Here is a 226,384-nt window from a genome sequence, read left to right as displayed (position 1 = left end):
AGAAGGTAGCATGTCCTAAACAGAATGCAATGCAAATGCTACTGCACTTCCCAGTGTGCTAAATGGAATGTTTAATGGCAATTTGGCCAATCTTGCAGCACTGCGCCATGTAGACAGTCCTGACACAGGCGCAGATCCCATAGGGAAAAGAAAAAAGGAGGTGGTCATGTAATTGAAGACTACATCATAAAGCACAGTCACCAGTGGGTGTAATTATGGTTGAACATAATTATGCACCTCCTAACCTTATGTACCTTAATTATAGCACCTCCTAACTCTTTGCATGCAGGCCTTGAAACTCAGTCCGGTGTAACTGTGCTAGCCCACAAAATGCACCATGGTTGTATCAGCGCTGTGACCCTCTTACAGCTAAAGACAGTTACTTGACTAATGCAAGGATCAGTGAGTTTTCTCCAACTTTTTTAAGCTACTTAATGAAGAAATTTGGCAGTAGGCTGTGTAGAAAGTAAAGCTGTTACTGAGAGCTTTGGCTCCTTTGTTTTTCTGGGGAATGAGAGCTATTTGGGAGGGCTCTGGGTAGCAGCTGGGGAGCCCAGGAATCTTGGAAGCATCTTGAAGTGTCTGGAGTAGACACCATGATTTTGGAAATTGTCCAGACTGTGTGTTGGAGCAAAACACAGTGCCTAGCAGCCGAGCCACAGTACCTCCTGACAGAGTCAGATGGCATTATAGTTCCCTCCACATGAGTGATCTTCATCAGTCTTGCCCCTACCTACCTCTCTTTTTGGGAAAAAGCCTCCATTTTCTCTGAAACAAGTCATGATAAAATGTATGTCTTTTACATGCACAAATGTCTCAGGGGTGCTCTTTTGTAAGGAAGCTGTCCAGCCAGTTATGTCTATGTAATCATGGGGAAAACAGAGAAGGGTACCACCCACAGCAATGTTTTGCCCTTAATGGAAGAACTTGGCCTAACTTCACACTCATTTGAAAGCATTTAACAGCGGTAGGCAGGGAGATGGACTATGACAAATGCATCTGGATGATAGAATCTTTTGTCTCAATGGTATTTTGTTGAAAAATACCAGTAACTTTGGATCTCAGAGTCTTTACAAAAATCTCTGGCACTGAGTAACTAGGAGAAAATTACTTGATGTCTTAAAAGGTCCTGAAAATCCAGTTACATGAGAAACAGCTGTACAACAACACATAGCTTAAAGCAACACACTTCCCCCTCCACCCCCCACCTCCCTATATTTAGCTAACAAAATGAAAGTTCACCGTGCTACCTCACATCACTGTTAATGGCAATGGGAGGGACAAACACACTTCATTTGCTCTGCTATGCAGTGACTGGGCTGTGTGATAGTGCTTAAGTAACAAGACACTCCAAAGGGATCAGATTGGGGGGTATGAACGCGCTAACAAGTAGGAGTTGCACAAAAGACATCCCCAGGGACACAGCTTAATTTCAGATGGTTCTGCCTGGAGCTTGGCTTGCCCAGCCCTCCCCGAAGGCAGCCAGAAAGAATAGTATGAGATGAACAGAGGTAATTAGTATCTTTTTTTTTTTTTAATTACAAATATGTATTTAGAGATTGTCAACATCCTCTAGTAAGCCAATAAATCTACAAAATTTTACTTACCATCTTACCCTAACTTTTTTCAGGGCATTCATATGTTCCTCCTGAAAGCACATCTTTTTCTGCTAAATAACCACAGTCAAAGCCTTTCAAGCTGTATGCAGCCAAATGTTAATGTTGTTAGAAGCAGTGATAATTATGCAAGAAGTCACTTCACTGGTCACTGAAGGTGAGTTCTGTATTCAACCTGAATACAAGCAGGCTATTGTGGAAGAATTGTACCAAATTCCAAAATCCCCCTCTGAACCTCCATAGTTAAAAACGTTGCTGGAAAAACTGAGAGACCTTAGAGGGCTTTTGCCATGTTGTAGAAACTGGTGCAGACCACAGTGTACTAACTGATGCACTCACTGCCTGTATGAAAGATTTGTGCATAGGGACTGGGTAGCACTGCTCTGACAAGTGTTTCTTCGTCTATGTATTTCATTCAGACAGTTGCAGTGTAATAAGGAATACTGGTACTTAGATTTCCACAAAAGTTTTTTTCCTCTCTATGATCTCAAATTTTGTTCCTATAATGACTTCTTTCCCCTCCCCCTCTTCTGCAAACTTCATTGAGCCATCTCTGGGAGCTTCTCTTCACGTTAGTGCCCTTTCTCTTGACTCTGAATTAATTAAGGATGAAACTGGAACAGTGACTCATAGCAAAGAAACAGAGTTCCTTATTAGTAATAAGCAAAGAAGGCCACAGGAACCCACTCTTTCCTGGCTCCAACAATGCCTTCCTTTTGTGTGTCATTCCCACATCGATCATGTTAACTGATGCCTCTTTAGACACTAATTGTTATATTGATGACCAACCAATTGGATGCTTTCACTATTTGGGAGCTTTTGGGGAGGCAATCTCCAAAAAGGTGAAAGTGCTAATTATATTGGTAATTACTTTAAAGCTCTTATTCTACTTTTGCCAGTGTCCATCCCCATGGTAACAGGAGCAGGTACAGCAGCATTCAGCCGAGCAGCACTCAGAGCTCTTGGCTACATCAGCAGTGGCTGAAGTTGGAAAGACGCTATACAAACTGTGCAAAAAGATTTTCCAAGATTCTGTAGATTTCTTTGCCACAGACCTAACTTAAAGCACCAAAAAAAAAGCAATCCCAAGAATTAGTTTCTTTCTTTACAAGTTGTATTGGCTTTTTTGAGCTTTGATTTTACCCTTAGGTGAGCTGGCAGGTCTTCTAGAGGCTGGTCTGCAGCCAGAGTCCTCAGGGGAAATTCTGTCTGACTCAGCAACTGTCTTTTTTCCTGCAGTCTTCTGGGCTGAGAACAACAGCTTTGCCACTTCCTGACTCTTGGGCCTAGGCTACTAGGCAAATTTCGAGAAGGAAATTCCCACCAGTGCTTTGAGCGTGTCTGAAATTGTAAATGAACTGTATTTAGAATGGCTTATGTCACTGACTTAATAGTCAGTATCAAACTTATTTAGGCTGCCATCAGCTACAGAAACTTCCTAGATACTTAGGTTTTTAGCGTGTAATTGTTGTACTTCCCTGAATGTTGTAAATGCGAATTACTAACATTTTCTTAATGAAGCAGCACAGATTCCAGGCTGTGGTAGCTGGCCATTCCTTGTGCTCAGCAAAGCCAAGCATGACATTTCTGTGCCCTGGAGTGAAAGTTCTGAAGTCATCTGAATGGAGTCGTGAGCCAGAGAAAATCATAAGGTATTTTGCCTCAGTGAGCTTCAAAGCTCAAAACCAGCTCCGACAAGAGCACGTCAACAGAGCTCTTCAACAACTCACTTCAAGAGAGAGTGTTTGGCTTTACAGACAGGTTCCTCCACAGGGTATTTGAAATTACATCATAATTCAATAAGGATCCTAAAGACTCTGTAGTATAAATTCCTTTCCTATGATTCTGGAAATATTATCAGCCAGAAATATTTTTTCCTGTGATTAGCACTGGTACATTTTAAAAGAAAATTCTTTGTTAGCTAATGCATTTCTTTTTATTTTAGCTAAATAAAACTTATTTCATTCTGCAGTTCATACTAAATTTCATTTTTGAGCAAATCTGCTGTTTACAGTGAGATTATACCTATCCTGTTTACTCAAATAAGAACAATAGGGAAATCAGAGGTAAATATTACATGGTGCCTTAGAATTTAAGGAAGAACTGGATGATCATCAATTTTGAAGATCAGGGCACTTTATTTATGTATATCCAAATATAGTACCTTAAATATTTGCATTTGTTTTAGTTACTTCCTTTTATTCTTGGCATAGCTTTTATGATACAGGATTGGTTTTCTAATTTTACATAACCTGAAGTAAGTGAGAATTAATATTTGGACATGTTTTATCTTCTCTAATTTCAGACAAGGAAATAATAATTTAAGTGCATAGGACTTTTTCATGCTAAGAGATATTTTATAAGTTATACTGTCCTCTACTTGGCAAGGGCCTTAATGTGATAGCAAAGGAAAAAACTACAAGTGATGGGTCTGCCTGAAAAAGGGAAAGGGAAAGGAAAAGTTGTTTTAGAGAAAAAAGAGTTTTTGATGGCTAGCAAACTTGAGAGGGGAAGGAAAAAGAATTGTTGTTAATGACATTCATCTAGTGCTGCTGTTATTTTACTGACAAGTGACATGGTTACTAACCACAACTAGTCCCTGTATTGGGATGGTGGACATGGTGGGACTGGGTTCACAGTTGGACTCAATGAATCTTAGTGATTCCATGTTTTCCTTGAATTCTTCTACTTACACAAACAAACCATGTTAGTGAGTATCAGAGTTTGATAGAGTGTTTACACAAAGGCAACAGTGTGAGACATCTTGTGCTATCCTCTTGTCCTCATTTGGCTTATGATTATTTTACTGATGTCCTCATACCTCAGGTTAAAGGCCCATCATGTTTCTCCTGTGTTTTCTGTGTGGTTGCACATTAGCTACAAATTGCTTTGTCATGTGCAACATGTCTGTCTGACAAATATTCTAGCCCCATAAGAGTTGGAATAAAGCAGAGGAGGTATCTCATTCTCTTGTCTCTGTCAGAATGCTTTAAAGACAACTTTTGGGAAGAGAAACACGGGAAAACATTCTTTATCATCTCCACTGCCTCTGAGCAGACCAGCTACAGAGCCTGATGTCCCATCTCCCAAAAACTCAGAGTCCTCTGCAGCTGGAAAACAAGCAGGCTAAATGAGAGCATGTGATGTTGTTTTGCATCCTGGCAGAGAGATGGCTATCATCCAGATTTCCCTAGTGGAGAAATTTAGTAGGTGAACCGGGGATAGAATACCTAAATGTCTACAAGAAGAAATAGCAGAGTTAAGGATGTTTACTCTAATCAGTTTACACAGAAGTAACAATGATCTGAAACTGGAAAACTGAAAGAAAAGCTGTTCTGAATATTTAATAGCATACTCTGCTCATCTTCTATTGTGTTCTGCATAGCAGGCAAACAACTGACATTTGGATATGGGGAATCTAACACAGCAAGCCTGCAGACTGCTGGATCGGAGAAAAGGATGGTTGATCTGGTTTGTCGGACACTTAAAATTTACATGCAGAATATCTAATAATTTCATTACTTCATTCCAAGTGCCATTTGTATTTGAAAGCAGAACTCTTTATGAAGCAGGACTAGAGGAGACAGAAGGGAAAAAGCAGGAGGGAGAGCAGAGAGAATTGTGTGAACAGAAAAATGGATGTGCTTTAGTGAAGAGGAAAAGCTGGAGAGGGTGGGAGAAGGTAAGCCTGTGCCATTTGCACATGATGCAAATGGCTCAGACTGGTACTTTGGAGAACCATTTCTGTATGTTAGCACTCCTGTTTAAATCCACTTTGCAGAAACAAAATGATAAATTCTCTCTAATTGAGAGAGACTTCCGCTCTGCACCTTGTTTCCCGCTGAAATGTGCTACCCAGGTTTGGATTTGCCTTCATTTGTACCTTCAGTAATGAGGCCTTGGGCTGTGCTGTGCTGACAACAAAACCATTCACCTAGGCTGCTCCTGACCTTGAGTTTGTCCCCATATACTTTTATTTATTCCCTTCACGTGTCCTTGGCTATATGGCTTTTTGCACTTTTTAGAGGAAGCTGTGCAACCACCTGTTCTTATTGGCAGGCTAAATTGGCAAAGTGTTTCTCCTAGGCCTGAGGCTGATTTACAGGGAAGAAAACAACAAAACACAAGCATATTGTGCCCTTCACCACCCCTGAGCAATGAAGCGGAGCATCGGAGGCTTTTGTAAGGCAGGTATAGCATGCCAAAGTCCATGCAGGGGCTGTGCCAACCCTGGGAGTTTTGAAAGGCTAAAGAAAACATGTATGATCACCTTTGCTGTTCTTCTGGTAAGCTATTACCATTGTGTTTTGATGTCACGAGCCTGCAAGAGTAGAAACTTATCCGGTTTATCAAGCTGAACTGCCTTTAAATTGATTTATCTTTTCTTGTTCCCCTGCCAGGTGTAAGCAGTTTGTGGTTTGCCTGGGGCCTTCAGCAGTAAGGAGAGGAGCAGCACGGCAACTCTTGCTGGTGGCTAGCAGTTGTGGGGGGCTCGCTCCACAGATCCCAGAAGCAGAAGGTTCGGCTGTTTTGCTACCCGTGCTGCCGGTCACGCTCTGCTGGTCACTGCCAGCAGAGAGCCCTGCGGAGCAGCGCCGCTGCAGCCCTGTGCTGGGTGACCCAGCTGCGTCTGTCAGCCACATTTCCTGTGGCGGCTCAGCAGATATTGACACAAAACCAACAACAGTTCAGTGACTTTGACAGGTTCCTCCCACACTGCAGCACCTATGATTTGTATTAAAATGGCATACCAAGTGCTGCAAATACTAAATAAGGGAGGTTCCCTCTCCCAGGTTGTATACCATCCAAAGCTGGAGGGATTGCTGTGCTTCTGCTACCCGTGGTCTGTGGCAGACGGGATAGAGTTCAGACCTTCTAAATCCTAGATTAGCGAATTAACAAGATCATCCTTTCACTCTGAAAACAAGATTGAGAGAGATTTTGATAACACCCAAAAACTAGTTACATTTAAGTTATATTAAATTGCCTGGAACTATAAAATATTTAGATCTTATGTTTAAGAAAAAAACCAAACAACCCACTACTCTGGTGGTAAAGTATAAAAGTGCCACCTTGATCACACAGGTATAGCCACGTCAGTTCAAGGCTGTTTGAAAGTCATACGACTGACATGTCTTTTATTTTTAATAGCTCCCATAATGAAAATAACTTGTTCCATGAAAGACCAGATGTCCTAGTACTTAAATGCATGCTCCTGCCATGCCAAAGTCTTCTGCTTACTGGCATTAAAAGCAGCAGTTTGTCCTGATCAACAGCTCTGCTGACATCCTAGATGCCACTGAGAGCCGGAACAGGTGGGTCTCTCATAAACAAGAGTTTTTATGGGCCAGGTTTCGTGCAAAGTGCTGGGTGTATGCAGTTCTGCAGAGCAACTTCCAGCATTGGGTGCTTAGGCTCCTCCCCACATTTCTATACAAACTCTTTTCTGACATGTACCTTATGTCTATATGAAGGATTGTGTTATGCCCGAGCAATACAGCTGTAGCCAGGCCAAGGTAATGCATTGTCTAAGGGAAAGAAAACGTCACAAACAAATCTTCAATTTAAAACATCTTTGGCACGGAAGTCTCTAAATCCAAAGATGCCCTCAGCTGATCTCTCACAATAATCCAACCACACACTTTCCCTAGCTTCACTTGCAACAGAAGTAAACCTCTTCTATTCCTTCCTCTTCATCACCTTTTCCAACAAACCAATTCCTTTCTTCTTTACAATATTGCTGCCTGTGGCCTCTGTGTTTTTTAGGGTCTGCTGAGGATGAAGAAACATAGCGGTCCCTCTGTGACCAGGTTCTTGCAGGTGTAACATTGCAGCACATACAGCCTGTGCACGTCTTCGAGCGGTGTGAGGACACACACAGGCCAGGTTGGATGGGGCCTTGAACAACCTGATCCAGCGGGTGGCATCTCTACCCACAGCAGGGGAGTTGGAACTAGATAATCTTTAAGATCCCTCCCAGCCCGAGCCATTCGATACTATGACAGGGCCTGGCTCCACTGGGCTCCTTCCCACACACTTAGTTCAAACCATGGCAGCACTTCAGTGCAATGGCAGAGGTGTCAGGGCACCACAGAACATGGTGGATGGCCGCCGTTACTATTACACAGCAGCATGTCCTCCTGGCAGCCTGGTGTGCATGTGGGGCATTCATATAGCGACTAAGAGACCAGCTCTGTACCCACGGCGGAGGCCAAAACTAGTGTCTGCATGTGGGAGGGGCTCTCAGCTCCGCCCTAATGCCTCCTGCGAGAGGCTGGGATTGGTCAGTGAGCTGCGTGTATACTGCATGGTGATTGGGTGGGAAACGCGTGATTGACAGCCGCACAGCCAATCCGTGGCTAGCCCGCGCAATGGGTGGGAGAAAGCCATGCTGTCTGGCCGGTCAAACAGATCCTGCCCGCCGTCTGAGGGGATGTGGTGCTTTTGCTCCGCTGTGCTACACACGCTCAGCCTCTGGGGGGAGTTAGGAGGGGTTTCGTCCTGTCAGCTTTAATTCAGTGCATACCATGGACGGAGGTTTGTGTCCCTGCAGCGTGCCCCTTTAAAAGGCTCCCTTATCCCGAGCTGGCTGTCAGGGTGCTTTCCTCAGCTCCAGACACCAGTTTTGAGTACAATGGTAGCTGTGCCCAGGAGCTGCCAGGACTGCCTAGCATGGCCTGGAGCAGAGAGGGGAGAAAACATCACCTAATTGTAGATGTGTTTGCTTGAAACTTGTGTGTTAAGAATATCAGCCGTGGAAAAACTGCCATTAGCATTCTTGCAGGACTGGATCTGTCCTCCCATCATTATTTGTCACAATGAGAAAGAATATCCATGCTATCCAGTAAAATAATAATAATAATAATAATAATAATAATAATCATCATCATCATCATCATCATCATCAAAACAATAATAATAACAACAACAAAACCAACAATAATAATAATACATCTTGGTCCAATTCCATGGGATTTTATTGCTTAGTTATTTAGTTCATTGGTATGATCTGCATTTCCAGCAAAACTCAGGCAGACCATGATAATGAGGAGAGCAGCACTGTACCGATGGCTAATGGCCTATCCCAGTGTTACCATATTCCCAAAGCAAAGAACCTCCATTTTCCCACTGAAATCCAGTTTAAGTTGTTTAAATCCACATTTTCATTGTATTAGTCCAATAATTTTCCCTGATGTATATAATTTGTCTGTATGAAATCCACTGTAAATTGAAATCGGAAATATGCAATATCTAGACTGTCCGTGCTCCAGGAAGGGATTTTATAGATTTAGAAGTCAGCACGTTGCTGCACACGTTGCACGGTCTGGCTGCAGCAGAGAACTGCAGAACATCAGCCTTCCCCTCGGGCTGTTTCACACCCTTGCCGCTGCCTGTTGGCCAACGACAAGAGTAAATGTCACTTGTGCGCTGTGCTGCAGCCCATGCCTTAGCCAGGGCCGAAGTGCAAACCTCACAGCCTGGGTCAAGAGCAGGCAGCACATGCCTGTTGCTTTCCTTGCCCCGCGAGGCTGGAGGCCCTGTCTGTGGGGGCATTGGGTCTGTCCTGCCAGTCCATTCTCCCACTCCATCACAGGAGCACAGCTCACCCAGGGTACTGACAGCTTCCTCCAGCGCTGGGGTCGAGAGGCTCCTCTTGCCAGTGCAATGCTCTGTGTCTGAACAGTGTCTGTGGCGGAGGATTGGAAAAGGCTCTTCCCCCCCGCCTCCCCCGTGGCATTGTAGCTTTGAAAACTGAAGCTACAGAGAAAAGGATATGCAGATTCTGCTACTGTAGCCAAGCCTTCGTGCCAAATTTTGTGATATAGCATATATACCTTCAAAGTCTCTCCTTACTTGGGTTGTTATAGAATTATTTCCATGGGGAGGCTTTGATTCTACATGACTGGATAAACTGTTGGCATGAAATGTCTTTCCTTCTTTTCCAAACTACTGTTACACATGGTGTTGACACTGAATCTTAAATTACCTTACGTACTCATCTAAAAATTCTGTATTGTGTTTTGGCCTAAACATGTCTTAATGACTCTTTTTTTTTTTCTTGCTTTCATTTCAACTGATGAATTCTTTCGCCTGGAAAATGCCACATAAACAGTGGGGAGAAACACCTCTGTTATTTGAAAGATAAAAGTGGTTTGAAATGGAAGACTTTCAGATCTGAACACATATGCCAGGACCAAAGTTCAATGGGAATTTAATATGATACTATTTTAACGATCAAATTGAAATTAGTTTCTGAATATTTTTCTGAAACTGCTAAGACGTGGATATACTGTCAATTTCCCCGGTAAAGATTGTCTATCAGCTGAGGTTAACAAGCAACAGGGTAGGATTATTACAAATAGGCAGAACCCAAAAAATGTATATTTACCAGCTTGACTTTGAAAGACTTGCATCCTCCTGAGTATTTTAGAAAAACAAAACATTGGTGGGCCTAGGAGTTCCATGAACTCAACAAAATCTTACAGCCACTTCATTACAGCCCATTTTAACTGAATATTTAGACTACCCTGTTTCTTCGATTAGCTGTTTGCTTACTGAATGCTCATTTTTAGTGCATCCCTTCCATAAGGTCTTTTTCTCCTCAAAAGCAACAAAATACTCTAGTATTTTAGTATTACCATATGTGTAATATGGTTAGAACAGGGTTAATGATCCTGAGTGTTTATCATTATCTTTTGCTGGATCTATGTGGCCTCTGCAAAAGTCTGCAATGTTTTCTATGAGGCTAAGTGTAGAATCATTCTACCATTGGAGATAATGGTAGAAACAATACAATCCGATTTAGCAGTTAATCAAGCAGAAGAATAGTTTAGGAAGAAAAACAATTATCAGTGTTCAAAGACAGAGTAGTAATAAAAGTAATGGTGATCTGTTTACCTGGGTGCTACAGTCCTTCTTGAACTGAAGCCAGGAGAAATAGTAAACCATTGATACATATTTTTCCAGCAAATAAATATTAGAATTTATTTGTAGGTGAACTTTCAGTTTTGTAGTGAAGCTGAATGACCATGAAAAAAACTATTATATCTCTTTTAAATCTACAATTATGCCACAGCATAAGAGTGTTGGTCCTTAAAGCCTTTTCTAAAAGCGATGCATGAATGAACACTGTACAGGCATCAGATTTGGAACAGAGCTGGGACTGTTTATTGTAATCATAAAACCTGTTTCCCTGTGTCCTAAACAGTTTTTTTTATAAATCAGCCAGGATATCAGATTACTTATAATTACAAGAAAACCCCACAAAACAAAAAACCCCAAAACTCAAACAACCAAACAAACAAAAAACAAAACCAAAACCAAAAAACCCTTACTTGTTCTGCTTGCTTTCTTCAGCTGACCAAAAAATGAATTTCTGTTCTTAAATATTACTGAAGTTGCATTAGCATAGACACTGTAGAACTGTAGTTTAGCCAGTGTGAAAGAATTATCTTTGATTTTCTTCAAGTAAAACATTGCTTAGATCCTATATGCACCCAGAAAAATATTTTACTGGAGAAAAGAGTACTGGCTCTTGGGTAAAAAATGTAAAAATAAATTGAATGGAATTAAGTAATTAATTGCCTCTACTTCTTTCGGTATATCAATTAGTTCCCTTCTACCTTATAGGCTTGGCTTTATTATGCTAAAAAAGCGCATTCCTTCTCTGTTCCAGCCTAGAGAAAATCAGTGCCTTGCTGTGTTGGTTTGAAAACAAACCAGTGGGAGATCACAAGTCAAGATTGAAATTAAAAATAAGTGAAATAATACAAGGAAAAGCACTGACAAAGTCAGATATAACCTAACACCCTGTTAGGGTGGTAGTAGCAGTCCAACTGAAGTAGTCCAGTTGAAGTGGTGATCCTGTGAAGGTTTAGTCTCCAGCTGAAGATCCAGTGGTAGCTCTGGTCCTCTGGGAATTCAGTAGACAGGGCTAGCTCAGGCAGTTCTAAGGCTAGGTTATATCTACGTGGGAACACCTGGTTCTTCCCTCCTGGGCAGAGCATCTCACAATGGGATGAGATAAGTCCATGAGTCACACGGTGGGTCCCTGATGGCCCATTGCCTGTCATGCGGGGTGGGTCATTAGCAAGTGATAATAGCTAACGGATGGCCCATTGTCTGTCATCCGGAGTGGGTGATAGCAGCTAATGGCCCATAGCTGGTGGTAATAGAATACTTAACTACATCAATATTGCAACCTAGGACATTATTCACCCCTTATTCTATTACTATCTACACAGTTTTCACTTAAGATAAGGTCTCCTTGTGGGACACAACGGGTTTCTCTATCTGCCTGCATCACCCACTAAGTATAACCAGGTCTTTGGGCAAAAACAACCCCACGGATGGGCTTGCCTTTGCCTGAGGTGGGACTAATCTAAACAGTCTTTCCTAAAAAACTTCTTATGTGTACCACAGGGACTTTATTTCTATCTACTGTGTGCAAAGGTTCGGATTCGGTAGGACCAGCTCGATTGATAGAACCTCTTGTGTTAACCATCCAGGTGGCTTTTGTTAAGTTTAGTTTTCAATTTTTGAAGGTTCTCCCGCCAAGTGCTTTTAAAGTTGTCTTAAGTAGTCTGTTGCACCGTTCAACTTTCCCAGCAGCTGGTGCATGATAGGGGATATGGTATATCCATTCAATTCCGTGTTCTCTAGCTCAGGCGCTTATGAGGCTATTCTTGAAATGGGTTCCATTGTTAGACTCGATTTTCTCAGGGGTATCATGTCTCTACAGGACTTGCTTTTCTAGACTCAAGATGGTGTTTCGGGCAGTAGCATGAGGCACAGGGTAGGTTTCTAACCATCTCGTGGTTGCTTCTACCATGGTCAACACGTAGTGCTTTTCTTGGCGGGTTTGGGGAAGTGTGATGTAGTCAACTTGCCATACTTCCCCATACCTGTACTTTGACCATCGTCTACCATACTACAGAGGTTTCACTCGCTTGGCCTGTTTGATTGCAGCGCAAGTCTCACAGCTGTGGATGACCTGTGAGATGTTGTCCATGGTTAAGTCTACCCCTCGGTCACGAGCCCACCTGTATGTCGCATCTCTCCCTTGATGACCAGAGGCATCATGGGCTCAACGAGCTAGAAATAATTCTCCTTTGTGCTGCCAGTCTAGATTTACCTGTGACACTTTCACCTTGGCAGCTCAGTCCACCTGCTCGTTGTTACGATGCTCTTCATTAGCCCGACTCTTAGGTACATGTGCATCCTCGTGTCGAACTTTCACGGTTAGCTTTTCTGCCCGGGCGGCGATGTCCTGCCAAATCTCAGCGGCTCAGATGGGTTTTCCTCTGCGCTGCCAGTTAGCTTTTCTCTAGCGATCTAACTATCTCCACAGTGCATTGGCTACTATCCAGGAGTCGGTGTAGAGATAGAGCTTTGGCCATTTCTCTCGTTCAGCAATATCCAAAGCCAGCTGGATGGCTTTAAGCTCTGCAACTTGACTCGATCTACCTTGTCTCTCGGTAGCCTGTACAGCTTGTCGTGTGGGGCTCCACACTGCAGCTTTCCATTTCCGATCTGCGCCTACAATTCGGCAGGAACCATTGGTGAAGAGGGCATAGCGTCTTTCACTCTCTGGCAGCTCATTATACGGGGGTGCTTCCTCGGCACGTGCTACTTGCTCTTCTGCTTTTTCTGAAGATAATTTAAAAGTTTCACCTTCAGGCTAGTTTGTTATGATTTCTAGAATCTCAGGGCGATTCGGGTTTCCAATACGGGCGCGCTGTGTGATGAGGGCAATCCATTTGCTCCACGTAGCATCAGCGGCATGGTGGGTAGAGGGAACCCTTTTCTTGAACATCCACCCTAGTACTGGCAGTCGGGGTGCAAGGAGAAGTTGTGTTTTTGTGCCGATCACCTCTGAGGCGGCTTGGACTCCTTCGTAAGCTGCTAAGATTTCTTTCTCGGTGGGAGTGTAGTTGACTTCAGACTCTCTGTAACTTCGACTCCAGAATCTCAGTGGTCGACCTTGGGTCTCACCAGGCACTTTCTGCCAAAGGCTCCAGGACAGACCATGGCTCCCGGCTGCAGAGTAAAGCACATTCTTTACTTCTGGTCTTGTCCTGACTGGTCCAAGGGCTACTGCATGAGCGATCTCCTGTTTGATCTGGGTGAAGGCTTGCTGCTGTTCAGGGCCCCAGTGGAAATCGTTCTTCTTGCGGGTTATGAGGTAGAGAGGACTCACGATCTGGCTGTACTCAGGGATGTGCATTCTCCAAAAGCCTATGGCGCCTAGGAAAGCTTGTGTCTCCTTCTTGTTGGTTGGTGGAGACATCGCGATGATCTTGTTGATGACCTCAGAAGGAATCTGACGCCGTCCGTCTTGCTACTTTACTCCCAGGAACTGGATCTCTCGGGCAGGTCTCTTGACTTTGCTCTTCTTGATGGCGAAACCGGCTTCCAGGAGAATTCTGATGATTTTCTCTCCTTTCCCAAATACTTCCGTTGCTGTGTCCTCCCACACAATGATGTCATCAATATACTGTAGATGTTCTGGAGCCTCACCCTTCTCCAGTGCAGCCTGGATCAGTCCATGGCAGATGGTGGGACTGTGCTTCCACTCCTGGGGCAGTCGGTTCCATGTGTACTGCACACCTCTCCAGGTGAAAGCAAACTGAGGCCTGCACTCTGCTGCCAGAGGAATGGAGAAAAAGGCATTGGCAATATCAATGGTCGCATACCACTTTGCTGCCTTGGATTCCAGCTCGTACTGAAGTTCCAACATGTCCGGTACAGCAGCACTCAGTGGTGGTGTGACTTCATTCAGGCCACGGTAATCCACCGTCAGTCTCCATTCTTCACTGGACTTACGCACTGGCCATATGGGGCTGTTAAAGGGTGAGTGAGCCTTGCTGACCGCCCCTTGGCTCTCCAGTTCCCGAATCATCTTATGGATGGGGGCCACAGAGTCTTTGTCAGTGCGGTATTGCCGACGGTGCACTGTTGCTGTAGCAATTGGTACCTGCTGTTCTTCAATTCTCAGTAGTCTTAGAGCAGATGGGTTATCTGAGAGACCAGGCAGGGTATTCAGTTGTCTTATGTCTTCCATCTCTACAGCTGCTATCCCAAAAGCCCAGCGATGTCCCTTTGGGTCTTTGAAATATCCACTCTTGAGATAATCTATGCCGAGGATGCATGGGGCGTCTGGACCAGTCACAATGGGGTGTTTCTGCTACTCGTTCTCAGTTAAACTCACTTTAGCTTCCAGTACAGTCAGCTGCTGGGATCTTCCTGTCACCCCAGAAATGGAAATGGATTCGGTCCCCACATACCTGGATGGCATCAGGGTGCACTGAGCGCCGGTGTCAACCAAAGCCGTGTATCTTTGTGGGTCAGACGTGCCAGGCCATCGGATCCACACAGTTTAATAGATCCGATTATCCCTTTCCTCTACCTGGCTAGAGGCAGGGCTCCTCTAATCTTGTTTTTGGTGCACGATGTTCTTCTCCTGTAAATGTGTTCTTGAGGTCTCTTCAAGAGGATCAGTCATATTATCACTTCTATTCTGTCTGGAGTTCTGTCCACAAGAGACTGGGGCAGTGTTGTACCTAGATGAGCCTCTTGAAATGGATGATTCCTTTTTCAATTCACGTACCCGGGCTGCTAAGGTGGAGGTGGGTTTCCTATCTCACTTCCTCATGTCTTCTCTATGCTCTTGAAGGAAAAACCAGAGGTCACGTCGTGGAGTTTGTTTTCTTTCCCTGACTGGAGTACGTCTGCTCCTGATGGCAGAGACTCGGGTTGGTTTTGGTGTGGCATGGAAAAATCTTTCTGTTAGCTCTTTCCTTAGTTTCTGATGGCTCTCTTCAATCAATCTCCGGACTTGCTCGGCCAGGTTTGTTTCTACCGATGAGACCTGGGTGCGTAGTGGAGCGGTGACAGTGTCTTCATAAATTCTCAGTTTGTTTGTTAACACGCCCACCTGGTCTTCACCTTCCCTCCACTGCAGTGTTGCCAGGTAACGAGAGTATGTCTCTGGTCTGAGCCGCGCGAATCTTAGCCACATTTGTGAAGTGCACTGGACGTTATCTGGGTTCTTGGGGAATCTCTCGTTGTCCGAGAAAATGATCTCTAGCACGGCCAATTCCTTTAGGCATCGGATACCTTGTTCTATTGTGTTCTATTTTCTTTGGTGCATCTGGAGGTCTTCTTTGCAGAGGTATCTGTCCCGTACACTCGCCAGCAATCGCCGCCAGAGGCTGAGGGTTTCCTGGGTTTTCTCAATCTCCTGGTCAATAACCACATCCTGGGACAGGGATCCCAGTTGCCTGGCCTCACTTCCGTCCAGAATGGTGTCATTAGCAGCGGCATCCCAGATGCGAAGCAGCCAGGTTAAGATGGACTCGTTTGCCTGCCGGGTGAATTCCCTCCGTAGGTCACGCAGCTCTCCTAGGGATAGAGAGCGAGTGATGATCTCCGGCTCTGTCTCTTCTGCTGGGTGAGATGGTCCTGCTGCATCCTCATCAGTCGCTGTGCGGACTGATTTGCTCTTGGATTTCTTTTTCTGGACGGGGGCAACTGCTACAGGCTTCGGCTGTTCTGATTTGGTAATGGTCTGTGTTGAGACGTCCACTGCCCTTTTGGTTCTCTTCCTCTTTCTTGCTGATTTGCTTTGTTTCTCTTCCTCAAGAAGACAAGATATTGTTCTGATCTGCAGCATGAGGTACACAGTGCTGGTCAAAGAAAACAGAACTAACAAAAAGATTATGCCATCCCTAGCATCCAGAGAGAACTCAATATCCTCAAAAACAGCTGTGCCTGACCTGAAAGGCTGGAAGAAACCGCTCTCTCCTCCTAGCCCCAGAGGGTGGGTGCGATTGCCAAGGAGGTCCCAGACGTTGCAGCTCAAGTTAGGCCAGGCAGACAACGTCGAGTATATATTCCGGATGGTATTCATTGCCTCACAGGTTACCATGCAATAGGCATAATAAACCAATAGAGCAATTCTCATGCCATTCCCTGGTCGCAACAGGAGCAATATGACGGGTAGATAGTTTCCCATTTGAGGGAAGATATAGAGGGTAAGATACATTACCCACATAGACAGGCTGAGCATCATGGTGATAAGATGTTCTGAGTTTCCCAAGGTCGAGCCCCACATTGGGCGCCAAAATATGTGTTGGTTTGAAAATAAACCAGTGGGAGATCACAAGTCAAGATTGAAATTAAAAATAAGTGAAATAATACAAGGAAAAGCACTGACAAAGTCAGATACAACCTAACACCCTGTTAGGGTGGTAGTAGCAGTCCAACTGAAGTAGTCCAGTTGAAGCGGTGATCCTGTGAAGGTTTAGTCTCCAGCTGAAGATCCAGTGGTAGCTCTGGTCCTCTGGGAATTCAGTAGACAGGGCTAGCTCAGGCAGTTCCAAGGCCAGGTTATATCCACGTGGGAACACCTGGTTCCTCCCTCCTGGGCAGAGCATCCCACAATGGGATGAGATAAGTCCATGAGTCACACGGTGGGTCCCTGATGGCCCATTGCCTGTCATGCGGGGTGGGTCATTAGCAAGTGATAATAGCTAACGGATGGCCCATTGTCTGTCATCTGGAGTGGGTGATAGCAGCTAATGGCCCACAGCTGGTGGTAATAGAATACTTAACTACATCAATATTGCAACCTAGGACACTTGCGATCTAAATGTCCATTTTCAGTAAGAGATCTAAACAAGTCTATCTCTTTTCAATTGGTAATAGGGATTAGAGATTCTTATTTTTTATTGCATAGATGCCTATTACTGTAATTCTTAATTTAGTTTGAGGCCTAAGTCAGCAGGAAATTCCCAGCACTAGCAGGTGCTGCTCAGAGTCTCAAGACTGTCAGAAGCACAGTCTAAATGAGAAAACTCATCATACTTTTTTTGGAAACAAAATCTTAATGCTGGAAAATATAAAATTATCATAATTTCATGCTGCATATATAAAACTTAATGTTAGTTTAAGGTGTATTGGTTTCAAGTTTCCTGGTTGAAGACTGATGTAATTTTCCTAAGAGTGAATTTCTTTTGCAACTGAAAACATTTTTAACTGAGATTTTTGAAAATATTACTGTCTTCTAATGATTTTACATCGGTCAGAGAGCAGGCCACTTTATCAGTTTTCCCATATGAATCTATCTAGATAGGAGAGTTAGTTGTTTCTTAATGAATCTGCCATTTTTAAAACTTTTTTTGAGAACATTTTAAAGAGAAAGAAATGCAGATTATATTGGAAGTCTGTCTTCAATCTTTGTTCTATTGTATTTACTGGAACTGGTCGCTTTTAAGCTCCTGCCTTTGCTTCTCATCCCCTGTGCTGTCATACTGCCGCAGGGCACTGACAGTTTGCTATGATCACCTGACATGTGTAACACTGTCCTTCACTTTTTTTAAAGTCACAGCTGTGCTGTAGGTAAACAGCACATTGACTTCACACAACAGTGTCATTAGAAATGCTATGTTTTTACTCAAACTAATTTTATTCATTCTGTATACAGATAGGAGGCCTGTCTTGTGTTTCTTTGCTATGGGATATCCCACATGGAAAATAATGGTATGTATTGTAGAAAATAAAAAAAGGGGACATGCTATATTTCAGTGGAGTTAAATGAAGCTCATTTTATCACTGCTGTGTTTAGCCTTTTGTAACTGAAATCTGAAATCTATACAAAAATATCTGGGTGTGGGAGAGAGAAACAGCAGAGTATTTCTGTGAGTTATTACTCCTCAAACAGCATTAAGAATTAATTTTAACCTAAGTTTCTGTTATGTAAATTGCCATCAATGGAAATGGGAGACTTACAAGACAGCTACAGACTGTTCCTTATAATTTTTTAACTGCAGTGTGACTTGTTGACTTTTTTAATATTTCAGTTAGCAAAGTTTAACAAGTAGTGCTGAATGTCAAAGCAGAGTATTCATAAAAGATGGATTTTACAATGATGTTGGCTATATAGCATTGGCAGCCTTCTTCAAAAAGATATTGTTCTTTAAAAACTGTCAGCTTCAATAAATATGAAAATGTTTATTAAAAACAAAACAGACAAAAAAAGCCCACAAATGAACAAACAAGCAACAACAAAAAAAGGAGTATTTGCACTGTTTTTTTCTCATGTGAATAAATGCCCCCCCATATATATGTGTGTATAAAATACTTTCTCTCTTCAAAATTTATGTAATTTAGACAGCAAAGACCACATTAACACCCTCTTTTATGATTAAGTAGCCAGTAAAGGAAAATGAAAAAAGTTTACAAACCATTCAAAATTACAAATATATACATACACTTACAAAATGTTCAGTACTTCACTTATATAAAAGGCTACCAGTTACATAAAAAACAGTTGTGTGCAATATGATTCATTTGTATGCCTCAACATATTTAACACTTGACTAATTAATTTCAAGCATTAGAGAACAACTGAAAATATCCCGATTTAATCAACCTGGGCACTGGGTGAATAGTATATCTTAGTATATCTTATTAAGTACAAGCAAAATATCATTAATTTAGATGGGTCATGTTTGCTGCATTGTCGTACTGCCACAGTGGATTTCTCCTGCATCTGTGATGAGAATTGTCAAGTGGGATAAATTAGCAGAGTCCTAGGGCCTCCATTGTAAATGTACTTTCTGTGAGTAACACATCCAGCTCACGGCAGAGGAAGTATTTAGGAATCTTACTTCCCCTAAAATAAATGGAATTAAATGCCAAAATACGTTTATTGGCTCTAGGTTCTAGCCTTTTATTCAAAAGTCTCTAATTCATGTCTGTCTTTAATCCTCAAGTAGCTGAAAACAACCACAGGGCCCTGGTAGAGCATTGTAATGCTGAAAACAGGAAAGTACTGAAGTCCAATTTAAATCTTTTGCCAGAAGTTCCAGAGACCTGATATTATGTATGTATTGATTTCATTAAATGCACTAGGATATTTGTGTAGGTCTGCAATTTTCTTTTTGGAATAGTGTGCTGGGCCAAAAGAGGGTATTTCATTATTTGTCTATCTCTTCTGTCCTCTCCTTACCCTTCCCTCCTCTCTATCCCTTTATTTACTAGTCTCCCTCTCCTTTGTAGTCACCTTCACCACAGACTTAATGACCTCTCCCTTTTCCCAGTCCATTGCTTGTCTTTACCTCATTTTCCATCAGATCATTACTCCTGCTCTTCAGTAAAGTCCTAGGAGAAAAAAGCAAGTTATCCTGAAGAGAGAGATGGTAGGGGTGGTGTGACTGTTGCCACTGTGGTAAGAAAACATGGACATGGCAGCCTTATGCCTAACTTTGTGTTCACCCCAACTGCATTTCCTTCCTTACGCTGCCACATGAGAATACCCATGTTTTCCCAGACATATGTGACTACACTAATTTTGAAAATTAGTTCACATCCTTTAATTTCTTTTTTCATCTTCCCTGTTCTCCCAAGATTTGAAAAGACCACTGAATATCCTTCTGTTCTGTTTGATAATATTTGTTTTCATTTATGTCCTTCATTTCTTCACAGTTGTACATTAACTTGAGAGTGCATACTAACTGCTCACATTGATTTCCTCTGGAGTGACCAATAGGTATTACTTTCTAAGTAGTATTGCTCATGTTTCTCAATGTCAGCAGCTTTTCCCTACACTGTAGCCTTTTTAGTCTAATCTGTATTTATATTTCTTTCCTAACAGATCATTTCTACAGTTTTCAGAGTGCTGATTCTTCCATTACAAGAAAACATCTGCATTTCCAGAAGCCTGTATGCACAGGCAGCATGACTGGAATTTGCCAGGACTTTTATCTGCTTCACACACAAGAAAATAAAACAACTGTTGGGACACCTGCATGATATTTGGGTGGGGTAAAACTGGCCTCTTCTCCACTCACTCCACGGGGGTCTGCTGGGACTAACTTACCTATTCCCAAGGCAGCACTCTTCACTGGAGACCAAAACACCTCTGTTTATCGCTCTGCTTTTCACCCTTCAAAGGCTGGTCATTCCTGAATGACAGCTGAACTACTTCGTTCAGCTCCAGGAAGAATTCAGTAGCAGCTAAACAGTCTCGTTTTTATCGCAGTCCCATAAATAGGAGAGAGAATGCAGCACTGGCTCTGGGTGATTTCCCTCTTTATGCAACCATTATAGAAAGAAAGAATTCATAGGACATTTTCTATATGTAGTGGAAAAGAAGCAGTCAATCTCCTCTGGAAGCATAGTCACTGCTTTCAATGTTGGTATAAGGGACAAGACAGCTATACAATAATAATTTTGGCATCTTAAATTCAGTTTTTATTTCCCCAAGAAATGCCTTGTTTCCGGTGAAGCTCAGTTATTCAAAATTGCAGTAGTTAGTGGCTCATGCCTCTTCTTTTATTGGTAAGGGAGGAAGGCAGAGGACTTTGATACGTTTGCTGCAACACTGAGATTTTCAATACTTCTGAGCTCAAGCAGTTGAGAAGGAGGGGAGGAAGGAGAATATGTGTGTGGTGAGGGAAGAGAGCAAGGGAAAGAAAGGAGTGTTTTCCACTGAACATCTGAGAGTGACTTAACTATTGCATTTGCTGAGACATCATTATTTTTAATTAGCTCTTGAAACTTCTAGCATGGTCACTGCCTGGAATACACAAATGAAGGCAACTGAAGAGAGCCGTTAGATAAAAAAGAACTCTGCAGAATGCAGCTGGTTGTTAGGAGCAGAGAAGTTTTAAATGCCCACAAACAACAGTGCAAGTCATACTCCATCACCTGAGAACTACAAGACTGCTACCTCTTCTATAACTTTTCACATTAATGGCATATTAACCAGGCAAAACAAGGAGATTAACTGGTTGATGTTCTCTTCTCAGGATTGCCAGCACGAGTAGTCCATAAGGTGGGCAAACTGAACACCTGTCCTGCTCCCCTTGCATATGTCCAGCCAAGACACTCAGCCAGGTGCTCAGGCAGAATAGTCCTGGCTTTTATGTGAGCCTTGTTGACAACATCATGTGTCAACCTGAGTCCTCACTGTGTATACTGGCATCAACACTGCCTACAACAGACTAACTTTGGTATGTCTTTCCTTGACAAAACTCTGTCAGGCTTCTCATAATGTATGCAGGTGAAAGGAGAATTGCTGGTAATCTATTTTCATTCTCTGGAAGTGGAATATGATATTTTATTTGGCATGGCAATGGAGCAGCAGAACAAGTGCCATGAGCTGCCTGTGGCAGCCAGAGATGGTGGTCCTCATTTCAACAAGGTCTAAGCTCCTTCCACTGTATGAGGAGGGTGTTTGTTGTGAGGGTCTGTAAGTGCCCTCTGAAGCTCTGTATCTCGTTTCTGCAGAACAAAGAGATGAAAAGAGTTTGCTGTGCTCTGTTGTGAGCCTGCAATGCTGTAATGAGGAAGTGGAAGGGCAAGTAGGGCCTTTCTTACCTTCCTAATCATTCCAGCATATTCTCAGCTTTGGAAAGGCAGGAAGACAGTAGCTCAGTAAAGCATTATGCATGCGTCATTTATTAAGCTTTGAATGAGTATGTAGGCTTTACTTTATCTCAACCGTGAGTACATACTAAAGCCGTATCACATGGAATTAAGGTGCTTCAGTGTACACAGAGTTAGTGTACTTTTCTGATTCAATGTAAACAAGCCCTTAGGTCATGGATCTAGAGACAAGTATAGCATGTTATTAGCGATATCAATGAGGGCAATTAACTTACTCCTATGAAAAATATCTCTGCATTTGAAAAAGCAGATCCTTATATTTTAAATCTCTGTGACAGTAGCATGCCTGTGAAATTACGTGACTTTCTAGCACATCACTTACTTTTCCTAGGCATGTGTGTGATTCATATAGCTTTTGTGTCTATATATATATTTTTAATATTTATCTGTTTTAAAATGAAACAGTAATTAAATTTATGCCATAAGCATTTTACACTGTAAGAGTGAATGCTTATCACTTCAATATTTGTGCACATATGCATACATATACATATATGTACATGACACATTGATTTATGTACATACACATCTCATATATTTCAGATTTATGCTTTTGTGGATCAATTACTTATATGTTTGTGTGTGTGTGTGTGTGTGTGTCTATACACAGAATTCTAGTTGTTTTATGATTGTATTAACACATGAAGACATGGCTGAACTACAGACAAAATAGGTTATATAGTAAAAATAGGTATGCGATAGAAAAGAACACAACCATACCCTGGCAAGTTCCCATTTCTTCAGAGTGTGCATAAGAAAATGTCCACATAGATCTAAAATGCTGAACAGCCTGACAAGAACAGTGCCATTCACATTTGAATATCTTAAAAGGCAGTTTATGAATATTCAAATCTTAGAGGATTTCTCTCCCAAAGGTCTCTTGGTTGTGCAGTGGCTTTATTCAAGATGGTTTCTGTCAAAAATAAAGAACTTAAAACCAGAACAATTGTTTCTCTCATTTAATACAATGTTGATACACCTAAATTGGTGGTTTTCAGATAAATGTGACTGACTACTCATAAAGAATTGTGGAAATCAGTAGGGGAGAGCAACAAAAGCTTGAAAATATTCTAAAACGTGTCCCTTATACCAGTAATGGCAGCATGTTAATGAACTACTCATGGGAAAGTGTTTTAGAAGACTGTGCCACAAAAACCTCACCTGACCTTCTCCCCATATTTCCACTATTAAATTAAGAATTTATTGCCTTTCCTGTACTAGAAGATGAACATCACCTTTCTAGATAACACAGCTGGCAAAAAGTGACAATGCAAATTACCTTGTAGAGGAATCCACAAATCAACAAACTCTTCAGAACATTAGCCACTATGCAAGACACTAGGAAAAATGTCTCACAACTTTCCTGCAAGGAACAGGCCAAGCATTTAAATTAACCTCCCAAATACCACCTATCAATCTAATAATGCAGAATGGAAGCCCTTACTGACAGAATGTTCCTGTCTATTGCGTAATACTCAATGCTGCTATATATTAAAAAAAGTGTTAGATAATTACAGCATTTACTAAAACACTTCATTGAAAACTGCTTCTTTCCCACATCTCTTTTTAAACAACAGTTCCAGTATTATACTCACAATCTTAAGTACACTTACTCTGTACTAACAAACACTCATTAGAACGAAACCTTACTGGCACAGCAAAAGCAAAATTCATGAATACAGATGGATTTAACATAATGGGTATCATTACCGATATTAATTTCCATGTGTTTTCTTCATAAACTTTTTCAAATGTGATCTATTACACTAAGTATCACACATCCTCATGAAAGTTACATGCGTGAAACTAATCTACCGCTATTCATTACAATGAACTGACACAGGTAACAGACAAAACATAGCTAGGGCTAGGAGAGTATTTATCTCATAAAGAAAATAGTCCATCTCTTGCACAGTCTAGGGGATAACAGGGGACCTAGAAGACATGTTTAAAAAATAATCTTGGGAACTACATTGTTAATGGTGGGTAAACAAATTGTGGAGACAGAAGAGACATTATTTTCAAAGCTGACAGTTTTCTTGCTGATTCCTCCCCTGTACATTCATGCTAGCAGCTCTTTTCCCACCAGTGGTTTAATTGATCCAAATAATTTTATTATACTAAAACCAATACATCCCACTTGTATTTGGTAAAGTTCCCATTAATGATCTCAGTCAAGTCTAAGACTTTGTCTTCTCTGTTTCTATCAGTTGTTCTAATTAAAGGCATCACCTGTTCTACAAACCTTGCCTAATTTTTTATCCCACAGTGTCAAAGTTCATTGAAGGTCTCTCTCACCTGGGTTCTGTGTCTGTTGAATCTGAATGTGTGCTGTTTAATGCTGTTTAATTACAACACTTAGAAATTTGTTCATGGAAATGGATTGAGTTGATACTGTCATGACGCTCAGATGTAAACTCTGCTACACTGCTAATGTAGCAGGTTCATCAGAAGCTATGCATTTTCACCTTAGTTTTACAAAGTAAAATATTTTAAATATGTTATATCAAAAATAGAAATAATTACACCTCTAGACTGAAATGCACTTCTCAAAGTATTTGGTAAAGCCAAGCTGTCTCTTGAGAGCTTTTGCTTGTTTGTAGGCATAGAAATGAGTTAATAGACAACTTTTTCACCTTTGTGGCCTGGAAGGTTACTATTCCCTTACTGATGTGGAATAATACTGTGCAATATACCTGTCATGTAAAGATGTGTAAAAATATCCTGTGATGGAGGAAAACAATAGTTGAAACCTATGAATTAAAACATTAAAGATTTATTGTTTGCATCTACCATGCCTCAGAACATAGGACAGATGTAACTGAAAAAAACCCCAACTATTTTAGATTTTAAAAAATACTCTGAAATGATTTTTGTCAAAGGAAAATGAAAAATATCTATAATATTTCTATAAGGTTTTCAGTTATGCTAGTGATACAAGTACAATTTTTTATATTTTTGTTCAAAGGGGAAGGGATAAAATACTTGAAAAAGGAGAACATTTTAACACTTAGAACGATGTCATTTATATCATTTGTGTGGGGAGAAAAAAGGCAAAAAAATAAGCAAAAAAAGAGAACTGAATACTTCATAAAGAAATGGGGAAGACAAAATTATTCTTTTTTAATTGAACTTAAAATTGAATTTCATGTGTAATGAAAGAAATCTGCAATTGTTCTAACAGATTCTGAAAAAAGTAATTATTTTCCCCAAAATGAAAGAATCTTTTATCATGAACTGTATTCTGCAGATGGAGAACAATGAAACTGATTTTTTTTTAGCTCTGCTAAAAATGTTTCATGGTAGTTTCTCTACAAATCAAAAACTCTTTTTTTAAGGTACAATCTGTCAGTTTAACCAGCCTAGAGATAGAATAGTTCATCTCAGTGGATTGTTTCCATCTCCTTGCTTCAAAAGGATTTACCTTGTGATTCCAAACATGCTAGTCCATAAGAAATTCAATTTGAAATATCATTGCACCAACATTGAAGCCAAGAATTGAAACATTGGTAGCATTTATTTTTACATGACTGACATTATTCACAGAAAATGGCATGGGAAAGATAAAAAGTTCATGTGTTCATACACACAGCAGTGCTGCTAAAGACTACTAAGAGATTTGTATTGTCAGCATTAGCACCTTCTAAGAAAAAATAATTCTCAAAATAGAGGTAAGCCATAAAATGTAAAATAAATGCAATTCATCCTACAATTAAAGAAATCTGGTTTTATTCAATGGTTGTGTGATGATGGGTCCTGTAGAGCTAGCATAACTGATTTTCTGTAGAACAGTACTCCAGATCAGATTAGAGGTTGGTACAGCTTTCCTTTAGGATTTCTATTTGGACACAAAGATCCTCAACAGCATTATTTGTTGCCCTTCTAGGATGCAAGAACTTAGCAAAGGTAGTCCAAAACTACCATCAGTACATAGGCAACCTGAGCACATGGCTTATTTTAGACAACTTCACAGTTGGCTGGTTTTGCCCACTTCATATTTAACTCTTTGTCTTAACATTGTGAGCAAAGGATTTGTGGTTCTGATCTGCAGATGTTGGTGTCCCTCACATAGTATGGCTTCATTTTCATTCCTTTCTCTTTGTTTTCACCAGCAGAAGATTTATGAGGTGGCATCAGCTGTCAAAACAGACCCTTAGGCTAAGAGGCTGCAGCATAGCTTAAAATCAGTGTTAAGGAGACTGTCCAGGAGCAAAACAGTCCAAATCAGGCAAGCGTAGAAGTACCTTAACACCACCTTTTTGTTTTTTCTCTTCCATGTGAAATGCTCCTCCATGTCACAAATGTTCCTCAGAATTCACCAGATCTCCCATGGTAACCAATGAAGATAAATACAAACAAAAAGTCACAATAAAATGTTTAAAAATAACTCTAAAACATTCCTAACCATTTCTAGAGCACAGCATATACAAAACAGATTGTGGTGTTACAAAGGTTTTCTATTGGTACTTGCATAATGTTACGAAACTTAGTCATACAATACACTTACATTCATCACTTTGATTTTACTACTTGAGAAAGCAACCAAATACAGAGAACACTTATTTTATGGTATATTTAGCCAGTGTAAATTTGGGATTGTATAAAAGTTAGGCTGAACAGAGGTTGTTTACTTAGTTTCTTTTTAAATATAGTAGATATGCATTTTGCATTTAAAAGTTATAGCAACACAATTCTAAGACTTAATTGCCACTGAATTAAACCAGTTTTGTGTTAATTTCACTAACAACAATATGGTGTCATCCAGCAGTGAACCACATAAATTCAGAAAATGTTACAGTAAGACATTTTGGCAAATTTAAACATGGAGTATTTAAAATAAACTTCAATATATACTTGGCAAAGAAAAGATTACCTTCTGCCTCTTTGTGTCTTTCAGGTGGTTATTGCTTCCACTAATTATTATTTAATATTTATATTGCAAACATGCCCAGAAGTCCCACTTCAAATCAATTTGAAATCCACCATTCAAGTCACTACCAGAGCATTTAGTAAGCAGAAGCACTTACCCTAGAGGCCTTTCAATCTATTTCCTGGAATAGTGGAAACACGCAGTTGTAATGCACAGCAGTAGTAAAAATAGGGAAAACCACCAATTAAACCCTGTTACTCAGAAAAAAACCCCTATATAGTATTTGTTCAGACCACTTAACTCTTGAAAGAGACAAACATACAGGTGACTGTTTCACCAAAGGTTCTTTCAATTCAGTTGGATGTTATTGCAGTATTTACTAGAGTTCCTGTTCAAATACAAAAATATAAATTAAAATGTGAGGAATTTGGGCTTGATGTCCAGCATGAAAGTGTGTATAAAAGAATTTGTTGAAATGTTTAGAGGGATCAGATGCATAGTCTCACTTGAACGACTCATTAGGTAACTATATTACATACTTTGTGCACTTAATCTGTAATTATTTGGTAACTGGGATACCAACTCTGGGAATTAATATTGCTGGACAATCTGTTGTCTTGATATTTATAGCACTTTTAGATCCCTGGGATAACTTCTAGTATTTTCTTAATTTCTATAGACAGTTATATCTTGTCTGTGCAAAATGTCTACAGGAGTTGTGTTATAGCTAGCTGTAGTTTCAGGAGACTTTGGCTAGGCTTCTATTTTTGATGGCTGAAGCTGTAAGTGAAACAGTATCTTATATTGCAACTAATGTTAACAACTATGGGAGATTCACCATCTGAGCAACAGCTACTATAAATTCTCACACCCATCTATTACTCTGCTGCATTAATAAATACATCGGGCAATTTGCAGTAAACATTGCCAAAGAATATTTTCACATTTAAAAAATCATGATAATTCATATAAAAAAATGCCTTGAAGAGTTCATGATGGAGGGCATCAGTTACAGGGAGCTATTTCCACTAATTGTGATAAGAATACATTAGTTGATATTGGGCAGGAATGATCAATCATTTGCAAGAGATTACACAAAATAGTAATTTTATTATAGCAACCACTGTAGGGCACCAGCATAGGGCACTGTAGCGAGAAATTCTAAATCTGTTGTCAGTGGGGGTAAAGTTCTCTTGCTTGGCCTTAGTCCAAAGCTGACTCATTTGAAGAAAATGGCTTTTCTGAACAAGAAGAAATAGAAGTTATTTAATGTTTTGGGAAGTATCTATATATACACATATAATTATCTTTTTAATAAACTCTGATGACTATGTTTTATCTATTTTAAGTATTTAAATTTAGGCATTGATATAGTCCCCAAAGTAGGGCTATATGCTCTGTGAATATGGAGAAAAGTAAAGAAACAGTAAGTGAATTTATTATCCAAGTAGAAATGCATGCTTATTTTCTGTATCTGGATACAAACTGGATACTTGAACATACAATTCCCACACACAGGCGAGGAGTTTAGAAAAAATGTCTACTGTACTGTTAAACACAGTGGACTTTTATAAAAATGTGATTAACAGTTTGCTTTGTTGTAAAGATTAAACCCTAATGCAAAGCCCTGTAAGAAACTGGATGAGCAAACAATGATCCTGAACAGGAAATATGAATTGGAGTTACTTTCAAGGACTGGTAGGGGTGTAAAGGACTTTTCACATCTAGTTGCATGTTAAAATCAGGGGCAGGTAAACACCAATATAACATACCATTTTCCTTTGCTGTTCAATGGCTCATATAACACGTAATTTTTTAGCATTTTGCCAATTTCTCAGTAAACAGATTATCATAGTAAAACACTCTTCCAGCTTAGTTGGTGGCGGTCCCAGCAGAGTAGCCAGGGATTAAACGAGCGTGAAAACAAAACTACCTCTGTCCTTAGACTTGGTCTCTGCAGAGTACAATTAAGGAGCATAAGGTGAGCAGCATGCACAAATCCACCCTGCTGTCAGCTTCATGTGCTGTGTTGTGGCTGAGCAGAACTCCAGGCTCCAGGACTGTTAAAATGGCATATTGCACACACAATAGGTTACCAAATACCCATTTCAAACAATCCAGGAAATTCAATAGAAACTCACTGTTTGGATCACAGCTGTACTACTGCGACCCAAACCAAACCAATACCAAAGACATGTGACGTATGCACCGCCTGCTTTTCAAACATGTTATTTGTACATGACTCTGGTCAGTCAACACGCATTTTCAGTACCATAGCATTGCACTGACAGTGTTGAAATACTTGGAAGAGAAAGTACAGCAGTGTTCCAGGGTTTACGTGAAACAGTGTGACAATACGTGCGGCATTAATTTAATTGTTGTTGTTTGCATCCAAGTTTAATGCAGCCTACCCAAACACCGAAGCGTGGGTGGAGGCTGTTAGTTTTTCCCTTGGGTGTGTTCGATCCCTCAAACGCTGGTACCTCCGAGCCAGGCAGCACAAGGTGCGATGGAGCAGGGTGGGATGGCCACGAAGGCGCAAAGCCTAGCGCCTGATGGCGCAAGCCAGCGCCACAGCGCTTTCTACGGAGGGTGTGCAGGCATTAAATTAGGAAGCGGAGCTGCTAACGAGGAAACTTCTATTATTCAGGACTAAATCTGCCTGTGCGACTGACGCGCCCCTGCAGGAGACAAACTAGGACAGGCCCCAGGCCGGGCAGCGGCGGGAGGAGCCATTCCGCGGCGGCGAGACACGGCGAGGCACAGCCCCCTCCCTCCCTGCCGCCGCTGCCGCCTCCCCCGGGCCCCGCCGGCCTGACCCCGCGCCAGCGTCCCCCGCCCCGCCGCGCCCTGCTCCTGCACAGCCCGCCCCCGCCGGGCCCCATTGGCCGCAGCACCCGTCCCTCACGGCGTTCTCCCTGCTCGGCCCCCCGCCCGGCACAGCCGTCCGCCCGTCCCTCCTCCCGCCCGGCACAGCCAGTGCGGGCGCGCCCGCCGCGCCTGCCCGCTCCCCCTCCCGCCCGCTCCCGCTCCCGCCTGCCCGCCTCCGCCTCCGCCTCCGCCAGGTCCCGGGCCCTGCTCCCGCTCCGCCCCCCGCGCCGCTGCAGTGCCTCCCCCGCCTGGCCAGCGGTGCGCGGCGCCGGCAGCAGCAGGGGCGCGGCGGCTTCGCCCGCGGCCACCTCCCCTTCCCCCCGCCGCGTGTCTGCGCGGGGCGTTCATTCCCCCTCCCCACAGCTCCGCCGCCTCCCCGGGCCCCCCGCTGCCGAGGCCGGGGAGGGAGGCGGGAGGCTGAAGCGGCGGGAGAAGGGGGAAGTGTGCGAGAGGAGGCGGGGAGCGAGGGCGGCGGCGGCTGGCAGGTGAGGCAGGCTTCCCTTCAGCCCTCGGCGGCGGGGCGGGTGTGCGGGGCGGCGGCGGCCGTGAGCGCGGGTGCGGGGCCGGGGGGAGCGGCGGTGCCCATCTGGCCGGGGGGCGGGCGGCGGCGGGGCCGGGCCGGGCCGGGCCGCGCTGGGTGGCGGGGGGCGCTGCGGTGTCGCCGCCGGGCGGGGCTGGCGCGGCGCGGGGCCGCCCGCGGGGCAGACCCTGGCGGGGGCCGGGAGGAGCCCGGCTGCTCTGCTGCCTTCTCCCCGTGCGCACCAACTCCGCTCTCCTCGGCGAAAGCTGTAACATTCCTTCTTCCCCCTGAAGGAGAAGAAAACTCCGATTGGATTTAATGCGTTTGCTTGGGGTCGGAAGAAACTCCTGCCTGCTGGATCTGGTTTAGACGCCCCAACAGATAAGGTAAATGGGGAAGGCTCATGGGGAAGGCTTGGGATCAGCAGCAAAAAAAAAAACAAAACAAAAACCCAGAAAAATCCTTCCTCTGGGAGGGGGGTGGAGAGAAAAACAAGCAGTTCACGCTTCGTTTTATATCCTGTTTTTGGCCTTTATTTATTTTCCTCTGTTTTCCGCCTTGGCCTGGATAGTTTAACTGCTCTTTGTGTTTCTCCCCGTCTGTCTGGTTTCATGGAGGCAAGGAAAGAGTCTGGGAGACTGAAAGTTTTTAATCTCATCGGACACAGAAGTTTCTTTGTTCGGTCCGAGAAGGTACTGAGCTGAAGCCGCTCGACTGCGTAACTGCTGCTTCAGCTCCTTCCCTTCCAAAACGTTTGGTAACCCTGCGAGTATAATTAACTTATCGGGAAATGAGAAAGTCCTGAAGGAGGTAATATCTTTTATTTAATCTAAAGATCTTGAGGCTTCGTGCTTCTTGTGTCCGCCTTGTTTTCTGGAATATCTGTTAGTGTCTGGCCGGACTTCTTCAGGATTGCTGTTGAGTTTCTTTGTAAAAATATGCCCTCCTGGTCCTCTGTAAATGTCGCATTTTTTCCCCTCGATTGCTGCAGTCACCCATCTTCTTCCCCTTCGCCCCCTCTGTTCTCAAAGTGACGAGTTGGACTACTTGTTTTTCAGCTTGTACAGCAGCGGTCTGCCTTGCATTTTGATCCTTGCAAAGTTTGTCTGAAGAACCTCCATTTAAACTAAATTATAAAACAAAACAAAGCAGATAGCTAGTTGTCTGACTTCTTTATAGTGCATGCAATTGAAGCTGATAATGTAGACTTGTTTGTTTTTGCGGACCACTTTCCCCTTTCTCATTTTTGAAAGAGCTCATTTTGGAAGCTGGTGAAGGGGAAACTAAATGTGAAGTTTTGGTGTAAGGTTTTGTACTGCTGGTGCTGGTTACACCAACTAACTAGATGCATGTAGTGAAAGCAATATTGCTCACCGCAGGTTTATTTCACATGCCTCAAAGAGGCAATTTTAGATTAGTGCTCTTGTGAAGGTAAGGAGTTTCTTGTATTGTGAACTTTCAAAATGAGGTAGAAGCCATAGCTCTGGAATGTTTGTTCCTATTTGTCAAACTCAGAAGCAACATGTTGGTCAGATAGGATGTGTATGCTTCTGTCTTGCCCGTGTCTGACGTATTGGTGTTTGCGAGTCTTGGACATGGTAATTTCTATGCAATATTTTTAACACTTCTACATATGTAGTTCTTTAACATCACGAAGTAATTTAATGTTTTAAGACAAAATGACTTGAGTCCATCTGTTTGATATACTATGAGGAAAAATGGTAACATATAAATGCCTAAAGCAGGTTCACTGGCTGATAACAAATAAATTATTTGATTTGCGATTTATAGACTTACCTTTCCAGGCAGCAGTAAGGGTTATTCTTAGGCATCAGAAAGGTCTGAACAAAATAAATGGCGGTGAACTTTGCTTTCCTTATATGGCTGATGCTTGGCAGAAAAGCAATGAAGTCTAAATAGAGTAATCCTTTTACAAAGAACCATCCCTTTCCAGAGCAGTGTTTCAGTCCCAATAATGACTTGAGATTCTTGAGGGGAGGGTGAGGAATTGTAGCCGTGCATGACAAATTTAGTTGTAAACCACTATGTTCGTAATCAAGGCAATTTTGTTTCTTTTCAGGCCTTTTGTGTTTCTCATGATGCACTTGATATTTTTCAATGCCCAGTAGAAGAATAGCTCCTTGTAGTAGAGGCACAACTTTTTACGCTGGTGTTTTGTCACCATGGTAGCTATGGATAAGGCCCTTTTTAATGATGAAAGTGTAATTCAGTACTGCTTACAGCTCATGGTTATATCATCGAATGCCATTCATGTCATTAACATAGTTTAGCAGTTATGAAGGAGTGTATTCTTTCTTGAGATCAACCATCTCAACTAAAAATCAGTCTGACATTGATATTCATCTTACGAACAAAATTATTTAAGCTTACACATGGTAGTTCATGTGCTTTAAACAGCGCTTTTATAGCTATGTGCTGATGGCGTGGGGAAATGTTCTTTTGACCTGGCTGGTTCTTACGCATGAATTAAATTAAGGTCAAGTAAACATCGCTAATTTTAAGAATGTATACTTGCAATCAAAGAGCTAGAAGTTGCAGCACATGGCATACTATGGAATGTGATTATCATTAGGATGATTATCATATTAGTAAAAATATAAATAGATCTGTCTTATGCATAAGCTACACAGTAGATAATGCTTAGTGTAAACATAGAGCTCTGTAGGGTATCAGTTTGCACATCATGTTCGTATAGAATGGATGAGAGGGCTCTGTGGAGAAAAATATTAATGATTGAAATTTGCTTAATGTATTAAGCTGGTGGTCTCAGAAAGCAGTGTTATGATTTATTCTCAGTGGAATTTGTTGAGACTCCATAGTCCCAGGCATTAAAAGCCATGCGTGGAAGATCAAAGCTAAGGAAAGGCTCGCACATATGTAACATACATTAGAAGTCGCATGTTAGCAGTAGGTTCTAGAAATAGAAGGGGATGGGAGCAAATTCCTCAACTCGGCTTTCCTGTAGGGCTGTAATGAATCACTGTCTGTCTGCTTTGCGTTCTTGTTTTGTTTTTGTCCTTCCTGCTCCCAAGCAAAAAGGAAAATCTTTTAGGGAAAATGTTGTGTAAAGATCTAATGCTTGATATGTCTTATCTTCAGCAGATTCTCGCTATAGAATAACTTGATCTGCTGAAGAAATGCCTGACATTTAATCCACATAGAGGAATTAGAAATCTAACCTTTTCCAAATGAGTTAGTTGAGTTGGCGGAAGAGTTACTCATACGGATATCCTATGTGAGCGTGCAAATGTTGATGGTGACATTTGAGATAGATAGTTAAATGAAGATTATCTGGAAAATAAAGATTTATAAGCATTTCTATTTTACCTCTATAAACATTTCTATTTTACCTTGTCAGCTTTTGAGTAAGTAGAAAATCTTGTCAGAGGACATTTTTCGTATCAGAATGAAAACACTGAAAGTAGTTTAAGTAGTAAATAGACTGTATTTAACTATGATTGTGGGGTTTTTTTAAGGACTTTTTTTTTTTTTGGTGTGTAAAGGTTACTTCACTGAAATATAGCTTTCACGTTGAACTAAGTACAATGTTTGGGTACTGTGAGTCAAATCTTAAAAAGTAAGATTTCAAAGTAAGGGTGCTGATGTAGGAGAGTTTTATATATCTCCTGTGTAATTAAAATGGAATAAATTATTATTGTTATGCTGGAATCAATGGTATTTTTCTTATGTAGTAATCTCAGGATAATTGGGCTTTTTCTGCTGCCTTGCCCTCATTGTTGCCAGATGAAAAATCGTTTGCACCTGGTGGGCTAATACAATGCTTATTCTTCAAAAACCACTGGCCTATGAAACTGCACAATGCTTATTCTTTAGGAAGAAGGACTGGAAAGCAACCAGCCCAGTTGTGCCAACTTTTACCAGTTCCCAAGCAGTCAGCTATGACTTTGGGGTTGCTGACCACCAGGCACCACCAAAGCAACCCCCAGGACAGAAGAACGCATGCATAAAGGGGAGGGAAAATGTGTTGATGATTTTGGGGAAATGATTATCAAATCTATGTTTATTCCGAGAAAGCAATGAATATGTATGTAAAATATAGTACATAAACAGGAGCTTTTTCTGTACTTAGCATGCACAGTATTTTGGAGGAAATATCCTTGCATGCATTCAGCTGAATAAAGAATGCCTGCTTCTTAGTGCTACATTGGTGGTAAGGAGTTTATTTTTACTGATTTCTGGTAGCAGTTTTGGTGACCCAGATGGGGCCTACTCTTGAATTTCAATGGATCTGAAGGCACATCATTAGTTACCAGTTCTTTTTAAGATACTTGTTTCTCTGATGCTTAAATTTCAGTACAGGTATTTGAGTTATTACTCTACTCGCTTTCTGTAAAGGGGGTACAGAAGCATGGTATTTCAACACTAGGCTGCAATTCCACCTTTAGAAATACATGGGGACTTCTCATAATTGAGAAATAAAGCTGAACAAACCTCTTCCTCTTGTCTAAATGAAACCAAAATGTTGGAGAACATTAGCGTTGCAACTGTCTTGTCTCAGGTAATTTAAATTAAAAAACAGATTAGTTTCTTTCTGTTCTTGGTAGATAATTGTAGATACTTGATACTAAGCGATCATTATACGTAGGAACAAACAGTGATGATTAAGCAGAGTCTGAGGGCAATCTGAACAATCGTGGCTGCTGTGGAGGTCCTGGTAGTTGTAAAAATGTCAGAAGATAATCAAGGCTTTGAAGGCTCAATCTTGTTAGATAAGATGGTTTGTATCGGTTGGGGTATAATTGTCTTGCTTTGAGCTTATAGTGCTCAAGGTCTACTTTTTGTGTCAAATGGCTGGGGCCTGCTTTAGAAATAGAAGAAGCTCAGAGGTGGTTTAAGTATTACTAAAAGTTACAAGTACTTAAAGTGGAACACATATTATGTATTAATTTGGAATGGGTGGTATTTTCCTGAGAAGTGGCCAGGGATCTATTCTTGCTGAGGAAAACTCCAACCCCGGTAAATAAACTCAAAATATTTGAAGTTCTGTTATTATGTTAAAGGTAGATGGAGAAGGATGGTCTTGATATTTGAAGTGCTGTGTTTTGAGTTGTACTGCTGCCTTTGGAGTCTTCTCCCCAATTTTCCACTCTAGTTGGCATGAGAAATTCCTGTAGCAGCTGCATAAGGGGTTCCATCTTCCCAGACAGTTGTGGAAGAAAAGTTTCACATTTTCCCTTTGTCCCATTATGTGGGATCTGTGATTAGTACATTTGCAGAAGTTATTTTTTGAGCCTTCCTTGCTCTCCTTGTCGCTTTTCAATACATACCTTCCAAAACTTCCGAGTTTTAAGAAGCACAAGAGAGGGCATCGGTGCTTTGAGCTACATCAGTGCATCTGCAGAAACATCTGAAATGCAGTGCCAAATGATTTAATGTCATTCACAAGTTTGGTCATCCAGAATGACTATAGATATCATTGTAAGTGTTTGAATGATGGAAAGTGCTTCCAGGCTTGTCTAGAAGACTTCTGATAAACTGCTAAGGTTTGAGAGCTGCTGCTTTTACCCCATGTGACTGTTTTCTTCTTGGCATTACTCTCCCAGAGGGGAGAAATAATAGTTCAGAAGATCAACCCAACTGTCGGCAATTTGATCAAGTTACTGCAGGTCTTTTGTCTTACATGTAACCCTAAAGATAAGGTGGATTTTTGTATTTGAAACTGGGCGTCAGAGAACGTTTATTATTGTGAATTACAAGGGGTTTTTCGTCTGCGGAAGGATTTGGCTTAAAAATCTGTATGTGCTTATGCACCCTCGTGGTGAAAAAACCAAAAAATCTTGGCTGCAGTAGTATTTACGGGGTTGAGGCCTGTATTTTCAGCAAAATTAAACTGAAAAGTATGTCAGCATAGCAGTCTAAATATTTTGTGATTTAAATGCTTTGTAAATGCTCACTTTCCATGCTTATGTTACTGAATGTAATATTTAGATGTTTAATTTACTTAGGTTTCACTTTGGCCTTTGAGGTAGGTGTACTTGAAGGAGGATCAGTGAACATGTAGACAGTAGATAATGTTCACTGATCTTCTGCTGCTGGTATGTTTGCTTGCTGTGGCATGTTAGTCTGTGGTGGCCTGGAATGTGAGGTTGGTAGTTAGCTCCCTTTAGGTGAACATGCTCATTTTGGGTTACTTCTGGTCACATAATCATATGTGGTGCTAACCCGGAGCTCTGTCGGTCATTTAATTTCTGAGGTGCTCTATATATTTTGGGGATTGGCAGTAAAATTCATCACTGAGGGAGAAAATTCAAAAGCTCTTGTCTTTGTGATTCATACCTATTCAGTCTTTATAACCATTTATTTCTGCTGTGCTTTAATAAATTTACACAAGGTGATTTATTCTAAGTAATTAACGAGTTCTTTAAACTTCTTGGAGGAGTTACAGACAGAGGGAATTGAGTGTGCAGTGCTAGAAAATAGTATTTGGAACAAACCTACAATTTTACTTGTGACTTTTGTCAGGTCACTGTTGTTGGTTCACATGTGGGTGTTGGCAAACTTAAAAACAAGGTAACAAATATTAAGGACTCCTAAGTAAGAGGTGAAAAAGGATGGAAATAGACTTGTAAAACTGTCTTTCTCAGAATTTGAGAGGGAGGGAAAATCAGTTGGAGCTCAGAATTTGTCAATCCATCTGGCTCTGATCCTGATGATAAGATCAGAAGCATGGATATGGGGGAAGAAAAAACCTGCAAAGCTTTACTATTTTACTGCAATGTTGTTCAACTATAGTGCATTTTCTGTATGTCTTTTAGGAGAGTTTTGTTTTTTTGAACAACGTTTTGTGAGGGTGTGGGCTTTCTGTGGCTATTAGACAATCCTGTTCTTCCAGTGTGTTATTCTTAAGTTAGATGTTAAGGGTTTGGTATTTCATCTAACTAAATGAAAATATAAGTAATACAAGTACATGAAAAGCAAGATATACTTTAAATAGACTTTAATAGATTCAAATGAGGTAAATTTACTCTTTCACTTGTATTTATCTTTGTGAGTTCATAAATTTTTCAGGAATTATTTATTTTGTTTTGCTTTACTGAAACAAAGCAGAAGAAATGCTGAGGATCCTGGCATTACTCGGTGGTTTTGCAATGCTGTTCTTACTAGAAAAAGACAATAAAGCAAGCAAACATTTCTGTAGGAAATTGTGAGATCTGTTGGAGATATACTGTCAAGATTTCAAATGTCCTGTAGTCTTTCAAGACATTAGTTACTGAATTGGTTTTGCAGCAGTGGATAGTGACACATCAAGGGAAACATTATGGCCTTATCAATGGAGCAGGTTACAAGAAATCATTGCAGAGTGGGAGAGAAACATGTTTTTAATGTTTTTCTTGTGTCCTGTTTCTTACTTTGCTTCTTCCTTTACATAAACTAACCAATCAAGAACCAATAAATTGTTCCTTAACCTTTTGAAAATGGTATTTCTCTCTGTGGAGTGAGGCCCTGCTTATTTTCACTGAATTTAAATATATATTTGCTCATTTTAGATCTGTAGCTTATGCATCATTCCACTGGTATTAAATCTTGACCAAGTTTTAAATTTCAGATTTGGAGTATTAAATATCTACAGAGGAATAACTTTCCTTCAAAAACAGAATGCTACTAATTTCCTCAATTTTGTACTAACTTGGTTTTAGTCTTTGAGAAGTCTGAGGTACACATTGGACAGTTCAAATTATTTGCAATCATAGCTATGAAATTCTCTGAAATTCCTGCATTGTGCTCTTGAGTCACCTTTTCCTATTCCGAGAAAAGACGGTGACATGTTAATAGCAAATCAGCATGGTACTGTCCCACTTTTTGCTTCAATAGTGACAAAGTAGTATTGTACCTCTTTTTTTGCTCATGCTCGAGAGCACAGGGTGTCAGAAGTTAAGTAACACTTTAAGTTGGGTTATTATTAAATCAACTTTGAATTCAGTTTTGAGGCTATAATTAGCATTTTGATGAGAAAGAAGACTCTTTAGTTCAACTTAAATCTTCTGTCAGGTGAAAAACTTGTTTTTGCCTTCAGATAGTGAATTATTTTCCCTAGTGAAAACAACACTTTTAAGAGAAAGTGTAATTAAATATAATTGTCTAAATTCCAAGTTATTTGTGAAAAATTTACTATACACAGTAAACTATTGTCCTTCCCTATCTAAAGAGGCAAAAATACCGTAGAAACCATTCAGGAATGGCCTTCTGCTAGTTTTTTTGTATAAGTTGCTTATCTGATCTGCAAAATGCCTGGTAGAGTAAAATAAAAATAACATTACAGCTGTCTTTAATCATCATCCATTCACTTAGATGAACGCAACACTAAGTAAGAAAAAATAAATCAGTACAAAAATACTAACTTAAATGTTTCATCACTATGTTGGGAGTGAAAAGAGATTATAAGTTGGCAAAAATCAAATGTGTGTTGTGAGAGAAAAGCTGAGTAAAGAGAGGACAAGCAAAATGATGCTTATCCACATGGAAGATGTGAAGAGTATTGTAGTTAGAGCTGCAGCCAATGCAGAGAGGAGTAATTCTTCAGCATCACCATTGCGAACAACTAATTGGATGTATTGGGAGCTGTGTATCAGTTGTAAAATTAATGTAGAGAAAGACAATAAACAGAGCTGGGTAGGTTCAGGTGTTCCTTTGTATGTCCAGGACAATGACTATTAAAAGCTGAGAATGTTGAGGTAATATATGACATAATTATTGTATAAACTAGAGGGAGAAGATGCTTATAATCTGGAAGATACAGATTTTTTCTTTGTTTTGTCTTTTTAACTTTTGCTTTTTTTTAAAATAGTGGCTACTTATTGTAGCAGTGAAAAAGGTGTATTAAAGTAAAACTATTTTTAAAGCTGCATTGTGAATAAAAGCTTCTGGTTTTGGTACTACATATGGCGATTTATACTAACATGTAAGACCAAAAACCAAACTGGCTTATTGAGGTCGATAATACTTAAAAGAGAGAGACAGAAGTGTTCTTTAAAGGAGGAAGAATTATAAAGTAAAATGGAAGTCCAGTTCCATATACTATTACTCTTCAAGTACTAACTTCCATTAGAGCATTGCATGGTCTTTTAAGTGTTTGGGTGCGTATTTATTTGTGGTTTTTGGTAGGATATATTTTTTTGAAATCTACCAAATACAAAATGGGAAATGAGTATACATATCCACATGTACTTCCTTTGAACTCTGATCTCTAATGTGTTTCCATTTGTCTTCCTGTTACCATAGATTGAATTATGTAACATGTCTGGATTTGGTGCAGCAGTTTTTCTGGGCAGTTAATAGCTGGTGGGTTTTGAGTGTGGTTCTTCCTTCCTCTCCCATGTACCCAACAGCTGCTTACTTTGTATCTCAAATGTTCTGGGCCTGCTGTGTTCTTTTCGCCTCTGTCCTTTGACCCATCCTAGATTTAGGTAGGAATTCTGGCAATTGCATTTTTGAGGGGAAGTGCATGGAAGGCAGGGCATCGGGGGCTGGGGTTTTTTTATGTGTGGACCATACAATTGAGTAAGCAAAATATATAATTAAAATAACAAACAATCTTCTGATAAGTTCATTTTTAAACTTATTTTTCCTTCTTTCTGTTTTCTGTGCTGACCTGTTTTGTGTTGCAGATCCCCTGAATTTTTCTGCAGGCAATTATGTACAGAGTCTGGTTAATAGATGAGAATTTTTCTTTTAGATTGAAATACTGCATATTTACAGCAGTGCAGCTTGCTTGTCAAAAACCATTGGTGTCTGCTGCAGATGGCTGCATATTCTTAAGGAGTGGCTTCCTGGCTGCATTGTACATGAAGTGCCAAACACTGAGAGCAGTTTTGTTCTGGAATGCCAAAATACATTAAATCCATTCAGGAAGCAGCATATGTCAAACGAATAAAAATATCATATTCATGTGAAACAGAATGTGGTAATTAGGTTTTTCAAACCTATTTTATTTCCTGAGCTAAGAGTTTAAAAAGGACTTTTTGAATTGAGGATAGTATTAAATACCAATTGCTGACTTAAACTGTTAGCATTCTCACTGCAGTTTGTTTCCCCATCCCCTATTTTTTCTTTGTTTTACATGTGCCATAGCTGGAAGTTGAAATGAGGATTCTATCAATAGGGATGAAGGAATAGGAAAAAGATAATTATGTTTTCCTCCTTGGATATCCAGGCGTGTGCACAGTGTACATGTTTTCATTGGGTGATATGTTTTTTTTGGTTTGTTGGAGGTTTTCATTTTGTTTTTTAGGATTTTTTTTTTTAAGCTAGTAGTGTATGTGCTTCTTTACAGCACTGTGAGAGAAATACGTAATTGCTTGATTCTGCAGGTAGAAAACCATGGTTGATAAAAATAAAAATGAGCAGTGAAGGATTTTGCTTCTGCCCAATGAGTAATTCCAACAAGTTCTCGAGACAGGGAGTACAAACATATACAACTAATAGCTCCAAATGTTGTAGGGTTTTATTGTAATAAAGACACAAGTCCAAGGCCAAGCATTTTGTTGCATATTACTCCATTTTGGCAAAATAGGTGGTAATTTCTCCTAGTTGGAAGGCAAAGGTAGTAAAAATTGTATAGACAAACACATGTATCTCTAGAAGCTGTAATTTCATCTGTTCAGTTTCTAATATATTGCATAATCTTTTCTTATCTGAAATGATTGAAAGCCTTAATTTTTCCTCTGTCTTTAAGCCAGAGGACTGAAGTCTATATCTTTTTAAAGCAATTTTGCTTGTTCTTTCTGAATGTTGTTTTTCTCTTGTTTGTTCTTTCTGTTCAATCACTATGATTAGAAATGGAGTTAAAAATTAACTTTAGTAAATTAACTTACATAACATCCTAATTGCTGTTCGGTCTTGTGTAAGAAATGAGAGGTCTCTGAAAGAGAAGAGAGGGCAAGTGTTTTACTTCCATAGCTGTGGAAGGCAAGGATTTATTTAAGACAATCATTTAATAATAAAGTAGCTTAATGTGAAGCAGAGGCTGTAGCAGAGGCCATAACTACTGTAATTTCTGTCCTTTTTTGGAGTGATTGTAAGAGATCAGTTGTAAAGCAGGGTTGGAACCAAGCTTGAAATGTTCCTGTCTCTTGGGTTGAAAAAAGGAGATGCTACTGGATTTGTTTTGTGGTTTAAATTGCACTCCCTGAGATTTTCAGCTGTCCTATGGAAATGGTACCACCATTTGAAGGTGTACTAATCTGATGAGAGATGAGGCAAATCCTGGAGCTGCCTGTTTGTATCTTGGTCCAAGTCAGCTGGATTATTGTCTGCTTTTGCATTTATTCTGGCAGTCCAGCTGCTTTCCCTGATTGTGATGTGTGTTAGTTTGATTGCTCTCATCCTTCTTTGGGATGGTTAGGAGAAAATCAATAGAAACATGTTCAGGTATACATGAGCTCTTCTCCTCAGCCTTTGTTCTTCTTTGAAGTATGGTGTTTATCTTCAGTCTAGTCACCAAATCCTGTGTTTCACGAAGGAGTAGGGGTCCCATTAACTGCAGAAAGGCCTGACCTGTTCAAGCACACCTAATTCTAGTGTTTCTGCTCATCTGCCAGCTATTAGTGGCTGCAGGAGTGTTCTGTAGCCATTGAATTGTCGGAAGTACCAGAAGTAGTAACGCAAAGAAATGTTTTCTCAGGTCTGTGTTTTCCTTTTGTTCTTTTGTGTATCTGAAATGTACTTCAGGTGTACCATAGCAAGTATCTATGGGTGTTCCTCTCCTTCCTGCACCTTAGACCTAGCTGTTAATTCTGTTGAGTCTGGCCTGACTGGTTGCTGACATTTTCAGTGTGAAGTATCAAGTTAAGAGCTTACATGCACTTCAGCCCTTGCCATCACTAGTAGCGGGAATTAATTTTCAAACAGACTTGGAAATTAGTTCACATACCTGTGTTCAAGTTGGAGTTGCTACTGTCGTGTTAATGCAGTTCTCTTCGAAGCATAATCTTTAACACAAAATTTTGGGTTTTTCCGTTTGGTGCCTGCAAGTGTTGCAAAGTGCAGTGTACTTGCAACAGTTACAAGATTGTGTCTTTTCTCACTCTTTGACCAACTGAAAGTGTCATCAAATCACTTGTCATTTCTGGTTTTAATAGACAAATAATGCTATGGAGTCTGCAGGGTTTTTTTTTCCTCCTTGGCATTTATTCAAAAATTTTTTTTCTAAAATTCTTCTATGCTGTTGATTGTAAATGTCTATTTTATACCTCGCCATTAAGCAGTTGTGTTGTTTTATCTTTGGTTGTTTTGTTTCTTTTTAAGGTACTTTGTAACTTAAGTTTACTCTGTGTGGGTAAATTAACAATGACATGTAACTGCTGTGACTTTTAAAAGTATGCTGGCTGTTACGGTTTGTTTCATCCTTTCTTGCGGTTTCTTCCTGAATATGTCCCTTCTCCTTTGGTTCTCCAAGACCTTGGTAATGTAGACTTGGGAGCAAACCAGAAGACAACATCATGGAAGAATTTTTTAAATGAAAAAAGCTATTTCTATTTCTTCCTATCAAGATTTACTGTTAAGTCTGTTTTTGAGGTGCATGGTGTGGGTGCCTCTTAGTTAATCAACTGATTGGAGTGGCTGTAGAAGAGGAATTTAGATGAGAAACTTGGGTGCACTGTAGAGACTGGTTTCATCCATACCAATTATTAGCCTTACTTTCCATCCAAACATCTGAAGGTTAATAGAAAATGTCTTATTGCATGGACTTGATATAGGACAAGTCACCTTTACCGTCAAGATTGGAAATGGGTTGCATTCTGCTCTAAGTCATAGGCATCCCCTGCTATAAAGTGTCAGCTTTGTAATGCTCTAAGAAGCTTGAACTGCGTTTTGTGTATCTTTACTTACATTTTAGGAACAGTGGCACACATGGAAGATACATCTAGATCAGTGTCACAGTTGCGTATATAAATATCAATTTTTATAACTCTATTCAGTGTATGTATTTATTGTTTGAATTGCAGGTTAATATTAATTGAATATTTTTCCAATTTTTTTTTAACCTTAATACTACAATGAGGCCAAAGTGAACAACCGAGGCTTTTTATCATTAGTGCTTCTTTACAAAGCATCTCCTTGTTTTGGTCACTTTAGAATTCAAAAAGTGCTTTTGCTTTGGTTAAAAGAAAGTTAGTGTATGTAAATTTTGAACTTATCATGTTGGGGATGGTGGTCTGTGTACTTTTGTGTGCTTTATTCTCATTCCCTCAAGCCTTTTATAAATTTAAAGCATTGCTTTGTAGGCAAGTAATTGACTTTTTGTTGCAAAAACATGCACAGCACTTGCTGAGCAACAGTGTCTTAAGGTTAAGACCACATCCTGTAAATATTTCTTTCAGTTCTGTAGAATATAGCCTGTTGATACAGTCACTTTCTGGACCAAACTTTTAACTGGGTTGACTGAGCGTCCTTGCTTCTTCTTGGCTACTTGTAGATATTTAGCATGGCTCATTTTTCTTCTTGCAATTCCTTCATCCTGCCCCCTCCACCAAAACTATGAATCCAAGGCAAACTGAATTATAAATGTGACACACATGAATGAATTTTGCCATCAACCTGTGCTGTTGTGAGCATTAAAATACTCTTGCATATGGTTTTTGATACATCTTTCTCATATTAAAAGAAGAATACCAGGAATAATGAAGTTATCACCTTTACTTTAAAGGAGTCATAACTTAGACAGCATGTGACTAAATGTCTAGCCTTACATTGTGCTGCATCTTCTCTGACTCCTCTGCATGCTTCCTCTTTGCTTCCGGTGTGGTTGTTTGCATCAGAAGGAAGACAAGGTATTCAAGGGGAAGACAAGGTGTTGAAGGTGGAGACATGGTACTGAAGTTCAGTGAGTTGTTGAGCAAACTGATCTAAGTGAAAAAAGAAAAAAGCGACCCGCAATGTCTTGCAGGGTTAGACTTTTTGGATCAGTTACTGATTGGACTTATGGTGTGGCTGTGCAAACCCTAGCTGTACTAAGAGGCAGGTGTGAGGCAAAAGCAGGGATTACTCTTGTTTCAGTAGGCTCTAGTTTGATTTCTGCACAATGGAGATTGACTTGCCTTTTGAGTTCCAGTTGCTGGTTTGGAATAGTCTTCCACTTACCTGCAGTAAATGTAGATATCACCATTCATCATCCTTGATAATACATACATGAAAGTCAAAAGTGCAGTTAAAAACTGGGATACTTACCCAGCTGCATCTCCTATTGGCAGATTTAAAGTCTACCACCTCCCATCTTTCCTGGTTTTTCTTGCCATAGGGAGATTGACTTCTAGACTTGAGACAGTAGGCTGGGTACTTAAAGTTTCTCTGTAAAATGGTTCTTAATTGCGGCAGGAGTGGAAAATAACTAACCAATGTAAGAGCTCAAGTTGGAAAAGGAGAAGAAACAATGAAGTCCTTTTCTCCTGAAAGCTACGTTTCAGAGCACTTGCTTTTGAGACTATTATACCTAGCCTCTTTAGTTCCTTGGGTTTCTGGTGGCTGTGTGTCTTTCATTATCTAGAGGGATCTCTTGATTGAAATGTGTAGGTCAACAGTATTTGAATGAGGCATGCTATGTTTTCAGATTAGACCTCAAGGTTAGTGTGAGTGGAGAACTGACAGGTGATGGGCAGTTGGTATGATTAGTAAACAAGTTCGTATTTTATGTATTATGACAAAATGATGGACTCAAAAATGTCTGTCACTTACAGCGTGCAATGCCTTTACAGTAGTTTACTTTTTCATTTTAGGTGGGCAGTGTAGAATCACCTTCATTCATGGAGGTATTAAAAGTGCAAGATAATTTAGGGGGCAGAGGATGGAAGAGTAGAAGCCAGTTAGCTTCCTCAGTGTTAAATCTTCTGGGAAGATTGCCAGCTGGGTGTGGAGGTGCTGTGGGGCTGTAGTAAGGAGCCATGTATAGTGGCCTCTCTTGACTATGCTGCACTCATGAAGTGCAGGTGACTTCTGATCTTTCCCTCGTCTTTCCAGAAGGGCCAAGCCCCTCTATGAGGGAGGAGGTGCCACTCATGGGTGTGAGGTAAACAGAAACAGCTGGTACTTGTGCTGTTACCCAGTTTTTAAAAGTCTCTGATACTGTGCTTATCTCTGCTTCTCTGGAGAGACTGGAGTGCAGTGATCTTTTAAAGCACTAGGTAATAAAATGCATTTCTTGTTATCTGAGTTTAAATTGCTCCCTGCAATGCACTTCTTAGAGTCATCACATGAGAAACCTTTAAATTGAGTTGTGTGGACTTCTTCCTTCTTCAGGCACACCAGTGTTAGTAGCAATTACTTGTGTGAGAGAGCTTAGCTGAGCATTGCCTGCTTCCTGGAATACTTTGGTGTCAAAGGGATAGTTCTCAACACGTCCTTAAGCAGTTAAGCTATTTCTCATGACAGCCTATTTGTATATCCTGCTCTTTAATCTACAAAATAACTGCTTATCTTATGCTTGATTGATAAGTATTTGATGTTGCATGTCAGGCAAAATAGTGGTTGCTGTAAGATATTTTGTTTTCATGGGGTTCAAAGATGGAAAAAAAGCTCAGAATATACGAAGTCCCAAATTGTCTTGAATACTATATTTGAGAAGATAACTTATGTATTAGGCTTTCTCTTTCAAAATTATGTAGTACAAGGATTAAGCTATGCAGGATTTGGAGATACTGAATTCTTCCTGAAGGTGGTTTCTAAATGGTGATCTTCTGCATGCCCAAGAGGAACAAGTACAATCATACTAATTTCTCTGGGACTGAAATTTTGAAAATGTGATGCGAAGATTGGTGGTGTCTTTTCCTACCTTCACCCCCAGATTAATTATATACTAGGATTTTTCTTAAATGCATTCACAGTCTAGTTAGGAGTTAAAACACTGAAGTGTCTGTTGACCTTGCACGTGAGCATGGAAAAAGTTGTGCATTTTTTCATGTTTCCTTCATACGTTATTTCATTTGTGACAGTCTATCTGTAATAAGAATCTAGAGTGTGGTAAATTGGAATTGCCTCTGAACCTGAGGGCAAGTGTATCTGTTTTTGGTACAGTTTCATATTTGCATTAATCCCTCCCCTCTAAGTGAATGTGTAACTGAAATACTATCAACCATATTCACTTTTTCTGTTTTTGAAGTTACCTTTCTCCTTCATTTTTTCCACTTAAAACACCAAGTGAGGTTTTTTTCCTTTTTTGCTGCTGCAGTTTTGGTATTTTGGGGAAGTGTCAGATTTTCAGAAACTGGAATGTAGTTTCAGTGCATCTGTCATGTCTTAAAATGCTGGGCAGAAAAGGTCTGTGAAAGATAACTATGTATTTTCACATTTATTCTGCTGTCTGATTAGAATATAACTTGAACAGTGCTTCTTAGGTGTATGTGCATGTATTTATATCTCTGTATCTTGAAATAAGGGCGGGGAGGAAAGGGTATTTGAAAATCCATAAAAATGACTCGTTCTCTCTCTAGGATTATGCATTTTCTGTTATGTATCAGTCCTGACACTTGGATATGAACTGTGAGTCTTGCATGCTGGAATAATAGCCAGTAGTGAAACTGAGTTTAGTGAGATTAACATATACTTCTGGAGTGGGTTCCTTTCCACCCTTCCCCTTGAGTCATTGATCTAGAGAAAAACTTAGTATCCAAGGTAGAATTTAAGTGTTTAGGTTAAAATCAGTCAGCTACTCAACATCAAGTACTTGAGCTTGCAAAGTGTCTGCAAATTGATCCATGTCCTGCCAATCACCTAGCTTCCAGTAACCCGATTATCTTTTAATACTTTGAAGGATAGTAGTTAAGTGTGTTTAGGCACTTATTACTGTTTTGGTTTTTTTTAAGTAGAATAAATATATATCAAAACAATTTTGTGTGATATAGGCAAACTAGTTTTTGTATGTTACTTGTAATTATATGTACCCTCTGTTTGTCCACCGTAATGGAAACAAATATGCAAAGTATTTACTTGTTTTCAGAATGTAATTGAGGAGAGCTTTTAGTTTTTTATTCAGTTCATGCCCCACTGCATTAATATAGTTGCTAAAGTATTGATTCTTTATGTGCACTGCTAGTAATTATGCTCATGAATTTTTAAGTTCCTATTTTTCTCTTATTTGGAACTTTGGATTTGGCTAAACTATGCTTAAAAAATTTAAACAGCATTTTCAAATTTGTTATGGTAGATAAAGAAAATGGAGGGGAAGAATCCTGTGGTACTAAATTATTTTTTCCTGTTCATTGTGAAAGCAAGATGTTAGATTTTATGCATAGATCTACTGATGCAGTAGAGCTGACTTAATAAATATCTCAAATAGTCATTTTTTACATTATTAAAACTGGATTAAGTGAACAGTTCTAAATGGCTGCTTTAAGTGATATTTTCCATTGCTCAGTGCTATCAGTACTTGCTCTTATGTTGCTAAGATAGTAGTATGATGATGCTTCTTGGCTCTGGGTGGAAAGAAGTATCCATTGTAGTATCCATTGTGAATGTTCCATCTGGCATCTTTTTCCAGTAAGCCTCTGCAAAGTGATAGATACCCTTGGTTTATAATGTAATATTGCCAGTGATTTTAGCATAGACTGTAGTATAGATTCTTGCAAACTCTTAAGTGATTTATAGTAGTATTAACCCCACCTGATTTTTCACAGTACTTAAGCAAAATTTCATATAGATAAGCAGACCCTGATAATTCATGTCATATATGGAAAAAATGGAGTAAGAGTAACAGGGGACTAGAAACAGTAAAATGGAAAAAATTGTTCTGGTTTTAAGCACATTTTTTTTGAAATGCAGCGTGGTTTTCACAATTGTGGTAGTGGAGTAAAATGCAAGTTGATTCTTTTTCTAATTGTCTTTGCAGCCACAAAAGCTCTGAGATATTGTCTGCAAGGGCTGATTTTAGGTATTCAACTGCACAAATCTGTCTAGTTCTGAAAAGTCCTGGCTGTTCATAACTATTCTGAAATGAGTTGATAACTCGAATGTAATATGGGTTCTTTTTCATATAGTGGCCTGCCCATCAGGAGTTTGAGTTGGAATGGCTTGTTGGTATTAATTAGGCAGTGTGTTTTAACTAAAAATTACAAGTCTGTGGTAATGAAAGAGCCAGAAGGAGACTGTAGCCTTAGCTTACTTAACTTTCTAAGTTACCCTGTTGGCATTAGGAGAAGAAATGTCGAAGGTCTTCTAATGACGTGTAAAATATGTATTTTTGTACTTCTCTTCAACCCTTAACTTTTGGAGTCTAGTTTACCACTGAGCACTTGTATCATGGATGCCAGGTAGCCACAAACTTGAACAGGTAATCTGGAAAAGACAACATGTTCAGCAGTCCATTCTTTATCTGCAAAGATGCTACTTACATCTCAAATTGAACAGAATCTTCTGTGGAAGACAGCAAGACAAGAGAGAGGGAAGTTAGTCAGTTCTCCTTAGCTATGAGCTTAGAAAGCTATTCCAGGCTTTACATCATAGGCCATCAGTTCCTAAACAGGGTGTGTATGAAGGGAGTTGCTGGCTAGATAGAAACTTGATTTAATGTGATACATATGTTAGTATTTTCAGCCATGCAAGAATTTTGGCTTTAGGTGGGAAAGCAGTAGGAAATTTTTAGGAGGAAGATTCCAGAGCCAGCGCTATAAGGGACAGGAATCCAATTTCTTTATTCCTGAGAAAGCCAGGAAAGCAGGAGTACATCATGAACTGTGGCATCCTTCAGAGTTTCTAGTTGTGGTGGCCACAGCACCATGGGGAGCTGATACCAGCAATGTTTTGGAAAAGGTAGCTAAGATCTGTTGAACAGCTATATTACTATGAACAATTTAGGGTTTGTTACATCTCAGAGGGTTCTGGCAGTGGCAGAAACACTTATTGTATTGACACTTCTGTTGCTGCTGTTTGTCTTAGAAACTTTAGGAATCGTGAAGCTCGATTTTGTGATTGCATATTAAGTGCTTATCAGGATCTGATCTCAAGAATCATTTCTTTTATGAAAGATTCCATTTATCAACATAGAAACCTAGATTTATTACACTTTTTTTTTTTGTGGGATGTATTAGCTGTTTTAAAAACAGATGAGAAACCATTCTTCTGTATTTTGGCACTTCATTTGAACTGGCATCAACAAATGTCACCAAGATGAGGCCATGGGTGTGTTCCACATGCATCTTAGACTTACTGCATTATTGTGACCTGATAACCAGGACCACATATTGAAACTGTGTATCCTCAACATACAGAGTGTATGGCGATACTCCACAAAAGCTCACCAGGCAGAGTAAGCTTCTGAGAAATAGTTCCAACTACTTGTAAGCAACTGTCTCCACTCTTGCCAAAAGCTGTGGCTGCAGACTGTCAATAAAACCTCATGTTAGCTAAATGAAAGGCAGCTGGCAGGTCCGGGCAGTAAAGCAAATGAAGCTTTTTTTAAAGACTCATCTGTTGCAGTGAGTTTTATTTCCCCGTGAGAGCTGTGGGAGTATTTGTGTCCGTGTGGGTGGTGTAGATTCTCTTTCAGAGAACATGCTTGAAATTCACTAGAACAGTGGTGTTTTAAGACAAAGTCATTCAGTCAAGGTTCTGCACATAACTTCTGGTTGGTTCTGGTTACATTTTGTTTATCTGATAATTGCACTCCATTCATACCAGTAACAGGGAACTGTTCTGAACTCTAGCTTGCTAGCTACGTATATGTTTTAATTTTGGCTGCCAAAGAAGGAGGAGATGATAATCAGTTCTACCTTTTCTGTGTTTTGACACACTGCTTTTTCTGTTTGCATTACATTCAGATTTGACAAAGAACAAAAATTAATATTGGTAGAATGGTGGTTTTCAATGTTCTGTGTGTTTGATTCTGGTGTAGAAGAAAGTAAATGTGTGGATTTGAAACTGTCATAGTGTTGTGAGAGGCTGCTAACACCCTTCATTTTAAAAACACTTCTTAATTCTCTTTCACAGATCCATGTGGATGGTTTAGTAAACTGTTCGACGTCCTGGTCAATCTGTGGTCCCAGCTGAGAGACTGACTCAGGCTCCTATGGTGTAAATTGGCAGTGGTGGAGTGATTTGGGTAGGTGACTGTCCACATGTGTTAAAGGAGATAAGGGGAAATAAATGTTTTGGGCACACTTTTTGTTTCAGTTATACTCTTAAGTGTGCTATTAATATCTTCTCCCACCTACACATGTAAGAATCACAAACCTTTAACTGCTGAACTTGTGTTACAGGAGTTTGTAGGGACGATGCATAAGAAATGTGAATTGTGGTTGCTTTCTGTCAAGGTGTGCCGGGGTATTCACTGTATTGGCACAGCCTATTGCACTTGGGTCACAGAGCATGGTCTGTTTGTGTTTTAAAGTTTGTACAGCTCTGTGTGAGCACTTGCATAGAGGCAACCTGACTTCCATTGCTTATGCTCTATTTTTCTGCATTATTTGCATATTTTGAATTAGTAACCCATTTTATCGTAATGTATTCAGGTAGCTCTATGCAAAAACTAAAGAGAGTTTCAAACAAATACTTCTGCCCTGGATAAGCTAACTTAGATGCTATTATTCTATCTAGAGAAAGATTAGAGTGATTTGGGTTGGCTTTGGTTTTTTTTTGGGGGGGGGAGTCAGCTTTTTTTTTCTCCCAGTTGCATAAAAGTACTGTTGTGTATCTGTATACTTGTTATATTGTTACTGGTATATTTAGGGTGAGCTAAGATTGAAGAGATGTTTCTTTAAAACTAATTTTTCATCCCATAATATGGGATGCACATAGATGCTCAGAAAGGGGCCATAGGGCAATAGGGGAAAAAAAATTACTAGAATCATGTGGCCTTAAAAAAAAAAATTATCCCTAATTGAAATGCCATAAAAATCTATGGTAGATCAGAGTATATACTGGGGTAGGATAATATACTTAGTCCTAATAAGGACCGCTGAGCAAATGCATTTTTTAATTCTGCTCTCACCATCTCTTGCTCTGATTGAAGAATATAGTTAGAATACACCCACAAATATGTGTAACTAGCCATAGAAAAAGTTTGACTTTCGAGAGGGGAAATATTTTAATGGCAAAAATAATGTTTTAAATGTTTAATAATTGCAGAAATTATGTGCTTGTAAATAAAGAAGTCACAATATTTAAATTTGGAAAAGTTATGAAAAGACAGTACCAAGTGTAGGGACTTTTGCTTGAAAATGAGTTTGTGGGGAAAGAGCGGGTTTTAGTGAAAAAAGATTTTGAGGACGACATTCTTTTTTGAGAGGAAAATCCTAAATATATATATATATATATATATATAAAAAGTACTTGATACCCTGTGTGAGAGCTTCGCAATTATTGTTTCTGAAAATCCTTGTTTACAGAATTTTTAAAAGTGCCATTTTTCTCTTAAACTTTTGAGGTTTCTTTCATAGTTCTCTGACTAGATAGTGGTATTGTGAAAAAATTGTCACAAAAGAGAAACAATTTTATCATTTGGATAGGCTGAGACTTCTAATAAGCTGCTACTGTCCCACTTACTGCCACGGTAATCACAAAGTGGAGAGTTCAGGCAGCAGTGCACAGCTTGGATTTGCAGGAAGTTACTTCTTTTTTTATGCTACTAGTATTGTTCAATAACATTGAATGTTTGTAAGATAATAGCAAATACACATGTTTGAATGTTGCTAATAATTTTACGTTTAATTAGAACATGGTTTAAAATCCTAGTTTTATTGTGCATCTATTTGTTTTTACTTGGGAACACTTCAGTCTTAATGGGGTTATTCAAATGGTATGCTTAATCTAGAGTTTGTTTCTTTTTGCTTTGCAGTAGTTTGCTCTTAAGTCTAGTCCCTTTTTCTCTCCTAACTGTTGATTCGTTAGGAGCCTTGATTGATGAGCCTTTATTGGGGAAAGAAGACTCTACCCACAAAAAAGAACAGGATCGGGAAGCAAATGCTTTCTTATAGGCTTGTGGCTGCATGCGTATCTTTAATAGTTGAAGTGTAAAACAAGTTGTGATGAAATATTTACTGTAGGCATTACAAAAGACCTAGTAAGTGTTTCTGATGTTTTGTGATCATCTTGGATAGATGCTTTTTATGCCAATTGAAAGCTTGTTCTCCAGCTCTCAAGAGTTTTGTAATTAACAAGTTTCTAGAAAAGTTGCTGTAATTTGTCAAGCTGCTAAATTCACAGTGAGCACATTAAATGCTTAAGTCCAATAGGAAGGTAACGCATCAACATGTATTTACAAGGGCTGAAATATGACATGAAAATACAGACCATAAACATGTTCTTACTTGTGTATAGCCAAAATACATGAAAGAAACATGAGACTAAAAGTTGTCAGAGTTCTTTTTCTTTCTAAACTTTTTGTAATCCATATACTGCCTCATAGGTGAATTTGACAAGACTGTAATCTTCCCTTTTGCAGAGTCTTGCTGCTTCTTTTGCTGCAATGTGTTTGGTCTTCTAACAATGCTTTATTTAAGGATGCAATTTTGAAGCTGTGTCAGTTCAGACAATTCCTAATTCATTGTCTTGCTATCAAGACTTCCACCTGAATAAAGAAAACTATGTTGACTAAAAAGGATCCCCTGTATCCCATCCCTTCTGTATTCTTGTGGCTTCTTTTTTTTTGGACATGTTCCAAGATTCTTATATAAACTCTGGTTTGCATATTTAATCTGTGAGCCCTCTTGACTTGCTGATTCATTTCTCCTTGTAGCAATAAATGCTGTCCCAAATCTCCCCCCCCAGTTATATTTGATGAGTTCTGGCGTGAAGCGCCTGCTCAAACATATCTCAGGTGTTTCAGCTGTGAAGGTTAAACCAGTCAACATGAGATGTATTTTATCTTGGCAGTGCACTTGGGCAATGTGTTCTGTCAGCCTAGTATTCCCTGTAGTGCTGGAGAGGTGTGGACAAGCTGTCTCAATAACTGAAATGATTCTCAGGCTCATGGTCACTTCAATCTCAGGGCCATGGGCACTAAAATATTCAAATTTTCTAGACTGCTTTGTTGAATGTTTTCTTCGTTTAAGGACTCACAAGGAATGGTAGTTAGTTTGTCCCTTAAAATGTGTGCACTGCTAAGAGAGTCTAAACAAGATTAGGTTTTCATATGGTTGACTTGTGTGATAAACTTGCTGGCTGTCACATGGCCAGGAATTGGGTATTGTAAGGATAACATCCTGTCTCCATAGAGGCAGCTTTGCGTAGTTCTTTGCAAAGGCTGGATGTTGGGAAACTTATGCTTGCATTACATAAACAGATCTTGAATCATATTTGTCAATTTCGTACCTAGCAAATAAAAAGCTTCTTACACAGTGTCATAAATGTGTGGTGGTGTCAGAGACATAATTCTTGTATTTAAATAGCATGGTACATTCTGGCTTCCTTTTCCCTCTCTCCTTTTCCATCTACATCGTTCCATGGAAATAGAATCAAGTGCTAGCTAATGCATGCAAGTAGCTACAGTTGTCTTTGAATGTCAATGCCTATTTCTTCAATTGCGGTATTGCTTCTGCATCATTCACAGACTTCACAGACAATTCCCTCCTTTCCTTTTGCTTCTTGCTTCTCCCCTACCCTAGGATATTTTTTTCTTAATGATCCAATTATATATATTATAATGTGAAAGTATATTTTCCTTCTAGTGGGAAGAAATGATGGTGAGACAGAAATGCCTAATAGAATGCTTTACTTCGAAACATGTTGTAAGCAACTGTGAGGAGCTGTAATAGATGTGCCATAGTTTGTTTTTCTGGCAAAATATTTTCCTTTATATGAAGAATTGTACAAGTTTATGATTTTTATAGCAGAAGCCTATATAAAGTACAGTTTTCTTCCTGTATCATTGCTGTGTCTGGATCACACAGCAATGGTGTGGAGAACTGTACAGATTGATGTCTTACAGAATTCTACATCAGGATGAGAAATACTGGCTTTCACTAAATAAGACCAGGTAAATTTGAAGCTAGCCAACCTGCATCAAGTTCAGTCCAAAGAAGCCTCACACACAGAAAGCAGAAAGAATGAGTTGCTTTTGATCTGTAGGGAAGGAGTAGCATGGGAAGTGCTGTGTATTTTGGAATGTTGTATTGCCATGATGATATTATACTACAGATTACATATCTGTGAAGATTTTTAGCCATCCAAGACAGATTGTAATTTTTGTATAAATGGACAAATGGCAGGTGCACAGTGTTTTTGCAAGTCCAGGTGGTCTTCTGACACTAATGATAATAAGCCAATGAGGACAAAGATAAGAGTGAGCTATCTGACTAGGTAAGTGGTGTAAATGGAGTGGGTTTTCCTGTTACGAAGCAGCATCTTGATTTTAGGGTGAAAAGAGATGACAGATTTTCCTCAAAAAGGAGTGACTTGAAGTAAACATCAGTTACAGAGAAGAGGCAAATAGAATATCTATTAAAACATGTGCAGAAGGAAAAATACTCAACTTTTTTTCTAATACAAATGCAAGATATTGGAAATACTGCTCATCAAGGACTGTTGAATAGTTCTAAGAATGTTTATAAAGAAACAAGTGTTGGGTACTCACCTTGAAGGAGAAAAGAAAAATCTTATGGTTGATCTATGTAGTATTGCTGACCCTTGGAAGGAAGAGTGATGTTTTTGATGGTTAAAATAGCTTTTAGGAAGGGCAAAGTGAAGGAAAAGCACAATGCTATTTTGATGAGAGCTGGAAAAGAAATAACACTTTTCAATTGGTTTCCTCTGTGCTAAGCCATAGCAGAAATAGCTTGCTATGGACTCTAAAATTGCAGTCACATACAGGATGACTAACTCCCTAAGTACAGGAAACTTAATTTTTATGTGCAGGTGGTCTTGTACTACTAATACTAAAATGTTCATTAAAAAAGATGATGGATGCAATATTTTTAGAAGTCATTATAGAAACATTTAGAGTCACACCTATTATTGAAAGGCGCCAAGTAACCAGTAGTGTATTTAAAACCTCCTTGTTTTTTATGAAGTATAAATGACTGTTAATTGACTTTGATTGTACATAATAAATATGAAGTTTAATCAGCAGCATTTATTTGTTGCTTTTTATAAAGATCACTTGGAAGCCATTCAGTGAAATCATCTGTATAGAAATTCCTTTTCTACTCAGTTTTAAAGGGAAATCAGTTAAAGGATGTTTTACTAGATGCTTGGAAAACATTAAATCTAAAACAGGCTAGTATCATGGGAGTCAGAAGTGTGCATCTGTTAATTAAATGAAGGGAAAAAAGCTGTAGCAGTGAAGTGTGGTTTAGAAGCTGAAGACTTCAGAAAGTGAAAGATGAAGGGAGTATACCTAAGATACATAGGATGCTAATGTTAGGACTACTAAAGTGAGTGAGAATGAGATAAAATATACCAACCCTTTACTTTTTACAAATTTAACAGATATGTTTCATTTGCTTGTCAAAATAGGAGACTTCTGTAATTGAAAAAGTTGAGAAGAACTTTATGATCAAACTGATTCCTTGGTAGGCTTACTCAACAGGCAAATGGTTCACTTTTTAAATTTTTTGATCAGTTAGAAAATTACAGGATTGTAATCCTGTAATTAATTAGGTTCAATCTGGTTATGTGCCAGAGGATTAGTATTTTCTCCAGAATATCATGTAAAATGGTGTTCTCTTGTGCTTACTTTCTCTCCCCCTTGCACTAGTTGCACAAGTTGCAAGGCTTATCTTTTGCATTTAACTGCTGCTGTTTCAGGGTACAAAACTGCTTGATTTCACTCTTGGCTAGATGTAGAAGCCTCTCTGGTCTTTTTTACTAATACCAAGCCATGTAAAATTCAAGCAAGAGAATGTTCATGCTCAGTCTAGACATTTATATGGTTGCTGCTTCAGTCCTTCCTTATCTTTTGTGCTAAAATGCAGACTTGAAGTAAAAAGTATTCCGGAGTTATTCTAAATCGTTCTTCATGGTTACAAATGTTTTAATTTATTTTGGAGCTGAAATACCTCCCCTCTAATCCAGAGGTAAAACCTTAAGAAAGTTTGGACCTGTTGTAGCAGGTCCATAGGAGGGCCATGAAAATGATTGGAGGGCTGAAGTGCCTCTTCTGTGAAAACAGGTTGAGAGAGTTGGGGTTGCTCAGCCTGGAAAAGGCTCCAGAGAGACCTTGCAGCACCTTCCAGTACCTGAAGGGAGCCTACAAGAGAGCTTGCAGGGGGACTTTTGACAAGGGCATGCAGTGACAGGACAAGGGGGAAGGGCTTTAAAGTGAAAGCGAGTAGGTTGAAATTGGGTATTAGAAAGAAATTGTTTACTGTGAAGATTGTGAGGCACCAAAACAGGTTGCCCAGAGGAGCTGGAAATGTCCCGTCCCAGACTAGATCGGGCTTTGAGCAACCTGATCTATTGGAAAGTGACCTTGTCTAGGGCAGAAGGGCTGGAACTAATGATCTTTAAGGTCCCTTCCAACATGAACCATTCCATGATTTTATGAAAGCATGAAGGTAGTTTCTGTAGCTATAGCTGAGCTAATTGAAGCACAAAGGGGAAAAGCCCACCTTTTTTGAGATATCAAGGAAATTGCTTGACTGCTGCCCCTCAGGGTAGAATTGTGAGCTCATTCTTCTCCCTGAATAAAAAAAATCAGGACTCAAAGTATTTCTTCTATTGAATTTTTGTGGTTTTTATTAAACTTAATTTGTGTTTTTGCTTACTATGATTTAGGACAGTAAAGAAACAGACCAGGTATGTCTGCTTTTAAGTTTTCTTCTTAGCCTAAATGTTTGTACCAGCATAACTGTACAGTTTGGTTTCTATGCATGTATTTGTATAGGTGTAACATATGTAGTGCGTTTTCGTGCAGGATGGGTAAACTCAGTTATTTTCTAAAGCATCATGATTACCCTTCGTGTAACCTAAAGGTGTTTCAGTAAGCAAACTGGAATTGCCTCTCATGATTCAACACAAGTGTAGGATAGACAACAGGTTGATTGTCCTTTGGAACAGGTAGGGGTGACTTAGCTCAATGGAGAAGCACATGATGTGGGGGATGGTGGTGGTAAACACTTTAGCTTGATGAGCAGTAGTATTTGCACAACAGCAGCCTGGTAACTGTCAGGATTTTATTTTTAAGCATTGTTGTGAAGGCAAGAGACAAGGAAAATGTGAAGGAATACACAGTGAATTCATTTTATATATTTATGTTGGGATGCTGTCAAAGTTGTTCTGAAGAATTCATCAAGATGATAGAATCTAACTTTATTGACTGAGGAGTCTCCCTTTTGATTTTGAATGAGAAAGTAGTTTGAAAAAATAAGTGAAAATAAGCTGCTAATCTCTTCAAAGGAAGAGGGGCAAAACTGGAGTACTTAAACCAGCAGTACAGTCAAGCAGTGTCCTTAGAAACTGCTTAGAAAATATTTTTGTAATAAGAACATGCTTGTGGGGTTTTTAGATTTTGTTTTGGATGTTTGGGGCTGGGGACAAGTACAACTACAGGAATTCAAAGGATAAAGAAACAAGGAGAGTTGTGGGTCAGAGTGATGGACAGGGTACTGGTAATTTCCACAGAAATAATCAAAACATGTGATAAAAACATGGTTGCTGGTGGTTGAGATTATGTTCTGGTTTTATATGCATTGAATTTAAGTAGGCAATCCCCAGATGTGCATATTGTCTGGAGCATTCCTGTGAGATGGAAGCATGTCAGAGACGCTGGTGTTAGAAAGGCAGGGAAAAGCAACTTGGGGTTTGAAAAAAATCTTGAAACAGAAGGAAGAGCAGAAGAGTGGAAAGAAATGGGCTGACCAACAGCAGAAGATATCACAGTGGAAAGATAAGGAAGCAAGAAAGGTGACTCTTTAGAGACTCTCACCATTATTGAGGCCTTTGTCACTGGAAGGATCACCTGCAGAGCAGTACTAGGTTTCAGAGAAGTTTTGGACTGATCGGAGATTTTAGCAACCCAACCAAGCTTTTCTTTGCCCTTTGTTATATTTTGATATTTTCCTTTTTCCTTATTTTCATTTTTATTCCCATACCTCTGAAAGAGTCAAATTTTGACTGTGGGTTAAGGCTTCTCTTTTAAGTTTCCCTCATTTTCAAGCATGTCAGCTGTAGTTTTCTTCCCATGCATTTAAAGAAAGCAGTAAGTGATAGGAGATAAAGATTTGATTTCTGTAGGTTGCGATTACCCAGGCATTTTTACATCTAGCAAGATTTAAGTTTAAGGCTCATTAGGCTTAAACTAGTGAGTGGGTGTTAGATAAATTGGTTAAGCTCTGTCTCTCAGTTTTTGCTATTTCAGATTTAGATGCTAGCCTGCCAGTCTAATCAAAGCTGTTGAAAATGTTTCTTTTTAGATGAGGTGCTAATAACACTACTGCTATCTAACTACTAGCGCTCATTCTGGTCTTTATTTTTATGTGTCATTTTTTCAATGTTAGCATTTATTCTCAGCCCAGACTCTTATTGTTGTGAACCCCGGACAATATTAACTTCTCTTGCATTGTTTTTCAGATTTTTACAATTTTATGGGAAAACTGGAATATGTGCATTGCCTTAGAGCACATACATTAAAACTATTGAATGATTTTATCCATCCTTTTAAGTCTGTCTAAGTTCTGATCCCTTAATGATATTAAAATGAAAGCTGGTATCTAGAATGAAATGAGTCCATTAATCTCACTAATGCTCTTTACTGTAGAGATTTTTTCCATACTAGAAAAGAATACAGTGCTTTTTCAGCTGTTAACAAAGATGACTGGCATGTTAGAAACCAACCTATTGGAACAGGTTGATTTCATTCCCTTTTTAAATTACAGTGTCCTATTGCTAGACAGAATATCGCATAGGGGTGTCATCTAAAACAATTTTTCTCCTAGAAATTACAATCTGGTAATCTGCAGATAAACTAGTAACTTGCTCTATTGCTATGAAAGCTTTAAATACAGACTTAACTGTTTTTCCCAAATCTTGTACTAGCTTGTTGGAGAATATCTGGAAAATACAGAAAAAAGAATTTGGATGAAACATATGCCAGGTTGTTTTTAAAGTTCATATCTGATTGTTTTTGTCTTTACTCAGAAGTGAGAATGGAGCAGTATCTAGAAACCAGAAATGCCTAAGAACCTCCATGTTTGGCTATCAGATCTAATAATGCAATTCAGTTATATACTGGAAGACACTTTGAACTGTAATGGGCAACTACAGTAAAAAAGATTTTGAAAGATGTATGGGCATAATCTTCAAAATGCATTTTAGGGCATGCAGTTTGGTAGTGCTCCTATCAGTATATAAAGGGCATATTCCTTCAGGCAGTATATTTTTACAAGACAACCCTGCAAAGAATGAGCAATTGGGAATGAGGAGAAACCTACTGATTTGCAGACTACACACAAACAGCCATTTCTGCGTGCTGTGCTGTGTTGGTTTAGATTAAGCTTAATAAAAAAATTGTAAGAATTGAGGCTAAACAACCCTCACTGCAACCTCATTTTTGGGGGGAATATAACAAACTCATATCCCTTTCTTTTCCAGACGTTGCCATCCACACACGATTTTAAATAATTATTGTGGTTTTGGTTTTTTCAGATTCAGAAACTATGTCTGCATCAGTTACTTCAAGTGCAATCAGCAGTTATTTTTTTTTAGACAGGAAAACTATGACAGTAAGTTTAATTCAGCATTTTAATTTCCTTAAATTTTCTTGTGAGCTGGAGATTAATTACCATGCAGCTCTGCCATTTCAAATGAGAAATTTTTTATTACCTTAATGAGTTGTTTGCCGTTTAGTTCAGCTGGTTTATGGTCCTGGATTGTTTTGTGTGTTAAGAGGTGGATTGTTATCCTGTTACATGGCAAAAATCCAGGGGGATTCTATAGCTTCTTTTTGTCCGTGAAACAAATCACCTCCAACAGTATTTGCAGAATATAAATTAGTTGCAACAAAGGGGTTGGGTAGCTTTAAATTATATGATAAAAAGTGACAGTTGCGCTCCGTCATTGATTCTTGGGCAGGTAGTAAAATCTGACAGCAAGCCAAAGCTTACTGTTTAGAAATTGGCTCAAACCATGAGATTAGGCAGTAGCATTAGTCTTTTCAAGAGTAATGTGATAATGTCACCGAGTTACAGATCATACCTCAGTGACAGATGGTACATGCCTGTGTGAAGTGTAGTAGGGTAAAAATACTTGTTGGTTTGGTGTTTTTTGTTTAGTCACAATAAGTAGCTGTTGTAGTTAGTTACAAATTTAATATCAATTCAAACAGGAAGCATAAGCTTCCAGGAGCACACCTGTTCAATTGTCCAGAGTTAAAAAAAAAGTTTAATACTGGGCATTTGCATTCAGGGTAGAGCCCTGCATCAGATCAGTGTGTTTTTAAAAATTCCTATCTCTGATTCTACATGGTTCCTGCGTGACTGTATAATTTCTGTTTTGAGTATAGAAGTGTATTATTCCTCCTGGTGTCTTTTTTACTGTTTGTAGACAACACTGACGTACAAGTTGGTGTGTGCAATAATTGACAGTTGAAGCTATAACAAGTATCTAAAATACTATAACAAGTATTTTATTTACACCCACTCAGACAAGCAATAACACACAAACATTTTTGTTTCACTTAGTATGTAAAGAGCGCAGCTGAAGTTAATTTCCTTCATGGCTATGAATATTTAGCAATTTTGCAAGCATGGTGTCAGATTGCTAATTGTATTTGTAATCAAACTGGCCAGTGATGTCTCCTAATTCAATTTTGTAAAGCAGCGAGGAGCAAAATAAGTGCAGAAGGAAGTAAAACGTTCATAATACCAACTGTTAATTGGAAAGTAATGTCTCTACACATGGGGGGGAGGGGAATGACGTCTAAAAATAGATTTAAGTGTTGCTTGACTAGTACTGCTCACCTCTGCCCTGAAAGGAAAGAGAACTCAGGAATTTACATACCCTAACAATGACTTGGCTGCTAGTGTGAGATCTATAATTAAGTATACAATTATACCAACTGTTTGCTGTTAGTTTCTTCTATTTTTGAAGCAATTTGAATTTGAAATCTCCATCATGCTATAAAATTATTTTTCTGAACTATATGAAATGTCAAAGATTCATCCAATTCCTAATACTGATTTCATAACATATTAAGACATCTTAGGTCTTATTGATTCTAAGAATTTAGTATTTTATGCATAATTTGATATCAATTATAGAGACTCAACTGTTTAACAGTTCAAACTGTGTTGCAGAATCCCCTGGACCAGCCAGTAGTGATAAAAGGCCACAGACACAAGATGAATTCAAGCATTTGATACCACAAACATTGACAGAATTGGTAAAATTTTTAGTCTCCGTTCTGTCATGGCTGTCTGTATTTTGATAGTTTGAAACAGCTCTAGGGTTCCATTTGCACATAAGCTGTGTCATAACTGGCGGAGTATCCACCTGATACAGGAGGTTTATCAAAAGTGTATGTGACTGCCTAGGGTTTAAATGGAGAGAAATATACCATCTTTATTGGTCTTAGTATTGGTGTGTAAACAATAGGTTGTTCATCTGTACTGCTGGAAACCTATACTTAAGTGTTGTCCAAGAGGACTTGAACCTTAGGTCATTTGTCTTTCAGGACATGAATGCAAAGTCTGTGACAGTCTTGGGTCCATTCAGATGGATGGCTTACCCTAGGATTTGTTTGACTAATTTTCACATGTTGTTATTGGGGAATTGAGTATACAAGTTTTATTCCCTGTGCTTTCTCTTTCTCTCACGCTTGGTCAAACTTGCTTTAGCATCTAGATGACTTCTTTTTTCCTCATATTAAATAGTTAACATATTATCTGTTAGTGAGTCATCATCTGCTTAATGCAATATTTAGACAAGGGCTATTTGCACACAGAAGTGTGGGTGTTGGCTGCTGCCAACATTTTATGCATGCTCATGGTCCCTATAAGACTTGGTGCCATATTTCTGAAGTACTGCATAAAAAAAAATTAGATATGTCCTTCCCTAACTTATTTCAATATCTAATAAAAGATGAAGTAGGGCAGGAAAAAGGGTTTATCTGATGAATAGCAGTAGGCAAAAAGAAATAAGGGTCATGATAATAGCATAATACAAGTTAACCACCTATCTAATTTAGATCCAGTATGTTTTTTCTAGAAACAGTAGTGGTGTTTAGTGTGTGTGTGTTATGACTGCATTTTGTGGTTTTAGTTATAAATCTTGCTGCGGATTCAGTTGGTATATTCTGTCTCATATGTATTCTTATTGCCTTAGTCACTTGTATTACAAATTTTCCACACTCTTCATCTTTCCTATCATCAGTCTCTCTTGTTCTGCAGTGGAAGAAGGCTGAGGTCTGACCACATTTGCTGTTGCTAACAATAATAGAACTGAAGAAGCTTTGACCTTTTGGAGTGGTCACTGTCGAGGATCTGTGTGCTGATTGGAAACTAAAGAATGAAGAGGGGAAAGGGTGAAAAGGAAGAGGGCCTCATGGGAGCAAATGGTGAGGGCACAAGATCTAAATAGTTTTCTCTTGCATCTGCCATCTCTCTTGTTATCCTGAGTGCTCATGTCACATTGTTTGTGGTGCTAGTTGGCCTCCTGATGTGACATAGGTGTGTTCAGTTCTCTCCAAAGCTAAAGTCACTTCTGTAGCAGCAGTGGAAATCTTTGAAATGGCTGAAGCTTGTGTGAAAATTGTTGTAAGTTGAAAAAAAAAATCCTTTTTTTTCTTTTTCATTCCTATATTGTTTCAAGTTGGATTCTTTGTGTTACTACCAGCAACAAAGCTTCCTCAGGATTAACTAGACCTTGGTGTGTAGCTTGGCACAGCTGCTCACTTTTAGTCAGTGAGTTAGCACAACTGTCAGTTAGAGAAAAATGGTTTGGTGAAGAATTGTGACAGTGCATGGGGCACAGACTTGGTCTTCTGAAATGTGCTGGTTTTGTCCATAAGAATGATCTGTGAGGCCAAGACAAGTGGTCTACAAAATGACCCTTGGTCATTTTCTGTTGCACATGGTTTATTTCTTGTTTTTTATTCAAGTTCAGATACTGCTGTATTGTGTACTTCAAAGCCAAGAATCAATTTGTTACGAAAAGAGATCACTTAACTTGTTTATTTTGTCTTAAAAAGGTGTATATTAAATGAGAATAGTGTTTAAGGGTGCCATAAATATTAATGTTTTAAATCCTTCCTAAAATTCTTAATTTTTAGCATTAAGTTGGGAATAGAAAACCAGTGTTGTTTATATTTTCTGTGTTTTCATTTCTGGCGTAGTTTCTGGTTATTTGATGGCATTGAGTAACTCAATTTGATGGCATTGAGTTAATGTGATGGCATTGAGTAAAAGTTAACAGCAGTAATACCTTAAGTAGAATTATTAGCAACAGCACACAGTAACAATTTAATCCCCCTTGCATTTACCATTCTGGAGAGCAACTTTGGTTTATAGATTTTAATAATTTCTAAGTCTGTTAACACTGACTGTACTTTCCTGTAAAGCAGAATGTATTGGTATAAGCTGTCTTGGTTCTGTAAAGAGATTTTCCTGATTCTTTATTTTTAAAGAGCTGGAGCATTTTATATTATGCATTCAGGAATGATTGAATCGATATGTTCTTATTCAGTTGCTTTAGTAAGACTTGGAAAACAAGTACCTAAGATAGTAATTACATTGACTAGACAATTTTGCTATAGTGGAGGCACTGAAACATGTATCTCAATGGTTAACAAAAACCACTAAGTCTCAACTTTCTCCCTTGGAAATATTTCCAAATAAGCCAACAGATCTGCTTCCTTTTGTACAAACTGACACTGACCTTAACTCAAAAGGAGAGTTTGTCTTTATTGCGTCTAATGTTGATGTTTGCCCTTATGTGGTGGTGTTGGTGGTGGATTGGACAACATGATCTGGAGAGGTCCCTAACAACCTCCATCGTTCTGCAGTTCTCACTACGTGGGGAAAGTAGATAAAATAGTGCTGTATCTTTCTGCTCCTCTGGAGTATATGGCATTTAAAGGCAATTAAAAGTCACAATATTATTCTTAACCTGCAACAGCTAGGCCTTCTGAGGGTGTTGTAGATCTAACTGTTTGTGCTTAATAACCACATGGTATTTTGTTCTTCTTATAGAATAACTTTTCAAAGCATATGTGCTGAGGCTATATGTTTCAGGAAACAGGCATCTTGATTCATTAATGATTCCTTGCAGTTTGATGAGGTCTGAAGCTCCTCCAATCTAGTGCCATGTGTATTATAGCAGTTTTTCACTGGTGAGATCAAATGAAGACATACTGGTCATTTCTGCCCACTAACCCACTAACTGCACTATTATAAAAGGAAGTTTTGAACCCCAGACAATATTTTAAGTCTAGGTATATTTGTTTTGTTGCAAAACCACAGTTAGCACACAGAATGCTTAGACAGAGTTTTTGCAGCTATGTCCACAGATGTGGAAATGCCTTCTTTAAAAAAATTGAGATCACAGGTGCAGTCTTCATTTATGCCTTGGAGACCCATTTGTGATCTGCTTCCCAAGGAAAAGTAGTGAACCACACAATCCAGCAGCTCTGATTTATCTGTATTTGTGCGGGTATGAATATGTTTCCTTAACTGTCTTGTGCAAAAGTGCTGTTGTGATACTGTAAATAACAAAATTTCACTTTGTTGCACTCTAGGCAGTCCATTAAGTTTTAAGATAATTAAAAAGACCTCTAATAGAACTGCAGATAATCTGGCAGAACAATAAAACTCTTCATATTAAAGTATATTTCATATAGCAAGTCAGCCAGTCCAGGGACCTATCATAGTGCCTTTTCCATTCCATATGTTGATAAGCATACCTGTATTCCTTGGCAGAACACTTTCGAACTGCATGTCCCCTTGCAGTATACCAGCAGGTTATTTTGGGGCATTCTGGAAGCAAATGTGAACCTTTGTGTGCTTGCTTAGAATGTGCCATCAGCTGTCCTCTTCCTGCATTAAAGGATTCTGGTTGTCAGCAGCTGTGACAGCATTGGTACTAGGAGGTAACAAATCCTCAAGTAGGTCAGTCTCATGCTGCCTGAGGTAATGTTTCATTTTTAACATCTTAGACCTGATCACCCAAAATCAGTAGAAAGATAGTTCTGCTCCTGAAACTGGTTAGATTTTTGTCAGTGAGACAGTTCATTGTTTCTTTGTTTTACTCTAAATGTCTGGCTTTTGTTCAGCTACTGAAGTAACAAGAAACAGTGAGACACGATGACAGCATCTGCTTCCAGGAAAAGCAAGACTGATTCTTTTTTGAGAATGGTCTCTAAATCCTTTGTGTCTCCCTGGTCCTTCCCTCTTATCCTGTTCCCTGTTCCCCAGTCTGGGAATCAGAGATGAACTAAACTGTCTGTGGTCTGCAGGCCCTTCTATTTTGTGCAAAATATGTTTAATTTCAAAAGGTATACTGTCTAGAGATAAATATTTTCCCAGCTGTGTTTTTCTGTTTCCTCAATCAAAATCATATGTTGTTTTCTTTGTTCAAATCTAGCTCACTGTAAGGCGCACGTTTCCCACCGATGCGGCAGGTTGTGATTGAATTAGAATCCTGCCAGTAACAACTGACATTAAAACTTACATATTATCATTGTGTATTGAAATGATGACAAAAATCTGCACGTACTCCCCTGATACTTAAAAAAATCTGGTTATGGATATCCTTTGGCAGACTAAGTCTTCTTTATTAATTACAGTGATACTGATTGTGCATACAATTGCTCTTCCTCAGCCTGCTTTGGAACCTCATCTTCCTGATCCCCATCTCAAAGGAAAAGAAAAAACAACCCAATCTTCTTGCCCGAAAATGATTCCTGATTTACAAAACAGATCTTAGTAGTGCAGTATGGGATCTATTTCTGCTTAATGTGAGTCCCTGGTATGGATAATTTTGATCAATCTTAAGTCTTTTTAGCTAAATGTACTTTCCTGCTGAATATGAGTGGATGTTTAAGGACAAGCACAGATAATCTGTTTCTGCAATACTCTTGGAATTACTTAAAGAAATATTTTGCTGATTTTACTGCTTTCAGTATTTAAAATGGAGGATGGTTATTGAAGGGTGAAGGCTGCCTGAAATGTCTCTGAAGCAAGCAATTTTTAAGATACTTATTTCCAACCCTTCCTGAAATGAAGAGCATGTTGCAGTTTACCCACCCTCTCTCTCTCTCTTTTTTTTTTTTTTTTTTTCCTTAAACAGTTTGGAGAAAGTAAAAACTGCTTGGGCTTCATTCACTGTACTGAAGTATAACTCTCCATGCTGATGTGCTATGTGAAAGTTTGCCATGAGTGTTCTGGGTACATAAGTATTTGTTCAAAGTTGTCCTCCAAAAGTGGTTGAAAGAACTAGTGAAGCCATGCTGGATGTCACAAATCACCTTATTTTCTGTGTGCCTTAGCAGAGTTTTCAGGAGGACCTGCTCAATGATACTTACTAGCAGTGAGGTGAGACTGACTGACCTTAAGTTCCATATGTCTTTATTTCCATTTTTAAAATGGTGGTTATGTGTGCTTTTTACAGTTATTAGAACTTCCATGACTTCTCAAGTATAATGGCTTATCCGCTTCCTTTGTCAGTTCCCTTAGGATCTATGGATGTAACTTACCAGGTCCGACAGATTTGTGAACCTTCAGGTTACCTAGATGGTCTCAAACCAGATCTTCTACTGCAGGTGGTTAGTTCATCATTCTCCCAGTCCCTGCCTTTGCCTTCTGCAGCTCAGGTTAGGTGGCTGGAGAACTTGCTGGTGAAGACTGAGACAAAAAAGTAATTGAGTACCTCAGCCTCCTCCATGTCCCAGGTAACCAGGTCTCCCATTTCCTTTGGAGAGGACCCACATTTTTAGTCTTACTTTTATCACCCATGTGCCTGTAGAAATAGTACAAATCATGGTCTGGAAGGGACCTGAAAGATCTTGAGTTCCCACCCTCCTTCCATGGATACTTCTAAGGAAGGGGCATCCACAACTTCTCATGGCAATCTGTTCCAGGGCCTCCTCACCCTCACAGTAAATTATTTTTTGTACTGGACACAGTACTCATGGTGGGGTGTCACAAGGGCAGAGGCGAGGGGCAGAATCACCTCTCTCTGCTGCTGTTTTGATGCAGCCCAGTGTACAACTAGTGTTCTGGGCTGTGAGTGCACACTGTTGGCTCTTGTCCGTCTTTTAATCCAGAAGAACCCTCAAGTCCTCCTCAACAGGGCTGCTCTCACTGAGTTCACCTCCCAGTCACTGTTAGTGTCTGGGATTGCCCTGACCCAGGGGCAGTACCTTGCACTTGGCCTTGTTGAGCTTTGAGGTTCTTGTGGATCTTCTTCTGAAGTGTGTCCAGTTCCCTCTGGATGGCAAAGAAGCCATCCATCTTACAGAAGCTTTTCATGTTGCCCTTGATGCCCTCAGCCAGATTTAGATATACCAATGCTTTAGCTTTCCTAACCTGATCCCTGGCTGCTCAGAAAATCTCTCTATTTCTCTTAGGCTTATCTGTCCTTGCATTCACCCTCTCTAGGCTAAAGCCAGTGGTGAGATACTTCAGTGGAATGAGAGATATTTGCTCACTTAGATGTGAGCACTTAGATGTGTCCAGTGATTGGAACAGCTGCACTGGGGCAGACCGGCAGTCCATTTGGGAAGCATTTTCTAGCAGCATTTGGGTTATACTTAATAAAGAGTAAGAAAAGGATGGACACATATGATAGTTTCCCCAAGTACTCTTCCCATAAAACTGAGTGCCAGGGCATTTTGGTTAGTGGAACATGACAAACATTGAGTCTTAGTCTGATGTGATTGGTATCATGTGCTAGAGCATGGTCAAATATTAGGTAAAAAATTAATTATTTTTACCTTGAGGGTAACTTACCACTAGTAATCTAAAGCATCTGTTGCTACTTTTGCAAAACAACCAGAACAGTGGTTATCTGAACTAGTTGAGGCCTTTGTGATGTTGCACCCTTATAAGGGAATGGGAGCACCCAAGATTTGTAGTAGATATTCGTTGGTTGAAAGGAGTGAAAAGTCAGGTGATCCACAAAAAACTTGTGAAATTTTTTTAGTAAATTGCACACTTGGCTTGGACATTGGTATGTTTGTCCCTGACCTGCTATATAAGCACATGTCAGTGGGTTTTGGATAAAGGGGTAGGGTGTAAGGTAAGAGAGAAAGATTAATTAAAGAGGGGGAGAGAGAAGGGAGGAAGGGAAGGAGGAAAGAAAGAGAGAAAGAGATTAATCAGTCCTGGCTGCCACATCAATCCAGCTGATGGCATGTCCTGGGACCACTGCCTGGGTTTATATCTATCTATTAATAGATAAGCTTTCTCTACCCTGGAGATAAGTGTCACATGTTCTATGTAAATAAGTTATCTCTCACAGTTCATTCTTCCATGTCTTTCTGGAAACGGCTCAGAGGGCTTTGGGGGTCTTCGGTGGTCTTATTACCATCCCACAGTCCATGCCTCCTTCTCCACCTCATTCCTGTGTTTGTGCTGTACTGAGTTGTGTTTATATCCAGGAGCTAGAATAAGGACATTTGTCCCAGAAGAGTGCTGTCCTACCTCGGTATGGCCCTTTGTCCATCACACCTTGTTCTTTCTCACAGCATGTTATTGCCAAAAGTCCTTGGCTGCTCTTACTTACAGTCCTTGGTTGGCACCACAGCCACCCTGCTGCTGGTGTTTGAGACAAACGCTTACCTTTTAGACTTCTGCAGTTCTGGTGCATGGTTACTTTGAGCTCCTCCAAATATCCTGGTTTATTTTCTTAGAGAGTTTGTTGTGCTTTCCTGCAAACTGGCTGGTGATGGGACTATGTATAAGCCTTTAAGATTCATGCTACTGGAGACTTGTCAGTGCTTGCAGTTGTAGTTACAGCACATTCTTCGCTGTCCTGGTTTGATAGAGACTATGTGACTCATTGTCACAGTTTCAAGTGACATAATGGAAACATCAGTTGACCTGAGATCATTGCTTTTGTTTGTTTTTGTAACTGATGTGTCTTGTTCAGAGACTTGTGTAGCTGCTAAATCTCTAAAACAGAATGACTTTAAATACCCAGGTAGTGTTTTCTTCTCCTTCTGCACACCCTTGCTGTATTACTGCCTCTGGATGTTTGAGATTGGATGAGTTCCTTCCGCTTGCGTTGCAAGTCTGCAAACAGTTCATAAGGTAATGTCTCCCTACCACTGGATTTTATTCTTTTAGGCATTTCAGCAGAGGCAGACTAACAGGTGTCAGGAAATGATGCAAGAGTAATCCCTTTTGTTTATGTTTTTGTGGTGATTATGGGGCTAGCTATTTCTTTGATAATTTTTCTACTCTGAATGCTTTGCCTGCAGAGCTTTGACCTTAGGTCTTTTTCTTTCAGAGGCACAATGACCTATCTCTTTCTCAGATTCAGCTCTGCACCGTTGTGTTCTCTGGGTGAATTCTGCATATACTAGCAGAGCTGCATATACTTGCAGACCTGCATTTCTTCAGTTTGGGAGTTTGTGTACAGTGCCTCTGAAATAGCTTTTGTAAAGATGAAATAGTTCTGCAGTAGGAGCAAAGTGTTGTGGGAAAGAAGTATGAAGCCATGGCAGTTGGACTGACTCCCTTAAGAGCCCATGTTTCAGAATCTGGTTTGATCCTTGATGTCTTCCTTGATCTTTTTTGTTGTCTTGAGTGCTGCTGCTCTGCATTTCTGAGGCTGACTAAACTAATAAAGGAGTTTTTTTTTTTTCAGTAGGAAACTCATAAGGCTTGAGACTTTAATTTTACTTTTACCCCTTGCTATTTGCCTGTCTTGGATGCCCTTCTTTTGAAAATAAATTAATAGATTTATGCAGTGTAGTGTGTTAGAGTCCATTTGGTATGAGTGCAGAAGCTGACACCAGTGGCTCCCAAATGAGGAATAGGACATGCAATATGCAAAAGTTGATTGTAGTGCAATCCTGCTGTGCCAGTCCTGACTTCTGTGGGAATCCATTGTCCTGTTTCTTACCCCAAAACAAGGAACTTGCTTTTTTCCTGGAGCAATTTGATTTTAGATCTCTTTCAAGATTTATTTTATGGTGGCCTGATTTTGCTTTTATTGGAAAGAAATGAAATATAGTTCCATTTATAGGTAAATCCTTTGAATGAAGCTCCTACCTGTGATCCCTCCAATTGAAATTTTTTTCTAGATACTGAAAAACTGACAGATTATGTTCTGCTTGACTTAGCTTTTTGTCTCTTCTACGTGACTTTGTATTCAGTTAGATGGTCTGTCTGACTACAGTGACATTTAATCCATTTGAAGATACCTTCTACTTCTGTCTTTCTTGGAGGCAAAATTAATCCTTCCCATCGGTCCAGCCACTGATTTCGAGTGTGCTCAGTCAAATACACTGGATGCTTTCATTAGTTTTTAATTGTTCTACTTCAGTGATACTAGCATCAGAGATCTGTTATGCCTTATAAAATGTGTTGCAACTTTCTAAAAAATTCCTAAAGTTAGCAATACAAAAATGTACTCTTTTCATCTTTGGTTAATTTTTGATATATTTTTTCTTAGAATTCTTCAGAATTGTCTGCAAGAGAAATCTGTGTGGTACTTAATATTTTAATACAGTAACTATAAAAGGTGTAAAAATGAAACAACTTTGTAGACAGTGCTTTAAAATAAAAGGATAAAAAGCAATGTTTTGTACACAAAAGAATTATCTCCTTCAAAAGTATATATGCTGTTTTGCTGTCTTTCAAGTACTCTGAAATATTCAAGCTGTTGTTCACACACATGTACAGCTTTTCTTCTAAAAAAACCTAAAACTATGAAAGCCAAATAAATATCCAATACAATAACATATTAGTTTGTTCTTGTCTAGTAGTGATAGGGTTGACTAAAATTTTTGTACCTTTGTCTTAAACAGAATGTTGACTTTGAAAGCTCAGGGAAGAAGCAGCAGGGAGAAAAAAGTAACACAGTGGTAAGTACATTATTTTTCTTTCCTCTGGACCAACTGCATAGTGTATTAAAATAGAAATCTGATTATTTATTTGTATTTTGTTATAATTGCCTTCAAAGTATTTGAATTCTATTATGCATCATCTCTCATGTTACTTTGAAGGCAATTCTTTTTTAGCTCTGAATATTTGTTGAAGACCCAAGTAAATTATATCTATTTACATGTATGTGTGCATATATAGAAAGGGGAATATATGCAAAAGGAAAATAATTCTGTTTTAAAGCTCAGTGTGCATTATGAAGTGTCTTGGCTTGAGAACTTTAGACACTGGGGGATTTACTTTTTTTTCTCAGTTCTTAGAAATGGTAAGCATATTTATATTGAAAACTTGGATAAAAGTGCTTGGAAAAAAGCTAAAAAATTTTATTGGGCCCCTTACTGTCCTTTCTGGTTTGCTACTTTAAAGCGTAGACATACATCACATCACATAATTTCTCTCATACTGGTGTGTTAAATAGTTTTTAGCTAGAGAGCATATATAAAAATGTGAAAAGTGTTAACAAGACAAAGTTTGATTTGCTTTCAAAGCTCTATGGAAAAGCAACACATGTTTAGAATCAGCTCTTTTCTTCGTTAAATGATGCTAGTGCAGATGGCACTAACTTGCTTTTGCCTCATATTGTAAGGTTTTGTAGAGGCAAGTATTTTTTGTGAATAAAAAGAGTACCCAATAGAATATTTTGTTGTCAGACATTCTAAATGAATTCCTGCAGAGGAATTGTTACTGCCTAGCTCCCCTTCTGCCCCAGAAAAAAAAGCCCAACAACATATGACAGCAGCTTCCATCTGCTCTGATTTTATTAATAGTGCTGCTCAGATTGTGGAAATGCTAATAAATATTGACTCCTCAATGACTGTAATTTTGAGACTATAAAATATTGGTTCAAAGAATACAAAAAATCTTCTGTGTTTTATCTGGCATTTCTATAAACAGCATATGCTTAAGTAGATCGAAGCATGTGCACATGCTTGTGTTTTCTAACCTTTTGTGTAGCCTACAATGCTGTGGGCTTTGTGTGCTTTGGCATTCTCCACTGAGCTAATAATTTGTGCTGTTGCTGCACTGCCTCAGCTGTGCTTGCTGCACCAGAAGGTTTGTTGCTTCTCATGGGCAAATGACTAGCAATGCCTCTTGCCTTCACTTCTCCTGTGCTGGTTCATCTCTTTTGACTGTGGTGGTATAACTAGAGGAATTATGACAGTATTTCTTCCTTTGTTGATGATATCCGATACACAGTATTTTCTCATACAGTAGATCCAGACATAATCCCTTAAAGGACTAAACCTGAAGCATAAGCTGTTCATTATGGTTTTTACCTCTGCCAGAAGCTTACCATTTTTAGTCTAGTTGCTCTGTGTATTTAATTTTTATTATTTTCTTTGTATAGAAAGTTGGGAATTCATTTCCATGTATTTTTTTCACAGTAGCAATGAAAGAAAAGGAGGCTATTTAAAGTGTAAATTAGTGGATTCAGAAAGCAAAGCAGTTCTGAAATAGCTTTGTTCCAGTTAGTGGTACCAAATGGCTGTGATTTCTGGGTATACAGTAGCTGTGATGATTTCTACTGCATATTTAAAAAAAAAAGACATGTGGTGGCTGGTGGGGGATGATGTATACTTCTGTATTCTGTTGGGATAAATATTTCATATTCCTGCCTATGTATTAACTTAAAAATGAGAAAAATTAAATCTGAACTCTGTCAGTTCTATAATGTAAAGGAACTTGGTAGCCATCTGAAAATATCAGTGTTGAAATACTGAAATATCAAGGTCAAGGCTTTTAAAAAAGCTTGGGGTTTTGTATACTCTGTGAAGGTTTGTGGGACTCCTGCAGTTTCCTTCAGACTTCAGTTTGCCATGGTAAAAATCACCGCATTTATGTTTTGGGGTTTTTTTTTTTTTTTTTCTTTTAATCTGAGGAAGAGAAGTGGATGAGATTCAAACACAGTAGTTTTAAAAATCAATGTATTCCTCCCTCCTAAGGTTTTCTTAGTAACATGACAAATACACACCCAAAGAATATGCAATCAAGTCAAACATCGGAGATGAAGTTTAGATCTAATGCTAATCTCAGCAGTGTTGTTAATGGTATCCAATTAGAAACCATTCTTCAGTGGAAGTGTTATACTGGCACTTACTTGGATAGATTTACCGTCCAGATGGAAGCTGTTTTCTAGGGCTGTCTTAGAAATGAGCAAAAGAAAATGTGTGAGAACATACTTGCAACTACCTGGGTTGCAATTGTGTTACAACAGTGTATGTGTGTTGCTGTGTAGCATTATGTAGCGTTAATGTGAAAAGTCAATATAAATATTTTTAAAAGAGCAAAAATTACAATTTCTTGGTTATCTGAACGTTTTGAAATTAATTTTTTCCTGTAAACTTAATGTGTAATTTTTTTTGTTTTTAATAAGGATAGTGCTGTAGTAGATCTTGCCTTAATTCACAGCATCACAGAAGAGTTACAGTTACAAAGCACCCAAGGCAGGGTCACCTAGAGCAGGTTACAAAGGAACATCTAGCTGGGTTTTCCATGTCTCCAGAGAGAGAGACTCTATGCCCTCTCTGGCCAGTGTTCTAGTGCTCTATGCCCTCAACATAAAGAAGTTGTTCTTCAAATTGAGGTGAAATTACTTGTGTTTTTGTTTATGACCATTGCTTCTTGTCGAGTATCTGGGCACTAAAAAGAGTCTGGCACTATCCTCTTGGCAGCTGCCTTTGAGAGATTTACATGCATTGATGAGATCCCCTCTCAGTCTCCTCTAGACTAAACAGGCCCAGCTCCCTCAGTCTCTCCTCAAAAGAGATGCTCCAGAGCCCTCATCATCTTTGTGACCCTTTGCTGGACTCTCTCCAGCAGCTCCTTGTCTCTCTTGTACTGAGGAGCCCCAGAACTGGACACTCCACATGTGGCCTCACCAGGGCTGAAGAGAGGGGAGGATCAGCTCCCTTGACCTGCTGGCCACTCTCTTCCCGATGCACCCCAAGATCCCACTGTCCCTCCTGGCCACAAGGACACACTGCTGGCTCATTGTCACCTTGTGATCCACCAAGCCTCCCAGGTCCTTCTCTGCAGAGCTGCTCTTTAGTGGGGCAGCCCCAGCCTGTGCTGGCACTTGGGGTTATTCCTCCCCACGTGCAGGACGCTGCACTTGCCCTTGCTGAACCCCATTAGGGTTCTCTCTGTCCAACTCTCCAGCCCACCAAGGTCCAGCTGAAAGGCAGCAGAGCCTTCAGGTGTATCAGCCACTGCCCCAGTATGTATCATCAGCAAACCTGCTGAGGGTACCTTGTGTCCCTCCATCCAGGTCAGAGATGAACAAGCTGAGTGAGACTGGACCCAGTATTGATCCCTGGGGAGCAGTGCTGACTACAGGTGTCCAACTGGATTCTGCTCCTCTGATCATGATGCTCTGAGCTCTGCCATTCAGCCAGTCTTTAATCCACCTCACTGTCTGTTCATCTAACCCACATTTCTTGAGCTTGCCTCTGGGGATGTTAGGGGAAGCAGTGTCCAAAGCCTTGCTGAAGTGGAGGCAGACAACATCCACTGCTCTCCCTTCATTTACCCATCCTGCCATGGCATCACAGAAGGCTGTCAGATTGGTCAACCATGATTTCCCCTTGGGAAATTCATGCTGACTACTCCTGATGACCTTCTTTTCTTCTACATGCTGGATGACGACTTCCAGAATGATCTGTTTCATCACCTTTCCAGGGATGGATGTGAGGCTGACTGGCTGGTAGTTTCCAGGGTCCTTAATTCTCTTTCTGAAGATGGGAATAACATTGTCCTTCATCCAGTCATTGGGCACTTCTCCATGGTTTTTCAAGGACGATTGAGAGTGGCTTAGCAGCATCACTGACTAGCTCCCTCAGCACCTGTGTACATCCCGTGAAGGCTTATGGATTTAGGAATGATAAGCCTGTCTGATTGAATCCTCAATGACCAGGGGAATGTCTTCCTTTCTCCAGCTTTCCTCTCTTAGTTCCAAGGTTTGTGATTTCTGAGGGCTGGCCACAGCAGTTAACACTGAAGCAAAGACGGCATTCACTAATTTGGCCTTTTCTGTCTTCCATCACCAGGACATCCATCTGACTCATCAGTGGTCCCATAGTTTCTTTAGTATTCCTTCTGCTGATGATGTAGAAGCCCTGCTTGTTGTCCTTGATGTTCTTTTACAAACTCAACTCAAGTGGTTCTTGGCCTTCCTTGTCATATCTCTGCATTCTGGGACAATGTTTCCTCCCATGTGGCATGTCCGTTTTTCCACATTCCATAAATTTCTTCCTTCTATTTGAGATTTTGTAGAAACTCCCTGCTCATCCATAAAGGTTTCCTGCCCCCTTTGCTTGATTTCTGGTTCATGGGAATGCGTAGGTCTTCAGCTTGGAGGAAGTGATGCTTGAGTACTGACCAGCTTTCTTGGACCGCCTTCTCTTCTAGAGCCCTAACCCATGAGATTCGTCTAAGTAGGTCTTTGAAGAGGCTGAAGTTAGCTCTCTGGAAGTTTAGGGTTCTAGTCCTGCTTACTGCTTTGCTTCCTCTACACAGGATCATCTTGAGTTCCACCATCTCATGGTTGCTACAGCCAAGGCTGCCCCAGCCTTCGCATTCTCAGTCCTTCCTGGCTTATATGTACACTATCCAAGAACACACCTTTCTTGTTGTCCCTTCTACCGCTTATGTCAAAAAGTTACCTTCAGTGATCTGCTGGAACTTCTTGGACTGTGTTGGGTCATGTGGTCTCTCCAAGAAATTCTAAGGTAATTGAATTACTGATCTGTACTTCCATATACCTCTTACTTGGTCTAGGCTTATAATAGAATATTACTGCATTTCAGTTAAAGGCTGCACTTGAAATACAATATTTTATTGTATAGGTTGGTTATTTGCCAGAGGTCTTTTTCTTCTCAGTTTAAAAGTAATACTTCTGTTCCATTTTGACAAAGTCATTCTAGTTTTGTTATTGTTAAGCTTTTGTCATGATAAGGCCAACTACTGCTGACTGCTTTGTTGCAGAAAATATTAGAAATCATTTTTAAAGGGTTCTTTTGATATGCTTAGTGAGGGTTTTACTTGTCAAAATTAACGCTTGAGGTTTGTTTGAGCTTTGTTTGTCCTGACATGCTTGCCAGTCTCATTCGGTGAAATGTATGGTATAATCAGTCGAGTTTGAGGATTATTTTTTTTCTAGTAGAGCCACAGAGAAATAGCTTGGATGAGAAGGAGAGAGGAAGTGAAAATACCTTAAGCTGGCATTGTGACCACATGAGGCTTTACCACCTCAACCAGAGAAAAGGGACAGTTTTTTCTCAGTGCAGGCTGTCTTTGCGTGTTTCATGTCCTTGTCAGTGACCATCAGGTTTGAGCCATCCTTGCCTTCCCCAAAGAACAAGAAAAGGATTGGAAAGAAACATGGTTGCAAGCTAGGGTTTCCGAAATCGTGGTTGCAGTTTGTTAACTGAAGAGTTCACCCTTCCTGTGCAAGCGAACTGGATTGGTCTTTGGGAAAGTCTGTACCAAGCCTTAGTGCCACTGCCTGTACCCCCCACTTTTCCCCCCAGTGTGTGAGTTTAAAGAGTGAATAATTCTGTGCTTTGTTTACTGTAAAAACCTAGGACATTTTTTGTTCCTTCTAGAAGTATTATGTTGTTTACAGGTTTCCCAGATCTATGAGGATTAATGATATTTTTATCTGGAAGACATTAATGTAAATTGTGCTGTTACTTTTCACAATATAGCATCTCTTATCAAGAAACCAAAAAGTCTGTGTTTTGGTGTCTTCCGGGGTGCTTGTTACTGCTTTAGGCAGAGAGAAACCCTTACAGTTTTTTTTTTTTTTCATAATTCTTTGTTTCAACACGAGTATGTTAGGACTTCTGTCAGGTGGCCTATTAAACCTTTTTGTATTTGTATTTGCCTGACAAACTTTCCCTTTCCTGTGTTTTCATGTGCTCAGCGCCTTAATTCTGAACTAGTTTGTATATAGTGGGGTGGACTAAAAACCTCACTGTGTGTTTTTTGTGCCTGGCTCATCTTGACTGTATAAACATCTGATAGGTGGTTTCATTTTCAACTGCTGCCAATGTAGCATCCTTTTAAAAGGCCAGTGAGGGTGAAGCAGTGCTTTCTGCAGCTTGTGAGCATGAGCGATCCTCTCCTGTTAGCATCAGACAGGAAATCTAAGGGTTTAATGATACAGTGAATTATACAGTAATGATACAGTGATATTGCTTTTGGAACAAATTAAGATAGACTGAGGCCAAAGTTACTGGGATCCTGAGTTCTACTTGTTAAACTGAAAATGTCCCATGGGGCTCAGGCAGATCTCCAGATGCTGTTGGACTGCCTGGTACTTGGGTATTATTAGGAGTGTGCAGGAAATCATCAGAGTTCCAGAGAAGAGTGATGGTTCACCAAATGATGCTAGTCTCTTCTGGATTAAAATTCAGTGTATATCCAAGCTTGCTGTCTTTCTTGCTTGTTTTCTTTCATTGGTCCTCAAACCAATGCATTTCTTTGCGGCATCTCTGATTTTATTCTATTCAGTTTTTATTGTTTATCGTTTGTATTGGGTGTACGTGGCAAGGATTCAGTAGTTCGGATATGGTGTCCCACCTATAAGGGGACGGGATCACCCAAGATTTGTAGATGCTTTTCAAAAGAAATTAATAAAATTAGAGGGTTCACAAAAGCTTATAAAGTTTTAGTAGTTAATTAAACATGGTGTGGAAGTTGGTATGTTAGTCCCTGACCTCCTAATGTAAGTACACAGCAGGGGTTTTGGATAAAAGGGTAGGGTGAAAAGAATGAGACAAAGAGAGATGAATTAAAGATGGAGAGAGAGAGGAAGGGAGATAGATCATCAGTCCTGGCTCCAGCATTGATTGAGCTGATGGGATGTCCAGGGGTACCCATGCATCTGGGCTTGCTTTTGGGTGCCTTTTTAATAGATAAGCTTTCCCTACCCTGGAGAAGAGTTTTGCATTTTCTATGTAAATTAGTCATCATGCATGATCCATTCTTCCATGTCTTTCTGGAAATGGCTCAGAGGGCTTTGGGGGTCTTCGGTGGTCTTACTACCATCCCATAGTCCATGCCTGCTTCTCCACCTCATTCCTGTGTTTGTGCTGTACTGAGTTGTGTTTATATCCAGGAGCTAGAATAAGGACATTTGTCCCAGAAAAGTGCTGTCCTACCTTGGTATGGCCCTTTGTCCAGTCACACCTTGTTCTTTCTCACAGTGTGTTATTGCCAGCAGTCCTTGGCTGTTGTTACCTACAGTCCTTGGTTGGTGCCATGGCCACCCTGCTACTGGTGTTTGAGAGACAAACACATTAAGCCCTTATCTCCTGGGATTCTGCAGGGGGTCTGCAGGTGTGACTTCACCACCTGCAGAAGCTGCCTGGAGCTGCCCCCATGCTGGATGGAACTAATTCCAGCTGTTTTCAAGATGGACCCACTACTAGCCAAAGCTGAGTCAGTCAACAATCTAGGTAGCACCTCTGTGATAACATATTCAAGGAAGTATTAAAAACAAATGTATAATAGTGAGGCAAGAAAAGTGACAATATGTGAGAGACAGCCCTGCAGACACCAGGGCCAGTGAAGGAGGGGGAGAAGGTGATCCAGGCACCAGAGCAGAGATTCCCCTGCCGACCATTGTCCAAGGTGGAGCAGGTATCCACCTGCAGCCCATTCAGAGTGATGTTTTTGCCTTCCTATTCCTTCAAGAAGTGAAAAAATCCCAAAACAACACAAGAACTAAATAAAGGTCATAATTTTCCTGTTGGCTGTGAACACTGAACCTCAGGTAAACTTGTGTAAAGGCTCTAAGGGTTTAGGGAATGGGGGAGTTTTATTTGTGTTTCAGGTTTTCTCTTCTTTTTCCTTTGAGTTCTTTATTATATCTGCCTCATAAAGAATTGGAGTTAAGTGGTGGAGAAAAATTAGCTATCATGATGTTGTAGGTCTGCAAAACAATTTTACATTGCTGGATTTGGTGCTTCAGGTATATATACCTGATGTTGTGGTATATTAGGAAACGGAGATTTTTCTGCCTTCTATACTTGCCTGTTTTATGGGCAGAAAAAAAATTGCTATCTTTTGTGTTCCTTTTTACCTTCTGTGTATTTACCCAAACTAAACATGGAGAACTTCCTATCTGGAGCAATATAAGAAAAGCACATGCTGTGTGTGAAATCACGTTTTTCTGTCTTTGGTAGTTCTAACAGTGCATTCTCTTCTGTATTTCATGATTTTCTGTTTGGGCAACTGAGCACGAGATGGGTAGATAGAGGCAGATAAGGAGTGATGTGTGGTCTGACTGTTGGTTTATAAAATATATGTTGTAGAGGAGTGGCTGTTGGGAATACTTCCTGCCATTATCCTGACGCACCCATTTCCTAGTATTGACAGCCACCTCTGTTGTAGAACATGAGTGTTAAACAGTTCTTCCTCTATGTGTAGAAGTAAAATTTGAACAAACATAGAACAGTTTTGAATTAAATCATATCGCAATTTCCTGCCTTCACTTAAATGCAGCTTTCTTGGTTCATTCTGGGTTTTGAAGAGTTACAATTAGATATATGGCCACATTGGTCAAACCAGTGCTTTGGGGGGCACTTTTGTTTATTTGATACTTAAATATGAGTTTTGACTATTTGGCTTCAGATGTGGGCTGTCAGGTGCTTTAAGGGACATGGTAATTGTAGGAGATATGACCCAGTACTGTGATATTGTACAGGCATTTGTTTGCTAATCCATTTACAGTGCTGTGGATGCATGTGGTCTTTTACCAGATCCTTCTTCCCCTATGCCTTCCAAAAGCTCAAGATCTCTCTTACCAAATTAAGGAATAAGTTAGGAAAACTAGGTATGTGTGGGTTTTGCATTGATAGGCCTTACAAGTTTTGTTGCTTCAGAAACTCTTGAGACATGGACAAGTAGGGCTCCATGGGAAGAGAACAGCCACTGAAGAAGAGGGGGCAAACGGTGTAAAGAATGCTTATTTTGAGGAATTAGAATAAGTAGTATCTTTTTTTGTTATTTATAAGAAGCATGTTGTAAATTTCTTAATATTCTGCTTTCCAAACATAATTCTCAGAAGTTGAAATGACTGGACAAAATGAACCTACTGATGGCTGCAGCTAGTGTTATATAGGTGTGCCTTTCCCAGCCAGACTTCTGGTAATTAATTCACATGTACAGTCTCTGCTTCCAGTGCTTGTTTCCATGACATATGTTCTTCTGTTTATACTTCTGTTTAAAGAGACTGCTGTTGACACTTCGTTCAAGAGTGTTGTGTTTTTCCACAGCTTTGCCATTCTCTGAACTAGTAGCAAAATAAGACAAAATTTCTTTTTTGTCAAAGGCTTTTTTTTTTTTTTTTTCCAAATGTTGGCCAGGGAATTCAGCTTGTGTTTCCATGTGCATCATCAGGGTCTTGGAGAAGGCGTGGATAGCTTTGACCCAGTGAGCACATCAGCTTCCACAGCATCTCTGGCATCTGTCTGTGGGTGGCTGGAGGATGTCTTTCTTGAGCCTGTTCCTATGAAAGCAGCAGGAGGAGGTTAAGCTGTCTGTTTTGCTGACTTTCCCATTTTATGGAAATCCCCAATGTGAAATTTGCAGTCTCCAGACTCTTCATACTGCAATATGGTTAAATATTTTTTAAAATTTTTATATCACTTTTATTTAAATAATATTACTGGAGTTTTATGGGAAATTCTGTGTTCTGATAATCAACATTGTAACAAAATTCTAACAGCATCAAAGCATTGTTAAAAAAATGAAATTTTGACATCCCACTATTCTAATGAAGAATTTTCTTCCATCATTTTAATGGATGAATGTGGAGTCTGACTGTTCACAGCCTGAGTGATAAATTCTACTTCTGGTTAATGAAAACACTAAAGTATAGCAGTCCCTTGATCTGTTGCCATGTGAATTATACATACTGTGAAGTATTTGGCAGGCTGAGCTGCACATAGAGGAAAATCCAAGCGCATTACTTTTGTGTCTTAGTGAGAAAAGGGGTCTTGTGGCTTGTGACTTTACATAGTGCCGTGGGCATGATATTTTATGTTCTCCATATATTACTAACATACTGTCTGAAAGTTGAAGTGCAATCTGCTAAATGTGTCTAAAAGACTTCTTTGGCACTTGGAAGAGAAAGTTTCCTGTCACCAGTCCAGAAGTTAAAATATAATTTCAGCAGTTTGAAAAAAGTGGAGATTAAAAAAAAGCATATTTTCATTTGGAGTGTTGGAAGTTTGATTGAGCAAATAAATACTCAGTGCTGTTTTGGAGAAGTATGTATTTTTAGGCTAATTTCCTGAGGAAATAAAGCTGACATGATCATGTTGTTAGTCTGCATATGTTGGTCCTTCTTGAAAAATTGCGTCTGTCATCTAATTTCAGACGAACTTGAAACCTGAGGTGACATTCTGAAGATTTTCTGAAAATCCATTGCTAATTAGAGAAAGAGACCTAAACTTGTGCTGTTGCTGAGGAGAAAAGGGGCAGGAACATGGTTGGTGTATGCTGTCAGTAATTAGTCAGTCAGCACCGTTTAGGTTTGCCTTCTCAGGCTGAATAGCAATATTGTAGAAGTCATGGAGGATAGAGGGAACCATTGTAATAATGAGTTTAAAGGAAGAAACATACATTCCTATAGCAAGGTGAAGCTTCCTTAGTTCCAGTGTGCACAGCAAGATGTGTTGAATTTTTCCAAAGCGAATGAAATTGAAAAAAGAGGTCACTTTGTTACTTGTGCACCTGGAAGCCTTTCATTTTAAAATGCAGATAGAACAGTTGGTAGAAACTGGTTCTTTTTATTATATTCTGTCATTTAATGAAGGATTTGAAATTAAGGTATGTGCATTTCCGTGTACAAAAAAAACTTATTAGATTTGCTATAGCTACATTTTAATTCTCTATGGATTTTATTGTACTAAACAAAAATATACCACTGACTTTTGTAAAGGTGGGATAAGCTATGTTGTAAAGATAAAACTGACAGTTCAGAAATGCTGTTTCAAAGTTAGTTTCTCTGCAGTGTAGGGCTGTGTTAGCTGGTGACAAGTCATAGGCTAAACTTCAGCTTCATCTTCTGGTACCTGTAGGTGTGCTAACCCCATTTAATGTCATCAGAGATCTGCTGTATTTAGCAGAAAACAGGTACGTGCTCTCTACTGTGTCTCATGTGTATACAAATATATATGCAGGTATATATATATATATATATATGCTACTTTTTTCAGTATTTAGCAGCTAGTGGAGGCTTGAGAAACTGCACATGTATTTCTGAGGTGGTCTTGGTTTTTAAATCAACCGATTTCTGTTTTACAGTGCCTGAAAATGACAACAAAGCGGAATTTGTTTTTGCGGCTGGTGCCATGCCGCTGTCTGCGTGGAGAGGAGGAAACTGTGACTACACTTGATTATTCTCACTGCAGCCTGGAACAGGTGCCTAAGGAGATTTTTACTTTTGAAAAGACCTTGGAAGAACTGTATTTAGATGCTAATCAGATTGAAGAGCTTCCAAAGGTATGTTGGATGGTTTTCCTTTTATGTACATTTGTTAACTCTTTACTTCACCAGCATCATAGAAGCTGATAGTGTCTAGCTTAAGCTTTTGGGCTATAGTTTGCCATGAAGCAACCTTGATAGACTGAAAGTTTATGCATTCCAGCTTGACTGTTTTGTTGCATGAATTGGAATGAAACTCCTCAAGCAAGAGATCCAGCCCAAGAGAGTTACATAGCAGAAAAGGCTGGCTAATAAATCTGTTTGTGTGCACTGGGAAGTGGGCAGACTACCACTTGCCTTGGTCTAGTCTAAGGTGTAATTATCCATGTGATTGGAAAGATTGCTTGAACATTTATATTTTGTTCCTTTTTGGGTTTTTTTGGGGTTTTTCTTAACTGCAGGGACATGTAATAACCTACACTTGCTTCAACCCAATTTGTTTCTGCATTAGAGTAAGTCATACTCACAGGCATATTTCTGAGAAGCTGAAGATTTTTTCCAGCTTTTAAATAATTTTGGTCATTATTTTTTGCTACCCTTTCAATTTTCAGAAGAAAATGCCCCCACATATAAATTCAAATATGGTAAAGAGCACAAGCAGAGTGATTAGGGGGTACTGAAGATCTAGTCAAAGTGGTTTTTTATTCATTTGACCAAAATTTTGATAAATAAACTTCCATAGAAGAGCTGTAGGGGAAGGCCTCTAATATTTGAAATTATCCTAGCCAACATGGAGGCAGAGTTTCAAGCTGTGTATTCGTTTCCCCTTTTATTTAGTCTTCCAGCTCTGACAAAGGCTTGTAATTGGGCCATTTGAAGTATGAAGGGTGTGATACTTAGCAGGCCTTGTCTAGTTTTCTGAAACCCGGTTAAGACATTCCTACTCTCGCCTTTCCTCTTTGCCTCAGTAGTGTTTTGTGGCCTGGCCTTTGTATGCCACAACTCAACTGGTTTGGGACTGCTTGTCAACATGATCACTAAAGTGACCCATCAGTGTGTGTGGCTCCTGGATTTTTTTAATTGCCCTGAATTGTTTCAGAATCCAGTCTACTTCAAAACTGAGTTCTTCCGGCATAGCTCCTTAATTTACCTGACTGGCCAAGGGCTCAGCATGAGCAAACTGGGGTGGAGAGAAAGGTTATGGTAGAGAAGGACTTGACTTCACATGAAACGTTGGTACATAGTCTCAGCTTCAAGATTGACTGGGCATTTGAAATGCTTTCATCCTTCTTTATCTTACATACTAAATCATAACTGCAAAGTTTCCCTGTTTACTCCAAGTGCTGTGGTGTGCATTTGAGCTGAAAAGCTCGAACTGTAACAGTTCTACTTTTCTCTCACTCTGAAGTTTGGTAGAATTCTGCAGTAAAATAGTATTTAATTATGTGCCTTCCAGCATTTACTAGCAGTAATTACAAATATGTAAACACTAAAAAAGAACAACAAAAGGAACAACTACAAATTCAATACCATCCAAAAGTCCTTTCACCCTCATTTTCCTTTAGGGATCTTGATTCTTTGTGCTGCATGTCCTTTGACCTGAGTAATCAGAGAAATTTTAATGATTCCAGAAGTCTACATTATTTCTTTCAGGGAAGAGCTTTAAGTATATATTCTTGAAAAGAGGGAACACCTGAGTTAATCAGAGTATCCTAAGTGTCTTGTAACTCTTCAAAGCCTTAGTGATAAATGGGTTCTAACAGACACATTTCTGAAGAATTTGAAATAGCAGTAGACAAGTTAAAGCTTATTCCTTTAACTGTCCATCTTGCTAATTTATGTCTGCTTTTGTTCTGGGGTGGTATATGCAAATTTTACAGGAATGGGGCTACTCCAGTCTATGGTTGAAATAATGGCCTTGTAATTGAGAGACACCCAAAAAATTTTGATCAAGCTGAGCCCATTGTTATGAAAGTGATTGAGATGAATTTTTTTTAGTCAGTGAACACTTCCTGTTTTTTGATGATCTTTTCTCAGAATTCCAAAAGAGAAGATTATTAAATAAGGGTATTTATAAATGATCTTAACCAAAATTGTCAGGAAAGGAATATTCGTCATAAATTGTTGAGATGAACCTTTCAACTGCTTTCTTAGAGATACTTATTTTGTACTATATGTAAGTTTCCTACATATCATTTGAGAATTTTTCTTCCATTACATTAAGATTATTTACCCTACTTTGTCAATTTGTAAAGCTTTTGAGTAAGAATCTCTAGGTACCCTGCATTTAGGAAGAGATCTGACTCTGAGCTAGTATTTGATAAAGATGGTAATGCATGTATACAGACGAGATTAAATAGTTTTCTATACACCTAACTTGAACTTTAACTAATTTCAGTTTTTTCACTAGTTCAATTTTTTTCACCAGTTTTCAATCTTTTCAACTTTTTTTGAATGTTTTTGTACTTAAGGTAGGAAGCATGAGAGGGAAAAATATTGGAAGACATAATAAAATGAAATTTGAACTTTTAGAGGAGATGAGTACCTTCTGAAATCCTGTGTTCCAGAGCCATTAGACTTTAAAAAATGTGTCTATCGAATTTTTTTTTCTCTCTTGAATTAACTTTACTTATCTCTGGGGTGTCACATGGCATGTCTGTTATAGAAAATATTTTGCAATGTTTGCAGGTCTGTGTGTAACTACAGGTCACAATTTCTGAGATACTGGAAGGAATTGTAGGAAGTATTAAGCATAGCTGCTGCCTTGTGACCATTTGCATTTTTTTTCTTTCCTAAGCATTGTAATCTGAGTCAATTTTTAATGAAACTAGTGAAAAATTTTTTGTAGTCAAAAACTCTAAATAACCTGGTCTTCAGGCCATGAGGTCAGAAGTTTAAACAGATTAAAAACAAAAGCTGTATAGAGGAAACCGAGAGAAAATCACATTCACTTTTTTCTTTGTTTCAATAGCAACTTTTTAACTGTCAGTCTCTACACAAGCTGAGTTTGCCAGACAATGATCTAACCACATTGCCAGCATCCATTGCAAATCTCATTAATCTCAGGGAACTGGATGTCAGCAAGAATGGTAAGTCACTTTGCTTGTTGTATTGAGGTAACTAAAAGGCGAATCACCATTGACTGTACAAAGACACTAGTGAAACTTTAGTTTCTGGAAGCTACACAGCCAGTAATTTTTAAATTACTACTCTAAATCCCTGCATGCAATAAAAGTTGTTCTTTTATGATCAGGTTGTGATATTTAATTGTGTCTCTCACATTGATTTGTTTGTAGATGATACTGTCTGGTATTTTATAGTCTCTCAAAAACATAAGCTCAAATGTTACTTTTAGTAACTTGTGTCATCTGTCACTATACTAGAGTGAGTTTGCACAAGAATTTGTAAATATTGCTGGATTTTGTTGTTATAATTTGTTTCCTAGGAAAATCTGTTTTGGTTTATTTTGATAAGATGTTGGAAAATTGTAGGACTTAGCTGCTTTGCTATCCTGCTTTGGGGATGGTAATCTCTGTTGCATGGGGAAAAGTGTTTATGTACTCCATAGACATAACTTGGTTCACTTGTCTGACTGGTTAAAAATCTGTCATTCTGTGTGTCAGACTTTTATAAGTTATGAAATGTTGTCAGCCAAGTATTGTATACATGGGGTTTTTCTGATGGTGCTGCTTTGACAAGCTGGCAGATGTGCACAACTGTGAGGAAATTCAAATAACATTGTCATTGAACTTAGTTATGTGACTTACTTGAGATAGAAGTTAAATCATGGTAATTGAGGAGAATAGAATAGTTTCATCTAACTAACTCAAAGTTATGTAAGAGGATACCTCATTGAAATAGTACTTGAAAATAAGAATTACATAAATATTCCAAAGATTTTGTCATTCAATTTATTGTTCTATTTGGGCTGCTAGCTAATTATGACTCCACAAAGAGAGCTATGTTCTGCTTTACTAAGAAAGCATTGCAGTTATTGAGGTGTTAGTGTTCTCCTTGGTTGCCTGTTATAGCCCAATCTGTACTGAAACTGTTACTCTGTTATTTCTGCTTAATGAACACAGCATTTAGTGTGATAAATTGACCTGGTTGTCACTGATCTGTTCCTGGTACAAGTGGATTGATAGTCTTTCTTAAAGAATACTGGCCTTAAACTGTCACAGTAACACACAGCAGAGAAAGAATCATCTTTTTGTCCTGGACTGAACCATTTGAAAGTATTAACTGTTTGCAACACAAATTCTCAATGCAAAAGCCTTAAAAGCAGCAAAAGGGGATTTGAGTGCTTCTGTTGGCACATTCCAGAGCTCATGTACATAAATAGGCAGCTGAAGCTAGGGAGCTGCTTGTCTGTCTAAATGGCATGGCCCTGAGCTAAGCCTACAGAGAGCTGCTGAAAGGGCACTTGTTCCTCTGAGGCGTATGATACGCTCTCCTAGTAAACTGTGAATCTCTGTTTTCTAGAGATTGGGTTGTTTGGTTTTTTTTAACACCCTTCAGATAAATGGCAGGGTGCAGGCTAATTTAAACTATTATCATGTGCTTCTTGTCAGACTTATCACAATTTGGATAGCTTCTCTGACTAGTGTTGCACATAAAAAATAGTTCTGAGGTCACAAGTTTGTTTACTGGGGGCATCTTGTCTTCCAGCAGTTCTAAAACCTCTGTAAAATTTAAAAAAAAGCCAAATCAGAGTCCCTGTTTGTTCCTGCTGGGTGAAGTAGGAAATAGTGCTGTTTATTCTGTAATAAATACGGTATTATTTGAGACCTCAGTTTGTTGGCATAAGTGCCTTTCCCCTTCTTTTTTCCTTTCCACTGTTTAACCACAGAAAATTTTTGTCGTGATAACTGCAAGCCTGTTTTCTTACCTTGTGTCTGTTTTTCTCTTTGTAAGAATTTACTCCTCACTTGCCCATTGTTCTGATTGGTGTCTATATTAGAGACAAATAGGAAGCATTTTGTTAGACTTCTAAGAGTAGCAAAATTTATAAAACTCTGCAATTTTTCCTATTTCTGTTACATATCAAACGAAGAGTGTGGAAGCAGCAGACTTCTATGGAAGGCACAGGAACTGCTTTCCTTTAATTTATAAGAAAAATATAATTAGTAGAGATTAGTCTCCAATAGTGTAGGATGATGAGAGATGCCAAATTCTAAAATTGGCAGTGTGTTTTTTACATTCCTGTGGTTGTGGCAAGTGAATGGTGATAGTTCCTCTATTTTTCTTGATACACTGTTAAGTGTTTCCTTCTGAGATGGCTTGAGCTAAATCATGAAGTGCAGATGCCTTGAGATCAAATATGCATTTATTTTTAAAGGCTGTATTTTTAGAAGGATAGTTAGACTTCAGTTTTCAAATATCAGCATACATGAAATATGATAGGACTTCCATGTAAAATATTTGAGCTGTTTCTGGCATTGGTATTATCGAATGTATTGACCAAAATATTTAATTTTCTAAAGGGCTGATAGAAAAAATGAAGGTTCAGATTTAACATATTTTCAAATTACCTAATGAATTCCTGTCTGGCTCACAGAGTGAGACCTGTTGCATGGGAGAGCATCCAATTCTCCAACTAGAATTACATGCATATAGGTGTGTGCTTAATATTTGATGTTTAGATGAAAGATCAAAATCACAGAGATTTGTGGTAGCAGATGAAAGGTGTAAGTCCAAGAAAGCAATCTTTATGGTGCTTTAATAATACATCACAAATCTTGCCATTTTAATTTCTGGTTTAAATGTGTCTGTTCATACACACATTATATAAAAACTCTTTAACAGAGACACAGCAGATGTGCAAATACTGATACTTAAGAATATTTAGTAACATTTTATCAGGACAAGGATTCATCGAATCCATCTAATCTGGTGTCCTGTCTCCAACAGTGACCAAGAGCAGAAGCCTAGGGAAAGTTTAGTAAAATACAGGAAGCCAGGAGACATGCATGTTTCCCTGTATGCTCTCAGCATCCAGCACCTTGTATTAGTGGGCCTCCTTGAGCCAGATGGGGTGGGTTTTTTATTTACAAATCCTCATTTGACTACTTTTCTGTCAGTTTATCTACTGTTCAAAGTGATGTGTGTTTTGAGACATGTGCTGAGTTAGAGTACAAACCTCTAACAGTTGTGTGTGGTCGAGCATACAGAAGTCTTTGTGCAAGAGTGTGGTCTGGAATGTGTTATACGTGGTTGCTGAAGTGGTCACAGCGCAAGTGTAGCCTAAAAATACCAAATCGCTGCTATATGTGCAGCAAGCGTAGACTAGAGTTAGTCTTAACTCTGCGTTTATTGTTGATAGTAGTCAATAAATTCTGTAGCTTTTTGGTAGTGAGGACACCCACTGTCCTTTTATGGCATTTAAACCTGATTCCTAAGGCTACTGTGAACCCTTAATATCAGAGATATTCCATTGCTTCTTTCCAGATACACTTCAGCTTTGAAATTTTTAGCTGAAGCCTAAAGCTGTCCTAGTCACAAAGATGAAATGATACTTGAACAAGTGGTTCAATAAACTGCATTCCTATACCAGAAATTACATCCTGCACTATACAAAGCATTGACAGATGCCTTTTCTCCCAGCCCTGTAACCTGATGGGTTGCATCCTAAAGAGAAGTTGAAGCATACATAATGTGAGACCAGTGTAAAAAAATTAATTTTAATTAATGTTTTATTTATGAGGTTAAAGGAAATCAAAACACTTTGAAGCCTGTATGGCCAACTTATTTATGTATTGACAGCTGTACAGGAAAAAAAACCCACCCACCAAAAAACCCCACAACACCACTCTTCACCCCTAAATCAGTGTTTTTCAGAGTTAAACTTTAGGGAGCTATCATTTCCTTGTGACTCGGGAATGCCAGCGTTAACATGCATCTAGGCCAATGTGGAAGACTGTCACAAAGATAGTTTTGCCTCTTCTTTGAAGAAGGGGAAAGAATTTATGTACAGTGTCTGATGGCATGTATAAATGCTCAGAACATTTAGCTTTACAGGATACTAGAATCAAGTGATTTGAAAGGCTGAAACATAGGATGAGGTGACTGCCACAAAGCCAGGCTTTCCTGCAAGCCTGGGAAATGCATTTGAAATTGCTTGTCTCTGTGGAGTTAGTCTAGTGGCAAACAGTGAGATGATCTACTTTTCCCTACAGACAGGTGGTGAAAGGAAAAGATTGAATTTTTAAGTACCATATTATTCAGGCCTTTAGAGGATTAAATAGCAAGATGAGAAAATAACTAGCAAGACCAAAAGTAACCTGGGGCTTTGGAAATAACAGTGCCTTCAGTAGTCTCTTAGAGATTTAGGTGCATTTTCTTTTCACAGTGATGTTACAGCAGATTTACTCACATCAGTTTGTTAGTCTGTATTGCAAGGAATCTTCATGGAAAAACAGATGAACTAAATCTAAGAAAACACTCCCCTCCCCTCATCCCCTGCCTCCAGGCATATCTGCCTGTAAAATTATTCCAGTAATTTTAAAGAATTTTGTTAACAGATGCAAATTTAGATCAAATATGTTTTCTTCAGTGTTCAAAAATATTCTGTTGATTTGGCAAACTATCTTTAATGTGCTGTGTGCCAGAAGTTGGAGAGATGGAGAATGAGAATTCAGGAAACCATCCAGTCTTGTGTTGCCCATCTGGTAGGAATATGGCTTTTCCAAGGAATTGAGAATTCTTCATAGTTAATAGAGGGAGACAGATCCATATTTTATTTTCTGCAGGGAGAAGTAAGAGAGGAAGATCCTGAATACAAAATAACTTGCTGTAAATTTGCTATTTCTCTGCTTATACTGACAGAAGGGCAGACAGGAGCAGGGTTTTTATATCATCCATGATAATGAAATGAAAGATAATTGATTTGCTGCAGAGTTCTGAGTCTGTGGCTCTGTGATAAGTGTATCACTGTATAGAGGTTATAAATGTATCCTAAATGTAGGCAGCCCTTCTATTTAAAGTTTTTTGTCAAGTGTAGTACCTTTTCTTAAATACGTTGTCTTATTGAAGGTACTGAAAATAATCTGTCTGTTCACAATAAAATGATCTCTGTGTGTTAGAGGATGTGAATGGAATGGGATTTCAATGCAGCTAAGGTTTTGAATGTGAAATTTGAGTATATGTATCTGAAATTCTGAAATAAGTTTATTAAAGATGTCTTCCTGGACTCAAAGTAAATTTTTGTAGCACAGAAAAGGTATTGTAAAAGCAATTATGGAGTTTTTAGATGTGGATTTACCTGTAAAGACAGCGTTGAATAGGATCATAGAATAAAATGATTTCTGTTGGAAGGGACTTGGAAGGTGGTCTCGTTTCAAACCCCTGAGACAGGCAGGGATGTTTTTCATTAGACTGGGCTGCTCAGAGCTTCATCCAACCTGACCTTGAACACTTCTAGGGGAGGGGGCATCCGCAGCTTCTCTGGGCAGCCAGTTTTCACCACCCTCACAGTAAAGACCTCCTTCCTAGCATCAAATCTAAACCTACTCCCATCCCTGCCATGTCCTGTCACTACATGCTCTTGTAATAAAACCCTCTCCACCTTTCTTGTAGACCACTTCAGTTACTGGAAGGCTGTAATTAGATCACCATGAAGATGGCTGTACAAATTCCGTAGAATTCTCTTCTGGATCTTGACTACTTATCATGGATTCTCCTCCTTCTAGGTCCAGAGCATCATATCTATTTTTTAAGGGTTCACTGGTATCACAGGGAACACTCTCCTGTTCTCCCTTGTCTTGAGATCTAGCTGAGCCTACTGGCTTTGGTTGGATGCTAACTTACCTTCAGCTCCCAAGGATTTAAGGCAGGGCTTATCAGCCTGCCTGTGTGAGAGCTTAATACTGCCATCAATCTCCCACTCCCACATCTCAGCACATCCCAGATGATATCCTGCCTAGTGAGCGCTTTATGCAATGAAGCTTGTCTGTCTGGGCACACTTGCACCTATGGCACTCACCTTTGCCTGTGAGTTCTAGGGAGGCTCCCAGGTTCTGGAGTTACTGCAGCTGAGGGTTTGGATAGCTCTCTGAGACTTCAGGATGTCTGTTTGGGTTGTAGGCATCTACCTGAGGAGGCTGCAGCTTCTCTGTCTGGGTTTCACCGTCAGCCCAGCAGCTGCAATGGGTAGACACCAATTTTGTTGCCAAAAAAAGGTTGCTGCAAGTTGACCACTCAGTAGGACAGAGTGGCCCCTTCTCTGTGCCCTTCCTCGTGAGCTGCCACACAGACCCCTGCGCCTCACCCCACGTCTCCTGTTCCTTACGCTCCCAGTCACTGGTGCTCACGGGATCTATTGAAGTCTCCCATGATAGCTTGCCCTTGCCTGTCCTTTCTACACTGCAGCCTCACTTGCGAGAAACTTGGCTGTGTCCTGGCAGTCCTGACAGGTCTCTCAGCTGTTATTCAGTTTTGCTTCACTCCAGGAACCCCCTGCCCAGCTCAAACCAGTGCTTAGTCTGCCCAGAATTTAGCATAGCCGCTGGTGCTGTCACCACTGTCACTATGCACGTTGCCAGTTTACCAAAGGAGAAACTTCTGTCTTTATTTTTGTAACAGGATGTGCTTTGAGTGACAGTTGTCATGTAGCAAGTAAAAGTGACTGGACACAAAGCACTGATTTTCCAGTCCAGGGTAGTGGGGTACAGGGCAGGGAAAAAGCAAAGCAGCTTCAAATGGTTGTGTTTTGTGCTTCTCTGGGTACTTGGCAGCATTCCATCCATGAATTAGTTGAAAACCATGTAACCTTGCAAATTGTCCAAAACAGCATTATGAACAGCACAACTGTTGTCCACAACCCTCCTAGTGTTTCACATTTTGCAGTTTTACCTTGCCCTGGCATGTTTATGTTTATGTAAATCAGCATGTCAGGCATGTCTTCAAGAGAAGCAGAATTACTGGCTATCACTTTTTTTCTGCAGAACAGGCATTGAGGAACCTGTTTTGCTACTCATATTCCTTCTCCTGTACATTGTGTAAGAGATATGGCTAGAACAGGCCTTGAGAGACCTTTTTCTAAAAAAATTGGATGTCTTCCAAATGGTTTGAGGAGGAATACTTGGAAGACTCTTATGCGTTTGCTGCCCTATTTTACCTGTGCCAGTATAAAAGCAATAAAAAACCCAAACCCACAACTCCCAAAACTGTAATTGGGAAGGTGTTGCTACTGTCCTGCAAATGAGCCTTACATCTCATGTAAATGAATTTGGGAAGAGGAATGGATGTTCAAAACGTCAGGGTGGGTGGGTCAGTAGTGTACATTGAATTGTTTGAGCTCTAATACACTGCTTACTTTGAATAATGAAAAGTGCTGGTTTTGGTTCAGAAGGTATGCAGCAATCCCACGTTAAAGTACATAAATATGTAAAAATACAGACTGTGACTGATACTGTAAGTTTTCAGTTTAAAATCTCAACTTTTGCAACCAGATCTTTCATAATCTTTGCAAGAGTTGTGGCATATATTCTTTAAAATATTTTGCTATGTTTGATCCATATGGACTTGAAGGACAGTTGTAGCAGAAGCCTGAGGGGAAAAACAGACAACAGCTTCTCTTTTTATGGTGGAGCTGCTTGCCCAGAAGTTAGACCCAGGATAAATAGACTAGTTGTGGGAAGAAAGTAGGTAATTTGTATTCATGCAAACTGAACCTCTATGTTTGTGTTCTCATTACTTGCAAGGGTGCAGAGTGGAATAGGTGCACAGCAGGCTGTAGTTTCATGTATTTTGCTCCAAGAGAGCTTTTGAGTGTTGTTTGGAGAGAATTTTTTTTTCCCCCTCACATTGTCCACAAACAGATCTAGCTGCAGACTCCTTTGGTAACATCGCCCATATGGCTTCTACAGGTTTCATACCTGTTAATGATTTTCTTGCTCTGTGCTTTTTAGGAATTGAACCTATACTTTTTCAGTTTTCCTATTTCCTATTTAAGCTTATTTACAATGTTTCTGTGTAAGAAGAGGTGTAACTCTCTACAAATAGTACTGCAAATCCATAGGGACTGCCACTTGTGTATAGCAGTGGTGGTTTCTGTTACTGGAGTCTGGACATGCTAGTTTTTGCATTTGTTTCTGAATTAAAATATGATCATAGTATGAGCTGCAGAGTGAGCCACCATCTGCATTAGGGCTGAAGCAGTAGTGTACAGGGCTGTCAGCACTAGCATATGTTGAAGTAAAGGATTCTGCCAACAGAGGATCTGACTTGCACAATTTTCTATAGATACTGAATTGCCAATATTTGAGTGAAAAAAATCGTATCTGATGGAGAGGAAAAATTGTCTAAGTTTTTTCTCCTGCTCTGCAAGTTACACTGACCCTAGTGATAGGAGAGGATTGTGCTATGTAGGGAAGGAGATGAGTGTAACTCCAGATAGTATGGGGTACCTCAATTATACTTACAGTCCTTAATCCAGGCAGAAGGGCATTTGTGCATACTTGCTCTGACAGCTGTGCCAAAAAAGTCATTGCTCTCCAAGGAGTTAGAAATCAGGTGAAATTTTGTGTTTCAGCCCTGTTATGTGATCAAGAAGTGAGGATGATTACCTCCAGATTTGTGTCTGTTGACCTGAAATCCCTGTGTGACCTTTTTGGTATGTCCTTTGGGCATGTGCCACAGCTGGTCTTGGATCATGATTGAATACCACTAGGTTAGATGGTGAAGTTTTGCCAAGTGGAGTTCTGAATGATGAATGCTTTTTGCTTTTGGCTTAGTCGAGACAAGATTTTGAAATTCCTCTGCCTTACCTCACTGCCAAATTTTCTTTAACATTCTTCCAGGCGTTTTTTGTTTTGGTTTATTTGTTTGTTTGTGGTTTTGGTCAGATTTTTGAGTTTTGTTTGGTTTTTTGTTTGTTTCATTTGTTTGTAGGCTTTTTGCTTGGTTTTTCTGCTTTTTTGGGGGGTGGGGATTTTGTGTGGAGGGGGTTGGTGGTGTTTTTGATATAAACTGGCCGGTGAGTTTAAAAGTGATTGACATTTGGGAAAACAGGGAGGAAGGAATAGTCAAGTAAATGCTACAAATTATTACATAAATCTAAACTTTGTGGTAAACTACACTACAAAAAAACCCTTTGTTCCCAATTCAGTTTGGATCTGGTGGTTAAAGATGATTGGCAAATTGTGTTTTCTCCTATTGTGCTCTGCAAATGGTCTTGTCTACAGGCATGATGGTTTGTATCTTTTTGGAAAACAGTGAGTGTGATCTCTAAACCAGTTGGAGCACTGAATTGTATTGGGCATAGTGGTTGTATATAAAGTATGAAATGAATGATGTGTTGAAGAAATTGCCCATATAATGCTTTTCAATGAAATTAGAATAAGGCTGCAATAGACCAAGTGATCTGTTGCACTGTCCTCTATAATCCTTGAGTTATCAATGTATAAAGAAATCAGTGAAAAACCCAAAAGAAAAACAGGATTTAGAAAGGAATGTGAATCTCAATGTGCAGTACTCATTTAATGAGATGCTCATGGATGGATTGAGTTGGCTATCAGATGGATGAATTAGCGCAGTGTTACAAATGAGTGCAGAAAGATGTGATCACAGGGACCCTTGAGATTTGCTGAGCTTTCTTAATGGGGAAGAGGATTCAGAACACTGAGGATAGATGAAAAGCAGAAAAGCAAAGAATAAATCCTCTTACAAAGTGCACTTTACAGCCCTGTTTTCCTTCCCTCATATGTTTTTGTGATTTCTCTCTGTCTTCGTATTTACTCTCATTTCTCCCACCAAGAAAGCAAATTCAAAAAGCAAGTAAGAAAGAAAAGAATACTCATCTAACAATAATAGCATGCAGGAGGAGTATAGCTGAGGAAAAGTGAGTTGTCAAAAGATTGTTACATAGCCAGTTAGTAAATGTAACTTCCTATCACATGGTAAAGAGTAGCAGTCTCCTGATATCTTTATTTCCTAGCTTATGCATGCGTGTTACAAATATTAGGTAAATTTCGTGCTGACATTCCCAATATGGTGCTCTTTTGAATGATGGCCATTTATCTGTACTGAAGTACGGAGTAAAGTTGGTAAAGATGTTACATACCATAATGATTCTGGCTTAAAGAAGAAGCAAAATTAAGCCCCCAGGCTCCTTCATTGTTAGGTTTCTCATATCAGTTGAATTTCTGTTATTAATTTGTTGTTAAAACTATTGCTGCTGCTTGCCCAAGGCACAGTCAAACAGGAGACTATTGTAGAGTCCTCTGAATATGTACAAAAACATGCTGATTTAACACGTCTGTATTTGGATAGCTAATATTTTATTTGGCTGTTCTTTTGAGAGTAAGCTTGCGTTGACATTCTCCCCTCTAGCAGATGTGCTATGTGGGGGTTTTTTTTGGTAGGTATCACAAATTTAAGCCTTCTGTGCTTCTATGAGTTCATGACACAGACAATGGAAACTAATATTAATATTACCAGCATAAGGTTTAGAGTGTTGGCCTAAAGCAATCTTTCATCCAAGGACCAAGCCAAGGCCAGTGCTGTGACCATCTTTCAGAAAAACTAAGCTTAGAGAATCTCTCAGCTTGATTGAAACGGCAAAACTCAAGGCACAGAATGTGTCTGAGACACAGCTCTGCCTCCAAGGAAGAGCTTTGCCGTGGTTTACTCTGATTAATGTAGATGCTTATTTTAAGAAGGTAAATTTGTATCCTCAGCAATATAGAGGTCTTGATTTATTTTTCAGGCACCAGAAGGTCACTTCATACAAATCATCTGTAACTTTATTTCTACAGGCTCAGGGTATTGTGTCATGTTAGATGCTTTCCATGTATGGATATTCTTTTTGCTGAAAGAGGTTTATTGCTACGACTGGAATTAAGATCATGTATATTTAAGTTTCTTGGAAGTGTGTTTCTCTTTGTGCTAAGACTGTATGACAGCAATAGATAAGGTACAGTTCCAGTCACTCTTTGATAGTTTCCTAATGTTTCTTGGATTTGAAAATAACATTACTGCTTTACACAAATGAAACTTCATTACATGATAAGTAATACCTTTTTAGTTATTTTCTGTACTGTGTAGTGAACATAACTAAATTAGGATCCCCTGTTGCCATCCTCTGCTCTTGACTCCACATGCAGCTGCAGTAAACATTGTGGCTGAACTCACACACACACAAACACACACACACACATATATAAAAATATATAAAAATATATATAAATATATAAAAATATATATAAATATATAAAAATATATATAAATATATATAAATATATATAAATATATATAAATGTATAAAAATATATATAAATATATAAAAATATACAAAAAGCTCTATTTTTATTTACACATATGTGCACATGCATGAAGTGCATGTTAGTCAACAGAAGTGTCAGAAATCTTGGCTTATATTACCAGTGATGGTTCAATTTTTCCTGGTCCCCCCTGCTTCTGGTTTTAGCTTGTTAATTCCCAAAAAAGTCCATGATACTTTGCTGTATTTAAACACCGTTATTAACTGGATATCATAAAGCTTTTGCTTGCCTTTCACCTCTCAGTAACAGAGTACAGTGCCTGCTATTAGTCAAAAGTAGTAGCTTCAATGGTAGGATGACAAACAAGTTCCTGTCAAGAAAGACCTAAAAGTCTACTTGGAAAAAAATTCTGTCACTACTTTAGTTGAATTTATGGAAAAGTCAGCACAATGACTTCGCCAGTCCTCATCACCAATTGGTTAAAGTATGTGTTTTGTCACTGCTTTTCTTGTCTACTGCCATCTCTTAAGTCCTAATATACCAAGTCAGTCTCATTACTGCACAAACGTAGAATCAAGCTCTAAGGTATCATCAAATACTGTGCAATTTCTTATGTAAGTTAAAATATTACTTAGCAGTTGATGCTTTTACCACGTGTTCTCAGAACAGATACATGGAGTGACATAACCAAGTTCCACCTGGCAACCTGAATGAGAAGTGATGCTGCTCTTGTCTTTCTCTCTGCAGGTGGACTGTTAATGTCACTTCAAGCAGCATGAAATTTCATACTCTCACTTATCAAAAAAGTATTCATAGAGTTTAGTTCCTTCTTAGTGGTCTTGTTCCCTGGGTTCAGTTACACTTTCCACCTGATAAACCACTCACAAACACCATTACATGCATTAACTGAAAGACTGAACTGAAAGAAAAGCTAAGATTCATTACCTGAAAAAAAAAATTGTTTTAAATGGGCTTTATTTACTAGCATATGGGCTTTTTTGTCTTGCAAACAACAGTATATTCTTCATTCAAGTAAAAAGATACCAGTATGAATGGTTATTGTACTTAAGATAAATATATTTAAAATAAAAACACTTGTCCCAGGGTTTAAGAACTTGATCTGTTGCAAAAGCAACTGCAGTTGTGATAGCAGTGGTTTCACTTGGCTTTTATTTTATGGTATATATAGTTCAGATGGAGGTAAAGGTTATGAATGGTAGAATGATGCAATACTGATTTCCTTCTGACGTGGTGGATACACGTCATATTCAAAGCCTGTGTTATCAGTTTCTGACAAATATAAATTTGGCAATATGTGGAATGCAACTTCACTCTAGCATTTCCAGAGAAAACCTTGGAAAAAAAAGGAGGTTCCTTATTGTTTTAATTTTCAAACATAAGTGTGCTTCTTTAAGCACTTTTTGTCTTTCTCTCAAATGACTAGAAGCTAACAGCAAGCATACATCACATTCTGGGATATATGTTCAGAACTATGAACATCTTTTAAGATTTGAACTATGAATATCCTTTAAGATTTGAAGCCTTACCATTTCATCTGGATGTTATACAAGCCATGCACTTGATAAACAGATCCTGTTGGAAACTTCATTCTACCACGTGTATGCCTTTTTAAACATAAATTATATTGGGACAGAGGTTCTCATCTTAAGTAACATTCCAAAACACAAGTACTTTAATATTTGGCAGTAAGTGGTGGGAATTTAATGTACTGTGTGTCCATACTGCTGCCTGCTAACCTGCAGCATGAAAACCTTTAAGAATACTATAGTAAAAAAAAAAATGTTGCACAAAAGTAGTTATTTAATGAAAACTGAATGTAAAATGAGACATCAGAAAAACTGTTCACTGGTTGCTAAACGAATCAAAGTTTTTACAGCTGGTGGTTTCATGTACATCATTTTAATGCATGTCATGCAGTCTAATAATTTAATGCTGTTTTTCTACCTCTTTCTGTATCTGGCAGGCATACAGGAGTTTCCAGAAAATATAAAAAACTGTAAAGTCTTGACAGTTGTTGAGGCAAGCGTAAATCCAATTTCAAAGTAAGTTTGTAGATTTTTTTTATGTTTTATATTTTGTGCAAATACTACTGAGTCTCAAATTTGCCCAAGACATGTGCCAGCCCTTGGCGGTGAGAGCAGAGTAACCTGAGAAGTATCTTCATTAACCTTGTTGCACTGTGATCCAGAGTAGCTATCTCATTAAAGTACTTTGCTGAAGTTAATAGGCTATGTGGAGAATCCTTCATTATACCATGTGGCTTTGTCAGCTCGTTAAAATCCATCACTTCTCTGTGACTGTAGAGAAGTATGCAGAGTTTCCTTCCTTAAAAACAAAAATTAATTCTGCATTAATATGCATTTCTGCTACAGTGACAAAATTAATTTGCCAGAAGTAGCACTGCAGAGATACAACATATATCTTCTGGGAAAAGAAGGTGGTGTGTATTTTTTAATTTATCTGGTTGTTTCTAATGAATGGCTTCTTCACATTAGGTGTCAGGAGATCACAAATACATAGCACGACTACATTTATTTGTAGTTTTTATTGCCTGTAGATATTGTTCTCAGTACTTACAAATAATTTTGAAACTTATCTTATGGAAAACAACTGTCTGGTGTGACTTTAAAGAAATTCACCCCCTTAATTTTAATTTTATCAATATGCAAGACTTCAGTGTTGCTTAAGAAAATATGACTTAATGCCCTGAATGTAATTGAAACTAAGGTACTATGTTGTTTTACTTCTATATAGGCTGCCAGATGGATTTTCTCAACTGTTAAACCTAACACAGCTGTACCTGAACGATGCTTTTCTTGAGTTTTTGCCAGCCAATTTTGGCAGGTAAGTTGAACATGAAACCTAGTATCTACATTTAGTTGTAAATTTTTGCAGAGCAGTTTCTTCTGCTTCTGAAGCACAGTGGGTACTGGAGAAAGGGAAGAAGTGTGGATTACAAATTCATTATAGTTCATACAGGAGAAAAAAGCCCTGAATCTGTATCAGCAGCTTTTAGTTTTGACTTCTGAAGCACAGAATGCTTATGAAGAGCCTAAAACTCATTTACAGTCTTCTTTCTTTTCCAATATCCAGTGTGGTAAGTAAGGAACATCAGTATTTTTGAAATTTGTGTTGCTTGTCATGTAGTAATTGGAGTGAAGCAAATGATGACAACTGTAATTCCATTTGTCCTGTCCTGGATGCACAAATTACTTCATGCATAACTATGACTCTCAAGTCCTTTATTGTCAGAACTATTTCTGAAAAACTTGGCATGTTTGTGGTGTGCTGACTATGCAAAATTTACATGTTTATCTTGCGTAAATACAAGATAAATGCTAAACCGCTACCTCTGTAAAATAGATTAAATCTTGGGAGCAAAAGTGAAAGGATAATACTCATAAAAGGAAAACTCCTAGATGAGCATTGTTCATGCTGTCCATATCACACTGATTTTAGCCATTTCTGCAATTTTCCCCTCTCTGTTCTTATTTTAATGCTCTCTTTTCCTAGATTGTCACTTGCGTGCCCTATCCTATGTCCAGCAAGCATCTCTTTCAGAAAATACAGCTATTAGTTAATGAGTCATGCTGCTGAGTGAAAAAATTGCCTTAGGCTGTATGATTATATTTGGGTCAGCACAGTTTCCAAGAGATGAGCAAAGTCCCCAGATAATGCTGCAGCAGTTTGGCAGATCAGATGTGCAGTGGAAGATAAGCACAGGTGCTCTCCACTAGTGACCATTAGTTTATTAGTCATCTGTGATCTGAGCTGTTGGCTTGCTCTTCTCTGTTACCAGTCATTCCCTGATGAATGATTAAGAGCACCAGATCTGCTACACGTTCAGCTAACAAAACAGCTGCTTATGATGCAGAAGCATTATTATCATGCTTGTTTCTGACGCACAAAGTTTGTGTTTCAAAAGCCCTCATTAAAGTTGAAGAAGAAATATTTGTAATATGCATGATCTCCTTGGAATTCTAATGATTGCCTATGCTTTTTTCTGTTCTGTTTTTAATAGTCTAACCAAATGGCAAGATTTTCATAGTAAAAATATCCACTGTGGATGAACTTGAAGTCTTCAGGTTGACACAGCTGATCATTTAAATAGTTAATCTTACACATACACATTAAAAAGTCTCATAATTTTTTCTTCATCACTGTCAGCTTCTGTAGTGCTTAATGGTTAGTGAAATGGTGAAGTCATTAGTTACTAACGTCTTAATAATTAGGTACTGAGGACAACTTGAAAGCCAATTTTCCATTGTAGTGTTTCTCTTGATAGTTATGAAGAATTCTGCCTTGGTTTTTAAAATCTAGACTTGCAGCATCCTGTCTTAATAGCTAGGAGAATGAGTTTGAAGTATTCATATATGTAGGTTTACCTGCTAATAACAGTGTTGCATAGAATACGTAGTGTTCTATAGGAAGATGTTTAGATCAAATAAATTGGAAAACAACAAAACATTAAAATACCATTTTCAAGTAAGGTTCAGACTCCTTTGGCATGGAATACTTCTGTCAGTGATGAGAGTGCTCTACCAGCCCACAGTTTTACAACGAGGTATAAATACTTTCTAGTACAAAGTCTTTTAACTTGTACTTCAGAATATGGAAATACTTCTTTTATAAACAAATAAAAAACTCTGGTAGAAGCTTTTGAGATATTTATTCTCATAAAGGACAAGCCTTCTGTTTCTTCCAGTTTGATGCATTTATTTTTTTGTATATGGCCTTATAGCTATTACTTCTCATTATTTAGGAATATGTGAAGTAACTGAGTTCTGTTGCCTTCTCTTACTGTCAACTATTGTCAATAATAATGTTTCCTGAAAACTAAGCCAATACATATTACAGCTAACAAGGCTTCTATGCTCTATGTGTCAGGTGAGAAATCTGGTTTCCCACATCACTTTTTTTCTGACTGTTCATATTTATTGTTTCTACAGTTTATTTGCTGTCATTTCTTATGAGTGTTGTCCCCCATTCTCTCATCTGCTATATCTGCTATTGTAGTGTTCTCATGTCCCTCAGTTTATTAGACTAAATTCTGTTTCCTTCTGGTGTGGTAGGTTTTTCTTTGTGTCTGATTATATTAATATATCTTGGAACAAGTTTCAGTTTTAATTCGTCTTCTTTTTGACAGAGGATGACATATATAGCTATATTTAGAATTCGAATTGAGATCTCTTCATGGCTTGTACAGTGTCATGATTATCTTCTTGTTTCTCTTGGAAATGTCTATGGTTATGCTCAAGTGTTCCAATTATCCTTTTTGCAGCTGCCTAGTGTAATTTCCTACATGATCAACTGATGTATTGGACAGTTCAGTTAGAAATAGCTGATGCCTACATGGAAATCCTAAATACTTGGCTTGGTGCTATGGCATCTTGTCCTTTTTTCTAATTTTTTTTAGTCCTTAAGGTTATACAGTTTTTTTTCCCGACGGAGTCTTATTAAGTGACATAAGCCGACTTCAACATTCTTCTGATCCTAAAAGATTATTATTAAAAAACACTGAACAGGATAGCCATAGAAAGGGTCTTTGAGCATCAGTAACACTCAGCCTGATGCTTAGGAAAGAAATTTTTTATAATGGATAGCACTTTCAGTATATCCTTGCAGTGTTTTATTGCATTTACCTCCATACTTTATTCTTGTCCTCAGAATTTGTGCTATAACTTTTCATACTTGTGAGGTCATGGTTATGCAATCTGTTTTCCCCCTTTTTTATGAGTGCTGTATATTTGCTGTTCTTCAGTGATGTTTTACTTGTCCAGCCTGTTAGACTTACTAGAAGTTCCCAGACTTTTGGTACAATGTACCCATTCCTTTGGAATTCTCAGGTGACAGTGGGGGTTTTTCCTCCACTCCCACACTCTAATTTGAATTCATTGGTATTGGCACAGATGACAGCATGAGCCTCCATGCCAGTGCACAGGTATCTGAGAATTACTATGCTTGCCTGAGAAAATCGTATCTGTTGTATTTAAATATATGATGTATATTTATGCTTAAATACACAAATATATAAGCAGAACATGTTAAACTTGAAACTCACTGAATGCTTATTTTGAGAGAGAGTTTTAAAAAGGAATCATTATTTACCAATGGGTGTTTAAGATAAGCAAGGATTTTATCTTAAGTGTCATTCTAAAAAGCTGGGAATGTTGTCTATAACAGAATATTGCTTCCAAAGCCTCTTTACTGTGATGTTGCAATTGAATTGCTTCATATCAACTTTCTCAACAATTTACCAGTAGTATTTGTAGTAGTAGGTAGTTATAGTGGTCTTTACTTTGGGATATTTTTTGCACAAATGTACAGTGATAATCAAATTTAGTTATGTATGTGTATGTATGTGTTTTGTGGAAATTTCAGTAGATGCAGCCTGCTATGGGATGCATACATTTTAGTCCACTTGCCTTTATATTTTAGTAACAATTTAAAATAAAAATACTCTGCTTTAGGAAAACTGCAATGGAGATGTAAAGTAAGGAATATCTCGGTATTCATTATTTTTAGCTTTCCAAGGAATGACTGCTTGTTGCACACCAAGTTTCTGCTGCGTGTTTCTTTTACCTTTTTAACAGGTGGTATAGTTTTAAGAAATGAGATTTAGGAAGGATATTGATCTTCTCCTTTTTATTGAAAAGTTGTGCTGAATTTTAAAAGCAGGCTAAGTTGGTTATGATTAAAGAACAATACTGAAAAAATATTTTTTGGCTATTGCAGAATGTATACTTTCATTGAATAACACCTGTTACAGCTTTGGGTGTTAGTGATGTGCAGATGGTTCTGTGGTGATGGGTTTTTCAAGTTCAGAAATAAAATATTTCTATACAAGTAGGACAAATCTTTGCCACAGAATGGCACAGATAATACATATTTTAACAATTCATATGAATTCCATTTTTCCTTTAGTATAGGTGAATTAGTTCTGTTTCTTTTCCAAATTAAATGCCAGTTCTTCAGGTCCATTATGGCAGTTCAGATGCCCAGCTTGGGTGAATGTTGGATGCTTAGCACCAGCAATTTAAAGAGTGAAGTGACTAGGCTGAGTATTTGATGTGCATTATTATTTTAAGCTTGAACTACCCCTTCCAGTCATAATGGAACAGGTGACAACTGCTTCAGTCCAGTATTTCTCATCATTTACTGGAAGAAAATTACTAGTGTAGACACAGCCTGTATCTCCCAGCCAGGAGAGGTTGAGAATGTTTTCCTAGTAGCCTCTGTGAAGCTCTGCACATAAGAAATTTGGTATTTATATCTTCAGCCTTCTAGGGCTAGCTGAGGAAAGATTAGAACATGAAACAAGGTGATAAAGCTGTGAACCTTTCTATCACTAAAGGCTGTCTCTAAGTTCACAGAATTAGCTTGTTACAAGTGTCATACAGTCAGTTCTGGCTAAAGTCAGCAAAGTGTGGTTGTGCATGTCTGTAGTTTAGCATATGAATAGAGATTTGCTTCCACTGCTTTCAACAGAAATTTGACTGCATACATGAATTGTGAAGAAAAACTACAAACTCTGTAGCTATCTTCCCTGTCATCAAAGCAAAACACCAGCTGAAGCCTAATGCAGTGCTTGGTTCAGAAATCAAAGCCCTAAATGTTCATTCACAAGGGCTCTTAAACCAGCTCTGTTTTGTATCTTGGGTGCAGGTAGGGTAGGATGGCTAAGAAGTCCTTCCCACTTACATCCTAGATGAACATCAGTGCTATTACCATGAATGGGGTTTTAATTAGGGTATTCTTTCAGCACTGTTAGGATGTTGGGGTTTGGGTTTGCTTTTTTTTTGTTGTTGTTCTTTTTTTCAGAAGTTGGAGGGAGGAAGTTCCCCTCCAGCAGTTCCTACCAGATGGTGAGTGCTGCTTGCAATGCTAGGCTGCACTGACCTCTGCTCTGTTTCAAGGTGACTCTTACATTCTTAGGTTTTTTGTGGTCATGGCAGATTGCTTCTTTCAAACTGATCCAAAAATGAGTGAATGTCTAGAGGAAAAATAAATACCGTTTTCAGCTTTCTATTTCTACATTGGGAAAGTATAAGTATAATTCTTATGACTTAATAAAAATGAAGGTTTGTGTCTCTGTCCTTACAATGCACTAGTTAAGCACCTTCAGGAAAGACTGGTCTCTTCCCTAAGCTCCTTTATGAGTCAGGGAGCTTAATGCCCTATTTTGTGTTGTATGAAGGCTGTCAGTGTGTCACATGTAGAACTCTTGTCATTACAGTCCTGTCTGTATTGAAACCAAACTCAATTTCTTAATTTTTTTTAACAAATACAGCTTTGTCACTTCTGTCCTGATATAAAAAATTTCACTGGGAGTGGTACATTGCTTGTGTGTCAAGACTGCTTGGAACTTACGTTGGCCAAGCAGTTGAGTTGGGATATTAGGTTGTCTTGCAACTGAGGACTTACTGGGAGAAAGGTCAAACCACCTTCTAACAGAAATATCAAAAGGGATTAAGACGCTAACTAGAAAGAGAATATGGAAGGAAATCCAAGATTAGATTAAAGGTTGTTTTTATCAGGTGGAAGACTGCTGGTGTTCCTCAGATGAGGCTTTTTATATGAAACTGTTTGATACATTGCCACTAGTAGAAACTGAACATCTTAAATTGTGCTGTCATCTTATCTTCTTTACTTCCTGTGTGCTTTTCATTATGGCCATAACACGTACCCATAATTAATCCAACGAAGCGTTTCCAAATCTTAAGGATGAAGGAAAAGAAATGTGTTCAAACAGGTGCAGAAAAATAGGCAAGATCTAGTTTGTTTGTTGCTTTACCAAAATCAAACTCCAACCAATGAACTTAAAATAGCATGCAAATTTTGCACAAAATTTCATCTTAATGTTACAGGAAAAAATTTCAAACTTACAGATTTTTTGGTTTTTGATTCTGTAATATAAATAAGTTCAGGGATTGCTTTTGTCATGAAATACAGAATGTTGTGGTAATTTGTTATGCCTTTCTGTTACAGATTAACTAAACTCCAGATATTGGAACTTAGAGAAAACCAGTTAAAAATATTGCCAAAGTAAGTATAGTATAGTTGTAGACATTCATACAGCATTTGTTTTATCATTAATCCAATTGTACCTCTCTCCTAAAATCTAGCATTTTTGTAGTCCCTGCCTTGCAGTTGTTACTTACTTCATCAAAAAAGCCCAGGCTGATGGTGATGCAGTTCCTGCTGTTTCTCTGAACAAGAGCAATGCTCTGAATTTTCTGACTGGGACTCTGGAGCTCCAAGAAGGTTATCAAAGATATAAGAGATCAATGAAGAAAGAAACTGATCCCAAAGATGGGATGCAAATAACAACCTGTAGAGTCATGAATATGTTGTGGTGTACTATAAAAAGCGATCTTTCTTTGGCAACAGAAATTGTTAGAGTTGCTGGTTTTGGTGGATGTAAGAAATTTTGGTGGAGGAGGAGCTAACAATTGAATTTTCACTCTAACTCGTATGCTAGTAGAGATGTGCATGCAGTAGGCTGAAGTGGGAATTGCCAGCCTTACAAATATGACAGCCTGTTTTTTTAGTGACTGTAGCTAATTATATGCTAAAACATGAAGGGTTATGTTCTGTTGGGATTCCCTTTTTAAGTGCCTAGATACTGTACTGTGGAGTCTGCTATATAAACAAGCCAGAAATCATGTCTGGAATGGCATGTACAGCATCGGAAAGTGTGAATTTACATCTTCCAAGTGTGAAGCATTCTGTGGTATAAATACTCAATCCTCTTTGGCTTTTTCTGCTATCACTAGTTTTCAGCAGAGAAAAAATTGAAGGACATGTAATTTATGGTGGTAGCTCTCTAAATTAAGTTACTCCCAACTGAGGAACAGCAGCTATAATTAAAACTTACAGCTAATATAGATTTTGTTTATAAGATCACTATGACCTTAATTGCCATAATTAACACTAACAGTATGAATTACATGAAATATATTTAACAGCATAGTTTACTCTTGTAGCAATAAGAGATACTTAAACAAATGCTTTAATGTATTTAAGTCAAACATACCCTCTGTTGAAGGTGCTGGGAATTTTTTTGTTGACTTCAGTGTTTTCAGAGTTTCATCCTTGATTGAAAACTAAACATAAACTGTCATGAAGAGTTCTCTGTATGCCTTCCATAATAATCTACAGGACATTCTGAGCTGCCACCTTTATTATTCTGTTCTGGTACTCTTATAGAACATACTATCCAGCTTTAAAAAGTGTAGAAAATCCAAAGCAGTTTTTTGATGCTGATAAGGTGTAGCAGTAGGTCCTAATATTTTTGCTATAGAATACCAATACATTTTCTTGTGTTTCTGTGACTCTCATCTTTCTAATATTTTAATTCTTACAGCAAGTTCTTTGCTATTTGTAATATGGAATGTATTTGGATAAATTTCTACAGCATCAAACTAGCCTTTTTCTGAGTAAAACATGCACATAATTTTTGACACTAAAGCATGAAGCACTTGAAAGAATGTTAATCAAAATGGGTAATTAATGCCAACACACTAAATCAACCTTACTTTATGCCAAACGCATAATTTTGCTTGGAGCTTATCCACAGCCAGAGACTGCAAAAGTGGCAGCATTATAATGCAAAACAGCTCTATGAAACTATTTCTACTGAAAGGAAAGCAAAAATACACAGAGACTATTTCAGAGGCATTTTTCTGATAGGTAAGCTGGGGAAATGGTCCAGTAAAAATATGGTAAGGGTTTTTTTTCCGTTTTTATTTTAAGCTTCTGTGGCCTTATTGTCAATAAAAAGGGTAAGCTTTTTAGAAAGAAGCAAGTTATTTGAGAGTGTAATAACAATGATTCAGGGCCCAATCTTGTCATCACTCATATATCCCTTGAATTTTATGCCGCTTGAAATAAGCTGTAGTGTTAACCTTAGTGAAGCTGTCTGTATACAACAACAGAATTTGAGGCGTAATTTAGGCTATCTGATGACATAGTGTTGAGCTGATTTGACACCAAGTTCAATAATGTGACATAAAAGAGGGTTTCAGTTTATGGGAGGGATTACATAGCACCATGTCAATGATGGAAATAGGTGTAACTCCATGATGTAGTTAATGTTTGTTTCCACATGCTTTGGCATTGGATTTTCCTGCATTTCCTGAATTTACCTTAATGTTATTGGAAGCCTTGTTTGCATTTTGTCTGAAGGTAATTCTCTATAAGCAATAAAAAAAGCAAGATTTTAGTCATAGAATATCTGAAAGTGCTGTTATGCAAGGAGCGGGGAAAGGAAGGAATGTTACTGGGACCCTCATCTTGCAAACACGTTTGTGTATGTTTTATAGTTGAGTGGATTTGTTTGCTAGGGTACATCCATTTTGGCAAGGGAAAAAAGAGGGCCCAAAATCAATAAAGTTAACTTGTTAGCCTGTCATTGTTACATAACATTGGTTTGCATAGTGTGGTCTATGAAGTTTCAAAAGCCACAGAATGCTGTGTTAGATCCTTTTAAAGGAGTCTTCAGCAGTGCTTCTGGGAGAATCACTGGGGCAAATTTGTTAGGAACATATTGCACTAAAACTGGTATTGGCATGGTCTCACAAAGCTTTGAGAGATTAATCTGCAGGATTTCAGAGGGACTCAAATAAGTTTAGTTAGAATTTGAAAAAGAATGTTAGCAGTTGGCTTACTGATAATCAGTCTGTTCATTAGCTTCAAGAAATGAGGGAAATTATTTCCCAGAGTCTTCTGAAAGTAGCCTTTTCATGTTTTTTTGGGGTTTTTTTTGTTTCTCTAGGACAGTAGGAATGTTAGCTAGCTTCAAAGCCTGTGTATACTATTTGTGCAGTGCAAAAAAATGTTTCTGCTTTTGTCTTGGTCTTGTCTTTACCGGCTTATGCTAAATTCCTAGTTTGTCCCCAGCATAATTACTCCAATGTCATGAAAATCAAATTTATAAACAAATGTTGAGTCTCCTTCTTGGAGATTATTTAATGAATAATATTAATAATCACATTAAATTGCTTTCAGTAAATAAAGCATTTTCCAATAAATTATTTTTAACTATATGCTTCAGAGCAACTGTAGAGCTTACTGCATTTGAAGGAAAACTGAAGCTTTGAATAGCTGCATTGAGCATCTTGTGCTTATGTAGTTTTTTCTTGAAGGAACCAGTGTGATATTCTGATAATACACGAGACTCTACCATTTAGAAGCTCTAACATTTAATTTTTCCAGAATTTTATAGTATGCGCACAGTTGCAGTTTATATTTGAAAGATTTAGATACTACTAATCATTCAGTGGAAATCTATTACTAAATAAATACAGACCATGATATCATATGAGGAGCTCGTAGCCACTTAAAAAACACTTTGAGGTAGAACTGCTGTTGACTGAGAAGTACCCATTGTGTAGACCTCCATGTGCAGTGGTAGACAATCTCTGTGGAGTCCCCAAAGCAAACTTAAATAGAGGAATAATGTTTCCAAAACACAGCTTGAAGTAATGGGTTTTACTTTTATTTCAGACATTGATTTAATATTTGCCGTAAGTTAGGTTAAAGAGTGATTTTGTGAAGCATCACAAAATCCAACATAGTAATCTCATTTAATGTATGACTGGAGAAATAATTATGATTCCAAACTACATCAAATGTAAGCAACTTTGTCAGCAGCCTGGAGAGGGGAAAAAGGTGGAGCTGGTTACTGTGGTTCAACAGTCTTTTCTGTTTTAACTGATCACTAGGCAGTAGTCTTTCTTTGAGAAGAAAACATGTAGTTAACCAGCCTTTGACTGGTAAAAGGACATGTTGTGACTGTAGGTGAAAAGCTGAACCACTCAAAAGAAGAGATGTGTCACTGCATTATCGTTATCATAAAGATTTCTCTACTGGTGTTTAGTTTTTGCTAGTTCGTGTGTAGGCGTGTTGCAGTGTACTCTTCATTTGACACTCGACAGTCTGCAGGGTCACTAAGGTGTGCCTGGTTGAGCAGCGTGGGAAAAATTGACCTTATTTAGGTATCATTCCAGTTCTGGAATAGCATCACTACTTAATACGGATTAATAGATTGTTGTAAATACTGGAAGATTTCATGGTAACTAGTATTTTCTTAGATCTAATTCTTTATTGATCCCATTCCTGTGCAGAACCATGTCCAGACTGACTCAGCTGGAGAGACTGGACTTAGGAAGTAATGAATTCACAGAAGTGGTGAGTTTTGCCTTAGTAACAGAGCTTTGCATCTTTTATAAATCTCCTTATCTTTTGATATTTTGTAATAAATAGGAAAAAATAAACATTGGCTTAAGAGTTCTTCTACCAAGCAAGTATTATTTGTACCTTATACTACTTCATGGAGCCTGTGTTCTTATGGAGAGTATGTTTTTACTCCATTTTAAAATAACACTCTGTGGTATAGTGTGGTTACTGTATTGTTAAATAATTAATAGTACTAGGTGTTTGAATTATAAACATAATCGCTTGGCTTAGAATAAATTCTAAACACTTATTGAGTATCATGTATTTATTGTTACAATTTTGTGCACAACCTGCTTTTATTATTGTGCACAAACTATGTAGATCCAAGAGAAACTATATTAATTTTAAGTTTGTTTGAATATTGTTCAAAGTAGTATTTACAGTTGAGGTATTCAAATTTTTCCTTCAGTGTGGATTGACGTGTTTCCTGTTTGTGGTCTCACAGGCAAATATATCTTGTATTCAGAGTCACATATCATCTCTCTGATTTTACAAGTACGTTCCTGGGTAAAGGAATTGAAGTATAATGAAACTTGCTGACCTGCAATACAATAAAGTCATGCCTTTGTGTGTCACTAGTAGAATACGCAGAGCTGAACACTTGCCTAGTGATATGTTTTGGAAAATAGGGGAGTGTATTCAAGGAATTTTTTCATTACTCTGGTTAAACATCTACTGATTACCATTACTGCCATACTCTCATCATCACAGTGTAAATATTTGTGTGGGAGGCTTAAACTAGTGTGTACAGGTCCATGTTAAGCCATAACAGCCAGGAACTAAGCATAGGCTGTAAAATTACCTGTTTGGCTATGTTTTGGGCTGGTGGCTTTGTCTCTGCCAGCCTTTTAGCTATAAGAGTCAACTTCTAGTAACTTACTTCACTAAGATCTTAAGGTAAAAGCACCAAAAGTTCTGAAACTGCCGTTATTTTAGATAAAGATCTATCTGAATGGTATCCTTGAGTTAAGAATTTCTGTTGGCAAATGAGTTATTGGGAGTCAGGTCTGCAACTTAAACCAAAATCCTGTCTATTTACTATACAAGAAAATTTACCATTATTATAGCATTTATCTGAATTTCGCTGTAGTTGTTAAGGTGCAGTAGTACCTCTTTTGCATTACTTTCTCAGGAGGGAAGTTTAAATAGGAAAGCATGTCCAACATGGATGTTTTCTAAGAAGGGTTCTTTCCTTGATACATAAGACACTTCTAACAGTAAGTTGTAGTGCAAATGCAATCCTGCATTTCATTTTATGGAAGGCGTAGTTTGCTTGTATCATGGAGATGTACCCTTTGTTGATAGAAAAATGAATTTGTTTCCATTTCCTCCGAAACAAAAAAATCACTGGGATTTTTGAAAAACAGTTCCTCTGAGTTGATGTAATTTAAGGGTTTTTAGACTTCCTCCATCAAGGAAGAAATTTTACATGTCACATGGACAGTGTGTGCCTGTTGAAAAATAATACTTTCTGTAAGAACCACCAGACCAACAGAAAGCCTTTCTCTAAAGATTATTTAGTGCTGTGATCAAATTCTTAAAAGTATTTGTCTATCTGGTATATTTTTTCATTTCAAAAGTAAAAAATCTGAATTTTTCTTTGATGACCTAGTGAAAAAAGTGTGTGTAACAGCTACAGTAAGACATTATTAAAGTTCCAATAGACAAATCACTGGAGTTGTTTTTGCCATTCACTAGGGGTTTTTTGGTAAGTTTTTTTTAAAAAATGGCTTCCCATTGCAGCCTGAAGTACTTGAACAACTGAGTGGATTAAAGGAATTTTGGATGGATGGTAATAGACTAACACTTATTCCCGGGGTAAGTTCTTTTGCTGTGTTAAATGTAGAGTATTTTAAATTACATAGGTATTTGCTTTGTCAGTGAACATGTATGTTGAAGTTGCTATGTAATTTTAGTGTTACTTAAAGCCAAAAGGCTAAATGGCACTTGAATGCTTAACTTGTCCACTTAGAAATTATCACTGATTGTGAGAGCTGGGTTCACAGCTTTTTGGTTGTTTTTTTCATTGAAAGTTATATACTTCTCATCTAAACATTATATTTCAATTCAGGGTAAAAATCTTAAATCAAATTTAGGGTTGAACTGTCCTTCCAAAAAGGGATTATTCTGTGCTAGACAGCAAGCAGGAAATTACAGGATAAATATGTTGTGTGGATTTTTACTGGTCACAGCTGTAAAGCAAGCAGTGCCAATTTTGGTGCTGTGTAAACAGGGAGCATAGCCAGTTCCTGAGAAAACAGTCTGTTGGCTTTCTATGGGTTGCTGACATCTTTCAGGATTACATGGGGCCTAGGCTGACCTATTATTATAATACTTGAGAACCTGTGCTTAAGGTGTAGCAAACTAATAAATGAGTATTTGGAATTTGGGAAGCGGCTGGGTTGTTTTCAGCCTTAAAATCAAGGTTATGTGGTATGTGGCCTTCCTGCCTGATCAGTAGTTTTTGCTACTGTTTTCCTTCAGGTAACTCTTACAGAGTTGAATGGTGTGGTTGTAAAATGCAAGCTGAACTGAATTTTGCAGTAAAATAAAACCATATTTCTGAAAGTGGAGATTTTAATAGAGTAATATGCATGAATGTTGGAAGCATATTCATGCATGTTTGTTTCGGTTTATACAGCTAGGGATTCAGAATTGTTGGTTTTGAGGTTAAGTGGGATGCAGTTTTACACAAAAGGCAAAAATAAGCAGTAAAAGTCTTTACTGGAGTGTAATGATGTCCTCACATTATGTGTCTCTTTCTGAAGTCTGTTCTAAAGCTTCAATTACTTGATTCGTGGTAACTTATCAAACCATTGAATGTGGAGCAGACTGACTTTAGGGACATGCAGTTACTGTGGGATGTCTGTGTGTGTGAAAACATCAGCTGTTTTTATCTGCACAAAATACTTCATTTGAAAGTTTGGATATTTTGCATAAAATTGTATTTCAGCACTCTCAGTCTTCCTCTGGCATTACACTTGAGACAGTGTGTCAAATCTGCTGGATTTCTTATTTTGAACTTGCACTTTCTAGAATATTGTTTTCTCTTGCTTTTAGTTCATAGGCACTTTGAAACAACTGACCTACTTGGATGTTTCTAAAAACAACATTGAAGTAGTCGAAGAAGGTATTTCAGGTTGTGAAAGCCTGCAAGACCTACTGTTATCCAGTAATTCACTTCAGCAACTGCCAGAGTCTATTGGTTTGTATTTCAGTTAATTCATATTCTTAAAAGCCTATAGTTCAGACACAGAGCACTGGAAAACAAAAAAATGAAATTCTAGATCTGTTTCAGTTGAGTAAATGTACCAGTTCTTGATAAAGCTGTAATGAATGCAAGGCTGAATAATAACTTAAAATTGTTTTGGAGCATTCTTTACTTTATACAGTAGTCTGTAAATGGGTGAAAAACTAATGTCTCTACCAGAAGAAAACCAATTTTTTTTCTCCCTGCCACCACCTTCCCACCCCAATGGTTGACACATTGTAAACTGGCAAACAAGTTCTCTAAATTCTCCTTATTTCCTTAGGAATGCAGCACTATAGGCATGCCAGGGAATACAGAAGATGCAGTTGTTTGCCTGTAGTGTTTTGGGGTTTTTTCCCCTCTTAATTTAAAATTAAAACTCAGCTTAATGAACTTAAATGTCCATTTTGATTTACTTGTTCCTATTATTATAGGTTCTCTGAAAAAGGTGACAACACTTAAAATTGATGAAAACCAGTTAATTTATTTGCCAGACTCCATAGGAGGGTAGGTATTTCCAAAATAAAACGTTGAATTGCCTTCTGAACACTTTTCTGTAACAGTGGTTCCTCTTTTGAAGTTTTTTATAACTGCTTGGTTTTATTTCTTCTGTATTTTAATGTCCTAATTTAAAGCAAGTGTTTTCATATCTTAGTTCTAGTTTGCAGCATGTATGTTCTTATTATTTAATACCAAAAGACATAGGTTCCTCACCTCATGCAGCCACCAATCTATAAAAGAAAAATGGAATGTGATAGAAAACAAGAGACCTAAGGAGTCACTCAGCTGCCTGAAACTGTATTTTTTTGACAGTAACATGGCTGTGGTAGATATTGAAATGATTGGCCCACTATCAGAAATCTTATAAAAAGGAGATCTGAACATATCTTTTACATGTATGTATACAGAGAGAGAAAGAAAATTTTCAGCTGTCCATCAGCAGGTTTTTTTAATATATATTTTGGTGTTCAGCAATTTAACTTAAAACTTGCAAATAAGAGCAAAAATAATTGGCTTATAATTAAGTGCTGTACAAATGTACAATGTCTTCCAATTTCTTTTCACATATTTTAATTAGTATAGGTTATCGTTTGTTGTCAGAGTTTACAAAATACTGCTTCACTGCCAGACTCTTAGGGTCACTGTCCTAACTCTTGAAATTTGCTTATTCAGAAACTGCACTCAGCTCTAATTTGGCTGTGATCTGTCCCATTCTGAATGTTTTTAATGCCTTACACTGGCATGTTGTCATGTACTACACAAGCATCTGATGTTGCTGGCCTCACTGTTTTCATTGTGAGGACAGTGTAAAGGAGATACTAGAGAAACAAGCAAGCTCAAAACAGAGCCAAAAAACCTGCAATCAGCTAACAGGGGAAAACACCCACCCCAAACCACATTTTAGGCAATCAGTAAAGGATTCTTCTTATATTTTAATTATTTTGGGTTTATTTTGAACTACATTTGATTTTAGTAATTAATAGTGCTATTAACTTTATTTAAACTGCAAGTATTCAATTAATGTTGGATTAATTAATCTCTATAGAGGAGTAATTTTTTTTTTTTTGCAGGTTAATATCAGTAGAAGAACTGGACTGTAGTTTCAATGAGATTGAAACATTGCCTTCATCTGTTGGGCAGCTCTCAAATATAAGAACATTTGCTGCAGATCATAACTTTTTAACTCAGTTGCCATCAGAGGTATGTGTTTAATGGCGAACCTGTAAAATGAATATTTTAATGTGTTTATATAGTCTGTACAACTTGTGAATAACAAGTTAATAATGTTTGAGAGCACTTTCTTTGTGTGTTTTTTAAGGAGAATGTGTACAAATATACAAGTTATTAAATAATGAAATTTGATTTCTTTAAAGCAACAAGTAAGAATTCATTGCTGTGTATTGAAACGAAAAAGTTTAGTATGTAAGAATAAACTTTCCAGGCAAAATAGCCTCAATACTAATTGTTTTCAAAATTTTCATATTTATGTTGTGAAGATTAATTCATTCTTTGTGGGGTTTTTTTCCAGATTGGAAACTGGAAGCATGTAACAGTGCTGTTTCTGCACTCTAATAAGCTTGAATTTCTCCCTGAAGAAATGGGTGATATGCAGAAATTAAAAGTCATCAATCTGAGTGACAATAGGTTTGTGAATGCTTTTAATCAAGTAGAAATTGTATATAATGCAACAATAATGTAGAGGAATTGTTATGAATACATTATGCTATTTTTCCTTATCTCACGCACAGCTCAGAGGCTGACTAAGATGTATTTTAATGTATTGTTGTATTCTGGATCTTGCAGTTCCATTGTATTAAGCTGTCTTTATTTTAATGACTTGGCAGATGTGCTGAAGTGCAGTTTCAATACATTTGTGATTGTTAGCATGTGTTTTTCTGGGAACTAGTTTGGTTATTTTCACAAAAGTTTTAATTCTTAGTTAAAGATTAATAGCTTCCTGTATTGCATATGGAGTAGCCAACAGTATCACAGGGTAGCATAACAGACCTCCATGTTCTGGAGAAAGGGGGAAGAGAGTTGTGTCATTAAAAATGGTCAAAATGTTTAGCTTTGGGGAATTGCTTTAGTGTAGAATTGAAGTATAGTGGGAGAGAGAAGTCTAGCAGAGATCTCCCTCCTGTTCTATCAGTCCATCTTCTCTGTACTCCATCGGTAGCTTGATCTATCCATTAGTGCCAGAGCATCCATTAGCCAGGACAGCCCCTTCCCCATACATGTATCTTTGAGAAACTGATTTTCAGGTGTAACACGTTTTTCCTTAATTGGCATGTATATTGGCAGATGAAATGCGGAGGATTCAGATTTATTAATTCACATTCATTGTCTTTGTATTCAAGTCACTCAACTGAGTTAAATCCAAATTATAATGTGACTTGGTTGTTTTAAGCTACTTGCTAAACTGGGCAGATATAAGTTTTACTTGTTTGCTTGGGTTTTGTTAATTTGAATTTAAATTACATGCTGTAGCCTTTCAGCTCTCTGTTTATTAATTTAACTTCATATGGAAATGTCCTTTTAAAACATTTTACAGGCTAATGCAAGACTGTTTAAAGTCTTAACAGTATGGCTAAATGTACTTACCTAAATTCTTGTAATTTACAGACTGAAGAATTTACCATTTACCTTTACAAAACTGCAACAGCTCACTGCTATGTGGCTATCAGACAATCAGGTAATTTTTTTTTAATATTGAAAATAAATTATTTTTTACTTCATTCCTAATGGGACTCAAAAGTACAGAGACATCTGTTAAATAATGAGATCTAGTACTGTGTGCATCAAAACTTTCTTGACATTACTCTGTCAATTCTCCTGAAATAACCAATACTGAGCTTACCTTTCTCAGGAGTCTCATACTTTTGCAGAAGTTGTGTGCAACTTAACAGATGTTGGGGGGAGGTTTGTTAATTTGTTTTTGTTGTATTTTGTCTGTTTGTTTTTTTGTTTTGCTTTTGTTTTTCTTGTTTTCTTGTTTTCTTTTGTTAAGGCTAGTTTACACAGGAGAGTTAGTGCTTGATAAGCTAGAACTTAAACGTATAGCCTGCTGTTGCTTTCACAGCTATACCAGTGGGGACACTCAACATGTCTGGTTTTGAGTTAGATTCCTTGCCACACCTTTGAACTGTGTGACTGTTCCACTTTGAAGCTGTTAAGCAGTAACTCATATGCTTGTAGCTTGTACTTTACCTTTTTATTGAAGTCCTTGGTATTATGCTGATTTTCTGAATGGCATTAAGGTGTACAGGGGCTGTCAGAAATCCACTAGGCTCAGATGTGCACTTTTACTAAAAGAGTAATTTCAAGAATCCCCTGCCCTATTATGTAAGGGGTGGAGGATGTTCAATCTGGCATCAAAATAAAAAAACAAGAGTACAGATTTTTTCTCTTTATGTTATTCTCTGCAGCTTTAAATAGCCAAATATATCTGTGCATTTCAGATCAGTGTGCTTTGGGATAGTAGTAAGTACCAACAAGAAACTAGGTTACATTTTGAATATCTAGTGTTTGCTTTTCACAAAAGCTGTTGGCTGAGTTTTTCTTCAGTCAAAGCTATTCACCAGTCAAATAGAGACATGTTAATATCTTCATTTTGTGAAAATTATTCAGAGGAGAAATGGTTTACTACAAGGGAGAGTAGTCTTCAAAGTCATGGGACATGCATGCTCTGTGATATATAGGTCATATTTACTTTATATATATATATATTCTCATAATATATCCTTCTTTCATTTACTTTCTAGTCTAAACCACTTATCCCTCTTCAAAAAGAAGCTGACCCTGACACACAGAAAACAGTACTTACTAATTACATGTTCCCTCAGCAACCAAGGACTGAGGAGGGTAAGGAATTTCTGAAATACCCTGTCAGAGTGGTCACTTCTGAAAATAATATTGGGAAGACTTCCTGCTAATGCAATTTTCACTAAATAATACTCAAATGCAAGTTTGGCATATACTTGTAAGAGATGATGAGTTGTGTCAGATGAATGGGAACAGTAATTTAATGAGATTTAGATGTTGGGAAATTCTATACGAAACTCTTTTCAGTGTGCAAAGGTGAGAAATGGACTGACAGGAACACTTTCTGTGATGATTGCCACTCCCAGTGTGACACCTTCTTTCTTTCCACCAGAGCTTAATGTTTTGGGGTGAAATTCTCTTTAGCAGGTGTTAACTTCAAACTGACTATTTTAACAAAATGTTTCCTCCATTACCAGGTACGTATTTTTTGAAAAGTGCATAGCATTCTCTGGTTTATTTTGAAAAGAAAAAAAATTCAGTCTAGAGAAAGCATATTGCTCAGATGTAGTTTGAACCGTTTTATAAAAGGTTAGACACAAAATTTTAAGCTCTTACCAGAAAGTTGCTTCAGCACAGTTGTGAAATAGTTAGGGAAACAAGTAACATTCCAGTAATAAGCCCATCAGGAGTTAGGGAAATAGAGTTAAATAACTTTATTTTTCCACTTTCTTTCCCTTGCAAGAAAAAGGAAAAAGCTTATGCTGCTTTAACAGAAATTAAGAGGGGCAGTATATTAATTGAAATAATTTAAAATGGTCAAGTTTTAACCTTTCTTGTTCCATGGCACAGGTGCCTAGTACACTGAAAGAGGAGTAATGAAGAACATAAGCAAAAGCAGTACATTCTTCATCACTTTTAGTGCCTTCTAATGTATCTGCAATACCTCTGATAGAATGTGAGAACTGGGATATTCAGTGAAGTTCAATATTGTTCCTGAAAGTGTTTTCTCCATTGGAACTTCGTTTTTGTCAAGTTCCAGGATTTCTTTCTGTAGACAAGGAAAGGACTGTTTCTTTGGCTTAAGATGACAGAATACCTGTCTGAGGTGGTAATTACAAATGGAAGGTTTAAGGTTCACTAGAGTTTTTAAGTTGGCTTTTGGTCAGGAAGTTTTAGTGATAGAGATAGTGAAGTTTATTATAAGATTTTCAGATGTGTAAAATTGTAAGTTTACCCAGTAAATGCAGAGTAACAAATATTTCATTGCTTACTGAGCCCTAACATTAAGTGTTTTACTGTTTTAGGTATAGAAGTGTTTAATATGAATAGTTTTGGTATTGCTAGTGAAGGATATACTTTTGCTGGGTGGTAGTGGCAGATTTATTATACTATTTGTCATGCTAAAGTAGAACCTGGCTGATGTAACACCCAGACATGCTAAAATATGAGAGAGTGTGTACCTGCATGATTTTTTTTTACAATCTCTTGTAAAATTAAGGAAGAAATACCTGTATGTAAAGCCCCTGTCAACTGCATAACTCCTGCAAAATCATTCAGATTAACATAACCTTCAGTTTTAGATGCTTATATTTCTTTAGGATTAGTAATAATGCATTCTTAGTTTTCATTTTAAAATTTTCATTAAATGAAATCAGATTAATGTTCTTACATGTGCTTAATGATGTTAAGCACTGACAAAAGGCTATATAAATCTATACAAGTATAATTTACCTGTCTGTACATGTACACACAAATACATAATTTCATATTTATATATAGAATAAAACTATTAAGAGTTCTGCTGAAAATTTTGAGTGTGAATGTTAAGCCTAATGTACAGCTCATACGATTTTCTTTTTACAAATAGGGATTTTTCTAATATAAAAGTACAGCCAAATTCATAATGCAGTGGCATTGCATCTGATCTTCAATTAATGGTGCTGTGAGTCTTTAATCTTTTAAGAATGCATACAAAAGCACACCAATCCCATCCAAGAGAAAGAAAAATAAACTATTTTATTTTGCATAGTGTATCCTATTCTTATAAGAGGTTCTTTGGGGTTTTTTTTCCAGTTATGTTCATATCTGATAATGAAAGTTTCAATCCATCTCTGTGGGAGGAACAGAGAAAGCAGCGTGCTCAGGTGGCATTTGAGTGTGATGAAGACAAAGATGAGAGAGAGGCACCACCTCGGGTTAGTGCTGACTTTGTTTTTGCATACTTGGTACTTCCCTCTGTCTTACTTCCACCCCTTAATCTCAGCCTTTTACTTCCTTTGGCTGTGGGTTTCACTCTGCTGAATAAATCAAGTAATCAGTTATTAGTTTAAAGCACCTAGCAGAATGAAACACTAGGGTTTGGATTTTTTGTTGCGTTTGCTTTTAGTTTGGGTATTATTTGGCCATATAATTTTCAGTAGGGCACAAGAGAAGAACTCTAAGCTGATACATGGCAATGTAGGGCTCAACTAGGAGGCTGCTTGAGTAATGGTGTTGTGGAGAATAAGTGGAGAGACTGTGATAAATCCTGATTTTGAGTGAATTATGGTTGTCTTAATCCTTGCTTGGAATTAGTGGACATGTTGGGGAAGGGGAATGAAAGCGATTCATAATCTTGCCTGGTTGTATAAACTTACATCTGCCTCAGTGCAGGTAGACTTGAATAGCAAGGTGGAGATCCTAGATTGTTCAGTGGTTTGTCCTAATTAATTACTTGTTTTAAAGCTTATATTTTAGTTGTGACATCTAAATAAATGTAGAACACTATTGCTTTTTGTTATACAGGAGGGCAATCTGAAAAGATATCCAACTCCATATCCTGATGAACTGAAGAACATGGTCAAGACAGTCCAGACAATTGTACATAGACTAAAGGATGAAGAATCTACTGAAGATACTGCCAAGGAGTCAAAACGAGAAGTCCAGACAGTTTCTGTGAAAGATGTGGGGGTAAAGGTTAGAGATAGAATTATCTTCTGGGTTTGCAAGAAATTCCAAAGACTAAAGTGTCATTGACTACTTTTAATTCTATTCTCCCTCCTCTCTGACACTTCAGCAAGAAAAATAGTTAGATTACAGAACACAATTTACCTCTTCCCTACCTAAGGATGTCTGTAATAAATGTCTGGTTTGTAGTAGCAGTCTTCCTCCTACCCTAGGAACAAGAAAAGTGACCTGATTCTCAGGCAAATACAAACTGTGGGTGTGTTAAAGAGCTAACTTCTCTGGTTTCTAGAGGATCGCATCTTTGTCATCCTCTGATCCTCTTTTACCTGCCAGATTTCACAGTGAAATTTGGATAATCTAAGGATTTTACTGCTCCCCTCATGATTAAAGGTTTTGTATGACAACAAGCAGTAATAACAAGCTGGCAAAATTGTCAAGAGTCTCTAAGAGCTTGATGCAGTATGGTTTGTGATAGGACTACTGTTTGGTGCTGACGTAGAATCATTGTATTGGCCTTCTTGTATTTTTTTTTTCATTTGACTGGGAATGTAAAGGTATAAATTGATGCCAGTAAGGAAGAGAGTCAAACTGATGGACAAAGGGCAGGTACAAAAGACTGTACCTTAGTAATCTGTGGCATTTTCTCAGCATTTTATACCTAGTGCATTTTGTAGTTTATAATTTCAGAGTTCTGATTTTTCCATTCCATATTTTCCCCAAATATATAATGTTGGCTCTATATGTCACTGAAAACCTTTCAGGATGTTTTTTCTGCTAATATTCTTAATTCTGCAGACTTCAGAAATTGGTTTGGTAAAGAACAAAGCAGATGAGAGAAAGCAATATTCAGCAGGAAGCTCTGTGCAGAAGCCTAGTGAACCAGAAGCTGAGCACAGCGCTGCAAATTCACAGATGACTGCACTTGTTAAAACCTTGCAGAACACAAAAACAATTGTCAACCATGAAGACATGCTTGAGGTATGGCATTGCAATGAGCATTATAGCAGTCAGAAATTGTGCTGGTGTTATAGTGAATTTGTTCTTCTGGGAGATGAAAATTTCTCTTGACAATAGAAGAAGAAAATTGCCCTCTGTAAGTGTTGTAAATTCAGGTGGTTTTCAAGACAGTATTTTTCTCACTTCAGATTTTATTAAGTAGACGTTGAAACAGCTAATAAAAAGTTCATAATGAAAGACACATGCATTTAAACAAAAATAAATCAAACTCAATTAAAGGTTGATATAAACTGTGAAAGACTCATACTTTGATAGAATTCTCCAGTTATTGCATGATTGTCAGTACTTCATTAAATAATCACTTTAAATGGTTGCCAAAATGAGAAAATGTCAGATCAGTGGGAGCAATTAAAAATTTCTGCATCCAAGTGACTATACACATGCATTTCAAATGAAAAGTGGAAGGTGGGTTTAAAAATATTTATTCCTCTGTGTTTACTAGTGGGCTGTCAGGAATATTTCTTGGAATGTATTTACCTCTTATAGTGAGGGATTTTAAACTTCTGAACTTTACATCTTGTTGCAAACAAAATTTGTTATTTTAAAAAACAATTAAATTAAAATTAAATTAAATTAAAATTAAATTATTTAATTTAAAAAATATAAATAAATTGTTATTTTAAAATTTTGAGATTTATGACAAATTTTGGAAGTTGTTATTCAATCAGTTCCCAGTCACAACCTGTAAAATACCTTTCGTATAGTTTCGCAAGGGGATTATTATTTTTGCCTGTGTTGTGTAAGCTGTGGAATGTGCCTATATCATACTTACACTGAAGAGACTTGAGTGACAGGCAGTTGTGGCTGTCACTGGCTACTTCCCCACTAGTGTGTTCATGCTTTTTGAAAATACTGGTATTGATATTTTTCTTTAATTTAAAAATGTAATTTCAGAAGATCATGATATTTGTATAATGTTAGTGACAGTAATTCTTTGTGGCTGGCAGTATGCCAGTTAAGTGAATGAGGCAGGTATAGTGAAGTCCATATTTGCATGTACTAACCTGCTGGTAATGCTGCTGCAGAATCCAGGTATCCACACTTTGCATGTGTGTAAGCTTTTCATTTCAGCATTAATTACTCTTGTATGTCACAGCCAAGAGGACGGGAATGTGGTAGATGCAGTGAAGAGGTTGGTTTTTCAGATTGTAGAGAAAAGCAGATGGATTTTCCTGTTTTATTTTTACTTAAGACTATCATAGCTTGTTTGTTGTGTCTGAGTGACGTTTGTCCTCCCTGCAGACCCAAAAACTGGCCAGGTAATTGGTATCATGGGAAAGTGGTGCTCCAGTAGGTTCCATGCATTAAGTATTCCAAAACAGTAAGAAAAAGTGAACATTGGTGGACTGTTCTGGCAATGTGCAACATGGATATTGTAGCATTTGTAGTAGGAAGTGTGTTTAGTAGAAAAAAATTCCCTCTTCAAGGAAAGAAGGTTTGGTGATGGTTTGTTTCTTCAAAATATTACTGGAAACAATTGGGGTTTAAAGATAAATGAATATAGGGCTGGCAGCAGGATACTGAATCAGTCGCATGGCTGCTCTTGTGGCAGCATTGTCTATTAATCTCTTGTAAGTGCACTGAGTTCCATCTTATGGTTCAGAACTAGTGATTACCAGCTTAAATGTATTCAGCATCGCTTCATTCCTCTGCCATTGCTCTTTAAGTTAAATAATCCTTTTCCTTTTGGAATTTATCCTAGCAAGCTACCCATGCTCTGTTTTTGTTAGATAGACTAGGCAAGCCAAGCTCCTTCAGTCTTTTCTCACAGCATGCGCCTCCATTCCTGAGATTCTCTTGGTCATGCTGCTGTGTAGCTGTTTCAGTGTGGGTTCTTTCTTCAAAACCAAGACCCAGCTAGTCAGTCTACAGTGTTTGCTGGTTCAGTGATCACTTTGTGACTTGAATGCTCTCTCCAGTGGTGGAATGAAGGCTTCATCTGCTTGCTCCAAGCAGTTTTTGGCAGTTAAAGTTAAACGTATGAGTGTCATCCCACAGAGCTGACAATGCAAGTCTGCATGTGCTGCTTCTTAAAGATAAATCAATTGACTTGGACTACACATGCACTACGAAGTTGTTTTTCTTTGCCTATGTTATGTGGCTAATTTTTTACCCTTTTATTGTTTAGTGGGTGATAATTTAGGTTGCATTTAATCTTTTGGTGCTCTTTAAAATGGACAGCATAAAGCTGTTTTTCCTTTAGCAGGAGTCAGAAGAACTGTCCTCTGATGAAGAGATGAAAATGGCAGAAATGCGACCACCGCTGATAGAAACCTCCATAAACCAACCAAAAGTGGTAGCCCTAAGCAATAGCAAAAAAGGTAAGATACCATGAAAAGCAATGGAAATGCTGTGTGATTCAGATAATTTCTTGACTCTAAGTGGGTAGTTTTTCCAATTAAATTAAGTAAAATTAGGCCTAATTTGTATGTTTTAAAAGAAAGATGATTAATTCCCTAGTTAAGCAATGAAAGCAGTAAAAAATTGCACCTACTTGAGTGTATGCTAGAGAAAGCTGTGTTGATATTCTAGTTTTCTTGATTTTTGTCAGTTCAAATCAGATGGGAAGAGAAGGGATTTGTGTTTTGGGGAGGTTGCAGCTTGAACACACTCTTGATATGCTTAAGAGAAAGATGGCAGAAAGTGGTATTTATATTGGAAATATTCTGTGTCTCCCCTTTCACCCAGATTTTGTGAATTACTGCTGCAATAGGCAGCTGCCATAACTGCTGCTATAGGCAGCAGTATCACGTACTTAAATTTCTGTACAGAAGCTGTGCTCTTTTCCTAAGGTTTAAGAATAAGCTTTTCTTGTGGAAGTTCTTTCTCCAGAGTTATTTTGATCTTACTTTTCCTTTGTTTTTCTAGCATGAAACTTCTGAATATTTTTTTTTTCCTAACTAAATTTTATATTCTCTGAAATATAAATTTGGTCTGGGTAACCATTTCCTTAAGAGTAAGAAGTGGCCTAGGATTCAGAAAAAACATGATGTAAAAATGGGATAGCAAATAATACTTTCTTAATATGATATCCAAGTCCAGTACTTTCCAGGAGAAAAAGCTTTTCTGGACATTAGATGTAAGAAGGTGAGTTTTGGTGAGGAGAACCACATGGTGGGAGCAGGAAGAGTCTGCTGAGGTTCACATGCAGATGAAAATGTGGATGTTTATGAATGCTGTCCTTGGATTTTTATGTCTGACTAAAGTGCCAGGTCAAAACTTCTTTCTTGTCTCTGAAGATAGACATTAGTTCCGCAAAATGTATGCGATTGGCACCTGTAACTGGCTTGAAGCAAAAATTTAAGTGTATTTGTTTCTACACTCATGTAAGAATCATGGCTGGCTTGAATTCCCCCAGAGAAATATTTTTTTTACGGATGTAGTATGTAAGTATGCATACATTATGCAAGAATCAATGTGCACAAGGGTAAATTACTTCGAAAATATTGTCCTAAGGGATCTGCAAAGCATGGGAGTGCATTGGATTCAAAATCTGCAGAAGAACATTTTTCATTCCTAATTTTTTACTTTTACTAAAAAGCTATACAGAGCTTATTCAGTGATCTAGATCCTTCCACAGTACTTGTCTAGTAAACAGTACTTTAACAATGATACGATGTTCAAAATCAGGAGCTGTGTTCACTTTCAAAATACTGCATGTGAATCAGTGTGCTTCATTTTCTTAGGGGGTCAATAGACTAATGTAATTTACAACTTTAAAATTCTTGTAATAACAGAAATGTGATTTGATAGATATTGTAAGGAAGTATTCAGTAATACAGCACTAGTAATACTAATGTATGAGAAGGAAAATGGGAATAAAGCAGGAAGTTAGATTTAATTAACAGATAAGCTCTGTTTATATTAAGCCAAATATTTTTAAAAATATGAACTGTTTCCAACAATATTTTGTAAGTTTCAATGTACTTTGCAAGGTGTTAGCTTATATTTTCATTTCGGGTTGTAAGAATTACTGAAGAACAAGAGACAGTTTCTAAATACTATACATGCACATATGAAATGGCTATTAATAAGATCTGTGTGTCTAACTAAATTGGCAAATTTTTATTTCAGATGATTCAAAAGATACTGATTCCTTATCAGATGAAGCTACCCACAATAGCAATCAGAATAACAGCAACTGTTCCTCTCCTTCTCGAATGTCAGATTCTGTTTCGTTAAATACTGAGAGTAGCCAAGATATTTCTCTCTGTTCTCCTGACAAAGAAACACATGCTGCTGTTTTATCCAAGATCAGGTTTGTAAGATACTGTGGACCACTAAGCAAATACAATGGAAAAACGTTACTTAATATTTTACACTGTGTTCATTCCTTTAATTCATCTATTTATCATTCATTAAATATTTAAAATTTCAATGTTTTATAGTAAGGTTAATAAGGTTCTCATAAAAAAACAACTCAGGGACTAACTTTGGTATACAATACACTGTTCCCATCTCTCTTAATAATACGGTGTAGTAATCTTATCCCTACAAAATACATCAGTATACCATTTTAAATGCTCGGTGGTTTTATTTGCTTAATTCTGAAAATCAATTTGATTGCTACGACTATTAAAGATTCTTTAAAAACTTACTAAAAATGGAATTACAGGTTGTTATTCTTCTAGAGGTTTAGTTTAAAAGTGCCATTTGTCATAAAAACTGACAATACAAACAATACAATTGTACCGAATTGTCATGAAAATTACAAGAAATTAATAAAAAACCTTGACTTATTGTCATTTCATACTTCTTGACACTCCTGAACTGTTTTTATTGATTCTTGTTGAATTTAAACAAACGTCTGAAATCACATGACACAAATTTTGCCCAAATGAGCTGTCTATATAACATACTTCTTCAATGTAAGATAGCAAATCATTAATCTGTTTCCCTGCTTTGTATGCACAGCATGGATGCACATTAATGGTGATTTTCATTAAGATGATTCTTAGAGAAGTATGTTTGTTCTTTTGAGAATTTTTTTTACAAGGCATCTTTTTTTCTTCCAGGCGAGAAGATGAAAATTTGAATAATATTTTGCAAAATGGAGGAGAATTGAGTATTACAGTAGAAGAAAAACTAAATGTGCAAGAGAAGGTTACAAATATGTCTGAATATGAATTAAGCATTGAAGAAAGATTAGGCCTGATAGGAAAAGGCGTTGATCTAAGCACTCCTATGGAGGAGTCTCACAAATTAGACCAAATAAACATGAATATCAATAAATTGGTTAGTGAAGAGGCAGTGCCAGTTCCTGTAGAAAAGTTAGAAACACAGAAAACGGTTTCAGTAATGGGCTTTTTGAATAACAACACAAAAGAAGAAAGTGAGCACTTGGAAAATGGAAATAAGTATCGTATAAATAAAGTAAATGGACATCCTGAGGAAACAGTACAGTCTCCCAGTAAAGACAAACTAGCAAAAAGCACTACAGTTGATGGGGATCCTGCTGAGCTGTCTGTTTCTAGAAGCACTGAAGATTTATCTCCACAGAGAAGTGGTCCTGTGATGAAATCTCACAGCATCACAAGTATGGACAGTGGTGGGCTAAAAATCTATGATACTGTAAATGAGAATGGATCTCAACAGCCTAACTCAGTGGTAAAATCAGGATCTGATACTGCAGATGGAAAAAACATAGTCCGAAGTAAATCTGCTACTCTTCTCTACGATCAGCCTTTGCAGGTTTTTCCTGGGTCATCATCATCATCTGATTTAGTATCTTCTACAAAAACAGTGTTCAAGTTTGACTCAAATCACAATCCTGAAGGTGCTAATGTAGTGAGGGGATCAGTGGCAGGCAGCGCACAGATGCTTTGTGCTCCCCAATATAATATTCAGTACAGCAGTAGTGCAGCAGCAAAAGATGCCTTGTGGCCCCAGAAACAAAACACCCAAGTAGAGCAAGGCAGCTTACCTCCTTCACGTCTGCTTAGGTCTGACAGTACAGAAGCTCCCAGCTATGTAAAGCATTCTGGCAACATGAATTTCTCCAATCATAACAATGTCCGGGCCAGCGCTGTGTACAGCACTCACCAGCGGATGGCTGGGAGACACGCAGATCTGTGGGCTGTCCCAGCAGGTGACAGACTGCTCCCAGGAGCAACCAGACACACTCTTCAAAGGCAGAGCAGTGTCTCTTCTACAGCCTCCATAAATGTTGGGGATGGTGGACCTTCAAGGCGGGCCCAAGTTCCCGAAGGGGACTACTTAACATACAGAGATCTGCATTCGATGGGCAGAGCTGCAGCGGTGATGTCGGGGCAGCAGCGGCCTCTCTCTGCCCGGACCTACAGCATGGACGGTCCCAACGTGACTCGCCCGCAGAGCGCGCGGCCCGCGGTGAGCGACATACCCGAAAGAACTATGTCAGTCAGTGACTTCAACTACTCACGGACTAGCCCCTCCAAGAGATCAAACCCAAGGGTTAACTCCGAGCACTCCTTACTAGACCCTGCAGGAAAAACTAAAGTTCCCCATGACTGGAGGGAACAGGTGCTGCGACATATTGAGGCTAAAAAGCTGGAAAAGGTAAAAACAATAATTCTGATATTTCTCTATTTTTCTGTGACCTCAGTATGGAATAAGATAAATACTCTGTTTTGAGCAGCTTTTAATTACTATTGAAAATCTAATTTTTATCCTGTTTTTTAAAGGATTAATGTGTTTGTGATGAGTATCTGAGAAACACTCGGTAGACTATAAATGAACTTCTCCCCTGAAGAAAAGGTGCTGTTGTTTTTGCATCATACTTGCCAGCTTAGCCAGATTGCTTTTGAATACATTAAATAATGTCATACAGACCTGCTAGACTGTTAGACCAGCTTTTTTAATTTAGGTAATTTTTACTGTAGGTTTGTATTCACAATATACTAAAATATTCCCTTGCATTTTGTGATCTTCCTGTTCTGCCTTTTTTCCATCTTATTTCTTCCCTTTATGAACAAGGAAAAAGAAAATCAGTAAAATCTATTTGGAAGTATAGGTCTGCAGCTTTAGTTGCTGAAGAATTCAAAAGCCATAATTATCATGTATTTGCCTCCAAGCCAGTTGTCTTTTGAAGTTGGGTATCTGACAGATTGTTGAATGAATATTTATTGCTGTGAGATGAGAACACTTAAAAATCTTGTTCATTTCAGAAAAATCACAGTAGATTTTGATATAAGTAGAGATGACAAACAGGATTCTTTGTGTACTGTAAATGCCATCAAGAATTTGAGCTGATACATAGAGCTGAGCAATTGCATATCTTCAAAGAAATTGAGTAGAGCCTGGAAGAGTATGATTTGTGCTGTCCAGCTAACCCAGTTGAAAATACCATCACTAAAAAATGGTTAGAATGTCATTAGCCAGATCATGTTGCTTTGGAAGAGAATTGAGTAAAGCAGCCAAATTACATTTTGATAATGCCAGCTAGACAGATTTTTAATTTTTAGGTTTTTTTCTTTTAAGAACATACTTTGCTTTGTCATTATTATGCTAAATATTTGAATATCTGTGATAGCTAGAGAAATTTAATTGAAGTTGGAAAATTTAATTGGTTGGAAAAATTACTTTTAACTATGATTTTTCTTTAGAAACCCCATTGGAGGGATGAATTTGCTTCTTGGTTGGGTTTTGTTTTTCAAGTTGCATAACTTCTGGTGAGAGAAAGGGACAGGTTTCATTTTTTAAAGAAACCTTCCCAACAGCTGTACATATTCTTCTGATCCAAGTTGTCACCTACAACAGGAAATGTCTTAGGGTAATACTGAACTGTCATGTGGGGACCCCTTGTCTCACAAGAGGGTCACTACCCTCACCATGTTCCAGCTCTAATAAAAGGCTCATTCCCTCATTTTCCATTGTCCTGGATGGATATATCCAATCTTGCATGAAATGACAAGAGAAGCAAAAATACTCAGCAATCCCTGAGTACAGGGATTCAGTGTGCAGCTCAGGCAGTTGTTTATAGCTTTTTCATTGGCATGTTAGCAACAATGTTTAATACAGCAGTGACACCTCTCTGGGTCAGCAGCAGTGTAGTCACATTTACAGAAATGGCATCAACTGCCTGACTTATTTCCTTTATATCTGACCATAGTTTTTATTATGCTTTATATATAAACTCTAATTTTCCCTACTAGACTGATGTGGAATAGCTGCTATTGAGATTTTAGCTGTGCATTTAATTTAACAGATCTTTTAAGTCTGTTTTGTATGTTTCTTTTCTTCCTGCCTTGAAGTGTTTTAAAGTAGCTTTTACTTAATTATCTGAGACTTATTTGTGGGTTTAAAAGTGAATGTGTATATAATTGTCTACTTTATATTCTCTAGGATATAACCAACTTAAAAAGAAAAATCTGAACTGTGAAAAATGTAGATATGATCCTGTATGGCAGCTGGCAAATATGATAATGTGAAAATTCTAGGAATTTACTGAATATTTCTTAGTTCTTTTTAAATAATGTCTTTGATATTTCTGTTTGTAATTAAAAATTAGCCAAGTGGTGAGGGTGCTTTATCTATAAAGCAGACTTCTGAAATGTTTTGAAGTCTGAAAAAAAAAATCCAGTAATTAAGAGAACCCATTTAAGGAGCAAGTTCAATTACAGATCTCATTTAAGGGACATACACTGGGAACTACTTTGACAAAGCTTTCATGGATTTAAAGTGGCATTTCCTTTTTTAAAAAACATAAGATACAACACTGAAAAAACAGGTATAGAAAATTAAGCATTTTGATGAATATTTAATACATGTCTTCTTGATCAGTATAGGTTAATTCTATTACTTTTGCTGTGACTCTGCTGAATTTAATCATGTTTATCATTTCTATCCTGTGCTTATTAGGAAGGAGGGTGTAGTGAACTTTTGGGGGTTGGTTTTATTGGTTATTGTTTTGTTTGTGCGTTTTTTTTCTTTTCCTAAGCTCCTGAAACACATGCTCATGGTGTTTTTATGACATTTAGTAACTGAAGATAGAGGGAGGAGTGAAGCCACTTAAATAAAAAGTGTCTGCTTGTTGGACGAATTGGAGAAGCTAGTTCTTTATTTATTAGCCCTTTTTACTTGATATAGGTGGGAAAAAACGTCTAAGAATTTAATTTGCATGAGCAGAGATTCAGAAAACTTTTAAGTCTAGCAAGAATGATTAACAGTGGGTGCCAGTGAAATAGCCAGCATTTGTAATACCTTCAACAAGCTGTAAGGGCCATTCAGTTAAGAGCTGGACTTGATGATCCATGTGGGTCCCTTTCAACTCAAATATTCTCTGAGTTTGTGAAATGTAGGGAATAACTAAAACTGTCCATCTGGGTGAATGAAGGTGAAAACAGTTCATGAGACCATTTTTAAATAGAAATTTTACATATATTAGAAGAAACAATTTGCTTACCTGATGCAAAGCATATTTTATTGGGGCATACAGGGGTTTATTTAAATATCAAACTGCTCTCTAGTGGTTACATACATAAGATATTGGAAAGCATGCCATCAATTCTGCCCTAGGCCCAACCTCATAAATGTAGTGCACAGTGAGTTTTTAAAACAGTAGTATTTTTCAGCATATTTTCCTTTCTGAGTGTGACATGCCCATTTTACTACTTGATGTGTTACAGTAGTCTCCTATAGTAGTCTTGTTGGCTTTTATTTGGGAATTAAAACTAAAATACTGCCTCTGTAAAAGTACTAGAGTCACACACAATTTAATGTGTGGTAAAGGAATTTGTCATCCATAAATTGCAGTAAGAAATATCTGCAACAGTTACCTGCAAATATCTATTACATTATCTTGCTGAATGTACAAAACTAGTTACTGAGCCTGATTGTCCTTCTCTTGCATATGTATATTTTCCTATTTTTGTTGCAGATCACTTGGGAGTTCATTAGGTGTTTGCTTTCAATTCTTATTTAATCTGAAATTAAGTCCTCTGTTTTTCATTTGCTTTATCTACTTTTTATCTAAAATGCAGAGCTTTCAGACAAGGGATAATGAAGCTTAATTCCTACTTTTTTTTCTCAGTTTTCAGTGTGCAGTGCCTTAATAAAAGACAAATGTTTAATTGTTTCAGTACTAATATAGAATTTCAGTGTTAATCAAAATGCAAAAGTTTTTCTTAAACACATTTTTGCACCACAGACGTAACATGCAAAAATATTTTGATTGATATGGCCCCAGTTTTTCTCCCTGGTTAAGCTTGCTTCAGTGTGTCAACGACAGTGACTTCAGTGGGTCTCTGTATATATAAAATTAAGTACTTAAATGTTCATAAGTTCAGAACCTGAAGGATATTTTTACCCTGATAAATTACAGGTATATTATCCATTCAGTAGTTTAGCTTTAAATTTTTATTCTAGGTTTGGGTTTTTTTTTCTCCGTTTTGAATGGACTACTGAACCATCAATGTGTTATAATGATATTTAGTAAAGTTCAGAACTCAAACCATCACACTTCAAAATTAATAAAATTCTTGTTCATTTGGTATGTAAACAGCAAAATTTCTGGTCCTGCAAACATCTTCTGACAGTAGAATTTAAATTATATGTAGTTTTGTCATATCTAACTCTTCAATGGGAATACTGTCTGTTATGTGGATGGTGGGAGTGAAGACTGAAGGGATTTCTAGACACTTTAATATTGTCTCATAGGATAACTTATGTCCACCTTTACCCTGCAGTTGATTCTAGGTAATATTAAATAAATAAATTAAAAAGACTAATACTTAGCAGTTAAGCTACCAGTTAAGGTTGTTTCAAGATAAGTAGAAGGTAGAGTTTTGTTCCCTGTAGATACTGAATTTATTAGTTCCTCTTCTACGCCAAAATGTCATGGATTTGCCATGATAGACTCCAGCTAGTCTTAAAATTACAATATTATTCCATATAACTGCTCCAAAATAAATTCTACTGTTTATTTTCTTGCATCTAAGTAAATGCATTAAGGCATTTCAATTCCCAAAACACACCCTTTTGAAGTCTGAAATGTTAATTCTTTTGTAAGCTGCAAAATGGAGAATAAATTCTGGCTTTTATCATTAAAAATTATATATATAAGTAAACCCCAGAATTATGCTACTAGCTGCCTGCATCTAAACTGATTCCATTAGAGGCTGCTTTTGACTACAAATTGGGATGATTATGATGAAAATACTTGTTATTATTTTGTACATAGCCATTTTTTCTTGATGTATTGTAGTTTCTAATATGGACTATTGATGGCTGAGTGACTGATTTCTGGTAAATGTAGCTTTCACAAAAATATAGTGAAACAGGACATGTATAGTTCTTAGAGTGTATTAGTTCAGAATAACTGAAATAATATTTCTCAAGCCTCAAATATTTGAATTATTATTTTGCAGGCCATTATGCCATAAGACACTTAGCAAACCAGGTGAATAATGGAGTTGGTACTTGGAATTAACAGTCATATTTAGTCTGAAGTTTTAGATCATGTATTCATTCCATATGTAATTTTTAATAACTTGGAGTAAAAAGCAGGGAGGTTAATGACATATTCATATTCAGATTTCAGAAAGTGTCTTCTCTGGTGTAGCAGTCTTTAGGAATTTTTTGAGGAAATGTACAACCTTCATCATGCCCAAATTGAAAAACAAAATAGGAATGCTGTTCACACTCCAAATGCCTCAATTTCTCTCTTCCTAACTAAAAATAGGTATAGGACAAATACTCTGTTTTGTCCCTAGGAATCTCTTAATGTGTTAAACTAAAACTTTCTTACAAGTCCATGTAATTTTAAATAGTATTTGTTCTGTACTGTTTACAGGGCTTCTGGGTTTCTTCTAATTTAGTGTTGAGGTGCTGTGCTCATGTAGAAAAGAAGAGCAATGATGCTTGCAGTGTTCTCAACTCTTCTCTACATCAACTGCACAATCATTTTTTTGTGCTTTTGGAAAAAGTTTCTTCCAAGAAAGAAGATTTTATAAACCATTGAGAGTTTATACTTCTCAGACTATGTAGTCACCTTGAAACTCACTTTACTGAAATCTCAGTTTGTGATGTACAAGTTCATACTTAGTTAAATTTTAGGAAAGTTCCTCCTCTTTATTGCAGATCTATCTTAGACTTTAAATACAAATCTGCATTGTCACATCTCTTTTTTCACAGAGATGGTCACTGTTTATTGACTACTTGTTTGGCTCTGTCTGAGAAGAATGGATCTAGTGGATCTAGGGTTATTTGTAGTAAGATGGTGTGCTAGAGACATTTTAATGAGACAGTTTTTTAGTCCCATCATGCATTCCTTCTATTTTTCTGTCTTTTTGCCACTTACGGAAGATAGAGAGGTATTGGAGCCTCTGAGAACTTCCTGTATAGAGACTTCAGGGAGTTGCCTGTAGTGGTGGGGGAAGAAGGCCACCTGGTTAATTACAGACACTGTTATGAGAGGAGTAGTAAGAAGATGGTTTGAGGCATGAAGAAATGAAGGAAAACTGGCTTTGGCATTTTTTCCTGGATGTTTCGCCTGAAACTTAGAGGAGCAGCAAGCTCAGATTAAATGTCTAGTGAATGTAGATTTAAGTGCTGAGAACTGTCTTCCCCTCCCCAGAGAAGGAAAACATCTGCAGACTTGTCTGGAAGCTTGAAAAATCCCTTGGCTAGAGAGAAGGGTAGGTGTAAAAGAGAAACATGGAGAATGCTCACTATGTCATTGCAACAGAGGTTATCCAAGAGCTTTGGCCAAGATAAAACAAGTATTGTCAGTAAATACTGTTTTTCAAGGGAGTTTCCAATGACTGTGCAACCAGAGCATCTGGGGAATATGAGTATGCAGAGGCATATGGCTTTGATTATTAAACTAGTTTTTGTTTCACAAGATGAAGCTAGGACAAAAGACCAGATGTTGCCTAAAGACTTGTGACTATTTTCAAAATCAGATTAGTGTACATAATCAACAGAAAATGCCTAAATGTATTTATTAATGTAAGAATTGTTACAGTACCTTAGTCAAATTACACTATTTTGAACAAAAAAACAACTTTGAATTTGATGCTTTGTGGTGTATCTTTTCCTATGATACTATTTTTTTAATGGGGTGATCACATTTTCAAGATAGGTTTGTTGCATTTATCAGGTGACCCAAGGAAGATTTTCTGTTTCTTCCCTTGCACTGTCTTTTTATTTTGTTTTGTTCTTACAGCTACAAAAAGCCATGGTGGCAAGATGGTAATGTCTCTTGCTTTCATTTTGTTATCCTTGCCAATATTGCAGGGGTCAGGTTTGCAAGATAATGAGGCTCAAACCCAAACCACTGTCACATCTGTCCTTGAGGCCATGTTACCTGTTTGATTGCCTACAGTAGCACAGGGGTGGTCTCGGTTTCTTTCAAGCCTCTTCCTTTAGATGAGGCTTGTTCATGTTCTTGAATGAAGTGTTACTGGAGTGCATTGTAGATATTATCAGGGTGGCTACAGCAAGAAAATCCAGTCAGTCAAATCTCTGTGCCAGTTTTCATTTGTACTTTACTAGTAGTGGGGTGGAGGAATGAGACAAAACAATAAGGGGTAGTTAGAGAGATTTCCACTAGTGTTTTATTGACTGGCAGCTTCTCTTCCTACAACATATTTGATATGTTGCAAATGTAATGAAAACCTGAAAATTTTGATAAGCACCTTTGTTGTTTTTTTAGACACATGAATATTTGAATTACTTTATTTACATGTAATTCTGCATGTGAACTGCTGATTGCATGCTGATTTACTGTAAATAAAAGTAAATAGGGTCACTGAGTTATGTTTATACCTCACAGTGGTACTGTTCTTGCATGGTTTTTATCTTGCATGACAATGGAATATGTTTGTATTACATGTATAACATGTCTTGTGGTTTATGCATGCTGCACTAATCTCTGTGTTAAATCTGTCCCCTCTTTATTCAGAGCATGCTGTCTCGGTCCTTTAATTCCAATTACGCTGCAGTTAGCAGCTTTCACTATGGCAGCTCTAGGGATCTGCATGGCAGCCAGGGTAGTGTTGCCTTGAGTGTTGCAGACGGAAGAGGTTCTGGTGTGCACGTTGTTCGAGTGAGTACCTACAGGAGGCTATTGCAATATATAGAGGGGGAAAGAATAAACTCTGAGGGGGTCCTCAAATTGATAAAGTTATCCTTTTACATATGCACAATGCTTTAATAAAAAGAACATAATTTGTGTGCTGGAATTTTTTTTTTTAGATGTTAAATATTTTGCCTTCACTTCATATGCTGTAAATTTATTGCAGGGCTTTTTAGTTTATTGTCATCAAATTGAATTTTCTAACTGGCTTTGTAGATGGTTGAACATATGTAAAACTGTCTGGTTCATTGTAACTTTGTGATCAAGAGATTACTATTCTGAATTTAACCTAGGTTGGTAAGATTTGAACAAAATCTTACTATTCTTTTTCCTCCCCCAAAATAAATTCTGATGATATAAACTGTACTGTAAGGTACTGTAGGCATTCATGAAAATTCATAGTCAGAAAATGTGAGGACATAGGTTTTTAACTGAGCACCATGAGTGATGTTGTGGCATCCATAGTGAGCGGGATAAAGTCAACAGAATAGTTCCTTGAATCCATGAATAGTTAGTCCCTAGCATTTGTTGACTTTTCTTATTAATTTACTGGTGATAAAAGACACCTCTACAGTTGTGAAACCTGTAAATGTGTATCAATATTTCATGGGTGTATGGTGTCTTGGCTAGTGAGATTTTCTACATAAACAATGTACTAGCTAATCAAAGAAGATAAAGAATGATGAAGCCCTTAAAATGTTTCATCCTGGGCTTCTTCTGAGATTTTTTTTTTGTTTTAATTATATGAAGGTAGTTGTCTTTACTTCTTCATTCTGTTTAAAGCATCCCCAGGCTTCTGCTCCAGGAGACCAATGCCAGGATGAAGTATTCATTTCAGGACAGCAGACTTACTCATCTGCCACACTTAGTCTCAAAGATGTTCCTCCAGACAGCATGAAAAAAACAGCTGTGCAGGTAATAATCTGCATGACACCATGGACAGGATATCATTTGCTATTATTTGCTATTATTTGTAAGGATGTATTTTTTATTAGTAGTAGAAACTTATGTTGTGGTAGCAGTTGGAACTAGGCCTTCTTTAAATGTAATACCCAGGTTTCAAAGCTGGCATAAATGAAACAGCATCCTCTTTCTGGAAGACAAAGCAGTTGACTATATGAAGGAAGATAGTTCTTGGTAGGTGCTTTGAAAGAAGAAATTTGCAGCCAAACAATTACTTGCAAGTGAAATTGGAATATGGCAGATGATTTCAGGAAAGCAATATGAAGCTGATTAAACCTTTCAAAGAACAAACTTGAAATCTGTTGTGATGAATTTGTGATGATAAACCAGAATTAGTAGGAGACACTCTGTATCCATGTCTAAGCACATCTGTAGAGGTGGGTCTTACTACAATGAAACTAAATGGATTCTTGTAAATTTTCATGATGCAGGAGTTGATTTTTTTCTTAAAACTTCAGTAATCTCAGTTGCATTACTACAGACAATGGGTATTACAAATTTGCTCAGCACTGGATACGTTTTGCCTTTATGCTCTACCTCTGGCAGTGCAACAAAAAAGTTTTCCAGTCATACTTCAGGTTTTCAGAAAAGGCAGTGGAAAACTGCGTAACCTTAATACATATGATCTGTAGCTTTAATACATATGATCTGTAAATAAGCTGAAAATGTATTATATACACACATTATCATCTCTCAGAATCAGTTTGACAAAAACTCAACAGCAGATTCTGAAATGTGTCCATTCACAGAGCATGGTTAAAGGCTGAAATTTGCACTCTTCAGTTATTTATAATACTGGAGAGCGTATTTTAATATCCTTGTATCCTGTAACTAATGGGATAATGGTGGCAGGCACAAAAATACCTTTAACTCAAGCCTGTAGCATTTTTGGAATCATACAGATGAATCAGTGACTAATTAGGGTGGATAAGAACATGGGGTATATGGGTGAGGAGGGAAAAAGGCTGCCCATCTCAACACAAAGCTGCAGAGCACAACAGTAACACCAAAATGACACCTCCAGCATCATTCCTGGTGACAAGGTTGGAATGCACTGTATGTCTTGACAGTTGTGCACCTCACTGCTGTTTGTCATCATTTTACCTTTCAAATCAATTACATATGTGGTAACAGAAGAGTAACATTTGTTGGAAATACTGCAATTTTGATATTAAAATCTTGAGCTTGGGTGTGAACTTGCTCAGGGAGTTTCCTTGTGGTCACCATAAGATGCTTGGAGAGCATGTAGTCTTGCTAGCTGGGGGGCAGAATTTTTAAATTTATATGACCTATTGGAAATTGTTACAAAATCTTTGAATTTTATGCAAGAAAAGTGCAAACTATAATGGGAACAACCAAGTGTCAATACCATCAACACTGCTAGAAAATAATGTTTGGGAAAACTTAATGAAAAAAGAAGTGCTAAAAGCAAAGGCTGTCCAATCTGTGCTAATAAATTAGCACTCAAATTTTTGTTTTTCAACTTTGTTCAGTAGGTCAGAGGTGATAATTGTACATGATATAATTGTACATGATCCAGAAAACTAGTTTTAGTAATGTTGCTAAAAATTAAGAGCAGTCACGTATGAGAATCACTGAGTTAATAAAGCAGGAATTGAGGATTGCTGCTTATAAAATGTATATACCCTGCGTATTCATGTTTTTTTCAGATGCCTTTAACAAATGGACAAATGTGCCAGCCTCAGAGACTTCAGGCAAACTACAGCCAAGTCCATCATCTCACTCCTCAATCATCAGTTGCAAGACATCCATCTAGAGAGCAATTAATTGATTATCTGATGTTGAAAGTTGCCCACCAACCTCCCTATACTCAGTCCTCTCCGAGACAAAGCCAAGAGGTAAGAGTAAGCTTTTGTTCACCTGAAGTCCTTAGTAATAATTTAATTACAGTAGCTTTGAATGTAGATTTTCAGCCAGTTCATCTAACTTTGGTTATAATTATTTAGATTCGAGTGAGAGTTGACAAGGATCCAGAACTTGGATTTAGTATATCGGGAGGTGTTGGTGGTAGAGGAAATCCATTCAGACCAGAAGATGATGTAAGTATTTTATACCAATGCTTCTTGAAAGCATTCTAATTTATAATGTTTCTCATGTTCAGCAAAGGGAGTAAAGAAAGTATATATATATCTCCCAAACTACTAAACTCCAGGATTGGAAGGGAGAAAATTGGGCAAATTATGTGGAAAATCAAGGTTGTAGGTGGTCACAGCAGTCGCATGACAGTATAGAGGGTTATTCCAGATGAGTGGTTCTTGAGCAGTTCTAGTTATCAGTTAGCAGATTTGAGATAGTGAATTATGGGGTGCACAATTAGGAATCCTCTTATAAAAGAGACAGTGATTTACCTACAGCTCTATTTCTGGTGGTTGATAATTAATCTTGACATATAAATCTGCCAAACTAAACCAAGGTGGATCACAATTTGCCCCTCAGTAAAGACAATTCTGGATTTTTAACATCAGAAAAAGAAGGTGGAGTCAAAATCCAGAGACCTGTAGAATAATATTGCATTCTCTTCTACTTCGGATGGAAGATTAAAAAAATGTTTTCAATTACATCTGTTTGATGCTGTTCTGTTATTCATAAATAAGTTCTCAAAAATGTTTTCCACCTCTGTTTTTCAAGGGCATATTTGTAACCAGAGTTCAGCCAGACGGACCAGCATCTAAGCTGTTACAGCCAGGGGATAAAATAATTCAGGTATTGTAATGACTTAATTACTAAGCCTATGTAATATAGCAGTTCATTTTCAGTTTGTACCTAAGAGCAGAATGTTTAACTTTTAGATAGATTACCAGTATATTTTCCAGATTTATTCGTATATTCTGGGACGAAGCTTTTCATTTTCTGCCACCTAACATGATGATAAGTGACAAAGACTGAAGCACGGTGGATCATTTTCACAAATTCTGAACATTTTTACACTTCTAAGGACAAAAAAGAAGTAACAAAAGATGTCATTTGGGGTAGAACAGGAGCATTTCTTTAGGCTATACTATCATTCAGTTACTGAATTTGTGGTCATTCAGAAGCAGTGCTCTGAACAGTGTGTTGTCTGAACACCATCAGTTGCCCCTGACAGCTGCTCTGCACAGCTGCACTCTCCTGTCACATCCCTCTCCCTGCTGCAGCTCCTGCCAGCCTTTGCTGCCTGTCCCCCGCTGGCAGCTGGACATGCATGAGCACTGGCTGGAGTTGCCCCGTTGCTGGCTGCTGTCTCCTGCTCTCAGCATGCACCTCGTGCTGCCCCACCTGCTGCAGGCCAGCCAAGCCAGGCGTTTCAGGAGCCAAGGCTTCTGGCCTGCGAGCTGTGTTGTTCCTTTCTCTTGGAAGTCTGTACCTATTACACCTTTTCTATCCATTTTTTTTGAAGTTGTTTAAAGAGCTCATAAGCTGTTTGTAGAGGGGTCAGGGAAATGAACAAGTGCCTTACTTTCTTAATCAAAATGGGCTAATGGGACATTTGAATGTTGTTGTAGCTACCCTTAAAGTTGCAGAGTTTGTTAAAAGTAATTATTCACCATATCATGAAAATGTTGATGGGAGTCGACTCCGCCGCATTTCAGTTTTCTAAAAACAGATCAAACAAAAAAACTCAAAACCAACGCCCCCACCCCCACTAGTATCTTGATTAAACCACAACATCCTGTGAACTGTTTGTTAAAACAAAACCACATTGAAAACTCAGCCTAATTCTTCAAATGAAAGATAAAGCCAAAAGGCACACAAGAAAACTGAACTAAGTTGTTTCAGCTAAAAGATGGCTTGTTCTTGGGCATGGTAAATAATCCTGTGCTTGCTCTTCCTCACTGGGGTGAGAAAGGTCCTAGTTCTCTTACTGATGGGGATGGTGATAACCCAACACCCAGGGCTGCCAACACATATAGGAACATGAGGAAGTCTGTTAAACCTTTGAAAAAACTGTTAGCACATTTGTTATGTATTTGCAAAGTGGAACATGTCTGAAGGGTAACTTGTGTTTTAATGGTTTATTGCTGTCTTTATAAATGTCATGCACACAAATCAAATTCCTTAATGAAGGTTTCTTGTTATGTTGGCACTGCTTGGATTTTGCTTGTTGTTTAGCAAGGAATTCAGTTTGAAAAAGAGCTAAAGGAAAAGTTGCCTTTGCATGCTTAGACAATCAGAAGCCACTTCATTTCTCATAACTAAGAGTGTTTTTTCTCATGTAACAGCACATTCTTTTTACCTGTGATAATCCCAGTGATGATGTAATGACAATCCCACTCTGTCTTGCTGCTGCTCAGACTTCTGTGGATTTTTTAAATTAATATAATCTCTTCCAAAATGCCTTTACTATCCTTGAATTTGCAATGTTCTCTGTAAAACATTTAATAGGCATGCATATTATAATGCATGTCGAATACATATGTCTAATAAAAGTATCCTACATGATTAGTGACTAGATAATTGCAAATAGGCTAGTACATTCTGTGCAAATTATGATTTGGAAGTGTTATTGCCACTTTTACTGTCTGAACAATCTACATAAATCCTCCTCTGCAACACTAGAAAGTTTTGAAAACCACCAGTTTTTGTAACCAAGGATTCAGCTGGTAACAGCAGTGAGTGTTCAGTGATGGGATAGGAACTGTAGCTTTCAAAATGTCCCAACTAAGGCACAGAGAGCACAGTTCTTTGTGAGTGACAATTCTCTCTGTCACCACATAAGTAGCTCAAGGAGAAAGATGAGATGCACAGTGGAAGCTGTAACAGTTTAAATGGGCAAATTTGTCCTTCTGCAACGCTTTGCTGACAAGGTTGAGCATGATTTTGCAGTAGTATACTCTGAGAAGATGAGCCATAGCCATATTTTCCCTGTCTTTTGTAGGCCACCTGGGCCCTGCCTGTGTTTGCCAAGACAAACTTGTCCAAGAATAACAATATTGTTTAGAGTCATAGGCAAATTCAAGTTAGGGATGATCTCAGGGTCTAATACGAAAAGATAGCTCTCAGTGCCATTAATGTTTTTGTCACGGGCCTCAATAGCTTTAATTTATCACAGATGCTATTTCTAATCTAATATTCTGATATTTAAAATGGCATGTGTCACTTGTACTACATTTGAGTTTTTTGGTGTGGCTGCATTACGGCTGATGAATTAAATATCTGATTTTAATAGTTTAAAGTTCAGGTTTCTTTTGCTTATTTGCAATATTCTTCCAAGGCTGATATGGTAGTTTAGTTTTTTGTAGCATGCATGTACCTATTGAAGTAAACTGCAAATCTACAGTGTTCTATTCTCTACATTCTTATAGAAACCTTAAGGCTTAAATAAACCAACATGAAATACAAGACACTTTTACTAACATAGCATATAAGACTGTCATTTTCAATTTTAAATATTTCGTTTTAGGCTAATGGATACAGCTTCATCAATATTGATCATGGACAAGCAGTTTCTTTGCTAAAGACTTTTCAGAATGCAGTGGAACTCATCATTGTGCGAGAAGTTTCTTCATAAGTACCTTGGATTGTGGGGATAAACCAACAGAATTCATTGAAGGACTATGGGGAAACTGAATATTTTGCATATTTTTATACATTAAAAGAACTCAAAAAGAATTATGATCAAAATCTGTACAGGAAATACTGAACTTGTGGTTAAAGGGGGAAAAACCACTGTATAGAACATACAGGAAATAATTTTGGAAATGCGTATGGTGAATAAACTTGTTTTTAAGCATTATAGCAATCTAAGGATCACTCCTCCAAGAACAAACCTGTGTTGTTTTTTGTACAGATGGTAGGTTTATTTTTGGATAATTCATACACATTACTAAACTTTGTGCAAGGCTTTGCGAAGCCTCAGTTGTAGCCAATGGACAGATGGCAGGGCTGTCTGTCCTGTAGCTGTTTATTGCCTTTATTTTTATTCACCAGATATTAATGTGTTATGCTGAACCACTTCTGTAGATACGAACGGGGATATGAAGTGTTGGCTTTGCTATGTGCACATTGTATAGATGAATGGGTAGATGGAAGGTGGTGCTGGTTGGACAGAATAAAGGTCAGGTGAAACAATTATCTGCTATCTAAATCTGGAATCAGGAGAGGAGAAAATGTGTTTCGTTCTGGAGTGTACGTCTACCAATAGAAAATGCAATAAAAGCTTACGGTGGTTTTTTTTTTTTAGGAAGACTGTAACTACAAATTTGTGATATTATACAGGATTTATTCTTAATGTAGTCATTGAATATTCATTTGCCACATGTGATTCATGTTTAGTTGTTTTCTTGCATACATAATTTTTTCAACTGTACTGTGGAATTGTGCCCAGAGATCTTTCTCTGATATGGAAATCCCCAATTTTGTGGAAATGGTGATACTTTTATCTTTATAAAAACGACTCCATTTTAAGCTGACAGATTTGAAAAATGAAACTGAAATGGCCAGTTTTTAAGGTTGTTGCCTGTAACTTTCTAAACAGACACAAAGTAAATGATGCAGGAAAGGTTATGAAAGACATCTCAATTTTGTTTGGCCTTTGCATTGCCTTGTTAATCAAAAGGAAACCATACACATGGAGCTAGGTAACCAAAGCAAGTTTGTGAAACTTTGAGCAGTGATGGAGAATGGCTGTGGTGAGATGGAGAGCAAAGGGAGGGTGTACTTACAACCCACCAATTCGTAATGAGGTTTCTTAAAGGGCTGTTCCTACAGGTAACATTAAATGTGAACTAGACACTTCAGAGTCATTAAAGGGTTTCTAATTACATTAATGTAACAGTAATTTACCACAGGCTGCCTTTGTTCCTTATTACTGTATAAAAGGTTCAATTATGCTTCTATTGATTTTGTTTACCAGAAACATTATCTTTCTCCTTTGTAATTGAATAGAGACTGCATAGTCTGCAGTGATAATTCATACACGGTTGTTATGGACCAGGGAAAAGTGCCATAGAAGACCGATAACTGTTTTTAATCAGGGCTAATAATTAGCCTATCATTGGAGCAATATTCAATTATTGCAGTTCATTTTTAATTATGTACAAGTTGGTAGTTTGAGACAGGTATAAGCGCTTTTTTCAACCCAAAAAAGTAAATGCTTTTAATAAAGCTAGCAAAAACACCAGCTTCCTTTAGTTTTGGGACAATGAGCTGGAAGAGAAAGGAATTATACATAGCTAGCAGTAATAAACAGGCAGTACTTTTTTAATAAGTGAACTCCAATATTATTGCACTTCTTTCAAAGATGTTAACTATTGCTTATTGTACTGTGTATAGTTCTAATAATTTTAATTGAAACCCTTTAACAACTCTTTGTATATTTTAATTCTTTTTAGTTGATTTTCAGTAATATTTACATAGAAAATGATTTTTTTGATATATTAGCAGAAATGTGCTGTATTTTGATAAAATTCACTTATTTTCTGTGTGCTGTTAATCTTAAAGAATGAGAAACATAGCTATATAATGGCAGGCTTCAGTGTTTAGTTGTTGTTTAGTTTCTATTTTTTTATTGAAAATGCAAAATGTTCACATCACATGTTCATTACTTTTAATCATGTTATTTTTATCACACACTGCCTTTTAATGGGGATACCTACAGACAAGTCCTAAATGACCTTGGTCTTCTACAAAACCTGTATCTTTGAGAAGGGAAAAGTCCAAAAAGCAGAACTGATTCTTTACTGATCTTGGACTGACTTTGTATACATTTTGCAGTACATTTAAATATATCACTGAGAAATTATACTGTATTGTATTTTGCTTTAATGGTAACAGAAGTTTTAAATGTTGTTGTGTCACTTAATTTTCAGATTTATGTATCACAGAAGAATTCTACCAAAAACTGTTCAGCTGGTAGAACTATATAAGTAGAGATTTATAGCAAGAAGTTTAGTACTTCTTGTGAAAATACTTGGCCAAAGCTTGTCTTCCGTCAGTTAGCAAATTAATTGTCTAATAAAACATGGATTATGCTGATTTTACTTACTAAATGTTTGAGTTTTCAGTGAATTGAAATGTGTTTGTTTTGTCAGTGTCAGTGTGTGAAGGTTAACATGTCAGACTAAATGATTTTGTGGGGAGTGGGAGAAGGATGTCTCCTGAACTAGTCCAGCCAGGATTCAACAGGATGAGAGACAATAGCGGCACTTTTCATTTTGAATGCATTGTAAACTACATTTTGAATAGAATAAAATCCATCAGCAGCCTAAGTTACTCAGCATGGCAATGAATTGATGCAAACTGTGTTAATTCTTTCTATTCTTAATAGTTCATTAAAGAATCAGTTCAACTGATGTAATGAAAAGATGAAGTCTCCCACGTATTTATTATGTAAATATTTTTTTAGTTTCTTTTTTGGACAAATTTTAAAAAGTGTATATACTTGAAAGCATTCTATGAACACAGACACAGCAATAAGCAACACACAGAATCAAACATTCATGATTATTTTGGTTTTGTTTAGAAATACGCCCTTGTCAACAGCTATGTAATGTTTCTATTGATCAGCATTTATTCAACATTCCAAATTTTTGTATATAATAAGACTGTTTCTGAGGTAACACATGGAGAATAGATAATAAACTAATGCTCTTTAAAGCTGTGTGAAATCGACTTATTTAAGTTTTAGGAAATTCTCCATAATGCTATTTTATTCTTCTATAGTTTTCTGTAGATCTCAGTACTCCATCAATATACATTAGAAAAGTCTTATTTGTGTTCCTGGCTCTGTGCATCTCAGTGCCCATGGGTCTGTTCTAGGTGATTTCATTGCAAGACTGGGTTCTTCACAAGGAAAGATTTTGTGAATATCCCCATGTGCTGGGTTGACCTTGGCTGGATGCCAAGTGCTCACCAAGCTGCTCTATCACTCCTGCTTCCCTAGCTGCACAGGAGAGAAAATAAGATGGAAAACAACTTGTAGGTTGAGGTAAGGCAGGTTGCTAAAGCAAAAGTGAAAGTTTACACACACACAAGCAAAGAGAAAAATCATCATTTTATTTTTTACTTCTTATCAGCACGTGATGTCTGGCCACTTCCAGGAAACAGGGCACCAGCAGGGGTAGTGGTTGCTCCGGATACCAACACTGTAAAAAACAAATGCCTCGCCTTCCTCCTCCTCTTCTTAGCTTTTCTTTCTGAGCTGACATCATATGGTATGAAGCACCCCTTTGGTCTGTTTGGGTCAGCTGGCCTATTTGAGTTTCCTCCCAGGATCTTGCTAACCCCTAGCCTACTGATGGGCATGCTGGAGAGTCAGCGCTGGTGCTGTGCCAGCACTGTCCAGCAGTAGCCAAACCCTGGGGTGTTATCAACACCTCTGTGGCTACCAAGGCAACACACAGCACTGTGAGGGCTGCTGTGGAGAAATGAGCTCCATCTCAGCCAGACCCAATGCACCCCAGTCTTGCAAAGAAATTACATAGGGCAGTGAGTGGCTTCTGTCACAAAGACAGGACTTTAGTTGCAAGTTAAGTAGTTTTGACAGGCAGAGAGGGATGCCTAGGTCAGTGAGAGGGTTAACATTAGGAGTACACTGAAAGCACTCTGAAGAGGTGTACAAGGGTTGTGTGGTAACCAAACTGAAGAGCTAGGCACAGAATTTCACAGGAGAGCTAAATCCAGCTTTACATCCAGTTTTCTTGGAAATCACACAACAATGTAGTAACACAAATTGTTTAGTCATTTTTCCTTGTATATGTGGATCTGGCATGCCACAATCAACACACTCAACTTTATACAGAAAACTGATTCTAACTGTAACAGGTTACGGCACTGATGACCCTGGAGTATTGAACCCCTTGTTATTTAGGTTTTCTGTATCTGCTCCCAACTTGGACATTATTTCATACCTCAACAGTTCACTTTTTCATCAAGCATTTGAGAATGCTGGGTCTAACTTAGGCTTTTCTGCCTGAAGGCACTGTGTTTCAGAGAGAAAGTTTATTTTTTGGTACAGTATTCCTGCCGCCATGGATTAAATTCAATTTTTGAATGTGTACAGAAGATTCTATTGCAGCATCTATGAGACTGCCTTGAAATTGATGCTCTGCTGCACCAACTGTTAAATCTGCAGTACAAGCAGGAGCCTTACATGCAGTGCTGGAAGCCACCAGTTTCCAGCTATTGCTTTCCACTGGTATTCCACCTGTGGTCCTGCTAATGACAGACTGCCCAGGTCTGCACTGTGGTGGAGCCATGGGTTCTTGAAGCTGTACGGTCTGATGAGGTTCTCTGCCTCCCCAGGCTGCACAGGTTGCTGACTTCCAAAATTCCTCTGCTTAGCAGCACAGCTCTCCAACAGCAGCACAGGTCCTGCATGAAAGGTCCAGGAGAGGCCCTAGGTACTCCCTCTGATCCAACAAGCCTCCTCCTAGCACCAGCTAAAGGGTGGGAACATCACTCTCTCCAAGCAGAGTGTACACCTGTAACCAAGGCTCCAGGGACCTGCATCAAGGGCTGCTGACCACACTCACTACAAGCTGCCAGAGCTTCCCCAGGCCATAGCCCTGTGACCCTCTTGCCTTGTACCTGGCAGCAGAAGGTCCCTCTAGTTTCCTGTGAGCATTGTCTCCCTTCTGCTGCTTTCTAAGAGCCTCATTTCAAGTACAGACAGCATCACCCCTTCCTTGCAGTTCAGATCCTCTTCTTCGTGGCACTCTGTGATTTCCAGCTCTTTGCCTTCTTATGTTTGTTTTTCCTGAATATTGTCTGTGAGAATGTGACTTCTATTTCAATTCTGCTATTTGAATTATTTGAACTATTACTTTGTATTAGGGATAAGCATTAAGTATGGAAAAAGTAACAGCTGTTTGGCCTAAAGGAACAGAAAACATGAAATGAGCACTACATCCAGTATTTTAAAAGACATCAGAAATAATATGCACAGGATTTTGTGCATAACAAAAGTAATTTGCAAGCATGGACAAACATTACTGAGCTGTGAAAGATTCAGCCCCTCATATTTATATGAATTCCAAATTAAAAGCTTTAGAAGTGCATTAAGAACATGCAAGAGAACCTGTGACTAGGCTGGCAAGGTTCCTGAAATTGCTGAGAAGAGTTCCTCATGAAACATCACATTGCTGAAATAACAAAGCTTTTCTGCATGGCCCAAACATTAGAGCACCAGGAATTAAATTTCTTATCACTGTAGTCTGCAACGTCTATTTTTTGCAGCTGCATAGCACAAAGGGGAGTATGGCTCTGCACTGCATCCATTTCATGAGGCATGGGTGGATGCTGCAAATGGCTGAAATGTTTATTCTTCAGTGTTGTCCACATTAATGAAAAAACTGTGGCAGAATATTCTCTCTTGTTTGCCAGATGTGAAAATACTGATTTGATTGATTTGACTTTTCATGGACTGTCTTTTAATAGAGAAACTGGTAACAGAAGAACCGGATGCTCTATAGAGAAATTCTCATTCAACTGCTAATGTTGATAATTTGTGAAGGAAACTTTGGAGAAAAAACCACCAACAACAAACAAACAAAAAGGGGGGGAAGCTTTCTACTGAATTATAAGTATGCACTGGCAAAATACAGGATTTGAAAGTATTGTGCCAAGGGCTCTTAACATCAGTGTTCTAGCCCATTTGATTGATTTCCATCTGCAAGAACTTCCACTGACAACAGAATAATCACCAACTGGTTTTGAATATGACGAAGGTATTTTTTGCTGGGAATATTTCTACCAAAAACTACTTCAGTTGAAAACTGTGGCTTTGCTGCAGAGAAACTGAGGTTTACTAAAAAATATTGAAATAGATAGGAACATCTGCTTTGCTCACATAATACTAAGTCCTGGAAAAAATGGAATAATCATGGAAAATGGTCTCGTTTGCTGTCATGAGCAATGACTGATGAGGTTGGAGCTGATGCATGCAAGGGTTAGAAACCATGCTTAAAGCCTCCAAACAGATAAAACATCTAAGCAATTTTTTTTCTTCTGCATTTTGATTTACCCAGAAAATACACTGGGTGATTTCTGAAGCTACAGTAAGTGGTGTGGTGGTTTTTTAATTTGCAAATGTAGTTAATCTATTGCAGATTGAATAATTGTATTTTAAGACATTTGAAGACAAAAAAATTTTAGCATTACTACTTACTGAACTCTGTTTTGTAATAATGCCTATTTTATGCCACCTTCAAATAAAAGTTGGAAGGAAAACATAAATGTTTATCTGCACTGAGTTATACTCCAGTTTTCCAACTTCACAATTATAAACGTTCTATTATATTCTTAGGCCATGAAGAAAACTTCTTGCCCTGCTCCTACAAAATCTGTGCAGAAATTTGTCCCAGTGAATTCCAGAATTTTCTACCCAACACCTTTAAATTACCTTGCTCAGACAGCTTTTTTTGATGTTTAAAAACCTCTTCCCCTGAGCAGAATTACATGCAGTGATTCTACATAAGAATGTAGAAAAGAAAGCAAATAAAAAGGATGCTTTTTCACTCCAGTGGGCACCTATGCAAACACTTCCAACTGTATGTCCTGCCAGAAAAATAGCAAGTAGCAGATCTCCCAGCAGACACTCAATTTAATAATTTTTTTTAATTAAAAAAGAAATTAAAAGCTGAGATTTTACATTTCCTTTTCCTTTCCCTATACATCCCTAGTTACACATACAGGTATTCAAAATATATAATAAAACTATTAGTTTCTCAACTGATATGTGGACTTTTCTACAGCTTTAAAAAAAGGGTTTTCTAAAATTCCCTTTTGAAGAAAAAATTCCCCTATAATCCAAGTAGTAGTCTGCAGAACAGATACTAGATTTCACAAATGACTGAAGAAATGCTGCCCAGAAATGAAAAATGGATTCAGAATCTGTTCTCAGATTAAGATTCTCAAATCTTAACTGCCTTTGTGTATTTTCCCAGTTTCTAAATGGTGAAAATACTCCTCCTTTGTTAATGTGTGCTTATGTGAGATTCAGAGATAAAGATGCTATTTCAGGTTGTCAGCTAACTCCCTCATCTAATTTTGAAGCAAGTTTAAAAAATAATTTTAAGTCAAGAAAAGCTACTCCATCTTTGATAGAAGCAATTTTATGGAGAGAAGAATGTCATTGTAAAACACATTCCTAGAGCTGCTGTGACTCTTCTAATGGATACTGCTATGCTAAATGCAGCAATCCTAAAGTGTTTCATGTGTTTGCCTACAACAGATAAAAAGCAGATGCAGAAATCTCACAGCTGTTTCAGTTTACCAATGCTAGCTTGTGCAGCTGACTGCCATCCAGAGGCAGGAGGTTTAAACTGGTTTCAGCTGCTTACACTGACCATGTAGCCTTCATCTGTTAATTTCATTACAGGCAGGATTTTAAGATTTCTAGATAAAACTTTTTCCTGGGGAAAGGAATTACTACCCTAGAAATTTCATCTGGGAAGAGTATTTTTATAATTTTTCTGGGTAGGTATATAAAATTGGTATTATACTTTCTTTTTGAATAATTTTAAGTAATTTTTGGGATTGTGGATGTGGTGGAGTGGGGGCTACCACAAAGAATTGTGTGTTTTCTGTAAGATGATTTTCTGTTCTACATGAGTCTTCTTAAAAAACCTCCATAAATTATACTAAGACATAAACAAAAACAAGAGAGTTATCAGATAAACCTGAAAGGTATAACAATGGAAAGGGGATAAAAACAACACCTTGTGTTTGGGAAACACTGTGTATCTACTGGAGTTTAGAATAAAGTCTATCATATGTGAAATGTTACAAAGTTAACATTTTCTGACTTGTCTGTATTTGCAAGTTAGTTCACTTTAATCTGATGCGTGAACATGTGTCTGTGAACCTGAAACGTGTCTGGGCACAAACTGAAAATAGGAGTACTTTCAGCAGTCAATTTGTACTGGCAGTCTACTCTGAGTAGCAGGAGACTGATACTTGAAGATTATGCCTCTTGATTAAGAGGCAAGATTCACAAGAGAAGGAACATTGATGTTGTAGAAGAGAAATTGGTTTCCTGTGCTCTGCATCACTAATCTACACAAAACATTGACATTTTCATTATACAATAAGGAAAGTGGGGTAAAGTTACTGAGTATGAAAACAAACTTAGATAGCACAGGCTATGCAAATATATTGGCTTTTAGTGCCATTATAGCACTGCTTTTGAGAGAAGAGTCAAAGAAAAATACTTTAAAAGGTGTTATGGGACAAAGTTACAAAAGCCTTGAAAAAGTCAAGATAAACAGTATTATATGCTCTCCCCTCATTCATGACCTAGTCATTTCATGGCAGCAGAAAGCTACCAGGTGGTCAGGCACAGTTTTCTCTTTATAAATCCATACTCACAACTCCCAGTCTTCTTTGTGTCCTAAGCATGTTTGAAAATCACTGTCAGGGGGATTTGCTCCATCACTTTCCCAGGCACTGAGGGGGGGCTCTAATTTTACCAATGCTCCCTTTGGCCCATCTGGAGTCTAGGACATTCTATGACAGTCCCCTCCCCACACACTATGACTTTGAAAGATAATTAGAGCTGGTCTCACAGTACACTGGCTAGATTCCTCAACACTCACAGGAACACCTCATCATATTCTGTGATCTTGCATGTGAACAATTCCTTTATCCCGATTCTCCTTGGCCATGGGCACATCTTTGCTCCAGACTTTCTCTGTAGTCTCAAGGGCTTTTCCAGAGGCAAGTTTTACCAGTGCTGCAGTAGTGGTTGCATCTGAAGTAAAATTTTTCTCCTCATAAAGTGCTTAAGATTTAGAACTATTTGATTTTTATCAAATAATTGTTATCACTGTGGCTAAAATTCTTTTTGAAGTCTTTAAGGTTCCATTTAAAGAAAGCTAATGAAAGCCTTCTAATGCTTCTTTTACCTCATGTCATTTCAATTCCCTCCCCCTGCATGGGCAGCAAGTACCACAGAGATGTCCAGCTCTATCAGACCATCCACTGTCTGCTTGAGAGGTGACTTCTTGTAATGAAAAAGACTTTTTTCCTGACCTGACCATCTAAACCAGCTTTTACTGCAACCTCCTTTTGAATTGCCAGCATTCTTCTACTGGTACTTGCAATTAACATTTCCCAGTAAATGCTTTTTAGTCCTCATGGCAAGATCACGAAATACAACCTTGGACAAAAGGCTAATAGTTGCTCTTATTTAAAGACTTCACCATTTTACATGCCAGTAACCTGGAATTTGTTTCACAATCCCTGCAGAGGTAATGTATTACTGTTGTTTTTCAGAATCTAAAGAGAAGAGGTAATGATGCAGTTTGAGGGGAAGATTATTTTACCTTTCTTAGGAAAAACTCTGCTGATCAATGAAACAGAAAAGGCATGCAGTTGTAGTGGAATGCAAATACTTTACATTCTGAGGTTTGCCCAATACCTCCAAAAAGCCTGCAGAATGCCTTGGGTTTTGCTAGTTAGCCTAACAAGCAAGGCGGAAGTGAAATGAAACAATTTATTTACTGCAGTTTTATTTACATGCACAAATACAGTTAACAACAAGTAAAAACAGGTGGGTAAAATTGAAAAGTAACTTGTACACTTATTAATTCACTTAGATCACAGCTAAAGTTTTGTCTAGACCTAGAGTAATGTGTAAGATATTAATGCAGGTCTGTTAGCCATCGATGAGAGATGATGTCTGGGCACTGCTTGTACATCAATTCCCCTTCTGCATGTCTACCCTTTCTATTTACCTTTTTCTTTCTCAATAGTTCTGGGGTGTTTTACTGTAACAGAAGGAGTGGCCCTTTAACACCTCTAAATTTTGAACAGTTTGACTCAAATAGTCATTGTCTACTTCCTACCTTTTCCTGGCAGCATGTGTGACCCAAGGCTTTCAGCACTAGATTTTTGGGGGGCTGGGATTGGTTTGATTTTTTTCCCCCTATTCTTCTGAAATAGAAATTAATTTATTTTCCAAGCTAATTTTATACTGTTGCAGGGACTATCAATAACAAAATTTAAACAGTGTTTTGCTTGCTTTGTTTTCAGAGAGCAGACCAGTAGCTCAGAATTTCACATGTACTATTACAGGCTTTACCTGAAGGAGGGTATCCCAGTCAGTTCTGACATCACAAAGCTTTTCTTTGTGAATTTTAGAGTTCATTTTTATGGTGTATTCTCCACTGAGAGATGCAAGGAGAAAAGGTAAGAATATTCCAAACAGTTGTATCTTCTACATCTCTGCTAACCATCTTTGGATGAGATGCACTAGTGAAAACATAACAAAACTTTATGTAAGGTTCCTGCATATAGAATAATACCAGTTTCATTTTTCACAATACATAACAAACATGTGATAATATATAAAAAAAAAATCTGAAAGCTCCAGTTAATCTTCTCTCAACGTAAGCTAAACAGAAGCTACCAGAATGGCTGAAAGGATTTAACTTTGATTCAGTCTTGTACTTTTGGAATATATATTTCATTTAGAAAGATAATACCAGTCCACTGATGATGATTTTGAATTAAATCCTACCTGAAACATATTCATAAACATTTGTAAATAAAATACATGTCTGACAATTGCTTGGAATTACTTTACATTTCTGTAGTGTATTCAGCATCAATAAAGGAAGTATTACCCAGACTTAATCTATAGAGATACTGCAACAACTGACCTACATGCTCAGGGAACTATCACAAATTTGCAGTATTCTTCAGCCCAGATACCTTCAAAAATACTTCAATCTCTTCTCAGTTCATGCTTGGGGAATGGAAAGTCTTACATGTCTGAAACCTTAACCTTTCAGTGCAAAAATGCACAGCCCTACACCACTAGGAAAGACCATGGCTTGATCCTTTACAGTGATCGCCCACACACAAAGCGCTCAGACTCATTTTCTCCAGGCAATCTAATTTTTAAGAAGAACTTGAACCACAACTGCAAGCAAGATCAATTCCATTGAGACAGATTCGCAATTCAGAACAGAACCATTCACAACCCATTCTGTTACAAGCCCTTCCTGCTTAGACACTGGGTGTTCTCCAAGGTTCCTTCCCTAGGGTGATCAAACTGTCTCTTACTAACGTGGCCACCAACCACACATTGAAACGGGAAATCTCATTTTTCTCCGGGCTCTGAGGGCCCTGAGGGCCCCGAGCCCTAGCGGGGAGCACAGGCGCGCCCCCGGCCCGGCGCGTTAGGCGCGGCTGCGCGCAGAGCCGGCGGCGGGAGCGCCCCTCACGGCCCACGCCTCTTCCTGGGCGGGACCAGGCCCCGCGCCGGTCCCGCCCCGCACACGGCGGCCCGGCCGGCTCCATATGAGGTGGCTCCTAGGGAAGCGGCTCCCGGGCAAGCGAGCGGTCGCCGCGCCGCGGGCCAGCCGGAGGCCCCGCCGGCAGGGGCCGCCCGCCCCTCCGAGAGCTCTTCTGGGAGCAGTCGAGTGTGCCGCCAGAGCGCCCGCCCCAGGGGCCGCGGCGGCCGGCGGCGCGCGCCCCTCTCGGTGGGCGGGCTCGCGCCCCCGGGTGCGCGCAGTGAGGCCGGGCAGGCGCCGCCATGATGAACAGCGGTGGGATCGGGGTCCCGCTGGGCTTCCCCCTGGGCCCGACGTCCGTCATCCAGGTCACCAACCTCTCCTCGGCCGTGACCAGCGAGCAGATGCGGACGCTCTTCGGCTTCCTGGGCGATATCGAGGAGCTACGTCTCTATCCCCCGGAGTAAGTGGGGCCCGTGCCACCCTCCGAAGGGACGGAGACTAGAGCTGAGGAAGAGGCGCGGAGGGGCCGGGGAGTGGCGGGAAGGGCAGAGGCAGGAGGCCAGGCGCGCCATTTTGAATGCGGGCACCAGGCGGCCATCACGTGGTCCCTGCCGTTGGTATGGCCGGAGCCGCGGGGAAGGCGCTGCGCCCGCACTTAAGATGGCGGCGGCGGTCCTTTCCCCGTCCCTGAAATCCCGCTTTCCCGTGCCCTCCTCTCTCCTCGCCCAGGCTGCGTGCAGCCGAGCTGCACCGGGGAGTCCCAGGCCCGCCCCTGCCCGACTGCCTTTATTTTCTTTCGTTTTTTCCATCTGTTGGAAGGGCGCTGTGCTCCGAGAAGGGGCCGTTCAAGTAGAAGCCAGCATAGCTGAGGTTCTGCAGAGGGGAGGAACCCGTCCTGCCTTGTGCTTGAGTTGCCCCCTATAATACATGCAGTAAATTATTCACGGACGTCACATCTGTCCCTAAGTTACAGCGGTTGGCGTGGTGTCGGCGGCGTGCAGGGTGCGCTCAGGTGGGAGGTACTGGGGCTCGCAACATTGCGGTGCTGCTTCTCCCGGGCAGGTGATGACCAGCAGAAAAGGGCAGGAAAAGAAATATTTTTTCGAGTCAGCAGCTGTACTGGGAAGAGAAGAACAAATATGGTCTTTCAAACCTTGAATTTTCTCACAGAAATTAAATCGGAGTAGCGGAAAGGAGAAGGAGTCATTAGCATCCCGATGCGTGAATTTTAAGATGTTCAAAGATGTACAAAGATGTTCAGGCTAACAAAACTTCGATCTGCAAAACGGAATAGCCAAAAAGTTGGTGTTTATCCGTTTTTATGTAGCCGCATTACATCTGAGTATGTTAGCGTGCCAACCATTAAAAAAAAAAAAAGTGAAGATATGCTTAAAACTGCCTTGCTGACAGCTCTATGGTGGACGTTTATACAGTTTTCTAGGGTTTTGCCCTGGACTTGTTCCATAGTTGATTCTATATACTTTGGGTTTTCTCTTGACTGAATATATATATATTTTTGTTACAGGTGTTCTTCTTACCTTTCACTGGGTTATATAACAGGTTTTTAAAGGGAATGGTGACTTTTTTGACATTCATATGCAAATAATGTTTGTGCCAATGTGTACATTTTGCCAAGGTGTATACACACATAAAATACTAAAATCCAGTACCATAATAGGGATTAACTTGGTAATGTCAAGGCTATAATGCTGATTAATTCAGTTTTCACAGATAGGATACAGGACTATGGTTACCTGTTTTACTCTTGGTTTTATTTACAGTTATTTACCTATAACTAGTAGAGGTATGGATTTCCTTGCCTAAATGGCATGGTAGTAAATTCATAAAATAGTATGTTATTGACAAGTGGATGGGAAATAAAGGTGTCCCAGACAAAATGTAGATCACTTTCAGTTTGCAGTACAGTTAAAATCTGAAGCTGGTTTGCAGGGTGTAGCAGGTCTTTTGCCTTGGGTATGTAATCCAGTCTGCCAGCCACTGACACAGCCTAGTGGTGTTTTTCATCATCGTAGCAGACTGGTGACACCTGTAATCAGATTCTTAGTCCCAGACATGCTTTTGTGACACACTTGTCACCTGATTGAAGTCTGTGTTTCAGAGTAGCCTTCAAAATTGCGTTTATAGTGATGAGCCTTCAAATGTGGCCTTAAGAGGATTTCTTAACAGTTAAATGTTGAAAAACTTCATTGAGCAACAATTGGGTTTTTGCAGGATGAGTTGATTGTAAGCAAGGAATCACAGACTGTCTCCATTGGGTATGGAAAGACTTGCTATGTAATTTTGCTTGCTTATGGATGGTCTGGAGTGGTCTTGAAAGCTAGAACACTGAGAATAAACTTTTAGTTTAAGCAGAAGGTGTATGATGGGCTAGTTGGTTGTAACCCTTCCCTAGTCAAGGGCAAGACTGGATTGGCCTCTGTGTTCTGCCACCAGGAATCTCCGCTCTGGTTGCAACCCAGTAGGCGTCGAGAGGTGGAGACACATGCCATACCAGACCTTGGCAGTGGGGTTGGGGGCCTCCTCTAGTTTGGGGTCTAAAGGTGTTCTGACATGAACCAGAGTATTTGGGCAAAGCGTGGTTTAGCAATGAGGGGTGCCACCCAAATCACTCTCACTTGTATACCTGACCTGTTCTGACACAGGCGGAAGGGCCACCATCACTTAACTGAGGAAAGGGACATTGACTCATCGTCTATATGGTCCAACAAATAGACATTATTATATCGTGTAGTGACCTCTGAGGCAAAACACACGCGGTCTTAGTTAAACTGATCTGCACAATTATTCCGTAAGTCTCTTTTATCAAGTCATTAATTTCTGTCCTCTACACCTCGTGCACTCCACCACCCCACCCCACCTGAGGAAATTTGGACAGTTAGAGAAATGTTTTGTAGCCTTTTCTTTGATTTTTTACCTTAGATTTCTGAATAGATCATTCTTAAGAAATATTTTGTTTGATTTTTATTCTGTTGGGAGATAAATGTTGCTGTCTTACTACAAAAGGAAACAAAAATGTCAGAAATGTCCAAATACTATTTAGAAATTTATTTCCTTTTAGTTTTTTTTCCGAAATAAACTAATTGGATTTCAGTTACTTTGAATCAGAGATGTAGGAGTTGCTTTTTGACATCAGTGCAGTGTAACTGTAGGAAAAAGACCATGAGTCTTGCTCAGTCCCCCTTCCCTAGGCAAAGGTGAGCAAAGAAAAGGCAACAAAAGGAATTGAAACAGAATAGGACTTTACTGTTTTAGGAAAGGCTTCTTAAGCCTGATGGGAAGATTTCAGAGGCTGACTTCATAAAGAAGAGGACTTCATCACTGTTAAACCTTCTGAGATCTTAATAGTTTCCCTTGGTGTGGATGCAACTTTGATGTGTTTTTAGTAGAGATGGTCTCCTTATGGAGAATTTCTTCTTCCTAACCTTTGGAAAACGCTTGGTGTCAAGACACCTTTGCAGAGCCTCATCTGCACTAATGTTCAAGTATTTAATGTTTTTAATATACTTTCCACATAGCTTTTGTGTTCTAAATTGGGAAATACAGCAGGGTAAATCTTACAAAAGACACACTTGTCATTGCAGGCTTTATAGATGTTAAAATTTGTAAGGATTCTTTTGGGGGCTGAAACTGCCTGGAACAGAATTATGTCCTTGAGTTGGCAATGAAAACAAAAAAATGGAAAAATTGTAGGCGATGCTACAAGTGTTCAACAGTGTGGACCAGAGAACCTTCAGTGGAGGCTTCAGCCATTTGGATTATAGGACTGATGGGTGTATTTAAAAAGAAACAAGCAAACCCCTAACAATGACAGCAAAAACCCAACACCTCCTCTCCTCCCTTCCCTTAGATTCCTCTTCTCTAACAAACCAACCCAAATAAAAAACTACTTGCGGCCATAGAAGTCTTTGTGGTAAATGAAGTTTCTGTTGACTACTGGAAAAGTCACAGCTGGCCGTCATCTCTGGCAAACTGGTCTCAACCAAGACCTTACAGCTGTCTCAAGAAGCTATTCTGTCCAGTTATTTCCTTCCTCAATGTGGAAACTTGGAACTGTGAAAACATTAGCCACTACAAATAAATAAAGTGGGCAGAAAAATGGAGTAATCTTGTAATGCTTTTCCAAATCATATGAGGTTGACTTGCAGGTTTAGGTCTCTCCCACTCCCTGTTTAGTTTTTCCTTCACAGTCTATCTGTTTTTACAGAATTTTCTATCATTGGTGTTTCTGAATGCCATTCTGGATTTGGCCGTCTCTAGGTATTATACATTGGTGCTACTGTCCTGGTAACCAGAAATATACTAGTCTTCCTGCCTCAGGCTTAAGTTCTTAGTTTATTGTTGAGATTAATATGATGAGATAATGTCTCTAAAACTTTTGAATTTGTATTTAAATACTGAAGTCTAGTGGAATTTCATACAATAACTGGGAAAGTACCTGCTTGGAATTTGAGGGGACTGCAAGAGAGGATGTATGAAACTTGAACTGCTGCTGGTGCTTTCAGAAATTTGACAAGCATTTCCATTTTGTTGAGGTGGGACCAGGATGAAACAGTCCATGCAAAGTATTTTCCATTATTTCAAATGAAAATTGCTGATATTCCAGCAATATCCTATTGCATTCTTGCTTCGAAGATTTTACTGGTACTTTTATGTGAAGAAATAAGCTGCTTGTACAAAGGTTACAAACCTTGACTAGGCAATCAATTTTTAAAGCAAACTTCAGTGGTTTTGATCAGAATTTCAATTTTTACATGTTCTTTGTTGGTATACTGCCTAATGGAAGAGTGAATTGCAAGTTTTCTTCCCTTTTGTAGCCCAATGGTGAGTTGCTCCTGCTCCAGTGTTACCCCATGCTGCACTATGCCAAACTTAGGCAAATGATTAAAAGAGTTTTTGTTACATTAGTCAACCAAGACCCAGTGTGGAAAGCCCTCTCAAGAAGTGCTTTTATCTTAGTGAGAATTAATAAGACTGCTTTTGTGAAGGCCAAAGAAAGAATATTCCTTATTACAGGCTAATATCTGAAGGCCTCACCAAAAAATGGCAGAGTTTGTTGTTTAACTTTCCTAAACAAAGGTTATTTTCTGAAAAAAAGATAAACTATTAAATATTTACTTGACAATTACAATTGTCAAGTAAATATGCTCTTTAAAATAGTAATTTGAAATGTACTATTCAATGTTTTGTAGCCAGATTATAAAACAAAATTAGCTTTGTTTGTTAGTGATTTTAGCTTATATAAGTTTTCATTAAAAAGCCGAAGGTGCTACGTGTGCTTTTTTCACTGATGCAGTAAGTAGGCAAGTTAGTAGATTTCTATGCTCTTGTCTTTATTTTCTAGGAAGTCTAAAACCCTTTTTTTTTAATAAGGAGTAATAGTTAAAAATGTATGCATGCAATTATGACTAATTGGTTTTTTTTCCCTTTTATCTTGCAGCAACGCACCTCTTGCTTTTTCCTCCAAAGTATGTTATATTAAGTTTCGTGAAGCATCGAGTGTTGGTGTGGCCCAGCATCTAACTAACACGGTTTTTATTGACAGAGCTTTGATAGTTGTGCCCTGCGCAGAAGGTTGGTATTTTAGACATTGTTCTCTAATGTTGGTCTTTGTTATGTCTGTTAATTGTTTTAAACTTTCTGTGTAAGAAGGTGGTGCTCTGTTGTTATTTTACTTTATTACTTTTTGAAAAAAAAACAGCCTTGAAACAAAACTAAAATTCAGTGAAGAAAAGCCCAGTTATATGTATTTAATTGAAATTCAGCATTAGCAAAAGGATAGTTGGCTTAAGTTATGATAACTCTGGTTTCTGTAGTTAGTACATATTTTGAAGGGAAAGAAAGGAAAATAATTCCTTTCACTGTAGTTTGTGTTGGCAAGCATATTCACACACAGAGTTCTCACTGAAGTCAATGGAGCTCTGAAAAGATCAGGCAGTTTCCTGGCACAATAATATTGCAGTTTGAATCTTAATGTGTCACCTTTGGTGTAGTGGATTTTTTGTTGACTTATGCTTTTTAAAAGATACTGATTATATCTGCATTTTTTTAGAGTGAATCCCAGTTTTGTCATGTAGACATGGTATATTCATTTGGCCATTTTAGAGTCATCTAATCTAAGATACTTAGCATTCAAAATACTGTTTGAATATAAATGTTTACCTGCTAGATTAATTTTTAAAAACCAATTTTTCCTTCTTGTTACTGTTGAAAATGTTACTTTATGTGCCATAAACCACTTTTCTTATGTGTACTGATACTCCTTTTTTGTTTTGGATATCTCTTTAAATATGCAGTGATCTGTCCAGAATACTTCTGTCATAAAATGTTCTTCAAACCTAATGAAATTAAATACTTGGCAAGTACTAGGTTGATGAATGTTTCTTTGGCTAGCTCTGAGGGCATCCTATTACAGATGTGTTGAGTACAAGCCAGTTTGTATTGTTAGTATAGTATCCTAAATCCAAATACAGTTGGGTGAAGCAGGGTCCTCTGGTAAGCATACCATTGGAGTTAGGCAGAGCCCCATTGACTTCACTGGGATCATTGTGGAATTTAGCATCTGATGGGTTCTGGACCTTTTGCCTCTTTAGAGTGGAATCATTCCAGCTGGTGGAGTGAAGCTGACTTCACTTTCAACTTGGTTGCTATTTTGCCATGAACAGCAATATGTAGAGTAATCAAACTGTAAACTGCAGCAGATAGAGATGTTAATAAGAGGTATTTCTATAACTACCAGAGTCAGGGTTTGGTTCAAACAAATACTATTGACTTCCTGCAGTTTGTTAACAATGGTCCCAGGGTACCGTTTTTTGGCATGTTTGCCACATCATTATTTAGACAGTGTGAGATGAGTGCTGCTGTAATATTTACCTGTGACGTTCTTAGCAAACTGTGACAAGTCACCAAAATTTCACAAACCATAGAAGTACTTTCACTGAAGGCCATATTGGCCAACAATATATGGCCTATTCTTATAGCCTCCTTAGGCAGGGCATGCAGCACATACGTTTGTCTTTGTAAAGCTTAAGTTTTTGGTTGCTTTTGTGCCTTGTTTTGGGGGCTCTTTGGTTTCACATTTTTAACTTGTGTTTAAACCACAAAGAGAATATTCTGGATTCACTTGAAACTGGGTAGAGGCTAAGGGGACCAGAGTCTCCCAACTGAAGAATTACCCCTAAATAAATTGACTAAAGATTTTTCAGAATCTTAGTTTTATATTTCATCAATAAGATCTTAACACTGGTTCAGTACTGCCAGAGAGGGAAGATGGCTGCCTAATGAATGAACAACACTTCCTGGTGTTTTTCTTGTGATGAGATCACTGCCTGACATGATATGGCAACAGGCAGGTAAAGCTGCATTTTCCTGTGTCTTTTTTGGTAGACAATGAATGAAAGGAGAATAAATCAAAGTTCTGACAAATCTTGTTCCAACTCTATTCATAAGTAGCTGATCGGACATTTCTGAGAAAACATTGTCGCTGTTCAGAATTATTCTGTGCTTCACAGAAATGTATGCATAATTAGGTGAACAAGTGATTGGGCTTTGAAGTAGCTTTTTTTTTAATGTCAGAATGCTGTTCCCTGTAGCTTTATATCAGAATCTATAATTTATAAAAAAATGTGAATTTATACAAATTTAACTTTCTGATGGATTTATTTTGTGGGAATAAGTATGGCTTTGGAGACCATAGCACAAGGTTTTTTTCAATATGTATCATATGATGCATTGTTAGTGGATCACAGGCTTTAAATCTAGTGATGGTTTTATCCTACCAGGAGGTAAAATTATACCATTGGCCAACATTGCCAGTAATAAAATATTTCATGTGTGAAGTTGAACATTGAGGAGAGGTAAAATGGAACTGTGAAACCCTGGTTTTAAAAAACAGAATAAAATCTGAAATTTGGAGTGTATTTAAACAGTGGTAAATCAAGGAGGAAATCACTACAGAATGAAATCAATGTAAATTATGTGACATTTAATGATCAATTTAGCAAAAATGTAATTGTAAATGAAGTAAGATTGTTAAGCTGTCAAAATAAGACTTTTTGTGTGTGTATTTGTAGGTTTTTCTTTAAATATGCTTTGAAAATGCAAAGGTTGAAAGATAAACAAAGATGCCATCCTAACCTTTCTAAATTTTATGTCCACATTATCTGGTAGATGGATTTTGACTATTAATTTGGTTTTGTATGTTTTCTCTGTGTGATATTTGTGCATTATTAGATGACTAGACTGGCCAAGGCAGACCTGTTACACTTGCCTGAGTTAGGCATTGTTTGCCATGCCACTAAACCTGCCGCCAAGTGAAATCTTCATGGGGGAAATGAGATCGAAGTCTGGCCTGCTGAAGATGGACGCCCTGTCTCTGTTTTTATTTTATTTTGCTTTCTTTCCTTTGTTTCTTTTATTTTTATTTTATTTTGTCCCTTTTTTGTTTTGTTCTGTTAAATCTCTTTCCCTTGTACTTGTGAACTGGTACTTCAGTTCTGTAAAAATGATGTTTGTAAAGGGTTCACAGTGTTTGATTTTGAAGTTGACCTGAAGCTGCTTATGAATGGTGGATGGTATACAGAGAATTTAGAACATTATTAGTTTTTAATGCTCTGAATTAAGGATAAATTTGATTTGGAATACATTTAAGCATCTAAATTCAACAGATGAGTACATTTCGTCAGAAGACAAGAATAGTGAAAAATGTATCTGTTTTGGGATCTATTCTTCTGTATGTTGTGCTCTATGACTTTATTTTGGAAAAGGACAGTTAAAACTCTTACTTCTGGAGAAAACAACTTTAGAAAGTAAAGTCATGGTATTTCTCTGCTACTTTTCCTCAGCGGAGCATTTTATTTTAGATTGCACTGGCAATTCAGAAGGTTTACTATTTATGTCTAATATGATGAGTTTAAAATAATGATTTCTGAAATTGAACTTTACTAAATACTGAATGTCATAAAATATTTGTTTACTTCTGATGAAATCTTGCTCCAGTGAGGTCAGTGGCAGTAAGATTTCATCCTTTTGTTTTTGTAATTTTTGGAAAACTGTTTACCACTCATAAGTAGAAATGCAGCCTGAAGTTTCGGTTGGATTGTGTTATGTGAGACACACTGTCTTTTAACACTGTTATTTGTGGGAAAATGGAACCAGTTCTCTGTGTGTGTGTGTGTGTGTGTGTGTGTGTGTGTTGCACTTTGACATGCTCCAGTGGTGATTATTTCAGGAAGAGGCTTAAAAAAACCACAAAAACAAAGTCAGGAAAAAACCTGTGGTTTTCCAGGCATCCTGCAGTCTCAGAAGCCCTGGCTCTTCATGCTGGAGTGATTGAGATGGTTCTCATCCTAAACTATGTTCTTACTTCTTGTGAAATGCAGAAATAAAACAGAAATGGTGGACAAAGTGGTGTGCCTAGTCCACAGGCATTGCTCTTCCCAGGCAGCTGCAGTAGGATCTCTTGGTTTCGGTCTCTTCACCACACTCTGCACTGCAGCTGGGAAGAGCTTTGATTCATGATCTTCGTTGGATTTGGCTGTGGCAGTTGATGTAATTGCCAGTAGCTGTATGCTCTTTATTCACTTCTGCTAAATCCACTAAGATTCATGAGTTGGATCACATAGAAGTTATTTTATTTCTAAGTGTATGTGTTCATTTGATTTAAAAGAGCAAGAAAATAATGACCTTTTTTATGTTTAAAGTAGATTGTGAGCTCTTCAGTATTTTTAAAACAAGCAAACAGATTAACTGCAGAAGGACTTTTGGGTGTGAGGGTTAAACCTATAGGTTCAGTACAAAGAGTAGGAAATTCTTTTGAGCGCTTGAGGAGTAAAAGTATTGTGGTTAGTACTTGTTTACTGCAGATGATTCTGTTTAGCCTTCAGCAAAATGGATTCTCGTATGGACTAGGTTGTCTAGGGCTCTTAAAGACTGATAGTACAAAAAAGTAGCAATCACAGCTGTGCCTCTAGGCAATGCTGGATCTATCTACATTTGCTTCCAGATTCTTTTGCAGAGGGAAGAATCAATAAATAAGTGGTCACAGAACCTACAATTTACTAAGAAGAGCTTTTAAGAAATCTGTCTTAGGATGTGGTATTGATGTGGCATATATATTTTGACTGCCTTCCTCATTAGAAAATAAATATCTCCACCTCATTCTTATTCAGATTTTAAATACCATGTTCTAAAAATGAAAGTGTTATTCTTAAACTAAATTGTCCTAATCTGTTGTGTAATGATCTGCATGTTTTGTTGTATTTTGTGGGCTTGTATTCCCTTTACAAATACAGTCACGGAGATAAAACTGCAAAATTTAAAGCTTTTAACTCATGAGGTTATTTGGGCTCATCTGCCAATTTGTTTTTCAAAACTGTTTAAAGAACATGGAGGTAGATAGTCAAGATGCTGCAGATGTTTTTTTCTTTTTTTCTTCACAACAGTGTTTTGTAGAATTTTTAAAAACATTGACCTGGTCTTAAAAACTGGAAAAATTGTCCTGAAGAGACAGTATCTTTAATTACACAGGCAATTTTCAGGGTTCTGTCTGTAGAAATAGACCCTTTCTCATTCTTGGAAACAAAATAAATTAATCTTCCTTTGTGGTATGGTACTGACCAACTTGATTTTGTATTTAAAATAGAACTGGACATTGTTGAAAGACCAAAGTACTCTGGAAATAATGCTGCAAACGTTACAATTTTCATATGCATGCTGTTCATTCTGTGAGCTGCTATAATGGTGAACTTACCTGAAATGTTTAGCGGATTTCTTGAACAACGTTTCAGCAAATTATTAATTTCAATTGTTTCAGTGCTACAACGCATACACTTAAAGTTTAGGCTTCTGCTTAAGTCACTTTCTGAACTCAAGTCATTGTCTTAGTTATGTGCCTAACTCGTCTCCTATTTAAAAGGGCTAAATGCCTAAGCATTTTGTAAGTTTACCTGGTGAAGCGTGTATTGAATTGGCTGTATGTAAGTGCATACTTAAATTAGGCATATACTTATGTATGTTACAGACCAAGGATCTCAATTACCATGCAGCCGTTTCTGTTACTGGATTGAATTGTGACATGTCTCTTGATCCATAGAAACCTATATGAGTATCTGGTTAATTGCAAGATTCTCACTGTTCAGGCAGGATAAATTCTGGTTCATTAGTCATTTGCGAAAGCCTAAATATTTTGATTTTCAGAAGAATTGGTACATAATTCTATGCCTAATTTGGATGCACCTCTGCTGGAGCTGTATATTCAAAAGCCTGTTAGTAGGCCTACATACTAGGTAGGGTGTGCAAAGTATCTGGTACTTTTGAGCAGTCGGGCAAATGAGGTACACCTCTCTTTGCATGCCTGACTTCAAAATGAGATCTGTAAAGACTGCTGAACATTGTGATGGTGGCTTAGATTCATGCATGTTTTTTAACAAAGCCTTGGAAGTCATTATTGCACAGTTGACGCCTAAGTGCTAATAATTTTCCTATTTTTCTCCCTTAGATAGCAAAATCAAGTGGTTTCTTACATGTTAAGGAGCAAGGTGTCTCTAAATTTAACAAAATAAAATAATGTAAATAGGAAGCTTGAAAAAAAAATGGGTACTGTTATTTCATCTTTTCTGTTCCACCCATACTACATATAAATTAAGTTTCATTTAGATTTGTTTTGTCCTTTGGTCATTTCCAGCTGTAATCCAGACTTTCCTGCAGATCTGTAGAGCAGGTTTGCAGCACTTGTTTCTTTTTGTTTTTTAAAGTGGTATGTTTTCTGTGGTGTCAGTTGGAACTCATATCACTAAACCTGCATGGTGTTTTGAAATTTACCTCAAAGTTTCCTTTTTTATAAGAATATATATTTATCTTTAAATTTAGAATTTAGATGTTGGAACATATGTAGTTTGAATCAAGCCAGAAAAACACTGGCGCAGCTTTTATATATTATTTGACTATTAAAAAGTTTAAATAAAAGGATTTCCTGTATTAAGGTCCATGGGGTAATACCAGAGGGTTCAGCTGGTTAGCATATATATAGCTGTGCTTGTAATTTTGAGCAGATCATAGCTACCTGGGGTGGTTAGAACTTATTTCATTAGTTTTTTAGTTTAGCATTTATTATTTTACCAGCTTTAATCCCTTTGCATTTCAAATTTAAAATGTATGTTTAATTGTAGTCATAATTGTTTAACTGTTAAACTTTTTGATTTTTGGAGATTTTTTGGGGGTTCATTTAGTGGTCTGATCATGACTAACATTGAGCAAAACTTGCATTTAATTCAGATTAGTTATTATTTAAACTTTTAGCATGACAGGAGGATTTTAATCAAGTTGAAATAGCAGGAAGTATGTATTTTGGGGAAAAAAGAGCTTGCTTAGCCTGATCAGCTGTGGTTTTCTTCAGTCTCAGTAAATTTAGAGTTAACTTACCAGTTTCAGATAAAGTGAGGTGACCTAGAATCTGAGACAGTACAAATCTTAAGTTTTTCTGCTCTTCCCTTCGTCCAGCTTCAACTTCACTTGTTTTGTGTACAGTCACGGTAGTTCAGTAGTTTATTATTTTATGTCTTGTTTATTTTACCTGCGTTCTAAGTAGGTAGCACCAGAGGAATAAAGAAAAGCACAAATTTCAGTCAGCACATACTTTGGTTTTTTATTTTTCTTTTTTTCCCTTTTTTTTTGTTTGGGTTTTTTTTTTTTTTTTTGGTTTTCTTTCTTTTACTGATTTGGTTATTTGCCATTTCTGGGGATTAAACTTTAAAAAATGTTCTTCTTTTCTGTATCTGATGTTCTGTGTGCTATTAGTGATGCAGCCAACACGAACGGTTGTCATGTGTAAAACAACTTTCGATCATCGCGAAAACACCGCCCTGGGAAAGCGTCCATGCTTGATATCGTTTGGTTCATGAACGTTAAGTTTCCAGTACAGGTGACCCATAGCTCAAAGTGTTAAATAATTATATACATTACTCAGTTTTTAAAATAATAATCCATTAATGAGATTGCTAGTCTTTGAAGTTTTTCTCACTTTTGTTTTTCCTAATAGAGCAGGGTAAAAGGAAAAACTTAAGTTATTTGTTTCTTTGTAAGGATCTGGTAGATAGATTCATTGTTATTTATTACATTTTTAAATGCAAGGGTAATTATAAAATCATAGAGTAATGAACATCTTTCTAGTGTTCCAACTCTGTGTAATGCTTTCATTTGCTTCTTCAGGTAAAATCCCAGATGAAGCCAAAGCCCTCTCTCTGTTGGCGCCTGCTCCTACTATGACAAGTCTGATGCCTGGTGCAGGGTTGCTTCCTATACCTACGCCAACACCTTTGACTACAGTAAGTAAAATTCAGTGGCTGTATAATTGCTAGCTTCCTCTGTTCTTGGTAGCATATTCTGTGTTCAGAGAACAAGGACTATCCTTGGATGTTGCAGTGAGGATTTACTGAGGGTTTACCGGTGGTGACTCTGAGGATTGATCAGAAGATGTCCGTGTGCTACCTTTCCATGCTTGTCTTTTTTGAGATTACTATTTTCCAAAATAGTGAGTAAATACTGTTTTTGGTTGTTGTTAATTGCTATCCTGGCCTGTAGGGCCATTAATTTCATCCAGTGGTAGTGCTATTCACTGACAGAAAGTTCATTAAAACCTAATAGGTACACTGACACCATTCTTCAGAATATTAAAACCTGCAGTAGAGACTTTTACTTCATATCTCTATGGCAAGATTTTTGACAGTTTGTCTAACAATGTTTTCACTACAAAAAGTAGAGGAGCTTGGTTCTGCTATTTTTGCTCCATTCCTTTTTGCCTTTGTAAGCCGTTCTTGACATCAGCAAGTTGCTGTGGTTTATTGAAGGAAAATTTAAGGTTAAAACAGAGAAGTTTTTTCTTTGTTACATTAAAAAAAACCTGATGGCTGATGAAGAATTTCCCACATTTTTTAGAAAATTTGTTTCTTGGAAAGATGGTTGCTTTTTGGGTAGATGAAATTTGAACCAGGAACTTAGTGGACCAATTTTGTAGTGATTTTTAAGTGACTTTTTATAACATGTTGCAGGAGAGGTTTCAATTTCCAGTTCCAGACATGAGAGCTGTATTTTTCTCTTTCTCTAGGAATGAGAGGAAGAATTTAGACTGAATATTCTTAGCATTTCAACTGTAATTAATCTTGGGTGATTCATTTGTCCAAAAGATGCCTTATCTGTCCCTTTGATGGCCCTGAGCACTGGAAGTTCCCTTCTTTCCTTGCTGGGCAAGGTCTCAGCTGTTCCTCATCTAGTCCAAATACTTGTTTAAAAAAGTAAGAATACTAGCAGTGTCTGAAGGTATCTTATCTTACTCAGTTTGATTCACTCTAAGCATTACAGCCTGTATGTTTTGTGATGAATATATATTCCTGTCCAGATCTCTTTGATATGATGTTAACCGACAACCCACTGAATATCTTAACTATGGAAGGTTATTTCTGGGTAGACTTTTCTTCTGTAAAAAACCTGCTGCACTGTGACCTTAAAGTATTACTTACATTCATTAGATCTATTTTTGCAGAAATACATCAAGGCAAACAAGTATTAAGGAATGAAGTATCTTTCACCAGTGCTTGGCTGCAAAGTGTATTCTGTGCTTGTGTTTTCCAGCTTGGTGTTTCACTTGGTACTTTAGGGGCTCTACCAGCAGCAGCATTGGACCCTAACATTACGGCACTGGGAGAAATACCACAACCACCAATTATGGGAAATGTGGATCCATCAAAAATTGATGAAATCAGGAGAACAGTCTATGTTGGAAACTTGAATTCCCAGGTAGATTTTTTTTTCATTTGTATATTGTGGAAATACTAACAGAAGATGTGAAAATGTAATTTATGAATTCTAATCTTACATGTTAAAGAGTTTCCGTTAGTTAATGATAACATGAATTTAAACAAAACCCCCTACATTTTTTTGCTTATTCAGGATGTTTTGAACTTTGAATACTTGTGCCAGTCAGGTCAGACCAGGCTTCATCAGAATACCATAGAAATTCCCTGTAGCTGAATTAAAGAAACATACTTCTGACTTTGTGTGTTGATTAAATGTACTGGTGGGGTGTGTTAGATGAGCAGTGCTCAGAAGCCATGAGATCATGGTAGCTGTCCCCCACAACACAGTGCAGTTGCTTAGGTACAGTAAGATGGAATTATGTGTCCTACTGGAAGTTGCAAAATTAGCATAAGTATCTTTCAGTCAGCAGCTTGTTTTTCAGCAAGTGATCAAGTTACATGAAAAATAGTTGCTTTGGCTGATAGCAATATAAGTATTACATTTTGGGGTTTTTGACTCCTCAAATAGCTACTGAGTGTAAAAGTATTATTGATTGTGATAAAACAAACTGGAACCTAGTAGAAAGCCAGATAAATCAAAATCCTTCAATATTGTTGGGATTTTTTTGTTTCAGTTGATCAAAAGTCACAATCAATAGCTTGGAAACAGGTGTATAAGGAAATTTCTTAGCAGTTTTTTCAAATTAGTTGCCTGAAAAGTGCAAAATCCCATTTAATTTTTTTTAACATAGATAGGGGACTAAAAGCTTGTGGCTGCACTATGTGAAATTGTAGAATATTCTTTAGATTAATGGAAGAAAAAATATGTGTCTTTAAGTCTTATAATGTAACATTACCAAATTCATGTCACCTTTGTAATAATGCTGAGATACTATTCCGAAATCTGTAGCTCTTAGGCTACCCAGTATGTTAGATAAATGGTTTTCATTGAATATTTTACTTCAGCTGAGCTCTTCAACTCTTTGTAGACTACAACAGCAGATCAGCTGCTTGAATTCTTTAAGCAAGTTGGAGAAGTCAAATTTGTACGAATGGCAGGTGATGAGACGCAGCCAACACGATTTGCTTTTGTGGAATTTGCTGACCAAAACTCTGTACCTCGAGCTCTTGCCTTTAATGGAGTTATGTTTGGAGACCGGCCACTGAAGTAAGAAATTAATTATCCATATTACTGTTGAATTAGAGATTTCTTTGCATCATTGTTTACACTTTTATGACTTACGTGTGGGAAAATGCTGTGACTAGTATTTTTTCAGTGTGAGGACCTATTGTTAACAAACCAGAAAATTTTTGTCAACTCCAGTTTCACAGTTTGGCATAAATTTCTCTCAGGAGAATATGTATAGCATTGAGTAAAATATATTTATGTAAATCTTGAGGTAGTTCAAGCCATACAAGTGAAAGAATCTTTGAAATCCATAGTACTAATTAGGTTTTCTGTATGACGTGTTAAGTAGTTAGTAGGTGTTAATGTAGAGATATGATCTGAAATAGAGAAATAACTTCCTAAACTTCTACTAAAAATATTGTAACATAGAAATATTGTGCTACCTTTATTTAAAAGTGGTAAGATTTCAAAGTAATAAAAAATATTTTGGGTACTTGGAACAGATGAGTGTTACAACTCTAAAGTTTTGGTTCAAGTGCTTAAGAATGGAAAGTTTTTCTTTTTCCTTAATTTAGAATAAATCACTCCAATAATGCAATAGTGAAGCCTCCTGAAATGACACCACAAGCTGCTGCCAAGGAGCTGGAAGAAGTGATGAAGAGAGTGAGGGAAGCTCAGTCTTTTATATCTGCTGCTATTGAGCCAGGTAGGTATATGGTGTTCATTGCTGAACAGACACATTCTGGGTGTACCTTGGTACACTTTTCTAAGAGTGTTTTCAGACACAGGAGAAGGGTACCCAAAGGTATTCAGTATGTATTGGGGAGAAGAAAAAATAATCAAAATTCTGTTAATGGAACAAAGCAGTGGAATGAAGCTTTTTGTTTCATCATGTCTTGTTTTCAGATACATGTTCACTGAATGTTTTCAAAAATGAAAATTTAATACTAAATCAGTACTTAATAATGTCACTTTTTAAGTTTGGAGTACTTAGAAGCTTTAAAAAAAATGCTTTATATTTTTTGTGGTCCTTCAGCACCCATTAATGCCGTAGTTTTTCACAATTAGAGTGAGCTAGCATGGTTCTGAAAGCAGTAATATTGTGCTTTCCTTATCTGCAGCAGGTTAATTCTGTTTCATGGTGGCTCAATTCTGCATGCATCCTCAAAGCAAATGGGATCAGAGAATGAATCTGGGATAAGTACTAACATATTGTAAAGGGCTTCTTTTCATCCAGATTGTTTCCCTGTTCCCTGTTGACTCTGAGATGCCAAGTCAAGGAGGAAGGTGTTGGTGTGTTGAGAGATTAGACAGACATTCCAGTGGTGATTTCTGCTGGCTTAAACTGATTGCAAAACCACACCATAAAAAAGTTCTCAACTTACTAAACTTCCTACTTCTTTTCATCAGCAACTTTTTCCATTCTTCTTACTAACAAACCCAGATACTGTCTTGCAGTGGTTAGACAGTATGGAGTCTTGAGGGTTGGGGGCTGGGGGGGGGAAGGAGGGGATTATCTTCTGTTGTATTTTGGGATTGGAAGTAAAATGGCTCTAACACTTTTACATCGTCAAGCAACAGAATAACGGTTAGAGTGTGAACTATGGTGAGCTCACTGCTAAGGTTTCTATTGACTTTCTGGCATTTGGTCAGATTTTTCACCCTATTCTGTTCCTTCTTTCCTCCCATAAAACAATGTTTGAGGAATAAAACTTCAGTATTTGTATAATGTTTGAATTATTTAAAAATACAGACAATAATAATGATCTATATTTTAACTGTGCCCTCTAAATTTACTCAAGTTATTGTGAAAAAAAAAAAGTAATTGAATAATAGACCAAAAGGAGGACATGTTATAATCTTGTGCATTGTGGCAGCAACATAAATCCCATTCTTAGTAGAGCTACCTGTTTATAATTATCTGGTTTATGTGTACTGCTGCAGGATGGCTGCACTCAACGAGTATATGCAATGACTTTCTTGGATGTTTCTGAAGGATATTTGCAAAGGAGGAAGATGTGCAGAGAGTAGGCCCCTTGCAATATATGTGGTACATTCCACTTGTGCCAGATTGTTAACTGGGATCTTTAAATGTTCTGAGCTTACACTGCAAAGTGGTTTTTTCCTCTCAGAGTCTGGAAAGAGCAGTGAAAGAAAAGGTGGTCGATCTCGTTCCCATTCTCGTTCAGAATCCAGGTCTAGCTCAAAATCCCGATCTAGAAGGAAAAGATCACACTCAAAACACAGGTAGGTGTGCTTTTTGTTTCAACTTAAATCATACTGGGATTTTTTTATGATGCTGGTTACCAAGATTTCTTAGTTACAGACAAGTATTCCTGTAGAGATAACTAACTTGGACTCAGCAGATCAGCGTAACAAGGAACTTTGTTTCTGAATAGATACTCTTTCCCTCTAAATACTAAATGTTTTTAGGTTTACTTTCAGTTAAAACATACTACAAGGTGCCATATAAGACAACAATTTCTGTGTTTTTTTTGTACATTACATGTTATTGTACATTAGGCTGTGTAGCCTAATAAAATTTTGTGATGTATTATAAAAAGAAACCTACCTTTTGTGGACTGAGCATATAATTTACTGGTAACACCCTCCCCAGATAGGCTGGCTGACTTTTGATATGGAATTCCTATTGTTTTGAACTTCTAAACATTGAGGTAATAAATGAAGTGTTTTTATTTACCATCCTGTAAATGTAAGTTATGTTTTTAAAAAGTATAGGGAAAAGGCTTTAGAGGCATCTTCTCATTTTTCAGACTTTGTTTGCTTTGCTAAATTGTTTGGTTCTGGAAAAGAGAATTATGAGATCATTCTTGAAGTATATCCATTAGGATTTTTTTCCAAGAATGAGACAGCCTTGCTCTGTGAGATTTACAAAGGCTTCTTGAAATGGTCCAGATTCTTTCAGTATCAGGAATATCTTCTGAGAACCTAGGTAAATCAATCTAAAGATACTTGGCTATGTTAAGTATAATAAAATAAAAACCAAACGGAATGTTATTTGATTCCTTACACTTTAGAAAGGTGAGTGTTGCCCATATTGCAGCAAGGCTACTAGGATTCTTTTAGATACAGAAAATATGGTGAGAGGGAATTATCATCAATTATACTATGAAATAAATATGATACAAGTACAGGCTTCAGTCTTGCAGTAGCAGAAAACCACAGTACATGTTTTCTAATAACCTCAGAATATTAGGTACCTTTTTAATGCAAGAAGGATCATTTGGTCACTTTTTCATTGTTTGCTTCTCTGCTGTGTCTCTAACTCAAGGCATAACTGAAAAACTTGCTTTTGTGTAACAGTGCAGTAATTTTAGTACTATCTTGGATTGACACAAATCAGGTGGGATTTTAGCTTTTTTTTAAATGTGGAAAACTTGTGCTTTAAACAAATGTTGATTATTATATTTTGTTATGTTTTGTTAAATTGTTTAATATTGCTACTGTCAGTTTTGAGAATATGCTGAAAAAAAGCCAGCTATTGAAATGGCTTGATCCATAAGAATAATTTATCCTTACTGCTCCCTTGTTCTGATGTTTCATATAGCATAATTTTCATCTCTGTGACATAAAATTTATTCAAGGTTGCGCATTGATTCAGTTGTAATTAATTGGCCCTGCAGTTGATTTGTATTTCCCTGCTGATAAGGAGAACAAAGCTGTAAAAAATGGCTTCCTCTCCTGTTGTTATATGTTACACTGTATGTTTCGAGCTGCAGAAGGTAGGTGCAGCCATTCTTTTTTGTACCTCCCTGTTCTTCAGGTTTTATTGAGTAATATACATAATCTTTCTGTCTTTGGTAAGGTAAACTTCATGGTATCTTAACATCTGAAGCAAAGTATCCAGTGGTGTGGTTTTTGAAACTTAATGTGCTATTTTCTTCATAATTTCTGCATAAGACTTTATTTTTTTTAATCAGAGTATCTGCACTTTATTTGCAGCTAACAAATCCTTTTATCTGAGAAGGTAACTTGACTAAAAGCTGTACCACAGATCATTTTAGTTTTTAATTCATTTCAATTATAAGGGTGGAGAACAAAGTAAAAAGAGACTGTTGCAGCCAAAGTAATCTCTCTTTTTTTAACGAGTAAGACTTCAGTAAGTGACTGGCCCTGGAAAGGAAATAAAATGTAACTAGTTATTTTTACAATCTGCTAGAAATTGTCGTTCAGAGATTTTATGCAGTGTCATTTCATAAGGACAACTTTTGTGATACTATTTTCCAGATTCATGGAGATTATTATGAAACATTGGTATAACTTAAATGGTTCATTGTTTCAAACTAGAGCACGTATACCTGGTGAAGTATAAAGTGTCCTTATTTGCAAAAATGTTTGCAGACAGTATGTTATTGAGGTGTCATATAATACTATGTGGTGAGGCAGCACATGTGTACTGTTGTTTTGTTGGTTGACCTTGTTTGTATGATGCTTCAATATTAAAATGCTTTTCTTCTGGCATTCTTCATATAGAAGTAGATCTGGCAACAGGTCTCTCTCAAGACACAAGGACAGACGCAGATCCAGAAGTCCCCTGAAAAAACGGTCTAGGTCCACCGAAAGACGGAAATCAAGAAGTCGCTCTCGTTCTCGGTGAGTTCTGTTCCATACAATGATACTGTTAGCTCACAATACAGTGTTTTTCGAAAAAAATCTAACAAACCTTTTAGGTGACCGTAAAGGGTTGTTTCATCTATGGAACAAAAGGATAGAAAGCGGATGTTAATGCTGAGTAAAGTGGTCTTGGCTAGAATAGACGTAATTATCTTTCTTATAGCATGTATTGTACCTCCAGGGGTTAAATGATCACACTGAGGCACCTGAACTTTGATAGTGTAGTCTGCATTTGTAGTAACATCCAAGCTGACTGAAAGGAGGTAATTTTGTCAGACTGCAAACAATAGTTAATGAATATCCTGTGTGCCTTGTGAACCCATAAAAAATGAATAATGTTTGTTTGGTATGTATCTGTTGCGAAGGTTGAATTCAGACTTGGCCTTGATCCTGTATTTTGAGAACATGTATAAAATTTTTGTGCATGAGCTTTTATTTTCAGCTTTGACTTTCTCATATGTCAAACAGCAAGAACAAATGCATGTGTCTGTGTGGCACATATGTATTTCAGGATGTAATACATGTCTATTTTATCTAGTCTGTTAGTTTTTAGGTCTGATCATCTAATTATTGAACTGTGAAAATCTGACAAGATCATAGCATAATTTTCTGAGGGATGAAGTAGTGAGTAAGCTCAAACCAAAAGTGCCTGTGAAAATAACTTAAAGAATAGAAGTCTTGGTATGTTCTTTGTTTCATTTCTGTAACTCCCCTGATTCATTTAAAGGGAGATTTGTACTTAGGTTGTGCAGCTGCCTCTTGTTTTTGGAGAAGTTTTGTGGGAAAGAGAGCTGTGGACCCCTGTAGAAACAAAACTGGCTGTGTAGCCAGCTGGTTTTAATTGGTGGATCCTTTTGATTCTCTGAGCTTCTTGAGACATCTGCTCACTGTAAAGGGCAAGTCCAGTGAAATCTCTGTGATAAATTAACTAGAAGGCATTTCTTGGGAGGTTGTAAGGCTGATATTGTGGGGACTGTGTGCTGTTTCATCTTCATGATGTTACATTCCTTTTCTGAGACTCCTAATGAAGTATTAGACTGAACCTGATGGGAATCAAAGTTGTCAGGTCGCAGAGCATACAACAGTCTGCTGTTTATTTGCAGTTGAGAACAAGGTACAGCTAAACAGTTCTTCAGTTTGCTTAGGATCTTTCATGTAAGAAGGAGTCTCTTCAAGAATCTGTAAAAATCTAGAATAGGTACCAATACCAGTAGACACAGTAACTTCTGTCAGTCTGGTTTTCCTTGACACAGTAAGGCCTGCTAATCAGTTTCTCCTCTTGTGCTTTCTCCTGTTTCTCTCTCGGAATAATCAGTTCTTTTGTCATGTGTCTCTGTATTAGAGAAGAAAGAGGGAGTCTTGCATTTTCAAATAGTTCTATACTAAAATGAAATCTTCCAGACAAAGTTGTGAGCTACTTAGTCTTTGTTTGACTTCATGACTTGAACATCAGATGCAATTTTCCTCACTGTTTTTTAATGAACATGTAGCATACTTCCTGTCCCAAGGAAGCTGTTTTTCTTTCTTCTGTTTTTACTGTATTAGCAATTTTTCAATAATTTTCAAATTCCTAATGACATTACAGATGGTTGAATTGTTTTGATTGAGTTTTGATCTTATATTTGCCTTTTAAGGGAATCTGGTGACATTTTATCCATGTTTTCTTTTTATTTCTATGATTTAAGTCTTGTTGGACTTCCAAGCAGTTCAAGGATGTCTTTGAGAGAAAACTGTAGAATATAAAGACTTCTGTCAGTAAGCTGCCATTATTCATTTGGCAGTGGTTAATCTGAAAGCCATTTTATGTGGATATACTTTAAGTAAAGAGTGGATTTACAGATTGTAGAGTTTGTCTCACTCCTGACAAAATACAGAAAATTTTTATATGTATAATTACATAACTGCGAGGTGGAGAGACATATTCTCTCTAAGCATAGTAGCATCACTTGGAAGATAGTGGTTTGATTTGGTTTTGGCCTCCCCTTCTCCAATCTAGCTTCCAAATTTTTCCTAGCTGTATATAGCTATATATTTCCTACCTATATATAGCTTTCCCTCATTGTGTGAACAGGGGTGAAAAATTGAAGAATTACTATTTTTCAACAGAGATGCACACTTTATCTTGATGTATACTAAAAAGTTAGTTGTAATTTTAATTGGAAAGTTCAAAGATTAATTAATGGGTTTGTGTTTGGCTTTTCACAGGGACAAGAAAAGAGACAAAGAAAAGATCAAGGAGAAAGAAAAGGCCAAAGAAAAAGAGAAAGACAGAGACCGAGACAAGGAGAAGGATAGGGACCGAGACAAAGACAGGGAAAGAGAGCGAGATAAAGAGAGAAATAGGGAGAAGGACAAGGAGAGAGATAAAGAGCGAAGCAAAGATAGAGAGAAAGCCAGGGACAAAGACAGGGACAAGGATAAGGACAAAGATAGAGACAGGGAAAGGGAAAAAGATAAAGATAAGGAAAAAGACAAGGAAGACGTAGATCAGAACAAAGAGAAAGAAGATACTGAGAAAGAAGGAGAGAAGGACAGAGAGAAGATTAAGGACAAGGAGGGAGATAAGGACAAAGGAGGGGACAAAGAAAAGGACAGAGACAAAGAAAAGGAAAAAGATGGGGATAAGGAGAAGGAGCGAGAAAAAGAGAGAGATGATAAAAAGAAGAAAGATAAGAGATCCAGAACACCCCCAAGAAGCTATAGCTCTTCAAGAAGATCTCGTAGCTCCAGCAGGTTTGTTTAGAATTTTTCATGCTTTTTTTTGACTTATCAGTTCAGTGAGGCACCATCCTAATTTTTATGTATCGGTATCACCATGTCTCTTACTAAATAAATTTGTATTATTTCTGTTTTGTAGATTTTCATCTAAAGTAAGATATTATAAATACTCTGTATGATGCCTGATAGAACACAGTTTCTTGTTGGGCTGCTTGTGCTTGACTTCTGCATAACTATATAATATAAACCTTGAGGACAGTAATCAGATGATTCTTGTACCATTTCTGTGTGTTGCAAATAGCTGGAAGTTCTGACCAACATCACGCAGATGATCTTTGCCCTGATGAAAGTTTGAGTCACTGTTACAGAGTTGTTTCATTACTTACCTAGTGCAACATTTTGGTCTGTAGGTCTTGCAAACAGTTGTTTGGTAGTACTTGCAGCTTTTTAGCTGGATGGCTGAACTGAAGGGAGCAAGCATGTGACTTGGCTGGCTAGCCTTTCACAAGGTGAATGTATCTCAGTTGGAAGAGATGGATACCTTGTTTAACTACCAGGCCAGATATAAGTTAAAAGTAACATTCCTAAACAATGACGACAATAAGCAGGAAAACAATAAAGTCAGTGTAGCTGTTGGTTTTGCCTCTGAGGGAAACTTAACGGGCATAAAGTCTGGATCAATTCAGTGCAGCAGAAAGAGGCTGTGAGACTGTAATCAATCTCTGTAACCAGTCAGACTCAGGCATATTCTAAAAGAATTGCAACTAACTTAAGTTCAGAAACGTTGGTGGATGAGGTCCATTCTGTTACATCAGGAATTAATATTGTGTCAGATTTAAATACCAAATTATATCTGTAACCTTGAGATAATGAAATGCTGAATGGATTGGACAAGTTCTACCTGTTAAAATAATTTCACTGGACAAAAGCAGAATTCTTCTAGTCCTCAAAATTCATCAGTTCAGGGTTCACAGAAGGCAAAAAAGGGAGTAATGGTTTCTGAACATTGTGTTTGTGTTATGAGGTTTATGAGCAAAATACTGGTTCTTTTTCAAGTGTATACAGCTTCCTGTCTTAAAGAGTTCAAGACCCACATAGAGATACTTTTATCAGCTTTGAAACCATTTTTTTCTGTCTGTAGGTCTCAGGAGTGTTGAATTAGATAAATGCAGAAAAATGTTGAAGAGTTTCACAATATGTAGCCTACATAGGAGCTGTAGTGTAAAATCAGGTTCCTGTTGCCAAATAGCAAGTGTAGTTAGCTGGATGTTACCAAAAGCTCATACTATACTTTGCAACAATTTTTTTTTCCCCCTAAGGAATCTTACTAATTAAGAAAGTACAGTTGGAAGGGTCCAATGTCACGTACTTGAACAAAGAATTGTAGTGAAAACTGGTACATCTCTTTTAGTGGAGTCAAAGTACAAAACTGTACTTTGATATGATACAGATATTGTTAAACAAGTGCAGTCATTTTTTGAGGATGGAAGATGAGAAAATACACTTCTCAGTATGGATTTACAATTCTTCCCTCAAATACAACATTATCCTTAGTGCATGAATGCAGAGGCCAGTACAGGTGAACGTTAGTATCAGGGGCTTAGTGAGACAAGGTGCACCCTTAGCAGCATTACAGACAGTGGAGAACCAGCTGTGAGGGGAGGCTGGTCTGCCATGTAGAGAAACCTCAGCCGGTTGGAGAAGTGGGCTGATAGTTGTCTCATGGAGTTGAACAAAGAGAAAGGACAAATCCTACACCTGGGCAGGAGTAATCCCATATAGCATGGGGACCGACTGGCTGGAAGGCTGGCTGGCAGGTCCTTGTAGCCAAGGACAGCAGTGTTGTGAGTAGGGCAAGAAAAGTAATTCTTTACCCTCTTCTTCTGAGGACATATTTAGAATCTTGTTCTGGGCTTCTCATTACAAGAGACATGCAGATATACTGGGGTGAGTCCAGTGGAGGGCCATGAAGCTGATAAAAGGCTTGGACCATCTGTCATACAGAAGGATACTGAGAAATCTGGGATTGTTTAGCCTGAAAAAGAGAAGGCTGAGGAACATCTTACCAATATGTATGAATATCTGATAAGAGTGTGAAGAAAATAGAGCCAGCAGGGGCCTGTAGCAATTCAGAGAAGACAGGCACCTATTGACACATGGGAAATAAAGGCTCTTTTAGAATGTTGAAACTGGTTTTGCTGAGCAGACTGGAAGCAGGTACACCAAGGGTTGATCTCCTCCATCCATGGAGATAATAAAAATCTGACTGGATATGGCCCTGAATAACTTACTCTGATTGGCCGTCTTGTGAGGTGGGGAAGGGATAGGTTGGACTAAGTGATCTTTAGAGGGTTCTTCCAACCTGAGTAATGCCATTGTTCTCGGAAAAGTAATTCTGAATAGGTTGGGTTACAGAGTCAAAGCTTGCTTTTAGGGGTCTGTCTTTGGTGATGGATGTTGCATAGTTGAAATAACTGCAGACCTTTCAGGTGAACATTATTCAACAGATAGGTGTTTCAGTTTACCTGGATTTACAGAACAGTAGTTGACTACTGATCATTTGCCCAATGAATGTAAAATACTGGGCAAATCATCATCTTTTTGAAGAAGAGGTGAAGGTAGAATAGGACACACTGGACCTTCTGAGGACTAGATGGCAACTGCCCTTGCTTTGCTGATAGACAGCATGCAAGTATTGGAATTAAGATGTTTATTTTTGATACCTAGCTGAAAGAAGAGACAGACCAGGGGAAGAGGAATCAGTTGGAAAAGGAGCTATCTTACAGGATAGCAGAGCCAGTAGCATGAGACAGGTGCAGAACATTGTTTCTGTGTATGATTAAGAGACATGGGATCACTATCAAAGTATTCAGACTTGTTTTTTTTAAATTTTGCTTTGCTAGTTTTGTGTAAGAGTTAATGAAATGGGTGCACAAAAATCTTTGCATGGAGAAATGTAATAGAGCTGCGAATGAATGCTGTGAGACACAGTTACAGTTTTTCAACTTGAAATAAAAGCAGAAACGGAAAATGAGACTTCATGGATAAGCAGTTTCTAATTTGAAGACAGTTGCTAAAGCACTTGGATTGCAGGTACATGTGCTGGAAAGTAAAATAAAGTGGGAATGCTCAGTGTAGCCAAAGTAACAGCACTGATAGAATAATCAATTTCCAGTATCCTCATTTGACAAAAGGTGATGATAAATCTGGAGATGCTCAAAATAAAATGGATATTAACTGGTGAACAACTGATTGGTGATTGTATTATTTAATCAATGATTTTGAGGCCATTTTATACTCTTTTTATCAAAAGTAAATCAAACTTAAAAGCTTGCTGAACAAAATATTTAAGAAATCTTGTCCTGTGCAGTTTCAGAAGGTCCCTGTATTGGTTTTGACTGAGAGAGAGTTAATTTTCTTCTTACCAGCTGGTACAGTGCTGGAGTTTTCCTTTTTTTCCTGATTTTTCTCCTCCCCAGTGGGGTGGGGCTATGGAGGTTGAAGGAGCAAAGACGAGCAAAAGCAGAGAGTGAGCAAATGCCACCATTATAACAGCTCTTTTTTGACTTCTTTTGTTTCCTCACCAATCCCTTCCTTGTTCAACCTCGTTGTTCTCTGCCAGGCGTTGTGTTTTGAGAGTTGAGGAAAAAGCACATTAGTAATTGAAACAAAATAAAATAATTATACTAACAGTAATAATTGTACTGGGAAGGACAGAGAGGAATAAAACCCCAGAGAAACAAGTGGCGCACTACACAATCGCTCATTCCTCACTGACTGATGCCCAGCCCATTTTCCAGGGCAATCTGCAGCTCCCAGCCAACTCCCTGCCTATAGCGTGGAATATCCTTTCAGCCAGTTTTGGTCAGCTCTCCTGGCCATGCTCCCTCCTGGTGTCTTGCACACCTGCTTGCTGGCAGAGTATGTGAAACAAAAGTCCTTGATTTAGGGTAAGTAACAACAAAAATGTCAGTGTATTATCAATATTCTTCTCATACTGAATCCAAAACACAGCACTGTACTGGTTACTAGAAAGAAAACTACCCTAGCCAAAACCAGGACAGTCAAAGTAGATGATATCGTCAGAGTATCAGTCCGTATTGGGATACTGGCTATAATTTTATATGTAATTTGCAATTTATCTAGTAATATTTGATTTCTTGGCTTTTCTAAATATCAACAATTCAAGCAATCACAAATTACAAAAGCTGTTATCTATAGATGTAGCTTTAGTGCCATATCTAGAAGTTAGTTTTAAACTTCCTTATTTTTCTTTGATTGTTCTTCCAATCTGCTTTTCCTACTAAATGAAGAGTTGGTAGGAAAAAATAATTGTATTTTGACAGATGGGTTCTGTATTTATGTTGAATGTAGTGGTACTGGCTCAATTTTTGTTCTAATATAATGTGTGCTTTAGTATGAATGACCAGTTATTTCATGTTTTCAGTTCAAGGTCAGACTCCATAATGGCAACTTCAGCAAACTGTATAGCTATGTAAACAGCTGCTTTGTAACACACTACAAGCTTTTCTATGTGTTACAGAGCTATGGCATTCTATTTGCTTAGCAAGGACCACTAGACAAACAATAGATATTATTTATTCTGATTTTGACAACAGCTTGGGTTTCATTTTGCACTGTTTTCTTCTAAACCAATTCTAGCTCATGTGTTTAGGAAGTAAATTTCAGTCAGGTTAAACTGAAATCGCAGTGATCTTGAGGTTGTAATGTTAAGTTTTCAAGTTCATGTTTTGTTGGTAATATAAACTGTTAAATTCGGTGGATGTGTTATATCATTTTAAGATCTTCTTATCTCCTTTCTGAGTTTATTACTTTTGGGTTTGATGATTTTGAATTTCTTGGTCCTGTAGAGAAAGGCGTAAAAGGAAGAGTAGAAGTCCCTCCAAGTCTCCTAAAACATCAAAAACAGCAAAAAGAAAGTCTTCACGAACTCCTTCTCCAAGAAGGTCAGTTTGATGTAAACAGAAGTTAATGATCAGTAAAGAAGGAAGGATTTATATGGAATTCTGAGTTTTTTACTAACCTTTGCACTAATGGTCTCAGATTAATTCAGTTGGTCAGTATTGATTCAGTTTTAATTTAAAACTAAATGATAACTTTTACTAATTTGAGCTCTGGTATTCTTTCAGTGACATAGGTTCAAATCAATCAGCATTGTAAATTGCTTCAAATCAATAAAATACCTTCATCTAATACAGATTAATTTGCTTTTTGCTTTGCAAATACAGTGTGTACAATCATAATGCATGGTTTAACTCTCTTCAGTCAAAAACTACCATTGTCTTTACGAAGGGGTTTTCTGTTAAACTTTGGGAGGTTTTTTGAAAATCCTCACTGGGAGTTTAATTTGCAGTCGAATGGTTTGAAGTTTGTTGTAGTTGGATCAAATCCTAATTTGAATAAAAAAATTTTGAAACAGAAACAAGAAAGAAAAAAAAAGAGAAAGAGATGCAAATAATGAAAGAAGAGAAAGAGAACGCTCCACTTCCAAGAAAAAAAGTAGTAAAGAAAAAGATGGAAAGGAGAAGTCTGAGAAAAGCAGCACTACTTTGAAGGTAAGTTTGTGTGACGAAGTTATCAGCCGAGTTGAAGTGGTAGTGAAGCTGTTACTGAAATTCTCTGTCTACTTTTTCTTTCTTTTACTCTTCCCCTCTTTTTCTCCAGTTTTCCTTACCAAATTAGTGCCATGTGGGTTTAGTATTTGCTAGTTGGAGTTAGTAGGTTCATTTAAGTCACCATATTTGAACTTTGACCTGTAGAAGTTTTTGTGATTAGGTTACAGAAACACTTGGTTTCTCTTTCCTGTTATGTGCCCCAAGTTAGAACTTGCCTGGCTGTCTAGGAGAGCTGGCAGACCATGTAACTAAGAAGCAGTGTTCAGGGATGGCGTGACTGTCAAACCAAAAGGATTACTTTCTAAATGAACTCTCACTGTGCAGTTCAACCTCTCCCTCATTGATTTGGTCCGTATGTTGGATTATATAGGAACAAAGTTGAAGAGTTGTGAAAGAGTGGTATGGGATTTTTCCCTGCAGAGTAGAAGGTACTGCAGTTAAAAAAAGAAACATCTTCAAATTGTTTAATATTAGAATTTGAATAGCAGCACAGCTTTAAAGAGTAGTTTGTTGTGCTCAGAATTATTCAACTGTTACAAAACAGCTTGCATAGGTGACTGTTCAAATGCTTAAGCATCTTACCCAAGAACTCTCTTAAAATGCATCAGATACATGATGAAAAATAAGAAAGAAAAAGTTTAGTCATGTTCTATTTAAAAAATATTGGTGCAATCTTAATGTCTGGACCTGTTTCTCATATGTTCCATGATGCTGCTTGTTCTGTTTTGTCTGAATATAGCTAATAAAGACAGGTCACTTTATGGTATAATTTCTTGGGTGATGGGCTGCTACCACTGTCAAACTTCAGCCAATTGAAAAGAAAGCTTACTAAAAAAAAGGGGGGGGGGCATGCATCTCACACCTCTATTCTAAAATTTGCAGAGACGAGATAGACATGTAAAAATTGAAACAGTAAAATTACTGAGAGTAGGTTAGAGGTCGTGGCCTATAATGCTAAGAATATTATTTTGTTGTCAAATAATTTTATCTTTGGTAGGACAAAGATAACAATAAAGAAGATCAGAATTCAGGAACTGACAAGGAAGTAGACAATAGAGATACACAAAGGACAGATGAAGTCAAGCTACAACAGAATGGGAACTGTCAACCAAATGAAGAAAACCTCTCAATTAAAATGGAAGAGGTTTAAAGCAAAGAATGGACTTCTAATTCAAGTAAGGAATGAAATCCAAAGCATTTTATTTCCCAGAATGAGGAAGAAAATGTCAAAGCAATCAACCTGAACGTGTTGATAGTACTAGTAGCGCCTCCAATTCTTGTGATAGCTTTGTTGTCTTCTTGCTGTAAAGCAAGAGAGCACGGACCAGTAGTTACAACATGAAAAGGCAGATGCCATCAGAACTATTCATCTCTGAGAATCCATGCATTGCCATGATGGCTGTACATGTAAAATGATTTTTATGTTAAGTTTTGCTATAAGCTGTTACAAATAACTAGAAACTGAAAGATTTAAACCTGTACTTCCCAAAAAAAAGCTGAAGATATGCATTGAAGGTTGTTTAAAATACTGCTTGTTGATGACTTTTGTATTGTTTTGCCCTGTAGGTTAAAAAGTCCACAAAAACTTCAATGTGTGCTGTTTGATGTGCTTGAAAATGGTGCATAAATATACACACTTTCTTTCCTTGTAAATGACAACTGTAGGGAAAGGGGGTTTAAGCATAAACACTGTTTTACTGTTTTTATGTTAAATACTCACAGATTAGTATGTTTTTCATTTGCTTATTGCTTGAGATTCCTAGGGTTTATTATTTAAAATGCTTTTATACTAATATCCCTGGAATTAGTATTTCTTTTTAAGTATTTTAAGGGTGCATGCGCTTCTCCTGTTCCTAGAAGGAACATTGCCATGTTACAGATACTAGGTTAGCTTACAGGGTTATTTTGGAGCTGTTTTATTCTGTTATTTTCTTTGTCCTTAGAGAAGTGAGCACATCTATATGATGATAGCAGAACTTACAGCTTTGTTTTGAAATGTGCTGCAGTGTGTCTGTTCAGCTGAAAATGGTACAGGTGCCATTCAGAAAATACATTTTTCTTTTTTGTTAAAAAAATATGGGAGCACAAGCAGAAGCTTTAGTGCCTTCTTAAAATGCGGTATTTTCTAGAAATGTATATGTGCTGTTACACATTTTCAGCTAAATCTTATATGATATCTCTAGCTGTTTTATCACCACCATACTGTAGACAAGAATGCAAGTGACTTGTCAGAATGGTTGTTTGATTCACTTGCTAAAATACTGAAGCTCCATTTTACTTTTATTTTTTATTCTTAGAAGAGATTTATAAATAAGAGAAAAGATGTAATTTGGGGACCACCACTGTACAAAAGCAGTAGCTGAATACACAGTGTGCTCTGATCACCTGCATCAAAGAAAGCCCTTAAGACATTTAATCTACATTTGGATGGCCTTAATTGTTACCTCTCTGTTATTTTCTCTGATACCTGTTGGGTGATATAAAAGGAATGAGATGCAAAGAAATGGGGATAAATAATTTGGGGAAGAGAGTTCTAATTTACACAGGGCTTACATAGTAGACGATTTTTTTATTATTCTTTGTGGAGAAAGCATGTAAGAAGAGAATGACAAAACAACTATTTTTGTCAAGGCAAAACATGCTTTGTGATCTCTGAATTAAGTGAATTGGTTACATGAGATCTCTGATAAGTTATACTTTTAAGTCGTAGTTATACCTAAAATCGCGTAGATTATTTTTACTACAACTTAATGCAATCAAATTTCTTAATTGCCTTACCTCATGGGAAGTGTTATTTCTTTCAGTTAAAATAAAAAATTAATAGTGTATTGGCTATTTGCTTTCTATTTGTTGTACATTTCCTTTGCATAGTTAATTCTTTCAGTGGAAGGGAAGCATATTACAGTGAGTGAAATCCTTGCCCAATTGCTAAGGTAATAAAATCCAATTTGCTTGTGAAGCTGCTTAATCACTCTTCATTTTCTGTATGATTTAATGTTCTTGCCACTGTGTACATTTAAGACAACAGAAAATGCTTTACCATGTAAAGTATAGAACAGCCGTTTTTGTGATGTTTAAGCCACATGCTGTTGGCTGGGAAACAGCTAATTCTGATAAAAGGTTAAAAAATCTGTATGCTTACAGGAAGACTGTGAAAGATTGTGTCTTGCAACAACAGCCGTCTTATTTATGATGTGTAAGTAGCATAGAGCAAAGAGATTGTTTGTATACTTGTTATCTTTGGTACCATTTCACTAATAAAATAAGTATTTTAGAGGGAAGTTTCTGCTGGTACATACTTATTAAAGGAATATTTTTAGACCATCTGGTCTTATTCATAGAGCTTCTTTCATTTGAAATGTAGATACTAGTGAAAATATGTATTATTTATAGTGTCTTTGAAAAGCAAAGTTTCTCCTTTGGGAAGAACTAGAGTTCTTTCAGTGTATCATGTTACAGCTGGTATTAGTTTGCTTTCTTGAGTTTTGTTATCCTGAAATTGCATAGCTGTATGGTATATCAGTTATGAAATATGTAAAGCATTATGTACACTTAGCTGAGAAACATGCCTTTGGAAATTAACAGTAGTTAAAGGGTGGCAACCTTAATTAACTAGCTAGCTTATCACATGTATGAGGCTATATGCAGCACATTGTTACATAGTATGTTAATTATGGTTCCCTTTCTAAAAGTGTTCGGGGGTTTTTTGGTTTTTTGTTTGTTTGTTTTTGTCAGCAACCGATCACCAAACATGAACATTTCCTCCCTACCTCAAGTCATATTTTCTTGCAAATACTGTATTTTCTGGTTTTGCTTTGTAAATACTGTGCAGATCTGTGAGGTAGTTATGATCTGCCCCTTCTTACCAGGTGTTTTACAGTTCTTTTGCTCCTAAAAAGCCACTCCTGGAGAGCTGTTACTCTGTAAGATGGTTATCTCTGCAGAGGGTAGCTCACTTATAAACAGGTAGTGTAGTACAGTAATGAAGTTCTAACTTGCTTGTACGGGTTTGAGTGTATAATCCACTGAATGTGTCCCTCTTCCAGGAGAAGCCCATTGCCATCATCATTAACAAGCTTGCATGCTGAACTGCTGTGTGAGATCATTTGATTTTGCAGTTTTTAAATGGAAGTAAGTTGGGTACAGGTTTTGAGAGCAATGTAGTTCATGATAGCTTATTGTTTTACATGTAGTTTCATCTGAATCAGCCCTTATTTGAAAAAGTGATTGCTCAGAAAAGTGGTGATATGGTGTTTTTCCTGTTTTCCTGTTTTTCTGTTTTCCTAAGACCACACAGAGCACATATGCTCATATGCATGAGCTTCCCTTAGCACCCACAGCTATTTTCTGACAGTGTTTCTGGATGACAGGATTTTTCTTTACATACTGAAAAAAATAAAGTTGCAGAACAAAACTGCTTGGTGAATGAAACAGGATGTCAAGCTCAAAATAGAGGTGGCTGTGTCTTAAATTCATCAAAGTCAATGGATTTACACAGGTGTGAGGCATGGAATTTTGTTTGCAAACACTGAGAGTAGTATGGTATGTAAAGAATTGTTAGTTTTCCTACGTTGGAATTGGAATTGAGGGTAATAAAAGAACTTGATTAGAAAGTAGAAATATGTGAAAAATACCTGGGAAAATTGGTGAGATGTGGGTTTTGCTTATTCATTAATCATTTGCTAATTTTTTTGATGGCAATTTCAGATTGATAGATATGTCTGAACTAGCCTTGTATTAGCTGGCTGACAGCAACAGCCTCTCACAGTTTGGATTCTGAAATGAGCTGTGTACACTTCAGTGCATTTACTCTGCTGCAGTGAAGTGAACTTCAGGAGTGTGTAGCATGCTTTGCATTGCTTGCTAGTATTCTCTGGCCCAGTTACACCTAAGGCAATACCTGAAATTATTTTGAAACTCTTCAGATCTGTTATATTGTAGTTTCTCTCTGTTGCCTGTAGCTTGTAGTGCTGTCTTGTAATAGTTACTAGATTAGGGCATTCTGTGATTTTCTTTTGGTCTAAGAAAGAGACAATAAGTAAAGCCTGCTTAGTATGTTACAAATTATTGTATATATATTACCTGTCCTTATTTAGTAATTTTTCATTCATGTGTATGGCAATTGCAAACAGTAATGGCGTAGTAGTGTGTGTATTGTCTGCTTTTAGGTCTGAAGCATCTCTGCATCACTGTCCTTTTGTAATGAAATAAGATTAGAGCTCATGTATTGTTAGAGGGGGAAAAAATCCAAACAAAATAATCTTGAATTTTGTAAATGTTAGTGTGATAACAGCATTGTAATGGTAAAACAGTCATAAAGATGTGAATTCTGAATCATTATCTGGGGCATATGCCACTTGGTGGTACTTTGCATTTTATAGCAATCAATTATTGCCTTTGTTGTTAATTTTAAAAGTGAAGATTTGACTTAATGGCATAGATGCTGTAATGCAGAGATCTGTAAATGGCTAAAATCGTGTCAATCAGTAGAGACTTGGTTCAGAGAGATGTAATTTTCTCACCGGAGACTGGAGTGTGGAGACTTGAATATATGGAGATATCATTGTGTTAGTGCCTAAAGAGAATCTAAAATTTAATTTTGTTTGCTAATACATAAACAGAAGTTTTCAGCTTGTATTTTAGCTTTATTTTTATATGTTGAAAAGTGTAATTAACATATTGAAAACTAAAAGCACTGTACAAAAGGATTTTTTTTAATGTAAGAGAACCACACTTCCATCTGTTTAATTTTAGGCTTTTAAAAAATGTCATTGCATGTGGTGTTTATTTCTAATTCAAGACTGCCTCATTTGTAGGTAAGTCCTATTGCAGGATGTGAGCACGTTAGCACAAGGGTTTCTTTTGTATTTTCTTCAATGTAATACAGCCTAATAAGCTTGACAATATGTGGAGGCAGCTACTTTTCCACTAGTTTGAGGAGATGCAGCTGTTAACACTTCAATTCTGTGTTAAGTAAATACTGTAGTTGAGAAGCTATCTGCCAACTTCAGTTTTTAAAGTTTTCTGAACATGTGAACTCTTATTATCCAAGAGGGTAATTTTTTTTTTATTATCTTCACAGTCAATTTTAGTATTGTTGAGCTTAGTACAGGAGGACATGGACAGCAAAAATGAGGTTTTTAGCTCTTTACACTATTCTGGAAGGTTTCATCTTGTAGTTTTTAAAAAATTTGTTACATATTTTATGTTCATCCAGTGCCAAATTTGATGTGAGATTAGAGATTTTTGGTGCACAAAGTGTACTCTATACTAATTGTTAACGAAATTATTCTTTTTCCAATGAAAAGGCTGTAAGTGTTTTTTTTTGGCCTGAAAGACGCAACAGCAATGGTAAAAGAATAGTTTTATCTCCCCTTCAAGCAGTTGTTGGTATCCTTAATGAGGCTGCCAGTTAACTGGCTTAGAAGAAGTTGTTGCTCTATTCCTTCCCTAGTGCAAAGATTTAGAACTGCTGCTGCACTGATGCATGGGCCACTTAGAAATTGCTACTTTGAAAAGACATCATTTACATAATATTCCAAGGAATGACTGATTTGGCCCAGAAAGATCAAGAGAAAAATGTAATGTTCACACATTATGTTACCTATCAGTGGGTCCCTTCTGGTATTTTCCCCACTGATAAGGGATCTCTGATTTGTTACACACAAATTGCACCTGTCACAGTCTAGGTTCAGATACACCTGAGGAACTTAAGCATCACAGACGTAAAAATATTGTTTTCCTTCTCTAAGTTTGGTGTTTCTGTTCATAATGTAGGTATTCTAAGTTTAATTAATAGGCAACCAAACTTGTGCTATGTTGGTAGAGTATATTTTTGCATTAATGAAGCAACTATGAAAATGGTACATGTAAAGAGATGTTAAATGCTATTACATTGTTGTTATTTTCATAAATAAACCATGTCCCAAAGTTTTAATGGTGTCATAAACTCACTTCCTCTAAATTTAGATGAGATAAAACAAATGACTGTACAATTCGCTCTGGTTTTTTTGTTATCCTTTTTATTCATAGGAGTCATCTGCCCCAGAGTCAAGTGCTTTGAAACGAAGTCTGTTGTACTGATACTGACAAGAGTGTTACAGGAAAGGTGATAATGGGTGAAGTAATTGAGTATATCATTACTGCTTAGTTACAGAAGAGCCTTCTGATTCCCTGTCTGAGCAGGAGATTTTGTTCTGCAGAGGGAACTACCATAGTCTCACCAGAGAGTGTCTCACTTTCAAACAGTAAATTAGTAAACGTGGCTGTATAGAAGACTCTCTCAATGTGGGATCACAAGTTCAAGCAGAGCTTCTGACATTGACAATACCTATCAATTGCCATGGATGTTTTCATACTAAAATTTACTTTTCAATGCTTAAGCTTCTCAATTGCTTTGTATAATGTGTAAGAGTCTAAATAGCAATGATGAAGGAGCAAAAACTTGAGATGAGCTTCTCAACAGAGTTTGACACTTGCTCACTAGTGATCTGATCTTGCAATTTTTGGGATCAGTCATACATGTAATGAGATTTGTGGCTGGTTTAGCTCCCACCAATTTAGTCACCACATTTGTGGTCTGGCTAACTCCATTTTGCCATGCTGTTCCTCTCTGTGAAAGCAGGGAAAAACATCTGAGAAACATTGAGATGACTTTGCAATGGCTCAGAAACATGTATTATAGAGGAGAGGGGCCAGCCTCTGTGTAAGATGGTGACTGGGTACTCATGGTAATTGTAAAAGCGTTAACTGATCTATCCAAATTTAATTTGTATCAGCAAGGAGATCCTTTGGTTCACTAAGATCTTCAGAATTGTGTGTTTTGTTATGTTTGGTCCCGAAGAGAATGGACAGATGACAGCTGTTTGTTATGGTATGAGCTTGGGGGAGCTGGAGGCTGCTTTACAGGGCCCTTTCACAGATAATCTGGGACACAAAGTAAGTCACTGTAATACTCTGTTCTCTACTCTTCTAATTTTATGTCAGAACTTGGAGTACTCTATTCTGTTCAACCAAAGTGTGTCAATGCTGAATTAATTAACTTGAAGTACACTTCAGAATCTTTTGATGGAAGAAAGTGTTAGACCTGGGTCATTGCATTGCTCTGGGTGCACTAGAAATGGGTATTTACGGTGCTTTTATGGCTAGATGACAGATGGTAGCCAAATACTGCATAAGTTTAATTCATTCTAGTAAATCAGATTCCTTTTGATCATTTTTACCTTGGAAAATTTATAGTTGTAAGAACTGTAGTAATTCAGTAGGTGATAATACAACATACAAATCCTACTACTTTCTAAAGTAACTTTTTTCTGTCAGATGTGTAACTATTCCAATAGCACTTATAATTGCAAATGGGGAAAGCAGTATATCCTTTTTGAAGCGATTATGTTTCATGGCTTCTGTAATCTTCTGCCTGTAAGATTAGAAAGTTTTGCCTTTATGCTCTTTATCAAGAGAGATGAATAGAGCTCTATAAAGACCATAAAGGCGGAATTATTATTTTAGAAGCTGTATCAGCCTTCCAGGCCATAGTTCTCAAGAGCTATGTAAAAGCAGTCAAGCCTCATACCTGATCTGTCTCCTGTTATAAAGAGGTGAGTAACAGTCTGAGCCTGCTGGTACCACTGTTGATTCATCTTACAGGCAGATATATAAAATGCCTAACATATATAAAATATAAAGATATATATCTTTATAAAATGCCTAACATTTTATAATATAAATGAGATATAAAATGCCTAACATTCATTATGAAACATCTCTTGATATGATGATTATTTATGCTGTGTAAACTTGCTGCAGCTTGGTGCTTAGCTACTTGGAAGCTGTGACTGGAGGAGGCGTTTGGGGAGAGGGGGTGAGTACTGTGTATAGTTCAGCCTCCACATTCCCTTTTGTATTATGAAGGTGTGAACTTGTGTGCTATAAACTATGAATTGAGGTATCTTTGAGATGGATTGGAAGACCAGATGTGTAAATCATGGAGGATTAATGACTCTGGTGGTTGTAAGTTGAGACAGAAGAATGAAAGTGGTTTGTAATGAGGCCCTGCTGTTAGGTGGGTGCTCAGTCAGCATGCTGATTTAGTGCTTATACAGAAACTTAGCTTTACTACTCTGAATTTATAACTTTTAATGCAAGGTTTCCAGAAAGCTCCCGGTGTTCTTGCATTTGGAGCACTGTGTTACTGTTGAAAAGATGCCTTTTCCAACACAATACTTTGAATCAATGGCTGGAAGTCCTTTTAAAATATGATTCTGTGCATCACTTAAGGCCTTCTAGATCACGGTCTTGGGTTTGCTTTTGAAAGTGTTACCCTTATTGCTGAGAACACAGGCCAGTTGGGTGACCCAAGAGAGAAATCTCCCAAGAAAGGTCAAGCCCCTCAAAGCTTGTTGAGGGAATTACAGTGGAGAAACAAAAATATTTAAGCCAAAATCAATCCTGGAATTTCAGAAAGTACAAGTGTGACAGCTGGTGTTGGACAAGCATCTTCTGGAAGTTAGGCTATGCTGTACTGCAGTGTAAAACTCGGTGCTGGAGCACCCCCTCCTGAGCTATCACAGTAAGATTTCAGGTAGTGTTTGAAATACTGCATATTTAGACATTGAGCAGGCTACAGGCTTTGTTACAAGTCTACTGCAAAGCTACCACTGTTTTTAGTACTCTACCACTGCTAATTTTATACTCTAATGCCATAGCGATCTGCTAAAATGCACTGGAATGTGATGTACCTACTTGCACATTAATGGGAGGTGCTCCATGTACAGGTGGCAGGGTCTTTTTAGTCATATCTGAAATAGGTTTGTTTTGACTTTGATGTTATGCCCAGTTCATTATCTGGTGCCTTGGACCAGCACTCAGGGAATAAGGCTGATGTATGTTGGAGGTTTGGATTTAAAAACATGCACTTAATTAGCTGATGAAATGTATTTGTTTGAACTGTTTCCTTTGGAGGAGGGAAGGTAAATTAGAATGCCTGGCAGCAGGAAGGTACTTTTATTTAATATAAATAAAGAGAAAACTAAGTAAGTCAGAGCTTTATAGTCCTTACTGGCAGTGCAGTTCGTGACTGCAATGGGAGTTTTGCCAGTGAAGAAAAGGGTTAGATTTGCAGTTGTACTCAGTCCTAAAGGTCTTGCCTCAATGATCCTGTGATTCTGTGAAGCACTGGAGGGATCTCTGAAGACAGGCGGTGGGAATGACCTTTTCTAGCACAACTGGTTTTTTTCAGTTTTATTAACCAAACTGATGCTTCTGCTGCAGAAGTGAAATAGGTATGAGGATAAGATTATTCCCATCCCACCACCACTGGCATGGTGTGATTTGTCTTAGTAGCAGTCTCCTATAAACAGTGCTCAGAAATGAGTGGTAGTTGTCACAAGTTTTATTACCCAGGTTCATACAGGTTGCATCAACGCGGTACCAGGGCGCAGTTAACATCATTCAGGCAGCAGTCCTACAGTGCCATCAAGAGAGAGAGAAACAGGCAGACCAAGAGCCTGTGGCACAGAGTCAAGAGCTCCAAGATGAGTATCTTCTGTAACTAGAGGTCTTTCATGAAGTGCTTCATTATTTTACAATTTTTTGTAGCAGTAGCTGCAGTTGAGTTAACAAGATGCCCTTGTCTTCCGTGATTTCTAGAGAACTCTGCTCGAGTGCAGATACAGTTGTGCCAGAGAAGTAGCTGTAAGGGTTATCACAGTACCTCAAAATCTTAGATTCTGGGTAAATTTGTAGATATTTGGTAGGCATTATTATTAATTTGTTAACTAATACAGAGTGAAAAAATCCTCTGTAGTGTTGCGGTTGCTGCAGTCCCCTGTTCCAGGGTAAGTACTTGTTTGTTTTGTCTCTGACACTCTGTGGTAATTTTCTGTGCTGCACTGTAGTCTGACTTCACGTACCAAAACAAGAATTAATAATAATAATTTTTTAAAAATCATTGTGTCCTTGCAAGAGAAGACATCTACTCTGGATACCAGAAAAAAAATAGGTGTGTACTAACCTAGCTTTGTGCTATATTAGAGACTGAGTATTACTTTCCTTTCTCTGTAAATACAGAATGCTAAAACATTGTAACCTTGCAGTATAATATCCTATGCTATAAATCACTGTGCATTATCCAGGCCTACAGTTGTCTAAGCTTTTACCATGTCTGAATTCTTACTAATGCTACCAGTGATCATCCAGAGCTATGCTGATTGTGAAAAGAAAGCAAAAATTTAATTACAAAATGCATCGTCTTTTATGGTCCTGAGCCTTCATACCTGCAATTTCACTCAACATATATTGAAGCTAAGAATATTGAAGCTAAGAACACTACATAAACCGCTTGAACAGTACTATAGCACATGGAATGAACTATCTTACAGGTTTATTAGTAGAGGAAGGCTTCTGCAGTCACTATACACCAGTATATGCACATATTTTTTTTAACCTGCCTGAAGAGGTCAGGCGGGACAACTAGATGATTGTTGTAGGACCCTTCCAACTGAACTAAAAATCCCCACGGAAGAGTCAACCAAAAAACAAACCACAGAAATCTATTTTTCCCTAAGATGAAGACATGAGCACAGTATATCTCCTAATCCTGTGTCCCTGAGTAAGTACATTATTCCAACTAAACCTCGTTTTTGGCTGCATGAAACTATTTAGCAAGTGTACTCTTCTATTTCTCTCCACATAAATGGTTCTTTCCTTGCTCTCAAAGAATATATCATGATGGGATGAGTTCTTAGTTTATATCTAATCTTCACACGAGGATTTTTCATGTATCTCTTATTCTCCAAATGTAGTGTTTACAGCCATTGTATAAATATTGCTCTGAGATCAATTAAGAATTATATATATTGTGAGCTTTATAACTGAAAGTAGAATGCATCTATCCCTTCTGTTTAATATAGGTGCTTCTAGGACAATTCTGCTGCTCTGCTATATGGATTTTTTTTTAGCAAGATGTCAGACAATGGCTAGTATAGTGGAGTCAATAATCACCAGGTTAAAAGCCCGAGCTGTCTATTGAGTTTCATGTGTCAAGGCTGCTTCACACACTGAAACTGCTTGCAAGCCTTTGGTTTGATTCTACTTACTTTATACATAACAGAATAATACATACAGGTCTGATAGGTTCTGAGTAAGAAAAGAATTCTGTGTTTACAGGGATGAGTAAAGCTATCCAAGGTACAAATTGCACCAGCAAAATAAGTTTCTGTGGCCAGAAATGAAAGAAATACTGCAAGTAAGGAACATGAATAATTCTGATATTTTGGAAATGGGCAAATTATGACTACTTGATAATTATTATATATCAAGACTTCATTGTGTGTAACATCTTTGCATTTCAACACAACTATTAGATATTACAAATAACAATAGTTCCACTAATAGCAGGATCACTTGAATTCTCTTAAATTCAAATCAGGTGAAGTCAAGAGATTTAAAAAAAGGAGGAAGATATTTAAAAGACCCTCCAAGCTTGTGCAGTCTCTGGGCGCTTTTCCTCTTACCCTTTGTTTCAATTACAAGATCTAACAACCATGTGTGCACATTGCTTTGTGGCAGAACAATGAATTTTAGGTGCTAAGAAAAAAACCAGTGCATAACCCACAGGGAAATACAGGTTTGTTCGTGCCAGTCTTAACAGATGCAGAGAGATGTAGATAAAGAGCCAGTGAATATAAATAAGGAAAGTGAATAAACCTGGTTTTGTTATGGGTTCTCACTAAATCAGTGAAGTAGGCAATATGGAATTTCTTTGAGTTTTTGCAAGCATGGCTGTTCTATAACTCATAATGCCAGGTATGAGTGGAAATATTTGTGTGAATGTGAAGCATCCTTCACTTTTAATGAGAGAATTTAAAAAATGTCCATCTATGGGCTCTCTGGTGCTTACACTACAGTTGTTCAACTCCTTTCTTCACAAAGCAATTTTAATAAAATGCTCCCAAAACTTGAGAAAACAACAATAAACTGGGTTTTCTACAATAAGTGCAGACCATTAACACCTGCAGAGTTCTTGAGTGAGAAGCTCTTGTAAGCCAGAAAATGGTTCCGACTCCCTTTCTTGGGGAGATCCATAATGGAGTCTCATAGGATTTTGAGGAAAATCCTTTTATCCCCTGCTTTCCAGAGGCTCCTCCTCCATTCAACCTTTGGAATGATGGGTAACTGAACTATCTGTTCAGCTCCTGAAGTTTGTTTAACAACTGTTGTCATTGCATGCAGAGTGAAAACATATCTGCAGCTACACCTCATCACAAAACATGGATGAATTTTTCTGAATATGTAGGTAATTGTAGGAGGAAATAGCCTTAATTTAATGCAAGTAACCACTCCAATACTGTTAATGAAACTTATTATCATCTTCACTTACACAGCACTATTTATCTATGACTAAAGTTGTAAAGTTCTAGGATGTAAAGCACATAATACTGTTTTACATAGATTAATAAACATAATTTTTGATTCCTAACTTCAAAGATTTACACTAATTTCTTTGGCCAGCTTTGACCAGCTGGAGGGCTTCTTTGGAGTGGTAGATACTTCTGTGGAAATTTTTTTGCTGAAGAACTTCCAAGATCTGCAAACCAGACCTTAAGGTGCTCATAGTGAGTAGAGAATTTTCATGATGTCTACAATGACAATGTGCTTAGAGTGGAAGCATTGAATGGCTCCTGAGTGCCCTGGAACAATATAACAAGCAAGAAGCACCTTACTGAAAGACTTCTCATATAATTCTCTGAAAGTTCTGCCTGTGTGAAGATGGTAAGACTTTCCAAAGATTGGCTGTGGTGAAATAGATAATCTAATTGTATAATCAATCTATTTCACCAAGGAATCTTACTGTAGTGGAGATAAATATTTTCTCAAGCTCACTGTCCTACATGGTCCTAGTGGCTCCACAGTAGTTTTAGAACTTGATTTTATGGGAAATATAATTATGAAGATGCTTCAGTTTTAATTGTCTTGTCTCATTAAAGTTGGTCCAGATGGCAGAAGTACTACCTGGCTTTGTTTGAGGTAGTCCTGGGAAGCAAAGAAAAGCTTATGCACAGTTTGTGCTGGCTTACTGCTTACTTCCATCTCCAGATGAGGATGAGCAGCTCTTTCAGGCATGCTCACTGTCAGACCCATCAGGGATTTCTGGCTGAACTCCATGCTGGCATAGTCACTCAAGAGTGGTACTTCAGTGGAAATGATGTCTTCTTCACTTGTAATTGCTTCTGCAGGGATTTCTTCATGCCTCTGGCTTATGTCCATGTTATTGCTAGGATTTTCTGACCTGCAAGTGTCATGCTTGCTGTCTTCTCCACCATCTGTGAAGAGGTCTAGCATCAGAGGAGCCTTTGACTCATGCTCTATGACAAAAACGCTGGTGGTATCATTCTCTGACAGGGCCTGAAGCAGTGACCTTGAAGCAGGTTTCCAATTAGTCTGTGAGACAAAGCAAGGAAAAAAAATAATATGCTAAGAATTCAATTTAATCTCATCTTTGGTTTCAGAAATATGGATGAAAATACTTATTTACCTAATTTAGAGGACCATCTTCTCCTGTCCCATAGTATTTAAGCAACATTTTTCTTGGTTTTATATGTACTTGGGACCAAAAGTAGTGATGATAAAATATAAGGCTCATGATGTGCTGTTCTGAGAACAACAGCTTTCAAAAAATTTTAACAAGTATGTTACTATAAAAAGGCAGCAGCTTGAACAGCAGCCAGGCAAGATTAGGCTGTCAGCTGCTGCAAACAGTTTGTTTTTAAACTGAATCCCATGTTGTGATCTAAGTACACCTGGGGTAACAAGTTTTTTGCAAATTCTGGATGGTTAATGGCAGAACAGTTGGTAACACCAAGCTTCCTTATTTTCCACTCAGATTGTTCTGAGTTTGCCCACATTTGCCATAATTTTAAAAAAATGTGTAGCTATTTTTCCCTTCCTACTCCCCCCCTCCCACTTGCTCCACATTTGTTTACACTATTATGGTTCCTACACAAGAAATAAGTCAGTGTGTATTGTTTTTTTATTTTCTTTCTTCTCACAGTTTGTGATCTGACTGGGAAATGAGAATGCTGTTCTTTGAAATCTCAGTAATACCACATAAAATACTTCTATTTTTCTCTTGTAATGGGATGAGTAGACACCACTGCATGGTCAAACTCTAGCTTATTTTGAATAAAGACCTGTGTGAAATGTACCTTCCTTATAATATTTTTTTTAAGAAAAGCAGCCCAAATTCCACAGCTACCAAATCTAAAACACGTTTTATGTTTATCTGGACCTTAGTAAAGCCTGTGACATACAATTTCCCACAGAATTCTCCTGAATAAACAGGCTGCTCCTGGCTTGGAAAGGTGCTCTGTTCACTGGGTAAAATCTGCCTGGATGGCTGGGCCCAGAGTGGGGATAAATGTAGTTACATCCAGCTGGTGATCAGTGCCAAATTAAGTTCAGGTCTTCCAGAAAAATGAGATGTAGAAAGGAAAGAAGTACTAGTTCCTGCTCAAAAAACACAATGGTAGGTGGTCTGAGGCTTAAGAGGTAAATTTAGGTGTGCTAAAAGGAGGACTTTTAGTACCAGATGTCACCAGAAATCTGATTAAAAAGGGGAAGGCAAGAAGGGGAAGATACAAATAACCCCACTAATAGGAAAAAGTGGATAATGTGGTCTCCAGCAGTTGCTTCTAACAGTTGACTTCTAACAGCTTATTTCCCTGCTTCTCTAGTGTTGAAATTCAGGTATACTTATCAAGGCATCTAGGAAAGCTGTGGGCAAGATTTGAGCATGCTGCTGAACTTTGGTGCCTGTTGACCAGCAGGAGCTCCTCAGACAGCTACCAGCTGCCAGACAGAGCCCCTGGATTGCTTTGGAGGCAAGCAGTGGCTGAGGAGTGAGGAGCAGACTTCAGAAAACACCATGTGACATGGTGTCTGTCCTGAGACTTCTCTGGAATTAGGCCACAATTCATTACTTTGTATTTTGAATAACTTGTACTTAATAATCAGTTTGAGTTGGTGAAAACTGACTGGGTATAAAAACCGAATTTCTCTCTTTAGACTCCATCTACCTCTATTCAGCTTTGATTTGTTCTTTTAAGAACCATGCCTTTTAAAATGCTCCATAACGTACTCCAAAAAGTCTGAGGCCTTTATTAAAAGTCTATACAGCCTCTGCCTAAATAACAGCCATCCCCCAGCCTGTATTTTGAATATTACTCTGGATTCCCAGGTGTTATTAGACATTTTCTAGAGTGAAGTGTGAAAGGACAAATAACTAGCATTGTAGATTGACCAAAGATCTCTCCTGTGTATTTTTTCATGCCATCAGAAGAGTACTTGCCATATCTTGGAGTGCACTGCTGTTTCTTGGACTTGGTACACTGGGCCAGTATGATTTTTTCAGCCTGTAAAGAAGTATTTAAAATTAATTTTCAGGTTAAATGGCTAACATTTCCTGTGCATTTAAATTAATTACTGTTCATACATAAAATATTGGCATTTTTGTGACTACCAAAAAAAAAGTGTTCTACAGAGACTTTTAAGGATAATGTTAATTAAAAGCTGAAGACCATACTTGTTAATCTACACTGAAATGCTGAGTTAATGATAATTAGCATATTTGTTTAATGACAAAGGAGCTGTGAAAGTTCTGGTAATGTCTCTTTCTATACATTTAATCACTCTCTAATCCCAAGTCATTATGATTTCCACAAAACCTCCATCCTCCTTGAGGGCTTTCCGACATACAGGACAAAAGTTTGTTTCAGTAAGTTCTTGCTCCTGGGGTTCTACTGAGAAGTTTTCTTTCCTTAAAAATAAAGAGCAAGACACTGCTGCATTCAGCCCATGTGCAATGGCACTGGTGGTCTGGGAGAAGCTCTAGGGGGACAGCACAGCTCCTGCTCTTTCCTGATTGTTTTGAGTTTGGCTGCTTCCAGGAGCTATTACATACAGTATCTCACCTCCATAAAAAGAGACTCAACCCAGATGGGCTTAGGGTTTAAGGAGACCATCACCCTGCCTTAGTGTTGGCTTCTATGTTTTTCAAGTATGAAAATACATCTAGAATTCATTAGCTTTAGGATACTTTGCCTCTCCTTAGGCTGTGGTTTGAGGTGAAGATTGTGGCTGTAAAGTTACTGGATCTCCTTTCTGATCCTGTGAAGATGGATGTTTGGATGTATGGTGAGTCCTTTCTTACAAATCAAGAAGGCAATTTAGATGAGGGCATCACTAGGACCCTTCGTCTCAGTTCAAAGTGGTCAATATTACTACAAATTTATGAATTTAAGCACTATTTTGTAGTGCTACACTGGGCTCCCATGTGCTGCTTAGCTGGTTTTTTTTTTCCCTATTCTTTCTTACTGGGCCCAGACAATGAAGTGTGACCTTATGTTTAACACAATGAAGTTTGCTCTAGGTCAAACTGTGTAGGTCCCAGAAGTTCTTGTCAAAACTGCTGTATGAGATACAGTGCCAGTGAAAGTGTAATCTGAAAAGGTAAGAGCACAGGAGGCTTCATGTGGAGTGCAGTGTCTGTTTCTCAGTGGCAAGGACAGGAGCTTAGGCTAAAGCAGGCTATGTCATGCTGTGTGGCTTTTGAGCCACAGGTTGTATCATTTGTCCTTTAGCAGCTTAGCTTTCAGCTTCTGAGGCTGGTGCTTTTTGAAAAGGAGAAAAAGGGAGGGTAGTGTTGTAGGACACCAAATAGTAATATGAGTGGTTATGTGCAATTAAGTTTGTCATAAAACTAATGTTGGAACCCATTACTATGCAAGCCATTTTCTTTTCATGGTAGTGTATGCCCCTGATCTTGTACCTCAGATTAACATGTGGGGAGGAATACTTAATTATTGCAGAAAATAATTTCTCCTAAAATAAGAGGACCACTTCCAGATCTTACAGGCATCCTTGTTATTCTCTCTTGTTCATACTCATTCATTTATTATTCCTTCTCATTATGTGCTTACATGCATACTTTACACATTTAAAATCCAAATGTGTTTGCAAGAAACATCTTAGATAAAAATAATCAAATGCATGCTTTATCTATATGGAGCATACTTACCACTGTCAGAAAAGGTCCTAGTTCTTTCTAAGAGTATTTGTGACAAGAAGTAGTCAGATAATGGAATCAAAAGCTAAAGATTATAGATTTTTGACAAACCCTTTTTATTATTTTATTCAGCTTGTAGCAGCTTGTAATTGCTCCCACTGTGAAATGAGTGCAGTTGCTTTTGCACTGTGTGTTTTTTGAGTTGTATTACCTTTAATGACAAAAAAGGCCTATGCTATGAAACTCAGAGCCAAGCAGAGCAAGAGTGCTGCTAACAGCTTCAGGCATTATTCTGTTCTTACCTTTTAAGCACCAGAGAACAAGTGAGAGGTGTAAAAACCAGAATGAGTATCATGCTGAAGCAAAGGCCAATCACAAAACCTTCAAATTCTCCTTTATCTGATGGGAAACAGAAAGACTGAATCAGATCTATGGTGTTAAGTACAGAAAAGTCTTATTAACTTCATGAGAGAATTATTTCAAACAGAAGTCAAGGCCAGCTTTACACATGTTCTGGAATTAAATAAAATCCACTTGAAAAAATAGACTTGGGATTCTCAGTGGTATGTGTGGTTTTCAAAACTGTATTTTTAAGATATCTAGGTATCATAGAGTCACAGAATGGCTGGGATTGGAAGGAATCTCTGAAGATCATCTAACCTAATCCCCTGCTAAAGCAGGTTCACCCAGAGAGGGTGACACAGGATAGCATCCAGGGAGGTTTTGACTCCCCAGCCTCTCTGGCCAACCTGTTCCTGTACGCTGCCACCCTCACAGTAAAGAAGTTCTTTCTCATGTTCAAGTGGAAATTCCTATTTCGGTTTATGCCCACTGCCTCTTGTTGTGTCATTGGGCAACACTATAAAGAGTCTGGCCCTGTCCTCCTGACACTTGCCCTTAGCGTGTTTGTGTACATCGATAAGCTTCCCACTCTTCTCCAGGATAAACAAGCCCAGCTCTCTCAACCTTTCCTCATTAGGAAGGTGTTCCAGTTCCCTAATCAACTTCACAACCTTCTGCTGGACCCACTCCAGGAGCTCCATGTCTCTCCTGTCCTGAGGAGCCCAGAACTGGACACAGCACTCCAGCTGAGGCCTCACAGGGGCTGAGTAGAGGGGCAGGATCACCTCCCTTGACCTGCTGGCAATGCTCTTCCTAGTGCCCCCAGGATACCATCAGCCTGCTTGGCCACCAGGACACACTGCTGGCTCATGGACAGTTTGCCATGGGGCCACCAGGACCCCCAGGTCCTTCTCTGCAGAGCTGCTCCCCAGCAGGTCAGCCCCAGCCTGTGCTGGTGCCCAGGGCTGTTCTCCCCCAGGTACAGGACCCTGCACTTGCCCTTGTCACATGGCTCTTCTCCATCTCTCCAACCCATCCAGTATATTCTTTCACCCCATGCTCTTATGTGATCTCCGGCTTCTTTAACAGCTCAGGACCCTCATACATGTCTGACTTAATAAGGAACTATTTGAGTAAAAGTGGTTTTTAATCTGTTCCAGGATTTACTAGTAAGGTTTGGGTTTTTTTGGTTGGTTGGTTTTGGGTTTTTTTTTTTGGTTTGGGGTTTTTTGCTTGGTTGGATTTTGTTTCAAGGTTTTTTTGGTGAGATCACACCTGGTCCTGATAGGAAGAATATGGTTTGTGTATTTGTTTGGTATCCATGCTTTACTTTTCAAGAACATTAAAACCACTTTATTTGTAATCAGCCATTTGTCAATCCTTGATGCAAGCCTCTGTTTCCTATAGCCTCTGTTAATATTTGCTCAAGGTACTTCCTTTCAATATCTCACCAGCTTAAAGAAGAGAAAGTGTTAAAGAGGTTGATGAAGGTTGATAAAGTGTTCAGGCAGTGAGAGCAGTGCTGCAAACACAGGAACTAAAGTAGACTGTGATGCTGAGAGTGAGTCAGTGTTGAAGTCTTTTTTATAGATGGATACATCAAAAGTTTAAAAATAGTGTCTGTAAAGTCTGGTCAGTTCATGATTGTGTTACTGATACTGACAAACCATATTTGCAAAAAACACACTTGCTTTTTCTTTACCGACCCATACACAACAAAAATGTCTCTTTCTTTTTTTTAACCAAACAACTACCTAATATTAAAAACTAATTTGGAAAGTTGAAGATAGTTTTGTTTCTGAAAAAGGCTTTTATAGTAAAGAAACCTGAGCTTCTTCAAAAGGATTAATTAACCTGTGAGATATTGGGGGAGAGCAAAAATATTAAATTAAATTCAGTGCAATAGCTTGAATTTTTTAAATGTTGTATTAATTTCACTCTGCATTTTTGTTACTTTACTGAACAATTGAATCCTCTCTAAATATATATTTGGTAGGATGAGTGGAATAGAGTCCTGCAGAAAAGTTCCAGGAAGATACTTTCATATTTTGTGTTGACAGGAGAAAGTTTTCAGTGTGGGGAGGAGGGGCTCTTGTTGATTTCAAGGAAGATTTTAAATTTCTTCTCTTTTTCTTTCTGCTTCATTTGACTATTCAGATGTTTGATTTTATACCTCCATCACTTAACACAAAAAAGTTGTTGTGGGAAGAAACCATTTTCATACTTCTGTCTCTGAATTTCACAGGTTACTGATAACATCTTAGCACATTCTTTTCTTTTTCTATTTAGAAAGCTTCCTTAAGGGAAGCTGTGGTCAAACAAAAAAGTCTGTTGCAGTGTTAGTTTTAGTTTAACTGGTGAAGTGTTAAAAATGTTTGAAAGACTAAGTTTAGCCAACCCGATATGATTTTTAGTTTTTTAGATTTTTTAAATACAACTGCATCAGTCTTAGCCTATGCAGGGACCTTTGAGAAAAGCAAACTTTTGCCAGCGAGCTAAAGGACCTGATAATTAAAATATACTTAAATTACCAGAAAGCAAAAGATACTTTGATTAGTTTTCACCCAAAGCTGGAGCAATTGAAAGGTACTTAATTTTTTATTTTTACAGTTAATGGCTGAGGCAGCCAGTTTCATGTGATTGGTCAGGATTTTGCCAAGAGCAGATGATTGAACTCTAGATTATTGAACGAGCAGAAATTTAAACTGCTGAAATCTGTGACAGTAATTGTCAATAAATAAAGATGCATTCACATAGCACATAAAGATATATGCACATAGCACAAAAAGGTCAGAAAAGGTTTCAGAGACAAAGAGCCCTAGCTAAGTCTTCCCTGTTCCTTGCTAATGAAAAACAGGCAGAGTTATTCTGTGATGCATAGTTTACCTCTTACAGAGGAACAATTTTGTGTGCTTGTTCTCAGTAACTGAGGCTTGAATAATAAATCTTGTGAGTGAGCATGGAGAGAGCATTTAGCAAGGATTCATGCTGGGTAATGCAGATGCATAGAGGTTCCACAGTACCATATTTTGGAGTGCTGAAAGGTTGTGAAAGAGTCAGAGGTCCTTCTCCAGCATTAGTGAATCCTGAAATCTGCACCTGATAGGTGGTCTTTTCCTTCAGTCCGGTAAGATGGTAACTTGTGGTAGAAGAGTTGAGAATAACAGCTGAAATGCAAGAGGGTTTTGGGGAGGAGAGGATTAGATGAACTCTGATGGCTGAGCATGTATCACTGTATCTGACTGGGGAAAAGGCAAAACTTCAGTGCCCTCATCTGTATCTGGAGGAAACCACACTGTTCAGATGTTCTTTGGATGGGTACAAGATTTCTCCAAAATATTTATGTACTTTTTAAATCCAGAGATGAAAAGCATGAGCTTTTAACACACCAGGGTTGGATTGGGCTTGCATGGCTAAGTTTTGGTAGAGAGGGGCTGTGTGGGGCTACAGGGGTGGGTTCTGTGAGAAGCTGCCAGAAGCTTCCTCCATGTCCCACAGATCCAATCCCAGGATGGATGTGCCACTGGCCAAGGCTGAGCCAATTAGAAACAGTGGCAACAGCTCTGTGATAACAGATTTAAGAAGGAAAAAAATTACTGTGCAAATGTAATTGCAGCCAGAGAAGAGCAGAGTGAGAATATGTGAGAGGAACAGCCCTGCAGACACCAAGGTGAGTGCAGAAGGAGGGACAGGAGGTGCTCCAGGCACCAGAGCTGAGGTTCCCCTGCAGCCCATGGTGCAGCCCATGGTGAGGCAGCTGTGCCCCTGAGCCCATGGGGCTCCCTGGGGATGCAGAGATTCACCTGCAGCCCATGGAGGAGACCCACACTGCAGCAGGTGGATGCCTGAGAGGAGGCTGTGACCCCATGGGAGGTCTGTGCTGGAGCAGAGTCCTGGCAGGGAGCTGCAGACCCATGGAGAGAGGAGCCCACACTGGAGCAGGTTTGCTGGTAGGACTTGTGACCCTGTGGGAGATTCACATCAGAGCAGGCTGTGCCTGAACTACTGCACTCTGTAGAAAGGGAACACAGTGAATGCTGGAGCACTTAATGGAGAGCAGTAGCCCATGGGATGGACTCATGCTGGAGAAGTTAATGGATAACTGTCTCCCGAGGGAGGCACCCCATGCTGGAGCAGGAGAAGGACTCCTCTCTCTGAGCAATGGCAGAAACCATCTGTGATGAACTGACCATAACACCCAGTCTGTGTGTCCCTGCTGGCATGGAAGAGGGAGCGCCTGGGAAGGAGGGAGTGGTGAAGAAAAGCATTTTAAGATTTGTTTTACTTGTCATTATTCTGCTCTGAAGTTCATTGGAAATAAATTAAATTAATTTCCCCAGGTCAAGTCTGTTTTGTCCATATGGTAATCAGTTTGTGACCTCTCCTAGCCCTTATCTCAACCCATGAACATTTTGTTATATTTTCTCTCCCCTGTCCACTTGCAGAGGGGACAGAGTGGCTCTGGTATCCAACTGGGGTCATATTATCCATGTGATGAATACAGAAGGCTGTGTATACTTCATGAGAGGAAAATGCATCTAATATACAGAAGTGTTGTTTCTATGCTGACAGTAACAGTTAACATCAGGACTAGTCCTTATCACATGCTTTACCCTCACTCCAGGAATCAGAAGTTGTTCAGCTTGACTTAGGCTAGTGCTATTGCTGATAATTCCATGCAGAAACAGGGCTGTGCATTCTGCTTTGCCTGCTTTGTGGGGCTTTCAGCTCAGCCTTTCTTTTCTGATGGTGCTGTGACTTTTCCCTTGGCCAGAATGAAGTACAAATAACCATGTTGTAAGGATGCCTTTAATGGGGCAGAAATTATTTGTCAAGTTTGTCATTGTGGATTTAAGTTTGGCACTGTGGATTTAAGATCATCACAGAAGTGGATGTGGTGCTGTAGCCTATGGACTTCCTTCTCCCAAATTCTCCAATAAAGTTATTCTTCCTGCCTGGAAAACATGGCAATTGTGTGCCATGTCACTGTTGTGTGGAAAGAGGAAAAAAAATTCAGTTCTGGAGGGTCCCATTCTGCCTCCTCTTTCAGATAGGTATTTGAAGTGGAATAGAATCCCCAGGAGATTTTTCATGGTTCTGTAAAGGCATAGGTCAACATGAATTACAGAACTCTTACTGTCTCCCTTTGTCAGGTCTTAGGTGCTATTTGCCTTCCCTAGCATGTCTTCAATTTTATTTGAAAGTCAGTATGTACGAAGTTAATGTATTATTACTTATGGCAAAGAGACTTGCCACTGTAGACCAGAAAGGAAATGTTTATCAAAATAAGTGCAGGGCTTTTTTTAAAAATTGAAAACTCAAATGGCTTCAATTCACAACTATTAATTTATTCCAATGTGTAGAAATTTCATCTTCATCATCATCATCATTGTAGTTTGATAAGGTTGAAATTGATGAAATTCATCAATTTCATCATCATCATTGTAGTTTGTTAAGGTTGAAAAAGAACCTTTAAGGTCATGAAGTGCAAAAATAGATATAAAAACTACCAATTAAAAAAAAAGTTTGTGAAAGTAAATTTATAATGGTGTCTTTGGAAACACACGTAAGACACACAAACTGCTAATTGAGTGGAAAAATTAAATACACAATGTCTGAAGTCTTATATAAAGGCTCAGACTCAAGCTTGGATGAGTTGCAATGAAACATAAAAGTGTTGTGATTGAAATCTTCATACTACAGAAATACTGAAAGTGTATGTCTTCATTAAGGTGTTCTAGAGAATTCTTCTTTAGTCTTAGAAATGTAATTTTTAAGGAAATAACAATATTTAATTTGAGATAACACTCAGAAAATTTTAAGTGTTCATGGGAGTATCTACAGCATTAATAGTCTAACCAGCTGACCTTTGAGAGCAGAGCACTCAATTTGCATAATAAATCACTCACTAGCATGTACTTAATGGTCTGAATGAAACTTTTCTTTCATGGCTCTGAGCTACTGCTTTGTTCTGGCAGTAGTGACTTACCTGGAGACTTTTTTCTTGATGAATCTGTGTAACTGATCCTGTATCCCTGGAGAAAGCCCAAACGGTCTTCTTCAGCTATTTCAGTCCACTTCACAAGTGCAGAATGCTTTGTGATATTCAGAATTGTCACATTAGAGGGACCTGTCCTAGGAACTAAAAAAACCAGATATTTGAGTTCAGCATCAATGTGCCATAGACATACAAGATGGAAGCCTAGCTGCTTCCAAGAGAGCTCCTTGTCAGATTCTAGATGCCATAAACACCATATAAAGGATGAAAGAGAAAGGAGAAACCCCATAGAGTAAAACCCTCTCACCTTAAACAATACCAAAGTAGGTAGAAATTGTGACTGTCTCATTACAAATATTTTACTCCAATAGCAACAGTGAAATTAGCCACACTAATTTCAACTTGCAATATAAGACACTATGAAATTGGGATTGGAAAATCTGACTACAGTTAAAAACATGGGTCTGAGACCCTCTTTCTGTTATTTTTGGTAATGTCACATGTAATAAAAATATTTCTGTGGACTTGTCAGTAAGGAACAGCATTCAGGTCATTCACTGCCAGGACAAAACTGCTAAGACCAAAGGCAATGTTAACTGGAGAATGCTGTTCAGTCACCTGGAAAAGAAATTTTGTGTGGCCTTCCTTTTATTGCTGCAGATAGGAAACAAGAAAAAATATAAAGGGTGAGATTATACAAAGGGAGGAATACCTCCTTCAACGGAGTAAAAGTGGGTCACTCCAAAGGTCTTTTCGTGTCTTACAAAACTTTCACACTGACACACATCAGATGCATGTACCATTATTTTGTACAACTTATATGGCTGAAAATTGTCTGGAAAACAAATAAAGGTATGTCAGGGTTTACTGAAATGTTAGAAATTATAAAGAAGGAGAGGAAAAACAACAACTTTATAGCTATTTTGCATAGATCTTGCTTTCTAAGCCTCAAAGCATGGTATGAGTGTATAGTGCTTTACACTGAGTACAGAACATGTACATCCTTATTCAATGTCTCTAGATGCCTAATGCAATATGTAAATTCTTCTTCAATGTCTCTAGATGCTTAATGCAAACTATTTCAAAACCAGAACAGGACATAATATGGGTTTTCATTTTAAAGATCACAGATCTGTTTATAGTCTCCATATGGGAGGCTTTAGCTGCTGAAGGAGAAATTGGGAACTAAAGCAGCTGTAATTATCTTATTTCAGGGATAGGTATTTCCCACTCTGCTAGAATACATAAACCAAGGAAAAAACCTAGATATAATGTGGCACAGCAGATCTTGCAGAAGGACCAAGGTAAACAGTGAACTCTCTTGTGGACTTTGTAGAACCCTAAAGCTAAGTGTTGTATATTGCACAGAAAAGCCATTCCTGAATGGCCTTTGCAAGAGTCAACCACTTGACTTCAAGATTTTCAATGTCTGTTCCATAAAGCAATCCCTGACTGAAGCCCATCATGCTTGGGCAGAACACTGGAGTGGAGGACTCAGGCTTTGACAAGTATAGACAATGGGAAAAAAAGGGAATTAATCTTAGGGAGTGTGTAACAGAGCAGTTTACATTGAAAGATAAGCTTACCTAGGTACAAGATAAAAGTTTTTTTTTAAGGCAGTAATGTATAGGTTTGCCTGGAATGTGGGCAAGGAGAGGCATTATACCAACAGCTTGGCTGCATTTCTTGCCCAACAGTATCCAGAAGAACCCTAATGAGAAATCTGCTTTTTATCTGCCTTAATGTTGCTAAGCATTAGATGATGACTCAGTATTTGACAAATATTAAGAGCTTCATTTTTCTGGATGGATCTTCAGTTTGCATTTAAAACCAGGATGAAAATTTTACTCTGCCCAACCAAAAATAACCAAGAAATGAATGGGTGCCTCCATAGGAGGTGTGGTGGTTGCTGTTACCTAGTGTGAAATTTCCAGTAGCCGTAGTTACTATTTTCATGTTCATATCCTCTTTACCACTGCCCCAGTCAACCACAAAACATTTTGGATGGTATTCTGGAGTCCATGTGACAACTGCATTATTTCCCTGGCTTTTGACATGGATTTTACCAGGCAAGTCTGTGAAAAAATATACAGCTAAAGGTCAATAAACAGGAAAGCAGTTTTCTTCGCTATTTTTCTTTCTCCCTTTTGCTCTGTTTTTTGATATTATTCATTAAGTAGTTATCAATGCAAGTGACTTACTTATCATAGTAAGGTTTTCAATAGTATTTCATCTGAGGAAACTTAGCATTTACTACTTTGCAGTGGTTCTGGGGACTACAGTGTTGATTGATGTTCACTTTTCCTTATTTCTGATTGTTGGAAATTAAATGGCTGTTCCAAGCCTCAGGAAGAAGTATGTTGTTGCTACACAGCCTCCTGTGAGTCACTAGTAACTGCTACACATAGAGCAACTGTGAGGTAGTGCTTGCCTGGCTTGGGGAGGAGGAGAAGGGGCTAATAATGGATCACAGCTAGATAATTTCATATTTCATATATTTTTGCAATTTCTGAAAGGATCTTGAAGATTTTGACATTTTAAGAAACAGAATATCAAACTAGGAAAGACCTTCTGACTGGCACTAAGGTTGGAGAAGAGCAACCTGCCATTTTGAGGTAAGAAGTGGACCTTGTGGCAGACAAACATTCTCCATTTTATCTGCTGTCTGGAAACCGATACAAAAAAGACAAATTAATTCTGAGGGAGCTGTGGTTGTCTTAGGGAGCTGGGCTTGTTGGACAGGGCTGGGGGTGTTTAGCCTGGAGAAGAGGAGGCTCAGGGGAGACCTTATCTCTCTCCACAACTGCCTGAAAGGAGGCTATCCCAGGTGGGTGTTGGTCTCTTCTCCCAAGCAACCACCCACAGGACAAGAGACACAGTCTCAAGCTGTGCCAGGGGACATTTAGGCTCAACATTAGGAAGAATTTCTTTACAGAAGGAGTGATTGGGCGTCAGAATGGGCTGCCCAGGGAGCTGGTGGAGTTTCTGTCCCTGGAGATGTTTAAGAAAAGACTGGATGTGGCACTCAGTGCCACGGTTTAGTTGATAAGGTGGTGTTAGGTCACAGGTTGGACTCAAAGACCTCAGGGGTCTTTTTCAAGCTAGTTGATTCCATGATTCTGTCATGAAAATGGATGCACTAACTGAGGAATAGCTGTGTATGCTGAGAAGGAATTTATCTTGAGAATGCACTTTTAATGCAAGTATCTTCTCAGTAATTCATGACAGATACCGAGAAGCTGCACTGAAGTACAGTCAAATGGGAATAGGTGTCTGGAGAGAGCCATGAAATACAGGTGCAGACGTTCAATAGACAGCCAAGTGTCAGTCAATGGTGGCTTGAAGTGGTAGGATATATTTCATCAGAAGAGAGCTAAGGGACTGAAATGTAAGGGCAAAATCAAATTGTTACCTCTTTGCAAAGCAAAGGAGAACAGAATGAGGAGAGTGTTGTTAGAAAATTCTGGGTAAGCAATCATTTGCGGCCATCTAAAGATCAACAAGGGTACTTGCACACTTCTTTACTTGTGAATGCTATAGCTTAATTTAAAAATATCTTGCTTTGTAAGAGAGGCTCTTCTTACATTGCAACAAATATATTTCAAGACTATAACACATGAAACTAGCTTATATTATAAGGAAAATGTTGTTAGTTTTATTTTTTAAATGAAAAGACTGTCTATTCAGGCATCACAAAAGCTTGCATCTTCATTAGATTGTGACATGTACATCCTATCTATTCCTTCTCTTATGTGCCAGTCAGTGTAATACTGAAATAAAGGACAGTAGCAAGTCTCTTAGTAGTTCCTTAGCTCAAAAACTGAGACTTACAGTTTTCTGTAAACTGATTCACATAGTTCTGTGAATTTTTTTAAACCACTGGTACCTGCTTGATGTTGAGGACAGTCCATAAACCATTTTCCTAAGCAGATCCAGTACCTGACACTTTCTCTAGCTTGAGGAAGCAAGAAGTGCTAAAAAGTGCCAAACTGAGTAATTAATTGCTAGTCTGTTAACTTCTACCAAAGTATGTTCTTAAGAAACAATTCTGACTCCCAGCATGTAAAAATATCAGTCTAATAAATGTTCAGAGAATGCTTTCACCTATCCCAAAGTCTGCCAAAAGATAGCCTTAGAAATTGGGCATAAAATTTCCCCACCACTCTAGTGAAAGAATGGTAAGTACCTGTTCCAGGGAATTCTGGGACAACATAGATGGCTTGTGGAGATTTCCCTGCTTCATTATAGGCAGAAATATTAACCCTATAGTAAGCCATGGAGACATTTATACAAATGTCTCTGTCTTTGAGAGAGATGTGATTTGGTGAGTTGCTGCAGCTGTTGGGTATTCTTTCCACATCAACAAAATATCCAAGGACATTCTCACTTTGTGCTACCTAGCAAGAGGAAAAACATTATTATTCTATAAATGCTGTTACGGTCCATGCAGAAAATCAAGAGAAATTTAATTGTACAAACAAAATGTAACCTCTAATGATGGGGATAAAAATAATAATGTTTTAATTAGGTCATTAGGAATCAATGAAGCAAAGCATTTCCTTAAAATTAAGAGCATGCTTAAATTGAGAGGCTTTAAGCACAGGATTAAGAATTTTCCTTAATTGAGATCTTAGTTATGTGTATCCAATTAGTTATAACAGCAGTGAAGCAGCTGTAACATTCTCTACATTTCACTGGAACATATCCCTCATTATTAGGAACTTGAAAGTCAATGAGAGGTGTTTAATTGAAATTTATGCCTCTGGGTATCCTCATCTACTAGGGCTTGGTTAGGTATCTACTGTCTTTAAAGAGAAATGCTAGTAATTATGCTACAAATTTGGAACATGTTAAATATCCATTGGTAGAAATTTCTGGTGGTGGTTCACTCATAATTTTACTAATCTTATAGTACTAATCTTAATAAGAGACTGGAAAATGAGTGCACAGAAGTGGAAATCACTGCAATATAGACAGAAACTTAATACATGAATGTCTATGAGTTCTTCAAGGATTATTTCTGATATCAAGATTGTCTGTTATTTCTAGCACAAAATTAATGTGGTGTAGATACCATGAAGCTGTGAGGCTGGGTTATCTTAATGAAATAATTAGATATTTTTTGAGTAATGTAGACAGGAAGACATTTAATAATTTAAAAGGCAGAGACACATGTCTTGTGAGGAATTTCAGATAAAGCTGGAAGCTCTTGAAATTAAAATATGTTTTTCCCTGGAAAAAAGGGGAAGTTTTAGTAATTTTTCAAGACCATAAATTGATGTAGTTTTTCCTTGCAAGTTTCTAACACCTAAATCGTCAACATGAAGATGCAATGAATTCTGCAGCAAGTGTACAATATCCAGTGCCTTTTGCATATAAAGTGTAGTCTCAATACAACGAGAAAGTCTGTTTTTCTCTGGAATGTAAAAAGTAAATAGCATATACATAACAGGAGATACCCAGATTTGAAGTGAATATTACCTCCCACTTTAGAACAACATTTCTTCTTCCTGGAGAGACTAGTGTAGTTTCATTATATGATATTCTTGGCTTGTTTGTGAGTTCTGGTGAACATGGAAAAAGATGGAGACATGCAGTCAGATGAATCATTCTGATGCTCATCTTTTCAACACTATCTGAAAATGCTATTTCATATGACACAAAATTTGGAAAGGCCTTTATATTCATACTTACGACCAGCAGGATGAAATTACATTCCACTTACTGTGAGGGACCAAAATCTCTTTGCTCCAAATGCAAACACAGTTGAGACCATCCTTGGTTATGCATCTGAGCTGAATGATGTACGAAGACATGGCATTTAAATTTGAAATGGTAATATTGACAACATTGCTTTCAACAGGCACCTAAAAAAAAATTTCTTTTATGTAGCAGCAATAAAGGATAATCTTATATTAATTGTTTTCTCAGCCTAAGACCAGTCTTCTGTCTCAGCTGAAAGTAGATGTTCCTGTCAGCAAATAGGAATTACTGCATATTTTAGTCAAGGTATTTTTGTTCTTTCAAGGCAACACCCTCTTTTTCATGAACTTGTTCTTCTCACTCAGTACAGTAAGTAACCATTTGGGTCTAAACACTGTTTTTAAAATCAATTAGACATTATATATTCTGAAAAATAAAAAATTACTTGACTCTGAGCCTTGTTGATATTCTCCAGAAAAAGCAGTCAAGGGAAAATGAAAGATTAAAAAACAATGCCCTTATTTTTAAAAGTATCATTATGTCTAAATAGATCCACATGACTGATGTCTTAAAGAGCATGATTGGATTAAATGTGTGGCTGCCTATGCCTTGGCACTGCAGAAGTGATGTACATCTGCTGCTGAAGATGCCACTGGAGCCCCAGTTACTGTTCAGGGAATTAAGTTTTTCTTGAAGCAAAGACACTGCCCATGTCTAAGGAAAACCCTGAGCTGAAAAACACGGAGAAAATACAATGGAAAACTGTTATTACTGCTTAAACTCTTCCCTGAAAAAAACCTAAAAACAACAAAGCCCCACTGTAAGGTGACCAGCTCTTCTTTTTCAATTTCTACAGTATTTATTTTTAAATTAAAGTTAATTAATTAACTTCTATGGCAGTGTGCTCACCTCCCTCCCTTCCACTTGCCCTCCATCCTGACCTTTACTTTCCTTAATCCTGCTCGAGTGATAACCACCATCAGCAGTCATAACAGATGTGTTTGGACCAGCATCCAGCTCAGGGTCGATTTGGGGCAGACAGATAACAATGTGAAAGACAAGCACTAATTTGAACAGTTCATCCACACAACCAAAGTTCTGGTTAAGGTTTGACTCAAGTCAACTTTGGAAGAAACTAATATCTGAAGTGAGCATGCATATATGGCTGTAAATGGCTCATCTTATCCCTTAAATAGTGGACAGCCCATGGCCTCTTCAGCTCTCCTGCACAGCAGTAGGCTGCACAACAGGATCTCTTGAGTAGAGACACCTCTTAAGGTTACTCCTCAAAGTTGAGAGAATATTAATCTCATCAGATACTTGATAAGTGAATTGGAAATTAGTTCACCGAAATTTTAAACCTCATTTAAGTGATACAAAGGATTGCTTGTGCATATATGATCCTTTAGACATAAACTGTTGACCAGGTCTGGGACTAAGTCTGGATCTAAAAGTAACTAGACTCACAGGGGCTTTGAGAAGACTTTTTGAATGCAAGAGGAGAATTTCTAAGCATCATGACGCAATTAAAATGTCTCCCTAACAGATCTGTCTGACTCTATGAAATAATCAAGTGCTGCTTGCCGTCTACTCTTGTTAAACTCCTGTCACATTCACTATCAAACTTTGCTAGATTTCTGGTATCAATAACCATATTGCTACTTCTTTCTTATGAGTGAAGAGTATTATTCTGACTATGACAACTTCAGATAATTTTGCTAATAGAAAATGCTCAGTCACAAAAAATCCCACTGCACACAATATTACAGAAAAACTCCAAATCCTACAGAACAAGAGGGAAATGGAGTGTATTAAAAAGCCCAAATGTTAAATTACTTTAAAAGTACATTAATCCTGCTCTGGTAAAGACTAGTTTTAAACATCATCTGTGCATGTATGCCTATACTCACTCATCTGTGAGCATAGCCTAGTTCACGTGATTAGGAAGAGATTATAGCCTAAATTCATAGGATCAGCTGGGACCTGGGAGATAATGAATATTTATGACCTCTCATCTTCAGTCATTCCCATCATCCAGTGTGCCTGTCCCTACCAGTCCTTCACAGCACTCCTGAGAATCTTCCATCTCCCCTGGCTCCACAACCTGCAGGGCATGAATTTGCACAGCTCTGTTCTTCCACATGCCCTGTACCAGATTGTTGGCATGTGGGTGTCTATCTATTGCACTACTGGGTGGGCTATGCTTGGGTGGCTGTCTGCTCTAGGATGCTCTAGTACTTGTATGCAAGTGAGTGAGGGGACCTTTCCAAGACCTGCACGTTCTTTGTACTGAGGTGAAACCTTTCTTATGTGAGCCTCTCAAAGTACTCCTGATGTGGCTAAACAAACTGGCAGTCAGCTACGAGAGAAATGAGAACAGTCTTCTGAGATAAAAGAAAGAATGGAGAGTGACAGATTTGACAGTTAAACTGTTGGGTGGATTAGGAAGTGCTTGGATGATTGCATCCAGAGGGTAATGGTCAGTGGCTCAGAATCCCAATGGACGTCAGTTGCAAGTGGTGTCCATCAGAGGTGTGTATGGGATGTGACCAGTGTTATTTAATGCCTTTGTTAAGGACATAGAGGGGTCAAGTGCACCCTCATCAAATCTGCAGATGACCCCAAACTGAGTGGTGCTGAATTCCTGAAGGATGGGATGCCATCCAGAGTGACCTAGATAAGCTCCAGAAGTGGACCATGGGAGCATCATGATGTTTAACAAGACCAGGCGCTGGTGCTTCACCTGGGTCAGAGCAACCCCCAGCATCAATTCAGGCTGGGGATGAACAGATCAGAGCAGCCCTGCTGGGAAGGACCTGGGGGTGCTGGTGGGTGAGAGGCTGGATATGGTCCAGCCATGAGCACTCACAGCCCAGAAAGCCAAACCTGTCCTGGGCTGCATCCAAAGCAGTGTGGGCAGCAGGGGAGGGAGGGGATTCTGCCCCTCTGCTCTGCTCTGGTGAGACTTGCAGTGCTGTGTCCAGCTCTGGGGCTGTTACTGAACAGTCCAGCAAGAAGACATTTATTCAGTAGTGGAGGAAAATGTTGCAAAAATTCTTTTAACTTTGGCGTAATAGGTTATGATCCCTGTATTTGTGGTAGGTGCTTAATTTTGTACATACAGTGCTTAGTACAAATACCAGAGACTAATGTGGCCTTGTGGTAACTCTCTACATCTGTGACTAATAAACTTGTTCCAGCTAATGCTTCCTTGTTTACTTCTATCAGTGATTAATATGTACTAACTGATATCTTTGTTTTGAAAACAAGGATTGTGTGTCAAAGCAAAGAATGATAAGAGAGGTACATTGTGACCTGGTGATTTGAGATACTCCCAAGGAGAAAGGATTCGTCAGAAGATCTGGAACCATATCCAAACAAGTGGAAACAATTAGCATATATGCATGTTTCTGTAAATGTGATGAAAAGATGTTAGTTTCAGGAATATAACCTGGTCTCTCAGCTTACTGGGCATGCATACTTTGATGAGAATTACCAAAGCATTCAGCACTGATAATACAGTAATGTTGGCTTTCTAATCTAACAAATTCAAAGGAGAGTTCATTTCCCAGTTTTCAGGGACAGGGTCCCCAGCACAGGCAGGACATGGACCTGTTGGAATCCGTCCAAAGGAGGGCCACCAAACTGATCAGTGGGATGGATTACCTCTCCTATGGGGAAAGGCTGAGAGATTGGGGATTGTTCAGTCTGGAAGAGAGAAGGCTTTGGGGAGACCTGATTGTGTCCTTCCAGTATGAAGAGAATTTACAGGAAAGAGCATTTAGTGACAAGATAAGACAAGGGGCAATGGCTATAAATTGAGAGAGTAGGCTTAGACTAGATGCTCTAGGAAGAAATCCTTTACTGTGAGAGTTGTGAGGCACTGGAACAGGTTGCCCAGGGAAGTTGTGCCTGCCCCATCCCTGGAAGTGTTCAAGGCCAGGCTGGATGGGGCAGCTTGGTCTAGTTGAGAGTGGCCTTGCACATGGCAGAGCTGCTTGGAACTAGATGATCTTCAAGGTCCTCTCCGACCCAAACCATTTCATGATTCTATGACTGCACTGCACAGAAATAATTTCCCTTCTTTTCAAACAGAAAAATCTGGAATACTGTCGCAAACCAAAAGTGTGTAAGGTATGAATTGTTACTTTGAAAAACAAAGTGACCTTATCTCTAATCTCTTTGAAAATGCAATGTTACCAGCAAAAAGAGTAATATTGTAAATCACTGAAAGCATAATTTGGATCTGAGTTCACATGGCATTTCTGATATTCAGCTTTTGTGTCACTGGTAGTTGTAGTGTCTCACTGATACATCAATAAACCAGTTGACATGCTATTCCATTTTCTTCTGCTTAAAACTGTTATTCCTTCTTTCCCAAAAATTTGATGATTTGTTAGAACCAAAGTAAGACACCTTAGTGGGATCTGCCTACAAATGGACACTTTGCTGTTCCTCCTGGCTGCCCTTGTGCTGCATGTGCTATGTGGGGCTAAGCTGATATGAAGGCTCCTTATGTTCTCATGTGATTGTCATCTGTAAGTACTTACCAGTGTCCACAGAGCGGATCCTGTGAGTGCCTCTCTGTATCTCAGCTCATATGGTGTAGGAGTTGTGGGCAGGTCCCACTTTATTATCAATTGGTTTGTGATCTGATAAGCGGTTATGTTAGATGGTGACAAGCACTTTCCTAAAATGGGAGACATGCAGCTGTTAAAAATGCAAGAGAAGCAGGAAAGCTTTGGTAATTATGTCTGTCAGGTGTGATCTATAAAAATTAAAAGACTTGGCACAGAATATTGAACACTATAAGGCTTCAAAAAGCACTCGAAATTAATAATTGCTAAATCTTTATGGTATCAACAAAACACAGTTTTTCCTCTTGCTTTTCCTTTGTGAATGCTTCTACTGATTTCAGGAAGAACTTTTCTAAGCAGTTACTATTCTGAGTGGGCCTGAAAGGCAAAATCAAAATGTCAAGAGTACCTGTAATCATGAATTGTATAAAAATATCCAGAATATCTTTAAATTTCAGTAAATGCAAATATATTTTCATTTTTCTCTCCAATAAGGTGGCCAAAAGTCTCCAATAAAGGTCATAGTGATAATTTGGGTTGTTCTGGTAATAACCTCCAGCAGTGAGAAGCATTGGTTTTTCTTGGACCATGATTAGTCTGAGCAGGTGAAGTTTTGAGAAGGTCTCAACATTATTTCAGTGACCAGACAGGGTAGGGAATCTTTAAATAAACATCTAAAAGGCATAGTAAATAGTGCTGCTATTTTAATATCTTCCCTGTAGCACTGTGTAATAGGTAAGTGGGCTTAGAAAAGAGTTGAATTTTGAAAAGGTTTCTCAAAATTCTAGTGCCCTACATCAAGGATTTCTTAGGTGCACAGTGCTGAGTCAACCATCTCTTTGTAAACCAGTATAAAGAAATTCAGAAAACCATCAAAGAGAGCACAGAAATCTGGTTAAGTACTGTACACAAATATTGCTATCTATTTTTCTGGATATGAATATTTCATATTCCAGCAAAATTTTGAAAGTTAAACCCTCCTCCTGTAAAAGCTGATAGACTTTTGTTGTTAACTTCATTCAAGGAAGTCAAAATGCATCTTTAGCTCTCTGAATCAGTAAAAATAACAAGAATACTTCCGGGAGCTGAAATTTTGGAAATAATCTTTAAAGACTACAGCTTTAGCTGGACACGGCAGTAACAAACTTGTGAAGATGCTGACCTGCTTTGCTTGGTAAAACTGAGATGTTTTTTCCTTTTGCACAGGTGTCATGGCCATAATTCACTGCTATCCAAATGGATGCAAATCGCTCAATGTAGAGATTCTTTCGTTTTATTGTGATGGAAGGCAATGATGTGTTTCGTTGAAAAAGTTTTCGTATTTTGTTCCTTCAAAGAAAAGGAAGCAGAATGAAAAACATTTTATTGCATTATAGTTATTCTTTTCCCCCCTGCCCAAGAAAGCAACATTATAGCAATTGATAGCTTTCCAGATGCTTCTATACATAATTCCTCATATCAAAATCTTGAAGGTGAACCTTGAACAGCTTGAAACAGAACGATTAATTCCAGCACCCAAGTTACTCCAATAAATTTAAACATGCAAATCCTGGTGTTGTGTGGTGGAGAACTGCTGAATTCCTTAAGTTTGTAAGGCATAGCATGATACAAGACAAGATCTGTATGACCTTTTGTACTTGCATTGGGATATATAGAGCACTTTGCAGGTATAAAATTAGGTTAGAAATAACTTCATAAAGCCTTGCCACCTATCACAGGGGCATCCAAATTCTTTTTGAACAGCAAAATTCCCCAGTTACACGAATCTAAATTACCGCAAAGTTATGAAAAACCTCTTATGAGTTATATGCCTGTCTTCTGATTTCTGCTCCTGCAAAGCATCAGAGTTTGACAGAGATATTTAAATGTCACCTGAGTCCTCAGCCTGGTAGATTTTTCCTGATATACCTAATGCACAGAGTACAGGAAATCCAAGAGTTTTAATGCCTTACATACAACATTGCTGCCTACTCTTTTCCTGTCTCTCTCATTTAGTCTTGGCCACACACAGGACAGTTTTTTTCTAAGGTTAAAATTGTGCAAGTTCAATGTTCTTGAAGAGATGGGCTCATTAAATAGATGGGCTAGCATGCTAATTGCCTAGGTATGCATTTCAAGTATTAAATTGCATACATCAGGATTCAATATTTAATAACTGAAAAAAAATACTTGAAGGGCTTCCTGTCTTCTGCTTCAGACTAGTTGTGACTCCGGCACTAATATTTCTAAGCATGATTTTGAATTCTTGGTTGGAACTTTTCTGTGGCAGTGTTTATCTTGACATTTTTCTTCCTGACAACTAAATCATGAGGAGCAAGGACAAGGAACAATTCCAACGTCAAACCGATGTTACATGCAGGAAGGGGTGATGACCCCTTCAAGTCAAGCTAAAAGGCCTTTCACATGTGTTGGCTTTTTTTTGTTTGTTTGTTCCTTTGTTTTGGCGGGTTTTTTTGTTTGTTTTTGTTTTTTGTTTGGGTCTTTTTTCCCTTTTAACCCAATAGAGGAGGAGATAGGAAGTATTTCTTCAAGACCACCAGGTGGAAGCCTAGAAGACTGAGGTTAAAGTCCTGACTCTGACTTGAAAAACATCTCTGCCAGGGAATTGTCTCCCTCTTCCCCCACTGACCTCCTCTTCCATTCTTTTTTCTGCCTTGTCTGTTCATGACATCAACCCTGCAGCCTGGGAACAACACGGTCTGGTTTTGACTTACGACTTTAAGAACGACTAGCTCACAAATATTTCAGCTGATAACATCTCTACAGAAACAGAGCTGTTTCACAGATGTTTCTGCTCTTCCAGAAAATTGGGTCTCCTTAAAGTCCCAAGAGGCAAGATAGCAAATGCCGTGGGATTTGGTGCTTATTGCAAGTTGGCACCTGCTGCTACCTCCAGCAAAGAGAAAATACTGAAGGTGGTGGGGGGAGTAACCTCAGCCTTGAGGTGGTTGCTTTGCTCCTCTGCAATGTGAAGATGATCACCCTGGGGAATTTCCCAGTGTAGTGGTATTTTCTTAGCTTTAGGAGATGCTCCTAACCACAGCCCATTTTTAATGACAAGGGGTGGTTATGTGGCAAAATAATCAGCAATGAATATCAGAATTTACCAACGGCATACAGTGTTGTACCCTGTGAACTCCATGATATGGTCTCATGGCAAAGATCACGTCTTCTGATCTCCCATCTCTATTTCTGAACATGCCCCATATCTCATGGGAGATTCCAAATATCTAAATATAAAATGAGGAAATTTAACTTTGTAATGCAGCTGCAATTGAAGATACTGTATTTTAAGGTAATCAGTTCAAGATTAACCCTATGAGTTCATTCCATCTGTTAAACCAGTACTTGATAATTCAGAATTACCAGAAAGTATGCCACATCTGACATCCCCTTGGATACATACTATAGCAAAATACATAATATATATAATAAAAGCTTAATGTCTCTTTATTTTTGGGTGGGGTTTTTTTTTGGTGTTTTTTTTTTGTTTGTTTGTTTTGTTTGCTTTTTTTTTTTTTTACTTTAAATGCATCAGTGTTGAATATTCAATGCAAGTCAATAGCTGCAAATGTAGGTAATTGAGTAAGCTGATCTTCGGCAATAATGTTTTAACAGCATGTTGGAGGCATGGTAAGAAGTATAATGACTTTGTATTGGGTTTACAGTGGCAAGGTTTTGGGAGCAGGTAGCTAAGAGGTGGCTTCTGTTAGAAGTTGCAATAAGCTTTCCCCATGTCCAGCAAACCCAGTTCTAGCTGTCTCCAGGGCAGACCCACTGCTGGCCAAGGCTGAGCCCATCAGCCACAGTGGTAGTGCCTCTGAAATAATGTGTTTAAAAGAGGGAAAAAGCTGCTGCACCACCCCAGCTGCCAGAGAGGAACGAGAATATGTGACAGCAGCAGAGAGGAGCCCATGCTGGAGCAGGTTTGTGACATGACAGGGCTTGTGACCCTGTGAGGGACCTGCTTTGGAGCAGCCTGTTCTTGAAGGGCTGGCATCCCATGGAAGGGACCTACCCTGGAGCAGCTCAATGTTGGAGGCATTGAGGACTGGCTCCCATGGGAGGATCCCCATGCTGCACCAGGGGAAGGGTCAGAAGGGAGACAAGTGATAGACACAATATGTGATGGACTGACCACAACCCCCAGTTCCCATTCCCCCACAAGGCTGGGGTGGAGGAGGTAGAGAATTCAGGAGAAAACTTAAGCCTAGTAAGATGGAAAGAATGGGGGGGAGGGGGGAAGAGGACGGCAAGGAGGGGGAAGGAGTTTCAATTTTTAGCTATATTTCTCATCACTCTGACTCTGATTTGAGTGTTAATAAATCAAATTAGTTTTCCCAGGTCAGGTCTGTTTTGCCCCTGACAGTAATTGCTGAGTGATCTCTCCCCCTGTCCATAATCTCAACCCATGAGCCTTTGTCACATTTCCTCTGCCCTGTCAGCCTGAGGAGGGGAGGGATAGAACAGCTTTTGTGGTGTCTAGCCAAGATTAACCCACCACTCTCTCACCAAACTCTTAGAAACCAATAGGTATTGATGAGAAGTGATGAAAGATAATGACCAGCATTGTGTAACAACCTATAATGTGATGAAATACATTAGAGCAAAACTCTGGCCAATGGGACTCACATGCAACAGCAGTAAGAGCTTTTTGTTTTCTGAGATTACTTTTCAGACTTACCACTTTAAGTATACAGTATAATTAACTGTATTTGGAGCATCAGGTACTGGCAGCCAGGTACAGGTTAGATCCTCACTTAATTCTGTGTAGCACGCCAATTCATTGTCCCAGTCTGGAAGATGAAAACATGTGCACTGGAAAAGACCTGTCACAGGCAACTGTTAACTGACTCAAAGGGACTATGAGAAACAAAACCAAATACAAACCAGGCTAGAACTGACCAACTAGACTTCAGAATTACTTCCAAGACCATCAGCCATCTCTATCTGAAGTTCAGAACAACACACTATTGCTAAATAAAAGCAAGCTTTATGAAGATCACATTATAAACCAGCAGGAGCATGAGTTTATGTACAAAATTATCAGTCATTAATTTTTTGAAAGAAAAATATGAGGGGTTTTTTGCAACTGAACGTACCCTTTTTCAGTTGAAGTGAAATTAAACACTGATGGCATTATTAAAGCAACTTGTTTGTCATCTTTAGTGTTAAGTTTGTTTAAGTATTTCAAAAATCTTGTATCAGAAAGGGTAAAGATAAACTATGACTGTTCTTTTGCTTTGTGTCTTACTGTCTGAACTATTACGTAAGAAAAATCAGTCATGATGCCTCAAAGGATCACCTAAAGGACTTCCAAAAAATTCAGATTTTTTTGTTATTGTTGTTCAGAAAAGTACATAAGGATCTAAACAGGTACAGGATGCTTAAGGTGAATTTTTCCTGATGAGTAGAGTCACATGTCCTTCATACCTGTTAAGTCTAACAAGTTGCCAATAGGCCTATCAATCTTGAATAACAAATGTTTTGCTATGTGGTAAGTAAATATGCATATGTCTGGAGTTGGTGTTATAGCATAGTTATGGTATCTCATAGCCTAGATTATCCGATGAAAGATCAGTTTTCTTTTCCTCATTTTTCCCTATAACCTGACTTACAAAGCATGCTTGGCATTCTTTTCATCATTGAGATGGCAGATGTGTATTTAAGTTAAAAGTTCTTTTGGACCAAAATGTGTGTCAAATGAGTATCGCTCTAACTTTAATACCCCCACCTTATGATACTTCTTTTCTCATACTAAACAAAATAATGCTTTTCTATTAAAGATATACTGCATCATTTCATGTGTGCACAGCTTCCTTTCAGGAAGGTGGCGTTCATGTCTTCCTTGTTTTCATAGCAATGTGAAAAATTACAGAATTCTTTGCTTTTCTAGTCTGGTCACCAAACCACATCTTGACCTTCTCGCCCATGGTCTTGGTGTCTGTCAACAGCAGGGAAAAGAGCAACAGCTCTCACATTCTTCTCCTGTTTTACTCTGAATTAAACCTTATGCTTACTGTTTCTTTGATGCTGTTTTGAAGTAACACCTGGAAAAAACACCTTTTTGGAACTGCTGTAATACTTAATACATTGGTGATATACTTCTTCTGAGAGTGTTTGAAATAACAGTTCTACTAACTCAGATCCATGTAATGTCTACAATGTTGCAGACCTGCCTCTGCTTACAGACGAAGAAGGCTTGTATTGTTCCTCATGCTCTAAGTTTTACAAATCCCCGTGTCTTTCTCTATGCGATTACGGTATTAGAGCAGACAAATGAAAAATAGTAGATTTCATGTATGGAAATAGAGTACTAGTTCACCTAACACCCCAAATCATCACCCGACTCCCAATATATTGAAGTTCTACATTATTTTCTCTAGATGGACATAATGAATCTTACACACTTTTATTTTTACTTGTCCTGTTTGTGAATATTGGTGTCTGCATGCACATTCATTTTTATTCTAGTGCTTTCCCTGTTTTACTGCACCACTGCACCTTAATATGTATGTTATTAATTCTTCCCAGACCAAACAAAGTACTAATGCTGTATCATGACTGTGCTCCAAGTGCTATGCAAAGAAAGAAAAAAAGTGTCTTTGTTCTAAAGAAAACACAGTTCCTTCACTAAAAAAACCCCAACAAACCAAACCAACAAACCAACCAAACCCAAAAGGCCCCACCTTCAATTTTTTCACTCTAGAACTTTCTGGTTTTCTTCCTGCACATCTGGCATTCTTACTAATGATTTAGTGGAGCTTAGTCTGGCAGGCTAATTGCAAAGACTAAAAAATTATCCATGGCTAATTTTGGAAAAACACAGTCCTCCTGCAGATATCTTGCCCAGTGTCACTGTGTGCTCAAGAACCTGTCATCTCTGCTGCAGCTGTTAGCAAGCAGGATGTTTCTGCCTACAATAAATCCAGCACGCAGTACATCAGATGACCACCCACTGCTTTGTAATACTCTCTGTTAAAATGTGTCGGACTGTTCCTTCTGGCCTTCATCAGTAGCGCCCCAGTTAAATGGAAAGCAGAGATACCCGTCACACACAACAATTACAGGTTTTTGGTCTTTAGCGCTGGGTGGGCTGTCACTCACAGCGTGTTACCCCGGCCGCCCTGCCGTCCCGCAGACACACTGGCCGTGCTGCTCTGGCCGGATTGTCCCTCTGGGAAGGGCGGGCATTCCTTTGGGGCGATGCCTTGCGGGGCCGCGGAGCCGCCGAGCTCTGAGAGCAGAGCGCCGAGAGCCGAGCGCCGAGAGCCGAGCGCCGAGAGCCGAGCGCCGAGAGCCGAGCTCTGAGAGCAGAGCGCCGGGAGCCGAGCTCTGAGAGCCGAGCGCTGAGAGCCGAGCTCTGAGAGCAGAGCGCCGGGAGCCGAGCGCTTCCACCCACCTGGCAGCTGCCGGCAGAACGCTGAGTCCCGGTCTGAGCCGCGGCAGCAACCTGGGAGCACAGAAACACAACACAAAACAAAACAAAACAAAACAAAACAAAAGGAATTGCTGATCAAGAGATCAAGACAACCGTGGAAGAAATAGCAAAAATGTTGCTGGTGGTTGTTCCTCCTACCCACAGAATTTAATTCGGGAATGATTTTGTTCGTACAGCCTCATCGTTGAGTTGCGTTAAGAATCTGTGCTGTTTATAAGTGGCAGTAAGTTGTGCAGCATGTGAAAACTCACCTCTTACAAGCAAAAAGATAGCTGCGAGCAGAGAGCTCTTCATCTTGTCTGTAGTGAAGCATAAAGATTACCATCAACATTACGCTGTCTTCATCTATTTTTCACACTTCCTCTTCAAACTTCCTATTCATTCTGACACCTATATTGCTACTGGCTGAACACAAGTAATAAGTTTATTAATGACAGTGGGAGAGACACTTGAGTTCTGTCTTATTAATGATACTTACAAAACACTATCTTTCTAGAAAACAGGAACTGTCCACCCTGATTTTTGTAAGCACTCACAGTGAGATTCTTGACAGTGTCTGCAGGATCAACAGTGCAAACTGAATTAAGCTTTTATAGATGCTTCAAACTCCTTTGAAAATCCTAAATATCAATGTGAATTTGAGATATGGATGTCAGTAAAAAAGAAGCCAAGGTGTTTGACCAAGTCTAATACGAATTTTTGGATACTGTAGAAATAATAGCAGCAGAAGACACTGACTTGTCTTCTCTTTCAGACTTCTCTCCTCATTCAATGTAATTTTACCACTGCAAAGATTCTATATCTTCATGATTGGTACCTACACTGGGGCCCTAATGCAGACAAAAATCACCATAGCTGTAAATCAGGAGTTTGTTCCACACCATTAAGTCAGAGAACATTCTGAACACAGAAGCCAGCAGAGACACAACAGCTGTTACTGTTACAGCAGTAAAGGGAAATTTTCAGAAAATTTCGATACTGTGGGAAATTTCCCTTCTGGGCTTACACAACTGCTATCACAGATTGGATTCAGACCTACCTGGAGATAGGCAAATTATTAACTTATCTTGGCAACCATGGTATATTTCAGGTTGAGTACTGAATAGGAAAAAATACCTGTTTAAAATTAATCACTTTCCTAAAGAGAGAGGGTTACAGGCATGCGTCTCATCATGGTCTAGTAGGAGGGGGTGACTAATGCAACAACCATGTCTTATCAGATTTTATGAAGGGCACAGTCATGAAAGGCAAGTGATCAAGGAATCCTGCTCAGTGCTACAGGGGGTTTCCTAGTGACGAATTCATTTGCCTTGGGAGTAAGCTGCAAAATACTGAGGGGTCGCAGATAAAATGTGTCCATGCAGGATAACAAGCCCTGTTATCTGAGAGCTCCAAATACTGGCCTTGACAATG

The 226,384-nt window shown here is 38.2% G+C and overlaps 3 protein-coding genes and 1 long non-coding RNA gene across 14 annotated transcripts; 3 read left to right on the top strand and 1 right to left on the bottom strand.

Moving 5' to 3' along the window:
• Positions 1-9,105: 9,105 nt before the first annotated feature.
• LOC146424934 (uncharacterized) lies at positions 9,106-24,500 on the top strand. The gene is made up of 3 exons (XR_014846847.1): positions 9,106-11,306; positions 17,253-18,158; positions 20,275-24,500. It is a non-coding gene; the product is annotated as an uncharacterized LOC146424934 (long non-coding RNA).
• Positions 24,501-30,153: 5,653 nt separating this feature from the next.
• On the top strand, positions 30,154-145,339 carry ERBIN (erbb2 interacting protein). Of its 8 annotated transcripts, none has more exons than XM_085042698.1 (29): positions 30,161-30,296; positions 30,625-30,717; positions 50,285-50,396; positions 71,199-71,255; positions 82,651-82,848; positions 85,742-85,859; positions 98,974-99,052; positions 99,765-99,854; positions 105,999-106,055; positions 110,138-110,201; positions 111,993-112,067; positions 113,310-113,454; positions 113,934-114,006; positions 115,071-115,200; positions 115,529-115,644; positions 116,623-116,692; positions 117,762-117,861; positions 119,836-119,957; positions 120,547-120,717; positions 121,504-121,686; positions 123,929-124,046; positions 125,800-125,983; positions 126,741-128,262; positions 135,608-135,751; positions 136,565-136,696; positions 138,415-138,603; positions 138,712-138,804; positions 139,394-139,468; positions 142,146-145,339. In XM_085042698.1, exons 5-29 carry the CDS (start codon positions 82,660-82,662, stop codon positions 142,251-142,253), a joined length of 4,347 nt encoding a protein of 1,448 aa, XP_084898824.1. In that variant the 5' UTR covers positions 30,161-30,296; positions 30,625-30,717; positions 50,285-50,396; positions 71,199-71,255; positions 82,651-82,659; the 3' UTR covers positions 142,254-145,339. The 8 variants fall into 8 exon arrangements, with proteins under 8 accessions (XP_084898826.1, XP_084898824.1, XP_084898825.1 ...); XM_085042699.1 differs by lacking the exon at positions 30,161-30,296 and adding an exon at positions 30,348-30,366; XM_085042700.1 differs by lacking the exon at positions 30,625-30,717 and having other exon boundaries at positions 30,154-30,296.
• Positions 145,340-153,951: 8,612 nt separating this feature from the next.
• Positions 153,952-186,173, top strand: SREK1 (splicing regulatory glutamic acid and lysine rich protein 1). 4 transcript variants are annotated; one of them, XM_085042876.1, is made up of 12 exons: positions 153,952-154,384; positions 159,383-159,516; positions 167,149-167,264; positions 168,568-168,732; positions 169,721-169,899; positions 170,436-170,566; positions 172,050-172,107; positions 174,355-174,474; positions 176,701-177,228; positions 182,085-182,180; positions 182,654-182,789; positions 183,847-186,173. In XM_085042876.1, exons 1-12 carry the CDS (start codon positions 154,224-154,226, stop codon positions 183,997-183,999), a joined length of 1,977 nt encoding a protein of 658 aa, XP_084899002.1. In that variant the 5' UTR covers positions 153,952-154,223; the 3' UTR covers positions 184,000-186,173. The 4 variants fall into 4 exon arrangements, with proteins under 4 accessions (XP_084899002.1, XP_084899001.1, XP_084899004.1 ...); XM_085042875.1 differs by having other exon boundaries at positions 153,953-154,384; positions 171,993-172,107; XM_085042878.1 differs by lacking the exon at positions 153,952-154,384 and adding an exon at positions 166,738-166,861 and having other exon boundaries at positions 171,993-172,107.
• A 7,051-nt stretch (positions 186,174-193,224) lies between these two features.
• On the bottom strand, positions 193,225-225,309 carry LOC146424931 (interleukin-6 receptor subunit beta-like). Its single transcript, XM_085042565.1, has 15 exons — positions 225,223-225,309; positions 224,933-224,983; positions 222,215-222,326; positions 218,693-218,859; positions 217,504-217,643; positions 212,976-213,117; positions 212,732-212,814; positions 211,437-211,647; positions 209,167-209,325; positions 207,963-208,085; positions 207,242-207,394; positions 204,276-204,419; positions 201,213-201,309; positions 199,195-199,258; positions 193,225-197,288 (listed from the first exon to the last, which is right to left on the bottom strand). The coding sequence occupies exons 1-15, from the start codon at positions 225,263-225,265 to the stop codon at positions 196,812-196,814; spliced, it is 2,166 nt and encodes a 721-aa protein (XP_084898691.1). The 5' UTR covers positions 225,266-225,309; the 3' UTR covers positions 193,225-196,811.
• Positions 225,310-226,384: the final 1,075 nt, after the last annotated feature.

This window comes from Lichenostomus cassidix, chromosome Z, assembly GCF_008360975.1.
Source record: "Lichenostomus cassidix isolate B80296 chromosome Z, HeHo_3.0, whole genome shotgun sequence".
Taxonomy (NCBI): domain Eukaryota; kingdom Metazoa; phylum Chordata; class Aves; order Passeriformes; family Meliphagidae; genus Lichenostomus; species Lichenostomus cassidix.
The sequence above is the reverse complement of the archived record's forward strand: the minus strand, read 5'-3'. Positions and strand labels throughout refer to the sequence as shown.

What these genes read in the sequence shown, in the direction of transcription:
- SREK1 (XM_085042875.1), top strand. Translation starts at nt 154,224, where the DNA reads ATGATGAACAGCGGTGGGATCGGGGTCCCGCTGGGCTTCCCCCTGGGC. An exon ending in CGCCAACACCTTTGACTACA is followed by an intron (nt 167,265 to 168,567) that starts GTAAGTAAAATT and finishes TGTGTTTTCCAG; the next exon opens with CTTGGTGTTTCACTTGGTAC. An exon ending in TTGGAAACTTGAATTCCCAG is followed by an intron (nt 168,733 to 169,720) that starts GTAGATTTTTTT and finishes AACTCTTTGTAG; the next exon opens with ACTACAACAGCAGATCAGCT.
- LOC146424931 (XM_085042565.1), bottom strand. Translation starts at nt 225,265, where the DNA reads ATGAAGAGCTCTCTGCTCGCAGCTATCTTTTTGCTTGTAAGAG. An exon ending in AGTTTTACCAAGCAAAGCAG is followed by an intron (nt 217,644 to 218,692) that starts GTCAGCATCTTC and finishes CTCCCATTTTAG; the next exon opens with GAAAGTGCTTGTCACCATCT. An exon ending in TTTCAGCACTCCAAAATATG is followed by an intron (nt 201,310 to 204,275) that starts GTACTGTGGAAC and finishes GTTTCCCATCAG; the next exon opens with ATAAAGGAGAATTTGAAGGT.
- ERBIN (XM_085042700.1), top strand. Translation starts at nt 82,660, where the DNA reads ATGACAACAAAGCGGAATTTGTTTTTGCGGCTGGTGCCATGCCGCTGT. An exon ending in ACTGGATGTCAGCAAGAATG is followed by an intron (nt 85,860 to 98,973) that starts GTAAGTCACTTT and finishes TGTATCTGGCAG; the next exon opens with GCATACAGGAGTTTCCAGAA. An exon ending in CCTAAGCAATAGCAAAAAAG is followed by an intron (nt 124,047 to 125,799) that starts GTAAGATACCAT and finishes TTTTTATTTCAG; the next exon opens with ATGATTCAAAAGATACTGAT.